The 228173-nt window shown below is 39.2% G+C and overlaps 11 protein-coding genes across 20 annotated transcripts; 6 read left to right on the forward strand and 5 right to left on the reverse strand.

Moving 5' to 3' along the window:
* Positions 1-1494: 1494 nt before the first annotated feature.
* On the reverse strand, positions 1495-43736 carry vps39 (VPS39 subunit of HOPS complex). 3 transcript variants are annotated; one of them, XM_041812338.1, is made up of 24 exons: positions 43141-43736; positions 41027-41092; positions 40854-40918; positions 38772-38814; positions 37218-37312; positions 32669-32767; positions 32474-32566; positions 31031-31214; positions 29445-29565; positions 27651-27771; positions 27267-27393; positions 26202-26344; positions 25889-26029; positions 19583-19724; positions 15593-15679; positions 14637-14710; positions 14241-14457; positions 10744-10872; positions 10302-10404; positions 9065-9110; positions 7891-8040; positions 6321-6455; positions 5569-5660; positions 1495-4936 (listed from the first exon to the last, which is right to left on the reverse strand). In XM_041812338.1, the coding sequence occupies exons 1-24, from the start codon at positions 43211-43213 to the stop codon at positions 4855-4857; spliced, it is 2628 nt and encodes an 875-aa protein (XP_041668272.1). In that variant the 5' UTR covers positions 43214-43736; the 3' UTR covers positions 1495-4854. The 3 variants fall into 3 exon arrangements, with proteins under 3 accessions (XP_041668272.1, XP_041668271.1, XP_041668273.1); XM_041812337.1 differs by having other exon boundaries at positions 27267-27396; XM_041812339.1 differs by lacking the exons at positions 1495-4936; positions 5569-5660; positions 6321-6455 and adding an exon at positions 6463-6988 and having other exon boundaries at positions 27267-27396.
* A 1301-nt stretch (positions 43737-45037) lies between these two features.
* On the reverse strand, positions 45038-65646 carry LOC121526249 (transmembrane protein 87A-like). 2 transcript variants are annotated; one of them, XM_041812745.1, is made up of 20 exons: positions 65518-65646; positions 62000-62057; positions 61314-61411; positions 60053-60169; positions 59789-59836; positions 59344-59385; positions 57815-57941; positions 57235-57296; positions 56749-56932; positions 55299-55398; positions 55072-55165; positions 54211-54282; positions 54007-54115; positions 51456-51514; positions 51208-51311; positions 51042-51118; positions 48937-49001; positions 48788-48840; positions 48341-48371; positions 45038-48232 (listed from the first exon to the last, which is right to left on the reverse strand). In XM_041812745.1, exons 1-20 carry the CDS (start codon positions 65620-65622, stop codon positions 48191-48193), a joined length of 1647 nt encoding a protein of 548 aa, XP_041668679.1. In that variant the 5' UTR covers positions 65623-65646; the 3' UTR covers positions 45038-48190. The 2 variants fall into 2 exon arrangements, with proteins under 2 accessions (XP_041668679.1, XP_041668677.1); XM_041812743.1 differs by having other exon boundaries at positions 51208-51314.
* A 1366-nt stretch (positions 65647-67012) lies between these two features.
* On the forward strand, positions 67013-86449 carry ganc (glucosidase, alpha; neutral C). 5 transcript variants are annotated; one of them, XR_005993298.1, is made up of 27 exons: positions 67394-67568; positions 67946-68008; positions 68193-68295; positions 69505-69632; positions 69946-70122; positions 70193-70214; positions 70316-70385; positions 71140-71236; positions 71423-71606; positions 71890-72034; positions 72635-72870; positions 72965-73091; positions 73210-73289; positions 73538-73681; positions 73766-73862; positions 73965-74066; positions 74834-75008; positions 75186-75254; positions 75418-75482; positions 75568-75644; positions 75735-75809; positions 76901-77014; positions 78178-78290; positions 78448-78551; positions 79590-79702; positions 83191-83260; positions 86383-86449. XR_005993298.1 is itself a non-coding variant. In XM_041812704.1 (26 exons), exons 1-25 carry the CDS (start codon positions 67537-67539, stop codon positions 79697-79699), a joined length of 2709 nt encoding a protein of 902 aa, XP_041668638.1. In that variant the 5' UTR covers positions 67394-67536; the 3' UTR covers positions 79700-79702; positions 86383-86402. The 5 variants fall into 5 exon arrangements, 4 of the variants coding, with proteins under 4 accessions (XP_041668639.1, XP_041668638.1, XP_041668637.1 ...); XM_041812704.1 differs by lacking the exon at positions 83191-83260 and having other exon boundaries at positions 86383-86402; XM_041812705.1 differs by lacking the exons at positions 67394-67568; positions 83191-83260; positions 86383-86449 and adding an exon at positions 67013-67088 and having other exon boundaries at positions 79590-80037.
* Positions 86450-88737: 2288 nt separating this feature from the next.
* On the forward strand, positions 88738-106858 carry capn3a (calpain 3a, (p94)). 2 transcript variants are annotated; one of them, XM_041812708.1, is made up of 18 exons: positions 88738-88843; positions 89384-89552; positions 90234-90317; positions 90758-90852; positions 91008-91085; positions 91535-91695; positions 93775-93944; positions 94097-94108; positions 94227-94435; positions 97160-97196; positions 97567-97644; positions 98712-98769; positions 100727-100800; positions 101198-101266; positions 101577-101655; positions 101864-101980; positions 105276-105334; positions 105749-106858. In XM_041812708.1, exons 2-18 carry the CDS (start codon positions 89433-89435, stop codon positions 105773-105775), a joined length of 1527 nt encoding a protein of 508 aa, XP_041668642.1. In that variant the 5' UTR covers positions 88738-88843; positions 89384-89432; the 3' UTR covers positions 105776-106858. The 2 variants fall into 2 exon arrangements, with proteins under 2 accessions (XP_041668642.1, XP_041668641.1); XM_041812707.1 differs by having other exon boundaries at positions 100727-100791; positions 101840-101980.
* Positions 106859-109945: 3087 nt separating this feature from the next.
* Positions 109946-131214, reverse strand: znf106a (zinc finger protein 106a). 2 transcript variants are annotated; one of them, XM_041812459.1, is made up of 22 exons: positions 131135-131214; positions 128628-128709; positions 127476-127537; positions 124046-124240; positions 120420-122279; positions 119866-120334; positions 118622-118691; positions 118392-118546; positions 118120-118180; positions 117720-118037; positions 116821-117619; positions 116242-116291; positions 116006-116151; positions 115783-115917; positions 115516-115632; positions 114753-114944; positions 114458-114520; positions 114193-114312; positions 113731-113802; positions 113491-113562; positions 112934-113080; positions 109946-111407 (listed from the first exon to the last, which is right to left on the reverse strand). In XM_041812459.1, the coding sequence occupies exons 2-22, from the start codon at positions 128679-128681 to the stop codon at positions 111351-111353; spliced, it is 5214 nt and encodes a 1737-aa protein (XP_041668393.1). In that variant the 5' UTR covers positions 128682-128709; positions 131135-131214; the 3' UTR covers positions 109946-111350. The 2 variants fall into 2 exon arrangements, with proteins under 2 accessions (XP_041668393.1, XP_041668392.1); XM_041812458.1 differs by having other exon boundaries at positions 117720-118040.
* Positions 131215-131956: 742 nt separating this feature from the next.
* pacc1 (proton activated chloride channel 1) lies at positions 131957-143192 on the reverse strand. The gene is made up of 8 exons (XM_041812066.1): positions 142915-143192; positions 140331-140433; positions 137476-137685; positions 137186-137340; positions 135953-136095; positions 135611-135752; positions 135105-135212; positions 131957-133644 (listed from the first exon to the last, which is right to left on the reverse strand). The coding sequence occupies exons 1-8, from the start codon at positions 142948-142950 to the stop codon at positions 133477-133479; spliced, it is 1065 nt and encodes a 354-aa protein (XP_041668000.1). The 5' UTR covers positions 142951-143192; the 3' UTR covers positions 131957-133476.
* Positions 143193-144022: 830 nt separating this feature from the next.
* Positions 144023-148297, forward strand: nenf (neudesin neurotrophic factor). The gene is made up of 4 exons (XM_041812177.1): positions 144023-144243; positions 144393-144453; positions 144662-144765; positions 146110-148297. Exons 1-4 carry the CDS (start codon positions 144103-144105, stop codon positions 146284-146286), a joined length of 483 nt encoding a protein of 160 aa, XP_041668111.1. The 5' UTR covers positions 144023-144102; the 3' UTR covers positions 146287-148297.
* A 184-nt stretch (positions 148298-148481) lies between these two features.
* Positions 148482-166982, forward strand: ezra (ezrin a). Its single transcript, XM_041812425.1, has 13 exons — positions 148482-148756; positions 150435-150518; positions 152182-152277; positions 152677-152951; positions 156765-156848; positions 156957-157103; positions 157410-157506; positions 159361-159524; positions 159602-159732; positions 161192-161352; positions 161748-161840; positions 164122-164406; positions 166303-166982. Exons 1-13 carry the CDS (start codon positions 148745-148747, stop codon positions 166465-166467), a joined length of 1794 nt encoding a protein of 597 aa, XP_041668359.1. The 5' UTR covers positions 148482-148744; the 3' UTR covers positions 166468-166982.
* A 4015-nt stretch (positions 166983-170997) lies between these two features.
* kcnk3b (potassium channel, subfamily K, member 3b) lies at positions 170998-182867 on the forward strand. Its single transcript, XM_041812426.1, has 2 exons — positions 170998-171280; positions 180627-182867. The coding sequence occupies exons 1-2, from the start codon at positions 170998-171000 to the stop codon at positions 181511-181513; spliced, it is 1170 nt and encodes a 389-aa protein (XP_041668360.1). The 3' UTR covers positions 181514-182867.
* A 10778-nt stretch (positions 182868-193645) lies between these two features.
* Positions 193646-200401, forward strand: marc1 (mitochondrial amidoxime reducing component 1). The gene is made up of 7 exons (XM_041812427.1): positions 193646-193950; positions 196592-196762; positions 196975-197137; positions 197518-197658; positions 198205-198266; positions 198485-198556; positions 199232-200401. The coding sequence occupies exons 1-7, from the start codon at positions 193700-193702 to the stop codon at positions 199356-199358; spliced, it is 987 nt and encodes a 328-aa protein (XP_041668361.1). The 5' UTR covers positions 193646-193699; the 3' UTR covers positions 199359-200401.
* An 8597-nt stretch (positions 200402-208998) lies between these two features.
* On the reverse strand, positions 208999-224187 carry hhipl2 (HHIP-like 2). Its single transcript, XM_041813181.1, has 9 exons — positions 223834-224187; positions 217196-217848; positions 214788-214931; positions 212204-212535; positions 211946-212072; positions 211421-211566; positions 211265-211346; positions 209759-209854; positions 208999-209125 (listed from the first exon to the last, which is right to left on the reverse strand). The coding sequence occupies exons 1-9, from the start codon at positions 224185-224187 to the stop codon at positions 208999-209001; spliced, it is 2061 nt and encodes a 686-aa protein (XP_041669115.1).
* Between the last annotated feature and the right edge of the window lie 3986 nt (positions 224188-228173).

Here is a 228173-nt window from a genome sequence, read left to right on the forward strand (position 1 = left end):
ATGTCCAAACAAATTCAGTAAAATTTCCATGAAAATTCCTGAAAATGTCACAGCAAATTCTCCCAACATTCCAAGCAAATTACTTCAATGAACATTATGGATAATCACATTTGAAAAATCTATTACTATTATTATAGTACAGAAAAGACAAAATGTTATGTCCTCATATGTAAATGCAGGGTTTTAGGAGGTTAAAATTGGACATTTCCATGCCTAATACTGGGATTAAATACCCCAAAGGAATGTAATTCAGTGTGAAACTGTGTAGAGCTAGAGAGAGACCATAGAGAAAACAGAGTATCAACTGGTGGGTATACAACTCACGGGAGTTTCCAACTGCCAGACCATTAAAGTATGATGGTGGGTCTAGAAGACCAGAATCAAGATTTAATCTTACAACCAGTGAGTCAAGGACTGTAGCCTCAGTATATGGGACCCTGCTCTACCAAGTGAGCTAAACTAGAACCTTAAGGTTTGAAATATTTTCTAACAAAAGTTAAAAGTGAGAGCAGTTTATAAGGCCTAATGACCTTTACCTTTGACCTCCAAAATTCAACCAGATAATCCCTCGATTCTTTGTAGACATTTGTGCAAAATTTGATGAAAATCTGTGAAAGAACTCGAAAGTTATGTTCACAAGAATGGCCTAGGTGGCAAGGCATAAACATTACACCCATGCCCTTGACCTTTGACCTTAAAAATCTAAACATTTGTTAAAAGTACCAAACTCAAAGGGCATGGCTCTAATGGCTTAAAGTGTGATGTCTTGCCATGTAACAGGAAGTTGCTGTTAATCAAACATATGGGGTGAAATCTGCCTCAAACTGTACGTGGGCGATAACAGACTGCGTCCTAACATTACATATGTCATCATACCACCTGTTGTCTTGTGGTCAGCCTTTGCTTATGACCTATTTAGATCTTTATGGCATGATTACAGCCCTAGTCTTTATTTACTATGGCCTTATGATTGTTACATGTTTTGAACTTCTCATCCACAGTCTTGGCCTGGCCTCCCTTGTAAAAGAGATCTCTCTTTCTCAGCAGAAACACTCCTGGTTGAATGAAAAAAATCTAATATAAATGCTGCTATAATGCCTCTATCATTTCCAAACTCTGCCAGGTTTTTTCTTCCAGGCCAAGTCCGCTCAGACTCCTTGCCCAGACGAGGTAGTCATCAGGAACCTAGAAACAGGCTGGCAGACTCCAGCGTGAGGTTGTGTGACTAAAAGCGTTGCTGAGCAGTCGTGTTGTTGTGATTCTGTTACTCCAGCTGGCTAGACTCAAGGAGAAAGTCCATTAACAAAATGAGTTAGTTTGGGTTTTAATGGGCATATCTGGGAGAAACTGTGATGAGATTCTGACTGGAAATGTAGCTGTTCTTATTCATGTCTGAAGTAGGGGAGGTTCCCACAGTGCATTGTCAAGGATTAATGATGCATTTTGGGTATTCAGATACAGAGAGACCATGTGGTTTCATCACTCAGACACAGGTAAGAGTGAAAATGTTTCTTTATTACTGATTCAAGCCACATAGACAGACACACAGACAGGTCGCCCCTCAGAATCAGACCGCTCTATGAGAAACATCATGAACACTCTCACACTTTATACAGATATACACACGGCGGTACAAACATCCCCGCTAAAGTTACATCAGAAACAGTCTGAGCAGAATGAGTGCAAACCTTTGGAGCAGGAGGAAAAGACCAAGATAATGCTACAACTTCTGAGAAAACCAACATTTTAGCAACAGTTCAGGGAAAAACCAGCGCTGCTGCCTGGAGATACTATAAAGATGGATATGATTCCATCTCCTCCTGTTGTACAAAAACAAAGCCAAAATCCCCTCACAATTAGTGCTTACATACTGTGAAGATGCTGTAATTAAGAGCCAAGACATGCACACATTGGAGCATCATGAACGCCAAAGCACACGTTTGATTTACTGGCAGTAAATCATCAAAAATCCCTAACAGCGGGGAAAGTGATGTTAAAATTGTGCACATTTCCAAAACAATACAGTGGGCAAAAACTCAAACCGTATGTTTTAGGGATGCATGATGTTGGATATTTGCAGATATCCAACATGCCGTTATTTTCAAATTAATTTTTGACATTACTGATACCTTTATATAAATGTAGTCCAGACTTAAAACTTCAGTCCATACAATGTTTAAAACTTTAGGGTGAACAAAGAAGACTTCAGGTGTAGCAGACAACTTCAGATGGGGGGCAAGAAGTGATTCCTGCATAGACAGATACCACATTTTAGTGCTGTTTACGACTGTGCCAACCATTCAAAGAGCGAAAAAACATTCTTAAGCTTCTTCTGTGTCCTGTATGATCTGTTTCCAGAAAGCGATCTGGCTTAGTTCATTACATTTTGTCATGGTTTAGCACCTTTAACCCTGACCTTGCCTGTGTTTGGAGCTGAGTCTGTCCAGTCTTTCCCATTGTGATGGGAAATTTGTCTTTCTTAAGAGAGCTGTTGCATTTAGCCAAACTCAGAAATAGAGCTGATCTTGTTCCTCCCTAAACAGCTTTTTATTTGGTTCCAGTTTGGCTTTCTAAATGAGTATTAAATAACAAAAAATGGGAGCCAGCTAAGATGGCTAACATTATAAAACCAGGCTGGTTCATGAAAGGCACATCATCGCTCGGTCACTTGTCCCACAAGGTTTATTTGGTTAACAGTCTATCAGCCTTTCCATTAAAAGCACATTTAAGACAAAATGTGGATGAAAAGCTGTTAGAGGGGCTCAGCTAGTCTCTTAGCTCACTAGAAGACTCTTTTCTCCCGTCACCTGGCTAGATGTGTAGTCAGAGGTTGGCAGGTCTAAGTAATATGTGGTATTGATCGGCTTCACGCCAGGTAAATTGGGTGGGAGTGTGAAGTGTAGGATTGTACTAAATGTATGTAGGTTTTTCCTGAAGATAACTGCAGTGTACAGGCTCATTCATAGCTTTAGGTTTCCTCTAGTTCCATTAATTTCAAACAGCCTTTTCTACTTCCTGCCCCCCGTCTGGCATTCCTATGTCTTCATGGTCACATGACTGTAAACAACCAATACAGGCAATATTTACAGCTAATACATCAGCTGCAGAAAGTTAACTTTTTCAGCTGACATCTGCAAAAGCCATGACATCACATTATGTTATTATGCATCCCTAATGCAATACATTGATTTTTTTTAAAAATGTGGACAGCTGTTTGTTAAATAATCTCCTCTCTTGAGCAGTAAATAAACAATAATGTGAAAAAAGCACAAGGATCGAGCAGACCGTCCAGTTCTTTGACAGAAACTAGGATTTTCCACCACATGAATGTGTTCAGACACCAAACAAAGATGAAATCTATCCATTATAAAGTGCTGATTTTTAATGATGAAGTGAGGATGTGTGATTCCTGACAGAAGAAATTAAATATTCTCAAACAAACAAACCAAAAATGCACACAGGTGATTTGCTGCTACTTTTAGTCTGCAATAACAAGATACACTACCATTGCACATCACCTTTTATTTACTAGGGATGCAACGATCCAGTTAACCCATGGTTCAATATGTTCATCCTTCCTTCATTCTGGGACCCAAAATAAACTTAAATTGTGTTTTTCTGCTATTTGAACAGTTGGTAGAGCCATAGAAACTTTGGCATTTTGATAGTGCTTCTTTGTGCTACCTATCTGGACTTCTTTGCTGCAAAAATTACAGTTTTATGACAAATCTATGAGCTTCCCGCTGGTGCAGACACATTCAGCAGTTGAAGAGCAGCTTCATGAATCTGCCTAAGACTTTTCTTTGGGACAAGTTAAAGAAAAATCTTCGATTTTTAAGAATGAGGCTCAAAGTCTTTAAAACACCTGCTAAACTTGGGACAAGAAGGAAGGAGCCTGTGTTGATTTTTTGGATAGTTTAGGTCTGTTGCTGCTTTATGATGGTGATAATTTTCACAGCGCTGCATTTACTCCTGGATAAATTTCCCTTGGGGTGTAGAAAGTAATGCTGAAATTATGGGAGATGCTGAGATTGCGGTGATGATTCGTTAGTCTGCTGTTTAAATGTCGCAGTTCAGCTTTAAATAACCTCTACTCCTTCATTAACTTTAAATATTTGAGGAACAAAAAACACAAAAATCAGTAAAATGATGACGTATAAAGGTGACTTCAAAAATGCTGCATGTTAGAAATCCTTTGACAGTAAATGTTAAGCTGAGGTGCAGATGGCATCTCCAATGTTTAAATTAAATACAGAAACACGCTAAGACACATGTTGTGTAGCTGAGTGAGTACCAGAACATGCAAACAGAGCATCATGACGCGAGTACAATCTTCAGAGTCACTAAAGGCATTAAACATCACTCCTGCAGAGCGGCTATGGCGTATAAAGCAGTGTTTGAGGCCTACACAGTGTTGACAGGAGGGGTGGAAGAGTGCAAAAAATAAAAAATAAAAAGTTGACCACGCTCCTCTTCCTTTACGCGCCTGTCCAAAGCTCCTGTTTTCCTTTGAGGCAGCGTGCAGGGCAGAGAATCCCTTCTACTGTTACATTGACGCGTGCTTTTCAAATGTCAAACTGCCTCCGTCTTTCTCTGTTTTTCTCCCCTCCTGTCCAGGCGACCCCGGACGTTCCTCCTGCCTCTTCATGCACAGAGAGAAAGGCTAGCCGGTGCCTTTGAAAGCAGAAGTAGATCCAGTTCTGATAAAGCTGAGCTCTGTACGATTCTACAGTCTGTGACTGACTCCAGCTCTTTCTTCTGCTTTTTCAAAGATGTCTGAGCGTTGATATCCACAGAGAAGGAGGGGTGTTATTTGTTTATTTGTTAGTAAACAGTCATTGTGGAGTAGAGCGGTTACTGCTCAGTTGGACAAACGTTGCGATCTTTGCAGCAGAAGTAATGCACCACCACGCCGTTAGGATATCTGGCAAATGCACTGAAAGAAACAGATAAACAGAGAGTGCTTTACTGTTCAGAGGACTGAGGAAAAATAGTTTATGACAATAACAGAAGTTTAGGATATGATCTATGGTGTCAAAGGCCAAAGTTAATATTAGTAGTGAAATCAACGATGTGATCAGCTGTGGCTGCATGCAGGAAGGGAAGAGTACAAGAATACTGCAGTCAAGTAAAAGTTAATTTACTTGGTTTAAGAGCAACTAAAACCCAGAGTTTCAGCGGAGGTTCATCTACCCTGGAATCTCAAAAATACATTTAAAGCATCATAGAAAGGGCTGAGAGGAGGGAGGGATAAGACTTCCACTCACTCCTTGATAATGTCTCCATCAGCCACAACATTAGCCACTATGCCAGTGTTTCGCAACCACTTTTCCTTTTGCATAAATGTCGATTTTTGGACCCTAACTGGTCAACAGTACTACTAAATATCCATACACATAGGTTTTCTGCTGGAAAGTGGTCTGAGGGTTTAGTTGCACTTTAATTTTGGGAAATTAAACGTGATCTTTCCTTCTTTCTATAACTGGAAAATTGGCTGGATGTTTTCCAGATTCTCCAGGATGTGTGGGAACCCTGTGTAGATTGCAGTTTTTAAACTGCTATTTTTACCTGTTTCCTATCTTCTTCTTGCAGACTCTGCAGGTTTTTTCTTCTGTGATGACACATTTAACCTGCTGGTGGAAGATTCGCTCCTCCTGAACCTGAAAACACAAAATATGAAGAGTGAGCCAAGACATGGAAACATGGCTGTAAATCAGAGATTCATCAGTGCAGACATTTTTAAAACTGACTAGTTTAATGAGAGCCACTTTTAACAACTTTTCACCCTAATTATGTGAAATTCATCAATGCAACCACAACTTCAGTTAACTGTTCAGTGAATACATCTTATGAAGTGCAGCTTTTATTAAAAGCCTCCTCAATTTAAAGTATCAGGTAAGCAACAGAGGTGTGTAGAGCTGAGTAGGCTGTTTCTACCTGACATCTTTTATTGTTTTGATTGAAATGATAAACGTAGGATCTTTTGGTTTTAGGACTGCTCCTGTGTCACAAATCAACCAGACGGAATTATCCTTTAAATCATATTTGACCTCTCTCAGAGTAAGAAAGGCAGATTTACAGCCAACCCTACTCTCTGAACACCAAAGAAAACCCAGGAGCCAAACTGTTTCTCTGCAGGGATCAATAAAGTTCCATAAAAACTTTATAGAGCAGACAACAGGAGCCATGATTCTTCATCAGAGCACTAACATTTACCTGTGGAGTCAAAAATGAAAATGCTTCATGGGGTTTTCTTTGACTTTACTTCAGGCCAAAGCTTATTCTGACTTAAACGTGTTAAGAATTCTTCCAGGACTCACCCTGAGGAACTCGGCCTGCAGCAGACTCTTCAGGACCTGGTTGCAGCGTTTCCTCTGAGCCTTCTCCTCCAGCACGCTCTCCAAGAAAACGCGGATCTCTCTGATCTGAGTGTTGGCTGGGAGCAGATTGATGGCCTGGAAAACACAATTACACTGGCTGTTTAACGCCGCTGACCAGACTTCATTTTGCTTTTTAAACAGCTACAACTCGTATTATACAAAAGGAAACCCTCAGGAGTTGATGGAGGAAATGTCTCTCCAGAAAAACATCCCTCCCCCTTGCAGGACTAATAAAGGAATATCTTATCTTATCTTCTACTCATCTGTGTAGGTTTTCATTCATCCAGGTCACTGTTTTCCAAAGCTTGATACAAAAGAAGCAGCTGGACTTCCTGAACTTGGTATTCAAATTTGTATCCATTTTTCTTTTTGTTTTTAACCTTTTCTGACAGAATAACTGGAGAGAGACAGACAGCATGAAGGATGTCCAAGGCTGGGAGTCGAACCTGCAGCCAACTGCAAGGACTTTTTACTCAAGGTGACAGCTCTGCGGACTGAGCTAAACCAGCACCTTGGATTGAGAATTCTTGTCTCATGGTTCTTTGCGTGACAAGAATAGAGGCCAGGAGAAAATGAGAGCAGGTCACCGGTGCTCTCTGTGAGTTAGACTGGAGGGAAAGAGAATAGGGTGGCGTTAAAGAAGAGTAGACACGAGGGATGAAGGAGAGATGTGCCAAAACATTCCCATCAAGCTGCAGAGTTCCCCTCCAGAGACTCTTAATTTGACATGTCTGCATCTTAACAAGGATCAGTGGTGCCTTTCACACACAATCACCTTTAATCACCTCCACTTTACATCACAGATCAGGCACTGTGTATTATGGTGTGTTTTACACCGAGGATCAACCTGCATGTTTTAATTAGGGTGTAAAAATATTTACAGTATCCCATCCTAAGCCTGTGCCTCTGTTCCTCTGTGATAAGACAGAGAAAGAAGGGAAAAAATATCTGCTGGTTCTGTTTTCTCCTCGATACGGGTGTGTGGACAGACTTCCTCCAGCTGGATTGTATTGAAAACCGATAAATGTTTTATAAGATTTATAAAAGCTTTCTTCACGGGACATCTTCTTTTACTTGACAGCAGTAAGTGGATTGTAACATGAAGGTTTGAGGAGAAATAGGTCAGGAGCTGGTTTTGAACAGAACTGCTTTTATTCTTCACGGCTTTGTTCCTGCATTCAGGTGGTCCAAACAGGTAAATTCAAGAAGTCAGATCAAAGATATTCATGCTGAAAAGCAGACGTCTCTGGAGGGAAACCTGCACCCTGGTGGATATCTGAATTTTTCCATCACAAAGAGAGCATCTGATTACCCCCGACATTGCAAACTCTCATCTGGCAGTGAAAAAAAGCACTTTAGATAAGAGCAGTTCTGCCCAGTCTCTGCTTTAATTTCACATCATAACATCAAAAACCTCTTCATATTTAACCAAGCATTTTAAATAAAATGTAATAGTTCAACAGTTAAACAATCAGAACATTTGGTGAGTTGAGAGAAAGCTGTGGCTTACCTTGGTGGTGTTGAGTTTGCTGTGGTGCAGCTCCAGGACGTGCAGGGCCGCCTGGAGGTTGGCCTGCGGCTCTGACAACTCCATCTTGATCGGCCCCAAGCAGTGGACATCAGGAGGTGATAGGTACATCCGCAGCAGAGACAGATACACCTGGAGGGGGAAAGGTTGATGTTAATGCTTCATATTTCATCTGAAGAAGAAGCAGAAAACGCATGTTTGGAACTTGTATCAAAATTGTCCTTCAAAGACTATAAAAATTATTAATGGAGCATTAAAAAAAGACGAACAACTTGCCTAAACTATATACATCAATAGCTGACATGAAAAAAAAAATGCTTTACTACTTAAGAACAGGGTTGCCTCCTAAGCAGAATTTTGCACAGTACCACTTCCAATTTGGTTTTAAAACAATGGATCTTTTGCATAAGGACGTTTCATGTTTAAAATGTGTCATATCAAAACAATCAGAACCAGTGCTCAGTTAATCGACTGGGCACCCATACACTGAGGCTAAAGTCCACAACACACTGGTCACGGGGTCAATTCCAAGTCTTAAAGCGTGTTCGGTGTCCAGGTGATAAAAGCATCACCTCAACTACATAATTTAAACTAAGCCACCACTGACTGGTGGGTCAGCAGACCAATCAGAGGCTCAACAAAGGGTCAACTGTATACCTCTTTGAGGTTGGCAGCAGTAGTATTCTTTTACATTTGCAGGTATAGTAAAAACTCACAGATTCCCTCCTCCAATCAGGTGCTTATTTAATGTCCTTCAACACTTAAAGACCACTTTCTACCAGTCACATGGGCTTTAAAAATAAAGGTGCAAGTCTTCATCCCCGTGTCTTGTCCTATCTTTTACAATATCAATCATGTTTATTGTGTTTCTATGGACCTATGTGTTAGAAAGAAAGACAGAGCGACGTAGTGCACCTACATCGTGTTTTGCATTGTCGCTCTACTGTAAGCCATAAATAATCTATTATATTTGTGTAGTGCTTTCTGCAAACACAAAGGCACTTAACAGAAGGCAGCAGGGCGTGCAAAATGAAAAAGTAGTCATAAAAACAAACACAACAGATCCATCAGAAAACCCAAGTTTACACTAAGAATCCAAGAGGAAACACAAAGAAACATGTTCTTCAGATAAAGTGACAAATCAAGTTCCACTCACATCTTTATTCCCTTCAACGGAGCTGCTGTAGTGACGGTGGCAGTATCTGCAGAACACAGAGAGAAAATCAGAGTAAAGATAAAATATAAATGATTGACTATTTCAACGCTGTGTTCTAACAGCATGCGAGTGTTTGGCATCCCCTCCTCATCCTGTAGCATCACACGCTCACTGTCTGTGCTGCATCAGTTAAATATTTTATTCTCTGCCCAGTAAATTTCAGCTTCCCCCTGAACAGCACCACATGCAGCACTTCAGGATTCCATCTCTGATTTTGGCAGATGATGTGGTTCTGTTGGCCTCTTCAGCCGGGGACCTCCTGCAGGCACTGGGTCAGTTGTGGCTGAGTGCGAGGCGGGCGGGATTAGAGTCAGCACCTCCAAGTCTGAGGCCATGGTCCTCTGCCAGAAAACGGTGGGTTGCACCCTCCTGGTGGAGGGGGGTGTTGCAAGATCAACAGGTGGAGTGGTGCAGCATCTGCAGTATTGCAGATGTACTGCACTGTCATGGTGAAGAGGGAGCTGATATGTGAGGCAAAGCTCTCAACTTACCACTTGATTTTTGGCCCAACCAACATCTATGGTCATGAACTCTGGGTAATGACCTAAAGAACAAGATCGCAGGGTCAAGCGATCAAACTGAGATTCCTCAGGAGGGTATCTGGGCTCAGCCTTAGAGAAGGGGTGAGGAGCTCGGACAACCAGAAGGATCTTAAAGTAGAGCCGCTGCTCCTTCATGTTAAAAGGAGCCAGATGAGGTGGTTCGGGCATCAGGTCAGGATGCCTCCTGGTTGCCTCCCTGTAGAGGTCTTCCGGACACATCCAACTGGAATAAGACCGTGGGGTAGACCCAGAACTCCCTGGAGGGATTACATATCCCCCAGGAGGAGCTGGAAAATGTTGCTGGGGAGAGGAATGTCTGGGTTGACTTGCTTAGCCTGCTGCCACCGTGACCTGACCCCAGATAAGCGGAAGAAAATGGATGGATGGACGAACTGAGTAAAATTAACAAAATTAAAGTAAGATAATATCTGTCTGTCTTACTAGAATTAAGGACAGTAATCTGTAACCTTTACTATATTCAAATATGCTTCACAAAATCCCTCATTATCACACTGAGTATATCTATGAGCCAACCTGGCTGCTGGAGTCTGCAGATGTTAGCTGATGGTTGGTGTAAATGTGCTGCTCAGTTATGCAGGATTTCTGTGGTGGTGTTGATTTAAAGGATTACTCACTCCTCAGCCATGCGGGTGTCCTTCAGGATGTGCACATAGATGAAGAGCGCCTGCTCGTGTTTACCCATCCGACCCAGGAGCAGGGCACGTTCCTCCAGCAGGCCTGAGAGACGGAAAACAAGGTCAAGAGTGCAAGACCCACCCTTCAGCTGAAGCATATATATGTAACTTTACTGCAACCTTAAAGCACTAAGAGCATGTGCATATGAGGTACTGGAAAATACTGGTACCTTGGTGTTTGTTATGCCACTTAAAAAAAAAAAGTGTTTTTTCTTTCACATTTCTTAGATGTGATCAAACGGCTGAGGCTTAAATATTTAAGACATCATTGTAATATTTTCAGGACAATATAAACACCAATGGAAACTAAATCTTTATCCCTCTTTGTGTTTGTTTAACAGTGTCTTCTCCTTTTTCCCTGAGTGACAGAGATATTTCTTACCATCAAAGGGAAAGTCACTGATGAGTCTGGCAGGTTCATAGTTGGTGGAAATATCCAGAAATGACAGCAGCTTGTTCCTGAACTCTCCTAGATCACCTTCTTCTTTGCCTGCAGCAACAGCTGGGACTCCTGCAACAACACAGGGGGTTTGTTAGAGTCTGTATTGGTTTTTCTTTCAGATTTATATCTTTATGATTAAGTGCTGACATCTTGTTCTTTTGTAGAAGCACTGACAGCCATATAGGAGTCTTTAAATTGAAGATGCTGATGCTTTATTTAGTCTAGAGCCATAAAGGTTAGTGGTTAATTCATAAGTTGACTAGCATAGCATTAATCTGTGCAATTATGAACTTTCCTATTTTTATGCATGTTTAAGGTAAAGATCCTGGATTTACCTTCAAAAGTTACTACATGCTGCTTATCTTGGCCTTTGTTTATCTTTCTGTAAACTCTGGAGGTTCAGCTGATCAACCAATGCAACCCAAAATAAGAAGATATGACTGCTATCACGAGATTTGCAAAGCAGTGAGGGACTGAAAGGCCACTCTATCGGTCTCTGGTTGGATTAAAAACTTTCTTGCTTTGAATCAGAACATGACTATAAACTTATCAGTTGGTAGGAGATTTAGAAATACTGAATCAATCACTGCAATCAGTACTGTTTCTGCAAAACTAGCATTTAATATCTGCAAACTGAGAGCTGCAATGCTGAGAAAAGTCCTATTTCATTGTTGGAAATCTGAATAAATTTTAATATCCTGAGGCGCAATATCTTCATAAGCACTGTAAAGAAATTATCTGCCCCTCTGGCCCTTTTATTTATTCTATCAGATGCTTTTATTAACTTGTTCTCAGACAGAAGCGCACATTAATGAGCTTTTCTGCAAAGTGTACACGTCGGCAGAGTGTCCTGGAAGATCATTAAAAGGGAAAACAGAAAGAGAGGGATGGATTTCATAAAAATCCCTGACACAGATTTATGTTAGTGGACCGAAGAAAAGTGAGCCCACATGTAGTGAAATAAATCCTGCATAAATTACAATTATCTCCTTTATTATGAGGGCTGATTTTTAGAGACGATGAATTTGTGCAGAAGATGCTCTTTGCTTTCTACTACTGCCGCAGGTGGAAAATGTTAAATGTCCACTTTCTGTCAGTAACTCCTGTGCATATCTGCATCTAATGAGGAAAAAAATAATCCCTTACATCATTACTTCATTGTTCTGATTGTTTCATGTTTACTGCATGGCACTTTGGTCAACATTTTGCTGTTTTTAAATGTGCCTCATAAATTAATTTGGATTGGACTGGAAAAGGGTTTTCAAGATACCAGATTTTTAATCTTCAGTATGATACCGTTAGCCATTTTGTCTAAGAGCAGTGCATTATGGTCGTTGAAGAAGTTGATGGTGATAACAGAATTAGGTTTAGACCATCTTACTAAAACTACAGCACTCTGTGTTGATGTTTCTTAATATTTAAAGGGGTAATAGCCTTCAGTTTTATCATCATTTCTTGTTATTTTAGCAAAATTAGTGGCAGATCTGTGTGCAACCAATTTAGATTTTATGACAAAATATGATAGCAGGTGCTCGACTATTCCTTCATAAGTTTGGTTTACTCAGGGTTTAATGGTATTTGTAATCACTACGAACCGTGATGACTTGGGGGTCACAGTTCAATGCACTTTGTCACACGATGAATACGTCTAAACTTTTTACAAGGGGAAAAAATTATATAAATATAACAGTATACCAATCCAGGTGGCAGTCATGTTTGTAAGTGTTTGCTCGCTGCTATTAAACAACCAACAAAGAAGAGGAAGAAGCCGGCAAAAGAAAACACATGAAGAAGAAAAGTTTGCTCCATAGATAGAGCTGCAGAGCAGCGAGACCTGCCAGGTTTTTCTACCCCTCTTGATCTACATGCTACTTTTAAAAAGCCTCCGGATGTGACTGCTGAAATGGATGGGGATATTACCGTTGCCAATACATTTTAAAGGCTACACTCGGACCTGTAGAAGCAGAAAACCCATGCTGCAAGTGTGTAATCAAGCGCTCTGCTCCAGCTCCGTTCTGAAGTGCTATCTTGTGTTCACATCAGCTAGTCAGGATTGTACATGAGTAACCACTGCACTATTTACTAACAAGGGTGTAACAGCACACTTCATAAACCATAAATCTGATACACTGCTCCAAAATGCATGGATTTCAATTTGCATTTTACAATTTTTGTTTCAGATCAGGAGGCAATAGACCAGAGCCCTACAATTACAAATTCAACTGGGCCAGACATGTTCTGCTCCCAGTAAGCAGCGGGTAATGTCAAATTTTGAACCAATATAGATCAATTTGATGAAAAATATGCACTTTTTATTCATAGTCTCCCTTCTAAATTTGGCAGCATGACAAAAGCACATGAAAAAATGCATAAAACCACAACAACAGAGCTATATTTGAACATAACCTGAGGTAGCAGAAATGTTTTTTTCACTTGAATAAAAATAAAATAAATAGAATAAAAACCAAAATGAAATTCTGTAAGTAATAGTTTTGGTCACATCTTACCCAGACATATCTACAAGTGCATAAAAACTAAATTAGCACAGTTGTAGCTGCAGTTACTTTGGGGCTACTTCTTTGAGCCTCGCTAGGCACGCTTCAGAACAACATAGTGCATTGTAGGTAGACTGTTGCTAGATTACGCGGGGTGTTGCATTCACGGTCTGAAATACTGTGGGAATTTATGAAAACTAGGGCAACCTGTTTATGAAAACAGGTTGCCCTCTGGATCTCTGGCATAACCACAGGCTAGGCCACTTGGGGAATGGTTCTGGGCCACATGTAGCCCCCGGGCCGGGCCATTTCTCTGTTGCTTCTTATTTTGCATTTTTTCCCCCTCATTTTTTGTGTCATGTCACATCATAGTCTAAACCAACCTCAGAAATAGTTCAGAATAAAACGACATGAGATAAACTATAAACTGCACTAAAGTGAGTTTAAAAAATAATAATGATAAATCAGGGAAATCTAAAGTTATAAATCTGGAGCTTTGTGTTCCTTCATTTTTTAACTGAACCCGTACCAAACTGTGACCTCTGTGAACCATTTCACCTCAGATGATTACTGAAACAATGGTGAAATCCTAACCCTACTTGGTATCACAAAGTACTGAAAATTCTTACAGCCTGGATTTTCTGAGCTAAAACTCTGGTAACTCATAAACTTTTTTTGGCACCAGTGTAGCTTAGTGGGTAGAGCAGGCGTCCACGGGCTAAAGTCCTTGATGCTCTGGTTGTGGGATTGATTTCCAGTCTCGGGGCTTATTTGGTGCATCTCTTTCCCCTGTTTCTGCCTGTGTTTCCTGTCTCTCTTCGGCTGTTCTATCCAAATAAAGGCAAAAATGCCCTAAAAACAATCTTTAAAAAACGGAGAATATGATTATCCTTTGTTGAGCCAGAATAATATTAAATCAGAAAGTCTCTCATGTTCTCGTACCTTCTGGCAGTGAGTTGAGGTACTGTTTCATGAGGCCCTGAACCCTCTCCAGGTAGAGCTGGATCAGCACGTTGTGAAACTCGGGTCCTTTTTCATCCCAAATATAAATGATGTGCTCCAAATACGGGATGGCGAGCTCCTTGAAGCCCTCCTTCAGGAAGTTCAGCACCTTGTCTCTTGGCAAGGTCTCCACCTCTGTCAAGTCCTCTGTGAAGATCTGAACAGAATGAGAGATTTTCTTCTTTAAGTACTGAATGTGCGAGAGCTAGAGGCTATGTGGATAAAAACAGCACATAAAAAGGCAGAATTCTCTCCTTTCAATGAACTTCAGCACAAATGAGAAGGATTTAAAACATTCATTGGCTGCCAGAGTGTAAAAACAATCAATCCTGTTACCTTGAGTCCATCTTCAGGACAAATCTTCAACACCCAGGGTGAAAACTCAAAGATTATTCCCAAATTCTCCACTCCTGTGTGTGAAGAGAAACAGTAGATAAATTAGATTTACTTAAAAAGAAAGCAAAGAAACAGTGAAACTTTTACTGGCTGGAGCTCTGGGTTTTTGTTATGAAATATGAATAAAGGAACTGTTAGGCTAGATATATTGCAGTGTTCACAAACGTGTCGGGCTACATGATTAGTGTATGTTTGAATATACTTGACCATGCATGACTAGCGGACACAACTAGAGGGCACAAGCTCAAGCTGTGTTAAAGTACCTGATGTGAGGGATGTAAACAACAAACATGGTAACAATCACGAAGGGTTCCAAAATTTCTGTACCATCTCTGACACCATCTGTCTGTGCAAAATATTCCCTTGAGCATGCATGCACTGGTCTCTCGGTTTTGTTTTTATTTATCGATATCCTCAAAAGGCAGAGGGGCTGTTTCACATATCCAGAGCACGGCTACATTGCATGTCCATCTGGGCAAAACCCCATGGATGTGTTTGGAAAAGGCACAGCTGACACCAAATCAACACAAGGGATGCAAGGCAGCCATCATGCATAAATGTAGTTAAAAGCAAGCATTCTTCAACCTTTAAGATGAGGCATCATTTGGAGACAACTTTCACATGAAAGCACCTTTAACTGCCCTACCGGTTTGGGAATTTTGTTCTTGGCATCACTTGTGCACAGAAACAACAGTGATAGAGAATACTGGTACACTCTGTACAAAAACCTCTCATTTAGTCTGTTCCAGACATGTAATTACATCCCACTTCCACAATCAATCAGGGTGAAAGGTTTCCAACAGGCTTTCCCACAATTACTCTGACAAATTTAACATGTCTTGTTGAGAGAACAACTTTGACACTCTAAGTTAAAACAGGCTTGAAGCGATTCTTACCAAGTCTTTGGAGGTACTGCACCGTCCGCTCGTGGCCCTTCAGAGGAGAGTTGGCCTTGGTGGACTGATCCAGCAGGACCTGCAGGGCTGGAAGAGGGCAAACAGGGTGACGAGGAGTCAGAGGCGAGCAGGGGGAATAATGGAAAGTAGCAGGCTGATGTACAGTGCATTACATAATTCTTCTGTCAACATAAGTGGATGAAACACAGGCACTGTAAACTGGTGAACTCCAACAGCTGGTTTGAGTAGAAGAGCATGAGAGGCAGACGTGAGCAGCATGAAGTCACAAATTGGAGCGGGCTAATTAAGACCAGCTGTGCTCACTGTGGACCACAATCTGCCACTTTATTTATTTATTTAATCAATTTATTTATTTTCACACACACAGTTTATATCTATTATAAAAACAGCATAAAAAAACGAGAAATTTATGTAAATATGTGCAGGAGGGGTAAGAAGGGGAGGACTTATACGACTTAGCTCAAAGAACAATAAAATTACAAGATAGTCCTTTAGCTTTTATTAGAGAAGCAAAGATTTAATTTAGATTACATACAACACAATATAACAGGGAAAGACAGAGAAACTTTCTGAACAAACCAAACCATGCTCTAGTTGACTGAGTACTAGTTCAGGGTAATGAGGGCTTTGGCGAATGTGTTTTTTAAGATAGTCAGCTTGTTGAGTCCAGTGCCACATTTACTGCATATTTACTGAGATACAAAGAGATTTTACTTGACTATTTGGCAGAAATGTATGACAGAGGCCATTGAGTATAACATCTGTCCTTCAGCATGTCAGACTCATAACTGCATGCAAACATCAGCGACAAAATCAGCTTGATTCTAGGGATCCCTACTGTGATGTTCTGACAACCTGCAGGCAAAACAGTGCTACACAGCGCTCTGTTTTGTTCCTTGTTCCTATTTCATTCTCAGTTGCTCATGCTGAGATGGACAAGGAATGGGGAAAGATAGAGAGGACACAGTACCAGGAGTGTCTGACAAATAATTATTTTTTCTTTCACTTTCCTCGCTCAACTAAGCTTAAAAGCTCACTGTGAAAATTGGAGATGGTGGTGCATTGCAGTGTTAATTTTGACAGCTATTTTTGATTTTAGTCTTAGTCTTATGATCACAGGTCTTTTAGTTTTAGTCACATTTTAGTCTTTTTAGCTGACGAAAACTCATATACATTTGAGTCTAGTTTTAGTCCATAAAAATTCCTCACATTTTAGTCTTTAGTTTTAGTCCAAGCATTTATTTTCTGGCCTAAATCTGGTACCAAGTAATGGTAGTGTGTTCTCTGCACCCTGCCAAACCTGGGGTCCCTGCTTTCTACATCTTAGAGACAAAAGGGGCATTGTTTTTTGACACAGTGGAGAAATATCACAGATTTTGAATGTACGACAAAAACTACATTACATTTTAGTCTAGTTTTAGTCACCTTGATGAAAACTAAACTTACTTTTTGTCAGTTTTAGTCATCACAGATCTTTTTTTGTTGGTCTTAGTCTAGTTTTTGTCGAGGAAAAAAAGGCTGTTGATGAACATTTTAGTCAAAGTTTTAGTCGATGAAAATAACACTGGTGCACTGACACCAATATTCTACGGCTCTCAAATTTGCTTTTGTTTTACCATGAAAAATGATCAAAGTTCACCAAACTGGTGACTTCACTGTCCAGTAAAATATCTCTTACTTGAGTCTGCAGGATGCCTGTGTTATATTGATGGGACACAATACATAAACGTTAGCTACTGAAATCTGTTCATGCCATATTATTTGTTGTATCATGGTTGATGTTTGTCAACAAGGCTGATGCTGGCTGATGCCAATGGTAAATTGATACAGTGGTGCATTTCTAGTCAGAGCAGAGGCAACTTATTCAACCAATCACCATCAAAGACGCATCAACACAAATAACACATCTGTTTCTCCACATTTGAAATTAAAGCACATGTCCTACTGTTTACCTTTCTTCCATAGATAATATGTTTTTTATAAAGCCTCTGGACACCCACACTAGTCTTTATAATTACTCTGACTGATTAAACCCAACAAACCTAACAGCAGATGGACTGGCCGATTCCACGTCTGTCATAAAGCAATCCATCCTGCAAAGCTCCAATCAGAAACGTCTATGAAACGGTCTGATCTGACCAGACTAATGAGCAGGAGGAGAGCAAGGCTTTAGCTATGGGCACGGTTTAGTCGGAGGCCGACAGCAATGGCTGCCACTGGTGTAGAAACTATCTTGGATGTAGCCATAGGATAGGGGCTGTTTTATCAGAACTGGACCACACCTCTTTACTAAATAAAGAGCAAAATATAGCACTGAAAGCTTTTCAAGACAGAAAAGATGTGTTTAATCTTCTCCCGACCTGCTTTAGCATGAGTCTGCAAAACTTCTGACAGGGTTTAACTGTACTGTAAGCTTGTATTCATAATGGCTGCTGCTAGTGTAGCAATTAGCTTGGATGTAGCGACATTATAGTGGCAGTTTTATCAGGGCTGGACCACATCTTTTAATTGAAAAAGAGCAAAGAGCCACAATGAAAGTTTCTCTTGGTAGAGATGATGTTTTTGCACTTCTTATGTCTGGCCTCAGCACAAGCTCAGTCGTTTGTGGTCTGCTACTGCACCAGTCTGCCAGGATCAGGTTACTATCAGAGCTACTCATGCTTACGATCTCATTTTGTCTTGTCCTTTTGATTTGCCCAAAATGAATGTGTCAGAGCATTTGTCCAATCACCAGAATATTTTCAAAGTCCTGTCCTTCCTTAATGCTTTGGATGGGTGTGGAAATACATCCTGTGTAACTGATCTATGAAACAGTATCTGGCATGTCAGGTTAGATTAAACCAGGAAAGGCTGAAAATTGGTGGGCTTATGCTGAGAATTTATGAAGTAATACATTTTATGTACCATGGAAATGAAAACAATTTCTGCAAAATATACAGGCTGGTGAAGCTGTCAACTCACCCACACCCACATGATCCCAACAAGAGGTCCAGTCATGGTTTCAGTTGCTAACAACTATGTGGGTGTCCAGGGCTTTTAAGATTGTTTCACTCAATGTCGCCAGAAACTGAAATCATTTACCCTGCTGTGATCAATCAGGATAAGGAGTCAAACAACCACAAGCAGGAAAAACTCCTCTAAAACAGACTGTATTCTGGCTCAGCGGACGGTGCCTGTGCCCTGATTATAGCTCTGTTACAAACACAAAACTGAGACTTAAACATGAAGGAACTATTGGCATCACTATAAACTGTGTAATTTAATTTAGAGGCAATCAGGAGGACAAGACAATAATGATATATTATTCTTATGTTAGGCCTAGAATTTAACAGTAAAAATGTAAAAGGAAACAGATGCTTTGTTGTGTTTTATTTTTTATGTTTTCAGTTGTCATGCAAAGGCCTGCAATAGATAAAACACACTAACAAATGACTCTGAACTCTTTTGTAAGTCATTGTTTGGTTTATTGATTTATCGGTTGCATGCTGCCTGGTGATTAAGTTTCCTCTTCTTCAATAAAAGCTTGTACTACATCTATAAAACATGTGGAAACTAATACTCCAGATTAAATCGCCATTTTGTATTGATTTTGACTGTTGTTAGTTGTTGTTTTTAAGCACCAGCTCAATGTTTGAAGCACTGGATTAACCCTGACAAATCTACCCATGGTAATAAAAAGTATTTAACTGACAGATAATTGTATTTTTTGTTCATCACTTTCTTTTTCTAATCTTTGCTGTGCCTGCTTCTTGCATCTGCAGCTTTAAAGGGTGACTCAAAGATCTCAGTAGATTGAAACATTTACCGTTCTACACTGGAGCCATCTGCAGGTGAAAAAGGTGTACAAATCCACTCTATTTAGAATGAGTTATATGCCAAATCACACCTGTAATTCATATTTTTTTTTGTTTCTTTTTTTGCAAAGCTTAGTCCAAATAAATGTAGCAGAAGAAGCTGAGATGATCTTACCTTTCTGGTGCAGCCCTTTCTTCTCATAGAGAATAATGAGCTCACTGTACTTGTGGGCTTTCTTCAGGACGTACTCACTCTCCTCGATGTGGCAGTGGTTGTTTTCCAGGCGGAGGAGGGGGGACACCAGGGCCACGTTGGTCTGAATAGGTTAAGACACGAACAGATTAGTAAAACTATTGACAGTTTTAAAGCTCAGGTTGTCTTTCACCTAAAACTGAAAGTAAGGTTTTCACAGCACTCTACCCCTCATTTAAATCCACTAGATTGACATTATTTTAGAGGATCCCCTGTTATTTCTGGGTTTTTCCACTAGTTTGATGTGTCTATTCCATGACAAAACAGTCTGTAGAAAAGAAAAGCACATGGTGGAATGTTCCAACATGTTCAAACGACATAAACTGTCTTGTAACCTCAGAGAGTCAGCATAAGAGGCTGTTGTGCTTCTTGCTCACAGTCCAGCAGTAATGAAGAGGAACTAGCATCGGCGGCTAGCATTTGTGATCTTTGTTGTGTCAACATTTATGAGGTTTGACACAATGATTGCCCAAGGATTGGAATGTTTGTTCTGTTGATTGTGGGGTTTTTGGCACAGGCTTCTACTCTCCTTAAATTAATGTGATGGCCAATGCTTAGAGGGTTTGGATTTTTTCTCTCCATACATTTATTTAGTGATTTTTATCAACAATTATAGACACAGAAAAATGCAGAATACTTAACTGAAAACAGAGGACAGAGGAAATAATTTAAATAGCATCAAAAAGTGACAAAAAGGAAAGAAAAAAGGGGTAATTGGAGCAACATTTGACATTAACGGTTCCATTTTGCTGCTTGCCTGAAAAAAAAAAAGTGTACAAAGGGTGTTACAGAAAGAGGTGAGAGCTGGGTTATTCTTTTATATTTTGTAACACTGAGTCCCACATCCTCTTGAATTTCTGAGGTGTAACCAAGAGTTCATACCTCAGTCCTTGGAGTGTTTGTTGATGTATTAGTGTACATCTCTCTTTCTGAGGTGTGGGAAGGTTGCCATATCCTGACAGATCCGGAGCACCTGGACCAGACTGATCCACTTAGGACACAAAAAGCCGGCTTCCTGCTGCCTCCCTCTCCCTCTGCCAGACCCATTATTTCTGCAATTAAGTTTCTCATTTCATTGTGCATTTTTAATTTACTTATTCTTGTAATAAACTACCTGTTTAATCTTTCCCAGTCCTTTCTGCTCTTGTATTTTTGATACTAAAGGCCTTTGCAAACTTGTCCAAATGTTTTGCACATTAAAAAAGAAAATCTGTCTCATGTTGTTCTAATCATATTTGCACACTGACGCCAAAACATTTATCCATCATTTTTGTTTATTGAAACAGATTCGATTTTAGCTAATTATATCTCCCTCTATCTCACCGAAACCTCACTTTTAACACTGTGATTTGCTTGTGTATTGTATGGATATCAGCCATGGAAATATAGCAGATAAGGTATAAGTTTGACCTCACAGCCGCCGAACAAAGACTGAATTAAAAAGTAGCTTTCCATCTCTCCATCTTGGCACAGCTTTGATGTACAAGCTGGTGTCATATAAAGATCTCTGTCAGGATAGATCCAGAGAGATCTTAGAGGAGTGATAGAGCCACCTCATTTTCTGTTGTCGCAGTATGAAACAATTGGATACATTCTACAAATTTTTCGCAGTGAAAATAAAACACATTGGATGTAATGTGCAAGATTCGAGTGTGCAACCTTTTTTTTTTTCTTTTTTTTTTGATACGGCCAGCCACACAGTACAGGATTTTAAGCCCGATTTGAGGCAAGATTTGCCTCCCCTGACGATCGTAGGGGCGTATCCTGAGTGGAGCCACGTTGCAAACGATTATTTGAATAATTCTCATGTGTGCGGTGTCAACATGATTGTTTTACTCCAAACCGTGTCGGATTCTATGTTGTAGTGCTTCTGACGGAGTACCCACATCAACCAATGAGAGTGAGCAGACAGGGCAGCGTCACCAGCTGAATCATACGCGTTTTCACCTCTAATAACCATAAACACAACTGTACCTTCATTCCAGTTAGAATTTCATCCCCAAGTGTGTGGCTGGCCTTAAAGATCCAAAAAAATGCATCCAAAAATAATGGACTCAATGTGCACAGACATTAAGGTTGTCAAAATGTTCAATACTTTGGTACCAAAGCTATTAAAAACAACAGATCTTCCTTGTTACATTGAAAGAGAGCAATGTCAAGTGACACAAATCACTGGTAACATTCGGATATTCAATCCCTACAAGCTTTACTCTAATAATGTGGGAAAATCCTCCATAAAATTAAGAATTCACAATCATTTTTTTACAGTGCCCCTACATGTAAAATTTTGCATGGTTGGTGAAATACTACGTCGCAGCAGATTAGCGTCTCAAGTCTGGATCATCTTCGCACCGGCTCACTTTCTCTCCCTCTTTTCACACATAAACACAACACATCCATTTGGACGGGAGTGAGCAGAGGTGATTGTGACAACGCACCGTCTCCCTCATATACCAAAGCAAGTGAACAAATACAAAAACATCCCAAACATATTGTTGGCTTTAAACAATCAACCCTAATCCCTCATAGTCTTTTTTTCATTTAAAACATCTCTGTGAATAGTGAATTTCAGGCCCTGCATACTGAACTGTTACAAATTTAGACAGAAAGCATGATTTTTTGGTGACTAAAACAACAAACGACCATTTTCTTACTGCCTTGAACATGCATTTTTGCTGCTGCAGTATGAAAACAAGTGTACTGTTTGGTTTTTCCTGGAATCTCGATAAACTACATCCGGCCCTCCTTGCTGCAGCTACACACCAAGATGAAAGCCAGAACTCAGGTCTTCAGAGTAACCCTATAAATGATCTGCCAAACACAGAGCCCATTTAGCTCTTACTTAACTGCCTTGTGTCGCTGCCACCTCTTTAAGTGTTTGGATTTGCTTTGTTGTGATCCAGCATTATATTACTCTAAGTGGGCAGTGAGGAGAGCCAAGCTGAGAAGAGCTGACATTACTTTCAACATGAAATATAAACATTTGGATCAGGTTCCCTGAACACTGCAGGTTGGATTTTATACAAAAGTATGACATCAGACTGAAGCGATTGTATAAGACAAAAAATATGTGTTTGAAATGTTTCTAATAAAAGGAGTTTCAATCCAAAATAAAAAAAAATCCACTGGCACTTACTAGCAAGAACAAAAGAGAACAAAAGAGGAATGAGAACAGTCGTGTTTTAGTTCCCTAAAAAGCAACAAGCACTGCACAGAGTGTACTGTCTCTAATATTCAAGGCACTCAATCACTGAAATGAACTAGTAATTACTGTTGGAGAGCCAGTTTGACTAAATTTTACCATTAAATCACTCAAATTTGCCTGAAATTGATTATTTTTTCCAATCTCATTTAATCTGTGGAAGGTTTTTCATTATGCCAGATTTTCAAACTCTGATATGATTGCAGTAAGAACCAGATTATATTTTTACCTGTTTCTATTCAGCAGAAACAAAGTCACTGTTGATATTTTGCATTAGTGATGATTTTTTGGTATCAGATTTCAAGTGACTGCACCGTAGCACATGCCTTCAAAATATGCATGAACAACACGTCTTCAACGGCGACCTGATATCAGAGTTCACCTCTTATGAAAACATCAGACCATACTCTCATCTCTGGCTCTCTTATGGCTCGGTATCTCTGAATGCTGTGTGCAGTGAAGCTGCTGGTGAGAAGAATAAATGGAGATGAATTAGCCAGGTGCTAAGAGGCTAGTTGTACCTCTTTAACAGCTTTTCTCCTCATACGGTTATCAACACGCTTTCAGAGGACACGGTGACGTACCAATAATTCTTTTTTTTGCTACTGTTTAGAAGTTATAAAGACACCTGTGTCTGGAAGGTCCAGTCACTGGTTGATCAGTATTCCTTGCTACCATTACACCATGAAGACAAAAGAACACTCCATGCAACTCAGCAAAAAGGTTGTATCAGGAGATGGATACAAAAAAAAAAAGTTCAAAGGCACTGAACGCCTCCCAGAGTTCTGTTAAATCCATCATTAAGAAATGGAAGGAATATGGAAAATGTCAAGATGAAAAGTTACAGGGGAATTATGATGTTTTATTTGCAAACATGAGCCAGCTCCCATATGGGGCAGTTTCCCCTTTTCCATTTTTATTGTTTTAAAGATAAAAAAGGTGAAATGGTACAAATGGGCTGTTAGGAGGCCAAAAGTCCAGCTCTTATTACAGAGCTGAGACAAATCATCTGGATCTCTAAAATAGTTGAAATTCCCATCACTCTGAGTGAGGCTGGGCAGACAGACACAAAGCCATGCTTTTTGTTTACTAGTGAAAGACTGCAGTCAACATCAGCTGGTTGTTGTGATCTTCATGCATGCCAGTATACGTTGCATCTACACATCCATTCCAGTCCAGATTAAGGCACACCAGACCACCCCTCTATGACCACAGATCTAATTGTTTTCAGTACTTTTTGACTTCCTGATGAAGGCCTGATGCTGAAACATGTGTTTTTAAGGTCAATATGTGACCAAGCTGTAGAAATTAAAGCATTCTAATGTTCAAAGAAAGTGCCTTGGAATTTTTCCTTGTTTATTTATCAGTTTGATGAATCCCATTTCCAAAGAGAACCTCAAATAAACTTTTTATTGAGTCCATAAAGCACTCCTTTCTACAGCTTTGTTTTCAGTATGTATTGAGGTGCACCTACAAAAAATCTTAAGAATGACCACCTTGGTACCAGTGTTGGGTGGTTTCTTTTTTTTAATGACCAAAAATACAAGAAAAATCCTGCACACTTTCTAAAATGCACAATTACTCTTGCGACTTTTGGCACCAAATTGTTGCTAGTGTATTTGTGCATTTCACACAGCAGTCATTACTTCCCTAACAGCAGCTTTTGGTTAAAATGTTCCTGAGGATGCGTGGACTGCTGTCTCAGGAATCCACAATTTCAGACTTAAGTTCTGGTATAAAGTTCACACTAAAGCCAACATTGGAACTAGTTCAAACAGCCATAGTTTGGTTTCCACCAAGGAAATGCAGATTTATCTTAAGAAGGGGAGTGAAACGTCCAAACAAGGGATGCACGATATTGAATTTATGTTGATATTAGGGCTGGATGATTTGTGAAAATAATCTATTTGCGTTTTTTTCCCCGATATTGCAATTACAATTTAATACGTGATTATAAGTTTCCTAATCTTGTGTATTTTTCAACAAATTCAAGCCATAAATCATTCTATGTTATAACCTACATTCAGTCAGAAACACGCTCATCATACATTTAACCATTCTACTTTACAATGGATATGCAGTTTTACTTGTCAGAGAAGGGTCTGCTTAAAAGAAGCTCCCTGGGTTAGCCAGGCAGCATGCTTTGACTTTCCAGAGCTGGCATAGCTAGAAATATAGATAGATACATTTATGACAATGTGTATTGTAAACAATTAAATTATTTCAGAAGTAATTAATCTGTGGTAGCATGAACCTGAATATGAGGGTGCAACAAGCTTTAAGCTATAAAGGAGGCAGTTGGGGTGGAGGAGGTTCAGCACGCCAGCAGCATGGTGCACCAGCATTGATGCGAGCAGGGACTACTGAGTAATACATCATATTTTAACGTACTGCTGTATTGACAATTGAATGTTTGCATAATGTACATAAAATCTCTGCTGCTGCAAAAAATGAATATATCAAACGTCATATTGTGATTTAATCTAATTTGGGATTAACTGCCCAGCCCTAGTCGATATTCAACATGCCAGTATTTACCAAATAATTTTATCTGCTACCAATACCAGTACTGATATCTAAATGTATTTCAGACCTTAATAAACACAATCTAAAGGCAACAAAAATACAACAATTGCAAGTGTATGAAATGATGATTAATAAAGAAAAAGACTCATGGTCTGATGGTCTGTTGGTCCAGCGTAAAACTTCACTAACTTATTTCTTCACAGGGCCAAGATTTAAAGCTGTAATAGGCAGATTTTCACAGCCAAAATATTGGTTGTAAATGTTGGTAAAAATAATCAAATCTGCCTATAATATCAGGCAAGCCAACCAAAACACTGATGCAGATGTGAAATCTTCATTTAACCATTAAGGGAAATGCATTTTAAAATGCTACAGTGCTGCTTCTAATGTCTAATTGTCTCTGAAGAGGCAAACAGCTGAAATTAACTTCTCTTAGTCCTCAAGCAGCTCTAAAGTTCACATCACAAACAAGGATTAAGAGAGTCAAAGATGGTTCTTACGTGTAGGTAACATTTCAGCAGTGTAGTATCGATGATCTGTAGGAGTTTTTTGCGACTTTTGATGGTCGGCGTGCCCTCCATGAGAGGAGACGTCGTGGAAGGATCCGAGTCATTCAACTGTTTCACAAGGTGGCTGCGTTTCTGTGAAACACGACAAACAAAGAATGATTATTTTAACAAAGTGCCTGATATATTATACTGAAGCTGAAGTTCAACATACGTTAGAAGCCTTGTTTTTAAGTTTTATCTAAGAAAATGCATCACTTTGCAGGGATATTTCAAGCTTCTATGCAGAAAAGAACATCATATACACCTGGGTAAGGTAATCAATGAGGGCCAGGTGAGCCTTCTCCAGCTCTGCTCCAGACAGAGTAGGCAGAGGGTTCGGATAGTGGAGCTGTTTGCGATAGTCTGAAGGAAGCAGGTCCGGGTAGAGGCCGATGACATGTGTGGGATCTGTGGAAAACAGGGAAAAAAACTATGACTAAAAATGTTTGTCGAAAGCCTTTTTTTCCATGACAAAAACTAGACTAAGACTAACAAAAATAGATCAGTGATGACTAAAACTAACAAACAGTGACACTGCTTTACTAGATAGGACAGTTGAAGAGAGACAGGAAATACAGGGGGAAATTGGGGGAAGACATGCACCAAATAGTGTCGGGACCCGGTCTGAACCTCTGACCACTGCAGTGAAAACTGTAGCTTCAGTTTATGGGTGCTTGCTGTACCAACTGAACTAAACCTGCACCCAAGAAAGAATTTCCAAGTCTTAAAAAAAAGCTTTAGCTGACCAGAAATAAAATTGAGAGCTCTTTCGAGAGGGGGAAAAGTCTGGAAACTGTGATGAAAACTCTCCATATTCATGATCTGGGAGTCAAAAATATCTTCTTCATGCAGATACTAAAGGAGTTTGAGATTAGGGATGGAAAATAAGGTTTGATGTGAGAAAAATATGACTTCATCTCTGTCCTGACTAAAGTAAAAACTGCCTTTGTGCCTTATAGTCCATAAAACACTTTTGTTCATACCGGTATCATGCTTGCTCAAACATGAAGACATTAATATGAAATCAAATATTCATGTAAACACAGATGGAAATAATTCAATCAGCAAAAACAATCAGTCATGCCAAAATATCCTACACTGAGCAGACAAGGTAATTGTAATGACAGCTTAGATATCAGCACAAATACCTACGTTATGAGTTATTATTATAATTTCAGATTCATATTCAGCTAACAGTTACCATGTGGTACAGATGGACAGCCATAATGATCACAAATATACAATTATTTGATCAGCGTCTGACTCTTTGATACAAGCTTGGCCAGACAGACAGTAATCAGACATCCATGGGAAAGAAGGAAAGCTTTACCTGTGCCGAGTTTGGCGAACACCTGCATGGAGTCATCAAATCTCTTCTGGCAAAACAGATTGAAGGCGTAGAGATTCTGGATGTGATGAATCTGCTGCTTCTTATCACCATCTGAGTCATCTTTCATCTTCTGACAGGAAAAACAACATACAAATAGAACAATGCATCATTATGAAGCAAAATGTCTCCAGTTAACTTTTTAGTTTCCATAGTTTGGCCTTTTTAATTCCAGAAAAATGCCTCTAGAAAGTCAGATTAAAACAGAGATAGAGTAACCGATTCAACATGCTGCTCCTAATAAACAAAGAGCTGTATCCTCTGAGCTGAAGCCCTAATTGACTCCTGGGGGATTTAATAAGAAGATTTAATAGTTGTTCTGCTCACCGCCAGCTGAAGAGCCAGCTCAAACTGTTTGTCTTGAAGAAGCTGCCGGATCTGGCTGGCGATAGAGACAGGAACCAGGCGCCAAACAAAATGGTTGCTGGCAACATAGACGATATTTGGCCTGTGAAGATGAGGAGGAACAAAACAAGATAAGAAAGAATGGAGAGGAATAAACGTGTTTTCTTTGTAAGGAAGAACTGTTATTATCAAGAGAAAAAGAAACATGAAGAACTAATCATCAAAACGAGACTTTCAGATCTGGAGAGCTGAAGCTCTACAGGAACAAAGGCAGCTTTTTTAAACTCTCACACTGCAGTGTTTCACCTTACTGCAACCACCAAGGCATTTAGGTTTGCTGTTCATTTAACATGGACTTAAGTACATATGAGTTGAATCTTAATGAGCTGCTTTAACTGGATGATTTTGAGAGGACACATTAGCAGGATATTAAATGATTTAGAGGCAAACACATTTAGCTTACATCACATCCTTCATTGTTTTTGTGTATCTTATAATATTTCTGAGTATAAATGCTAATGGTTTGTCAGAAACCTTGTTAATTGAGCTGCTTCCTGTCTGAACCAGGACTCTCTTGGAAAAGGTTTTTCTACTGGTTTAACAACATACATTACAATGACCTCTTTAACACAAAATTCTGGGATATCTTAATGTAATTTTAATATATTTGTTTTAATAAGTGCATGGTCACGATTAAAAAAAAATACTTGAAATAGCAGCATTTTATCTTCAGGGTAGCCCTCTTCCAAGGTCAAATTAAAGTTCTTTTAAGGGGAGTTTTCACCGTACAGCACTGATAAATCCTGTATTCATAAAAGTAAATACGAACTTAAAATATTATTTAAATTCTCTGCAGTCTAAAGATGGATGACTAAAGTAAAACACAGGTAATCTGACACAAAAAATCTACCATTTAATGTTAATTTCACTAAATTTGCTTGTAAACAGCCATGAAAAAAGGATGACTGGGGTGCAGATGGCCTGGAGCAGGGGTTCCCCATCTTTTAAGCCCGTGATCCCCAAAAAAACAACATCTGAAATTGGGGACCCCCACCGATGTTGCACAAAGCATCATGTACAAAACTTGCATTTTAGTTATTTTTTAATAACTTTTATTTAAATTTTAACATTTTATCATAAATATCATTGATAACAACTTTTTTATTTTAAATTGAACTTATTTTAACAATATTTTTAACAATAAATGATACACTTTATTATTCTAAATTATATTACATTTTTTTTGTTTTTTTGGGAAGCATCCCACAACTGCCCTTCACTGTCTTGCAACCCCCCCGGGGGTCCCAACCCCCACTTTGGGAACCACTGGCTTCGAGGCTAGGCTGCACCCCATGTGCACAGAGGCCTGAATCCAAATCTGGCCAGCAGCTGCTTTCACACATATCTCTCCTCCACTCTCTCATCCCTGTTTCTGACTCTATCCACTGTGCTCTCTCAATAAAAGTCCAAAAATAAATGTATGAATTAAAACAACAAAAAAATAAAACATTCTTTTCTTTTGTAAACATTTATTCAGCAATGGTCTGGTAACATCAGTGTATACCTAAAGATAAATTCGTGGAAAATGGTGCATATCAATGAAAACAAAGTCTGATCCTGCAGTAAATACATCCCAAAATCCATAGAATCTATACTGGGTTTTAAGAAAGGCAGTGTGAAGAAGCTTGTAGTTTACTTTGGCGTGCATTGGCCTTGCTTCCATACTTTTGGCCTATAGTGTAGATTTGAGTCTATAAATAAAACAACAAAGCTCACCCAGCTGAGGTGATGAAGCGTGGTCTCTGCAGCTCCACACTCTGCACCAGCAGCCTCGGCTCAACGGTCCGGATTTCCACATACCGAGGGAGAACAGCTATGATGTATGGAGGCTGGTGCTCTGAGGATGTTTGGGAAGAGAAATAGAGTCAAACTGGTATGAAAAACAAACCAAAATCTAAGAGGTTTAACAGCAGGAACTAGTGAATGGATGTTGTGTTTGCGTGACTCCAGGTTTTGACCTAACTTCAGCTCTCTTTGGAGCAGCTGTTGCAGCTTTTTTTAAGAGGACATTGAGACTAATGGGGGGTTAGGGAATCTGTAGTTAAGGCTTGCCACTAAAAAGTATACCCAAGCCACCAAGCTAACCACACCAAAATAAGGAAACTACAAGGCTTCATTTCCCCATATATTGTTCCTTTTTCATTTCAGTGAGGAGCCCTTGAAACTATGTGAGAGATCATATGCATGATTCCAGTCACAAAACCCCTCATTAGTAACCCAGACCTGTGGAGTCTTAGTCACATGATAAATAAAGCTGATCTGTATTTATGTTTCCCCTTCTGACACGTGGAAAACAGCAGCGAAGCTCAGACAGACGGAAAGAAAGAGTTTGCACAGAGGATGGAAAGGTTCAGGAAAAAACCAAGCAAGCAGCTTGATGACAAGAACTGACAGAGTTTAGGCAGCATGTAAGCCAATTAACTCAGCAGGTGTTTGCTTTAATAAGCAGTTAGTTCGATGTGAACAAACCTGCTTTATCACTGAGGGGAATAAACAGTACGCCATCAGGCGTGGGTGATATGCTCGGAATAACATCACTGTACAAGTCAGTGTTATCAAACAGCAACAGACCGAGCATAAATATGCTGCAGCATTTCCTTTCAGAGGTGAATATTAGTGGACATGAAGGGAAAAAGAACACCGATTGAAGATAATGAACATATGTGTGCCGTGAGAGTATATGAGAAGCTGACAAGGCTGTTTAGTTAGTATGTGAAACGAAAATCCGCATGTGACTTTAAAAGAGTAAAATTTATATGATTATAGAAACCAGCTGACAGAACTGTTGCTTCCACAGTAGCTTCTCTTCTCTACTGAATCTGGCTGAAAACCTGTTTCTCTTTATGCAACTTCCTTTTTTCAAAGTGGGGTTTTTTGCTTTTGCCAGTGCCAAAAGATGTTATCATGAGCAGTCTCTTTAATACGAGGCAGTTTCACAGCAAAGAAGAGCGCCTCAACTATGGTAAAAATCATAACCACTGCTGTTTTGACTGATATTTGAGCCCACAATTATTAGACATAAATACTCATTATTTTTTTAAATATCTACATCTGTGGATAATTTCAGTGGTGATGGATGTTGTTGTAACATGTTCTCTAAATTAGTTATTTTTCTTTGTTCCAGATCTATTCACAATTTTAAATTTGAGCTAAGTTCATAGACCAAAGAATGAACTTTGTCCTGCTTTTTTGCATCAACGCCCTCATTTTCAGAGAAAGACTATAATCAACACAAATTCAAACATCCAAAAAGGATGGAAAATCCCTCTTGAGTTGTAATTAGCAACTCAAAAGTTTCTTACCCATTGCGATGGGGATGTCTGTCCAGTTCAGGGCACACTTCTGGGTACAAACACCCTCTTCGTTTAGCACTACAGTTAAGTCGTCCTGACCAACAGCCACCTTCCCATCAGCCAGTGGGGCGACCAGAGGCTCCAACTGTTTCCCAGTGGGGAAGAGCTCCTTGATGGACCCTCGACCATCCATCTAGAATGATAGAAAAGATAGTAAACCTATGATGCAGAAACTATTCATGACATTCAAAGATTTTAATTTGAAAAAAATAAATAAATGAGACATTTTAAGACAGCAGAAATCATCATAAAACATGCTGCTTCTAAACTTTTAAAATGTTCTCTATGTATTTATTGATTTTGTAACTGTGGGATAGAGTCCAGGACAAACTTCCCCAAGGGGACATTTCAGTCGATCTTTTCAGATGTATTTTATTAAAATTTAGTTACTAAATGGTAATCCTTTATAATCTTCCTTTGAATAACTCTATAGACTAGAAAACTACCTGCAAAGTGTTGTGAAAGTTTGCCACTATGCACTGAGAAAAGGATTCAAGCAAAGTCCACAAGGCTGCACATGAATCTCCAAAGACAGATTTGTGCTATGCAAAGATGCTGAAAGCTGTTTCTGGTTTCTTTTACACAGTAAAATCTACAAAAGATGCTTTAAACTCACTGCTAGTGAGTTTCACACTTTTCTCCACTGAGCTGTAATCAGAACTGGACATGAAGTATTGTTTGTTCTGAACTAGAACTGGAAAAAGTCTCTGGGAGACTGAGAAACAGCTAATGTTAAGCTTGGTAAGAGCCCAAAACTTTGCTATTAATTCAGCTCCATCCTTTGCTGTTGTGTGCCTTCGGGCTCCTAAAATCAGGTGTTTTTAAACATCAGGAAACTTGATTTATCATTACCATCAATGTTCGAGGTCAACCATGTCTTTAGCAAACAGTATCGATCTCTGTTATGTTCAACTATCCTTTATTTAGTTTGTTTTACTCCCATTTTTGTCAGCCATTGAGCAGACAGACGTGTTTATAAAGGCTTTGCCACTTGGCCTTACTGAGTGGGTATGTCCCATGCTAAAAAAGACACCAGTGCATACCCTTTATAAAGAAAATAACCAGTGAGCTGCTGCCTTTGCTCTATGGGCTGGTAATAAACAATGATAAAAAAAGCCTTATATGGAATAATACCAACACCAAAGTGCAACAGCAACATGCACAATCCAGCTCAGATTATAATCAAAAGTTTTACAAGTTTTCCACAGAGAGGCTTCAAACTGGGACACCAATAGACGGACTGCTGATTGCATATTTAGCCTCTGGGCGCTCATTCAGATGAGACAGTGGATGTTCTAATACATTTCAAGTCTAGAATAGATAAAGTTGTCATGTTAAGAGGATTTAATAGGTGGAGTAAAGCTGTATGTTATTCTTTCCACATGAACATACCCGAATGAGGTAATAGTCTCGTTTGAAACCAACACATATGGAGTTTTCACACCAGGCCATGGACTTTGGAATATCTGGAGCACCAAAGTCCCCCTGTCAGACAAAAAGAAAACATTCAGATTTCTAAATAAGTCAAAGGACTGGAAACTCAAACCTGAATCCCACAGCTGTGAGTCAAAATATGTTTGATTTTACCTGCAGCTCGTGGAACTCTCTGTCCTTCCAGTAGTACAGTTGGAGTTTCTTTTTCACTGCGACACACATTCTCAACCTTTCCTCTCCTGAGCTGGTTTGCTGAGGGCAAGAGAGACAAAATATACAACCCTGTGACTTCAGACAGAGAGGCATTAATGAAACAACCCACTGTTATGACTGTGCTATCAGACAGTATGGAAAACATTAGTTCTTAGTGTGCTATAGCCAATTAACTGCAAAGTTTGTATGTTTTACTTTTCTTGTGAGGGGTCCAAATGTAGTTCCTTGTATTGCAGCCACTGTTTCCATCATTTTAACAGTAAAAATTGGAACTGAAACTGAATGGTAAAGATCAACTGCTTTAGAAATTGCTTCCTTCTTGCTTGCATTGCAATGATTAAGTCATGCACGCCCTTTACTAACAAGCAAAAGCTGCTGCTGTGCATAACTTCCAAGGCATTTGCTGAAACACTTGCGGCTGATGAACACCCACTGCACTGTCTCAGATGTGTTTTAACTTTATTTTACACTGAAGGAGCATTTAAAAGAGTTCTTAATAAACCCAAAGGTGTCAGTGTCTCTAAGGCATTTGATAGAAACGTTGAGATCTAAATAGATATGATGTGATTTATTAGATCATCTTGCTCAAGACCCACCTTTTCAAACAGGTTTTTAATGTGTAATTTCGTGATGTTTTGATATTGTTTTGTCATGTTTTGTTTGTTTGTTGCACACCATCTTTCCAATCACACATCAATAGTGTTACCAGGTCTGCATACTTCAATCTCTGCAACATGAATCGCCTACATCCATCCCTAACTCTGCTGCTATTTTAGTTCAAGCTCTCGTCACTTCCCAGAATGACTACTGTTCCTCTCTTCTCTTTGGTCTTCCTCAGAAATCCCTTTATAAACTTTAATCAAGAATTCTGCTGCCTGCATTATCTCCAGAGCTCCATCCAGTAATCACATCACTCCTCTTCTTCAGCAGCTCCTCTGGCTCCCGGTCAATGACCGCATTAACTTTAAGATGCTGCTCCTCACCTTCAAGGCCATACTAGTACATAACCTCGTCTCTCCTTTACATCAGCACAACCTCCCACACTCTCAGGTCCTCTTCCTCTGTCCACCAATCTAACCCACTCCCTTCACCACCATGGGGTCTACAGGCTTTAACAGCTCTGCTCCTCACCTCTGGAGCTCCCTCCCACCAGAATTCCATGCATAAGCATAGACTCTCTCTTCATTTTCAAATCCTGTCTCAACACCCGTCTTTCAAACTGGCATATTCGATCTGATTGATATCTCTATGCCGACCTACTCGCTCTTTAATTCAATGTTTTCATTCATTGCTAAATTATGTATATTTTTGTTAACTTTTAAAGTCTTGTTTTTGGCTTTGTCTTGTAAGGTGACCTTGGGTACTTTGAAGGGCACTTATACAGTCACTAGAAAAAGTATGTGAACCTTTTGAGATTTCTTGGATTTCTGCATAAATTGGTCATCAAATGTGCTCCGATCTTCATCTAATTCACAACAATAGACAAACACAGTCTGCTTAAACTAATACTGCACAAAAAATGATATGTTGTCATATTTTATTGAACAAACCATGTAAACATTCACAGTACAGGGTGGAAAAAGTATGTGAACCCCTAGGCTAATGACTGGTTGACCCTCCTTTGGCAGCAACAACCTCAACCAAACGTTTCCTGTAGTTGCAGATCAGACCAGCACAACGGTCAGGAGGAATTTTGGACCATTCCTCTTTACAAAACTGTTTCAGTTCAGCAGTATTCTTGGGATGTCTGGTGTATATCACTCTCTTGAGGTCATGCCACAGCATCTCAATCGAGTTGAGGTCAGGACTCTGACTGGGCCGCTCCAGAAGGTGTATTTTCTTCTGTTGAAGCCATTCTGTTGTTGATTTACTTCTATGCTTTGGGCCGTTGTCCTGTTGCATCACCCATCCTCTGTTGAGCTTCAGTTGGTGGACAGATGGTCTTAAGTTTTCCTCCAAAATGTCTTGATAAAATTGGGAATTCATTTTTCCATCAATGACAGCAATCCGTCCAGGCCCTAAGGCAGCAAAGCAGCCCCAAACCATGATGGCCCCTCCACCATATCTCACAGTTGGGATGAGGTTTTGATGTTGTGTGCTGTGCCTTTTTTTTCTCCACACATAGCGTTGTGTGTTCCTTCCAAACAACTCAATTTTGGTTTTATCTATGGACAGAATATTTTGCCAGTAGTGCTGTGGAACATCCAGGTGCTCTTTTGTAAACTTCAAACGTGCAGCAATGTGTTTTTTGGACAGCAGTGGCTTCCTCTGTGGTGTCCTCCCATGAACTCCACTCTTGTTTAATGTTTTACTTATTGTAGATTTGTCAACATAAATGTTAGCATGTGCCAGAGATTCCTGTAAGTCTTTAGCTGACACTCTAGGAGTCTTCTTCACCTCATTGAGCATTCTGCGCTGTGTTCTTGTGGTCATCTTTACAGGACGACCATGCCTAGGGAGAGTAGCAACAGTGCTGAACCTTCTCCATTTGTAGACAGTCTGTCTTACCGTGGACACATGAACATCAAGGCTTTTAGAGATACTTTTGTAACCCTTTCCAACTTCATGCAAGTCAACAATTCTTGATAGTAGGTCTTCTGAGAGCTCTTTTGTGCCATGCATGGTTCACATCAGGCAATGCTTCTTGAGAACAGCAAATTCAACTCTAGTGTGTGTTTTTTATAGGGCAGGGCAGCTTTAACCAACACATCCAATCTCATCACATTGATTGGACTCCAGGTTGGCTGACTCCTGGCTCCAAGTAGCTCTTGGAGAAGTCACTAGCCTAGGGGTTCACATATTTCTTCCACCCTGCACTGTGAGTGTTTACATGGTTTGAGCAATAAAAACATGAAAACATATCATTTTTTGCATGGTATTAGTTTAAGCAGACTGTGTTTGTCTATTGTTGTGACTTAGATGAAGATCGGAACACATTTGATGACCAATTTATGCAGAAATCCAAGAAATCTCAAAGGGTTCACATACTTTTTCTAGCAACTGTAAATAACATGCATCATTATGATTATAGTATCTCTAAGTAGGGAGTCCCTAAAGGGACACTGGAGGAAAAACAAAGTTTCTTACAAGCATGGAAACTTTCCCATGCTCATGAGATAAACACGAGAAACTTTGTATTGCACAATGAAATATTTTTGCATGTGGACGACCAGTTTCTACTGCACAAAAGACAGTTTTGCTCCCAAGAAACTTTCTTGTGCGCACTAGAAATGATCCCATCATGACAAAGATCTAGTTTCTGGTGTGCATGAGAAATGTGTTATTTTATTTACTTCAGCCCATGACCCTTAATGGACTCTCTACTCTGAGTACTTCAAATGAAGCACATTACAGAATGTGTCTAGGTTTTTATAAGTTTTTGTCAGCAGCAGCATGATACTTAAAAAAATCTAATTATATTTATAAATGTTATTTTCTAAAAACACAAAAACTAAGCAGGCTGATAGCCTGAACTGTAAATGCTGTATCTCAGACAATATGTAAAACGGAAGTTTTCAAGTTCCCAATAAAGACAAAGAATTAACTTTGTTTGTTTCCTTTACTATACTGAAACTGCAGCGAACCTTGACTTCAAAACTGTGAACCATGTTGAGTTTATATTTTTCTGTACACCCCATACTCCCACAGGACATTAACCAGTGCCAAATTGGATTGCAGATAGCCTAGCATTTAGGTCACTAGTCCTCCAAGCAGATTCAAAGCCCAAACTGCAAAAAAGGGTCATTTTACACTCTAAATACAACTTTAAAATATTGCTTTAATTGGTAAAAAGCAATCAAATTAAGTTCATTCTACTCAAGTTAACAAGTTGAAAGAAAGTAACTTAAGTTGCAATTTGTCAATTTAAGTTAAATAAAATAAATTCAATTGCTTGTAAGAGTTTTACCCCAATTCTCTTTTGTGCATAGTCAAATCTAAAGCATGGCTCATATCCTGCAGATTCCCCACTCTCTCTGTCCCTGATTTCCTACACAATACACTCTTCTGTCCTCTCAAAATAAAGGCAAAATTGCCCTGCAAAAATTCTTGAAATTCTATGTTATTATCAATTATCTCTTGAATCTCTATTTTCCTCATTTTGCTGGCATCAGTTGCATGCATAAAACCTGCTTCATGGATAAAACATACTGTAAAGCTGAAAGACAAATATAAGTTTTAAGCAATAGTAATGACTATTTTAGTACAGGTGAGCTTAATTAATGAGAAACTGCAGGCTATGAACCCATTAAAGCCTGTCTGATGGTCTACAAACCTGCTCACTCAAAGCTCTCTGGTCATTAAAACTCTGACTCGTCTGCCTCTCCTCTTAACTTTGCCAATAAATAACAGCTGTAAAATTGTCAATAAGAGAGAAGTTTCTCAATGGAGAGATGAAGAATGGCCAGTGCAAAGCTGCACAGTGACAGTTAATCTTGCAGGACCTGAGCCTGTAGTCTTAGGCCATCTCCCCAGGGTGACTGTAACTGACCTGCAGGTCACAGGCGAAGAGCGTGGCTCCTTTAGCTTTGGACAGGACAGTAATCTGTTGGAAGGTCAGGAGGTCATGGACGTGGATGTTGTTCTCTGCAGAGGAAAAGGGATTACTTGAGCTCTGTCTGGAGACTGAAGATGCATGAATAAACACATGCAAACTAAAGAATGGTATTTACAGGTGCATGCAAGAAAAAATAGAACATCATAGCAAAGGGGTTTTCCCTTTTGTACTATTTTTCAAGAACAGATTACATGGCACACCTAATCTTCACTGGCCAAGAAAAGGTCACACTGGACTTAAAACAACTTGGATTCAGTTCATTCTTTGCCCACACTCTGGGACATTGATTTCCAAATGAAATGCTAAATTTACTTTCATTTGAGAAGAGAACTTGGCACCACTCAATAACAGACTGTTGCTGGTGTTGGCCCGTTGAGTTTTATCAAGTCTAGAGTTAATGCAGCACTTTACTGGGGGATTTTAAAAGCACTTCATGCGTCTGTCTACTGACAATCTTCATGGAGAGACTGATTCTCTTTTCCAACACCTACCCAGAATTAAGCCAAAACTACCAGAAACTTGTCTGCTGACCTCGGTATTACTGTGCTGTGCTTGAACCTCATAGAGAATCTATGGAGGATGAGGAGGAAGATGAGAGACACCAGACTGAGCAAAACAGAAGACCTGATGGCTAACAAAGCAACCTGGGCTTTAAAACACCTCAGTGTGCCAGAATGATCACCTCAATACCATATCGCAGAGAAGAAGCCCCAGCTGAGTATTGAGAGCATGAAAGAACATACTGGTCCCTCATGTCTGTATTACAAACCCTTTTAAATTGGTCTTCTAGAATATTTAAACACTGGATTTTTTTATTTTACTTAGCTGTAAGCTGTATTTAGAATTATAAATCAAAATAAAAAAGGTTTGAAATCTTACACTTTATGTTAAAGGAATCAAGAACACATAGAAATGTATCACTTTTAGCCCCTACATACAATCGCCAGGGCTCAGTGGATTAACACCTACGCTGACATTGTCAATATGGAGTTATCAGTGGCAAAAATGAATGGTGCTGGTACAGAGTCTATTTTGACATGGCTGGAGTTGGCAGATGTGATCAAAAGGATATTATAACAACCATTTCACATCCATATTCACATGTATAACATTTATGACTGTACTTGAATTCTTGTGCCCTGTGTGCACTGTGAAGATATCCAGGTGAGGGGTTAAGGGGTGGGAGGTGGGAGGTCGCCAGGGGTTTTATTTTTATTCTTGTTTTTATTATTTTCAGCTTATTAATTTTTATTTCCTTCAGCTTTCTTTTCATTTTTGTGTACCTCTTGGTACTCTTGTTCATTCTGTAGTTCTTTTTCTGCTATGTTTTAAATTGTTATGTTTAAAGTAAACATAAAATAAAAAGTTGATCACACAAAAAAAAAGAAATGTATCACTTTTCAAATTAAATGAAAGAAAACTGCTTCCCTATGATATTTCATTTTTTTGGATGCACCTTTATGTTTATTATAAGGGGGGGAAACTTACCGAGTAGACTGACAAGAATTTTATACTGTGAGACAACGTAGAGCTGTGGGAAGGATGAAAAACAAACATTAAAGGGGATTTGAATCAATGACATTTCACACAGACACTGACAGGGCTACACAACTCAGCTGAAAACAGCAGAGCTCAGTTATTTAGCCTACTTTGCCCGGCAGCTCCAGCACCAAATAGAGGGCAAAAGAAATCTAAGTATTGATCTAATCCATTCTAAAATAAAAGAGGAGGGGGAAATGTGTGAGTTAATCAGGACAGAGAAGATGCTTGGTCCAATTAAAATGCAAAAACAATTCTTACCTTCATCTTAGCATATGCAAATAATCATGATGTGCTTAAATGACTGCAGTTAGGTTATTATGTAAGAATTGCAGTGTACTAGTGGAATGTTTACAAATGTCAAAAACCTTTTAATTTAAAATCTGAATGAATAGACCATTTGAGAGTAAATGTCATAATTACATGAAAGCAGATGAATAGTAGAGGTGGAAAAATAGTGAAAGCAAGTGGAGAGAAACCCACAGAAGGAGACCAGATCCCTGCTTTACAGGAAAAATGTCTTACTGAGCCATTAGATGTCAGAATAAGAACAGAAAAAAAACATAGCCTGTGTTTCTATGGAATATGATTGCCAATTAAGAAAAAAATGCTGACATTTATGGTTGTATACAGAGTCTCAGCAACAGTATTTATAGCATTTAGATGGTTCTACCATACATTAAACAACTAATGAAATGATTACCAGAAGTAAAACTAATCCAGACATAAAAGAGCAGTACACCATTGGTATGTTATTTTTTGTTTTGTTCATGATAGCCACATCTTTGACACCTTGTTTTATGCCCTTGTTGCTGGCTAGGCAGTATGAGCCATCAATGTGTAAAAATGATTAGTGAATCTCTGAATCAAATGTTATGGGCATGATTGCAAAATATAACCTTGTACACACCAAGAGATTAACATGCATCGAGTATTTCTTTAGAATAGACACTGGGTTTCTCTACAAGGTATACAAAGATGTCCATCCACAGTCTTTGCCCTTTCATTTGGTTTGGTTGATCCACTAAGCCAGTGGTCCTCAACTGGTGGGTCGGGACCCAAAAGTGGGTCACGGACCAGTTTTCATTGGGTTGCGACTGGGTGTCTGGAAAAGAAATGGTGGCAAAAGTCCTGAAGTCCTTATTGGACATGCATTGATACCCTGTTTTACTGTGAAACTGGGTAAATTTAAATGTTTCATCAATATTTAAACTAATTTATCACCTCTTCCTGCGATAAAAGTCTACTTCTCCCATGATAATGAAGTAATTTCACAAGTTCTCAGGAAATTGGCAAAAACTGACACATAATGATGAGGAAAGAGGGTATAAAATTTGTCTATTTTGTCCCTTTTTCTTTTTTTTATATTAGGTGTTTTGGTCCAATCATACTCCAAACTGCAACGTATTCAATTGACTAAACATGCATTGTTAAAAATTTTTGGAAACTTGAGTTGAGCTCTGTCGTAAGACAGACTGGTGGGTTGGACCAGTTAAGAACCACTGCACTACACCAACAATAAGAGCAGTTCAGAAAGACTCAGCGTATGGGCTTAGAGTTTTCTAATCATGGTTAAAAATCTTGTCTTCTGCTGCCAAACTATTAAAATATTAGGAGGAGGTGTCTAGATGGCCCAGAACTTTCTGATGTTAACTGACTACAGTTCAACTTTCTGCCACCAGTTCATCACTTTGCACAAACTACAAAAATGGTGTAAACCTAATAAGATATACTTTATTAAAGATACTTGGGAGAAATTTGGTCATTGCAGATGTTATTGTACACAATAAAACAATAACAAATAATGTGAAGTAAATAAGACTTGAAACAACTTCAGAAATACTGAACAGATAGGCCATGGATTGCATTACACAATAATATGCATCATAATGGTAACAGGACAATAAAACATATAGTTCTAAAATTTTCAACTATTCTACTTCCCCTGAATGTTTCCTCCACACAGTGATTTTGAATAATTTCAAGTTAAGCCTGTGATTATCCTAAATGTCATCCTGAAGTCTCACATACCTGCTGAATCTTCTTTGAGAAGTTCTTGTTGGATTTTTCCAGCGTCACCTCAAACCGGTTGGTGCCTGAGGGAAAAACAGGCATGTTCATCAAAAACAACTCTAAATTTTTTTGAAGGCAGGGAAACATAAGTCATGGTGGCATGCAAATGAGCACAGCAGGCTCTCTCATACCTGCATCCTTCTTTATTCTGTAGAGAAGGAGATGTCCCGGCTTTGTTCCAACAAGCAGCCAGTCCTCTGTGGGGAGAAGAACTCAAGATTTAGGGTGACTTATTTTGGACATAATAAACAATACAGAAACATTAAATTTAGCTTTGCAAGGGATGAAAATTCCCTCTTTTGTGACACCTGAGACACTCAGAGAGAACAGGTCAAAAATACGTAGCAGTGAGAAATAATATGGGTTGCTGCAGCTTTTAGATCTGTGCTGGACTGTGGTGATATTTTGAACCTGTACGTCTCTTCTCAAAGATAATATGCTCTGGACACTTTTACATTAAGCTCTGGGGTTCATTGTTAATTTCAAATGTTTCACTCTTTACTGTTGGTATGCACTTGCTGGATTGTGTTCTTCCTACACAAATAGGAAGAAAAAAATGGCATAATATTTTAACAAAGCTATTTTAGGTCTACTTCCTTAGAATCCTCTTATCTACATCTGACGGAAGAGTACAGGGACTTTTGATCATCAGTCAGGAACATTTCTTGTCGTCTGTTCCAATGCTTTGAAGAGAACTAAGGGGAAAAGGTATTTTGGAAGATGATGAATATTATCTGTGTAATACCAAAACTAGCAGTGAATAGCTTAAGCATTAATTTCTATTTTACAATAAAATTTCTACCAGTACATAGGGCTGATATAAAGGCAGAAAATACACATAGCTATACCATAATGCTTCCTTTTAAGCTGGAATATTTACATGTTTGAGTTTCAAGTGGAACAAACCTATCTTCCTCAACTAATTTTCTTTTTTCATCCTTATTTTGGCCTTATACTTTTAACTGTGTTCTAGTACTGGTATTTTTTAGAACTGAACTCGGCAGTTCACTTTAGCACCTGAGAAGAAAGCGTTTTTGTGTTATTTCAAGCACTCCATGTTTTTTTACTTAGAGACCATCCTGAAAACCTGTTATTAAGTCAGGAGAATCAATATGAATGTTAGGGATGCACCCATGCCACTTGTTTATATAACAAAGTCAAGTACCAGTACTTACATTTCGATACTCACCAATACTGAGTGCAAACATGAATATTTAATAGTACTTTTACAGTTCTTAAAATTATTTTGAGTGCTTGTTTAGTTACTTAAGATATTCCTTACCCGTCCTTTTGACAGAATGCATAGTTTGCCATGAGGCCCACTTTTGGCATCCTAAATTATGCTGAAATATCACCTAACTGTAGACACAGCTACACCTTTGCATGCCTACTTAAGTAGTGAGAGTCAAACATCATGCTATAAATTTCTTTTCAGTTTAAGTACTGAGGTTTAATATCAGCACTGATACCTGATGCTGGTGTTAGTATCCCTATTTAATTTGAAAGTAAAAGCGCAATAGAAAGAAGGGCACATTTACAGTATATGTTGTGCTCTACAGAGCTCAGAATCTGTCAGCAGGTTGTTCCAGTGCTGTTTGTATCTCTCAAAAAGGCACATGAGGCTTGGTCTTCTATTGTTAAAAACACTTCAAGTATAATGTACATGTAAAGCACAGAATTAACTTCCAGTTTTTCATTACCGAATATCGATCTTCGGTTAATAGATTGCCATAATACAGACTACATAGAACAGGAGACTTTGTGTTCTTTATTTCTTTATTAAAAAATTATGTGAGTGTATAATTATCAGCTAGTTTGGAAATAAGGAGATACTGGATGTTATTCAATCTTGCATCGCTTTTAGAGTGAAGTGCAATTGGACCTGAAACAATATGGATGCTGACAAGAGGTTATCAAAATCTTGGTGAAGGGAAAAGTGGACTGGATTGAGGTAGATATGACCTGAATGAATGGGAGAATTTTAAGAAGTTAAGTGCCATGGAGGCAGGGAGATATTTATAATTGTAGTGGAACTTTAGGTGTATATGCTCTTTTAATTTGTTGTTTCGTGTATAGAGCCACGATCCTGGCATCAGATTTGTATGTATGGCTGGCTGCTCATTGTTATAAACTTTGATAACCATACTCCTGCCTTTCCTGACCAAGACACAGTAAAAATAATCTTTACGAGCTTTCTTAACACTTAAGGAGCATCCAAAAGATTCAAAACGAGACAACAGCTTACCCCAGGCCGCAAGGCAGTCAATCTGAAGAGGAAGCTTCTCCAAAATGGGCACTGGTTCATAGGCGTCGTGCATCTTGAAGCAATGTTTCTGGTTCAATCCGCTCTGATGGATCAATCCTACCCGGTGAAGACGCCTGCCTGCCCGGGCAACAGCTCACTGACTGACCGCTGATGAGTCTGTCAGGGTGGCACGCCTTTGAGTGTCTCCATTAACCAGCTGAGTGGTTCTGTAGTTTCACTTTTAATGATTAAATACGGTCTGTTATCACACACTTCACCAGTGCTACACTCTTCAGCCTGTTAGCTAGCCGCAGCTCCGACCAAAACAACAGCTGATCGTTAGCCTGCTAGCTTAGAAGTTAGCAAGCAACGGCTACAGCTCCTAAACATTGTCCTCTCTTACTCCATGGTGACTGAACTATGAAAAAATAAGCTTTTTTACCGTTTCAAGGAACACAAATGTAGCATTTACTTGTTTAAAAATGAATAACAGACACCGTATTTGCCTTAACGGTTAGTTTAGTTAGCTTAGTTAGCTGTTAGCTAACAGTTGTGTTGACGACTGCGCTGAAGACTCGAGTTTGACAGGCACGTGACAGAAGTCAGCGGACTCACGAGAAACGCATTAAAGGCGCAGGTACTAAATTATCCTCAAACAGGCGGTTGAGATCTCGCGAGAATTCATCCGTGTCGTTTTAAAAGCCAAGTTTAAGTATATTTGATTATTTATTGCGACCATTTTCATATAAAATGGACAAAAACAACACTGCTTTAACTTCGAGAATGTCAGGGGCTCCAGTGTCCACAATTCTTCACTTTCTCAAGAACTCAAGCAAAATAAATTTCCTTGAAAATGGTGTTGATTTTGGCAGCTATTTTTAATTTTAGTCTCAGTTGTAGTCTTTAAATGAAATGCTTTTTACCTTTTGTCACATTTTAATGATTTCTATCCTTTTTAGTTTTGTCTAGTTTAAGTCAATGAAAACTCAAAACATTTCAGTTTAGTTTTAGTCCATAAAAAGTCCTCACATTTTAGTTTTTCCTTTTAGCCCAAGCATTTATTTTCTTGCCTTAATCTGGTACCAAATCATGGTTGTGTGTTTTATGCACTCTGCCAAACCTGGGCTTCCTGCTTTCTACAGCTGAGAGGCGAAAGAGATACAGCTACATTGTTTTTGACAGATTTACCCACAGTGGAGAACGTCTGACTAAAACTGCATTACATTTTAGCCTAGTTTTAGTCATCTTGACAAAACCTAAACTAAGTTTTTTGTCAGTTTTAGTCATCGAAGATCTATATTTGTTAGTCTTAGTCTAGTTTATTTCATGGAAAAAGGCTGTCAAAGATTTTTAGTCAAAGTTTTGGTCGACAAAATTAGCATTGCTTGAAAATACAACACATTGCAGCATTGTTGCGGTTTTAATTCAGCAATAAAAAGATGGCAGCATGGATTTCAAGGATGTGAAATTCTAACAGCACAGTTTACAGACCTGCTTGATGGCAGAATTTTAAACTGACCATGTTTATATAAGGCAGAAGTATGTGATAGTTATGTGTATTGTTTCTGTTTAAGGAGTCATGGTGATTTTGAATGCTTTGCTTCATTTTTATCATCTACCTTTCAGAAATTTCAAAGATCATTGAGGTTTTCCTCATCTGCAATGATTTAAAAAAAACAAAAAAGGGAAAATAATAACACTTAAACAAAAAAGAACCATTCTAATATTAAGCATGACATTTGTAGACTTTTCAAAAAGTAGTCAACTTTTACTGTTCGCATTTACAGTTTTAACAGTATTAGCTGGTGGAAATGCGTCTAAATATTTGGGACAAACTATAAGAGAATATGAGTGGGAATGTATGACTGATTTATCCATAAACATCAGACTCTGCGAGCATGTTTCAATATAAATTTTATTTGCAGGACATACGCAAAAAGCCATACAATATCTTCAGCTTCACATTACAAAGCAGACACATCCTTAAAATTGGGCATTAGATTCTCTCTGAAATAAAACATCCTTAAAAACACATGGACAAATAAAACAACATAAATTATTAATTTAGAATATCCACACATTCTGTAGTAGATTGCACAAGGACGGAGTTATAATGCTGCCAGTTAAGGCGAGTTTATCTTAAAACGTGAGTAAGAGGCTCAAAGAATCTACAGAGTGAAATCTGTTATTTCATTATTTTTTTAACTACTTTGTGCTACTGATTTTTGGTGAAATCTTAACAAAGCTGTGGCCCAGTTAGTGGACAGCGAGTGTGAAAGCATTACATACATATAGTAAATCACAGGTAGGATTAAGTTTAGGCCAAAACCACTAATGTGAGGTTTATCAGTGGAGTCTGTGATTCAGGAGCCAAAAATAGCTTCTCTTAGAGGTAACGTGAAATGGACCCAAATCACAGCTGTTATGTAAAATGTGGAAAAAATAAACATCCTAGCCCAAACTGATCTTCAGTTTCAGGTTTGTGACTACTTGTTTCAGAAAATTGTTAGGATAGGGTTTTTTTCCAAGGGCCATGAAAGAGAATCAAACATGGTTTTATTGTCTATAAAGACTTAAACCTGTCATACTGGGGTCACATTTTTAGCTGTCTGAACCGCTCTTCCTTGATTGGGTAAAAAACCTGTGTGACCTTTAGTTAGATGTGACAAAGCTATAAAATTCACAAGTGGGGCACTTCCAGATGTGTTTTATCTTATAGGAAAAAAAGCGTTCAAATCTGAGAGTCCGTTAGCTGGTATTTACCAGTTTTTGGCCGGTTTCACAGGCAGTTTTACAGCAGATAAAAATATAAACTGCCAATCGTCCAGGTGAAAAATCTGCCAATCAAAGAAAATAATCTCTTTCTGCAGTCGTTTTCAAGCTCTGGTCATGCTAGGTAATAACAGGGTAACAATGACTCAGGATTTACTGTCGACTCAGCTTCTACTGTCCCTGTCATGGGTCAGGTTCAGAGAGAAAAATGTGCCCCCAGTCCCACTGTAGTACAGACATGAGGCCCTGTCCTAGGGTTTCTGATTTGTATGTTTTACTGCCATTACATGCAGGTTATCTAAAACTTATCTAAAGCAGATGTCTGGTAGTTGTTCTAAATGTTCGTAATTCTTGAGGACTGCTGGTCATTTTGGCCAGAGACAAACAAGTCTACCGGAAACTCAGGTTAAAATCTCTAATGCCTGTGTTTATCACAAACCTTAATTCAGGTGTTTAACCTAAAACTAGTTTAAAAAATCCCATAGACTTTGAGATAGTGGAACAGAACCTGTCTGAGTTTTAGGACTTAGTACTAGGGATGCATATTATCATCAAGATATCAGTATTGGCAGATACTAGCTTATAAAGTTAATTATCAATATTGGCAGATAAGAACATTTCTACCAATGTTTACAACTGGTTTATTGGATGTAAACATTGGCTGTATGTTTGAATAAATTTGCAGGACCAACAGACCTGCGTCAGCTGAAGTTTATTCATTCTCATTTGCTCGGCGGCGTGATTTGTCGGTTTGCAGTGTCACCGTTGTATGTGACAATTGGAGGTTAGGTCTCAACATTTATACATCAGTATCAGAGACAGATCAGTTATTAAAAATTGGCATGAATCAAATATTGTGCATTCCTACTCTTTAATGCACGCTCTATATGTAACTGTTTAGCCTATTTATTTCTATATTCATTATTTATCAACTTAATGACGACCGTTTCTTGAGAGTTCACAGTAACACAGCTGTATTTTTTGTTGCAGCTGCTAGAAATCTTCACTGATGAAGAAAAAACATGTTTTCCAGTCACTTTTACCAAGTTTTGACATGTAGCATTCCGTTTCTGCCTATTCAACACAGAATAAGCAGTTCGTAACTTTTTGGATATTAAAAAGAGACCACGGAACAGTGATTGTGTTTTCAATTATTAATGTGATTCCTACAACTGCACTGTAAAATGGGATCTAGCTCTAATTCTTAATTTTTGTTTGTTTCAACATATGGTTTATGATCTGTCTCTTAAATATGTACTATTTATTATGAAGTGTGCTGCTGACCTCTTGGCCAGGTCACCCTTGTGAAAGAGATCTTGATCTCAGTGGGTCTTTATCTGGTTAAATAAAGGTTAAATAAAAAAAATGTGATAACACACACTGAATTAAATTATTTTCTCATTGTTTATGGCAGAACACCTGTCTCATTAAATGGGTAGAGATGGCTTGAGTAGATTTTCATTATTCACAGTAATGCACCTTTTTCTTCTTCTCTATTTTTATAAACTGATTTCTACGGTGGCCATAAAAGCTCAAAACCCTGTAATTTAAATGAACATGCAAATACACCAAACACAAGTTGGTTAAGAAATTATATTAATTGATATGATGGGGAATGCGAAAATGCCTCATCTTGTTTGCATTGTGTCATTTGATTATTGTGCAGAATTTCCCAGTACTGCACATTTTTTCAAGATTGTTTTTTTCTGACACTTTATTTGATGCATATTCTATCTAAAAACTGCAGAATCATAGCTCTGAGGGCCACCGTAGATTTCATGGCTGAGTCAATGAACCCAAACATGAGTCCTGCATAAACACAGGAGGGAAAGAAAGCACACGCCCTGTTAAATATTGTGATTCATCTAAAACTATGACAGAGGATCTTTATAAATATTGTTTTCCACTATCGTGCACAGTCTCTGAATGATTTTGTCCATGTCTCTGTCCCTAAAGGACATCCTTAAAACACATTAAATATTTATGAAAGTGCTCCTTTCTTCAGTTTCACTCTCATCCAAGAATCTTTGCATCAACAAAGTTCTGGGTTGCACAGTATTTCCTTTTCATTATCACACATCAACCATGCTTATTAGAGCTTAGTCCAGTGTTACACATGTGATACCTGTGAAATAAATCTTGAGATGAGATGTTTGTGGAGGAAAAGGCTGGCTTTGCCCACATTTTTTTGGTAACCAGATCACTCAGAACGCATTCATTGCTGCCTCAGTGAAATAACTTTCTTTTTAATTCTCACATTTTCTCCTTGAATTCACTCCTACTCCATTTTGGATCTCTCCATCTTGGTTTTAAGGATTTCCTGCAAGACAGAACACACATTTTATAAAGCACTGTGATTTTGGCCTTTTTTCCACAGAGAACAATGAGATCATGGGACTAGGAGAGTAAAGGTGAAAGGACTTCTTACCTCTTCTTCATCTAGCATCACAGGGAGCGCTCTGTATTCAGAGGAAACACAGAGGAAGGCTATCAGTGCAGTGAAAGTTCATACATAGGTCAAACAACACTTCAAAATGTTCTCTGTCACTTGTTTTTACTCAAAATGTTCCTAGTTGGGTATTAAAGAGATATCTTTTAAGCCCATGCTGTCCTTTCTGGGGTACTTTAAGCAGCAGTAATACACTTACATAAGCAGCAACAATATGACATTTTAAGGCGGATTAACTTATTAAGCTGAAACTTTACTCTCAAAAATTCCACACAAGACCAAAAGAGTAATGTGAACCTGAGAGTGTATTTTCAAGACATATGAATAAAGAAAGGTATTGTCAGAGTGAGAGATGTGCATGATTAGCAGGCTATATGATTAAAAGCCTGGTCCCTTCGTCACCCAATATGTTGGAATTTCCCTTACACATCAGCCACAGTTGTAGGAATGTTCTCCTCAACCCATTTCAGGTCTTCATCCTAGCAAAAAGCAAATTTTGAAGTGGTGAAAAACAATGACATTTTTTAAAAGGGTGAGGAAAATCAGTTAAAGGACAGAAGAAGAAGTCGACCCACCTCTTTACTCAGCAGTTTCTGGGAGCCGTTTGTGTCGGGCTTTGAGCCTCTCATCTTCATTCCCTCTGAAAGAAAAATCAGATAGAAGCTCTTTATCCAATAATAAGATTATAACAGAGCATGATTATCAAACTGTACGATTATATTCATGAATATGTCGGCTCTCCTCATACATATCTGCATGAACAGATAAAAGAGTTCAAACCAGGCTCTGGTATAACTTATACAACACGAATTCAGATCAACTGTGAGGTCCAGGAGGTCGTTTTATAACATCTAAAGCTTAACAAGTACAAGTCCATTCAAATTATCAGCAGCACAGCTCATTTAATAAGGAGTTTGTTTGTTTAAAAGGCAAACTAATGCATAGAAGCTTTGCAGATGAAGCACTAATATACCAGAAAACAACATTGGAGCCATCACTGTCCATCAGAACAGGAAATATGCAAATATCTAAAATGCACATGGCAATTATTTTCTGCTTCTTCCTAACACAGAGGACCACTAAACTTATGCAAAAATCTAGAAGGAATGCACATTTCGGAAAATCAGGACTCACACATGCAAATACATTACACCAATTGCAAAGTGCAGTCAGACCCAATGCCAAAGATGTATAAAATCAAACACCTAGCCATGCAGTCTCCATTTGCAAACATTTGTGATCTTAAATGTGTTGTTCTGAAGTGCTCAGCGACTTGCAATAAGACAGTTTGTGAAATTTTATCCCTGCTATATATTTCACAGTCAGCTGTAAGTGAAGTTATAAGAAAGTGGAAGGGTTTAGGAATAACAACAACTCAGCCCTGAAGCAGAAGGGGTCAATGACTGCAAAGGTGCATGGGGCATAAAAGTCGCCAACGCTCTGCCGATTCCATAGCTGAAGAGTTCAGAACATCCACTGGCATTAATGTTAGCACAAAAACTGTGTGGCAGGAGCTTAATGAATGGGTAACCATGGCCGAGGAGCTGCATGCAAACCTCACATCACCAAGTCTGATGCCAGAATCAAATGGGAGTCGACTGTGGAGCAGTGGAAACGTGTTTTGAGTTGTGAAGAACCATGCTTCTTTGTTTAGCGAGTCTGGGTTTGGCAGATGCCAGGAGAACTGCACTGCATTGTGCCAACTGTCAAGTTTGGTGGAGGCGGGATAATAGTAAGGGGCTGTTTTTCAGGGTAAGGGCTAGGCCCTTTATCTCCAGTGAAGGCCAGTCATAAAGTTTCAACATACCAAGACATTTTGTTAATGTTATGCTTCCAACTGTGTGGCAGCAGTTTGGGGAAGGGCCTCTTCTATTCCAACATGACTGTGCCCAAGTGCACAAAGGACTATAAAGACATGGTTTGATGAGTTTGGTGTGGAGGAACACAGAGCCCTGACCTCAACTCCATAAAGCACCTTTAGGGTGAACTGGAATGGAGACTGTGAGCCAGGCCTTCTCTTCCAACATCAGTGCCTAACCTCATAAATGTTCTGCAGTCTTCTTATCTTAATACGTCATTATAAGCCCCTGATGGTGTAATGGTTAGGCAGCCAACTACTTTTGTCCATATAGTGTCCGCATGTTTATGCCTATTTAGTCTTACATGGATCTTCATCTGTGTATGAAAAACACTAGAATAATATTAGAGTACTCTGCAGCATCAGCATTGAATACACTGCGGATGAGCTTGAAAAATGACGTTTAATCCAGTTAAATCTTTTAAAATCCAGTATGAAAGAATAGAGAGCAGATTACCTGTGATGTCACTGTTTTTAATTTACTTTGAAAAACGCTCCAAGGAAAAGATTCTTAATCAGATGTTAAAATTAAGCTGGGAGAGGACTCTAAAATCCAACCAAAATAAGAAAAAAAGAAATACACAAACAACCAAGCAAAACCACAGCAAGCTGACAGAACTGCCCTTGTATGCCTGGATAAGTATTAAAGCTTAGTTAATAATTTCATTAGTTGTTTAATGGATATTAAAAGAATGTAAATCACAAGAAGTACTGCTGCTGTTACTATAAATCCAATCCTAACTGCCTCTCTGTGCTTCAACTGTGTTTTTTCAGTATTGCTTTCCTGGCCATGAACTGTCAATCTTAAAAAATCTTTCCTACCAAACGCCTCATTCAGCATGGGCTCCTTTGCCTCTTCTTCTTCATCATCTTCATCAATCAGAGGAGAATGAGAAAACCTGCAAAGAAACAGGAAAAATAAAAATAAACATAACTACAAACAGCTTCAAGTGACAGACGCAGTGTCTCACTCTGCATCGACTCTCACCTCTGACTGTTCGCGGAGGGCCGCAGCAGCACCATGATGACCAGCAGGATGGTGGAGAACAGCAGACGCCAGAAGGCATCGTCCACCCACAAGTCCCTCCAGCCCTGCTGAGAACACAAAAATAGAGCAGAGGGAACACAGAGGTTGACGTTTCTAAAACTTTTCACAAGAGTAGAAAAGAAACAGAACAGTCATGAAGACACAGCATCAAAAAGCAGCAATCAATCAGTAGCTGAAAAGAAACTGACCCTCTGACAGTCCACCAGCTTGAAGACTTTGGTGGTCCAGATGATGAAGATGATGGAGGCTGTGGACACAAAGTTAACACTAGAGTCACTCTGATGTCTGTAAACTTTATGCAAATCTGACACTGCACAAGAAAACTCCAAACAGAGGATCCAAAAACAGAAAAGGTAATCCCAGCTGGCTTGAAGGTAGGCAAATATTCAAATACATCATCTGCATATTGCATAATACTGGATTTGAAACATGAAAGCAAATACAGAAAGACATAAAAGAGATGCATAAACAGTTGTCTAATTTACACATCATACATAAATGTCTTTCAGTTAAGCTTGTTAAGTCAGCTAATTAACTTCAGTGTTGCAGATTCCACCACTCTGACACTAGACTGATATTTTTAACTAATACAATACAATACAATACAATACAAGAACTTTATTCATCCCCGAAGGGAAATTCACTCATCTGGGAGTCTCATCTGTTTACTGGGATCTGTTTAATGGGTTTAATGGGACTTGCTACAAAGTTTGGGAGCACATTTCATCATTTATCTGAGCAGTTCAAGAATAAAACTATCCTGCGGCAGCTGAAGCAACTATGAGGACATACTGCTGCCAGCATAGGTGGATATAATTGCATGCTGCTTGCTGTTGGAGTCGTTTTTTTCTTCAAGCCACAGTTGAAGGTACCGCATCCTTGTTTATTTTGATGCACAGTGCTGATTCAGCTTATGTCCCCCTTTTATGAACTGATGTTTGTTTTTACCCCAGTAGTGAAGTAAAATGACATTACGGTAGAGCGCCTGTGAGACACGAACGCAGAATCGGTAAGCTTATTGAGTTTCAGGTATTTAAAAAACATACAGAGGCTGGTCTTTACAGCCCCTGGTTTTGTTGTGGATTTCAGCTTTGCAAGATGGATGTGACTGATGACAGTTTGGCAAATCCACCTGCTTTGCAAGGCTAGAGATGCATCAGAAATGATCAAATCATTAAAAATGGGGAAATCTCGAAGTTGTTTTCTTCTCCTCTTAAGAGGGGACCTTAACCTTCAGAGCCCTATACGATTTGTTTAACCATTGTGCCTCACCTGGACTTTTTGTCTTAAAAAATATCATAAAACACAGACCTTGTGGTGCACAGTCAAGCTCTAAGCATCCTTACTTTCAGGACAGCCTGGGCTTGAAAGACCCTGTAAAGTTTTTGTCTAAAACATTAGATATGTTGGAATATGGTTGCTGTAAATATGTGAAAACACTGAGATCTACATGTGACTGAATTCTGGATTTAGACCATTTAAAGTTTTTCACCTCTTTCCTGGCTGGGTTTAATGTGGGTGGGGCAAATATATGGACAAGTTTAATTCTATAAACTTAAAATTAAACTAGGGGTTTACCACACAGTGACCTGTCATACAACAAACCTAAATACAGATTCATTTTCACTTTACAGGGTCTTTACGAATATGTGTGCAGCAGTAATTTCACTTGATTTTTTTTGAAAGGTAGAGGACTATAAAGACAAAAGGAAAAACTAAACGGAAATTAAACCTGAAAGATTTGTATGTATTACAACAATGACTAAGGGTTGTTTTGCACAAACTTCTTCTCCCATCTCTTTGAGACCAACAAGTTAAAAATAATCATTCTGTGACAAAATGTCTTCAAAATATTTACATTTGACAAAAAGAGTCCTTGCACTTTTGGGAATTCGAGCCACACTTCAAAACAGTTCCCGTCTGCAGTGACAAAGAGAGACAAATCACAGCCTCTCTGTGTCTATTTCCTACTATTATGAGTCATTCAGGCTCTCTCCTGCAGTTTCTAAGTCTGTGCAAATGCGCTGTGTGGCAAAGCATGATGTAACAACAGAACAGCCTGCCATTGGCTAGTCACAGTGCATTCTGGGATACAAACAGACGACATGGCTAACCTCGCTAGCTACTGGAATGATCAAAAAATTGTTTATAAATGGATAAAAAGACGTTCAATACCGGAGTTACTGGTGTGGATTCAATCTTTAAAGACCCTGGAAAGTCAGCCGAGTTCCAGGCGTGCTAGAAGACGTTCTGTAAGAGCTACGAAGGTGTGGATAGGTGCGTTAGAATGGCACATCAGAGGGCTTTTACAGGAAAAATACAATCGAATGTCTATGATTTATGGTTGAAAAGTTATTCAACTTTGAACAACACGTGTCTTCTTTTGTCGTATACGACAATGCTGTCCTCTCGGAGTTAGAAGATCATGAAGTTTTTATTCCTCTTTATTCCTCCAATACTGTGAAAAATATCATAATTAGTTTCTTTTGGGTTTATGCTGCTTTAGTGAGTGATGAATGAGATTCATGGGTGCTCCTACAGGGAAATTAGAAATGACAGCCTTTACACTGTAGATGCTAATGCCATATGGAGAAGGAAATCTTGCGAGGAAGTCGATTTACTGCTGGCTTCAGTTTCCGTTCCCAGAAGCGTCTATCAGACTATGATGGGCAATAATCCTGAAGGGTTTTAAGACTGAACTGATCCCTTTGAGGCAGCTGTTTTTTAGTTTTTACTCACCAACTACAGAGAAGATGAGAGTGTTGGTGAAGTGCTGATACAAGGAGAGCTTCACCACGTTTCTGCGGAGCTTCAGGAGGCGAGTGGTTTGAGACAGACTGATGAAAATGTAGATGAAAATTAAGGAAAACAAACATTCATAAAAAAGGCTTGTATTCGGATTAGTCTCTTGTAAAGTTTCAAGTCTTTTTTTGTAAAGGATATCCACCACATGACACAGGAGTCGATGAGGGAGAGGCTGAGATTAGCCACCAGGGCAACCGTCCCATAGAAACCCTGAAAAAGGAGAGCCGCATGTTTGAAACATAAAAGAACAGAAACAGCTCTGAGAGAGGGTCTGTAAACTAGGACTTAGAAAATCATGAAGGAAGTGACTGTGATTATTTAAACATAAGATAAGCTTGATGAAAGTTTCAGCCTCCTCCTATAAAAATACATCTGCTCACCAAACCACACAACCCCTCTCCATTCTGGCTTTCCTGTCATGTGTTTATTTGCATAACTTTTTGTTTCCATGACTTTTCAAACTCTCTGAATCTTTGGCTGCATCTGAAAATCACTCTCAGATCAAATTCGTCATTCTCTATCATCGTCATTCGTCTGCCTCCCGGAGCCAGAATCCCTGTGTAACCTTCCCTCTCCGTCGTCTCCTCCTCTCAGATCAAATTTGTCTATTCAGGGTGCCTTGAAAGCTGTGCCAGGCTAGAGTGACTTTATATAAAAATAACCCCCCACTATCAGCTTCAATCATCCTGAGGTTACAGCAGTTACTGTATCTACTGGTGCTTGTTAAATCTGTGTGAATTTAATATTGTTTTTTTTTTTTTTTTTTAATCAAAATCCCTCTGTGTCTGCTGAAAATTGTGAGGTTATATTTTCAATTATTTTAGTTTATTAAAATACTTTTGAGCTCCTGGTAAAAGAGATAGAAATGGCTGAATCCTTAAAGGTTAATGCCATACTTTTGTTACAATGGCACCTCCAGAAAAGATCCTCCTTAATCCAAAACATCCCAAGATTAATTGCATGCTATTAAATGACAGTAAAAGTTTTGTAAATCCTTACACCAGTCACTCTCAGCACTCCTTCCACAGAGGAGAAGATCAGGTAGAGAAGACCAACCGCTACCAGTCGGTGAACTGTAGTGCCCAACCTTGGCCTTACAAGTGAAGAAATAGTGAAGAAACAGTGAAGGCAAAAGGGAGCATTTAAGGAACACAGGTGTTTTTAACTTACAGCAAATAATAGCTCTTGATTTGAGAGGAAATGGCCCTTTAAGGGTGTAAACTCACCTGACTATGCCATAACCAAGACTGACAATGAGGACTAAGATCCGGGCGAGAGATCTTTTGAGTGCAGAGAGCAGCTCGGCAAAAATTACAGCACCTTGAACTGTAAAGAAAAACACAAAAATAAGAGCATAATGGAGGAAAAGACAAGAAAGACAACATAAACATAGAATATGAACTAACCTACATATTTCCATGTGTATAGTAAATTCACTTCGCTCCTCCAATTTGTCCCAAATACTATAGACATACAGTAACTACAATAAATTGCTCTCAGACTGCAAAAAGTAATCTTTTTGGAAGGCATGAATGTGATAATAGGGCAATGACTGCCTCCTGTCCCACTTTTATGCATACTAGGAAATATACCTAACCCTTGGAAAGAATAGAGGGAAGTAATCCAATTGCTTTTAGTATGAAAAGGTTGTGAGTGGAATGCAGTTCAGACAGATAATCAGGCCATCAACCAGCTGAAACACCAGGAAATTGCTGGGCCACATATGACACTCTTTCCAGTCCCAAAAACGTGCACCTCTGGTACAGCTTCTGCCACCTCAAGCAGTTGAAGCCTGAAGCAGATTCTCTCTGGATGCAAGAAAGCAATGTCACAAGGCCAGTATAAGTGGTACCAAGACCATGTCCTGCACAAGTTTGCTGAAATCCTGGACAGCAAACATAATCAGTCCAGCAACATCTCTTCAACAGATGAGGTTTGTCAAGCAGGGAGACAAAGCCCAGGTTAGCAACACCAAGGTTTGATCTTTTATGTCGCTTGGAGGCAAGTGGAACATGACATCTAATCTAGTTCCCATGCTGAATCTCCAACAAGAGCTCACCATAACCTCCCCACAGCCTGGCATCATGCTCTGGTCTGCCTCTGAAAAGAGGGTCTTTATGGTCTAAACAGAAGGCCATTAAAGACCTAGCAGAGAAGGCAAGATAGGGGAGCTTCAAGGACAAGGTGTGGAGGAAGCAAGGATCCTTGAATTTGCTGCATGGGGTGAGAGTTGGAGAGACGTTGCGAAATTGATGGAGTGAAACATGAGTGAAGGTTGGCTCCAGGCTTAAGATCTTTCAGGTGGCATTACAGCACCATCAGAGGTGAGCCAGGTAGGAATGCCATGCAAGTTGGTTTTACTGTGCTTTATTCCAATGAAGCCTAGGTAGACTATAATGGCAAAACAGACTGAGAATGAACCCCCCTATACCCAGCGGTGGGAGTCTCTTATTAGAGAAGTAGAGCTTTTGTATCAGAGGAAACAAAATGGGACAAACCTCTGACTCCTCAAGATATCAAGAGTAGGCTGGTATAAAGACAACTAAATGGGCTTAAAGATTGTTCTATTAATGTAAAATACCACCACTAATCACACCTGTACTAATAAATGTATGATTCATGAATGAATGTTTTTGGAAAATCAGTTAAAAAAAAATTTCTACATAGATTACCAACCATAGTCTCCTTTGTAGCGGATACTCTGGTACTCGGAGTAAAACACCGCTTTCTCCAGCATGCCGAGGATGATGACCGCACCGATCCAGAACTGGATCCTCAGCAGATCTCTCCAATAACACGCACACCACAGGAGCCAGAGAGCGCCGAACAGGACGTACACGATGCACATGACCATGAAGAACTGAGACAGACAGAGCAAGGTAGAGCTGAGATTAGTGATCTGCTGGTTATCCACATTAAAATAATTTTGAACCATTCAGATAAGTGGTTAACTCTTGTAGCGGCTTCAACAAGGGGGTGGGGTCATGGAATCATGCTAGCTAGAATCATAGAGACCCTCTAATACATTATGTTTTTTAAAGGAAGAAATGTCATATATACCTTCAATTTCTGTCTCTGATGAGGAGGCAAACATAAAAACAGTCTCCAAGAATTGCTCCTTTGAATTAAAACCAACAATTAGTATTATTTCTTTGTACATACCATCATCAGAGGCCAGTCTGCTGGAGAAGAGTAATCGTGTGGTCCTTTCATTTCAACTTTCACTGGGAAAAGAAGAAGAGAAATATTATGTCTACTCATTTCTTTTGGTTTATTACCCTTTTATGTGTTTTTCCAAAAACAACCAAGTATTTTTCAGTGGATTAAACATGTTCCCATCCCTTACTGATGACTTATAATGGTTGCAATAGCGATTTTACAAACTTTTCACAACATTGTCTTGGCTTCTGTTGACCATCCTGTCTTCTTGTTTTCATGTGTTTTCAACCATCTGAATTTTAATGTATTTCTTACTTGATATTAAAGTTAACCAGAGTGAGAGTCAGACTCTGATTTCTGGTCAAACAAGTTTACAGAAACAAATTTTCTTTGTGTTTTGGTAAAAAAAGATGAAAACTGGAGCAGAAAAAAAGCAGAAAGCTTGTAAACAGAAATGCTCCTGCGTTCAAAGACAAAAAACAAATTTGGTCAGACAAAAGATTAAGGAAAAAAATACAACACTCATTACGTATTATATGAGATGTACAATCATATAGGAATGTGCATGATTTTTATTTCTCACTTGTGAAAGCAAAGTTGAGCTGCTCTGCCTCCACATCTTCATCCTCCACTCCTCTAAACAAAGGCTGCACCTTCACGATGAACAGGTATGGACTGTCCTCCCAAGCTTTGGCTACTGCACCGATATCCTGCAGAAACATGTTAGCAAACAAAGAATTACGAAGGTTACACTCCTTAAATGCACAGCATCTACATTCTATCGCCAAGAGCCTCCTGATTAGAACGGTAGCAAGATTATGAGTCGAGTCGTGCAGCTCAGCTTTGCCCACCTCTGTCGCTGCTTCTTATTTTAAACTTTGGACTCTGCTCAACAGAAACTACACTCAATGAGGTGTTTTTACTAACGGTAGATCAAGGTTTCAGCTTCATGGATCAGTTTAACATGAGTGAGAAGAGCTTAATTCCTGGCTGCGATGCAAACGATCAAAAAATGCTTTACTAGTAGCTTGCATCATTAACAAGGAGGGACACTTTTAACAGCTTTTCTCCAACTGTTTCTATAGCAGAGTAAGAGCCCTCTAGCAAACATCTGACAATGATAAAGCCTTTAGGAGAAAAGGCAAACTTTCCAAAGCTTTACCTGTCAGTAGTAGTGAGCAGTTAAGAACTTCATACCAAAACTTACTTTCATGTAACTATTTACAGTCAAACTAGATTCATGAGTTTAACCTCAATAATTCTCCCTACAAGTGACTCAATTCACTCTGTAGCTGAAGCAACAAAGGAAAATTTCAGAATAAAAGCATTCTGTTCAAACAAGGGGAGTTTCTCCACAGAAATGCAAAACTTTTGCTTTGAAAAGCACAAACCAGAAGTGCACTTGCACTGTGTTCATCTACCCTGAAACATATTCATCTACTGTGAAACAGAAAGCTGCAGAAACAATTGAAGTTAAGGGAGAAACTTCATTAGATTGGCACATTTAGACTTGTGTCCTTCATCAGGGTAATAAAGAAACAGATTGCAAACGTATTAAATCAAAGTGGACATACATATCTGCAGAAATAAGGTACATAAAAAAAATAGGCGAGCCTTCTATTCTCTAGATTCCCCATGTGTAAGATGTGGCGCTCATGCAAGTCAAAATGAAATTCAAGCTATGTCGATGCCAAGACATGAATCTGACGTGCAGTCTGAACCAGGCTTAGGAGTAAATTACGAGTAGCACTTGCATGTAGATATCTTAAAGACTTTAGTTAAAGCTACAGTAAATCTTTAATAATGACTGATGATTGCACTGCAGTAGATTGGGTTCTGACTGTTTGCTCACCTCACAGTTCGTGCAGAAAATGTAACATGAGTGGTCACCTTACATGAATGGTGCATACAGATTCTGCATTTATGTAATCAAATATTAGATCTAATGTGGCTCTTGTTGGGATGAAATGCTGATCTGAAGACAGTCATACCCATGGCTGTGACTTATGGCGGCCAGGGACGAGATGTATTTGCTATAAATAAATACTCAGGTGTTATTTTAATGCAGAGTGGATGACACTCCTCTTGCATTCCAGTAAAAACATGTCTTACCGGCTTGTCGGGCCAAACGAGGCTCTGATTGGATGGGTCACTCTAAAGACAACAAAGAAAAACCATGAGAATGTGAAGAGACGACACAAACATTTTTTTTAAAACCTGGTTAGACTTCTTTGTCAAATCTGTGTTGTACAGTAAACACAATGTGCCAGCATTCATTCTCAGAGACTGGCTGTCACCAGTGCTAACCTGGTAATTACAGGGCTTTGTGTCATTTAAGCGTGTAGATACATCATTGCATGTCAGTTACATGTGTAGGCCTCTGCAAAGGGTTCAGGGCTATGTGGATCTAAGGCATAAGCTACACAGATTTAACACAGAAGTATAAGGCTTTAAAATACATGCATAAGAGAGTGTAAAGGAAAGGAATGCATCAACACAAAGATACATTCCCTGCATATTATGGGCAAGCATTCTTTCTAGCTTTGTGTTGACTTACCTTTGGGCTACTGAGGGGCTGATAGGGGTTGAAGTACGGATAGTACACCTAAGAGACAAGATACAGAAAAACAAATGTGTTCACATTCCTTGAAAATTACTGATGCACTTAAAAAGTGAAATAAAGAAGAACCTCCATAACTAAACAAGAGGACAGAAAACATGAAACACCCCATCCTGTATTGCACATAAAACACTGAGGATAAATCAGGGTATGTGTAGGGGATAAATGCATCATTTGTGTACTAGTGTGCTGTTAACAAACCTTTGGTAAGAAGAGGGAGGAGCAGTTGTCGAAGTACATGTAGCCCTGACTGTAGAAGCCGCTCCAGCCGTCCTTCAACATGTGATCCATACCAAACATGTTCATCGCTTTGTTGTCCTGCACAGGACAGTAAGAGGAAAATAAAATACACTCAGCCGTTATTTATTTTATTTTTTTCTTTAAAGAGGAACTAAACACCAAGACTGTCTTTTCCAGCTGAAAAATATGGTGGTATTGTTGATCAGTTATGGTCTAAAGCTCAACATTTGAATACAAAGGATTTAAATTCTACATTTTGTGTTGCAAATATGCACAACCGCCCTCTACAGGTTCAAACCCAGCTACTGCAAGTGAATTTTTTTATTGGCTACTCTGGAGGCAGGTGAAGTTTGTGGTGGCAGCCTGGCAGAAGTAGAGAGGGAAATATTTCTAAGACTCTGGAGAGGAAACTAGAGAGAGATGTGTCTAAAGGCCCAAGAACAACCACCAAGACTCTAGTGAAGGACTTAGCCAAGTCAGGAATGGACCAAGAAAAAGTCCACGTCTGCAGACGAGACACCTTCAAGCCAGACTGGACTCTGCTAAGGACAACCAGGAGAAAGATGTCCTTTGGTCAGATGAGACCAAACTAGAGCTCTTTGGATAGAGACATTACTTGAATTTGGAGAAAGAAGGGAGAGGCGTATAACCAAAAGAACGCTGTCCAACAGTGAAACACAGTGGCAGGAGTATTATGCTGTGGGGATGCTTCAGTGCGTCTGGAACTAGAATCTGGTAAAGGTGGGAGGAATCATGAAGAAAGAAGGATATGTGAAGATTTTTACAGAGAACCTCCAGCATTTCAGCAGCTAAATTGGATCTGGATCATCACTGTGTCTTCCAGCACAACAACGACCATCAAATCTGAAGGAGCTTGAGAGATTGGCCGAAAGCGGAATAGGGCTGGGATTACTCAGGGGACGTGTCTGAGACCTGTTAAAACTATATCAAACATCCGCAGTCTGTTATCAGAATCAATATGTTATGTTCTCAAAGCTTTAAAATGTGCTCCTGAAAAATGCCAAAAATAATTAGCTCCATAAAGTTCTCATTTAAGTCTACGTTAGTACTATCTAGGCTGGTGCAGCTGGGCGTAAACTCTATTGTGTCTAAGAACTTACATTCAAAACAGGCTAAGTCTAAACATAGGCAAAGCTGGTGCAACCCAGTGAAGGAGTTGTGTGCCTTTGTAAATAAGTCACAGACTAAAGTAAATACTCACAGGTGTGTTAAAGACCTCGTTGTAGCAAACAGAGGAGCGCAGGTACCAGCTGATGTTGTAGGCCAGGTTTCTGTCACATAATGCTGTGTCACCCTGGACTGCAGAGACAAAAATTCATTTCCTTTTGTTTCAATTTACAAACAGCAGTTTGAGTATAAATCATGTTAATCCAAATCTTCAGATGTTACAGAAAAATGCCAAAAAAGGAGGACAACCTAAGAGTTAAAAATATCAGCATAAAGACCAAAGATCAGGCACTCAAGATGGACTGAAAAATATAAACAGCTTTTAATTAATACAGGTAGAAACACAAAAAAACCATGATCTGGGACAAAGTTACTGATTGAAGTTTCAGAGGTAGAAAAGTGCTGCTTTGTCACAAAACTTTTTATTAAGATGGTGCAATGGGTGGAGTTTGCTTCTTTATAGAAGTCAAGAGCTCAAACAAACATCAACAAAAACAACAGAGGAAAAAAAAACACCAGCTATTACATCGCTGTCACTCAAAAGTTGGAAAGCGGCACCTCCATGAATGTCCTTTCCTCACAAAGAAATCCTCAGACAATGGATCTTTTCATATTGTGTACTTAGGGTGATGCAGATAAAGGAAGTAGCATCACTGTGGGTATAAATTGTGTAACACCTCACTGTGTTTCAGAGAAGGAAGAAGAGTTCAGCATGCTTACACCTCATGAAGATGGTTGTGTTGGCGTACAGCGTCTTCCGAAACACGGCATCTTGCGTCTGGAAAAACAAACAGTGACACCAAGGTTATTATCCAGCATCTCTGAGAAACTTTAGTGCCAAAAAGCCTGATTGTTGGAGCTACTTTAAACGACACTGCATTAAATCACTCCTTAAAACCCAGTTTTCCTCTATGCTGACACAAGTGAGAATGCTCATTTTATCCTAGCCGTTAGCATTTCAATCTTTAACCTATGGAAACCCAAAGGCTTTAAGGTTATTGGAGACTTATTCAAAGATGTAGCCTTATTCCTTCTGTCAGCTACGACTTCAATATGGCCTAACTAAAACCCATTTTTTGGGCTCTTACAAGCACGTCACTTTGTTAATGAGAAAACCCTCCCAAGCCTTGATACTCAGCCCTATAGTCTTGACTGTATCAAAACTGTTTCCTCCTGTAATAAAGGGAAATTCAACACCAAATCCTCCATATAGGTTACATATAACACCCTACATTCAGAACAAGATGAATCCAATTTTATCTTCACAGTGTTTGAATTGTGTAAGAAAAACGGCAGACTGCATGCAACCTTTCTAGCACTGTACATACATATCACAGCTTTGGAGCTGTGTGACTAAAGAACTTAATGGCATTTTCAAGACTAAAATTAAAAAAAAAAAATCCTGGGCTTTTCTTGCTTGGTCTTTTCTCCAAAGATCTGTCACTACCCTCTCTTAAATCTAAACTAGACAAACTACAGCTTTTGGCAAGAACATGTATTCTGTTGAAATGTATTAAAGATAAAATCTCCTACTGTTACGATGAGGTACAGAGATCTTTTCTGTACTTCCTCATGAGAGGATAAGTGATTTGCTTACGGGTAATGAACAGCTATCTATGAATATGTGGAAACCACTCTTGGACTATCTCCCTGGTGAGACTCTGGATCTGCTGTCAAAAGGATTTCCTAATCTTAACTAGAAACAGTTGGGTTACCTACAGTCAGACTAAGTCTATTTAAAAATTAACTGAAAATGGCTGATTGATGAACTGATAACAAACTATTGGTCTGCCAACTAATGGCATGGTATATAAAGTTTGTATACCATGCAATAACACCTCGTACTTTTAAGCAAGCTTAAAGTCTTGGACACCAGACACGGATAACATCTATTAATATGTTTGTATTTTGCCTATTTGGATCAGTTTGTTCTCTTATACCCCTTTTCCATCAAAAGAACCAGGTTCCTGTTCGGTGCTAGTGCTAGTGCTTAGTCGGTTCTAATCACGTTCTTTGTAAGAACCGGTTTGTTTAGAGGCTTAATCATCCTTGATGTAACAACCATGGACGTAGCACAGGGGAGGAAAAGGTTACTGATTCCCCGGGGCCACAGTAGGGAGGGGCCCTTAAGAAGCCTGTATGGAAGCCCATTTGAGTCAAATAAAAAAGAAAAAAATGTGAAAGTATAGCAATTCTTGAGAAAAAATTAGAAATCTTAATTATGAAATAAAAGGTCATAATTATAAGATTAAAAAGTCATGATTATGAGTTAACAAGTCATAACTATGAGTTATCAAGACAAAATTATGAGATAAAAAGTCATAATTATGAGATAAAAAGTCAGACTTATGAGTAAAAAAGTCTAAATTATGATATAAAAAGTAATAATTATGATAAAAAAGTCAGATTTATGAGATAAAAAGTTGTAATTATGATATGAAAAGTCAGAATTTTGAGATACAAAGTCATAATTATGAGTTAAAAAGTCATAATTAATAGACAAAAAGTCCTAAATCTGAAATAAAAGGTCATAATTATGAGATAAAAAGTCATAATTATGAGTTCAAAAGTCAGAATTAGAGGAAAAAAGTCATAATTATGAGTTACAAAGTCAAGATTATGAATTTAAAATTCAAAATTATGACATTAAAATTAGAATTGACTAGCCTAAATGACTTTTTATCTCATAATTTTGACCTTGTATGATGACTTTTTTAATCTCATAATTTAACATTTTTTATCATATAATTATGACTTTGGATCTCTTTTTTAATTTGCTTACTTCCACATTTTTCCTTTTAAAGCGCCAGAAATGGGCATCCCTATGCCTACAATAAAAAGTGTGTTTTCATTTAGTTTTTCTTAATTGTTAGTGACATTATTGTATCAAAAGTGACTAAATGAATCAATCAACAGACTGAAATTTGCATCAAGAGTAAAATACAACTCTTAAAAATGTCCAAATAGTGTGGTCCAGCATTACAAAATAATGCAAGTAAATCAAATTCAGCCACAGTAAAAAAAAAAAGCTCATTAATTGGGAAATTGTGGTTAAAAAATACATCAAAATGCATATATATTTGTAAAAATGTTGCTTCACTAGCCAGCTAAGGGAGTCCTGTATAATATTCTTTCTAGGGCTCCTAAATCCCTCAATACGCCCCTGGTAACAACATCAGACTAATTTATCTTTTAATCTACCTCATTTCAAAACACAGGACTCCTTCAGTTCACTTCCTCAATAGCTAAACTACACTGGCTCAAAAAATGCAAATGTATGAGCCCACATATGCATGACTGCCTTTGTGTCAATAGCTCCTGAAAGCTCCTGCCGCCTGTTTTGCATACAATTTAACATTAGGAATAAAAGAGGTCAAAGAACAATTCAGGTCTTGCATTTTAAAGGCGCAAAACTAATGTTTTGAGATGCACCTCCACAGAAAAGTATTAGCATGAAAAAGCAAAATTACACAAAAGAAAGACAGGATTTAAAACTTTCAACTGAAAGTACAAAAAAAAATAAGTTAACAGCCAGAAACTGTAGTGGGTGAGTCTGATGATTTACTTTAAATTCCTTTAAAAAAATAATAGATGATGGATGAAGCAGCGGAAAACAAATGCTTAAGTAAACTGGATGCTATAGTAAAAGAATCCCTAATTTTAGCCTGATTTCAAAGCTTAAGTAGTCATACTTTCTATCATTAGTTTATTCCAATAAACTGTTCCCCTTTACAGACATTATTATCAACAGTAGCTGCTCCTGTCATCCATGAAAGTTGACTTCCTCCTGTTTCAACCACAACGCCCCACTGGCAAACAGGTCATTATTTATCCTACTTCAGATGTAATTGCATTCGTGCAGATGCAGAGTAACTAAAAAACTCTTCTACACACCGTTCAGTGTCCTGATTGATGATCTGTCTTTACGATATCACAGTGGTAGCATCTTACATCTACACGGCTACATTGTTCAAGATGTACCACAATTGTTACCAGCCAAAATTAAAGATTTTGATTAAAGTAAATTAAAGGTAACATAATAAGATCAAAAGGTCGTGCTGTCAGCCTGGGAAAAACAGGACTGTCAAGGTATTTTTGTCTTGAAGATGATACTTGAAGTGTGATGCTACAGGCTAGTTAGCTACCCGGCTAACAGCTGCTACGGAGGATTTACAGTAGCAGAGAAACAAGCCACGAATAAACCGTAAAAATGTTTGTGTCGAAGGTGTAACACTGACCGAGTTGATGTCCACCTTCCATACGGAGACCTCTGCCGTTGTTCCGAGTCGGAAAACTACAGCTAAAAGCAGTAAACATGACCTGAACGTCAGTACACCTGGCATCTTCACTGGAGCATCTACAGTAGTTCTGACCAGACTGGTATCCGCCTCCAGTTCCGGTGTTCAGGCTGCTGCTCGGTGTAGTTCACGGTTTGACCACCAGAGGGAGACAAAGCAATAGGAATTCTGTTCGCTGAGCGAAATGGCTAAAGGTGGTCAGGTAACCTCATACATATTAGGTAAGATCTAAAAGTAACCCCAAATCACCACAGATTTAACTCGAAAAATAACTCTAAACCCTCATGGGATATTTTGTTCCTACTTTAATTTGCAATTGGTTTTGGGTAAAATCATTTACTGAAAAGCATCCAAAATTGTTCTTTAAAAAATACATCATCCACTAACTTAAGTGAGACCAGGGTGGAAGATAACCAATTACTTAGTCATTTTTGTAATCTTTGAGATACTTCAACTTCTTGGAAGCTTTTTAAAATCAGTACTTTAACTTCTACTTAAGCTAGTTTTAATCTGAGTAACAGTACTTTTACTTGAGCAGAGGTGGAAAAAGTACATAACAGTTGTACTCAAGTAAAGGAAAATACTCCTTTTTTTACTTAAGTAAAAGTATAATTACTACTCTATAAATCTACTTAAGTAAAAGTATAAATTATTTCATTCATTTTTTACATTCAAGTGCTGGGTAGTACTGGATAACTGAACAGTAGAATAATATTTTTCCTTTACGGCGAGAACAACAAGAGAATAGATCTCCAACCAAGTTTTTTAGGTAAAGTGACACCTCTATAATGACCAAAAAAAATTATAGTCCTAATTCAACTCATATGGAGTCAAATTGAACACTTCAGAAGTGTCTATATTTATTATGATACCATAAAGTTGATAATGATTAAGATGGGTATCCTCTGGAAACAACAAGACAGATAATCAACCTCAGAAGGAGGCAATATGTACTAATGAAGAATACAAACTACTCTCTTAGAAGTGCTTAAAGCCACAGACGGTAACTGTTATATGGTGGACAACTTCACTCATGGTGTAGAGGCGTCTGACATCAAAAACAACAACAGTCCACCAGACAACCGAGTAAAGGAATCCCAGTAGGGATCACTGTGCAACAGGCAACGTCTAAACACATCACACAAATAAAACACATCTAAACACTGTGCCCAAGGGCATGAAGGAATGCTCTGTCCACAACTGGTCACCAACACATCCCTATTAATTTAATAAATCAAATACGACCCAATATTTTTTATTTATTGCATAAATGATTTTTTTAATCTCCGCAGTCAAGTATTTTCACAAACGGGTAAGTTTTCGTTAAAAAATACAACCACGTCAGAATTTATCGATGGTCCCTAGAGATGCCTTCAGACGTTAGGGCGCGAGAGCCCTAAGTTCAGCGAACTTAACGGTCGTCCTGCAGCGTCTAATATCTGATTAAAACCATCGTTCTGAGACAGAAACCACCAGAACTACTGCACTTTTTCGACGAGCATTCAGCGTTGGTAACAGGGCAGCAAGCCTTTTTGAAAAATATTTTATTGTGTTTTGTTCTGTTTACCATTGTTTGGTGTGTGTATTGGTGTTATCAAGATAGCTAGCTAAGCTAGCTTGTTAATCTTGGGCCAGTTTAAACAAATTACTGAATTTTCGTTTCTTCCAGGAATAGTCTGAACAAATTTTAAACTGCTGTACACAATAATCCCAACTTTTGAAAAACAAAAAGGAGTCTTGTAATGCTAGTCTTCAACTGTGACTTTAATTTGAAAAATCCAACCGGAAGTGTGCTGTAGGTGTATTGACAGTGTCGTCCTCTGTGTCACCGCTTCTATTCGGTTATCTGTACCGTCAGTGTTTACACAGATATATCGTAGTACAGTGGGATAATACAATATACCCGATACTGTGAATGATTGTTAAGTGCTGATTTTACTCTCTGTCTGTCGGCTTGAAATGGGAGAAGCGAGCCAACCCGTTGTTGACAGGTACAAAGAGCATGCTGTTTTCAGACGCTGCTGCAGTGGCAAGTTTGAATGTTGAACTTTCACTTTTAAACTGTGTGTGGAGAATCGAAACCTTAAGAAATATAACTGTCCACGCAGCAGTCGTTCCTTTCTACATCCCTGCAGGAAGAAATTTCACTATATTGTGCAGCAGATTAGCCTTTCTAAGTCATATTAAAGCAGTTGCTTGGTTAGGCAACCAGAAAACCCAGTGATGTGGGTTTTAACATTCAACAACTATTCATTATTTGCGTTCAAATCAATGTTTCTTTTAGAAGTATGTAAGACTATCAGAAGGTCTTCTCTTAGTCAGTCTGTGTTTGATGTGTTCTTTTGTTTTCTTTTTCCATGTCCCTCAGTATTGTCCCTGATGATGAAGGGCAAGACAAGTTTAAGAAGAGTGGAGATGTTGCTTTTTACAGGTAAATTTGGCAGTAAATATTTATTTGATTTCAAATATTTCATGCTGAGCATACCTCACATTCATTCATGTTCTTTTGCAGAACATATTTTCAGTATTGTCAGTAGGATTTAAGCTCATAGATCTCCTGAATGCCTGTCTTTGATGATAACAATGACATTTTTGATGTGTTTGTCATCTCTAAGGCGGCAGATGCAGGGCCCAAAGCTACAGTACAGGGCCCTTCTGGACACCATGGTGCTCACAGAGAGTGGGGTGCGTTTTGAACTGCTGGAGCCAAACACACAGGTAAGACCAGTTCTTGAATTGTCTGTTTAGAAAAGAAACAATGATTATTTATTTATTCACATTCAGCAACAAAACCACAAACTGATTGGTAGCTTCATTCTTTGTTGAGTATGTCCGTACACCTGCATTGTGGAAAATCACTGCACTTAACATTTGTTTGATTTTAACCTGAAATCTTGATATTGTCTCAGCCTCAAAATTCAGAGGAGTCTTCCTCAAATGTTTTTATTCATGGAACATATCTGCTCCTAGCATCTCAATGAAAAAATAAGTCAGAACAGTAGAGGAAATACCACAAATTATATTAAAATAAGATGGGAGAAAGAATTAAATGAATCGATTACAAGTCAACAGTGGGAAAATATGTGTGAAACTATAGTCACAACCTTCTGTTTAATGTACTGGCGTGAGTTTGGTTGGAAAAACCATGTTCGCTATTTTATTACTCCTAAATTACAGAGATATCGCAGAGCTGAGAGCTGTGTAAATGTTAGAGAAATTGTGGATGTGATGAGGCAGATCACCTACATATTTTCTGGAGATGCATAAAGGTACAGCTGTTTTGGAAAAAACATTTGGACCATTATGCTACAGATCCTTGGACAGTTGTTCCCCTTGAGTTTTACATCACTTTATTTAGGTGATTTACCTGAAGAAATAAAAGGATCTGATAGATACTTGTGGAAAATATTTACAGTAGCAGCAAAAAAGGCCATAACCTGTAAATGGTTACAGATAGATCCCGCCACAACAGATAATTGGGTTGATACTATTAAAGAAATTCAAAAGTTGGAAAGGTTGACTCTCTTATTGAGACTGAAAAAGACTTATACATTAAAAGATGGGCTAAATGGAAACTATACTTGGAAGAATAAATAACATCCTTGGTGGTCTGCCTTAGACATTCATTGTTATTCATATACCACTCCTTTACTACAAGCTCTGATTACTTTACAGTTAACTATGTTAAAATCCCCATATAACTTGTATTGAAACCTGTATTTTGGATATTTTATGTCTGGCAATGTCTTATGTTTTGGTGTTGTTATTTATGTTATGTTTTGTCTGAAAAACAATACAAATTAAGTATAAAAAAAAAAGAAAAAATAAGTCAAATGTACAGCATGAATATATTCTCAGTTCTATAATAATTAATGCTAGCTTATCTCAACACTTTCTATGACAACATTTTATACTTTTTCCCCACAGACCAGGCTGTTTCTTTATGTTTCACCCTGCAAAAACGAAACTGTAAGGATACTGATAGATGAACTCCATCCTATAAAGAAACGCTACAGAGTTCCAGATGTGATGACCTGGGAACCACAGTGTGAACAGTAAGATCTGAAAAAGCATCAGCCCTCAATTATGATGTTTGGTTACATCAGTAATATGTTTAAAAGATTAATTCACCCTCCTTTGATATACTTAAAGCTGAAAATGTCTGATTTTCTTGTTAGGTTAATTTTGAGAAGACTCTGTGTTCAGAGAGTAGAAATTTGTCCCTTTCTATAGTCAAAATTTCCTCTTAAAACAGCACTTTATTTCAAATTTAGGGGATAATTCTTAACCCCCAAAACTGAACCATGTCCCACTGAAATGCTGCAGAGATTGTAAGTGATGGGTGTCTTTTCTCCCATCAACCTATAGGCTAAGAGTGGTGAGACAGTCCCAGCACTCCGTCACGCTTTCCTGGTCCTTGGGGCATCACCAGGTTTGTGTTTGGCATTTCCCTTTTCGAGTGGAGATCCTGTGTGAAGAAGAAGTGATGCTAACATTTAACTCCAAAGGGAAACTGTGGTTTGAGATGTTGCAGGATCCACCTAGGTGAGTCAGGATGCAAATAAACCAGCACATGACGACAACAAACAGGTTGTAATTTTTTCTGTTTCCTCAGGGCTATGCCTGATAGTAGTGAGGTAAGAAAACACCAACACTTTTTAGTTTTACTTATGCTTTGAGCCTAATCCTGCATGTTTACTGTATGTTTGTTGTCTATTGTGCATTGTTCTCTTGATAGCTTCAAGAAGATGGCAATAATTTTCTATGGAAGGAGACTTTTAGGCAGTTTGTGGATGTCAAAGCTAATGGTATGTTTCTGCTTTTTAAACATTTACCAAGGCAAATTTTTCAGAGATTCTGTATTGTTATTCTTTTATCTTAAATTTACTTCAACACTATCCACTTTTAAGGTTGTTTAAATTCTAAACAATACCTTGAATTTCACAAGAATTTTTTTTAATATCCAAGTCATATAACATCACCTTATTGTTAAATACTAGGCTCACACCATTAATTGATTATTCATGATAGAAAAAATACAGTATGTCCTACCCTTATTATAAGCCATAGCCATTAGACACAGCCAAATCAACATCTTATTTCAAGCAAAAATAAAGCTTAATTTTTTATAAATTGTAAAGATAACTGACAGAGCTGCAAGCAAAAACTCAAGTTTCTTGAATTAAGAAAAGTTCTATTTTTACAAAACTAAAGTAGGTTTTGGTCCCTGTATTGGAAGCTTGTTTTACTTATTAGAAACAAATGAGGCCCTACTTTTTTCTCTGTAATTTATTGAAAAATGTGTGTATCTTTTGGATTTGTCAAATGGCTTTGGCTTATATTAAGTATAATGGACATTTATGACCAGAAACTAGACAAATACACTTAAAGGTTTTGTGTTGAAAACAGAATAAAAGAGGCCTTAAGGCAACGTTCCATGGAAAGTTATAACTCCATTTAGGCTCTGTACAAAAAACAAACAAACAAACAAACATACAAAAAACCAAAGTGAACATCAAACTGTATTAACAAGAAAATAAAAGGCTCTTAATTCCCCTCCAGGTCCCTCTAGTATTGGGTCAGACTTTTGTCTTCATGGATTCAGTCATGTGTACGGTCTACCAGAGCATGCTGACAGTTTCCAGCTCAAAGACACCAGGTATGAGGATGCACACAGAGAAGCGTTTAGTTTTGTTGAGCTAAATGCAAGACAGTGTGCGTGTACGGCAGATGTTTGCCAGTATAATAGTTTTCTATGGTGTATTGACATTGGTATAAAATTGCAGAATTGAACCTTTAAATTTGACAATCAGTGGTTGATCATGTCTGTAATTTCTTTTCACAGAGATGGTGAGCCATATCGGCTGTATAACCTGGACGTCTTTGCTTATGAGCTCTACAGTCGCCTCGGCCTGTACGGATCTGTGCCACTTTTGGTGGCCCACAAACCGGACAGGACTTTGGGAGTATTTTGGCTGAATGCTTCTGAAACGTTCATCAATGTTTATTATCGTGCGTCAGATCAACAGGTAACTTTTTTATTTCTCCTCAGCTCTTTTATTGTTCCTTTTTAAAAGCTTCCTCTTTTCCATCAAGTTTAAGAGGCAGGATTTTGAGTGGATGTCTTATGACAGGAAAATTGAAAAGCAAACTTGTGTAGTAGTAGTACCTCCTGGATTCAGAATCTAGTCCATTCATCTCGAGCTCTCTTGGGTGTAAAATTATTTTATTTAACTTAAAGACAGACACAGACACACAGTCACCTCTTAAATTTATACTCTTAGCTATATAATGGCCCCGTACCTCACACAGGATGACCCAACACTCAGACTGAAGAGAAGGCGAACAGAACCTCAGACTGATGTCCACTGGCTGTCAGAGAGCGGTGTGATTGACTTCACTGTTCTACTTGGCCCCAGTCCACCGCAGCTCTTCTCCCAGTATGCTCAACTTACAGGTATGTACTGTACGAACCAAGGCTTTTGTCTGATCATGTTAGGACAAAGTTTATTTTTACAGCACAGTGATCACTGGCTTTTTTCAACCAAAGATCTCTTTTGATGTTAATTGTGAAAACTAGATCTACTAGTCCAATTTACTGAGAAAAAACAAGTAATATTGACTTTCCAGTTGACACAGTTCCCACATTTAAGCCAGCAGGCACAAAAGCAGAAAATGAAAAGAAATATAACCCAAGAAAAAGAGTTTAAAAGTCAAAAAACAAATCTCATATTTTCTAGGTAAGGGGAGGCTGCTGTTTATGCAGCACTCTTCACAAACTGAGGTAATCTAAAGTGCTTGACAAAATGGTTACACAATTAACCAACAGTTTAAGAAGAGGAACACGACTAAACGCTTTAAAATGAATAGAAATGATTATTAGAAATAATTTAAAAAGCTAAAGTGAAGGTGCGGGGTCCATAAAAGAATTGTAAAACTGAGTCAATATGTGTTTATATTGCTTTTATTGTTGATGTATTGCCCTTTGTGTATTTACAGGGAAATTCTGTAAATATACCTGTATATAATCCACAAGTTTCCTCCCCCCTCCTGACAGGGTACCAAGCCCTCCCTCCTCTTTTTTCCCTTGGGTACCATCAGTGTCGCTGGAACTATGACAACGAAGCAGATGTGAAGGCTGTAGATGCTGGATTCGACCACCATGACATCCCATACGATGTTATCTGGCTTGACATTGAGCACACAGATGGGAAGCGGTATTTTACCTGGGACTCTGCTTTATTCCCTGATCCAGCCGGGCTGCAGCGCCACCTAGAGAAGAAGAAGAGGAAGGTTTGTTAAAGATGTCACCTGATTGTTTTGCCTTTTCTGTTTCTGTGCATCAAACTGTCATTTACTCTGAATATCTTCATTTTTTTTTTCCCAGTTGGTTGTTATAAGTGACCCTCACATTAAGGTGGATCCCGATTGGTCGCTGTACTGTGAAGCCAAAAATGGAGGGCATTTTGTTAAGAACAACAAGGGGGACATATATCAGGGCTCATGCTGGCCTGGTAATGTGTTCTTAACTTCAACAGTTTTTATTTTTCAAGCTCCTCCACATGCAAAAGTTAGATGAGAAATTATCAGATTTGTTCTTTCTGAACAGTTTTTCTTTGAACTGTTTTTCAGGTGAATCTTCTTACCTTGACTTCAGCAATCCAGACACCCGAGCCTGGTACTCCAGATGTTTTGGCTTGGAAAAGTACAAGGTAAGCAGAAGATAATCCAAACTTCAAGACTTAAACATGTAAATCCAACCTAATTTTATCTGTATTGATAATAACGGAAGGACTATTGGTATCCCCATTCTTAAATTATGTTAAAACATTTTTCACATATTTACAATTTACAATCTACTGCACAGTCTGCATAATAATGAGAACAGATAGTATGTTTATTAATTCTGTTTTCTATGAATGTTATTTTTACCGTGGCTAAATGTTCGCATCTTGTGCAGGGCTCAACACCTTCATTATTCATCTGGAATGACATGAACGAACCATCAGTGTTTGGCGGTCCAGAGCAGACAATGCCAAAAGATGCAGTGCATCATGGGGGCTGGGAGCACAGAGAACTACACAACCTGTACGGCTTCCAGCAGGTGAGCTTGTTCATTTAACAGACATTGTGTCATTTTAGCACCACTTGTTATGATTTATTGACCTTTTATTATGTTGTCCTGCAGCACATGGCCACATTTGAGGGTCTGATCACTCGTTCAGGTGGATTAGAGAGACCGTTTGTCCTCTCACGCTCCTTCTTTGCTGGATCACAAAGATTTGGTTTGTCTTAAACAACAAAAAGGGTAATGAATCAAATATAATGTGGTCATGGTTGTCTCCTAAATTGCCCTGTTTGCTGTGGTTTTATTTGCTTGGATGCAGGAGCGATATGGACTGGTGATAACGTTGCCAGCTGGGATTATTTGAAGATCTCCATCCCGATGCTTTTGTCTCTGAGTATGGCAGGCATAGCATTCTGTGGAGGTGAGCAGTGACTCATTTCCACCTGACACACCTCTAATGGGTATAGTTCTAGCTGCAGGATCTTGATCTTGGAGCTAACCTTCACTGATGTTCTGCACCATTAATCCCAGAACATCTGGAAGTGGTGGAGCAGTGGTAGGAATACCACTCTACCACTCTCTGAAGCTGGCCCTAGGATCCTTCTTCCTCCACACTTTGTCCTTCCTGCAGAGCCAAAGCTAGAAGCTCCATTTTTCTGCATCCTCTGACAGATCTTTGATGGAACTCATGAGGCTAAGGCCTTGGATGCTGAGCGAGTTTTGCAGTTTCTGTGTGGATGTTCAAGTGTAGCCCTTGCAACCAATCTCTACTGCATAGGTGAAAGCCCTCCACCCAGCTTTATACACACCTCTCCCTCTTTCTCTCAAAGACTGCCTCTATTGTGATCTCCTGGCGGATGGTCAGCTCTTAAAACTTCAGTATGTGACCGAGGTTGGCTGTCATGTTCCACTCACCTCCAGATGGCATGAGACTGGCTGTATCTGCTCTGTGCCTTGTCCCCCTGCTTCCCAATTGGATATATTTCTTAGATGTAGCTGGGCTGATCCTGTATGCCAGTCTGCATTTCTCAAGGACTTCATCAAGCTTGTGCAGGAAGTGGCCATGTTCCCACCTATAGTGACAATCATTTTTATGGTTATCTTGCAATTTATCAGTTACAGTGGAATCTCTGTATCGCGATATTATCACTCATATCATCATCACAGCTTTTCCTGTCTGTTTTTCAGCTGATGTTGGAGGGTTCATTCAGGAGCCAGAACCAGAGTTGCTTGTTCGCTGGTACCAGGCTGCTGCCTTGCAGCCGTTCTTTAGAGGTCACTCTGCAAAGTTGACAAAGCGTCGGGAACCCTGGCTGTTTGGAGAGGAGGTCACTGCTAAAATCCGCACCGTAATCAAGCAGAGGTACTTAAAGAATATTGACCACACAACTTTATTATCATTCGATGCAGGCCTGAACAAAAATAAAAACTGGATTGTGACGGTTTGGAAAGATCTGATTGATTTGAAAAGATTAGATTTTCCTTAATGACTCCTGCAGGGTCAGTGTGTTTTTCACAGCTTTGTCTCTTTGGTATTCAGGTACTGTTTGCTCCCATACTGGTACACTCTGTTCCACCAGGCTCACACCTCTGGTCTGTCTCCACTGCGGTGAGTCTGCTGCTACCTGCTGTCTAGTGGAAGTACTGCAGCATTTTAAACTTTCTGTCCTGAGCGTACCAGTACTTGATTTTAATTTTGAATGTTGAAAGGCACATTATATTTATAGACAAACCCATTCTAATTAGCTCTTATTTTATGCAAACTTCTCCAGACCTCTGTGGGTTGAATTCCCAAAAGAACAGAGTACTTTCACTGTGGACAACCAGCACATGATTGGTACTTTAATATATGCACTATTTTAACACAGTGTACCTGCTCTTTGTTGATGTCCTGTAGTCAAAGTGTTTGTAACTTTAACTAGGAGGAGCTTTGCTGGCCTGTCCTGTCACTGAAAAAGGTGTTAAAGAAGTCAAAGTGTTACTGCCTGGACCCGGTGAGGTAAATCAAGCACAAGTTAACAGTCACAGTCAGTTATGTGTTCATTATATTTTAATAGATATGTTATAAGAATGCTGTTTTTTTCCACAGGTTTGGTATGATGTCCACTCTGCAGAGGCGTACAAAGGAGGAATGACTCTGGGACTTCCTGTTACCCTGGACACAGTCAGTTTTAAAACTATCAGCTGTACAGAACTATTAAACTATCTTCTGTAGCTTTGCCTGAGAGCTCAACTACTATACAGTTAGCTTGCAGGATTACTAACATGGTAAACAAATGTAAACAGATGGTTCTTAAACAGCTAGGTCGACCCCAAAAAATAGTTTGCATTTTACATTTTTGATGCATTTTGGGTAATTAGAAACCAACTGATGACACTTTAGTACATGGGTAGATATTATGTATTAACAACACATCCTCAGTGACGACCTGATATCAGAACACACTTACCAACCTCTTTAGCGAACAGCAGCCCATACATAGTTTCTGTGGCTCTCTTATGGTGGCTTGGCATCCCTTGGTGCATCTTTAACAGCTTTTCTCCCTCATTTTATCAGAAACATGCTTCTGAGAGACATGGCGATACGCTGTTTAGAAAATAAATCTGAAAGGGCACTGGTTAGATTGAACTGACTTCTTAATTCAAGATGACAAATTGAGAGGGAGTTGTGATCTGTTGTTTTCATTCTCTTAGAGCTGACTTTTGTGAGCTGAAAGACTGTTGCTTATTGTCACAGTTCCTATCACTCTGATCAAGACTAGACACCAGACTTTTGTTTACTAGCAAAATATCGCAGATCATACCAGCTGACAGCACAGTATTAAATGCATGCCAGTACGTGTGTCTGCACAACTAATCCAGTACAGATAAGGGCATCCCAGACAACCTCCATATGCAGTCTGGGCTGTCAGATATCAACCATTTTCAGTTTGCATTAAGATATGTCCACATGAAGCATTACAGAGTTCCACTTGGTAACTGAATACCCACATCAGATATAAATCCGTACTGTCTAAATGTGGCCTCATACACTTGTGTGACTTATCTTCCAGAATTTTGGATGACTACTTTTTCAAAACAGATTCTGCTTGTTTGGTTTGCTGGAAAAAATCAGTTTGTCACTATGATGTTGTTTCAGAAATACATGCTCTCCATATACAGAAATAACAACAAGATAATTTAAATAACATTATTATAATTTGTACATTTTCTATCAAAATCTCTCTTTTATTCTCTTGTGTTTTGTCTGCACAGGTGCCTTTGTTCCAGCGTGGCGGCTCTGTGGTCTGCAGGTCCAAAGGGAGTGTCTCTTGTACGTCTGATGTTCAGTGGATGCCCCTCTCCATCACTGTGGCCCTAAACTCTCAGGTAATGTGCAGAATTTGTAGGAACATAGCTGTTGTTCAATGAGGCTCAACAAAACTGCAGTTTAGTTTACTTTAGACCATGATTTGACATTGAAAAGTTACTGATAATAAACTGGTTGAAAGAAATTACTTTAAACTGAAGTAAGTGATTGTTACCTCTAGAACTAAATGATACACAGACTTTACCATCGTTTAGTGAGAAATGATTCCTCAAATAAGGGCTGTTTCTTATTATTATCGTCATTTTTCAGTGGAGGTGTTTATTTCTTAGTTTGTCATTTAGTCCAGGTTTATGTCTCAGATTCTAAAGTGATGTTTCTGAATAGCTTTTTTTTCATTCAGCTGTCTAAAACCTCTCAGAATTGTCATCAGTGACAAACAGGGAATCAGTTAGTTAAGGGAGCTACAGTTGATATTTTTACTTGTTAAACTCCTATAAAGGTAAACGAAATGGCAGTGGCAGTAATTATTCCTAAGAATCAGCTAATTATTTCAGCACTGTAAGCACAAATGTTTGTCATAAGACTGCAAAATTGCATAATATGAAGCCTTCCAGAGGGGGTGTAGGAGCCTTAGATGTAAGTTATATCTTTATTGTTTGTTTACGGTGTTGTTATTGTTGGTGGTGGGCGTGTTCACCAGAATTTGCATGTTGATAGTGATGATTAAGGCATTCGCCTCTTAAGATGTTTGGTTTTTCGGCTCATACAGACAGAAGGGTAGCCTGGGAGCAGAAACTTTCTGTTGAGCGCTCCACTACAGCAGAAAATTTACGTATTGGATTAGTCATTAGGTAACTGGTACCAGTTGTAATCTTAGATGTTTGTGAAAGAATAAATGTCCAAAGCTTAACCTGGGTACAGAAATAGATTATTTCAGCTGCAGCATGTCACAGTATCCTTCTCCCTCATTTAACCACTCCCGGCGCTTTTAGGGAATAAGTAAATGTCTTGTTTGTTCGATGCAATTTTGCACTTTGGAAAAAAATACTGGAAATAACAAGGAGTAGCTGCTGAAAAGTGTTTGACCTCTAATATCCAAGTGAAGTAAGGCCTTATAAAACTGAGTCCCAGTTCATTATAGCCTTGCAATAACTATTAACATCTGACATTTGTATAATTTAATTAGTGATGAAATCCAGACTGCTGTCTCATCTCTCTGTAGGGTGCAGCTGATGGTGAGTTGTACCTGGATGACGGCCACTCCTTCAGTTACAGGGACAGAAAGGCCTTCTGCCTGCGCAGGTTCAACATGTTGTCAGGACGTTTGCTCTGCAGGTGAGTCATAACCCACACCTCCTGAAAGAGGGATATAGGTTTCAACCAAATGCCCAAGGATCAAATAAAACCTTTATTCTGTTTTAGGATGAACAAAAAAGTGTAGGGCTGAAAAACTTAACAGCTGATCATAATATGTCTGTTTTGTTTCTTGAAGTTCTGCCAGTGAAGAAGGAACATTTGGCTGTGATACTGTTGTAGAGACCGTCTCCATCCTGGGTCTGAAGAGCGAACCATCCAGTGTGGTTGTTCATGTGGCAGGTGAGGAGTTCTGGTAGTATCATTAGACAGCAGGAGGATTGTAGTGGTGACTTTTCAAAAGAGTAACTACAAGGGACATGCAAAGGCATGTTAGCATCCATCTGAGTAAATATTTAAGCTACTGTGAGGAATTTTAGCTGGTTATGAAACAGAAGATCAAGACTGAAGACGCTATGCAATTGGAGAAAAACAAAACAATTAACTGTAAGACTGTTAAAATCATATATGTCAGGCTATCAGATAGTTATATTTTTTAATCACAGTTAATTGAACATTGAAAGTTAATCACAGTAACATAGTTAATCATATTTAAGTCACAGAATTCTATTGTTTTTGCATTATACTGATTTGGGAATTAAATGGATGCAAAGAATGATGAATGAGTGCTGCCCTGTTACACGAATGTGGTCCAAAACCCTGACTTAGAGACAGGGGACACCTTTAAAGTGCTTATTCCTAGAGATGTGGTGTTCAACAGTGTTACACATGGAGAAATATGCAGGAGTGCATGTACAAAATGACTCACTAACATCCATGATCCTTAGTATGACAGCTTTTTTACTTTTCAGGAGTTCATGTTTAGATGCTTTCTCTGTCTAAGTAACCCAGATAACATTAACTATTCAGAGAGTTCCTCAAGAAACTGTTCTTTGTTATGCTTTTACTTTGTAATTTGTGCTATATTAAGCTAAGGGTACCTTGCTTACTTTATGGTAAAAAAAACAATGTTTTCTTTTGGAAGAATATTGTTAAAGAGAACTCCTGTTTAATAAAAAGTAATGACATTCACTTAACAACAGGGGAAAATATTTTTGCTGCAGATAGAAAAGTAAATGAATCAATAGATAGATGAAGCACTTTGTCCGCAGGGGGAAGCCAAAGTTGCCGCAAACTAGAGCTCCTCTCAAAAGCTTTAATTTTGAATTTTATGATTCAACAGAAAAGCTTGTTAAGGGAATACCATCTGAGAATTGATCTGTCTTAACTAAAAAAGTCTGAGGTAGTGCTTTGTGACTTTTTTGTTCTTTTTCCTAACAGGAGCTGGAGACACCTCTGCTGCATTTCAGTACACAAAGAGCTGCTGCACACTGACAGTAAATGACCTGAACCTCAGAGTGACCACGGACTGGGAGATACAGATAGGTTAAAGTGTAGGTCACTTATGGTCCCTCCTCGGACTTTTTATTCACCGCCAAATGACACATTTTAAGACAATAATGAGTCTAAAATAGGTTCAAAAGTACACCACAAAAAAAAATCTTCATTTATTTTACTTTTATAGAAGTCTTTTAAAGATCAGTTTGCCCTTTAAATCAAATCTGCCTCATTAAAGTTTTCTAATTCAGAGTTTGCTGACAGAATCTTCACTTTCAAGAAAATTATCTGAAGCTTTAAATATGTGAATTATGAGATTTTGTTTAAGCAATGACTGAATTTGTGATTTTGAATTCATGAATGGAGATTAAGTGAATAAATACAAACTGATGTGCAGCTTCTGATGTTAACTGTTGCAACAGGCCTTCTTTTTTTCTCAAGTAGAATTGTCATGTTTCCAGAATTTTAAACTTTATTTTTACTAATAAAATCAAATACTTGTGCTGATTACATGGTAACAAAAACATAAATGCAAGGCACCAAAATCTGGATAATTTCATGTTTTTAATGAACAAAAATAGCATGCAAACTTCTACTCTGTCTTATGCATATTCGTTTTTAGCATTTTTGTGCAGTTTATAAGTGTGCAGGAGATGCTTGCATTTTTTAGAGACATTCTTCTCATGATCACCAAGGTTTGGCACTTTTGAAACTATTGACCTTTAAAGTATCAGATTTTGTTCTTCATAAACATGTGGTTTCAAAGAATATCAAAGTATGGAAATTTTGACAGCTTAAAGCTTGGATTATATATATGCTGCTTTGAACCTGCACCAAAGTGAGCACTATACTTGTGGGTTGGCATGTCCACATCATTCAGCAAAAGTCCACACAAATGCTACTCAGCTAAACATTATTAAGCCAGAACCATCTTGCAAAGCTTTAAGCCAAAATCCTTTGTTTCCAGCTCAGAGAATGACCAGACCTATGAGCATAATTTAAGTATAAAGAGGCGGTAGCTATGGATGTAGTTTCATTGAAGCGGCTGAAGGTCTGTAAACATTGGTGGAAGGTGAAAAGGCTAGTTTGGATGAAGCTATAGTGGCAGTTTTATCAGAACTGGACAGAGAGTAAAGAACGATAATGAACCTTTTTTGTTTGAATGTTTTTGCTCCTCTCCAGACTGGCTTCTGCAAGGGTTTGATTTACCAGCTGGCACCACTGATAGTGAAGAGTTATGTTTTGACATAACAACTCTGCCTGTTGAGATCACATTATGTAGTTTAGCCTCAGCAGGGATGCAGCTCTCCTACATCGTATGTTTGATTGCTTTGATTGGCCCGTAATGAATGTGACAACATTCGTTCAGCGACCTTCAAGAATTTTCTTAAAAGATTGTGCCCTTCCCAAACACCGTTTATGGGCTGTTGCCCAGATGGATTTGAAATTTATCCCATGCCATGGATATGTGGAACAGTCTGTCTGGTCAACAGACTGTCTAAACTGAAGATAAACATTGGCAACGCCATGGTCCTTTGCACTTTGGTTGCTTGTTGTTAAAATTGAGCAATTAATAAACATTTAGATTAAATTGCCATATGTCCCACTGCGATTTTAAAATTGCATTAGGTACAATATTTATTTAACCTGAAATGTGTGTCAAAATACTAGTCTAATAGTTCCTTTTTGCAGCAGAGGTCTTTTGCTCAATTCTTTTTAAATAGAAAAAATCCTGCTTTCCTTGTTTTTGTGTGTTTTCTTATTAAAACTGTGAATGATATAAAAATGATCATTCCCTTCTGTACAACAATACGTGCCAAATTTGCAGTATGAGTCAAAATAATCTCAATTACACACATTTTTTATTGTTCAGCCCTGGTTGTTTTGATCTTATATTGTGTTTGAGGGACAACCCCTTGAGATAAATCAAAGAAAAAAAAGGCATGACCAGTGAAACATTATTCAAAAAAAGAACGCTCTCCCCCAACATTACCACTTCTTGACCCGCTAGCCTTTCTAGAAATGCAAATGTAAATAATATTACTTACAATTACAGGACAGTCCATCAGACAGACACAGAAAAGCTTATAAAAACATTTGACAAACACTAAGAAGTCATGTTTAATATTACCAGACCCACATAAATATGCTGCTTTAAATACTGTCTAAACAAATACATTCTATTTTGTCTATGTTTAATCTGCATCCCAGAAAATGCCTGATATGGATTGTTGTCCTGCAATAATCTGAGGAGAAAAGCAGTGTCATATCAGACTGAGTATTGTGATTATTTACTGTTAAGATGAGGTGACATCTAAATGAAGTGATGCTGATGATTTGGTTTGTTTAAGGACACCTAAAAGAGTGAATTGTACCGATGACTTTTCCTACAGGTGCTAAATATGGATGCTGCTCCTCTCCGTAGCATTAGCCTGCTCTGGTTATGCTGAGACTGCTCAATGCTGAGCTCCATTGAGAACAGGTTTAAAGGGCTTGAATGCCTTCTGCTGAGGCAGGGCATCTACCAACCACTCTTTACATGCCCTCTGCTGCGGCCCGCTGGCCTTTGTGTCACCCAACAATGATGGCACCGGAGCACCACAGCCAGGGAGAGATCATTGTTCCCTTCAGCCAATAGGAATGCAACAAATGGATGTGTATGTAGCGTGTGAGTTTCTGTGCATATGTGTGTGTATGGTAATGCAAAGGTGATAGCACGTGAACAGAATGCATCTTTCACACCGAGCTTTTGCATCGACTCTGTGACGGAGGAGAGGGGGACGTCACACAAGGAGGGAGCCAATCAGACATTAGCTGTTTGGATTTATGCCAGGGTTTTTTAGGCTACTAAGACTTTAGTACAAGTTCCAAAAGCTAGTTAAAAAAAAAAGGCCAGCTGAAACGAGATGCCGTATACACCGTCTGGCTTTTTCTGTGACCGCCTGATCCGGGAGAGAGAGAGGAGAGATGGGGAAGGGTCTCTAAACAAGCCGCTCCGCTTCAACGGCCAGGATTTCAACGCTCTGAAAGAGGAGTGTCTTCAGAGGAAGAGCCTGTTTGAGGATGAATCTTTTCCTGCCACTGTGGAGTCTTTGGGCTTCAAGGAGCTCGGACACAAGTCCAACAAGGTTAAGAACATCGTCTGGAAGAGGCCCAAGGTAGGAGGGGGGGCGCTGATCATAATGTTTACTAAACAGGGGATGGAGCTCACATGTGGGAGGTTGGATGATATTTTTGAACTTCAAACCTGCGTGGAAAACTAACTTCTGCTGTGGGATTTATCCTGAGGATGCAGATGGGATTAAGAACAGTCCTCCACTGATGGATTGGAGTTACAGAATGCCATTGTTAGGCCGGTGATTCCCACTTTGTGGTTTTATGGCTCTGAAATAATGGATGTTTTATTATTTAACTTTCTGGGACAACTGTATTTATCACAAGCAAATGAATCCCCCTACTCTTCAACTTAAAAGTTTGGCTGATAGAAGAAGAAATGTTGGTCCTTTTTGTGCTGAAGTTGACCCTTTTTTATCACTGTCTGCAGGAAATCTGTGAAAACCCTCAGTTCATTGTTGGAGGAGCCAGTAGGACAGACATCTGCCAGGGAGATCTGGGTAAATTATGCCTAATTTGACACTTGAGTCACAGTTCAAGCATTTTAGTTTCCTGGAGTTTATAAAAACGATTCCTAAGATCTTAATCGGGATATGATGCTGACAGAAAATAAGCAGTGATGTGTTGTTTGTGAACGAGCTGGTTCAGAGCTTTTTTAACTTAACAACAGAGTCTGGATCCAGTTTGAGAGCTGGTTTCCTTTCTTTTTCTCTTCCTCTTTTCATCCATTCCTCACACTGCACTCCACGCAGGACTCTTGCTTGATGATGAATTTTTCATGTTTTGACACCAGGGCTGTCATAAAGCAATATGCATGTTTCCTCTGGACTGCAAGATATTTTTTTGGGGGGGGGGGTATTTCAGAAAGTAATTTGAGGTGATTTTCATCAATTACAAAAAAAAGAGTAGGGTTGTTGTAATACATTCAAACACATCAATCATATGTCCAAGCATTCCTAAATTTGGCTGATCTAATGAGGCGAAAAAGGTACCAAACTTTAAGCCATTTGGGAGCAAAAGAGCTGGGCCAAATTATCCGGATCACTAAAAAGAACCAGAACTCCCATACTCAAAAACAAAGCTGTATCCTCGTATCAGACTGTAACCAAAGCAGAGTTGTTCAAAATGTATTGGAATAAGGAATCAGATTGGATCAAGTCTTGGAAACAGGGGATTCGAAAGAAAAAAATGGATTACAAATTCTGTTGGATCAAGAAATCCAATCCTGGTTGGTTCTGGATAAAACCTCCAGTTTCAGCCAAGTTTGGATGCTTTAGTCCAGTGAATCAGGATTGTATGGGTTCAGTGAGATTCAGCAGATAAAATCTTATCATTACACACTTAAAGCATAATGAAGGTCATGTCATTTATAAACAGAGCTATAAATGCTTTATTGGTGCATTAGTAAAGCATAAGTAGCACTTACCGTAATCCTAATCATACCCTTTGACTAATGCATCAATAAAGCGTTTATAGCCACGTTTATAAATGAGACATGAATTAGTTAACAGCAGCTTATATAAATGGTGAGTCAAGCATTAATTTAAGCTTTGCTGAAGCTTTAAGTGTGTAGTTTTGTTAAGTGTTTCTGAACATTTGGATTTTGGAGTATGGCCGAAATTATATACTGATATTTCCAAAATGATTTTGGCCATAACAGATATTGATCCTGGTGTTAATAACTGAAGCTCAGAACTTAAAGTTCAGTCCTTTCAACACACTTTAAAATTTAAGGAAGTTCTTACATCTTTCCTTAAAAACAAACTTAGGATGTACAAAGAAAGAGACTTAAGCTGACGTGGGTCTGTGGGTCCATCCTACAACTTCACAATATTTACGCTACATATAGGCCGATATGTACAGTCAATATATCAGTTGTAAATAAAGGCAGACATTTCCTATGCTTAAAGTAGCTTTTTGAGGTCATATCTGCTGAAAATAAACAAATATTAATATTCATACTAAGAATATTTCTGGTAATTCTTCTGTTCCTCTGCAGTGACAAAGCTTGATAGGTTAATCAGAGTTTGTGTGGTGGAAAAGTGTAGATGTTGCTCCTTAAGATGATCAAGTAACTCTAAATACGAAACTAAAAATACCTACTTGAGTAAAAAGCTGCTGTGAGAATCTTTCCGTTAGTGTGAGTTTTGGCGCCCCCTGTGGAAAAAGTATATTGTGTGTAGTCTCATTTAAAGAACCAGGATTGCAGATTTGGTCATCTTGAAAATTCTGTTGGCATCACATTGATCCAATCCTGATATTCCTTAAAGAAACCCGGTAAAAAATTAGCTTGATTTTCCAAGTCCGAGTAATTTTTACAAATCAAACCAGGCTATATACAAACATTACCATGACAGGATTCAGAGTTATTATCTCCTGTGTGCAATAGTGTTTAAAAATTCCCATCAGGTTTTTATATGCCAAAGTAGAGTGGCTTCTTTAGAAGTACTGCAGTAACATGTTCAAATTTCTCAAACAACTCAGTATTTGTATACATGATGTAAGACTTGGCAACTAAAAACCAAACACCTGTGTGCATAAAAACACACTAGTGTTCCTCTCTTACAGACATTTGTTCTGCATTTTGTGAGAAAAATTTCAGTAGGAACCATACGAGGAATTCAATAGTGATTTGAGGTATTTAAGAAGGAACATTTTAAAGATTATTGACTTTAAAATGAACTTAATGACTGGAGCGTAACATAATTAGTTAACATTTTAGAGCAACTTGTGCGTCTGAATGAAAGAAGAGCAGGTCCACGTAAACACAGCATCATGTCAATGTTTATTTAATGAGATATCTGCTTTTCATGCTAAAGAATGTGTGCTGCTCTCTGAAAAGGACTTTACTGTGAGCAGACAACACGTTTACCGTGTACCTTTAACAGATTCACAGCAAAGTTTGGATGTTCCTGCAGCCGCTGAGTTATGCAGGCTGGCTTTGTTGGAGTCTTGTTTATCATGAGTGTTATGCTTTTAAGTGATGTTTAAAGTTGCTGGCTGCAGCAGCATCACACGAGCCGACTGAGTGCAAACAAAAAATGTAGCTGTCTACTCCTTGTTTATATTCTAAGGGGATTATTTGAGGTATGTCTTTGTGTAATAGGGAGTCAAAATTGGGGTGATAGTGTAGAAAACATCCATGGATCCCCCACACACGGCCTCTTTCTGCCTGAAGCGGCCTCTACATATTGTGCTTACTCTTTTGGAAGGGAATCCAGCCAGCAGCACTTCTCATTGTTGTTCTGTTCAGTTTGCAAATAAAAGGCACCAAAGAGGACAAAGGCACTGGCAGACACTGTTAAATGTTGCCTGTAGAAAAAACTTACATTGTTTTAGACTGACACACTGTGACACATAGACACCTGAACAATCAAAAAAAACAAACGTCAGCACTCAGCTGGGGTCTTTTCCTCCAGAAACAGGACAAATGTCCAAATTGTCCTTTCATTAGGATGTAGGGAAAATCAGTTTCTGCCGTACACTTCAGGAGCCATAATTCAAATATAAAGTCATTTCCAAGCCCAGGACTGGATTAAATCAGCTCTGCTGTGGTTAATATTTATAAAAATGTCTCTGTTGTATTGAAATATATCAAATTGAACTTGTTTTTGTCTTTCAGGTGATTGCTGGTTACTGGCAGCCATCGCTTGTCTCACCTTGAATGAGAAGCTTCTGTATCGGGTGGTTCCTCAAGAGCAGAGCTTATCTGAGGGCTATGCAGGTATCTTCCACTTCCAGGTAAGAGACGGATATATCTAATACTAGCTCACGTATGCTCTCTGTGTAGAGAGAATCAGCATTATTAACTCACACACGGGACTGGAATGGGGGCCTTTGTTGATAACACATAACCCTAGAATAATTTTCAAGTCAATAGATCAAGAATATAAAATACTTCATTTATTTCTGGGGGAAAGTTTAGAAATAAACATGCTTTAAATGTCTCCCTGCATACTCTGTTAAACTTTCACCCCAAAACAGATGATACAGTCACTTAAGACATCCTTTTTTTCCTTTTTAATTGTTTGTCAAACACGGCATAGTGCAAGGGCAGCCAGTGAGAGATTACATACACATTACATAAAGAGTGGGTTTTAGGCCATCCCATAAGGATGCCTCCTTGTCGCCTCTAGCTGGGAGGAGACACACCAGGAGTTGCTGGAGAATTAGATAACCCACTTGACCAGGGAAAGCCTCCAAATCCCCCAGGAGGAACTGGAAGCGGGGTGTCTGGGTTGACTTGCTTAGCTGCTGTGCCGCCACTGTGACCCAGAAAATGGAAGTAAATTGATGAATGGATGTGAGGGTTTAACATCGAGGGGTAGTAGTGCCTGGAGTGGTGGTTATGCTTTAACTTAATGCCCCACATTTTCTAACCAGCCAATCCAGAGAAGGATAACTGCCTTGTGTTCTACACAAAGACATGTAAGATCATCTTGTGTTTTTTACACACCTAAAAGCAAGCCCTAGTATTTGCACATTGTTGCTTAGCTTCTCTGCTTTAGGGTGTAAGGATCATTAATGAAATTAGCAGCTGAGGAGGAGCAGATTTGGCCCATAAAGGGTTGAGATATCTATATGTGCATGAGTGTTTGGAGTAATGCATCATACAGTAATGCAGCAGTGTACTCAGACTACGTTTGTGCTTCTTTCGCCTTGTTAGAAGAGGGAAATCTGAAGTGAGTATACTCTATGGGGACTGAAAAATAAGTGGGTGAAGTCCATATATCTACACCACAGTCTAACAAGGTTAAAGGTGAAAGAAAAACACTTTCATGGTAGAATAAGGCAGATTTGGTATTCACAGAAGGGTTTTTGTTCTGTTTCAAATCTTGATTTATTTAATTGGCAGTGGTGGATATAAGGGATGGCCTGATCTGAAGGAATATGATGCCTTGTTATCTCAATGAAATAAACTGTAATAGATGTGTGTCACCAAAAACAAAGTGCGTGAGTGAGGGGTTTTTCAATTTACCTGCCAACTTAGTTGGTATGGGTGGGAATCACTAGTGGCCTCACGATACGATATCATCACGATACTTGGGCCATGATTCGATATTATTGTAGTTTTAAACATTTTGCAATACAGTGAATATTGTGACACTATATACTGCAATATATTGCGATCTATACCATTTTTTTTAACTGTTTAGCTGATTTAGCATCAGTCTTGCCCTCATGTTTGTCATATTTCTGCAGTATTTTATTTTCATGTTGCACTTCTTGCAAATCTCTCACGTGCCATGTCCATCTCATTCGTGCCCTGCTTGCATTCCTGATGTCCTTCATACTGCCATGCTGCCATGTTTGTTGTACTTTCCCCTGCGCTATAACCATCACCTCCTCCGACCTCACTGGACAAACAATTGTCCAGACAAGTGGTTTTATTTTTCCATTATCATAGACTTCAGTTCATTTTGACAACTAATATGAAAAAAAAAATCTCATCCTGCTTTATTTAAACAAACATTTCCTTTAGTGTGAATCTTGTTGGAAAAGGTAAATAAAGGCTGTTTTGTTAGTGTATGCCTCACTTCAGCACCATGGCAGTGGTTTCATTTCAGTCTGTTCTGTAGCCAACTAAAAACTCCTCCTTTAATATCATTAAATTTGAATAAGTGGGGTGAGAGATAATCAAGATTAAAAGCACAACTGAACTGCATGCAATACCTATACACATGTTTATTTTTCTAACCTGTGAACAAGATTACAAAGTGAAAATAACTGATAAATCAACTGTGCCATGCTAATTCATATGTGTGATTCAGGTGTTCAGTAATTCTCAGTACTTTGGCCAGTTTCACTGACAAAGACAAGGTGAATAATGCTGATTTGTTAAGGTTTAGAAAACTTTAAATACTGTCAGAGAAAATAGAAAAAACATTGATTAAAGTCATTTTTAAGAAGTCTAAAGATCTTATTTGTTATCTTCCTTCTTCCTTTCAGTTCTGGCGTTATGGTGACTGGGTCGATGTTGTCATTGACGACCGCATCCCAACCTTCAACAACCAGCTAGTGTTCACCAAGTCCGCTGAGAGGAATGAGTTCTGGAGCGCCCTGCTGGAGAAAGCCTACGCCAAGTGAGAAACAAAGTTTTTTATAAGTCGAAGAGATGGATGTGCTTTTTATGGAATATTTTCTGGGTCTTATGTTCTCTGGATGTTTTGTTTACCTAGAGAAACTGAGCTTAAAGACATTTAGATACAACTCTGATTTTGTTTCTGACTAAATTGACTCTTTTCGATGATCTGGATGGGTTATTATTGATTGTTGAACTGTGATTTATATTGACTTCTAATGAGAGAGAGCAGTGTGCTGCACCGTCTCAATGAGCTTAGGATCAAGACAGAATAGTATGTTCACAAAGACGAGATTATTGATTGTTAGTATGTTGGATCTGGTTCAAAATCAAGTGGATTCTTCCGTAGCTCATGCACCAAAAGTTGACAGAGGCATGACTGTAGTTCTTCGTTACCCTCATCATCTCCCCTCATTGGCAGAGATAACTGATGTAACTACAGCATCTTTGTATTGCACAAAAAAAATATTGACTTATATAGCTGATACTTTCATTTGTCATAAAAGATTTAAAAATGTTAATGTGACTACTCCCTGTTCAGGCTGCATGGCTCCTACGAGGCCCTGAAGGGAGGAAACACCACTGAGGCCATGGAGGATTTCACCGGAGGAGTCACTGAGTTCTACGAGATGAAGGAAGCTCCTAAAGAGCTCTACAAGATCATGAAGAAAGCTCTGGAGAGAGGCTCCCTGATGGGCTGCTCCATTGATGTAAGTCATACTTTTGTTTCCTTTACACTGAGGGGGACGTGAGTCAAGGTTTGGTTTGAAAAAAATCCCTTCTAAAATTATTCTTACAATGGAATTCAAATGATTTTAAAAAGCAGTAAAATTCCCAGCATACAAATAACACCAGTCAGTCAAGTAATTTGAATTTAAAGTGCAGTTTGGTTATAGTGGCAGGCTCAGCAAAGGTGTTTACTCTCATTTCAAGATTAATCTTGCAGCTTTTCCCTCATTCAGTAGAGGTTTATTGAGGATGATATTGAAACAGCAATGTCTCAATGTCTATTCTGTCTTTTCTCCCAGGCTTTGCAGATAAAATCTGCTACTAAAATGATTTCTTTTCAGAAAACAAGGGTTTTTTGTAATTATTTTATGAAGATTTTTGGAAGTTGTTTAACACTAATCATTGGCTTCACTTTAAAAGAAATCTGCATCAGTTCCCAGAGCCTCAGAGCAGAGCCTCTATCAGACATTAAAAAAACAACAATTGCAAATACATTTTGAGATTGTAGTCACACCTAAAGTGATCCCATATTGAGCAGAAAAACAATTTGCATTTAAAACCTTTTATGTTAAAACAAATCTGTATGTGTCTGCAATAGTTCCCTCTTCTTTTTTCTCCCATTTTCCTCCTCCATGTTTATATTCTGTTTTGTTCGTCCTCAGTCCCTGGTTCCCGCTCGCTTTGAGACCCGAACAGTGACTGGACTTGTAAAGGGACATGCCTATTCTGTGACAGCAGTGGAAGAGGTAAATCTGACCCTTATTTATAATTACACCATTATTTCTGACCCATGGTCCTTCCAAGTTACAATACATAGAAGGTAGAGTAATTACATGAAAATACATGAAAATACAGCATTTGGATTTATTAAACCAGGGTTGCCCTGATATCAAACTTGAAAACCTACCGTAAATGTGATACTAGTTGCATGCATTGTTGAGTGATTACTTGAGTTGTGCAAATTATGCAGTACTCTATCTTTTTAGTAATTTTAGTTGTAAATACAACTGTAGATCTAAAGTTTGTTACAGATTAAATTCTTCCCAATACTATTGATCATCCATGTAGCTGTGGTTATGCTGTTTTAAACACATAGTGTTGAAAATTATTTATTCTTGGAAATCAGGACAACTTTAGTTTAAGTGGGAACCTCCAAATTTTTAACTTGTGTTTTTTTTTTCTGCAGTGTAAACCGTCTCAGCACAAGGAATCTAAAGTTCGACTGGTGCGTCTCAGAAACCCGTGGGGTCAGGTCGAGTGGAACGGCCCCTGGAGTGATAAGTGAGAAGTTTTTTACCATCTTTACTTATGATTCAATTTATTTTTAGCCCTGATTTTCTGTAATGGAGTTAGTAAAGTTCAGTGAAGGAATATCTTGATATTTCCATTCAATTAATCGTAACATTTTTTACTTCTTTACACCTTCTATCTGACAGCTCCAAGGAGTGGGCCTCACTTTCTAAAACTGAAAAAGAGAAGCTGCAGCATCAGAGTGCTGAGGACGGAGAGTTCTGGTGAGTTTTATATTTCTACAGTTTTATTGCAACTGTTCAGTGTGAATTTTATCAATGATTCAATATTTATCTGCTGACTCCGTTGACTTTTTAGTCTTTTTGGGGAAGTAAAAGCAAAGTGCAGAATGTAACTGTTACACAACTTTTTCTTTGCTTTTTTATTCAATGTTTTTACGTGAACAGGGCACAAAACAGCACTGTTAAAGTACGTTCAAGTTGAAAAAAGTAAAAGATAAACAATTGCATCCCATATATCTATATAGGTCTTAGAGAGCTCTTAAACAACCACATTAATGGGAACAGCTTTGGGGGTTCAAAGTGAACCACCACAGACTATCAACACTGTTTCCATTGATTAAGGTCTATCAAATGTATTTAGACATTCAGGAACTATAATGTGATGCCCGATGTAGACGTATTATGTCTTTCTCTGTTCTGTGGCCACCCAGGATGTCATTTGAGGACTTTAAGAAGAACTACACTAAGATTGAGATCTGTAACCTCACCCCTGATGCTCTGGAGGACGATAAGATTCATAAGTGGACGGTTTCTGTGAACGAGGGTCGCTGGGTGAGAGGCTGCTCCGCTGGAGGCTGCAGGAACTACCCAGGTACCTTTAAACTAGTTTATCACTTCTCAGAAAATAAATATTTGAAAGTCTATTGCAAAAGGTGTAAAACTTTATAGCCCATTTTTTAGTTTTTATATTACCAAAAAGGGTTGTAGCCTAAAGTCCTGCTAATTTTGGTTTTTATACTTAGTTTTATTTACACATGAGATTCTAGTGGAACTCGGCTGGATCTGAAGCCCCTCTTACTGGTATTTATGTTGCTGCCCTGTCAGTGCAACCCTAACCCATTTAAACCTGATGTAATGTCAGTGGGTCTAGGAGGAGCTTTGTGTTTTTAGGACATGACCAACAAACTGCAATGCTTTTAACTAAAATGTACACTGGAAGGCAGATGGGATCAAAATTATCTTGATCTTAGCCTTTTTACAGAGAAGCTGAGGGATATCAAGGTTTTTAAAGGTGAGCAGTGACAAAGACAGTGGCTACAGTAATATTTTAGAAAAGAAAAACAAATGAAATAACCGAGGTTATGATGTGAATGTGGATCCATTAGTTAAGGCCCAGTGGACCAGGGACATATTTAAGGAGGTTGGTAATGATTGCTGGTTTTAGAAATACTAATAAACTTCGGGGAAAAGGCAGATATAAACAGTTAAACCAGTCCACATGCCTTGATTTCATGTCTTTATTTGCATTTTAGGCTGAGAAATTAAAGACCCTGTAAAGTGAAAAAACAATCTGTGTCTAGGTTTGTTGTATGACAGGTCACAGTGTTATGAATCCCTAGGTCAAATTTTAGTCAAATAAAACATCTGTAAGTTTATAAGCTTATAAGTTTTAAGCTTCAAAATCATGAAAAATGAGGCAGTAAAATCTGCTCCAGGATGGTGTGGGCGTATCTGTTGAATGAGCTGAAGCCACGCCCACTCAGGAGAAATACAATCCTCTCAAATAAAAAAAAAAAGTGCACAATCTGAGTGTTGACCTTATGATCAGAGTGCAGCTGCCAGGCTCTGTGCCAGAGAAGAGACAAAGTCCGTTTTCTGGCTCAACTGTCTGTTATGATACTGTAAATGATCCACAGACCACTGTGGCTGATAGATTTGGCAACTTTACCTCACAATGAACAGAAAAACAGCGTTTAACTGACTGTTAACTTTCAATAAAGGCAATGACATCAGCTAACAACAGACTGTACTGAGATGAACCGCTCTGTGATTTTATACTGTAGTGTTAGGGGCAGGGCCGTTCCCTACTGTGGGCTTGTGACATCATCAGCCCACATATTTGCCCTGCCCACATTAAACCAAGCCAGGAGAGAGAAAACTTTGAAATGGTCTAAATCCAGAATTCAGTCACATGTAGATCTCAGTGTTTTCACATGTTTACAGCAACCATAATTCAACATATCTTGCGTGTTAAGACAAAAACTTTGGATTTCACTTTACAGGGTCTTTAAGACTTTTGTAAACTTTGAAACCCTGTGCAGTTTTTCAAGAACTCTTATGTTTCTTATGTTCCGCCAGCTGCTCTATGATGGAGTCAGGGAGCTATCTAACAGATACCCCCATCAGTGACCTTGTATATTACAACTTATTTTCTTCTGCTTTCCCACCTAAAATTTGAATAATTCCACAATAAGGTGAAATCACAAACTAAGGCTTTTCAGTTCGGTTGTGCAATGTTACATTCAGTTTATATATTTATATATACACAGTAGCTGTTGCTATTGCTACCAGTTAAAAATTAAAGTGTCTTAAACTCTTCAAAGGTCCAACAAAGGTCTTTAAAAAGGTCTGTAATTATGTAAGGACAAAATAATTAAATCACTTTCAACTGAGTGACTATGAGAGACATTTTTAAGAGCGGCCTGTTTCAACTCACCAGTCTTGTCACAAATGTTTAGTTTCAACTCAGCCTCCCTGACTCTGTTTTTATGGAAGGAGTCTTATTTTGAACTCATGGATATGTTTTATGGAGTTTTACACTTGCAATGAACCATTCCTTTAGAAATTCTATCATGCTTGAAAAAAAAACAAGTCTGCTGGGAATCACATATTTCCAAAAACTGCTGTGATATTCCATTAGACATGTAAATGCGGTCTACATGTCGTGCAGACACGTTCTGGACAAACCCTCAGTACCGCCTGCGTCTCCTGGAGGAAGACGACGATCCCGAGGATAACGAGGTGGGCTGCACCTTCGTCGTTGCTCTGATGCAGAAAAACAGGAGGAAAGAGCGAAAGATGGGAGCCAACCTCTTCACCATAGGATTCGCCATTTATGAGGTCAATATTTCACACTATTGAAGTGTTTGCAAGGAACCTGCAACATGTAGAATATACTGCTCGTTTTTAATCTTAATCTTAAAGAAAAAAATCTTTTGTTTTTAAATGTTGAAACCTGTAATGACACAAACACTGTCTTCAAATCTCTGCAGGTGCCAAGGGAGGTAAGAAAAGTCTAAACTACAACTGTGGAGCTGCAGTTTGCAAGTTATTTACTTCCTTTTACTTTTTCCATTCTTTAACCTTTATTGTCACCAAGTGATTTCTGCATGTCTCCTTTAGATGCATGGAAACAAGCAGCACATGCAGAAGGACTTCTTCTTGTTCAACTCCTCTAAAGCCCGCTGTAAGTCCTACATCAACCTGCGTGAGGTGACCCAGCGCTTCCGTCTGACTCCAGGAGAGTACGTCATCATCCCCTCCACATACGAGCCGCACCAGGAGGGCGAGTTCATCCTGCGAGTCTTCTCTGAAAAGAGGAACACCTCAGAGTGAGTGGGTGAGGGCGGTCAGGGGGTCTGGGTGAGAAAAGGGGTGGGTTTGGGTGAGGTTTTGTACTTGTTAGAATAGTGTTATCACAGCTGAAAATGTATCTGATTACACTATTATTTAAAATCAATGATAATAGTTTCAGTTTTGTAGGGCTGGGCTTTATAATGCAAGACAAAAATGTGACAAAAAGAGATAAAGCTCAACCAGTTCAATGGTTGGTAGTGCTAGTACTCTTTCTTTAGATGTAAAGGGATGCAGAGAGGTATAAAATGGGAAAAATAATTTGGATTCACTTTGAGATCAAGAGAAAGTATTTTTCAGAAGAACAACATATGGATTTATTATTTACACCCAACAACTTGTGCAATGCTTTTAATAACTTAGCTAGCATTTTGATTGGTAATTGAAGTTCTACTGGCATCTAAGGCCCTGTTTACATTTTGCATTAGCACTGTGTTTTGGGCATTCGAATACCAAGTGACTGCAGTATATCACTTAGGTTCCTACTCTGCATTAGCAATTTGTCTTCAGTGGCAAACTGATATCAGAACTTACTAGCCCACCTCTTAACCAAACAACAGCCCTACATCATTTCTGGGTCTCTCTTACAGTGGTTTGGTATCCCCGCATGCTGAACAAAGAGGCTTGTGGTGTCTCTTTAACCGCTTTTCTCCCTCATTTTGTCAAAAATGTACTTTAAAATAGAATAGCAATATTCTATTAGGAAATAATTCTTGTGGTTGGATTGGAATGTCATTTCAGTTCAAATGCCAAGTGATAAGGGAGTTGTGATGCATCCTTCGTGGACAAACCAGCTGTAAGAGCTGGCACTAACAAAAGGAGCCAGCTCTCCTCTGTGAGACACCTTCCTTTTTATCTGTTTTGGTTGTTGTTTTAAGACATAGAAAATGCTAAATGGTATTAAATGAGGAGCGGTTTTGAAGCTGAGATGGTCTCTTATAACTGAGCTGCAACAGTAAGTCTGGAACTCCTTTAAAGGAGCTGCAATTCCCTTCAATCTGAGCAGGGCTTGATGCACATAAATGAAGCCATGCTTTGTGTTTACTTCAGTCAGGAATGCTCTTGTCATACATTTAACCATTTTATTGCAAATTGGATATACAGTTTTACTTGGAGGAGAAGGCTCTAGGAATGATTTGACTTGCAATTAATCCATAGCAGCATGAATCTAAATATGAGAGTACAACAAGCTTTATGCTATAAAGGAGGAGGCTGGGGTGGAGGAGGTTACGCTTTGCCAGCTGCAGCAGCATGGTGCATCAGCTTTAATGCAAGCAGGGATAAGTGAGGGCATCATATTTAAATGGATCGCTGTGTTTAATAATAATTGGGATCTGCTGGCCATCAGCCAATCATGGCTGGGCGTATGACTATTGTGTCCTACATGAACTAACACAGTTTTATTAATGAGTACAGCAGATCATGTCAGGTGATGGGGTGGTCTTTAATGCTTGCCTGTATGTGTAGCACCTACACAACCAATCCGATCAGGATGAGAGCTGCCAGAGCCCCTCTTCAGTATGCATATGCAGCTATCATAAATGAAACTGTTTTCAGCATGCACTGAGGTTCCTCCACACAAAGCATTAAGGATTACCACTTGGTATCTGAATGCCCAAATAAATCCAAGTTTTTACTCATGAAGTTATTGATTAGTTGACTGATTCTTAAAGTAATTTTCTTAGACAGCACATGAACAAAAAGATGTACATGAGTTTTACACACTGTTTATTTGAAGATAATTACATACTGTATGTAAAACATGTTATACACTATACATTTTTAACCTTTTCTCATTTAGAGCTTCTACCAAAAAAACATTTCTTATAACCAGCCCTACTTGTCAGTGTTTATAGCAGCATTATTTTAAATTAGCATTATTCAAGGATAATGCTGAGAGCAGTTTTTCTTTTGTCCACGGTCCATGTGCATGTTAACAGTGCAGGTTTGTGTGTTTGTTGATGTTGGATGGGTTTTTGTTGGGTGTCTTGGTGGGTGGGACTTAAATCAGCAAGAACAAACAATTTTAACGGCGATTTGATTTGTAGAACTGGAAGAAATCGGCCCCAGTTCGAAGCTGTTATGGAATCTTTTTTAGGACAAGCGACTTCAGATTTGGGCATTCTCTGGTAAACTTTCAAAGTATTCAATACTCAACATACATCCACCCCCTCCCCATCCTCCAACACCCCCACCTGCTGCCCCGGAGGACCACACAGAGCCAGGCTACCTTCTCTGATGGATGGATGAGGACCTGGATGAGAATCAAGCTGTGGGATGGATAAATAGCTTAAAGCTAATTGAAATTCCGATTAAAGCCAAGCTCAAAGTTTAGATACAAGCTTAAATTTAGTTTATTTTTGTAAAAAGTCTAAAATCAAGACGAATATGCCTCCTACAACAGAAAATACTCACTATATGAAAAATCAAGAGGAAGAGTCTTGTGTGGAAGAAGCAGCAGGTGGTTCTGAACTAACAGGTTCTCTTCACAGCTTCATCAGGATTCATTTGTTGTTTTTAGTCCTGAGTGAGTACAGGACTGTAACCTTTAGAACTGATAACATGATATGATACTGTTCTCTGTTCTTTAAAGGCCTGTAAGTGTTTATGTAAATATGTAAGGAGAATAGTCACAAAGAATAGTGGTCCAGATGAGATGTTGTTGTCACCATGGTGACTGCTGTTTATTCATCTTCATCCAGGGAGATAGAGAACAGGATCGAGGCCGATCATCCAGTGGTAAGTGACATTCAGACACAAAATATAAAGGACTTCTCTCCTCATCTCCTTTCCAAGTATTTCCATATTACATTTCAAGCAGATATACTGAATGGCATCATTTTATAGCTGTATACCCCCACTATGAATCTGATATGTGTAGTTTAGACCTTAATGTAATTCAAAGTCCCGTTCCTACTGATACATTTACGCTACAGCATCAGCACGTTCACCATGTTGCAATCCTAACACTGCATGATAGCATAACTAGAACACATGGTTTTCTTTCCTTTTCACTGTATTGGTGGATTGGTATCCACATTTTTCCTCTCATATATCCTCGCTTGTGTCTCTCTGTTTCTTTCTCTTTTGTGGCTCTGTGACGTCTCAGCCGGCACCGGCCTCAGCGGGGGAAGAAAGCGAGGAGGACCAGCAGTTCAGGACGATTTTTCAGGAAATAGCCGGTGAAGTAAGTACACCAGACATCAGGAAAACCTGCTTAAGCTTTACTTGCAGATCTTAGATAAATAAGCATTTTGTTTTCTGGTTGTTGGTCATTGCTCAATCTAGAAAGACATTTTCTCTGGGCAGGAGAAGTCACCAGTTGGACAAGCTCTCATCTGTTTTCCAGTTGCAGGGCTCCTGCAGATCCTTGAAAAGTCTTAAATTACACATTTAAACTTTAAGGCCATAAAAAGCTGGATTTTTACCAGTTTAGAAGGCACATTGACTAAGACTTGCCTTTATCCAGTCTTTGTTTTCTAGCCAACCTTATATGATTTTAACCATCTTCCTCTACCAAGTGTTGCATGAATATTCACCAGGATTTAGTGTTGGATGTTTCAAAATTTCCTGGACCCCGGACCCTGCTCTGATTTTCTCTGTCTCACTGTGATTTAACAAACTTGGTACTGTTGTGACACACTGGTCCACTGCTCTAACATCAGGGCTATCAGGTTGCTAGCTTAAAAATCCTTGTAGCCCACTCTTATTTCAGCAGGTCTTCCCTGCTTAAAGGCACTATTCTGTTTTTTAATAGTGAAACTGTTTAGAATCAGCTCAGCACACCTGAAAAATATGTTTTGATAAATATTATCATGCAACTTATTGATGAAATAAAGGCATTAATTGTGCCTGAAATCATCAAACTTGGGCGTTTATCACCAAGAAATTTATTTTGCCTTAAAACATTTCACATTTCATATTAAAAAAATTCAGCCCTGGTTTAGTGTACCAAGCAATCTCATGCCTTTCATTTTTTACAGTTTACCATGCAAAAAGTAGTTTTCATTTTCTCAGTTCAGGTCTGATTTTTAAAAGTATGTAGGAACCCTGATGTCAGAACAAATGCAAAGTGGTGATGATAAAAACACTGATATCAGCCTTTGGCAAAATAAGCATTTAAGCTGATTTTCACAATCAGTGTAGAAAAAAACAACTTTACTGTGATGGGTATACATGTAGAGAGTTGTGATGTAAGCCCATTTTTAAATTCTCCCCTCCTGTTTTTTTCTGTTTTCTTTTACCCACTCTCAGGAGATGGAAATCACAGCCAATGAACTGAAAAATGTTCTCAACAGAGTTATCACCAAACGTAAGTCTACCAAGTTCAGTTTCACTTCTCTCTTTTATTAAATCATTGCTGTTTCTCACAGTTTCAAGATGTGCTCTCTCTTTGTTTTAAAATATGAGGAACTGCAGTTTGCAAAAAGTGAATATATAATTATACAGCTGTTTGTAAACTACAGTAGAGCACAGCTGAACTGTTTTAGTAATTTTGAAATGACATTCTCAGCCAGAAGGTCAGGGGTTACCAAAGTTTCCGGCCAATGATTTAAACAATGACAATGCCAGACGCTGGGGAGTACCTCTTTCCCTGGAGATGGTTTAAGCAAAATTTGCACATGGTGCACAAAGCACCATGTGCAATTTTTTTTTACAAATTACTTTAATTTCAGCATGACTGACTTAAAGGGATATTTCAGTATTTTTTGGCAGAGTTGTACGAGGTACCTAGCAGTAGAAGTGGCGTTAGCTTTGAAAGTGATCCAGTTAACCTGTGTTTCACACATCCATCTGGTAAACCTTCCATAGATGGTGTTTGGGAAAGGGCAGCACCTTTGAAAAAAACTCAGGGTGATTGGATGAATGTTCTGTCTGTCACACTTTACGGGCCAATCAGAGCACCAAAACACATGACGTTGTGGCTCCAAACCGAGGTGCGCTGCTACCGAGTAGTAAACTCTATAGAGAACTTCATAACGTGAACCATGGCGACTGTAGACATGTCAGTCCACGACTTTTGTCGAAAACAACTGACTGCTGTTCTTTGTTCTTCTTTAATGAAGAAATGTTGTCAAGTTCTGATAAAAACTGGTGCATTAGCAGCATTCACGCGCCATAACTGCACCGGCCTCTTCTCGCTGCTTGCTTACGTCACAACTCCGCCACGCCCGAAAGTACTGCCCCTCGATGCTGATTGGTCCTGTCACTTTCTAACCGAGCCCAAACGGTTCAGATGGGAGCTTTGCAAGATGGATTTGCCAGTAAGAAACACGGAAACAGGCATATCCATCTGGTTTGCAAGGTTAGATTTCAGTGAACATTGCACCTTTAAGAAGGACTGTGAATATCGGTCAGGAAGCTAGGCTCTATAGCACAACAGAAGGGTACAGTTTCTCCATGGAGTTTAGTGAGTTTTTTGTAAAAATGGGCCACAAAACAATGTTGGCTCAAACGATGCACTATTGAAAACTTTTGAAGCATTTTAATACATACCCAGGAGGCCTCTGTGTTTTTGTCACTAATTTGCAATGCAGGCTTTGGCTACCGGTTCATGCTCTTGCATTGCATTTTTTCAATAGTCTATATGTTTGAGTCAGCAATATTTTGTGGCCCATTTTTACCAAAAACTCACCAAAAAACTAAATTCAGGGGAGAAAATGTACCCATCTGTTACACTGCATAGCCAAGCTTCCTAGCTGGTACAACCAGTAAGTCCTTCTTAAAGGAGCAATGCTCACTGAAATCACTAAAGGCTAATGCCACTACTACTGCTACGAAATTCATATGACTCCACTTCAAAAACATTGAAATATCCCCTTAATGTCTACGGTTTTATCTCAGATTGAACTAGTTATATATATATATTTTACAGTAACGGCTGAAGTATACAGTTTTAAGTAAATTAAAGTGTGTCTTTGTTTTTTGTATTTGTATTAAATTCCCCCCACCCCCCTACACAACAAAAATTTCAAGATAATGTTTCTGAAAGGGAATGAACTGTACAAGAAATTTGATATGAATTTTCAGTGAGTAAAAGTGAGTTGCATAAATATATGTGTAATTCTAATTCTTAATGATCAGGTCCTAAATTACAAAACATTAAGAGACAAAACAATCTTTCATCTCTATCCCCAAACTATTATTAAATAGAGCCTCATGTCTACCATAATTTGCAACAAACTGAATAAAAACATCAAACTAGAAGTCTAGCAGAAAAACTTAACTCTAGAGATGCTTGAATAACTCTTTCCTGTGTCTCTGTGCAGATAAGGACCTGAACACAGAGGGCTTCAGCCTGGAGAGCTGCAGGAGCATGATTGCTCTGATGGACGTATCCTTTGTATCGAGTGCATCGGGCTGGCTGTGTTTTCTATAGGAGGCACAACCTGCCGAGACCCCTGGGAGGGTCTGTGATGGACGCTCACAGGGCCGAGGCCTCATGTCACCAAATAGAAACCCTGATAGTTTTAGATCGTCACCGCTGTATGTGTATTTTCCGCTGAAAATTTAGGAAAGTTGCGGAAAAAAAGAGGAACATCCAAAGTCTGCACCCAGTCCACTATTGTGACCCATTTTATAGGGCTGCCAGTGATACTTGCTCGTCTTTATTGTCACAATGAAATTATGTTTTTCGCCTAAATTTAAGTCTAGGTTTGGAGCAGAAAGTCCGTTGTTCTCTTGAAATGGATGCTGAGTTGTGTGTCTTCAGATTTTTGGTCTTAACTGTTTGTGCTCAGATGGATGGGACAGGTAGACTCAATCTTCAGGAGTTCAGACATCTGTGGAATAAAATCAAACAGTGGCAGGTGGGTTCACTTCTCATTGACACTTCACACTGTCAACCATTTATTGACTTACAGTTTCTCTTTGCCTGCCATCATTCCCTTACAACTAGGGTAGGGTAATGAATCATAACTAATATTTCTATTTTCTGAAGCACAGTTTTCAGGTAAACATGTAGCTCAGTGGTTAAGATAAGAAAAGATAGGATGAGATAGACCTTTGGGGAGTGATTGAAAAGAAGATGCAGATCTTTGAGAGTCATACCTTCCCTTCAAATAGAAATCTGAGTCCCTCTTTCATTGTTGCATCAAACTCAGACTGTCTGTCTTTCAGGGAATCTTTAAGCACTACAATGCCGACCAGTCCGGTACCATCAACAGTTATGAGATGAGGAATGCTGTCAACGATGCAGGTGATAACTCTGACAAAAATTCACATAATCTTTAATTTTATTCATTTTTTTAATTTTCTACATTTTAAGATGTGATTTTTGGCTGATGTTTGCATGCTGTTTGAGCCTTTAGATTCTTTTTGTGTGTGCCACAGTTGAACTGACTGCTTGAACTCATCCTCTAAATGTTCTTGTCACTGTACAGTCATGTGTCTTATGTCCCGCTCAGGCTTCCGTCTCAACAACCAGCTGTACGACATCATCACCATGCGCTATGCCAACGAGAGCATGAACATCGACTTTGACAGTTTCATCAGCTGTCTGGTTCGGCTCGAAGCCATGTTCAGTAAGTCAATGCTTGACACGTGTGAACACTAATGTCACTAAAACATGTGAACGGAGGTGTGATGACCATCTAATAAGCCTGGTTTATACTTCTGCATCAAGTCTGTACCATCATTAGCACTGCATACGGCAATGCTCTGCACCAACGCTGCATGGTAGTGTAATTATTATACCAGTGCCCTGTCCTGTCGCCACATAACTCTTGTTTGTCTGGAAAACATGCCAACTGAATCAGAGTGTATTATGTTTATTAGTTGGAGCTTATAAATACTGATTTATTAGCTGATGACTCGTGGATGACGTAGATGAGGAAATGTACATTGGTTACCAGCAAGTAGATCTGACTAGTTGTATCGCTGTCTGCAGCCTTTTTTGTCACTCTAGAGTAAACTCAGTATGCCTGTAGTCATTACTGAGAGACTGGCAGTCACCTAATAGTACTCTGTTGACCAATCAGAGCTTAATCTGTGCCATTCACTACCAGTAGTTGCATGCACGTTGGCTGTGTGCAGGCCTCTGCATGGGTTCAGGTCTACCCGGACCCTCAGCAAATGCTATGGCATTGATTTGACTCAGAAGTATAGATCATGCTTTATATAAACAACCCTATAGATATTGTTGTAAATGTGACATTTGTGCACTTTAAGCATTATTATTTATGGATTATCTTTTGTTTTTGTTTCTTTAGTTGGTGTAGGAATTTGTGAAGCACTTTTTGGACCATGCATTATTTACATTACCACCTTGTACACATATGTGGACTTTATTGCCTTATCTTCTTTTTTTTTTGTTTAGAATGAAAAGTAGCATTAATGGATGCTCCTGCATCCATTTGATACAGAAGCATAAATCAGGCTATTAAACCGCATTCATTTTATACTCTTCTCACCGTTTCTTCTCTTAGTCTGTGTTTCTGTCAAAGACAACTTCAAAAATTTCGTATTTTTCTTTCCATAAAACATCTTTTTTCACTTTCACCTAAAATGTCTGTTTGATTGTCTTTTTTGAAATTGTGATGTTCTCTATTTCTTGGATTTCTCCATTCTGAAATTCAGTCTATGCATGTGACATTATTTGCACTTAAGCTTGCACAGTTAAGTAGCAAATAATTTTTCCCTCCTGTGTGCAGTGTCTTCGTGTGACAATGTACTCATCCTACCTGGAAAATAATCCTGTTTCCTCCATGGTGCTGGTTAAACAACTGCATGCATTAGTGAATGTATGGTTTATCTGATTGGACAGAAAAATAAGTCCTTACTAGTTTAATATTGGATGTATCAATAACCACATTTCCCACAAAAAAGGAAGAGAAAATGTTTTTAGCCTCTTGACTCTGGAGGGATCCTGTTTCTCAGTTTCATATGTATTAAGGGAGGGCAGTGCAGCTTTATTAGTTTAGCAGATTTAATGTAATCTTGCAAAGCTGATGGATTTGCCAGATTCCACGTCTGTCATCAGATGGATCCATCTTGCAAAGCTTCAAACTTAAACACTTGTTCCCTGTTGGACACCTGTTGGACACCTGTAAACAATGGTGGCTGGCAAAGAGATCAGAGTGGATGCAGATACTGTATTTTGGCAGTTCTATCAGGAGTATCAGATTTCCTGTATCAAAAGAAGAGCAAAGAGCTGAACTGAAAGCTTTCCTTGGGGGAAAAGATGATTTTGCTCTTCTGGTCAGCTTCAGCCAGAGTTTAATCGACTTCAGCAGACCACACTTCACGATCATCATGCTGATTGCATGGCTGAATCCTCCCTTCTGAACAAAGTCAGCAACGGCCTGATTATCGGATGGTCCTTGAGATTATTTTGTTAGATTATCCTGTAGTGTGTGGTGTTAAAAGTGACTTTGTCTCTTTGACCCGATCAGAGGTGCTCTGACCCAAGATAGTAAACATTAAATACGTACAGTATTTTTGACCAGAAATCCTGTTGTGAGCACCGAGGACAGCCTAGCAGACACAAGCAGAACTGTGAATGACATGGAGGAATTGCTAATAGGCAGGCAGTCGTACAGAAAGAGGAAGTAGAAAGAAAAAAAAAACAGCCATGAACATGATGGTAAATGTCAGTGCCATAGAGTGTGCTGCTAAATTGGAAGCATGAAGTTAGATTTGTTGGTTTCAAAAACTCTTTTTCCCAACACACACCAAAATTAAAACTGAAGTCTCATGGTGCACCATATTCATGTCCTTGCAGATAGCCTCTTTTGCAGGTGTCACAACATGTCCGAACTGCATGCAGTGTGAGTAAGCGCCAGCTCCAAATTCAGTTTGGTTACAGAATTTCCAACCGTTGTGTCCTGACAGCCTGCAGCTCTATGGTGCCAGGTTTATCCCCAGTCACCCTGTTTCTGTTTTCCTCCCTGTTGCTTGCATTGAGATGGACAAGTAACAAGGGAAGAGGTAGCACAGAGGATGACAAGGCACCAAGGGTGTCCTAGCACAAGATTTTCTTAATTTCTTCCACTTATTTCACTCCAAAAACTAGTTAGCTTGTTTTACAAAGTGGAGATTGTGATGCCTGAATATTATTCATATCCATTTATGAGATGTTATAGTCTGTCTTGTGCTAGCAAAGAGACAAAACTATGGTGTTCACAGCCATTAGCAAGATCCTCCACTTTCTAAGTAAAAGCATGAGATCTCATATTTTTAGATGTGGAAAACGGTCAGTTTACAGGGCAAAGAATTGCATATTTTACAGATAACAGTGAGCATGCAATGCTGCATGATGCAATGCTTTGTCTGATGCTTGCATGCAGTAAGGACATTGGTTACAGTATGTTTAGTTGTTGCCAGTGTTGCCGTACCATTTAGGAACCACTGCCCTTAAGTCACATTGACCTTGCAAGATAAAGAGAGAGGTGAAGATTTTAAAAATCTTCATGTGTGTGGCAGGCTTAACTGGCTCCACCGATAGTGTACTCATATGACAACGGCTGCCTGATGAACTCAAGTTACATGGTTTACTCCTCTGAAGCGGTGCACACCTACTACATAAGACTTGTCACTCTGGGTTACCTGTAATGAATGTGACAGACAGAATGTGCATCCAGTCACCCTCTGTTATTTCTCATTTCAAGGTATCAAAATATCAATGAGTAGGTCTGAGAAGCAACAGTCATGTCTTTTCTTATGAAATAACCCACAAAGGAGGCAGTCATGACTGTGTTGGCCTAAAATATTGGGTTCTATGGCAGCTGTCTTCAGTTGTATTGTACCTTCCACTTCCCCTTGAAGTAGATCTCTCTATGTTTAGTCTTGGATGCATTGTGATGAGATTTCTTTCTCCAGGGGCGTTCCAGGCCTTTGACCAAGATGGAGATGGCACGATCAGACTCAGTGTCCTGGAGGTAAGAAACACTACCACTTTGCTTTTAAAAATCCTGAATATTAGGGCTGCACACGGTGCCGATGCCAAGCCCGAGTACTTGTATTTATTCGCAAGTAAATTTCAGGAAGATCACTGTACACGATGTTAACCTATCAATATTTGAGCAGCAAGACAAAGTGAAAGGAATGTGTGCTGTTTAGTGATATTTTGACATACTTGAGGATGACAAAAGTAGAGCAGACTGCAAACTACACACAGATTCATTATTAAGATGATATCTGATGAAAGTAAAACATTCAAAATAATGTTAAGATCTGTAATTGTACTGTGAAGTATTCATATTGGTGCTCTCTGTCGATAAAAAGAACTTGGTCTGAATAAAAGCTATGATGGTGAATCCCTGTTGAATAAGACTCTTCCTCTTTGTCCGCAGTGGCTCCAGTTGACCATGTACGCCTAAAAGTCCCATCTCCTCCCAGGTGAGCTCCTCTCCACAGGAGGATCAGACCTGCCAGCCTTTACCTCAGATATTCAGTGTGCCCCATCGTCGTTCGCTCTCATCCACCTCACCCTCAGATCTCCCCAAACCCTCTGCTCTCTCTCTCCTCCAATATGTTCAACAAGCTTCTTCCATTTCATCTCTTTCTCTGCTCTCGTTCTTCTTCTATTCAGTCCTCATTTTAAGTCATTTGCCTTTTTTTATTTTAAAGATTTGTTGGGTATTTTTCTCAGGCATCAAACACACAGAACCTCTTTTTTTCTGTCACAATACCTCACAGAGCTCCTTCGACTTCCTCCACCTCCTCATGTTTTCTTCTGTTATCAAACGTGCCGAAAGGTTATCAAGAAGGCATTTTCCTGTATTCATTTAAGCCATCTTGGCTCCCTGGTGGACAGTGAATAAACATGTGAATAACTTTACTCCTGCTCTGGTTCTGATAATACTAATAATATTTTTTTATGGGGATTTCCAGGCCTCATAAGCGAGTATCCTGATCCCCAGACATGTTTTTAACCACTAGTTTTTGTCCATTAATGATCCTACTGGAAGTTTTTGTCATTCACAACTTTCCTCCATGAACTCAAGCGTCTTTTAGTCATCAAAGATCCAGCCAACAGGACTCAAACTCCCATGATCCCTCACACTATCTCTGACTACAGTCCAGTCTCCTAGCCTTTCAGCTCTTCATGTGGATGGATGGGATTCAAGAGCAGAACTGTGGAGCTGATGAGTTTTTATTTAACACAGATGTTCATGGTTCAAATGTGGATTTAAAGAATATGGCTAATGGCTTGGACTGCAGCTTTTCTGTGATTTTTTTCCTATTAAGACTTTGGTCAAATGAGTGTACTGAATTTTTAAATATTTAAACCAAATAAATAAATGTGTAGTTGTTGGTGTGACTGTTTTACCAGTAGACTTAATGTGACTTTTGTTTTAACCTGAAAGAACTCAAATGTGACATTCTGAATATTAATACAGGGAAAGTCAGATTCACCCTATGGCCTGTGTAAATATACTGTGGAGAATGGCTTCTTAAAAAGAAAGTAAAGCAACCCCTCTCTTGAGTTTGTTGTTCTCAGCTCTGTGTTCACACTGGGATGGAGCTTGCTTCAGTTTCTGTTTCACTGACGGGCTCAAACATGTTTTTTTTTCCACATAAAAACCTCCCTCTACTAGCATTAGTTCTGCTGCTAATAGGGGAATTAGTCTGTGAATTTTTTGGCAAGGGGATTTTTAAATTGCAATGAGAAATCAAAAACAAAGAAACAAGCCGTTTTCCAATAACTGATCAAAAATGGAGGAAAAAAAACAGAAAAAAACATGCTCTCAACCTAGGCAGGTCATATTAAATATGGAATCAAGTCATGTACTATTATTCTTTTTCTATTTATTGTTTATCTTTTTAATTTTTTTTCCTAATTTTTCTTTATTCTGTTTTAAAGAAAAAAAAGTTTTGTTTTCATATTAGAATTATTCAACAAAATAGGAAGTCCAAAGATTTTTAATGAAACAAATTTGCACAGCACAGCTCTCAAGTTTCATATTATCTTGCATAAAATGAAAAATCAAAAAAGCATCGGATGAGTTCACTTCACTTCTGTTTGGTTATTTTTTAACCAAATGTGATAAATACAGATGGACTTGACAGTTGTTTTGGTCTTTTCTATATAAAATTAGACGGTTAATCGACATCACCAGACTATTTCAGGTTTTCGTGGGTCTTAAAAACAAGTAAAAGTTGATAGATCAATTTAGCCAAATTAAGGCTTTTAAAAGTATTGAAAATCTTAAATGCAAGACTATATGGTCTTATAGTTGTAGCTTTTATTTTGTCTTTGTAGTCTGTTTATCTAAAGTGGTTGGAGGCTCTTTTTGTTTCTGGTTTTTTTTATATTTAGATTAAATCAAAAGTTCAATTTTTGCAAATCCGCCAGATCTGACCTGGATTCTTCCCAGACTTCAGGAGAAAATAATTAAAATGAATACAGTTATTGTGAACGATGATAAGCTGCAACAGTAAAGTGATTATTCATTGACACACCAATGCTTTCAAATTAGAAAATGAGACTATAGGTGTCTGAAATCAGCATTTAAACCTGGTAAATAAAAAGAAAGAGGCTGTTCAGATTTTGTTTTAATTAGGGCTGATTGATTTGCCACAACAGAGAGATTTGTACCAGAAAACAGTAAATTTAATACCCAATGGCTGTCTCTGCTCTGGCACAGTCAAGCAGCTGCGCTCTGATCTAAAGTTTTTTTTTTTTTTTTTTTTTAAACGTGAGTGGATCCTATTTCTCCTGAGTGGGCGTGACCTCAGCTCATTCAACTTACACGCCCACAACAACTTAGAACTTAGAGCGGATTTTACTGCCTCATTTTTCATGATTTTAAAGCTTTATTTTATCAACTTAAAGATGTTTTCATGACTGAGATTTAGCCCGGTGGTTCATAATAAAGTGGCCTGTCATACAATAAACATAAAATACTGATTTTTATTATCAGGTTCTTTTTCTTATAGTCTTAAAATGCTCAAAGAAAGCTCACTTTGCATCCTACAATAAAAATGCTTCTAGCGTTTTCTGTTTAAAGTTGTCACATCTTCTTGATATATTCTGTATTTGTAGAGCTATAAAACATAAACCATTGTCATTAAGTGCCTGTTACCTTAAATATTATTTTACTGTTTGGTTGATCTGCTGAAATTTAAGGTCTTAATTTTCCCCTCAGGTAAGAAGAAGGAGAATGGAGCGGGGTTTAGCTTATACTCATCACGGACTGAATGCTAGTGGAAGCCACTGTAATAGTCCAGCTTCATCTTGTCTATTAACGTACTGTTAGGACTCAGAACATTTCTATAGAGTTATTCCAACAGCTGAGGATAAATACTGACCACAGTAAACATCATTAAGATCTTGTTATTAAAATGACAGCAATTTTTCAGCTGAAATAACGCCCATACTTATTTCTGTCTCTCAGCGACTGGAACTGCTGACTGACGTCACATGCATGCCCTCTATATGTTTGACTCTTTGCAGGTGTTGGAAAAAGAATGTTACAGCCCCAGTGTTCCATTCTTTAACCTTCTCTTTTTTGATCAGGACAAAAGCAAAATTATTTTTATGTTTCAGTGCTAATTTTGTTGACTAAAACTATGACTAAAACTATTCGTCGACAGCTTTTTTTCCATGACAAAAACTTGACAAAGACTAACAAAAATAGATCTGTGATGACTAAAACTGACTAAAAGTAAGTTTTGTTTTCATCAAGATGACTAAAACTAAACTAAAATATAATTACGTTTTCGTTTGGCACTCTAAATCCATGATATTTCTCTACTGGTGGTAAATCTATCAAAAAACATTGTAGCAGTAGCTATTCTGCCTCTCAGCTGTAGAAAGCAGGGACCCCAGGTTTGGCAAAGTACAGAGAACACACTACCATGATCTGGTGCCAGATTTAGGCCAGAAAATAAATGCTTGGACTAAAAGTAAAGACCAAAACATACTTTTTATGGACTAAAATGTTTTGGAGTTTTCGTCTTAAACTAGACTGTAACTGAAAAGGGTAAAAATTACTAAAATGTGACTAAAACTAAAGACAGTTCGTCTAAAGACTAAGACTAAAATTAAAAATAGCTGCCAATATTAACACTGGTTTGTTTCTTTGAAAAACGAAAAAAGAGAAACAGAAATGTAAGAAACAGAAAACTTAATGGTTTGTTTTCTGAATCCCAATTTAATATGAGCCATGTTGGTCAAGAGCATTTTTATCCCATGTTTTGTTTTCCTGTTTTACAGTAAAAAGCTGATTTCTAGATTTTGGAATTCAAATTAAAAATCCTGGGATTTTTCAAGTTTTGGAAATAATTTCAAAGTAAGTTTTCCAAGACCCTGAGAACTTTGGTTCTTGTGGTTTGTTATCAGAAATCTAACATCACTTTTTATGAAAGCAAATTCCTGTGCAAAGACAAGGCTTAGGTTTTATATTCACCAGGTTTTACTTATCCCAAATAATAAGGAGAAACTAAAAATGTATTCCAAACTGAGGACGTTGCAGAGGTTGTATCCCTGCTTTTCAGACATGTCGGTACAAAAATCAAGACACACAAAGACAGGATAGTTTTATAGCGTTACAACTTTTTTTATTGTTATTGTTATTAACAATGTCATAGATAGTACTTTCTTAAAAAATATCTCTTCACAACTTTGACAACAACTGAAAAACTTGAAGAAACTCAGGAATGCCAGGTAAGAGGTGAACTGAACGCTTTCCTCCGAGCAGAGGTTTGGAAGATGGCGGCTGTGAGAGTTAAGCCTCATCACTGAGAGAGCTGGAACCACAACAAGGTCTGCACCAGAGCAAAGGCTTTGCTTTCACTGATTTAAATGTGTTTGAATGTAGCTTTAAAGAGTGTCACCTGTAGTAGAGGATGAAGTATGGCATGGGAGATGAATTCTAAATCTTCCCTTCGAGCTCCGCCATCGCACACCTTCCTTAAACCATCCTTCAGACTTCGTTAGAAAACCATCTTCACTAAAAACACAGCTCTGTTGCCTTCTGCTCGCTTCATCCGCCAAATACAAAACAAAGAAACTCAAATAAACAACATCTCCAAAGAGGAAACTGTGTCATAAAATCACTTTTGCACACACAGGAAAATAACCTCTCTGTGAAGTTAGAATAAATCCACTCACATGAACACGTTTAGGACCAAACCAACGCCACGTTTTGGTTCTGTTATCACTGCAAATGTTAAGTTTCAATCCCAACACAACACAGCACCAAAGTCCTTCAACTCTTGAGCAACAAAAAAATAAGTTTAACTGCTAATGGAGAAAAAAAAAAAACAAGTCATAAACGGGGTTCTTCCCTGGAAATAAAATAAAATAAAACCAAACTAAAATAAATAACGTGTCACTTCAATGTAACTCCTTGAAAACAACATGGATCACACCATTTAACTCAGTCTGGGAGACTAAACCTGTTAATTAGTGTTGTTAAAATAAGGCTATATAAGAGGGAGAAAAGAAAAGAAAACGTTGCTCAATAAGACACATCACAACTGCACAACAACAATAAAAAACATCTCTAACCCATGCCATAAAGGAGCCAACCAATCTGGAATCGGTTTTTGTTGCAGTTTGAACAGGAAAACGAAGCAGTTCCCTCTGACTCTAGCAACGCTGAAGTTTCTTCAACAAACACAAGTCAATAAACGTGTTTCTTTGTCTTACTTTGGTCAGTGAAAAGTGGTCAGACAGAGAGAAAGAGAGCGAGGAAGGCGTGTTTGTAGAACGTAAAAAAATAACAGCACGACCAACCCTCAGCCCATCGTTCTGTTAAGGTTGGATTCCAACGTGAAACATAAAGGATGGAGTCATCAGACGCCACTCGCCAGGCCTGACAGGGGCGCTGCCAAGTTAAGTGGGTCCCTAGAAAATCCCCCCCAATATGGGAGGTTAAAAACAGAGAGGGTGTGAGGAAGAGGAAGGCAGGAGAGGTGAGAGGACTCAGTTTCCTCCAGCAGCCCTTAAGGCTCCACTTCAGTCTCCTCCTCAGCGTGTTTCTGCATGTGGATCAGCATCGCCTAGAACAAAAACAGACATCCACAAATCAGCATCTGCGGTGTTACACTGATACCTGACACTCCACACAGACTGTTGACATGTCAGTAACATGGATTTATTTCACATTAATCTGGGAAAACTCTCATTCAGAACGTTTGGGAATGGCAGGACTTTTCAAAAGATTCTTGGAAGGGAACTGGACAAACGTTCTGTCCATCTCATTCATGACGGGCCAATCAGAGCAACAGGGCAAAGTGATGTAGTAGGCAAGTGCAGCTCCAGTATGAACCTGAACTTGACAGGCTAGGCTACTGTAGTTTATGAAAAGTGGAACCTATTAGGAGACTAACCAAACCATCTGCCAAGGGAAGCTTTCAGTGTGGCTCTTTGCTCTCGTTTTACTAAAGAAATGTGGTCGAAGTCTAATAAGACTACCGCTTTTTTTACAGCTACATCTAAGCTAATCGCTACAGCTATAGCAGGCCTTAAACACACCTGCTTGTAGTACAACTGATCACAAACTCCTGCTGCAGCAGGTCAGCAGAGGGGCAAAAACACCTTTTCTATCATGAAAAGTTTATAGTATTGCTCTTTATTTTACAAAGAAATGTGGCCCATCCTGTTAAAACTGCCACTATACGATAGCTACATCCAACTGCTACAGCGGCAGTAGCTATTGCTATCGGCCTCCAGTAGAACTAAACCCTACCCGTAGCTACCGCCCCGTTCTCCTCAAATGACGAGTCAAGCACTAACTTTCTGTTAACAAACATGGAGTCTCGCAAATCCATCTGCCTTGCGAGGTTAATGAAACTGTCTTATGCTTGGATGTAAGTGCCTGTATTCCAGACACTTAGTGCTTTGCATCTGGAGTGCAAACCACCCCGGACTTCTCCATCACCGGCCCATCAAAATTAGGAAATGTTGGGGCCACTGTCCTTCCACTGCTATACACTAAGTAGTTGTTTTAGCTAAAGGTCACATATTTTACCCCTTTAAGGCACGTTTATATTGGTCTCAGAGGTCCCCAAAACATGCCTGTGAAGTTTGTTGCAGAAAAAACACTAGTATTGAATTTTTGCATGTCTAAAAACTCTTCAGTTTCAGCCTTGCTCAGAATGAGCTGTTTCTGTGTCTGTGTCCTTAAATGTTAATGAGCTGTCTGGCTCCGCCCCTCTCAGTAAATGTATGTGGCTTAAAGGATGTCGCTCTGCCAGTTGAGAAGACGGTGGAACTTTCTTCAAAGCAGGGAGGGCCAACCAAACTTGGAGGCGGGGCTAACTCCCCATATGACATCACGAGGGGAAAATCTAAGAACAGCTTGTTTCTTGGATTCTAACTCTCATATAAAAGAGGCTGAAATTTAATCTTAACATGAACTCAAAGCAAGTTTACTTTAAAAGCACATTTCAAACATTTCACATGTAAACGAAATACCCAATGGAAGCAAAAAAAAAAAGAACACCTAAATTGAATATTAAATTACAGATAAAATACTGAGTCTACCTGATGACAGTGTTGGGGTTAGTGAAATAAACTTCTCTACCTGTCTGGAGCTGCTGCGTGAACACAAAAACTCTTCACAGTTCTTCCACCGGCATTTAAGTGTCTGGAGGTTGGCGCTGGTGTGGTCGTTGACGAGGTGCTGCTGCAGATGCTCCATCATCCCGAACACCAGCGAACACCCGTGCCACTGACAACACAACACATCTGTGATCAATAATAATAATCTAAGGCAGTCTGCAGATCTCTGCTCACAGTCAGGAGTTTAACTCAACAGAAGTCACTCATTAAAAGCAGAGAGAGCAAGAGTAAGCTGGTCAAATATTTATTTATACAGAAAAAATGTACAATAATCAACACAACAAGAGAGGCTTCCCTTTACAGGCTTAAAAATACAAAATCAAAGTTACAGATAAAGAACAATAAAAAACTGTTGGAGAAAACTCAAGAGAAGCAACCTGATCAGACTAAAGTAAAATGTGAATTAGCTCATAATAAAGTCAAGGTACTATAGCCACCTTAATGCATCCAATCTACCAGTAGTGCTATCTATTTATGGTGAATTATTAACAAAGCTTGAGTAAAACTCCTTTTTCTTACCCTGCAGCGGAAGTTCTGCATCAGGTTTAGTTTGACGGCCTGCACGCTGCCATCGTAACAGCCTGTGTAGATCTGAAACACAGTTTAAAACGGGGATAAATAACCTAATTAGGCTTTTTTATGTCAAGTTACATAATAAATAAACTTCATAGGTTATTATTAAGCTGTTTCTAACTGGATTTTAATATTTTCAGCTGTAAAAATAACAGTATTAAGAGGAGAGTGTGGAGGTTTTCTCACCATGTTCTTATGTATGGCCATACACATCACCATGTCCTTGTGTCCACCATAAACCTGCAGCTGATCGTGAGACTGAGGAGAGAAGGACACGATGGAGTACTTTTAGAGTTCTGCACATTGAACCAGTGTTGATTCAGTCCTTTTTTTACTGTATAGTTAGAGAAGCACCGACTGTAAAATCTAGGACGATAGCAATATCAAGTTTTCTTTCAGGGCCTGCATCCACAGTGGCAGCTCTCACTGACAATACAAGGCCAATGTAGTCCTGCATTTTCATTGATAAAGTTTTAAAACCTTTATTAACAGGTAGTCCCCTAGAATTAAGATATCTTTCTAAAGGGACTACCTGGCCAAGACTCCATTGAAAGAGATTAAAAAAAAAAAAGACTCAAATTTCTGAATTTAACCTGATAAAATGACTGATTTCCTTGTGTCAATTACAGGAGTTTTAAGAGTGCATACCTGCAGATCGTAGACCCGGACCAGTTTGTCCAGACAGGCGGTCACCATCACTTTCCCGAGGACGGACACCACGGTGACGGCGTGACTGTGACCCTTATAGACCCGCACCAACTCTCCTGTCTGTGGTGATAATAGAGTATTTAAGAAAACAAAGAAAAGAAGGGGAATGAATTTATCCCTCAAACATGAATGAACATTTTTACAGTTTTGTGCTGATGGTTTGAAATATAAATCATGTATGAAGACAAGGACAGGAAAGACTTACATGGATGTTGTGTGCGTAAACACACTGATCACTGGAGCCGCTAAAAACCAGATCATTCACCACCTGAGACAGAGGAACAGAGAGAGATGTGTGAGAATGTGGGCAACAGTCACTGAAAACACACTGATCTATCTTTGTACACAAAGAGAGCTTAAATGAATTTCTACCATGCTCTCTCCAGAACATTCATTAACCAGTACCAATACAGCTGCATTTGCACAGCAAGATGTGTCAAAGCTTCAAAAGAAACCTTCTAAAATCTCAGGTGAAGTAAAGACTATCAAACTCCTCCAACCTTAATGCAGAGCACGGTCTTGGTGTGTCCCTCCAACGTGCGCAGCAGCAGCCCGTTCTTGGCGTCTCTCACGCTGATGGTGTTGTCATAGGAGCCGACCAGCAGGATCCTCCGCGCTCCTTCCTGCGACGAGGCCAAGCAGCTTACAGCCCGCGGCCCATGGCACTCAAAAACACCCGTCTGCTTATTTGTCTGTCAAAACATCATTGCAGAATAAAAGTTCAAGATTCTGGTGACTATTTTGGATTAAAAAGCTGTGCAACTAAAGCACCTCATACTTCAATCCGCTTGGTTTTTAAGGTCTTAATTAGCCTAAAATGCTCTTAATATTCTGTTTATCTCTCCTGCACAGTCTTACTCTGTGCATGAAAGCAACTTTATAAATAAGCTTGCATTGGCTAAAGTTAATGAAATGCCTTTTTTAATTCCCCTTAAATTTATCTCCTGTGTATTGATTAATTTCTACCCAAAAATGCCATGACACTGAAAATTCAAAAGTACCATCATAGAAAAACAACAAGATATTTAGTTTATGCCCACAGAAGACAAAGTAAAGCATTAAAATAACATAAAGACTGATTATTTCTCTTTTAAAAGCTATCAGGATCAATAAAATCCTGTTGATTTTTTAGAAAAAGAATAGAGCTGCACTGTTCTCTGTGCAAAGACTTGTCTTTAAAAACAATTAAAATAGCAGCTTTAAAGAAAAAATTTAGATTTGTCTGTGTACCTATTGCACAGTGCAGTGTACTCCATCTCTCACCTTGAGGTTAAAGGTAACCACAGTGCCGTTAGCCAGACCAGCGTACAGAAACTTCCAGCGGCTGTGGAGGCAGAGGACTCGGTCTGACAGGGAGAACTGCTGCTCCAGCTCATGTGTCTGTGGACGCAAAACATATAAAACTCTGTTAAAGCCCAGAAATTAACTGGCAGAAAGAACATTGCATGGTCCATCAAACAGAGGAAAAATCGTACTTAAATTAACACAAATACATATGCATTAACTGATTAATAGATGACGAGTGTTTACCTTGAGGCTGTAGCAGCGGATGGTCTGATCACTGGAGCCTGAATAAAGGCGATGATGCAGACATGGAGCAGCCGACACCAACAGACAGCTCACCTTAGAGCTGTGACCCTCGAACACGCCCACACATTTATGACTCTGCAAACAAGCACAAAACTTGAGGCTGCATTCATGGAATATGCAAATCAATGCTGTCAAAAGGTAACGTTTCTAAACCACCACCCACCACCAGGTCAAAGGCTCTGACGGTTCGGTCTCCTGAGCACGTGTACAGCAGCCCGTTGTGGATCTGCATGGCGTTCACAGCCTCCTGGTGGCCTTCAAACACGCCCTCAGTGGGGAGATCGTCCTCACCGTGATCAGATGAAGCATCTTTCAAAGAAAAAAGAGTACTGTGTATAAATGTCATCTATCTAAAAAAAACTCTAATTTGACCAGTTACATGAACGATGGTAAACATACCTGATGACGTCTTCATCGTCTTAGGTAACGTGATGGGAAATGGCAAATCACTGCAGAGAGAAAAGGTGAGTTTATTAAAGGGAGCAGATCTCGTCTTTAGCACTCACAAAGACAGTTTCTGGAGAAGATTCTGTCATGAACTTTGACAGCTCAAGTTGCAGCTGCCCACAAACATAATAAACCACAAACTGCAGTTTCGAATGTCGCAATCCCACATATTCATAGATTTCCCCAAAAATGTATCATCAGTTGCCTACTGTACATGTAATAACTCCCAAAAACATAATGACTGTGACTTTTGCAGGGATTTATTTTGTTTGTGGGAAAGTAAAAAAAATGTATTTTTTTTTTCCCACGAACGTAATATGAACATGGAAACTGAACACTCATAGTCATTGTTGTTTGTTGGAGCCGTTTTACAACTGCCAGCTTCAAGTCAGTTTAAGCTCAAGCCACATCAAAAGACATGGCAATGGCAGGGCGCAGATGGCCTAGCGGTTAAAGGAGCACCCTATGTACGCGGGTGGCCTGGGTCCACTGTATTTTTTAAGACTACAAGAATGCTGCCCAAAGTCTCACCTCTCAGAGGATTTACAGATGTCCATGTCACTGGTGGAGGAGACCTCATTGCAGGCCAGACTCTGCAGCTCGGCTGTTGAGGAGACATGGGCAGTAAATGGAGTCTGGTCCATGTGAGCCTGCCGAAACTCTGCAGTGACCTCCATGCTTTCTTCTTGGTCTGAGTTTAGCCTGAGCTCAGCAGAGGGAAGCTCCGTGACGTGTTTGGGGGACTTGAAGTCTGCTCTCTCTTGTTTGGTGGTTGCACAAAGCTGCTGAGGCGCCTCCTCGCTCGCCTCCATATTCACATCTCCCTCTCTGTCCTCCACAGGCAGCGTGGACGTGCTGACCTGAGAGCTCCCACTGGGTCTCCTGCGTGGTCGCAGCCACCTCGGCCTCAGCGCCTCCCCGTCAAGCTCTGTGTCGCTGCTCTCCGGCTGCTCCGCTCCCTGAGCCTTCTTCAACACTTTCCTCTTCTTCAGCTTCCTTACACGCTTCCCATTCCGTAGCTCAGACGGTGAGGCGGGCAGATTCAGAGCTGATGGAGGCTCTAAGGATGGGGAGGCTGCACAGTCACCAGCACTCCCCACTTCAGAGCCCCTCCTGCTGGGTGACAGGAGCTTTATGGAAGATTTAGAGTCAGGGGACGGGATGAGGAAGCTCCTGGATGCCTGTACAGCCTTTTCCACAGTCTCAGACAGCCTTGATAAATCCTCTTTACAATCTTCAGGCTCAGCAAAGTTCTCCCAGTTATTCTCTGTGTTAGACTGATACAGCTCAGGGTTTCTCTCTGGAGATGACTGGAACATGGTAGGATTGTCTGCAAGAGATTTAGGAAAAACCATGTGATATAAAGTTTTTCAGAGGTCACTGTAGCGGTTTGCAACTGCAACCAATGACTGACTATTCAAAGAAGATACCTGGTGAAGCAGCAGCAGCAGTGACTGGCAGCTCCGGGGTGGTGCTGTGAGCACAATGGGAGATATTTTCAACAGGGTCAGGGTCTGAGCTAACATGAACGGGAGACTGAGGCTCCTGCTTTATAACGACAGGCTTGAAGGGAAGGCTGGAGGACGGAGGTGAGGCACGGTCAGCAGAAGGGCAAGGACTCAGAGCAGCAGCAACAACAGGGTCGGAAACAGAGGGATGTGTGAGGCAGAAGGATGCTTGTGGCTCTATTATGCCTGGATCCAGCTTTTCCTCTTTTAGTTTAACCCGAGGGGCTTCTTCTGCGCTTCCTGCTGGAAGAAGAAATCCCTGTAATGCTGTCTGTCATTTTTTACAGATTGCCTTAAAGAGTCTAAAATATAATGACCTTACCTTGCATCCCTTTTAGTAATTCGATACGCCTGTTCCTCAGTGTGTTCATCTCTCCAGTCATCTTAAGTATTTAGAAAAAACAGAAATGATTGAGGTAGGTTAGTTATTTTGGAGTCAAGATTTATGACCTTCTTCAGCATATTTAAGGTACCTCATCTTAACGTTTTCAGACTCTTTAAGCTTCAATTATCAAAAATACTAAAGTGAAAACACAGAACAAATTACGGCTGTCCTGTCCAGTCATACGTCACAAAGTCTGAGGATTTCTGTACCTGCTGTTTAACCACCATGAGACGCTGCACCTCCATGTAGGCGGCCTGCAGAGCGGCTCGGGCTTGAATCAGACTGGTGTCCACAGTCTGTAAGGATTTACTCAGCTCTTCCTCCCTCAGAGACACGGCCAGCAGCTGGTCGATCTGTAAACGCTCTGCATATAAAACAAAAAGCACTCGTGAGCCAGCAGTAGCTTTAGGAGCTAACATCAGAGGTCAAAGATTTTTACCTTTTTTGGATTTGACCTTCCTTCTTTTATTGTTATGCTCCAGACAGGAAGTCTCTGCACTTGTGGCATCCTACAAGAAAGACAGAAACAAATTTAACAATGCTTGTCTGCAATAAATAAAACATATTCAGAAGGACAACAATCCCTGCAGTCCTCCAACCTGGACTTGAGGCAGACTGGCTAGATGAAAGCCTCTCCTCAGTGCTAAACACAAGAGGAGTTGCAAAAAACTCAAAGTAAAAGCCAAGTGAGTTTACATGTGTTTTGCACTGAGAGGCTTCCGTCTAGCCACTTTACCACAAAGCCTCGATAAGTGGAGGGCTGCAGTGATGGTCGTCCTTCCGGAACTTTGTCCCATCTCCACACAGGCTCTCTGGAGCTCAGTCAGACCATCAGGTCCTTGGTCACCTCTCTTACTAAGGCCTTTCTCCCCTGATTGCTCAGTTTGTCTGGGGGACCAGCTCTTGGAAGAGTCTTGGTTGTGCCAGACTTCTTCCATTTGAGAATTCTGGAGGGCGGCCACTGCACTCTTGGGAACCTTAAGTGCAGCAGAATGTGTTCCTGTAACCTTCCCCAGATCTGTGCCTATCAACAATCCTGTTTCTGAGCTCTGCGGGCAGCTCCTTTGCCCTCATAGCTTGATATTTGCTCGCACTGTCAGCAAAGATCAGAGAAATGGGAGGAACCTGAGCTTAAATTCAACAGATTTTGCAAAGGGCCTGAATACAGGCAATTTGGCATTTCAGAATAAATTTTGGACTAATTTGCAATCATTAATTTTGTTTTTACTATGTCATGCCGGGGTACTGAGTGTAGATTAATAAGGAAAAAGGACTTTTTGACTGTAGCGTCAGGCTGCAACATAACACAACTGAAAAAAGGAAAGGGGTTCTGAAAACCTTATGAATGAACTCTATGTCACTGGTAAGGTGGGAGCAACCAGAGATGCCACTGTGTCACTACCAACAGTAAATATTCAAACATTTGCATAATTACAGGCGGGGCTAAGTGACTGACTAGAGGGCACGTTGTCTATGTCTACCTGTCTGTTACTATGTTGACCAAAAATTGTTTGAGACAGCATTATCAATATAATGGCTGCCATCAATGGACTTCAAAACAGCACTTCAAAAACTTATGGCTGAGAGAACATGGCATCTAGAGCAAAACTACTTAATATTTATGAGTACCAATGGAATATACTATTGAAAATAAAAGGTGGAGCTTCCACTTATTTTACTCACCCCAGCAGCTCGTCGCCTCTTTCCTGTCCCCTGGCCGTCGACCTGCTCTGTCCCTGAGCTGCTGTCCCCTAGCGCTGAATCCAACCTCTGTAAAGCCTTCGCAGTCACTGATGTCAGTTTTTCCGGCTGCTTCTCTGCCTTAGTCCCGAACTGACCAAGCATCTGCTCCAGCTCTTGCTGACGCTGGCTGTCTTTGTCCCCTTCGTCTGACTGAGGTCTGGGAGAAACGTAGGATTCCTGCTGCTCTGAACTGATGTCTTCTCTTTGAGCACCCTTTGACGTGAGGGATGCAAACAGGGAATGGGCGGATGCAGGTGCAATTGAGCTCTCTGATAAGGAGCGTTTTCTGGAGGAAGCGGATGAAGAGGCGTCCATCAGCGATTCCCATTGAAAACCTTCCAGCAGGGGAATGTCGTCCTCCTCCTGGCTCTGGTCTTCCTGGTCGCATGGCACCATCTCAATCCCAAACCTGAAGAAAAGCAGACAGATGGTTTAATATGATCTCAGACAAACCAAAAACTGAAGTAAGACAAAGTGAATGTATCATGACAAACCTTGGCATGCCTTTTCCTTTGTCCTGCTTCTTCCTGACCTCCTGATAAACCTGTTCCCAGTTTACGTTGCGCCTGGATCCAGAGGAACTGATGAGCTGCCGTACGGTCGGTTTAAGCCCTGAGTCTTTGTCTGTATCGCTTCTCCGTGACTCGCTCAGGTTTCGCACCCTCCTAGCGATGTTCAGATTGGGCTCATGGCTTACCGTTTTGCTCTTGGAGCTGATGTGTTTGGTCAGATCTCGTTTTAACACCGGAGGAAGATCCAGTTTGGAAAGACTTGACATGTTTGACCCTGAGACTGCCTGTTGTGCTTCACCACTTCTGGAGTTGTCGCTCTCTGAGCTCTGCCCTGCTTCTGCAGCTTGCATTGCTTCTTCTTGGCTTGCTTCTCTCTCCCTTTTCTTCCTTGAATCCTCGTCTTCCCTGCTAGACTCTGGTTTTTCTATGGTTGAGGTGCTTACTTGCAGTGATTGGAGGAATTGGCTGCTGTCTGAAGATTGCACTACAGGCTTTTCTGGCCTAACAGAGCCAGGTAAATTTGGTTTGGCTGTGTTCTGCCTGCAGCTGTTTTCTTTGTTTACTCCGATCTGACTCTGTCCATGATCCCTCTGCTGCTCCTCTGCAATGTGAAGCGCCATTTCTAGCCTGTTGTTTTTGGAACTGTCCAACGAGGCTCTCTTTTCTAACACAATCTGTTTGGCTTTATTAAAAGTTTCTGGGAGCTGCCGTTCTTTTCTCGACTGAAGAGGCCCGACAGGTGGAGCTTGGTAACTGGATTTGCTCTGACTTGTGGTTGACTTCTGTGACTGTGCCTGACTTGAGGATTTACAGAGTTTATTTCCCAAATTTAGTCCAAAAATTGTGGACACCTTTTTGTCTTTAGGAGTTTTAGTCACACTCTGTTTTGAAGGACTGGATGCAGAGTCGTGCTTGTCGTCTCTCTGAGCGCTACTGCTTCGACTACTGCTGCTGCTTCTATCCCGGGATTTGTTCTGAGGCTTCATTTTGAGCCTCTCTTCAGGACTCGAGATGGATGGGCCTGGTTTGCATTCAGGTCTGGACTGCCTGTTTAAGGCACTGGTTACTGCTGCCTTTTCTTGATTCAGAGGTTTTTGAACTTTTGGGTGCTTTTCTGATGAGTTTGAGTTTGTGTCCTTATTCGGTGCAGATTCAAACCCCTTTGAGACTGGATAAGGAGACCAGCGAGCGGTTTTGTCCAGCTTTGGATTGCTACCAAAGGTCTTGGAGCACTTGTTACTGCTGAGGTCAGGTTCTACTTTTTGTCCCTCCCGACTGGGAACCAAACTTTGACCTCCTTGAGCAGTTCCTGTGTTTTGAAACTGGTTTGAAGGCTGTGCAAATAAAAAAGGTGTAGGTGGATATAGTGGGGATTCAAAAAGGCCCAGAGGACGCCCTCTTTGATGGAACTGAGAGATATTGTTCCGACCATAGATCCCGTTACTGCTGCCTCCGCTGCTGAGCCAAGGCAGTCGGTTCTGTTGAAATGGACCCTGGTTAAACTGTCGATTGTCAAAACGATCCTGATTATTCAATCTCCCGCTGTTGAGCTCTTCAGACACCCATCTCTTAAAGTTAGGAGGCTCCTGAGCGTGCCAGGTGGCGCTCTTTCCCTGTCTACTCTGGTTCCAGGGCTGTGGGTCCCCAGCTCGGTCGTTGTATTGACTACTCCTGTACCAGGTCCTGTTGTGACTGGATCCACTGAAGCCCTGCGGTCGCTGCTGCAATGAGCACTCCACCCGATAACGCTCTTTTGCTTCCTTTAACCTCTGCTGAAGCTCCTCATTTTTCCTTCGCTCCTCTTCTTCTTGAGCAAGTTTTGCAGCAGCCTCCTTCTCTTTTCTGAAAACATAAGACAAGCATTGATACATAAACAGTTAGCATTAGCTATAAATGTTCTATGCAAGTTTCCCAAGTTTCTGTTTCCCACTCTATCTACTGTCCCTCTTTCTGAAAGGAGGTACAAAAAGGGGGGACGCAGGGATTATCAGAATGACATCCGTCTCAGCAGATAAAGATTAAAAAGTTAATTATTGTTATCTGCAAATATGAACATTTATGCCAATATTTACTATCAATATCTAGGCTATAAAAACCTGCCTCTATCAGCTGTAAAAATCAGCTTTACACAAGTCTTCAAACAAAGGGGACTGACTTCCTGCTTGGGTACAGATCTGCTTTATTTTGAAAGACAATTGGGAGCTTTAGGCAGGTTAAGGATTATGACTTGAACTTAACAGAAAAAGGAGCTTGTTATAGATTGAAAAGGAAATAAAGGAACATTATGTTTGATAACTTAAGGTGCAGATAACTTCTTATTTGTCCAATGAGATGTCTGAGAGTTTTTAAAGTAAAATGAGATGCTAAAGTAGCTGCGGTGGACTAATTTTCTATCACTGTGGCTGCAGGGAGACAAACATAAGTGCAATGCAATTTAAAAATTTAATGCACTAGTAATGGACCTGAATTAATCACTCTTAATGCATTAATGCTGTTTGTTGTTATTAGTTCTACTAAAAAACAAGACATTTTCTAAAATTGGGAGCCAGTGACTTCTTTTTTTGTGGGTACCTCTTATTTCCTACCACTGTTGATGGGCCTAGCCAGAAAAAAAAAAACCTAGCTAAGCTCCCCCAAAATGTTTTACCTCTTCAGTCGCTACAGTTTTTTTTCTCTTGGACCATTTCCAGTTTCATTGCCAGTTTCGGGTTAATTGTTAGTCAGTTAAAGTTTTTAGTCCTTTTCCGTCTTTCTTCCTAGATTTTATCTGAATATTTCATAACCGTCTCTGTTGTAAAGGACTTGTATTTAATCATCAACACTCGGAAGTGTCCTTGAATATATATTTTTTTGTGCAGGAGGATGATGTCTTTACGTACTGTTGGTTATAGGAACTGGTTCCAGTTTGCCTATATGTGCACATCCAAAGAGGAAAAGGCCATGTGTCAGACTTTTTCCTTCCTTTTCTCAGCACGTTTGTGTTTGGCAGAATTCACATTTGGTATTTGTTTGCAGCAAAGTTGACTAAAGTGAAGTCATGCTTTTTTTAGGCTGCAGCTCTCCTGACATACGACTCCAGCTGAAGCTGAGCTTGAAGTAGCAGCTAAATCAGGCCTGTGAGACCACGGAGCAGGACGTGACTATACATGGCTTATGTACACATAAACCAGAGCTGGTGGACTATCAGTTACCTCGAAATAATTGGATTATTTACCAAAACATGATATCATAAAACAGGATTCAACAGCTAAGCAAAAAACTGTTAAACTAGAAATTTTTACACACTGAAATTAGGCTTTCAGAAGCTGCTGTATCGCCATAGACCCTGATTTGTATCAATAAGATTTTCGGCATCAACAAACACTTCTGCACTCCGATTTTTACACCTGCATTTTTCATAATTGCAACACAAACCATTTAATAAACATTCTGTGTAAGAACCGAACCGACTGAATAGACTTTTAAGCGTGTATGTTCTCACAAATAAATACACTGAAGTCTACTTCTGAAGTTTTCAGGTGGATTTGGAGCAACAGTTTTCATCAGTTTATCCCCTCCTAGTTAAAAATATACCATTATAACTTTAAAATAAGAGTTCACAGCCTTACCTGATCTGTTCTTTTCTCTTCTCAACCAGCTGCACCAAAGCCTGATCGAAGTAGTCCTCTTCGCAGTCGTTCCCAGCATGCCTTTTTTCTGCAGCTTCCACGTTTTGTTTGTGCGTGGGACTGGAAATGTGGCTGGCATAGTCGGTCAGGCTCACCACCGTCACCTTGCACACTCTGCACTCATGTCCGCAGTCCCTAGGGAGGGAAGGCGAGAGTGGGCGTTCAATCGTTCCTTCAGGCATTGTTCTGATCTCGACTGGTTTGTTTTTTTAGCCTGCAGAGCCTGCTTCTATCTACTCCGGCTCTACTTACTGTAACATAAAGTCAAAATAAAATAAGGAGAGGAGAATACTCAACAATCCTTAGAAAATAACCGAATTCTCTATCTGTCACAGATCAGGAGGTAGCTAACTTGGAATTTTCTCTTCTTAAAAACAGAAAGTTAAATGTTAATCATCCTGATCTTGTATTTGGATTTCTTCAGCAGGCCATAGGAGGCAGAGCGAGGGCAGAAGGAGCAGCCAGGCTGGACATGCTAATCTGTTTCTGTCCAGCCATGCAGCACAGCACCGGGACGCACGGAGGGGAGAGAGGCACGGCGCCCTCAGCCTAGCGCGCTTTCATGATGGTGTCCGCTGCGCTCTGAGACTCTACAGAAGGCAACGTCTGTATTTGACCTCACACTTCACTCCCAGATTCCCCCCCACCAGCCGGAGCCAGCATGTGTTATAGACTGGAGCATCTTGCTGACCAATCCCAAGCAAAGCTGGTGTAACCGGAGCCTCCTGCAGCTGCTCAGAGCCTCCACTTCAAAACCTCTCCCAAGTATGCCATCCTGTGACTCTGATAGGGGCACTGACTCTGCTGGCTGCTTCTCAGCTTCTTTTTCAGATCTGTGTCATGGCTCGCTGCCATTTTCTGACCTCTCGTGCAGTTGGCAAACTCTTTATCAATGAGATAGTGTTACTTATTCGTTTTGACACCTTATTTCTCACGAGCAGCAGTGGGGTGTGCAACCTTGATCAGAAATGACAGCTTTCTGCCAGTTTGAATTTTTTTTTTTAGTTGCCTTTAGAGTAAAAAGTCAAACGATTAACTATAATCTAAAGAAACTGGGGTTGTTAAAATTTTGGATTCCCTGTTTCTTTTTTTAAGTTTAAACAACATATTCTCTTGTAATTCAAATGACTGAGAGCATGAAAAAACACCAAAAACTTTTAAAAACAGCATCTATTTCATGGGGGTTAGGGCAATTTAGACATTATGCAAGAATTTACCTGCATTTTTTAACTGGAAAAAGAAAACACTGCTCAATATTTGATGTCTATGACTTATATTTTGGTGAACGTGGTATCCAACCACTTGTCAACTTTGTTGGTGTTCACTAATACTACTACCCTTCCATCACATCCGAATGAACAACATAGATCTCACTGCTCACTGTATAAGAGAAGCAATATGGCCTGCTGCAATTTTCAAATCGCAGAAGTTGCAATATTTCTTGAAATGTGTCAAAATACCACTTTAATATTTTTTTTGCAGCAGCAGAGATTTTATGTACATTATGCAAACATTCAAGTGTCAATTTTTTAATGGTTTATAAAAATCCTCCTTTTTGTGTTTTATGTATGTTTTTCTTAATCAAGATGAGTGACATAAAAATGATAATGCCCTTAAGCAAAGCAAAGCATTTTAAATACGAGCAAAAATAGTTTGTTCATTCTATCTAAAACTGATGAAGTCTAGCTTTACTTCACAAAAGTCATACCCCAGCTGCGATCAGATGGTAGCCAGCCTCATCTCCTCCACCCCAGCCATCTCCTTTATAGCTTAAAGCTTCTTGCACCCCCATATTCAGATTCATGCAACTACGGATTAATTGCTTCGGAAATAATTTCATTGGTTTCAATAGACATGGTTTTATTTGTGGAATTATGTATTTCTTGAATTTTGTCAAAAAATTCAGAAGATTAACCCAAGAATAATCGCAATATCGTATTAAATTGCAAATGGGGGGGCAATTAGATTATTTTTGCAAATCGTTTAGCCCTACTTTAATCCATTAGTAACTGCAAAGACACTCCTGCACATTGTGTTAACTGCAAGAAATAACTTTTTGATAACTGAAAAAAAGAAAATGACCAAATATTAGGTTTGTAGACATTTTAACCCTGTTGCCATGGTATCTAAATAGGAATCAATAACATGTCTTTATCTTTCTAGTATTGTATCAAAGTTTAAAATTCTGGTATTGTCACGAGAAATAAGTCAAACATTTTGAAAAGCAATATACAAAACAGAATAATCAGGATAACAGCCATAACACTGTGCACATATTATTCTATCATATAATCTTTTATATGCATTATTTATTTTGCTGGAATGGCAGAATGTGAGACCTCTAATAAACCTGCATTAAGCTGTTTCTAAAGTTCAGCTCTACTCATGTCTTTCCTCCACAGTCTGTCCTCTAAATGCCTTTACATTTCTGTTGGTCCTGCTCTTAATTTTATCTTAATAGCAGTCATGATTTTGGCCTTCTGCAAGCAAACAAACATGATTGATGGCAAATATTTACAACTGAGAATGCATTACAAAAGCTGTTATATCAAGCTTAAATATTAGGTCCCAGGTTTTGTCCCAGTCTAGCCCTGGCTAAAGAGGAGTAGCAGGATGTACACGCTTTTAAAAAACCCATTAACTACACACAGAAAAGACTGGAAATTAATAAATAAACATGACTGATAACCCTGATTATCATTTTGGCCAAAATCATGCAACCCTAACTTTTGTCACTGTAAACTAAATCTTTCCCTCCCATTCCAAAGCGCTGCACTTCCTGCACACATTTTGTTTTAGTGTTTTCAAATAATCTCCTCAGCCACTACATTTAAAAACGGTCATATCTGCACAGCAATGTTAGTATGAAATTTGAGTAATGCAGCAACAGCTCCAGCCTTTTATCAGCATTCGCTGGGCTCCAGATTCCTCCACCTCAGCGACAGCCGCATACTTTCAGTAATCTTCATGGCAGTCATAAGATAGCCAGTTGCCTTCTATCGGTCATGCCTGTTGTTCCGGAGAGATTGTGTCTAAATATATATGTGCCACAGATGAGACAGCTGCCCGTATATCCACTTGTGATGAACACGTGCATGTGTGCACACGTGCCTTGTGACCCAAATTAATTTGGAGAAAAGTCTAGAAACAAAGTCAAAGCTTTACTATTAACCTTGATAGTAAATCCAAAAATAGTTTATGATGTATTTATAGTTAGGTATTAAATACGTTTTAACATTTGATCCCCTGCTTACCTAACAGGAAGACTTAGATTATTCTACAGAACTGATACATAGTTTAAAGTTATGATAAGTAATACATAATATCTGTGCATGTTGTGTTTGTTTTAGCAGACATTAAACCAACTCACCGGCCTTTGAGCTTCTCCAGCTCTCTGTGGTGCAGCATGCTTCTCATGTGCTCGTCCATCTCCTGCAGAAACACAGCAGAAATAAACTTTACTTCAGGTGTCCAAAGAGGTGCAAACATCCTGCAAGTACTGACTCTAAATGCCTCAAAGATGCAGGGAAAAGCTGACAGAGAGAGTTACAGTACGATCCAGGGAAAATATTTCACGGTCAGTTTGGTGCCACTTTTTAACTGCTTTTCTACCTCGTTGGTCATAATGTTGCATTTAAAGAAAACCAGGAGTATGCTGCTAAGTAGATATACTTGTGGAGTGCTGGTTTGACTGAAAACATCCCTCAGTTAAAGACAATAAGTGGCTAGTTGAGGACATAGCGACAGACATCTGAGCTGTAAGTCTGTCTCATAATAGAAACTGCAGGCTGAGAGCTCAACTACCGTATTACAGCCAGTAGACGTGCAGGCTGATGATACTAAAAGAGCGACACAACTGCTCAGGAACTGCACGTTGTGGGCTTTACTTAACAAAATGATAACTGTCAAGCTGGAGGACAGTCAAAACATTTTTTCTCTCAAAGAGACCCCAAAAAACTGACTGGGGTGACTTTAGTCTTAATTTAGGTACCTGTGCAAGGTCTGAAAAATGCATATCGCTGAATCCATCATTTAAGATGAACAGAAGATGCAACAACAGTTGTCATATCAGATTTCTGAATAACGGTAAAAAAAAAAAAATGGTAAAGAAAAATAAGTAAACACTTGTTTCCATAACATGGCAACAAAACTAGAGGTTGTAAGCAGCCAGTATCGGTTTGTTTCTTCTTCTGAGCTGCCAAAAAATCCCACCCTAACCCCTGCACACAGTATAAATTGTCAGTCATGCAAAGTTGTACCAGTGTTTCCTTGCGATTTTTGATGGATTCATTCCTTATCTTGCATGCCTTTCATATGAAAAATGTGTTAAAAAAAAAAAAAGCTTTGTTACTTTCAGTACAAGATTGTATCATTTTAAATCACAAATATTGAAAAGTATCAAAAAAAATAAAACACTTTGACAACTTTAGGTGCAGCTTACCTGTATAGAGAATGAGCTCTTGAATGCATTCTTCCAGTAGTTACATGTTTAAAGACTAAGTCATGTTAAAATGAGAGTTACCTGTTTGGAAACATGGACTGTTTCACAAAGGATGCACTGTCTGTCCCTCGCCATCTTGAATTTAGTGGGGATTAGTCCATTCCTGTCAAGAAAGAAAAAAAAACAACAGTTAGTGGACTCATCATTTTGTAGGAAAAAACACCAAAGTTGTTTTGATCAGTTCTTGGAACATAAGTGTTGCAGAGGATGGGTGTTTGAGCTTTAATTCATCCAACAATCACAGCAGAGGGAGCTCAAGGCTTTTTTTCTCTAAACAAGGACACCTAGCTATTCAACAACATTCCTCAGCACCGCAGCCCAACTGCCAGCTCAGAGTTCAACCTGGACACTGGTCTAAATCTAGTCTGCTGATAGAGCAGCTCTGTGACCTGCAGCACCAGGGCTAAGTCTGGACATGTTCAACGTCCGCAAACAGGGTGGGAAACTAACGCCAGCCACGAGCCAAAGGCCAGGGAGGTTACACATGCGGTTGATAGCTTTTTCTACACAAACATCACCCTCTCAAGATGCAGCTGACTCTGCTCTGCTCTTAAATCTCATTCAGTTACATTAGTTAGGATAAATAAAAGTTCAGAAAAGTCCTTAAAATGAATATGCAGTTTAAAACCAAACCAAAGCACAATAAAATACAAGAAGCAAAAATTCCTCTCATTTCTTAAGTTAAAATAAAGTGTATTGATGTTCCATTTATGCAGAGGATTTCTTCAAATAGATTTTTACCTTAGGATGCTTCAAGCTAAAATTTGTTTGCATATGTTAAGATTTTCCATAAAATGTCACAAAATAAAAAAGCTGTAAGTCCATCTTGGAGCCAACATCCGACAAGCTCCTGAAGTTTGCTTTTGTTGGGTATGAGGATGTCACAATGTTGAATTTTAAAGTTAGATTTGAAACCGATATTGAGTAATATTTAGGGTCTTTTAAGATTGTTTACCAAACAAGGTTCAGTGTATATTTTTAGCACCTAAAATGGCCAATTTGTCATGCAAAAAGGGAGTTTTGGCACTCATCACCCATCCAAACACAGCCAAAAGTAACTTTAAAATGTGAGAAACAGACTAAATCAAGCACTGATGAACCACTTTGTAGACACCCACTCAAAAACTTAAAATACCCTTCTAAAAATAAAGTGCATCATCTTGTGCTGGTTTTGTTTTTTTCCCCAATGTAGTTCAGCCTCATTGCAAGTATCAAAGTATCGAAACTCTTCATCATTTCGCCTCTTAAATGAAAAGAATTGGACAAGCAGACATTTGTTGTGGCACAACTGACCCACCTCCACCAAACTGAGGGACCTGACCTGACAGTCGCATATAAAAAGTTAAATATAGATTTAGTCTAAGGGGATAGAGCCTTGGCATCACTTCTTGCTCATTAAGAAGGTCTATATTCTGTTCATGACATCATGAAACCGTCCACAATCCCTCCACCACAATTTCTCTAACCCCCACAATGGTGGGTATTTATATTTCAGGATAAACCAAAGGTCATGTTCTTTCCACTGACTCTCTAGGGGGCAGTATGCAGGATGCAAGATACCAAATAAACACTGAAATTAGCTGCCAAATGACCTGTTTCAAAGACAGATATAGAAGAAAGGTTGCTAGACAGTTTGATTTTAAATAATTTAAAAAGAAGGTTATTTATCAATGCACTTTTTCAGCCACTTGTAAAACCTGAAAGGGGCTGTTGCCGTCATCGCTAAATTTCCAATATATGCCCAATATCCCTTTATTTCACTCATGGCTCTCATATATCCCGCATTATTCAGTGAATAAGGAGAAATCAAACAATCAAAACTTGGCGGATCAGAGCGGTTAAACTAGCATAACTCGTTAAGTTAGCTCATTAACAATAACCAATCTAGTGCATGAGGTTATCTTTACGAGTTGCACGACATAATAGCAATCAAAGTAGCACTGACAAGCACATAAAACGTTACAATTCAAGCTAACTGTTGCATCTGCTACAAACGTCTCACTTTAAATCATTAAAAACGAACTAAACGAGCGATAGTTAGCTAGGTCAGCTAGTAGGGGCTTGGTGGTGTAATATTTAAAACAGTGACCGTGTTGAGTGGTGGCTTTCAGTCGAATGCTTTCTTCTGTGGTTGTCGTGGAAACTGTAACCGTTGTAGCCTAAAATGTTTCAAAAATTCCTTTGTTTAATTTGTCGAAATACACACAGAGATGAGCTTAACTCTGGGAAAGTGAACAAGAATATACTTGTCTAGCCACTACGTGTTTGAAACTTCCCATTTCTGTAACCACGACAACCACAGGCGGTTTATAGCGGGGAGTCTCCAGAAAACACGGTCACTAGTTACAACATAACACTCGGTCCTTGTTTGATGTTAGCACGGTTTTAGATACCCTAAAGTCAAGTGTGGGGGAGTGGGTTAAATTTGATAATCGATAAGTCTGGCAAAGGGTGTAAAAGGGTCCCAGTAAACAGAATATACGAGATGCTTTGAACATTTTGCATACGAAAACATGTCTGTTTGCTACCTTTATAGCATCCAAATGTGTAGGACTACTGCATTTTTCTGATCCACCGCTGAAGCTAACAACAACATCCGCTTCCTCGCCCCCAAACGGAACTAGGAACCAGGGAGCGTTCAAGACCATCGGTGTTCAGTAAAGCTTCACAGGTGAAGCAAAAATAGCTGAAGAATGGAGGATTTTGCTTTGATGATACAATTCCGAGACAAAAAGTAAAAATTATGAGTTAATGAGCCGATGAGCCGAAATTATGATAAAAGGAGATTAAAAATAAATATGATCAAATAAGTTTCAAATTATGAATCAGGAAGTCATAACTATCAGATAAAATGCCTAACTTGTGAGATAAAATGTCAAAATTACAAAATAGTAAGACATTATTCTGAGATGAGAAGTTGGATTTATAAGAAAATGTCAAAATAAAAAAAAAAAGTCAGGATTATGAGATGAAACCCAAAATTATGTGAAAAATACTCACAATTGTGACAAAAGGCCATAATGACACAAAAGGTTGAAAATATTAGATTAAAAGACACAGTTAACAGCCAAATTATGAGAAAATGAGATAAAATGTCAAAGGAGATTAAAAATAAATATGATCAAATAAGTTTCAAATTATGAATCAGGAAGTTGAAGAAATTAGAAAAAATTCTAATTGAAAAAAATATTTAAATTATGAGACCAAAAGTCAAAATTATGAGAAAGTCATCATGACAGTGAAAGTAAATAATGTGAAAGAAAGTTATGCCTCCTTTTTAATAAACCCTTTTACCCCCCCTTTTTTTAGCAGCACAAATGGGCTTCCAGTTATGGACAGAAACTGTAAAATTATGGTAGAAAATCTGAACTTTTATTGTCCAAAGTGTTTGGTATAGAGCTCTGGGGATCCAATACTGGTGACAGCACAATCAAGACAATAATTCAAGTAAAACTTTAACAGCAATGAAGACACTTGTGGATATTTTGTGTGCTTAAATCAAATAAAAGTCACAGGAGTAAAACAGAGAGATTTAGACAACACAGTGTAGAAATAAACAGCAGATTAGTCTAGTGGAAGGAAAGTAACTCACAATAATCCCTTATCACTCTGTTAACATAATTGTAATGCTCTGTGAAATAATTGTAAAATATTCTTGAAAAAAATAGGACACAAAAACAAATTCCCTTTAAAATAAGATTAAAAATGAGAATAAAAAATTCCGGCAACATTTTGACCAAACTTCACATTTTGTCAGTTTAACATCTGAAACAATCATATCGCTAATGCTCTCAAACAATTACATATAAAATGAGTGTTTCAGCTTTCAGCAACTTTTTCTTTCATGTGCGTACAGAAACTTCAATTCAAGGAATGATGGAGAAAATATTCATGAAATGCAACGAGTAGGAACTCAGTTAAATTTTCTCTTGATCATTAAAAGGAAAAATAAGAGCCTGTGTCCACAGCTGCCTTGAAAAATTAGCATTTTCAGGGCCTTAGTGTAAAATGAGCATTGTTGCCAGTTGTTTCTTGTTGCTGTGCTCTCAGTTGAGAAAACTTCTGTAACAGTGCTGCACTTATCAATACATCTTCTCTCTCAGTGACCAATCAGAACCAAGAAGAGGTGTTGACATCACATGTCAAAAACAATAGCGGAGAAACTCCAACATGGCTCAAGTTCTCATGGGTGTACAGCTGCTGTGAATACCAGGACAGGGTTTCTTTATATTTTTCACATCTACAGTGATTTTTTCATGAATAAAGATGAGTATTAAGTGCACAGAGATGTTTAAAAATGACCTCACAGATACTACCAAGGGAACAGGAGGTCAACATTCACAACCAGGCAGCAATAAACACTGGTAAGAAACTGAGGTTGTGGGTGCAGTCAAGTGCATAAAAATGGCAGCCGTGGACACAGGCCCTGGACTGTACATTATTCAGTTATTAGGCAAGGCCTAAGAGGACATGCATTTGATTTCACTCCCTTTATGCATAAATTTTCTGTGACAATAAATACATTTTGGTTTATTGATTTATTTCTGTCATTACCTAAGAATATCTGCTGGTTTGTCTGTAATAAAAACTTCATTTTAGTCATCAAAAAACAAAATTCAAGAAAATTATATACTCAAGGACAAGAAATTAAATAAAAAGCACAGATGCATGTCCTCTCAGGGCTTTGGGATAAAATTACTTTAAAACTTTTTTTACTTTCCTTCTTGTGTTGGTAATAAGCTTTTCTATCTGTAGATACTCCTTACCATTAATTGTTTAAGTGTTGACCTTAAAAAGACTCAATTGTGTAAAATAAAGACTCAGCTCAATCACTTGGATCATTTAGATCTCATCAGATCGTTTTAACATTTCAGCTATCAGTAATCGGGTTCAGTTCTCGAGCTTTATTCCTCAGATGTCTCTTTCTCATTTTGATGATCCACTGAATCGTCAACTTGGCAAAGTTAGCAGCTTTGAAGAGAGCCATGAAGACGCCGCAGAGGATGGCCACAGAGCTCCAGGGATTTGCAGTAATTATCTGTTTAAAAGACAGAAACACATGTAAACGTGTGTTTATAACCGAATAGGACGGCAACATTTTGACACTTCAAAGATATTTTGATACTGCATGTTTAAAAATGATACAGAAGTACAGAACATAAAAAATGCATCTGTTTCATTACAGAAGTGTTTCAAAGAGGACCTAATCCATTCAAAAACAAAGGTAAACCCCTGCATGCTGACTACATTTCTCAGAAACAGAAGAATAAATTATCCAGCTTTCTGAGCTTAGAGCTTCCATTTTTGAACTGCCTTTTTATCAAAACAGGAATCAATTCTGTATTTCATTACAAGTATTGTATTGAAGTTTAAAATTCTGGTAAAATACAGGTAAAACCCTGTCAGTCATGCACTAGAGCAGATGGATCCTTTTTAAAGGTCACGTATTTTTCCCCTTTAAGACAAGTTTATATTGGTCTCAGAGGTCCCCAAAACATGCCTGTGAAGTTTGTTGCTGAAAAAACACTCTCTTGTGGGATTTCTGACTGTCTAAAAACCTCTCTGTTTCAGCCCTGCTCAGAATGAGCTGTTTCTGTGTCTGTGGCTTTAAATTTTACTGAGATGTCTGACTCCGCCCCCGACCACGCCCTCTCAGGGATTGGATGTGGCTCTCCTGACCCACCTCTCAGCTGGCAGCTGAGAGGAGGAGGGCGGAACTCTCTTCCAAGTGGGGAGGGCAAACCGAAACCTGGGGGCAGGGCTTAGGGTGCGAAAAGTCCATCCTGCAGCCATGGATAATTAAAATCACTTTTTAAGATGCCAGCAACTTCGCTCTTCGTATCTGCACATCTCCGTGCAGCTCAGAGGATTAAATGGGCTCGCGCTGCACAGATACAGCAGTTTTTGAGTTAACAGGAGACTTTTATTGCCTTTGCACCTCCTCTCACTGACTCTGACTTGTGTTCATCTGTAAGGTGAGTCACAACAGACCGTTTATTGACTGGATTCTGATGATTTCCACTTTTTATTGAGGAAAAAAATGTGAATAAATTGCCACGCTATTGAAAGAAGTTTATTTTTTACGATGACGTCATAAAGCTGATACGACGCTCTGTCCCGTAGCCAAGCGCGGTTGCATTCACATCTCATCCGAACCATGCCAGAGTCCACTTGAATCGCGCCCGAGACCGCCTCCCCAAGTGGGCCCGGGCCCAGGCACGGTTCGTTTACATTCACACTGCCAAAACGAACCGGACTTTGGGCTCAAGTGCACTTGGATCAGGGACCGGGCTCCTAGTGTGAAAGCACCCTTACTCCCCACATGACATCATGAGGGGAAAATCTGAGAACAGCTTGCTTCAGCACACATTTTCTTGAAGGTGGAGAAAGAGGGGGAGGGTTCTGATTCTTGGAAGGATAATATTATTAGGATATTTTTGCTAGAAAAGCCTGAAAAAGTGTATTTTGCATAATATGGACTCATCATGGGGGACTTACCAGTTTGATTTCTTGCATATAAGGATCTCTCCATTCAAAGACAACAAAGAAGAGCTGATTGGTTTGTTCCGGTTCTGGCCTTTTGTCATTGAATTTCACCACAGCAGACTAGAAAATCAAACATAAACGACTTTAAGAACGCTTTTTTCTCCATTCACCTTGCTAAAAACTTTGCCTACCACTCTAGGGAAGGTTATTGGTTCTCCAAGGGCCAAACTGTGTCAAGCATGATAGATGATAATGTTCATTTGATTGCCATTATTTCATTATAAAATAAGAGGAAGAGGTAGGAAAATAATCACTAGGTCACTCAAGTCAAAAGCTGCAGAAGGTGGTCAAATTGCAAACAGCTAGAGTGGCCCTGAAGGCATTTTTCTTTGCACTCTGTATAAAATCATGACAAACTCAGTGTTAAGGAAAATTATGACAGGGGTCTGTGCAGGCCTGACAATATTATCCCCAGTATTTGGGAATCACTGATGTATATTATAAAGGCTTAGAAATACCTCTTGCCGAAACTCGATGGCTTCGTTGCTCCTCCCAGACGTCTTCACTAACGACATCTTGACCCAGGTTCTGAACCCTCCAGAGAAAGTCCACATGGAGTAATTCCTCTCACACTCCCTCATAAACTCAGCTTCATTTGAACTAAACAGATAAAACAAGAATCAGACTTGGTCATTCATCTCTAAACAGGTTTTATGAGGCAACATTTGGACATTTCAGAAACATTCAAACACAATACAAACATATTTTAAATGGTACATGTATTCATGGAAACTTTCAAGCTTTCTACCCACAAACTGTTAGCAGTCAAACCAGGATCTGTAGGTGTTGTTTGCAGTTACCTGTCGTTTAAGTCACTAAACTTTGCAAAGAGCATGTAGGTGATGGCGCTGAAGTCCTCCTCGGTTTCATTGTGGCTGAACTGCATGAAGACCAGCTCTTTCTTCCTGACCTCAGACGGGCCGCGGACCACCAGAGCTCTTTTCTGTGACGACAAATTTGAGTCACAATTTTATTTTAGTGTAACTTGCACAAAAGGGCAGAAATTACAGGGGTTTTGGGGTGCAGGTGGCCTAGTGGTTAAAGGCACTTCCCATGTATGCGGGCGGCCCGGGTTCGAATCCAGCCTGAGGCCCTATACCGCATGTCTCTCCCGCACTCTTGACCCTGTTTCCAACTCTATCCACTGTCCTCCTCTATCTAACAAAGGCACAAAAATGCCCCAAAATAAATCTTAAAATAAAAAAAAAGAAATTACAGGTGTTTTATCCAATTTGAGGGGCACACAGCATCAACTAAAAAGCAGACAAGAGACACAAAGTAAACCATTGTCATCCTTTCTGGGTGGATCATCCAATAAGCTATTTCCAGACTCAGTAATACTTCATTAATCCTTTAGGGAAATCCAAGTATTACAACTGCTTTCGTGCAGAGTGTAAACATGGACACACCAGACATGAACAAATATGCCAGTTTTACAAAAGCAAATATTCAAAAAGAGATAAAGGAATAAATACAGTGATGTAGTGCAGGATATACACCTGATCCTTGTTACACTATTTTGGTGTATCAAGGGTACAATCACCCTGAGACGTTCTATATAGGGAACAAACATGAAGTTTGAATAGCTCCCATGTGCCCCCTGTTGGTTTATGATATGAACTGCATCTAGAACTTGAACAAGCTTCATTAACTTAAGGGGCCCTATTCTGAGCACACTGTCTAGGGCACAGGATTCACAGCAGTTTGGGGTGTGCCCACGCAGTCTTTTTCAATGTATGTTCATCTTTCAATTCTTCCCTTAAATACCCGGAAAAACTCTGCACCACAGACTTAAAATGCTAACTGTGCCAGGTGGAAAACAGGAAAGACACCTGCAAAAAACTTTGCAGCAAATGATAGGGCCAGCAATGGTGTCAGAGAAGATCATTTGTACTTTTGCTGTGAAGTTATATAAAATAAAAATTGTCATCTAAACGATAATCTCCAGGATTATTCTAGGATTGTTGAATTCTATGTTTTTGGTTATGATGTTTCTGCCTGTAAATCAGTACTGAAATGTTTTAATCTCTGACCTGTGTTTGATTAGAAAACGGTCCAAAGTAAGTCACGTCTTTAATCACACAGTCTCCCTCTTGAGGTTTGCCCGGGTCGACTAAAGGTGGGATGTAGTCATGGAAGTGGTGCTTACAGCTCAGCAGCTGAGCTTTACCTGGGTACAGTGCGATACCTGTGCAAAGATCAACAAAAAAAGAGCAAATAAGACACAAGCAACAAAAACAGTAATAATAAAACAAGCTAGTAATCGTTAATGAAAGGAGGCTGTATTAGCTAAAGATATGTACTGTAAGAAGGACATTTATACCTGGTGGAAAGAATGAGTCAACCTCCTTGTAGGTGACGGACATCACTGGGTTGTTGTGTTTGTCGAGAAACTCTTTGATGGTCTGGTAGGCAAGAAACACCGCCACCGCCGTCAGCAGCAGGTAGATGAAGATGAGAACCACCGTGAAGACGTTCTTCAGGCAGGTTTTACTAAACCGCATAGGCGGACTGCCTATCCTGATTTCTTCCTCTGTAAGAGAAAAAGAGATTTATAAAGGTCGTCTCACTCTATAGTATTGGTTATCAACTGGAGGCCCAGGGGCCACATCTTGCCCCCAGGAGCTGGTTTAAATTCAGAAAAATTGCTGAGGGAAAAATATTGCTGTATGTATGATCCATACAGATATTTTAGTAACTCCAAAAATAAGTCGGATTAAAACAATTTTTCAAAAATTGGCTTTATGTTTTCTAGAAATCCAACTGTTATTAAGCTTTATTAGCAAATAAGATACGTGACAAACTTTCTCATGAGTCCATCCTAGATTAGCAGCAGATTTCTGCATAAATTTAACCGTTCGGGGGGTTGAGAGGTTTTTTTTCCAGAGTATTTTTCACTGCCTGAGAATTAAAACCAAATATCTTTTTTCCTTCATGTGTTTTTCACTAATGAGGATGCAGCAAACTACATGGCAGCCCCAGAAATATGTGGCTTAAATATCTCAATCGCCCCCTTGTGGCTCGCTGCAGTATAGGGATTTAACTGTGTGAATAGGGGCTAAAGGCTAAAATAGGAAAAACAATTATTTAGACAGAAATGTTTCTTTTATTTAGTTCATTTAATACGCCTTTGTACAAATGAAGTTGATGACCCCTGCTCTACAGACTCAGTGTTGACGGTTAGTTTATTAGTCTGAACAAACACTTTTGTATTCCAGATTTATATTTATACTGAGGAAGCAGTTTTACCCACAATGACATAACTAGTCAGTTAGTGGAGAACTGTTTTGACCATGTTTGGATAAGAGGGGAAGCTGAATGAAACAAAGGAAATGCTGAGTCAGCAGGTAATGATAGCGCTACTTTGGTAAGCTTGGTCCACCTGTAATCCACAACAGCTGTGTTGTTCATATGATGCTTGTTTTAGATAGCAAAAACAGGCTTAAGTCAACAAGAACTGGGAAAATAAACAGACAAATCCTCCAGGATCTTTCTGAAATATCACAGGATATCAGAGGTATTTTCAGGTCACTGTGGAGTCAGAATAATAAAGCAAAAACACCTGATTTATGGTTTTATTCACTCTAAAGAACATCTTAATTTACATTCTATAACTTACCATCTGATTTTTAGGTTATTATGAGGGATTTTATGCCTTTATTGGATAGAATAGCTGAAGGGCGTCAGGAAATATAGGAGAGAAAGCATGAACAAGACAGTACCAGAGTCGGGATTTGAGCCCAGGGGCAAAGCTTGGGATTTTGGGCCCCCAGAAAGAATATTATACAGGGCCCCCCTTAACTGGCTAGCCAAGCAACAAATATAGCGTCATATTTACCTCTGCCAAGGAGGTTATGTGATCAGCAGGGTTTGTTAGTTAGTTTAGTTAGTTTGTTTGTTCGAAAACTAACCCAAAAAGTTTTGGACGGATTTTGATGACATTTTCAGGAAATGTCAGAAATGGCATAAGGAAGAACTGATTAGATTATGAGAGTGATCCAGATCACTGTCTGGATCCAGGAAATTTTTAAAGGATTCTTTACTATTGGGAGATAGGGCTGAGCTGCCTTGGCAGAGGTCTGTGCTCTCCGAGTGCTTTTCCAGTTACAAATGTGAATGCATTCAAATGTATTTCTGAACCATAATTTCCCAATGTAAGAGCAATATTTTTACTATGGTTAAATTAGATTTACCTGTATTATTTTGCAGTGCTGGACTATACCATTTGGAGGTGTTTGAGGGAGGTGCAAGGGCCCCTCAGTATTTTATTTCACTCTATAATGATTTGATTCTATAATGACACTTATTACTAAGTAAAAAATAAATTAAAAAAAAGTTTTATTGCAGGCTTCTCAAGGCTTCTCTCTATTGTGGACCTGATCAGTACCCCCCCCCCGTGCTGCACCCATGTTTGAGCCTGCTACCAGTGTTTCAAAGATAGCAGCCTTGGTATACGAGTATATAATCTACTGACTGAGCTAAATCAGCAGCCTGTAATCTATCTTCTATATAGGAAACACTTCAAGTTATTGATTAAGACAATAAATGTTGGGAATTTTTAACTCAGGTAAATAGAGGCAGGAGATGTAGGGTCATTTCTTGGTTTTGCTGGCCGTTAGAAAGACTGCAGGCTTAGTGAACCTTTGCATCAGTAGTTTGTCTGCTGTGGGGACATTTAGGATCAGATTCATTTCCTGTTTTAAGATATGTGGAATCTCTTCCACGCTGATTTCTCCTTGATGATTATGAAAACCTTGAGGTGTTCTTTAGAGACTTTTTGTAGCAGATTTTATCTGCAAAGCCAAGGAGAAAAGGCAGAATACAATGTCTAAGCCCGGGCTATAAAAGGAGAAAAGCTACTCTGTAATGACTGTAGTGAGCTGAACAGTTGGACAGTGTTTGTGCTGTTGTTTCAGCCCAGGAGAGTTGGACACTCTGTGTGTATGACATGATTATACAACATAACCAATGAATCAATAAGAACTGGATGAGGGAGAGAGTTTGGTTCTACTAGATCTCATTTCTTGCTTGCAACTAAAAACCAAAGCTGAGATGATCTGGGACGAACAAAGGATAGTGACCATATAACACTGTGCTAACTCATGATTTGTTGTGTTTTAAAAAGGGCATCATTTTGCTGTGAACCATACTTCGATTTCTCTTAACAGCCCTCATCACCTTGTGAGATGCTGCCGTTCGGCTCCTCTTGGTCCAGATCCTCAGTGGCATCGTCGAAAAATTCTGGAGACCTCTTGCCTTCATCGTCATCTTCATCGTTAAACTGTGATGTTAAAGAAAAGGGAAATTGAATTAAAGGATGGCATACAAACGAGGACTTTCTGGGTTTCCTCTATTATGTATAAACATGTAATAGTGGAGAAGGTTTGCATTAATATGCTATAAATTATTGCTGCCATCAGGCCAAAACCCCCTACCTCAGAAATCACCACTTTCCAGGGAATTAAATTTTTTTTAAATTATTTCTCTGCATCTTTTGACACTATTAGTTGGTTTAAAATGTGTTAAACCCAATGACAGTTACATTTTATTTATTTCTTTTATAACTTTTATGTTATTTATTTATCTTTTATTTATTTATCTTTTATTTATTCTTTTCATTATTTATTTTGTCTTAAGTTATTTTATTTATCTATTTTATGTACTTGATTACTTTTTAATTTGTGGTTTCTGCCATAAATCCCTCCTCTATGTTTTTATATTATTTTCTTTTTATCTTGATTCTTATTTACTATTAATCACCCTATGTAAACAGGTTGAAAATATATGTATATATATATATATATATATATATATATATATATATATATATATATATATATATATATATATATATATAAATTGTCCAGTCACTGGAATATTTAAAAGTAGAATGTTACAAGTGATGCTGACAAATGCGAGGCAATTGAAAACTGTCTCCCCTACAGTATTTCTTTACTTTTTTTCTTTTTGTGTTAAAGTGTTAAAAAAAAAAAAAAAAAAAACTGAAGCACTGATTTGTGAACAAAATTTAAAATAACGAAAATTAAAAATGAGATTTTGGCCCAGTGCCAGCAATACATAGAATTATGTATTTATTCCTATGTATTTTTATTTCTGAAACAAACAACCAGGTAAGTAAAATATACTGATTTGTCTTTAAAAGAGTGTCTTATAAAGCAACTCAGATGACAATACTTAAAATGCTTTAATAAAGTGTGCAGGTTCAAAATATTGAAAAAAATAACACCAATGCCATTTTTGATTTCATCACATTGAACTGTGAGGCCTGTTGGTGGTTTTACCATGATCTAAAGGTAGGAAGTTACCTGGAGCCTCAATCTATAAATGATACAGTTGTGCTTTAAATGTGTTTTTCAGTACATTTGATAAGATTTACTTTTAAAACAAGTCATTACAGTAACAGAGACTGAATAGTTGTAAAGTCATGGTGTTTAAAAAAAATACTGAATTGTTAATATCTCGACAACTGAATAATTACAAAAGTGGCTTTCCACTGTGCTGTGTTTTTCAGAATCAGTATTTCTATAAGATTATTTGTATAAAAATTTAATCCTGCAATGTTTTTGGTTTTTATTTTTGTCTTTCTGACTTCACAAAAGTAAACTGAATTTCCCTTTCATGGTTAAACTTTAATCAACTGATCTTTAAAAGTTGACTTTGTAGTTACAGGAAACTGGGTTTATTTACATTAACAGTCAGGTGTCTGAATGTCTTAATCTGCTTAATAAACAGTCTGAAATTAATAATGATTTATCTAAGCAGCCTACTAAAGCAAACACCATTTGAAAAATATTGATTATTTCTGTTTTAGTAAATGTTTGTCATCTCTGCCACTAGTCAGGGTCAGTTAAAACTTTCCCTACACAGACCAAGGAAATATTTAATCATAATTTCTACTGTAAACACTTGGAGGGAATGATATAGTTGATAATTTAAAGGTCAGAGGGGTGCAGATGGTCCAATAAAGTATGGACAATATACTTAAAGTTTTCAATCCTATGAGTATAATGTAATACAATATCTGACAGTGAGTACTATTCACATATTAATTGAACATAAAGGTTTGATTCTAATGTTACAGTATAGTTGGTAGAAGTTGAGCTAGTTTGAGCTGTCAATAAACGTAATTATTTCTAATTCTTATTATCTGACTATTACTGTCCTTTTAATAACTTGATAGTTTGATTTGAATTAAATGTAAGAATAACATGAAGTCACTCCTGTCTAGTAATACAGATAAAATTTAAGTAATAGACCCTAGAACACACATATAAAGGGTCTATAAGTAGAGTTTAATAAAACAGATGGATAAAAGTCTCAACATTAGAACAAAAAGTACATTAAATTATAACTTCAGTAGGCTAAATTAGTATAAATGGATATAGTTACACTAGTTAATTCACTACTTCTACCATGTTCCAGTCTCTTTATTAAAACAGAAAACAAGCTAGACCTCAACATTAGTGCTGTTTTAAAGATGCTGCTTTATGATATTTTGGAGCAGACATAGCCTAATGTTTATTTGCCAAGGAACATGGTTCAACTTTCATCAGGCAGAGAAAACATGAAGTCAGCTCATTAGAAGCTGCAGCCGTCAGCTGGAAAGTCACATGATAACAGCTGGACATCGTGGACTCTTCATATCGAGTGGAAGTTGCAGTAAATACACTTATTTAATGTAAACATACCGGCTGCAAACAACAGGGAGAGAAACATGGAGGAAGTAGAAACCTTATCTTACCTCTCTGTATGACCGGGACTTTTCCTTCCTGAGCATTCCTCTGCTCTTCTTCCAGTGACAAACACTTCCTCTGCTCTGTTTCGGCTATTTCTGCGAAGTCTGGGAACTACTTCCATTGAATAATAGATGCATTTTAAAGGGTCAATAATCCCCCTGTTGCCTCTGTTTGGCTCCTAGTTTCCGCTTCAGACAGGAGACACAGACCGCACACCCACGGTGGTTTTGGCAGCGACGATAAAGGCCCATCCCATGATAGTGAAGCCACCTACAGTCCGCGATCCAACACTAAACCCAGGGTCCTTGACGTTTCCTTGTCTCCTTCATTTCTCCCTGAAGTTAATACCTTGTGCTGCCTTCAGGTGCTGCTCTGACAAAAGAAGGTCCACAAATTCAAATGTATTTTTGAGGTCTGACCTATAAATTAATATTTTAACTACAGAAACTACAGAAAGTCTGAGGTTAATTGCAAACTAATGTCGAAAGTCTGAGATTGATCACATTTAAATCTGTCATTTTGACAGCCCCATAAAATATAAATAAAACTTGTTAATAATTCAACATGTTTTTATGTAATTTATTTGGAATGGCCCCAGAGCTCAAGCTGACTAGCTTAAAATAAGCTAAATACAAATCTAAAAGGGAGCTAACTGTCGTTCTCTTGTTATGCTGGCCAATGTAGCTTGCTAACTTATTTTTTTGGCTTGTTAGCTAACCAAAAATGGATAAAAATCAATATAACGTTCATACAAATTGCCATTTTATGTAAAGTCTCTTGAGAAATATAGTAGTGGTTCATTTTATTTGACCTATGGTTGGCCTACATTAAAATTTTGGCAGCTAAACATTTTTTCTTCTAGTTAGCTACTTTAGCTAGTTAAGCCAACTGTTACAAATAGCATAGCATAATTGATGTTAAGTCATTCATGGTTGTTTATTTCACAATAAACGAATATCGGAGTAGTGTTTAGCGTCTAAAAACACATTTGACATTGTGTTTTCGCTTTTGGTGCTTTTTATACTGTGTCAGATTAATTAAAACACTTTCAAGTCGTTCATTCTATTCGACCGACCGTTAACGCTGACATTTCCGACAGCAGTAAACGCAGCATCAACTCCAAAAACCACGACAGGGAAGTGGATCAATGGGATGAGTTTCCGCGACTAACTCGTCCAAACAGACACTCTACCATGGCAACAGCGCAAATTTGTGTCCTGCTCGTTGTCCTCTCCACAACTTTAGCCGAAGACGTTAAATTAAAATATAAATCCGTTAGCAAACCTGTCCGACTGTTCACTGAGGAGGAACTGCAGAGATACGACGGCAGGGAGGTAAACTTTAGGTGTAACCGTTAACCAGGTTGTCTGTTTGTGTCTGTGTTTATGTGAGCATCTATCAAAGTATCTTCATTTAAATTTGATAACGATTCATTATTATTATTATTTTTTTGGTATCATTGTTTTACCTTTCTTGTCTTCAGGAGGGACAACCTATTTACATGGCAGTAAAAGGAGTGGTGTTTGATGTCACCAAGGGCAAAGGTAAATCAAACTCAGCCCAGCTGAAAATGAGACTAAATCATTATATGAACATTATTAAAACGTTTCTGATCAAGCAAACTGAGCAAGAAGGTTAAAATGACACCTACTGGAAAGCTTTAGGAGCTTTAGACTCAATTGCAACCACTATTAGCTACTCTTCCTTAAATGTCTTATTGTTATGTTGACATCATTTTATCTTCCATATCAGAGTTTTATGGAAAAGATGCACCCTACAATGCCCTGGTTGGTAAGGACTCCACCCGGGCTGTGGCTAAGATGTCCCTGGACCCAGCTGACCTGACATCAGATATTGTAAGTTAAGAGTGGATATTCACAAGCTTATTTTTACTTCATTTTCCACTCTGTGAACAGTTTTCAAATGTTTTTGTCATGGTAGAGTCCTGTGGGAGAAAAGTAACGACATCTGACACTGGAGTCCATGAGCCTTGCATTTAGAAGCCACATAATCACTCTGAAACTCAATAGATCATTAAGTATACTCAGGGGCGTCAATGGGATTTTTTGGCCCTATGGAAAGATATCAGTTTGGGCCCTTCCCCCACACCCTCAGCCCGTCCCGGGATGCCCCCCCAATACTACACCCATTAGTATACTTGCTTATTATCTGTCCCCATTCTGCTGTTTCATTCTGTATCGAAACTCAGCGCAGACTTTTGAGAAGTCTGATATATATAATATGTACGGTATTATGCTTGCATGTTGTTCGAAGGTACTTTTGTGTTACTGAGTTGGCTAGTAAAATTGTTAAAATGTGCTGTAAATATGCACATTTTGGCCTGTTTTTACAGAGATATACAGTTCATGTAAAAACTGTTCACCCCTTTGGATGTTTTACTTTGAAAAACTGCTCGAGCTCTGTCAGGTTGCACAGAGATCAGGCATGAACAGCCCTTTTCAAGTCCAGCCACAAATGTTCGACTGGATTGAGGTCTGGGCTTTGACTTGGCCACTCCAGAACATTCCTCTCTTTAAACTGTTTCTGTGTAGCTTTCTCTTTATTCAGAAATGTTTTGTATCCATCCCCTGATGTATACTTTTCAATAATATTTTCTCTGAGTTGCCTAGGGTGTCCTTTTGTCTTCATGGTGTAATGGTAGCCAGCAATACTGATAAACCAGTGACTGGACCTTCTAGATAAAGATGTCTTTTTTTCTTTTTGTTAGAACTGAGGATAAAATATGCAAGGGAGTGAAAACTTTTTAAAGGCACTGCATCTCCATGAGATTTAAGTAATAAAGCAGATTTAAAGTATACAATATTAACAATATTTAAAGTACAGACTGCAGAAATTGTTCCATAAAATGATTGAAATGAATGTTGAAAGAAATGCAGTAACTCTAGATTTTTATGAGCCTAAGTATCAAAGTAATGAATACTAAGAGAGTTGCTGTCATTTTTCCAGGACAAGGTGAAGTGCAGCATCTAGAGAGTACATGTGGCTTTATTCCTTTGGTTACCAAGATCTTTAAAACTCTTGAAAATTAAAAATAAACGTGTATGTGATAGTTGACTCTTTTAAGGATAAATTGTCCCAAATCTCAAATAACATATTGACCTTTACACTGTTTGATGGCTGAGAAATTCTCTAACCTCTTGATTGTTAAAACAAGTTATTCTCTGTATTTGTATCCACAGACAGGCCTCACAGAGGAGCAGCTGGAGTCTCTGGACAGCGTGTTTGAAGGCACCTACAAAGCCAAATATCCCATTGTGGGTTACACAGCGTCCCGTATCCTGACAGCCGACGGGAGTCCAAACAAAGATTTCAAACCAGAAGACCAGCCTCATTTTCAAATCAAAGATGAGTTTTAATCTCATTTGGCTGTATTGTTCAAAATGAGCTACTTTTGGGGTATTTAGACCAGAATGAGAGGCTAAAATACTCAAACTGCTGTTTACATGATCTTTTTTAACTGTGAGAGCTCTAATCTAAACAATTACGGTGAAGACATTTCAACACTTTGTGTGTGTATTTAGTAATTCATCATGCCATGATAGGAATAACTGTTTAGTGGTGATTGACAAAGATTAAATGGATCCAGAGATGTTTAAAGACACAACTATGCTATCTGATTAACTTCAAATATTTTAGCTTTTCCTCCTAACTTTCTGCCTCATTGCAATATCCAAAGGCTGCTAATTTTTATTTAAACAGCACACAAAGATGTCTACTCTTCCATCTAAGAAAAACTAAATCTCAGTGTTTGCATCAAACTTCTGCAAGTTGCATAAAGTCAAATAAAGACATTATCTGCAAATGATTAATGCCACAGATTTTAATAGTGTTTTGGTTACTTTTTAAACAAACCTTGATCTTCTTCAAGGTCTAAACTAATGCCACATGAAGTTTTTCATGTACCCATGGCATGGAAATCTACAGTATCTAGTCTAGTGGTTCTTAACTGGTCTAGAGTCAGGACCCACTACCTCCTTATTGATGAACATTACCCAAATTTATTACAAATTATTACAAAACATCAGTCCATAAAAGGATTTATATTATAGACTTGTTGACCTTCTGGAAAATGATGCTCATTTATGCACTCAGTAATTGATTGGAGCTTGTTTTGTACATTTAACTGCATCTGCTGTTTGTGATGTGTCATGGAGCCATCAGTCTGTGGCAGTGCTGGGATGTTTCTCTGATAACAGCCTTCAGCTCGTCTGGATTGTTGAGTTTGGTGCCTCTCATCTTCCTCTTGACATTTCTCCAGAGATTCTCTGCGAGGTTTAGGTCAGACCAGTTGTCTGGCCAATCAAACACGGTAATACCACGGCCAACAAAACAGTTTCTGGTAGTTCTGGCTTCACTGTAGGCAGCTGATGGAAGCATGAAGGCCTCTAAAATCTCCTGGTAGATGGCTGACAGCATTGACTCTGGACTTGAAAAAGACCAGTGGACCAAAAGCAGCAGATGACATGGCACCCTCAAACCATCACTGACTGTGAAGACTGACACACTGGACTATAAACACCTTGGATTCTTCACCCCTCTGATCCTCCTCCAGACTCTGGGACTTTGATTTCCAAATTAAATAAAAAATTTACATCCATCTAAGAATCAGGACTTAGGACTTCTGAGCAACGGCCCAGTTCCTTTTCTCCTATGACATACGTGGTTCAGGATTGGCTTGACACTAGGAACACAACACTTGTAGTCCATTTCCTGGACTCATCTCTGTGGTGGCTCTTGATCTACTGAGTCCAGCCTCAGTCCACTCATCTGAAAGCTGAGCCCATCCTTGTTCCTTGTGTTTATTTTCTTGACACGTTTTCTCTTCCAGTCACCTTTCGATGAATCTCCTCTGACACAGCCTCTGAGAACAGCCTGCCCTTTCAGCAGTGACCTTCTGTGACTTACCCTCCTCATGGAGGGTAAGTCACAGAATGTCAGCAGTCTTCCTCATGATTGTGGTTGTGTGTACTGAACCAGAGTGAGAGACTAAAGGCTCAGAAAACCATTGCAGATTAGATTTTTCCACAACATTCTATTATTTTCAGATGAAGGACTTGTGATTTTTATGAGCTGTAAGCAAAAAACGTCAAGATTAAAACAAAAAAGTCTTGATATATTTTGCTTTGTGTGTGATGAACCTAAAATATATAGAAGATAAACTTTCTGGAAAAAATGAACTTTGCCACGGTAGATGCACCTGCATATTATGTTCGCTCACTCTGGTACTGTGACAACTCTACGTTAGTGTTTGTAAAATTCTCTGAATCTGAAGTTTTGTGAATGTTTAAGCAACCAAACTTTATACTTTTGTTTTCTACCTTGTTTTGTTTTTGTACAGTTATCAATAAAGTTATAGACATAAAACTTCTTCTGCTGTTTTTGCTGCCTTACAGATGTCTTCTTGTTGAATCTCTTTATTGCAGCTCATGACTCACTCATGTCACTTCCAAACAGGCAGCATAAATAGTACGTCCGGGCCTTTATAGCCTCGCTCGCTGCGACCAAAGGTCGGCCCAGGTGCTGAGACAGGTGATTGTCTTTGGGTGGAGCTGTGGCGTCTTACCCAGCAGCGCTCGGGCGACCACACTGGAGGTAAATCTGTCAGTTCGAGTGTGATAGTAACCAAGCTGATCCTCCCACGTCACTGTGAGCAGCCGAGTTCAAAGGACACCAGCCCTGCCCTTGAGTCTGCCAGCGAGAGCGCAGCGCCGGTCTTTATCAGGTGGAGGTTCTGCTGGGAGTCGGCCACTGGTGCCTCGGTCAGCCTGGGAAACACTTTCTTCTGCTGGAGCTCGTCCACCAACCAGAGCCAAGATGCCCAAAACAGTAAGACCATGATCAAATCTGTTCACAAGATACTGAAATGTGCCTTTGAAATGTCTCTTCCTGGTCCAGATTTGTAAGGAATCTGGCTCTTATCTTTTAGGATTGTCTGTTTCAGCATTTGCACTTCATTACATCTGGAAAAACAGAACAAATTTGAGAGTCAAACATGTATATTAAGACCTTAAATCAAATCTTTTTCTGGGTTTGAGCTACTTCTAAGAGGCACCTTTCCTTCTTGGCATTTACTCATTAACCAAATGTAGAGTTTGACCCATGCTGCAGACATTCATGGCTGAAAAAGCACTAAAACCCGACATGATGACTAAGAACGGGCCTTGTGCCTTCTGTGGAAATGCCAAGCAGATAATATCTAACTCTGGAGGGATTTGTGTGAATAGGAAGTGAGTTTAAACCACAGAAACTCTTGATTGTGTTGTATAAAAGCTTTATTGTTCTCATTTGATGCTGCAAAGCTCTCAGGAATAATCAATTTTGCATAAAGAGTAAAATATGCCCTTATATTTTATTTGCTGTCAGGTATAAATGCCCTCAGGTGAAATCTTTTAATCACTCAGCATCAGTGTGATAAGATAGGCCTGCCTGGTCTTTGTGCCTACATCTCTATGCTAGATTGATAATCTAGAAGTTAACAGGTTATGAAGATATCTGCAACTTATAATCAAGCAAATTCATGAGTCAAGACAGCAGATAGAGCTTGTATTGTTCTAGAAAATGCTGAAAATATAGTAAAATGTTCACTTAGGCATTACATCTAGACAGTTTACACCTAAGAATGATTTTTTTTTGTCTCCAAAAAAGGACATTTTAAGCTTTCAAAGGCCCAAAATACTCTACAAAGTTGAGTGTGTGAACGTAATGATTGAATATAATGGATTACAGCAACTTTATGATGATTAGCACAGTCAATGATTAGAGAAAAGGTCATGCTTTGGTACCAGTGAGGAATGTTTCATGGAGTTAAGATTTATCTTGTGATTACAGAAACCCTCAAAACCATGGAGGTTTCATGAACCGATGTTCTAGTTTTTGTTGCCCAAGTTTCAGTGGGGGTTTTTATCTTTATGACAGCCGGGGTGTGCTCCAGTGTAGCTTCATAAAACGATTGTGTAACTCCTGCAGGCCCAGCCTGGCCTGCAGGAGGCGAGGGGTCATGCAGTTGTTGTGTGTTTGTCATGCTTTTTTGGAAAAAATCACAGCTCAATCCTTTTGTCATTCTTGGACATTTTAACCAAAATACTCTGGAGTCAGATTTAAGAGGCAGTTTGAGTTGTCTTGTTTGGAAAGATGTGTGTCCCAAAAGGCAACTTGGCAGCAGCTTGTATTTTGATATTTTAATCTGTGCAGCCTTGTGGCACCTTGCAAGGATAGTCCAAAGTCTAATGAGATAGTGAGCAATTATGGTTTATGAACAATCCACTTCACAGCTCCAGAAGAGGAATCCTTCACACCAATGACTTTATAACTTTGCTTTAAACTGAGAAGAAAAAGGTGTCTCAAATTTGAATGCAGCAATTCTGCAAAATCACAGACCATTTTACTAACATATGGGTTTACATATTAAGTTAAAAGGGTTAAAATCATGAGCTAAATGGGATAAATGTGTTCCCAAATAAACAATCTACCTCATCCTGTGACTAAATAACCTTTTTTACTGCAGGTCAACGTACGTGTCACCACGATGGACGCAGAGATGGAGTTTTCCTTCCATCCAAGCACGACCGGAAAGCAGCTTTTTGACCAGGTCTGTATGAGAGCTGTTTATAGTAATGATTTAATCTTCAACTAGTCATACTTGCTTTAATTCTCCTTGCACAGTTCACTTGTTGCAGCAACAGAAATGACTAGAAAGTAAACACAAATAAAAACATAAACAGGAATAGATAAGATAAACCCTGGACAGGTTCCAGTATTTAAACTCCACCATCAGGGTTCTCACCCACACTGGGCCCACATCACCTCTACCTAATCCACCTCCACTGCCTTCCAATTAGCTTCTAAGTACAAGATTCTTCTTTTCCGCTACCTCTCTGACATCCTTTACCCTTACACTCCACTCAGAGCCTCCAGTCCTTGGGCATTGGCCTGCTCTCTATTCCCAACACCAGACTCAGTACCTACAGAGACAGTCATAGCACTCCAGACCCGTTCTGTCATCTGTCTTCTTGTAAAGAATCCTTGGGTCCTGCAAAGGTGTCATGCACAGTACTGTGCAGAACTTTGAGGCATATTTAGACCAAAAATAGAGGCTCAGCTAGCCTGAGGACACCATGGGGCAGGAAGGAGGATTGACACAACCCAGGTTGTGCTCTGGATGTCCTTGCATCTTGCTAGGGAATGGGGAAATAATCCTTTAAAATAACAAAGTCCACACCATTGGGGCGGAGTAAGGGGTGGGTGAGGCATGTGGCATGGCCTAGGTCAGTGGTTCTCAACGTGGGGGTCCCAAGTCAGTGGCCAGATGCCTTCCAAAAAACAAAGAATACTTAAAAATGATTTCAAATTGTGTATTTCACCCATTTTTCTAAACAATATACACATAAAATCTGTTGAATGTAAAATAAAAGCATTGGTGAGATTTATGCTGAAATCAAAGTAAAGTTCAAAAGAATCCTTAAAATGGAAGTCTGCACATAAATGTTCTTGAATTTTCCCTGCTGTGTTTGACTATGCTTCAACCACCTTTAGGTACAGAAGGGGTCCCGGGTCTCTGGCATCTTTATTTTGGGGGGTCGTGGGCTGAAAAGTTTAGAACCCTGTCCTAGGGTACCTTAAAGTGGGTCATATGGTCACCACAAGCCCCTGGTTGTACTGTGGATGTCCCAAGTGCCCAAGACCTGCTGAATGGCTAAGTGTGGCCTGCAGAGTAAAAAGCACTTTGAGTTGGCAGATGTCCAGAAAAGTAGTTTATAGCCGTGGTTTTCAAACTTTTTTCCTAAGATCAAGCCAGAATCTCAAGGCACACCATATCCACGTCTATGTAAAACAGAAGCTTTAACTCATATTACAGTATTTTTAGTTGGTGTATAATTGCAGTGACAATGTATAGTTGTACAAATTCCCATGTTACACTTAGATTTGTCTCAAGGCATAAAACAGTGGTTAGCTCTGTTGTCTCACAGCAAGAAGGTTCCTGGTTTGATTCCCCATTGGGGCCTCACAAGGCCTCTCTGCGTGGAGTTTGCATGTTCTCCCTCTCCAGGTACTCCAGCTTCCTCCAACAGTCCAAATACATGCTTATTAGGCTGATTGGTGACTAAACTGCTTTACAAGAGTACCTGCTTGTTTGCCTCTATAATTCAGCCCTGTGACTAGTCCAGGATGTACCCTGCCTCTCGATGAATGATAGCTGGGATCAGCTCCCGCCCCCTGTTGTTAATGGATTATTATTCATTTATGTCTCACAGGTTTCCAGGACCATTGGACTGCGTGAGATCTGGTTCTTCGGGCTTCAGTTTGTCGACTCCAGAGGTATCCTCACATGGCTGAACCCTCAGAAGAAGGTAAGGTTTCCTAATCCAGTGTTTTTCAAAGAAGGTGTCCCAGCCCCTTTAGGGGGGTTGTGGAAACCTTGAGGAAAGGGAGGAAATATAAACAAAAAACAGCCCAAAGACCTAATTAAAACAAACTATTTTCTTTAAAAGCTCCTCTCATCTAGCGGTCACCAGGAAGGTCTGCACCTCCAAAGTCTTCAATGTGACAGCGCTAAGTTCTGACACTATTCCCTAAAAAAGCCTCAAATAGCCTTGAAATTACCGTCTCAAAAGCCACAGGACATATAAACATGGCATATTTTGTGTTTATCCATTCTTACTGCTGTTATACTTGATGGAAAGATTCTTTTGACCAACCAATGAACTGCACTGAGTCTAGTTTCCACTGACTGTTGCCTCTGCTCTCAGGTGATGCTCCAGGACCCAAAGAAGGAAAGCCCGCTTCAGTTCAAGCTCAGGGTCAAGTTTTACCCCGAGGACGTGACCGAGGAGCTGATCCAGGACGTCACCCGGAGGCTTTTCTTCCTGCAGGTGAAGGAAGACATCCTGGAAAGCAATGTGTACTGCCCTCCAGAGACCGCCGTGCTGCTCGCCTCATACGCCGTCCAGTCCAAGTACGGAGAGTACAACAAGTCCCTTCATCAAAAAGGTTACCTGGCCTCAGAGCGCCTGCTGCCCAAGAGGTGAGCCATAACTCTTTGACGGATAGTAAAACTGTGTCTGGGTATTGTGCAGTGTGAGATGCTGCAGCTTTTGACATGAATGCGCCTGTCTTAGCATTTTACTCATAGCGTTCACATGATGTCAAACAGTCACGGAATCACCTGCTACCAGGCAATAAGGGCCTCTTACTGCCAGACACTACAGAGAACATGGTGGTCTACATTACCACATCCATGTTTAACCCACTTTTAACTAACATTACAATGCCAAAACAGTGACTGACAGCTGTCAGTGATCCTTATCTATTTTTAGCCTTTTTTAAACAATATTCTTTCTACTTTTTTGCCCTTCTTTGCCATGTTTAACCCATTTTTGCTACTTTTTAACCGCTTTTCACCATTTTCTCTGCCCATTTTTGCCTGTCTTAACCCATGTTAGCACTTTTATCCAATTTTTGCTACCCTTTACCTGTTTGTTCCACTCCTACAATGTTTTTTCCCAACTTTTTCTCATTTTTGCCACTTTATAACCACTTTTCACTATTTTTTTTCACCCATTCCCCCTTTTAGCCTTTCTTTACACATATTTAATATTTATATCCCATTTCTGCCCCCTTTCACCTATTTTTTCCACCTGTAAATGAGTTTTTGCCATTTTTTAACCATTATTCCCAGCTATTTTTGCCTTTCTTGACCCCTCTTTGCCCATATATCAAATTTTTGCTTGATAAGTAATGTTAACTAGCTAATGTTTGCTAATGAGCTCACACCTATGCTGTAATGATGAAAAATTCTTACTCTTTACTTCCTATTAACCAGCACTACAGCGTGTTCCAAATTATTATGCAAATTATACTTTTCTCTGATTTTTTAAAATAGTCGATGCAAATGACAGTCACTATAATTTTCAAGTCATCAACTGTTGCGTATTTCCAATGTTATTGAACAAACCTCCCAATGATAACTATATATTTTTTCAAAAATCAAAAAACTCAAAATGCACTGTTCCAAATTATTATGCACGACAGAGATTCAGAACATTTTATAGGTTGTAAAGACAGTAACTAATAAAAACAAGTGCACAGAGTGAAGATTGTGCAATATGTATAGTGTTTTTATTATAATGAATTTTTAGAATGCATTAATTTTGTATAATATTGTTATTTGTTTGCTGGTATTGTTGTGCCTGATGATGTGTTGTTGTGCCTGATGATGTGTTGTTGTGCCTGATGATGTGTTGTTGTGTCGTTGTGGCTGTGTCGTTATGGTGGGGGCATCTATGGAGCAGCTCCTGAGTCCAGGACAATTTTCCCTGAGTGGGACAACAAAGTATATTTGAATGATTGATTGACATGGACAAAAAATAAAACGAAATTAATTGACACTTTAGTCAGCAAATAAAAAACAAGACGAAAATGTTTGACAGAGACTTTATCCAATCAGAGCTAATTTTGTCATGTAGAAAGTAGGGGCAAGTTAGGCATATATCCAATCACAGCTACTTTGGCTGTGTGGAAAGGTGGGATGAGATACGGGGGAGATCCAATCACAACTGCTTTTGCTGGGTGGTGGTGCAGTAAGTTGGGGAGAGATCCAATCAGTCGGTTAAATTTACTGTAAATTTCGTCAACTAAAATGTTGGGAATTTTCGTCAACTAAAACTAGACTAAAAGTAAAACAATTTTAGATGACTAAATTATGACTAAAACTAAAAGATTTTTTTTTTTGGCAAAAGACTAAAACTAAAACTAGATTAATAAGTGCTGTCAAAATTAACACTGCATTAGAGAGGACTGGAGGGCAGTGCCAATGCTGCACCAGTGCCATGCCAGGCCATAGCAAGTATATATATGGTAGAAAATGTGTGTGTATTCATCATTTGCCAAATTAGCATCATAAACAGGAGTTCTGTCTTCACTTTCTGAGTATCTTTAAACAGGAAGTCATGCTGCTGGACATAGACTTTTATCCTGAGGAATTTATGATAGATTTTCAATCATCACAGCACCGTGTTCAGGATGGTCAATAAAACAATACCATAGCCTATTTACTGATATCTGTGACATAGTATTACCGTATTACTACTGTTATTGTCAAGACCAGTGTTAATTTTGGCAGCTGTTTTTAATTTTAGTCTTAGTCTCTAGATAAAATGCCTTTTAGTTTATGTCAAATATTAGTCATATCTACCCTTGTTGGTTCTAGTCTAGTTTTAGTCATGAAACATCCTCACATTTTAATCTTTCCTTTTAGTCCAAGCGTTTATTTTCTTGCCTAAATCTGGCACCAAATTATGTTAGTGTGTTCTCTGCCCTGTGCTAAGCCTGGGGTTCCTGCTTTCTACAGCTGAGAGGCAGCAGAGCTACAGCTGCATTGTTTTTTTTTTTTTTTCTTTTTTTAGATTTATTTTTTGGACATTTTTGTGCCTTTATTAGGTAGAGGAGGACAGTGGATAGAGCTGGAAACAGGGTCAAGAGTCGGGGAGAGACATGCAGTAAAGGGCCTCAGGCCGGATTTGAACCCGGGCCGCCCGCGTACATGAGGCGCGCCTTTAACCACTAGGCCACCTGCTCCCTAGCTGCATTGTTTTTTGACAGATTTACCCTGAGTAGAGAAATATCATGGATTTTGAATGTCCGACGAAAACTACATTACATTTTAGTCTAGTTTTAGTCATCTTGATGAAAACTAAACTTACTTTTTGTCAGTTTTAGTCATCAAAGATCTATATTTGTTCATTTTAGTCAAGTTTTTGTCATGGAAAAAAAGGCTGGCGACGAACATTTTTAGTCATAGTTTTAGTTGACGAAATTAACACTGGTAAAGACCAAACTATACGAGACCAGAGTGCACAGATGCAAAGACAAGAGCAGATTTTTGGAGGTGGAGACCGAGACAAAAAACAAACAAACAAAAAAAACATCACAGCGTTGAACAGTAAAGAGCACTCTCTTTTTAATTTTAGTTTGCTTCCAGATAAATTTGACAGCAACAAACAAGGTGTCTGTAACTCTATTTTCAAAAAACCATGATGCAAAAATCTCAAATCATAGCAAATTTGTTAAATTAACCTCCTTTTAAAAATAAATCCTTGTATCTATTTAAAAACCACCGACAAGTCTGGGATTGTTTTAAATATCTGAAAATTTTATGTTTATCTAGATTGTGTCTGACACATAAGGCCCTAACAATATGCAGTAACAAAATACTCAAAAATAGGGGTTCACCACCAAACTAAAGACTTTGACTGATCCTGATTGAAACTCTCAACTCTGGCCATTCTGAGACCAAGACAAGGGCGAGTAAAAATGCTCTTGATTCTATGACAAGACAGAGACATTCAAAACTTGGTCTTAAGACCGTTCTTGAGTACTACAATACTCCGTTTTACCACTCATTCCTATTTTGAATTGTGTCCCTGTGCTATATAAGGGTCAAACATGGCAAAAATTTTAATAACTCCATGGTTTTGAAGAAATGGTTTTGAAGTATTTTTCATTTCACAGTATTTAGCGGGTTCTCATGCTCCATAATCACCCTGAATTCCCACCCTTACTTTAACTTATATCTTTGAGCAATAAGCATCTTTTTCATGCAGCGAACATAATTATTTTTTTACTTCCAATATTTAAAACTGGTTATATTTAGTAGAGACAGAAGCAGTAAATAAGTAAAATTCTGTGGAATCCTTGCACCCTCATCAAAAAAGTCTGGACACCAGACTATCGTGTTTCATCATGGGCATTATAGGCTCACTATGATCAAAAGAAGAGGTATGATGCATGACTTAGCAGGTATCTTCATTGTTTAACTGATTTGTCCTCTTTCCCCCAGAGTGCTGGATCAACACAAGCTATCCAAGGAACAGTGGGAAGACAGGATCCAGATTTGGCATGATGAGCACAAACACATGCTGAAGTAAGTGATCGATAATTTGAGAAACGCTGTAGTTTTGATTCACCCTCAGGATGATTGTGTTTGTGTGTTTTCTTCTATGTTTACATCTGTTTTTATAATCCTGACCAGGGAGGAGGCCATGATCGAGTACTTAAAGATCGCTCAGGACCTGGAAATGTTTGGCGTCAACTACTTTGAGATCAAGAACAAGAAAGGCACAGACCTGTGGCTGGGAGTTGACTCTTTGGGACTTAACATCTACGAGAAGCAGGACAAGTAAAGCAACACATCTGTGACATAATTCATTGATTCTGCACTGCTGAGCTTCTGTTAACATCATAAATGCGGGATTATTGACGAGTTGTAGCCGAGAGAGAAACACACGAGCAGTCATCGACCTCCTCTACCTCTCCTTCCAGTGGGTCAGGATTTAAATAACATTTGACCGCATGGCTGTTGTTTTTAGAGGCCGTTGACCTAATTCTCTCAATTTAACTACAACATGAGCACACAATGTCTCACAGTGATCAAACTAAATGATTGAACTCTGTTTAATTTGTCTGATTGTCCTTTTTCTTCCAGGCTGACCCCAAAGATCGGATTCCCCTGGAGTGAGATCAGAAACATTGCTTTCAATGATAAGAAATTCATCATCAAGCCCATAGACAGGAGATCTACTGTGAGTATTTTACAACCACAGCTGCAGCTCCACTCATTAATAATTTAAAATAGTAATAACTTTATTTATGAAGCACCAATAAAAACAAGGGTTTACAAAGTGCTTTGACATGGTTAGCAACAAGGGCAAAGCAACTAACAAAAGACAGAGACAATGAACGGTGATGCCCAAAAACATCAACAGAACCCAGCAGTTCAAGAACCTGAACAGAAAACATGATGAAGATAATAAAATAACAGCATCAGAACCTAGATGTCACATGATACACAACCATGATATAAAACACATCATTAGTGTTCAGGTGTTGTAAGAGACCATACAAACTAAGACACCAATGGTCAGCAGAGCACAGGCATCATAGGAACCATAAAAACAATAAAAACATATAGAGACCCAGGCAACACAGGTTTAGACCAAAAGGACCAAAATGTAAGAGTGCACAGTTAAAAGAGACAAAAAGAGGTAAAAAATAAGAGAAATCAAAACATTTAAAGGAGGGTAAAAGCAATCAGACGTGATAAGAGAAGCAGAACAAGAGCCAGTAAAAACGGTAAATTTGTAATGAAGGGGGAAAAATCTGTTTAAGATAAAGCTCTATACAAATGAGGCATTAAAACTGATAATTTAAGAGCAAACAATAAAATGGACAGAAGTATTAAAAGGGTTAGGTAAAAAATGAAATGAGATAAAAGAAGAGTAAAAATAGGAATGAATCTGTTAAAAGATAAGAACCAAATTAAACCATTTAAACCAGTTAAGAAGACGACATCACATAAAAGCAGAAGTGAAAAGAAGTGATTTAAAAGAACTAACTGATTCTGCATGCCTTATCTCCTCAGGTAGGTCGTTCCAAAGTCCAGGAGCCCTGATGGAAAATGCTCGATCACCTTAAGTTTTAAGTCTTGACTTTTGAACGACCAGGAGATTTCCACCTGAGGATCTAAGGCTGTGGGCTGGGACATAGGGGATTAAAAATTTTATTATATTTTGGAGCCAGACCTTTAAGTGCCTTAAATGTAACAAGTAAAATCTTAAAGTCAGTTCTAAAACTAACAGAAGCCAGTGTCAAGATGCTAAAATCGCAGTGATGTGATGTGATGTCGTCTGTTAAAACCAGTAAGAAGCCTAGCTGCTGCATTTTGTGCCAGAGGAATTTTTGGCTGATACCTGACAGGAGAGAGTTGCACTAGTCCAGATGGGAAAAAATGAGAGTGCGGATTACCGTTTCCATATCTGACTGGTGGAGAGTTGGTTTTTTTTTTTTTTTTTGGGCAATTGTGTGTAAACGAAAAAAAAAAGCATGACTATAACTTTATTGATGTGTGTAATGAAGGTGAGAATGGAATCAAATTCTACTCCTAAATTTCGGGCTGTTGATTTAATATTAGATGACCATGGACCAAAGCTGCTTGTGATTGTGTTGGAAGAGTTTTGAATATTGCAAAGAATGATTTTGGATTTGCAGTTATTGAGTTGTAGGAAGCTTTGTGCCATCCAGCAGTTGATATCATTTAAACAGTCTGTAACAGCAGCTAGACTTCTAGGGTCCTCAGTTCTCAGGGGCAGGTATATCTGTGTTGTAAAGATTGATAGATTCATTGACAGCCTTTATTTATCTATTTAAACCATAGTGATTACTGCACATTTTAGCACAGATGGGAAGATTCCATCCCATGATTTTCTGCTATCTTCAAATGTAATATTCAATTTTATGCAGATGATACTATCTTATAAACATCCAAACCTCATTTATCACAAATACAAGCTTCTCTCCAGCCTTAAGTTCATTTTGTAGGTCCAAAGTCCTGGCCAAAAGTGTAACTGATGTTTTTATTTTCAATGTTTTCCCTTCAGGATTTCATATTCTTCGCCCCACGTTTGCGAGTGAACAAACAGATCCTGGCTCTCAGCATGGGAAACCATGAACTGTACATGCGCCGGCGTAAAGCTGACACCATTGAGGTGCAGCAGATGAAGGCCGAGGCCAAAGATGAGAGGTTGAGGAAGAGGATGGAAAGGTAAGAGAGGAGGTCATCAATGTATCGAATAAGAAAAAGAAGAAGTGTGATCTGAAAATGTCACTTGTTTTCTGCAGAGATCAGCTGGAGAGCGAGAAGAAGAGGAGGGAGAACATTGAAAGAGAGAAGGAGAGCATGGAGAAGGAGAAGCAGGAACTGCTGATGAGGCTGTACGAGTACGAAGAGACGACCAAGAGAGCAGAAAGAGGTGAGACAGGCAGTATTTATCCTGACAGGAATCAGCATAGAGATCAATGTGGAGAGGTTAGGGGAGAGTTCTTACTTCAGCTGATACCATGGCTCTGCTGACCTCTTCTGTTTCTTTGCTTTAATTACAACAAACAAGTTTTTAGAGAGTGGGTGAGCAAGAAAAGTTTAGGTTTGGGCTTTTAAACAAAGTGATTCTTTGTTTCAACTGATTAGGAAATGTTTATATTTCATATGCAGTCATCCAAGTTGTTTCAAAAACTCTACAACCCCAATTCCAAAAAAGTTGGAGCATTTTGTAAAATTTAAACAAAATGCAATGATCTCAAAACCCCATTTTTTCTTCAGGAACCCTTCCAGAAATCATTGCCCGTCAACACGGTTCACCGTGTCATCCACAAATGTAAGTTAAAGCTGTGTCATGCATAGAAGAAGCCATATGTGAACAGGATCCAGAAACGCTGCTTTCTTCTCTGGGCCAAAGCTCTTTTAAAATGGACTGAGGCAAAATCAGATGAATCAAAATGTGAAATTCTTTTTGGAAACCAAGAGTCTGAATCCTGCAGACTAAAAAAGAGAGGGTCCATCCAGCTTGTTGTCAGAACACAGTTTAAAAGCCTGCATCGCCAATGGTATGGGGTTGCATTAGTAACTATACAGCTTACACATCTGGAAAGGAACTATCAATGCGGAAAAGTATAGAGGTGTTAGAGCAACATATGCTCCCATACAGACAACGTCTCTTTCACGGAAGGCCTTGCTAAACCACATACTACATCTGTCACAACAGCACAGCTTCACAGGAAAAGACCTTTCACCAACAGAACACATTTGGAGCATCTTGGAACAAAAAAATCTGACAAAGAAGGACTTTTGAGCAGCATCAGACAAGGATGAGACAACATTCCTCCCCCAAAACTCCAGAAACTGGTCTCCTCACTCTCCGCTGATAGGCTGTTATTAAAAAAAGAGGGGATGCTCCCCAGTGTCCCTACTTTTTTGAGATGTGTTGCTGCCATCAAATTTAAAATAAGCTCATATTTTTTACCAAATGGTAAAATGTCATAGTTTCAACATCTGACATGTTGTTTATGTTCTATTGTGAATAAAATATGGGTTTATGAGATTTGTAAATTATTAAATTCTGTTTTTAATTTACATTTTACACAGCGCCCCAGCTTTTTTGGAATTGGGTTGTAAATATGTAACAAGACACTAAGATTTTTTTGGCTATTTTGCATTTTGATAAATATTGCATATTCCTTCTCATGAAAAAATGCATATACATTAACTCTTTAGTGCTTTAAAACAATGAATAAATACATTTGATTTAATTGTAAAAACAATTAAAACTCTGCACTTTTCACTACTTTAATCATCAAAGCTTCAGTCAGAGTTACTTATTTTTAGCCATGTGTCGTACATTTTATGTATTTGTTTCTGCCAACTTTGTCCCTTAGAGCTCCAGGAGCAGCTGGACAGAGCCATGAGGCTGGAGGAGGAGAGGAGGAGGGTGGAGCAGGAGGCGGCCCGGCTGGAGGCTGAGAGGATGGAGGCCATCATCGCCAAGGAGGAGCTGGCCAGGCAGGCCGAGGACCAACTAAAGAGCCAGGAGCAGCTGGTGGGTACACGGTGCAAGAAATCCTTCACGTGAGAAAGTCAGGCGAGAAAAACAGTCATTACAAAATAAAAAGCTCATACATGCCGGGTAAACACTCATTAGCTGTTTGATATAATCCATGCTGTGTTTGGAGGATTTTCCTGCTTTGACTGGGATTATATTCTCTTAAAGCTTGAGAAAATCCACCAGGACTACTTTTCCTACTTTAAAATTCTTCAGAAAAAGTCACTTTATCAGTGTATTATAGAGCTAAAACAGTGATGATAATTTATTGGTTATTTTGTCCATCCATTTATTAATGTCCAGATAATTGAGGTTAGCTGAGGTGAACAGGTGTCTCTTCTTGGGGTGTTTCTGACATCACGGTTTGTACTTCTTCCTCCTCCTCCCCGCAGGCTGCAGAGTTGGCCGAGTACAACAGCAAGATCCTGGAGCTGGAGGAGGCCAAGAGAGTCAAAGAGGAAGAGGCTGAGATATGGCACAGCAAGGTGAGTCTCCAACACACCTTCAAAGGACGTCCAAGCTCCTTAAAGTCACAGGGAGTACCTGGAAAATGTCGGAGCGCATCTCTTACATGTCACTCCTTCTGATCACAAACTTTTTAGTTTTCTGACTGCACTCATTTTTCTTTTATCTCATCCCTTTTTAAAAAAAGTTTAAAAACGTAAGATGGATCAGAATGCATAGATCAGAGAAAATGTGTTAAGACTATATTTTCTCTTTTTCTATCATGCTGCTGTTTTCTGCCATCACTTGCACCAAAATATAAGGACTCACAGTGCTGTGCAAAGGCCTTCTCCTTATGTATGAGTCACTACATTTATAACTGTAAGGTTGATGGACTCGAGCTTGTCTAGAGCTTTTCAGGAACACTCAAAGCTTGTTTTACTCTCACCCTTTTGCACCAAATTCCCACACTCATGTTAGTGGCTGTATGTGAAACGCCCATTAGTATTGACAAGGGGTGCAGCAATGCATCAATTTAACAGCGGTATCATCGGATATCAGCCCTGTTGACAGTGCTGACATTGCAGCATGAACAGATATCAGTTGCCAGTGTTTATCTGTTTTGTCCAATCGAATTAGTGCTTGCCTCAAGCACACCTATCTGAATCAAAGAGATTTTGAAGAAGAAACTACCTGTTGGACAAAGTCTGATCTATTTTCATGATCAGACACAAGAGAAAATGTCATAGTGGGAGTTTGACACTAGAAGAAATCATGGAATAAACATCAGTGACGGCAACTAAATTGTAAAGTTGTCGCTGTTATCCTTTATTTCCATGATCGGCACATCTCTACATTAACTAATCCCACTTATACACTAGGGGTGGGAGAAAAAATCGATACAACATAGTATTGCGATATTTTCTCTGGTGATATATCGTATCGTATTGTCCACCAAGTATCGATTTTTTTTTTTCAAATTAATTGCTAATATGCACTGAAGTCTATGATAAAAAAAAATAGCAACCGTTGTTTGGACAATTGTTTATCGGCAGGTCAGCAGAGGTGACGATCATAGAGCAGGAGAAAAGTTGGTACAACAAACATGGCAGCACCAGGGGAAGGCCATTAGGAAACTAGAAAAGCACTCTGAGAGCGCAGACCTCCGCCATTAGCCCTATCCCCCAATAGTACAGAATCCTTTAAAAAATTCCGCCCAAAAAAATTTCTTTTGGCATGCCATTTGGTGAACTCTAGTCCAGATTTAATCTGAGTTTTCTCCAACAGTGGCTTTCTCTTTGCCACTCTCCCATAAAGCTCTGACTGGTGAAGGACCCGGCCAACAGTTGTTGTCTGCAGAGTCTCTCCCATCTCAACTCCTTCAGAGTAGTCATATGTGTCTTGGTGGCCTCTCTCACTAGTCTCCTTCTTGCACGCTACCTCAGTTTGTGAGGACGGCCTGACCAAAGCAGATTTACACATGTGCCATATTCCTTTATTTCTTGATGGTTGATTTAATGCTGCTCAGTGCCTTGGGCATTTTTTGCAACTGTCCAACTATCCCCTGACTTATACTTTTAAATAACATTTTTGTCTGAGTTGCTTGGAGTGTTCTGTTGTCTTCATGGAGTAATGGTAGCGAGGAATACTGATAAACCAGTGACTGGACCTTCCAGACAAAGATGTCTTTATATTACATTCACTGCACTCAGGTGATCATTTCACTAATTGTGAGACTATGAGCTCTAATTGGCTGGAACTCTATTCAATTAGGTCAGTCACTTTAAAGGGGGTGAATATTTATGGAGTCAGTTATTTTACATATTTTCAATTAATTTACATTAAAGAGGTTTTTTTTTATTTTTTTGTTAAAAAAGCTTAATTATATTAACCATGATAGATTTATGAAATGCACAAGAGGGTAAAACATCCAAGGGAGTGAATGCTTTTAGAGGCCTTTATGTATTAAGTTTAAGGTAAACATGCTGTTTTTTTCTGTGATGATGAATTAATTCTAAAAGAATTCAAAAACAAGAAAAGGTGTTGTACCTGAGATAATTGTAAAGATACAGTATTATGAGAAGACAATCTAAATGCATTTAATGTTATAGGAAAATGTGATAAGAATCAGACATAATGATGCATGTTTGTACCTGGAAGCTGTTTTTTTAATCTCATATTTTCCTTTATAAATTGTTCCATGCTAATTCCTACAATATGATTGCTTCTCGTACAGATCTTAGTCCAGCTTGTTCACTTGGAATGTCCCAGTTATCCAGACTAGACTAAAGTGTACTTCCTATGGTCTTTGTCTCCAATCAGGCGACTGAAGTCGAGGAGGATCTGTTAAAGGTGAAGGAGGAGCTGATCAGCGTCAGGACCTCAACCATCCCAGCTCCTGTGGCTGCCCCCCCTCCTGAGTCCTCCTCCTCCTCTTCCTCAGATGACGAAAGCGACCACGAGGTGCACAGCGATCACGAGGAGCACAGCGAGGTGAACAGCACCCACAGCGCCGAGCTGCAGACAGAGGGCATCCATGACCACCGCCTGGAGGAGGAGCGGGTCACGGAGGCCGAGAAGAACGAACGCCTGAGGAGACAGCTGCAGGTGAGTTCAGGGCCATAGGACACTACGCACATATGAACTAAAATGCTGTCCACTTGTTGCTATAGCTGCATCCATGATTATCTTATATTTTCACCGCTCGCCATCATGCTCACAGGACTGGCCCGGACAGATGGATGGACATCCTGATGGCTCTTGGCTATGGCCGGTGCTGATGTATAAAAGAAACACAAAAATAACATTTAAAGATTATTCAAACTAAACCATTAAAGATACACAAAAAGACAATACAGACATGTAAAGATTGCTTTGATTAGAAAATAAATAAAGAGTAACAATAAAACATGTATGATCACACCTTTATATCAGGATATGTGACGTAAAGGAAAGTAAAACTTTCCAGGGAACTATAATGTGGGACTACCTGCAGAAGCAGTTTCTGTTTAGTATTGTAAATATAGTAAATAGAATAAATAATGCCAGAAATATAAACAAAGTTATTGTGAACACACACCGCTGATGTCAAACTCTGTACATCAAACATCAGTAAGACCAGACTTTCAGATATATTTATCTAAAGGGGGGCTCAGAAATCTGGAGACACTGTTTTAAAACTTTTCCTCACAGTTTCATTTTTAGGTCAGTTTTTCTTATGTCACTGTGTATTTTAAATAATTCTGCAGATAAACGATATGGCCGAAGATCTAAAAAAGGAAAAACAGTTCAGAAGCTTAAAATGTGTTCACTTATCTAAGGCATGATGGGAAACTTCTCCATCTGGCCTGCAGCATTTTGATCCATCACACAAAAAGAAATTTATCATAGACTGACTGGTGATGGACCAGAATGCATTGCAGCAACCAGACAGATTGTGTTTTGATGGAGAGAGCTTCACTTCTTCTGGAGAGCGAAAAAAGAGAAAGCAGCCCACGGTGAGATCGTGTTCATCAACTTAATTGAGAGCTCCAGTTTCAGACATTTAGGATAGAAAGATAGACCAAAGGACTGACATGACACCCGGATTTTAAACCTCATTTATTTAAAACAAACAAATATTACTGGGATACTTTGTTGTTAACTAACAACTAGAACTACAGCCTGGTGGTTTTACCCATGTGCAAAGTTTCCAGTTGTAAAGAAGAGGACCTGGGCTGTTTTCTGTGGTACAGATGTTATAGGCAAAGGCGGACCATGAGGCCTAATGACCTTCACCTTTGACCTCCAAAATCTAATTATTTCATCCTTGAGTGAGAGTGAACAGTTTTCAGAAAATCCCTCAAAGCCCTCTAAAGATATCATGTTCATAAGAATGACCTGAAGAGCAAGGGATGAACATGAGACCCATCAGCCTTGACCTTTGACCTCTTTAATCAAACAAGTACATCCATGATTCAGGGCAAGGCCACCCATAAGGGGTGGTTAAAGTAGAGAGCTTTCTGGGGTCCAGCTAAATGGGGGCCCATGGAAGTCAGGAAAATGATGGTCCATTGTAAAGTTAATCTGTGATAACCATATTTTATATTTGACCTGAATAACAACCACACTTACCAAAGAACCAAATAAAAAAAAAAGTTATTTTTCTATGCTGTTGTACAATAGAGCCGTTTTTAAGATGTTAACCACATTTGCTAATGTTCACATGTGGATGGGCAAATTGACTAAACCATTTGGAAAGTAACGTCAGACTTAAACTGAAATAAATTTAAAGGAAAAATAATCAAAGGCAAAAATTGGCAAAAGATGGGTTAAAAGAGTAAAAAATGGGTCAAGAAATGCATAGAGGGCAAAATATGTAAGAGAAAATGGTGAAAAGCAGTTAAAAAGTGGCAAAAACAAGGTAAAAGAGGTCATGACTACAGGATATCTAAATCAGACTTGGTTTTTGTGTACGGAGTTTGTGTTTTGTAGTTGAATAACAAGTATCTGGTCCATCTCCAGGCCCTGAGCGAAGAGCTCGCAGACGCCCAACACGAGACCAAGAAGACCCAGATAGATCTCCTCCACGCCGAGAATGTCCGAGCCGGCCGCGACAAGTACAAGACACTGCGTCAGATCCGCCAGGGCAACACCAAGCAGAGGATCGATGAGTTCGAGGCCTTGTAGGAAACCTTAGACACCCAACGATTTCCCCGTTCAGCCATGTTTGTAGTTTTAAGAGTCAACCAATCGATTTTAAAGACGGAGAGAAACATGCAGCTGTAAAAGTACATCCATGAGTTTTATTTTATTGGTTTAACGTTATTTTGTTTTGCATTGTAGCACTCAAACATCTCCAATGTGCTATTTGGACCCATTAAAACAAATAAGAAAGCTGGTGTGTTTCTGGCATAATATATGAACAAAGCTTCTTTGTAACCAAAGTGTTTTAAAAAAGGGAAATTTAGTATCATGACAAAGCTACATCAAACTGAAGTAGATCAGATTAGATTTATTCTAGCTTGTAGAAATGCAGTTTGCTATCATTTGAATTAATAACTTAAATAATAATTATCTTTTGAGTTCATGTTTTGCATTCATAATTTCATCAGAGTTAAAATAAACATCTTAATATTTTTACTTTCTGTCGAACTAAATGTCCAGAATCCCATCACAAAAAGGTTTTATTCTGATTACAACAATAATAGTTTAGAGACAAACTAAGAGTAGGTTGTTCAATTTTGCTTAATAATAAAATAAATCTATTAGTGAATTAATAAAATTGTTGTTTTTATTCATCAATAATTAGATCTTAATTTTTCAGCTAATCTAAAGGCTTTGTTTTCTTCAAACATGAACTAAACACAAACTGATGTTGTTCTCAGATTTTCCCTTCATGATGTCATGTGGGGAGTTAGCCCCACCCCCAGATTCAGTTGGCCCTCCCTGCTTGGAAGCAAGTTCCGCCCTCCTCTCCTGATCCTCCTCTTAACTGCCAGCTGAGAGAAGGTTTAAGAGAGCCACATCCATTAAGCCACATCCATATCCTGAGAGGGGTGGAGTCAGACAGTTCATTAACATTTAAAGCCACAGACACAGAAACAGCTCGTTCTGAGCAGGCCTGAAACAGAGGGGTTTTAGAGCTGCAAAAATCCAAAAGTGGAGTGGGTTTTTTAGCAACAAACTTCACAGGCATGTTTTGTGGACCTCTGAGACCCATATAAACTTGCTTTAAAAGGGTAAAATATGTGACCTTTAAAGGTCTACACTAAACCTCATCCTGGCACCTCAGGTCCTTACTGAGCACTTGCAGGGAATTTAGTAGAGACTTGCTTGCAGCCTGTATTGACTCCCAGGGGGCATTTGACTTGAGGAGTAGAGATGCCTTCTGGATGATTCTGGAGCTCTGCAGAATCCCATATCTGCTCATCCAGCTGATGTCTGCCCTGTATTCAGGTACAGAAAGTGCTGTGAAGTGTGGTGGCCACACCTCTGACATCTTCCCAGTGGGGGTGAGGCAGGGGTGCGTCTTAGCCCTTGATCTCTTCTGTTACCTGTATGGGCTTGATGATGGGTAACAGGGGAAGCAGATTACACTGTGGAGTGTCATTCCACAGTGTGTTAAAGTTCCCTCTGGATTTCCTATTAGTTGACAAACTGTGATAAAGTACCTCCTGGGTCCCCTTGCAGTAGATAAAACATGGAAAAGTGCCCTCTGGGTGCCCCTTACAGTGAAGAAAATGTTATAAAGTGCCCTCAAGGGTGCCCCAATATTGAGAGGGATCTGGCTACAGATTTAAGATGACCCCGCATGCTGCATCTGTCAGTATGAAAATGACATAATATGCCGGTACAACGTATCTCCCGTTTTATATATTTCTTAAATTCTTAATTCAACTGTATTCATAAATAAGGTCTGGCAGTGTCATTCATGAAATAACCACACCACAAACATCAGACCAAGCAACATTTAATATAGATGTATAACATGTTCAGACCTGTCTTAGAACTAGTTATAGGAACCCTGGCATGCTTAAGCTTCGTTAGCTTTGCTGGCTACATACTTAGCGTTACTACATAAGCCAATTTAGCTAATTTAGCTTAAGCAATGCATGCTTTAGCAAACGTAGCTAATGCTAACGTCCCCAAGTCAGCTATGTATGAAACATTGCTAGGTAGGTAACTGTGGTAGAATTGAAATTAACAAACATAGCATGCTAACGTAGCCAGGGTACCTTCATTAGCTTTGGCGCTAGCTTCGTTAGCTATGGAGCTATTTTTTGTTAATTAAATATGGATTTTAAGATTTGCAAAAATGCAAACATGTATGTTACCTACTTAGCTTACATAGCTAACTTAGCTAAATTAGCTTTAGCTACGTTAGCTGCATTTATGTGTTTTCATGGAGGACAAGGGCTGTTTTCGAATTGGCCTACTGCATACTCTGCGTACTGCGTTCGACAGTAGTATGCAGTAAGACTGCTAGTTGGATGTTATTGTGTAGTATGCTTGGCCTGGTTTAGCTGGTTTCCGGTATACAGAAGTATGTCGTACCCTGGTCAATATAAAAATGACGCTACAGTGCTTCCCATCCATTTACATACAGAAAAAATCTGGGAAGTGTTTTTTATTTTATTTTTGGGGGGTTTTATATCCGTTGTTTTTAATTTAGTATGTATAGTGCACCTTTCCAGCCGTTACGAGTCGTAACGGCAAAACAAAAACAACAGTGACCCTATTACACCTTATTTTGCTATAGTACATGTTAAAAAGGTAAAGATAAAAGGTAATGGCACTTTTGTAACTGTCAGCCGCTCCGGTGAAAGTTCCAATAATACCCAACTGTAGCTGCGGCCACCGTACAAACCACGCCCCCTACGAAACACGCTCCCTACAAAACACGCCCACTTGTGCTATTAGCTTAGCTTTAGGTTAGGTTTAGCATTTTAATTTCAACTGGTTAGCTTTAGGGGTAGCTCATTGGGGTAAGTGTATAATTTTAATTAATTAGCTTCCTGGGGTTAGGTTTAGCATTTAAATTCCACTGGTTAGGGTCAGAATTAATTCATTGTATGGATCGGTGGGGCATGTTTTGTACGGAGTGTGGTATGTAGCGGCTGTGGCTGCAGCTAGACCCCTCTCGAAAGTTCTGCCGCTCTCTGCCATTACGAACTCTGACCCGGCGCTTTGCATTGTGGGAAACAGTAGGCGAAGCAGCCTGGTCTGATGCATACTGTGAAATTTTCCCGAATCAGTACGTCATCCGGGTATTTTTGGCATACTGCATACTGCATACTACATTTTGGGCAAATCAGTACACACTGCTAGTATAGCAGGTGAATTCGAAAACAGCCAAGGTTTTTCCTCTAAGCAGACTGTTTTGTTGGCTTTAAACATTTTGTAGGTTTTGCAGGTCAGGTTTTTAACTTTTAACTTTCGGTATTCTCTTACCAGTTTGTACCCAAACCAGAAGTTTAATCTGCTCTTATTTAAGTTGCATCATACTTTTTTTTAAAAAACTTATTATTTTGGGGGGCTTTTTTGCCTTTTTTTTTTTAAATAGAGGCAGGAACCATGGCGGTAGACCAGTGCATCGAGGACTGTAGTCTTTGTATATGGGCGCCTGCTCTACCCACTGAGTTAAACTGGTGCCCAAACATTGTTAGCATGTCTTTCTGTCCTGGCAGATGAGGGGTATCACAGTAGTGGTCCCACAAAATGTGAAGAGGTGCCCCTTCCCTGCCCTGACCAAGCTCCTCAAAATATTTTTTATTCCAAATGGCGACTGTTTCAGTGGAACAGTCATTTTCCAAACTGAAGCTGACATCCTCGCTGTTGTGAAATAAACAGCTTAAAGGTTCATAGGTCTTTGTCTATGCTGTTACAGAGATGAAGCGGGAATAATCAGATAATAAAAACGTTTAATCTTAACCAGCGATTCTAACTATTCGACAATAAATATTTGACAACTTTGAATGGTGCCCACACCATACAGCAGGGGCCCTTTTATTGCCTCTGCCCCTGCCCCTCAAACATTCTGCCTCCACCCCTGGTCCAATCATAAGAGTCCATTTATTCGCTAAAATCAGAGCCTTTTATTTTGATTAGTGAGTGAAAGTTGAGACAGGAGCTGTGCTAACTCTTAGCCTCCTGCACTCAGACACAGTAAAAGGATGTGCCTCTTAAATATTGACTCTCTGGTTAGTTATCGTTAGGTTGCCAGACAACTTGTGAAGCCGGCGGAGCCTCGGTGTTTAAATAGCCTGTGGGTAAACATTTCATCAGCGGATGAACACATGATTCATACGGAGAGAGTGATATTTGACGACGTTACGGACTACTTGTTGGAGGCTGCTCTTCTTCTGCTGCACAGGACACAAACTGTTTGTTTTGGCTCCAGGGGCTGAGAGATATTTGTGCGTAAAACCTGCGCTTCATTTGAGCTTCTACTCCAAGAAGAAGAAGAAGAAGAGCTGTGACAGGCGGTGGGATTGCCCTGAGTTTCTTTTTCAGCCCAATCTAATTATAAGCCGGTGACAAATACTCCAAATACAGTAGCAACCCAACTGTGATGTGGGGGTGGTGCTGAGAGAACAGCTCCAAAGTCTCCCCCCTCCTCCACCATCCCATCGTCACCCCTCTGTTGGATCGGGAGAGAGCCAGGAGAAGGACGCACAGCCTGCACTTTATGCTCCATTTCTTTCTTTCTGAACTACCATGAAGAGACAAAACGCCCGGACACTCGCCCTCATCATCAGCATCCTCACCTACCTGGTGGTGGGAGCGGCCGTGTTCGAGACCCTGGAGTCCAAGCAGGAGAAGAGCCACAAGAGGAAGCTGGACGCCAGAAAGTACGAGCTCATGCGTAAATACAACTTGACCAAAGCGAACTTCGAGGAGCTGGAGCACGTCGTCCTGCAGCTCAAACCGCACAAAGCAGGGGTCCAGTGGAAATTTGCAGGCTCCTTTTACTTCGCCATCACTGTGATAACGACCATAGGTGAGCAGCAGTTTGTTCATTAACACGTTTAGAGCTGTTTCATTAAGAAGGGATCAACAGCAGGGCCGTAAACAGGAGTGTAGACACCCGAGGGTCAGGAGCCCCCGGAGAACAGAAATAGAAAAAAATAATCAGATAAGGTGGATTTTCTGTTTTTATTTGCTTTTTAAAATGACCATACACAGTAGGAATAAAGTCAAAGTGTTAGGAATAAATTAGAAATGAGCATCAGTAATGAAATTAACAAGAACAAATCAAGTAACAAGGCATGAAATATATACTATTTTTTAAAGGAACACGCTGTTTTATTATTATTTTTTAATTTTCCTTGTTTGGTAGATTTACCTGTCTGCAGATTAGCACCTTTACCTGTTGATCATATCACCATTAACCTGACATGCCAGACTTTTTTTTTTAAATATATTTTTTACATGGATACAGGCTGTATGATGAAAGTGGTGTCTGTGCATTCAAAGGCAGGTGTACTGTCGTTTTGTGTCTTTTTACAACCTACGATGAATGAGTGGTTAAATTAAAAAATGCTGGAACACATCATTTTCTCAATAAGGAACAGAGGTAAGCTAACAAGTTAGTTTTAAAAGTAGGCCTCTCAGATGGCCTAGTGGTCTAAGGCGTGCCCCATATGAACTGTCGAACCGGGCTCGATTCCGACCTGTGGTCCTTTTCCGCATATCTCTCATCCCTGTTTCCGATTTTCTCTGCTGTCCTCCTCTATCAAGGCATTAAAAGCCCAAAAATAAAGCTTTGAAAATAAACAAAAAGTAGCGCTACCCAACACTGAAAATTAGGTAATAGATATGCGCAGCTCCATTAGTAACCTGAGCTCACAAGTCAGGCAGGCACAGCTGTAGTTTATTAACGTTGGAGCTTGTTGGTGGATAAAACTCATGCTGAGGCCAGTAGCAAGAAGAGCAAAATCATTCTCTGCCAAGAAAAGCTTTTAATGTGGTTCTTTGCTCATTATTAAATAAAGAAATACAGTCCCGTTCTGATAAAACTGCTGCTAGACTATGGCTACGTACCAGCTTATCACTACACTGACACCAGTTATTGCTATAAGCTTCCAGTACAGCAAAACCCCATCTATAGCTGCCGCCTTATTTTTGGCTGACAGCTGAGGTCATGAGGTCAGATTTTTCTGAAAAGTTCTGCCTTCCAAAACGCTTTCTTTGGTTGTATTCCCAGAATGTCAAATATTTTCATGCAATGAATATATGAGTTGATCTGGCATGTCAGGTTTGCTGCCGACAGGGATTTATGTTTGAAACTTTATGGGCCTTCAGTTGTCAACCCACAGACATTAGGGACAGCACAATTATACGTACACCCAAAACACTAATCACTCTGCCAGAAGACACACTTCAGTCTGGCATTTCAACAGGCATATACTAGGTTTTAAACTAGTCTTATTTCAAATGACGCTGAGTGGTCTGGTCCGTTTTAGAACCTGGCACAGTTCTTTCAAATTGGAGCTTTTTCAATTGTAGCAATAAACTCAGATGCAGCTATAATATAGTACCAAGTTTATCAGACCTATGCCACATTTCTTTATTAAAACAAGAGTAAAGAACCACACTGAAATATGTTGCATGTCTCCAGACCAACCTCAGCATCAGTTTTATCCACCAACATGCCCCTTCATTCCTAGACTACGGCAGCACCTGTCTGTCAAACTCACTTTAAGAATGGCGCTGCTCATTCCTACTATGCATTTTGTCTTGTGGCCGTGATTGGCCAATACTAAAAGTGATGGAACGTTCGTCCAATCACCTTCTGATAATTTTTTTAAAAAGTCCTGCCCTTCCCAAATGCTTTGTGTAGAAGATTTCCCAGATGAATGTGAGCTATATCCATGCAGTAGATACTGTATATGAATCTGGTGTGTCAGGTTAGAAAAAAAACCTCATTCAGAAAACAATAAGTCAGCTTCATCTCTACCACCACATACTAAAGACCTAAATGCATTATTGTAACAATAATAAAGTAATAAAACATGTTATTCTGTCATGATTCACTCAGTGTAACAGAAAGTTTTACTCATGTTTGGACATGTTTTAATGCTAATATTGTTGAGCTATTATATCATTAGTTTTTAAAAGTAGGGCAGACTGTCACCTTCAACACTGCAGTTCTACACTGGGTGTGTGACTAGATTGCTTAACATTTAGACTTACTGTAACAGAAAGACAATTTTAGTCTCTTTTAGGGAAGAGAAACTGCACGAAGGTCCTTTTTAAAAAAAAACAAAAAAAAAAAGACAACCCTCCCCCTCCTCAAGGCTGACTATGGGCCTGTACTCCTCTGTCTGACCTGATTTAAGGCTTAAAAAGCCCCAAAAAGACATTCTTAAAAAGGCATCAAACTTAGCACAAATGTGCACTAAGTCTCAAGGATGAACTTATCAAATGTTAGAGGTCAAAGGTCAAGGACATGTTTATCCCTTGCTCATGAACACAATATCTCAAGACACCTGGGGGTTTTCTTTAAACTTTCCACATGTATACATGCTGAATCAATCATGACCTGAGAGGATTTTTTTTACATCAAATGTCAAAGGTCAGTGGGCCTCATGGTCAGCCCTTGCTGATATGATTGCTAGGGGTGAGCAATTTCAATTTAAATCATAATTTTGGCCTCCCATGATTCTAAAAACAAGATAATCTTGATTAAACTTTCCCTGTGCTGCATGTTGTGTTACGCTTGTTTGTCCATTGCTTTTGTCATGTGTTGAATGTTTCAGTGTTTCTTATATTTTGACCATAAAGGTTTTTTTCTTTATTATTATTATTTAGCAGTATTTTTGTATACAGAACTGTGCAGAACTTTAGGCATGTTTGGACAAAAAACTGAAGCTGAATTAAGGCGTGTTATGGTGAGAAAGCCCATGTGAGGCCACCACTGGGCAGGAAGGAGGATTGACACAACCCAGCTCATGCTGTGGATGCCCTTGCATATTACCAAGGGCATGGGGAAATCATTTGTATAAAGAAGAGTGGAGTAAGGGGTGGGTAAGCACGGCCTAGGGTACAGTCAGGCCGGGTAGTGAGGTTGCCACAAACCCCTGTTCATGAGGATTTCCCAAGGACCTGAAAACCGCCGATGGTCCGGTGTTCTGCTAGGGGTGGAAAGGCCCGAACAGATGATGAACAGAGATGTTGTTAAGTTTGACCTTGGCTGCACATGTGTCGAAATGTGTCTAGCTTGACTCTGGTCATGCATATTTGTACTTTGCATTATCACATGCACTTTTCATGTACAGTATATGTCTCTCTCTTTTTTTTTTAAATTACATTGCACAGGTTTTAAATGTGTGTTGGGTGTGAGTGTGTTTGCCTGTATGCAAGTGTCTGTGTAGATGAAGGTATGCCTGTCTGTACTGATGTGGTTATGCATGTGTTATTTCTTTTATTTATTTATTTATTTGATGTTTATTTGTATAGGGACAAGTATATAGCAAGTAAACCGTTGCCACACACTACAGCATTTGTAGCTTGAGCTAATTTGCAATGCCTGTCCCTAGCTGTGCTTTTAAAATACATAAAATTCCTAAATACACACAAACAGTCACAACATTAAAATGGCAACAAATTCACACAAAACAAGAACAATGTTACAGAGACAAAACACAAGGACATAAAATACATAATCAAACAATAGCACAAAGTTAGAAAGGAAGTGCATAATCATCCATGACTGTAAGACTGAGTCCTCTTTAAAAACTGCTTCAGTCCAAGTTTAAATTTAAACTTATTCATTTGAACAGTTAGTTTGTGTATTTAGCTGTTTCTCAGTGGGAGCTCAGCTTAGTTGTGCTCCTTCTCATATAATCACATGTGGTTTAGAATGACAATAAAAAATCCTTCAACCCTCTCGATGTGGCACATCAGGCCCCGTGGTGACTCCTCAGCGCCCTACATGCCTAAAAACTGCTGCAAAGAACTGTCCACTTATTTTTTGTTTTCATTTATTTGACCCACTGCTGCACTTTCCCATTCAGCAAATAGAAACATTGTGGAGGTGTTTAACCAGCAGGAAGTTTTAGTTTCTTTTATCAGGGTTTATGCAGGGCCTTAAAAAATATTAATCATTGAGAAATGAATTGAGCAAAAATAAAAGCTTTTAAAAAGTATTAAAAGTCTTGAATGCAAGTCTTACATTTTTCAGTTGTTTAATTTTTTACATTCATTAAAGAGGTCATGGCCTTTTGTTTTAATTTTAATCACAATGAGACTGGAGACTGAATGAACTCCTCCAGATCTGGCGTCACCATAGTGTGGTGAATGTGCAGGTCACAACTTGTCCACGCGAGCGTTTTGGAGTTGTTGGATTGTGTATTTGATGAGTTTGATGAGGGAAAGCAAAAAATACCGCCTGCTTCCATGGCGTTAGCTGTGCAGCTGGTATATCGGCCCCTCCAGATCTAGAAACAGCTCGCACCGACAACTAAAGGAAACGAACCTATTACTAAGACTATAGGAATTATGGCAATGGGCGAATTTGCCAAAATGTTGAAGTATCCCTTTAATGATAGCACTGCTTGCATCTAAGAGAACACTTTATTTCCACACTGCAACAACAAATACTAACTTATCACATTTATTTCTGACACTCTGCTCAAATCATGCATGTAACTTTAACCAATGTAACCGGGTTTTAACCCTTAGAGGTCCACTGGCTATTTTGCCATTTTGTTTTGACAAAATGTACACCATGCTCACGCTTGGTATAATCTTTTCTGCACTACCTTAACTTTATAAAATGAAAACTATATATTTTTTTAAGTTTAATTTATTGTATTAGATATTGGACCTCCTGAAAACACAACACCCTGCAAAAATGGGGTTTTAAAAATTGCTATTTAAAAGAGTATATTGTCATTTTTACAAAGAAATTACAAAATGCTGAAATTATGAAAAAATACTAGTGCCAGTCTTGTACAACATGGTCCACTGTCCCCTCTGTGTAACATTAATTTTTATATCAAATTAAAATGATCATATTTCCTGTTTTACTTGGCCTATTGACGTCAAACAAAAACTCAAAGAAAGCTTAAAGATCATGCTTTCCACGAAAAGTGGTTGCAATTCAAAATGTGGCTTTGTTTTCATGCTGCAATGTGGCAAAAGCAGTGCATGATGAAATAATACTAGCATGATTATGGACCCCTAAGGGCTACAATATATTTAGGGTCTTGAGAGTCCAAATGGCAGGACTCAGACAAGCTTATTAAATAAAATTTATTATCAAAGAGCTATTTAGTTGTTACATAGCACTGTTTAATAAACCTTTTTTCCAGGAATAATTTGAATTTTACTGTTTTTCTCAGTTTTACTGCCTTAAGTAATGTCAAACAGGTATACAACAGTTCAGCTTGTCCAGTAAGATAGTCCAAACTGATGCTATATGTTTATGATTTTCATGCATAAATCATGTCAGAGTTAAGAAGTCATTCCAGGCTTCCTAGCAGACAAGAACAAAGCAGAAATCCTTTTCCTTTTGTGCAAACAGAATATTTTTCATGTCTGCTGTTTAGAGAGGACTTAAAGGATTAGTGGAGTCGTCAGAAGAGCCGTAAGAAAACACCTCTGGGTTTTTAAAGACTGACGGTATTTATCTACGGGACAATCAAAAGCTTAGCTCTGTGACAGGAATCAGAACCAGGAACAATCAAGGCCACTGTGAGGTAAACCCAAAAGATCCTCGATAAGAAAATGAGAAGCTTTGTACGAAGATTTTCATCCCCATGTGGACGGATCTTTGGATCAGTTCAATCATTTTCTGTAACTTTCTCTCCTGTGAGGACGTCTACATCCTGTCTCTCTTTGTGTTATTGTTTCAGACCAGTACTTTTCTGGCTCCTTTAGATATTCTTAAGGTTTTCAGGCCTTTTCAAAAAAAGCAGTGACAACCTTCAATGCAGCTGGAAGGTACAGACATAATCAAGCAGATCCAACAGACCAAACCGGCGGGAGCTACAGGTGTGGTTTAGTTGGTACAACTGCAAGCCTGTAAAAAATGGCAGCCAATGAAGAGATTTGCGTCAATGCTGATATAGTGGCAGTTTGATCTGTTTGATCTGATCGGAACGTCTTTTTTTTTTTTTTCTTTAAGAAGAACAAAGAAAGCAGGGTGCAAGTCGAAGCTAGAGCTTTAACTTTCCTCCATTTCCACTGATTCCTTACTGCTGCTTTAACTTCCTGACCCCCATCCGACATCCGTGCATCCTTGTATGAATCATTGAATAAAAAAACCTCTGGAGAAATGTGGTATAGTTTCTTCCCAAGAGCAATGTTTCACTCTTTAGTGCCAGAGAAATTCACTGAGACTTCAGGATTTAAATGTTTTTGCTATTTGTCAGCTATAGTTTCTCTGCAGATGACGTCCGCTACAGCAGAGAACTGTCCTTGGGGGGCAAGTCATGATTTCTGCATAGGAAAAATAAAACAAAGTGTTTGGAGTGGTTTATGAATATGCCAAGCTTTCAAATTGCAGAGGTAAAACAGAACAACCAGCTCATGATAAAACGGCAGCAGTCAGAAATAAAAAAGCCTCTGTCTACAGCCTGGATGAGCGGCTCCTGAACGGCTCTTCATCTGGTACCGGCTCTTCACTGTTGCCACTTTGCACCAAATTAGCCAGATTTTAACCCGTTTTCATCACTTTTCCCACCAATTTTTCCAATAACACATTTTTTGCCACCTAAAACCCTTTTTTATCTTTTTAAAACCCTTTCTACCACTTTTTTCTGCCTGTTTTTGCCACTTCTAAACCAAATCTTGACACTCTCCACCTATTGTTGGCTCTGTTGACCCATTATTGCCAATATTAATCCCTCTTTACCACTTTTACTCCACATTTCACAATTTTATATACCCATTTTTGCCAGTTTAACCCATTTCTGCCTATTTCTGCCTCAGCTAACCATTTTTTGCCAGTTTATATCAATTTTTCATCCCATTTCACCAAATTTCCACCTATTTTTGCCGCTTGAATGCCATTGCAGCCACTTTTTAATCTCCTTTTACCACTTAATATGCCTTTAATGCCACTTTAACCGATTCTTGCCATTTTATGGTTATTTTTTTGCCACTTTTATCTATTTTTAGCACTTCTAACCATTTCTGCTACTTTTAAAATCCAATTTCACCATGTTTCCCACCATTTTTTTGCAATTATTAACCCATTTTAACTATTTTAAATGTATTTTAATTCTGTTTTAACAAACAACAATTTACATTTTTTTGAGGACTACTTACTACACAAATGAATTAAAATGATATTTGTTTTTTTGATAAGAGTGGTTATTAATCAGGTTAAATATAAAATACCACAGCTTAACTTTACAGTGGACCATGATTTTGCTGGCCCCCAGTTTGGCTGGGACCCAGAAAGCTCTCCCATTTCTCCCCCTAATGGACAGCCTTGTCTGCACATGACTATGCTAGAATGTGTATGGCTGTGTTCAGCCACCTTCAGGTGCAGTGGGGGTCCCTGGTCTCTGGAACCTTTATTTTGGGGGTCACGGGCTGAAAAGGTTTAAAACCACTGCTCCAGACTCTTGTCTCTCTTTATCCGGTTGGACGACACTATTGATCGCCACCATGCTGGTTAAACTGTGTTAAAAATCGCTTTTTGTAAAGTGTGGGGATGGTATTCAATTGATATAGAAATTTTCAGATGATAATTGCAACACACAGGTCCGTTTAGATCAGTGTTAATTTTGTCAACTAAAACTATGACTAAAACTATTCTTCAACAGCCTTTTTACAATGAAAAACTAAACTAAGACTAACAAAATAGATCTGTGATGACTAAAATTGACAAAAAATAAGTTTAGTTTTCGTAAAGATGACTAAAACTAGACTACAATGTAATGTAGTTTTCATTGGACATTCAAAATCCATGATATCCATGAATCCATGAAAAAAATGTGAGGACTTTTTATGGACTAAAACTAGACTAAAACTTAAAAGGGTAGAAATGACTAAAATGTGACTAAAATACATTTCATTTAAAGACTAAAACTAAGACTAAAATTAAAAATAGCTGCCAAAATTAACACTGATTTAGAGAAGTGGTTCTCAACTGGTCTAGCGTCAGGACTCACCACCAAATCCTTAACAGCAAATCAGGACCCCAAAATTCTCACATTTTGCAATCATATCTGTTTTTAATGAAAAATGGTGCAGTTTGGATCAGAGATGGAACAAAAGATGTAGAGAAACAAAGAGACTGGACAAACCCTTCAAAATTAAAGCACATCACAGCCTCGTATACACATTCATGACCCACTGAAAATGGATATGTGACCCGTCAGTTGAGAACCACTGATTTAGAGCTGTAAAGTGCTAACTTTCCTCTGTTCCCATTCATTCCTAATGGCCGTACCCCACTTCCTGATCCACAACGCATTTGGGGTCATCTGGATCACATGACTGGAAAGAACCTATGGGCTCGCAGCTTTTCCAAGTGTTTTGTTGCCTTTTCAGCGTTAACACTAACATGTGTCTCAACCATGGCTCCTTGGAGCCCCCCTACATGTACCTAAGAAAAGCTGAGCTCCCCCAAAGGCCCACACGAACAGGAAAAGTGACTTACTGTTGTCAAAAATCAACATCAGTTTTAACGGTTTCATTTATAAAAACCCGAAAAAATACGTATGCATGTTTTTCTTACCAAAAGATCTTTGTACAGACTATGCAGTAACTGTTTATCACGGTTTTAGTCAAAATGTGCACAACGGAATTTGTGCAACTTTAGAGCAAATAAAGCCTGGGATCTTTGGCGCCCCCCCTAGGGGGTCCTGGACCCCAGGCTGGAACTAATGATTGCCTCTCAATGCTGATAGTTTCTGAAAGATGTCCCATCAAAATTATTATAAAAATGATGTATGCTTCTGCATCAAAGATATCAGAACTGTTGCTTGAAAATGTCTAAATTGTGTGTAATTGTTAATAAAACACCTTTTAGGTATTTGATACCATGTCTACAGTATTTGCTCAGAGTGTGTCAGCAGTATGAGGCCATTTCCAGGTTATTAAAGTGAAAAAAGGCTGTGAGATGACTTCACTTTACAACATCTCAGCTCAGAGCTGTGTGGGAGGTAAAAATAAATCTCTAATTCACAACAATGAAGCTAAGACAGATGGTGTGATTGGATTCTCCATTAATAGGAGGATTCAGAAGCAGACAGAAGAAATTAAAGTTTCCTGAATGAAGTTTGATGTTGAACTGGTTTCTTACAGCCCAGAATGATCCCCCAGCTTTAAAAACATCAGATTGAGTGTTAAAAGTGTCTGAGGTGTTAATCTGTCTCCTCCCCCAGGTTACGGCCACGCGGCGCCCAGCACCGACTCAGGGAAAGTGTTCTGCATGTTCTACGCCCTCCTGGGGATCCCGCTCACCCTGGTCATGTTCCAGAGTCTGGGCGAGCGCATCAACACGCTCGTCAGATACCTGCTGCACCAAGCCAAGAAGTGCCTGGGAATGCGTCAGACCGAGGTCTCCATGGCGAACATGGTGACGGTGGGCTTCTTCTCCTGCATGAGCACGCTCTGTGTGGGGGCCGTGGCGTTCTCGCAGTGCGAGGGATGGAGCTTCCTCCACGCCTTTTACTACTGCTTCATCACGCTCACCACCATCGGGTTTGGGGACTACGTGGCTCTGCAGAGGGACGACGCGCTGCAGAACGACCCTCGCTACGTGGCGTTCTGCTTCGTCTACATCCTCATGGGGTTGACGGTGATTGGAGCTTTTCTGAACTTGGTTGTTCTTCGCTTCCTGACCATGAACACCGAGGATGAGCGAAGGGATGCCAAGCAGAGAGCTTTAATGTCCGTTATGAAGCCCCGAGGAGAGGTGGCTCGCTTATTACCCGTGTCCACGTCGACCACGTCCACGCCTGTAGCAGAAGACACGACCAAGGCCAGAGATTTAAAAGGTGCTTACACCGAGGTGCTGCATTTCCAGACTATCTGCTCCTGCTTGTGGTACAGGAGCAAAGAGAAGCTGCAGGGCTCTACCATGATCCCTCAGGAGCTGACGTTCTCAGATGCGTACCTGCAGCAGAACAGTAACTGTCCTCACTACATCGAGCCCGGATCTACAGGCTGCGTTTGCAGTCCACGCCAGTGCTCTAGCATCAGCTCCATAACCACGGGCCTACACGCCCTCTCTCCCTTCAGGTTCTTTAAGAGACGCAGCTCCGTTTAGCCTTTTGATACAGCAGATTTCACTTCAGCACAATGTGTCTATACTGCCAAGTGGACAGCAGATACTTGGCAGGCCTCGCAGCAAAGACGTGGCTGCAGAGCGGTTGTTTGTGGTGCTATAATCCCAGCAAACCAACAGTAGGACACACAAAGGGAAAAGCACATACAGTACTGTAAACAACACCGTCTTACACAAATACTTCAGAGAGCAAAGCAAGCAATCTTTTGACTTGAGGTTGATTATTCAGGGCAGGCCTGTGTGCTTAGACAAATCATGTAAGACGCAGCAGAGACGGTGCTGCTTGGGCCGGTTCAGGTCGAGACAACATGCAAAAAAAAAAAAGGAATAAAAAACAAAAACCTCCTGGACAGAAGTTCTGCAGTAAGTTCTGCTGATCTGAGATGTACTTCTTCAGGTTTTAGTTTATTACTTGGGCATTTGCGTGATTCTTAAAGACATTTCCCATTAGGATTTGGAAGTTATGCAGACAAGTTGCCTTAAAAACTCTGATTGAAACAAATCGTGATTGTCTACTAAAGCTGACACACTAATAACTCCATGTGACTCACTCCCTGGGTGGCTGCCTCCGTTATTGTGATTTCTCTCTGCCCAAATTTGCTCCAGCATCAGTCACAAACATGGCAAAGTTATGTAACGTCACAAGTGGACAAGTTCAAAACATCACGATGGCAAACCCCAACATGGTAAAAACGGCATTAGGTAAGCGGCACAAATATCTCAAGTAGACTCTCAGCGGGAACGAATGAAAAACACTCGACAGGAACAACACTACAAAGCTTTAAATAAATATAACCAGTAGGATTAATTAACAGCGTCAGAGCTTTACTAATCTGCTGTTTATAGGAAGTTTAAGTAGAGACCCTTCAGCACACTTTGGTCTAAGAGTCAGTCCAGAACCAGAGCTGGTCTTCTTCTTGGGTTAATCAATGTGAAGCTTTCATGAGTCCTTCAGGAGTCAAAGAAGATGAAATCAGGGTCCCGTTTCACAGCTATGGTGCCTATAAAAAAGAATTCATCACCCCTGGAACAGTCATGGTCAGTATTATTAGGCGTTTTTGACTGAAACAAATCCAGAATTAAAAAAAAATAAATAAGTGACTGCATTAATAATCACCCCCTTAGTCACCTTTGGCTTTGCTAAACTACTTAAGCTCTGTCTGGTGCGAAAAACCTCTTCAAAGTCTGTCCACAAATTCCCTTTCAAATTGAGGTCTGAGCTTTGACTCTGCCACTCCAGAACATTCTCCTCGTGATCTTTCGACCGTTTCTGTGTAGCTTTAGCTGTCTTAAATCTTCCCCCAGCTGTAGTTCAGTTCTCTTGCAGACTGAATAAGATTGTCCTCAAGGATTTTTCATTTTACCCTCTACATTAACAAGCCTTCCAGGTTTCTCAGAAGCACCCCCACAGCATGATGCTGCCACCACCATGCTTCACAGTGGGGATGGTGTGGGGAGCTTCCCCCACTTGACCATGAAGTCTCCCTCATGCGTTTTTGTGAACTCTTGTCTAAATTGAATCTGAGGTCCCATCTACATGGAGACGAATTCAGGAGTATACGCAAAAGTTTTTTGTCGTATCGGCATTTCATCCCCATGGAAACGACCTTTTAGGTGACTGTAAACGATACTTTCTGAAAACGGGTCTCAGAGTGCATAAATCCGTAAACGACTACGGTTTCGTCTCCGTGCGGACGGCTATCCACATCTTTCTTGAAATGATTACGTCACACACAGCGTAACTCTCTTAAGACGCCTGTGCAGGTCCAACCAAAACAACAATGGCTGATTACAGGGTTGTGTTCGTGCTACAGAAGCTACTGAGCTTGTTGTGGCTTTTACAGCAAAATCTGATGCTCCTCTACCACCACCACGAAACGCATACACAATATGTTCTTAAATCCAATGCGGAGAACAACCAGAAAGGCAACTAGAAGAAAGTTTGTCTCAATTTTCTGTGATGTTCTTCTTCTCTTCTGGTGCATTTCCGTGGCAGCAACACAGCGCCACGTACAGGCTTGGCATATGCACTACAGCGTTTTCAGTCGTTTTAGTGGTTCCGTGTTTATGCGGATATTTCCTGAAACTATCCCGTCTTTACAGAAAACCTTTTCAAAACGTAACGGCAATATATCTTTTTTGTCTCCGTGTGGACAGGGCCTGAGTTTTCTTCAACACTGGCTTTCTCTTTGCTGCTCTCCCATAAAGCTCTGACTGGTGAAGAACCCGGCCAACAGTTGTTGTCTGCAGAGTCTCTCCCATCTCAGCTGCTGAAGCTTGGAACTCCTTCAGAGTAGTCTTGGGTGTCTTGGTGGACTCTCTCACTAGTCTCCTTCTTACACGGTCACACAGTTTGTGAGGTTAGCCTGATCTAGGTAGATATACAGTGCTTAACAAATTTATTAGACCACCTGTCATATTTGTCTCAGAGACCATCCAGCATCATGAAGTGTTTTAATGCGAACTCTATCATTGTCAGTCAGCTCTCCACATTTTACCATTTTGAACAGGAATGAGGAATTTCAAACTGAATTCACCCAAATTTGAGCCGGCTCACTGGGCTTCTCTGAGAAGTCAGAAATTAATCAAGCATAACATTCAACCACTAAAACTCACTTTTCTGTTCAGGAATGCAAGTAAACAACTATAATTTGACATATTAATCAAGAAATAATAATGTGCTTTACTATTTTTTCAGTTTTTTTGTAAATCAGTAAATTTGAAAATTCATGGATAACAATTATTATTATATTTTAGCCTTAAAAGTATTATTTGGGTTAAAGAGCTCCTACATATCAGTGTATTAACCATTGCAGAAACATAAAAAATGATTTTGGTAATTACCAGTGCTGTTAATTTAGGGCAGCTGTGGCATAAACCTTACTTTGGGTGGTGGTCTAATAAATTTGTTAAGTACTTTACATGTCTTGATGATGGATTTAACTGAGCTCTGAGGGATGTTCAGTGTCTTGGATTTTTTATTTGCATCCACCACTAGTTTAACATTTTCTCTGAGTTGCTTGGGGTGTTCTTTTGTCTTTATGGTGTAATGGTAGCCAAGAATATTGATCAACCAGTGACTGGACCTTCCAGACACAGGTGTCTTAATACTGCAGTCACCTTAGACACATTTACTGCACTCAGGTGATCAGTCACTTGTTCTACATCACAGATTTTTATTTAAATGAAATTGCTTTATAGAAATCTGTTTTCAGTTTGATATTTAAGAGGGTTTTTTTTTGTCAAAAAGGCCAAATAATATTGACCATGATTGATTTATTTAACTCATAAAACGGTTAAAACATTAAAGGAGGTGAATGTATATTATAGGCTCTGTATGAGTCTGTTATGTCTTAAATTATGGTGTTAAATCCACAGTTAACCCTACGCTGAAACTAGTAAAGATGTCTTAAGTTGTGTCATTGTTTGGTTACACAACATAGGAGCAATATTTCATGTCAAATTTATTATAAAAGTGGAGCTAGATAAGCCTTTATATGTCCAACTTTTTATTTATCCATATAGATACAACAAAAATATTCCCAGTAAGATAAAATAGACACAATTATTTAGCTTTAGCAAAGCTAGCATGCCTGTTTTGTCTTAGGATAAAGCTAGCACCTGTCCTTGTTTTTGAACTGAGCTAAGCTAACACAGTGCAGATTCATATTTAGGATGCAGACAGGAGAGTTGCTCCACAAGCTTTTATGCAACAATTAGCAAACTAACTAAACAAATAATGGAAGCAAATATGCAAATTCATCCTTATTCAGAGTGCTTTAGTTAGCACGCTTAGCTGAGCTAGCATAGCCTCCAGGCACAAAGTCTTTACATAAAAGACATGGCAGTGGAGTCAGTCCTCAGACTCTTAGCTAGAAAACAAATACGTTTCTCCTGTATTAGCTGACCATGACCATTATTATCAAAGTTTCAGGGATTAACCCTTTTCTCTCATTTAACCTGAAGGACCGTGAGTCTTCACAGAACTAAACACCCAGATAAGAAGTTTTCAGCTCTGTTCAAATAACATCTGGATCAAACGGCGCAGACGAACTATTCTTAGGATCAGTTTGGAGTGGCAGATGGGAGTGAGTTTTCGGTGTTTGGACAAAGGATCCAAGGCTTCTTGTCAGTCACACACAATATGGAACGGTAGACGTAGTCTCAGTGATTGACAGAGGAAGGGGAATAATGCACCATCAGATACTATTCCTCAGTTATAGACCTATTTTGGTATTAGGCAGCGTATTTTCTCTGGAGACAATTCAACGTGACATCATGTTTATTTTAGACTGCAGTGAGTTAGTTTCTTATAAGGAGATCTTTCTTCCACATGAGGGATTTGCTTTATTCACATAACAACCTTTCTGATAAAGGAAGAGTTACGGTCCAGGAAATAGTGAAGGTGGCAGTAAAGCAATGTGAAAAGAGTAGTTAGTAGTCATAAAAGGGCACAAAACTCCCTTAATGTAGTTTTTACTGCTACTGCTGATCTTGACTACTTAATATACACACTAATGGGGATGCTCATGGGGTCAAGCACATTTCTGAGGCCAGAAGACTGTATACAAAGATGGACGTTATGACAGCTGCCTGTAAGTGAACCCAAAACATTTAGAGCTCCCCCTACTGACTGGTCGCAGTATAGGTCATTATTCCTGTTTATAAAAATTGCATTTTTGGGGTGATATATCCAGTTTTGGGCATTTGGATACCAGGTGGTAATCTCAATGCTTTTTGCTAGCTCAGACTGCATGCAGAGGTGGTCTGGGATGCCCTCTTTTTGACTGGAGTCTCTGTGTAGATGCAAAGCATGCTGGCACGCATTAAAGACCACCCTTTTAGCTTACATGATCCGGGATATTCTGCTTGTAAACAAAAAAGCATGGCTTCATCAATGCCAAAGTGATGGGAATTGCGAATGACAAAAATGAGGGAGAAAAGTGGTTAAAGGTGCGCCACTAGCCTCTAAATTTTGGATATTTTATCCACATTCATTCCCATCATCAGCATCTTCACTGCACAAAGCATGTTGGGATACAACCACAGTAAGAGAGCCACAGTACTGATGTCAGGGATGTTGTTTGCATAAGTAGCAGGTAAATGGGCTAAGTAACAGGTGCATAATGGGGACTAAGGCGCAGCCATTTGGTATCTGAATGCCTTAAATCACGGGTGTCCAAACTATGCATCTCGATCGGGGCATTTGTAGGAAGGATGTACTAGTGCATGACATTCTAGTGGACAGATGGTGACAATATGCAAGTTAAAAATAATTTAAAAAGGGAAAAGGGGTCTGCAAATATACTTAGGTGGCTTTGAATAAACCTGCGTGGCCCACCCTAGGTTTGTCAGCACGTAGGAAACACTAGACCGCCTGAGGGTTCTCTGATTATCTGTGAGGTACAGGCAGGTGTGTTTAGGTTAGAATAAAGGCAGGACAAAACAACAGCTCAGCTGATGCTAATATGGGATGCTGGTCTGATACTGTCTCAAATAACTGGATAAAAGGGAGCTACCTCACTAACATGGTCAGTCTTGTCTTTTACAATAGCATAATGTCAGACTGAACAGTCACCTCTTCAGGCTGGTGGTAATTCATATCAGAAGAATTGAATCCCTGATGCAGTCAGACAGTGATCAGCAGGTTTAAAAGACTGCTGTTGGAGCCACAGATTTAATAATATTATGGTTCTAACTTGCAACTTAAAATCATGATATAATTCAACAGGGATGCACAATGTTATCTGCATGGTATCTGTATCAGCAGATATGGAAATTGACTGCAAATATTGGCTGTATGTACGAATGAATTTGTGCATTTTTATGCAGGACCTACAGACCTACATCAGCTAAAGTGTTTCTTTGGTCAGCCTCATTCCTTAAACTTTAGGTTTTGTTTTCAGGATTGAAGTTTTGGGTCTGAACTACATTTTATATGATAGGAATGCACTGTATTGGATTTTTGCTGATATTCTATATGCAGGTATTTTATCTGATACCAATACTGATATTATTAACCTGACACGCCGGATGGATTTTTTTCACACATCCATCTGGAAAACCTTTAATACTAAGCGTTTGGGAAAGGGCAAAGGATTTGACAAAAACTCAGAGTGTGATTGGAGGAACGTTTTTGCCGTCATATCTACGGGCCAATCAGAGCAACAAAACACGTGACATAGCCGTGACCAAGGTGCCTGTGCGCAGCTACAGAGGAAAAACGCGAACCATGGCGACTGTAGACACGTCAGTACATGACTTTTGTCGTTTTTGAGAAGAAAACAACTCACTGTTGTTCTTCTTCCACGAAGAAATGTCATCAAGTTCTGATAAAACTGGTGCTTTAGCAGCATTCACACTAATCTCTTCCACCATAGTGGCACCGGTCTCTTGTTGCTGCTTGCTTACGCCACGACTCCACTGCACCCGAAAGTACTGCCCCTCATTGCTGATTGGTCCTGTCACTGTCTAACTGGGCCCAAACGGTTCTGACGGGAGCTTTACAATTCGCCAGTGAGAAACAAGGAAACGGGCGTATCCATCTGCTTTGCAAAGTTAGATATATATGGTGCTGTGCAGAATATTTTGGCCATTTGAGTAAGATGTCCTTGCATTATGAGGGGGAATGGAAAATAGAGTAGAGAAAAAATTAAGTCCACACCTTTAGGGTGGAGTAAGGGGTGATGTGGCGAGTAAGTACCGTCTCAGCAGGTTGTAGGGTTGCCTCAAGCCCCTGGCCATGCTGTGGATGCATGCTGGTATTACCGGGGGTGAAAAAGGCCCAGTGGTGGATTTTGACATACTGTGCGTTTAAGCAATCATCAGAGCTACAGCTTGGGGGAACAGGTGTCTTGTTTTGGTGGGAAATCCCCTGAAACACCTGCCAATATTTAAGGCTAGTATGTGATTTACACTTAGATATTTACTGCCGATATATCGGCTATAAGTATGGACAGAAATTTTCGGATCTTCTGATATGGAAATGCACTTTCTAAGCCAACATCATGCTGATAATATTGTGCCTCAATATTGGAGCTGATATAAGGATAGGCTAAAATTAATTGGTAAATATTGGATTTCAGCTAAAATCCTGTATCGTGCATACCCGTAATTTAATTGAATATCTAATGAAAACAAGGAAGCAGTATTTATGTATGAAACTAAAGAAGAATTTCTTTCAAAACAGCCGTCGTTGGTGAAACATTTTCCTACATCCCCTGTATCGTCTGAAGTTCCACCTATTATCACATCTAAAGTAGAGTTCTCAGAAATGAGGCAGAAATAAGAAATAAGGGCCAAGAGAGATTAGCATTTTGCCTTATTTGGTAAAAATCAGCCATGAATCTCAAAACAGAGCTGAAGATTGGTGCTGAAAATATCCTAAAAATACAGTTTGATCCAAAAAATCATCTCTGTTTAGACTGTACTGTATCTTAGCATCATTTATAGGACTTTTTGCACATTGCAACAAAAGACAAAGGATGATATGGACGCTTTCTGCTTTAATCAGTAAGTAACTAATACCTGATTCATGCAAGTACTGTATTAAAAAGGAGCTGTGTCATGTCGCTCTGACGTGAGCCGGCTTCTCTGTTTCTTGCTTGGAAGAAATTTTGTAATTTTTTTTTGTTTGGAGAAGAAGAGAAACAGTACTTGAACAAATGATGAGTACTTGAAACAATACAGACATTTTTTATCCAAACTTGCCAAGGAATGTGTGCACAGTTGAGACTATAACAAGAAAAATCACATTAAACAACAATGTGCTTTGTTGCCCAGAAATATAAAAGAGAAAACATTAAAACATGGATATCTGATCCAAAAACTGATCGTTTCTGGATGTCTTTTTTACATTGAACTATCTTAAACATATTTGTCTACATTGTAAGAGTTATATAAGGTGCAGTGATGAAGTGCTGCCGTGCTGTTCGCCATCGTGTGCCGTGTGAGAAAAAGACGCTGAATGTATAGAAACGGCGCTTCGGTCCAGATGGTTTCCCCCTGTGAGTTCTGACTGAGGTCCAGTTCCGGACAACCTACAGCAGGTTAGTCACGAGCTGAAGTATGGTGGTGGATCACTATGTCGACACTTGTAGCAGTCTGTACAAACCCTGATTCCAAAAAAGTTGGGACATTGTAAAATGTGAATAAAATATGAAGACAACTTACATTCAGCAGAATACGACACAAAAAAGGCATTAAATGTTCAAGCTGATCAACTGACTGGTTTTTCACACAATCTGAATTTAATGTATGCAAAATGTTCCAAAAAAGCTGGGACAGGAGCATGTTTTTCTTCTTTTCTTCTAACATCCCTCGGTAAGCATCTGTAGTCTGAAGACACAGACCCTTACAGTGTTGAAAGTGGAATTCTTTCCCATTTGTTTTTTCTTTTATGTATCTGAAGTCATGGGTGGGCAACTGGTGGCCTGTTTCTCACTACCTATGGCTTGCAATGTGACAAAAATCTGCCGGGACAACATAAAAAAGGAAGTAATTTCATGCTTTGCAAGAAAATCCAAATATAATAGGCTTTAATTGTTTCTGTAAAACTCTCTTATGAAGCATGACCAAATGCATTTAAAAAAAGAAATAGAAATATAAGTGAAATATGCATAAACACCTTATGAATATTCTGCACCTAATTGCACTGAGAAGTTAGCTTAAATTAGCTTTAGTTCTCTTTTGAACTCATTCAAATAAGCATTGCTATTACAGTTGAGATTGAAAACATGACTGTTGGTAGATTTAATTGTAATTTAGCCCCTTTAATTGTTCCTTTTGTTAAATTCTAAGTTATTATAATTGCCTAAAGAAGGCTGTCCAACGGTTTTAAGAATGGTGTTCTCTGGCAGTGACAATAAAAATTAATGTGGCCCTCTTGATAACCATAGTTGCCCATTCCTGTCTTTAGTTGCTCAGCAGTGTGAGGTTTCTGTTGGTTTACTTTGTCCTTCATAGGATGCATACATTTTCAATGGGAGTCAGGTCTAGACTGCAGTCTTCCTTCCTTCTTTCACTGTGAAGCCATGCTGTTGTAACTCTTGCAGACTGTGGCTTGGTCATTGTCCCTCTAAAATAAGCAAAAAAGAAAAAGAAAAAGAAATCATGTGATCTGGATGAAAGCAGATGTTGCTCCAAAGTCTGTATGGGCCTCTCAGTATTGATGGAGTCTTCACAGATGTGTAAGTGACCTTGGGTCCAGAGACCTCTGCAGTTGTTCCTGAGGCTTATATCAGGCTTTCATTTTGCCTGGTAGAGTCTTAACTTAGATTTGTAGATGCAGTGACGTACTGACAATGGTTTTCTGAATGGTTCTGAGCCCACGTTGTAATATCTATCACAAAACGATGCCGGTTTTTAATATAGTACTGCCTACAAGGGTCGAAGGTCACCGATATTCAATGCTGGTTTTCAGCCATGCCCTTTACATGCAGAGATTTCTCCACATTCTCTGAATCTTGTGATAATGTTACAGACTGCAGATTCTTTAATCTCTAAATCCCTTGCATTTGCATGATGAGGATTTGTTCACAGAGTGTTAGACTATTTTCCTGTATACCTATTTTCTTATATACCTAATCATATGACTTTCACCTGTTACCAGTAAATCTATTTACTTTGAAATGTTCCAGGTGTATATCTGTCTTGTTTTGTCCCTGTCCCAGCTTTATTGGAATGTGCTGTAGGCATCAAACTCAGAATGTATGTATATTTTTAAAAACATGAAATATCTTGTCTTTGTGCTTGATTCAGTTGAATATGTGTCAGAAAGTATTTACAAATTACTGCATTCTGTTTGCACAATGTCCCAACATTTTTGGAATCAGGGTGCATGTTTGCTTTACTAAAGCTGTTCTCATGTGATACTTGCAGCCATGGGTTGTAGATAATGAAAGAAACACTTCTTATCTCTGCAGCAAACAATAAATGAGGAAGCAGTGCACTGTATACATTTATAATGCATTTCCTGTATCTTGCAGTGAGAACCAATCAGATGTAAGATCAGCTGAAGTGGTGAAAATGTAAAATAATCTTTGTCCTAGGAACCTGGTTTGGCTGCAGGCCACTGAATTACAGGATGATGGTAAAGTTTTTATATTTGTGCAACAGTTATACAGTCTCATTGTTAACATCTCTGAGCCACTGCAACGTCGAACCGTCTTATAAGGCCTGGCCCCGTGCCTGTGACTCTGCCTTCAGCCAATAGACATGCCCAGAAAGGCAACAGAAGGAGTATCCATTCGACAAATCCCTGTATTGACCCCCTGTGGCAACAGCATCTGCTGTTTTCTACTTTGGCCATAGACCTGAGTATCTATGTCAAAGACAAAAATAGTTTCACTGAGAAGGTCAAATATGGCAGCACGTCACTGTCTTCTCGTCTTTCGGCTCTGCTGTTACAAAAATACAGGCAGGTTTAAACAATAATGCAATAATGCATTAATCATGATTAATAGTCATAAGTAATCTGTACCTTGTGTTATCAAACATTTACCTTTTACTGTTCCCTTATTACCTTTTCAATCCATAAGAAGAAACAAACAAAAATGCACGTATATGCCTTTAGGATGGGGAAACAGTTAAACCCTTTCAGTATCAATAAGGTCAGGTTAGGTATGGGAGCATATGTCGTTTGGCATTTTGCTGCATCAGCCTTAGTTCTGAACTGCTCTGGCCTCCTGATAGTCCATCATCCAGGCCTGTGCCAGACCCATGCACCATCTCTGCAGGTATCCTCCCAGCTGACAAGGCATTCCCAAATGCCTGGATCTTTGTTTTGGCCCAGGATACGTGCATCCCCAACATTTCAGCCTCCTCGCTCAACAAGTTAAGAGCTCCAACGAGGGCTTATACAGTCTCTGCAGGATCACAGCATCCTCAGCAAAGTCCAGATCAGTGATCTTGACTTCGCCAAATGACACTCCAGAGTGTCATATGCTGCCCCTGTTGCCCACTCCATTATTCACCCCATACAGATACTGAAGAGCATAGGGCCTAAGACGCACCCCTGCCCCTCAACTGGGACGAAGACAGAACCACCACACTTCACAGCACTCACAGCGAAAGATGGTGGAAAAATGGTGAAAAGCAGTTAAAGGTGGGGTCAATGTAGCCTAAATTGGCAAAAAGTGGTAGGAAATGGGGTTCAAGGGCAAAAAAAAATTACGGATATGTGGTGATATGGGTTTAAAGTGGCAAAAAAAGTCGCAAAAACGGCCAAAAAGGTGCTAAAATTGATGTTAACAATAGGTTAAATGTGGCAAAGAGGGCAAAAAAGTGGCAGAAATGGGTTAAGGAGGCAAAAAGGGGTAAATTCTAGGGAAATAATAGATAAAAGTGGCAAATATGGGTAGATAAAATGGTGAAAAGCGGGGAAATGGGTTATATGTGGGATAAATGGTTTCCATGGCAATTACTGACAAAAAAAGTTGTGAAACTGGGTTGAACAAGGCAAAAATGGAGGAAAAAAGGCAAAAATAGGTTACAAAAATGCCAAAAGCGTCATAAAGAGTTGGGGGAAAAGGTGATTAAAAATGGAAAAATGGGATTAAGGGGCAAATAGTTGCCAGAAATTCATGCAAAGCAATCTGATAAGTGGTTAACAGTGGAAAAATGGGTTCAGTGTGGCCAAAATGAGTGAAAAGTGGCAAAACTAGGTTTAAGAGGCAAAATGGGCAAATATTTGGAAAATATGGACAACTAGTGGAAAGAAAGTGGCAAAAATGGACAAAAACAGTGATGAAAAGGGGTTAAAAAGTGGCGCGTCATAACCCTATAATAACTTGACATACCTTTCATCTCAAAAATGAAGTTACTGTTTGCCAGGACTCTGATCCAATACAAAAGCATTGATATCAATAAATGACAGCTGGGGAGGGCCCATTCTCTTGGTGTTCAGAGGCCCAGCCAATTCTGTGCACAATCCTGATCAAGAAGAATACTTCAACATTTATAACTCAGACGTGATCTCGTTTTCTATAAATTAATTCATGTCAATAAATGTAGGGATTTTTTTACATTTCACTATTAAGAAGAAAGGGGCAAGAATCAGCATAAACGAGGCCTAGAGTCGTGTTCCTGTTGACCGAGTGTCAGTGAACGCAGCACGGGGCGGTCTCCAGTCTGGTGAAAGTCCAGTTTTCATGAAAGTTAAGTTCAGAAATGGACCTGAAACATTTGGTTGTTGACGCGTTGTCCCAGAATAAGAAAGCCGCTCTCCTGGTCGCTGGAGCCGGCGTTGCTGTTCTGGGACTCGGTCTCGGTTATAAATACCTGCGAAAGCCTGAAAAAGTTGTTCGCGTGGGCGTCGTGTCGCAGCTCCTCATTCACCCTCTGAAGTCTGGTAAAGCGGTGTCTGTGGCTCTGGCAGAATGTCAGCAAATAGGACTGAAGTTTGGAGAGCTGCAGGATCGGTGAGTTTGAGTTTAAGAATATAACTTTGACATGTTTAGGGTGCAAAAACGGCATGGCGGGAGTTCACTAACCTTTTCAGGCCAAATTAATCAAATCAGAGACGTAATTGAGTGCAGAGCAAAGCTGCAAGTACACAATGTACAGTATTGATGCACCATACTGCCTCTGTTATCATATATCTGATAGAAAAAATCATTAATCTTCTACCTGTTGACAGCTGTAAATTATTTATTTTTATTAGTAACATATAAACACTCAGAAATCATGGTAGATTCAGATGACGCAGGTGTTTGTGTTTGTTCTGGTTGGCCAAGGCAGAAATGAGGTCAAATCAGGACAAAAAATAGATATACCAGAGGCTGGGCAGCCTTTGACTACAGTGACCCTGAATGCTTAGGGCATTAGAGGTTAAAGGTTTCACATTAAATGCAAAAATATTTCAGGAAAAAATTAATCTACTGCAACCTATCTTTTACCCTCTGCAAAACAACACTGAGCCACTGATAAATAACGCTAAAACATTTTGCAGAATTTAACCTTTTTTTTAAAAGGGATTTTGCAGATGGTGGGATGTTTTTTCCAACAATAAGATTTATTTTTAGAGGTCAAAGAAGATGAAGTCTTTTAGAGGATGGTATAACATTTTGCAGGGGGTGAATTATTTTGAAAAAATATAATAATCTTAACGGAGAGTTAAATAATTGTCGCAGATAGTAAAATATTTTCAATGATGATAAAATGTTTTGCAAAATTAGAAAAAATATATTCCAAAAAATAAAATATACTTTGCAGAAAGTGAAATATTTTGAGGAGGAACAAATGCAGAAGATATTTTTTTGCAGAAAGTGTACTATTTTTGCAAAAAGAAAATATTCTATAGATTGTTAAATTTTTTGCAGTCACTAAAACATTTAGCAAAAGTTAAATATTTTGCAGACAATCCAATACTTTGCCGAGCATGAGCTATTTACAGAAAATCAAATTTTGCAGATGAAAATTATTCTGCAGAAGGCAAAAATATTTAACTGGAAATAGAATATTTGCAGTGCTTTAGATATTTGAAATAAAGAAAATAATTTTGCAGAAAGACAGAAATGCAGAATAAAAAATTACAGACTATTAAATGTTTTGCAGAAGGTAATTTTTTGGCATTTTTTTTATTGCAGAATACAGGAGGAATGGAGAATGCAGAATGGAGAATGTTTGCTTGAAATGATAATGAGCAAAACATCAATTTTTAAATTTTATTTTATGTATAAGATAAAATATTTTAAGGACAATAAAAAATTTTGCAGAGCATATATATATTTATAGATGTAAAATACTCACAGCGTGTTAAATGTTGAAGAAAGTCATTTTTGCATGAAATAAATCATTTCTTTTTTGCATAATATAAAATGTTTGCTGAATATGAATTTTTTGCAGAAGGAAAAATGCAGATTATTGTTTTTGAATTTATTTATGTTGAAGATATCATTTATTTTTGGACAATTAAGTATTTTCAGAGCGTTAGATATATTGATAGATTATAAAATATGAATATAGATCTAAAATCTCGGACAGAGCATGAAAAACTTAAGAGCTCAAAATATTTTGCTAAATCTTTTTTGGATGTTGAAATATTTTGTAGTATATTTTTTAGGTCTTCATTGAATATTTTTGTATTTCGTTCAATGTTTCTAGTGTCTGATGAAATGTTTTTTACATTTTTAGTTTTTTTTGTTTTTTTTTTCAGTAATGAAATTTTTGTACATTTGACCTTCAGGACCACCATATATACCCAAACAAGCTTAGAAAAAATTCTGAACTGTTATCTTTATGCACCAACAGAGTTGTAAAGAAATGAGATCTAAAGTCAGAAATCCTTTTAAGTGTGAGTTTTAATTGGTTACCCTGAATAAGGTCTTTGGTAAATAAAGGCTTTAAATAAAGGATTTTAATGTTTCTTTTCTACAACATAAAACACAGACGTGAACTTTCTAAATCTTACCTATTATGATTCACATCAGACCAAAAAAATAACTCAGATAAATGCCCATTACAGTGACCTTATTATATTGCCTAATTTGGATTTTAACAGTAATTTTCTCTGCTGTGTCCGAATATTAATTATGTCTTTGTACTTTTCTGTATAATGTTTTTGAATCTGCTCCACACTCAGAGGGAAGAGCCCATATCCTCCCTAGTTGTTGAAACAGTGATGACACAGACATGTGAGGATAATTCAGAGGGGGATATGTCAGGATTTCTAACAAGTGGTTAAAAATAAACATGAAGGAAATCTGGGATTTAAGGATGAGAGGGTGAGTCAGCTGTATCCATGGCAACGAGTTATGTCATCAGCCCTGCCTTGTTTTTGGGTATATAGTGTTCATTTAAGCACATGTGTGATTGTTTTATATTCTGATTTGTGTAGTATAATAATGAATAATGCTATGTTAGTGTTTTTACCTAATATTTGAATTTATTTTTCTTGAGCAAAGTTTTGAGAGAAGAGATGCACATATTGGATCTTATAATTGAAATTACTGAGAGCTCAGTTTGCAGGTTTGATGTTGTGTTTATTGTTGGAATCAAACCAGAGATGCCAAATGGTTTCAGATGAGGGAAATCCTCTGTCTGTGTTTGTTGTGACTGCAGACACTGGCTGGTGGTCACAGAGGACGGTCACATGGTGACGGGCAGACAGCAGCCTCGTCTGGTGCTCGTGTCTCTGACCTGCGAGGGAGTTCATGTTTGTCTCAACGGGCCCAACATGGAGGAGCTGCGATTCCCCGTCAGACAGCCCGACAACGCTGTCATCAACTGCAGGTTTGGATTTAAAACCTGAAAAAAAAAAAGCGAATGAACGTCATTGTGCTGAACTTGTGAATCATCTACTAGTCAGCCTTTCACCCAGTACGACTTTTGCTACCCTGACTCAAACTAAATTGCACTTTTAATATCTGTATATTAATATCAGCAAAGTGCATCCCTGTAGACTTTAACTAAAGCTTCTTCTTTTTCTTGTCTTTGTCCGGTAGAGTGTTTGGAGCTGACATTCAGGGACGAGACTGTGGCGATGAAGCATCTCGCTGGCTGACTCGGTACCTGGGGGAAGAGGGATCCTTTCGCTTGGTTCACTTTGAACACCAGATGAGAGCCAGGAGGCCGACAGAGAGTGAGCCTCAGTTCGCACAATTTGAGGTAGACTGAAGTGTGCTGGAGTCAGTTCCCCTTTAGTTCTCAAGGTGAAGGTTTTAACAATGCCTTAAGTGTACAGTGCCTTAAAACTTGTAGTATAAAGACTCCTGTGTCTGGAAGATCTAGTCACTGGTTAATCAGCATTCATGGCTACCATTACACCATGAAGCCAAAAGAACACTTCAAGCAACTCAGAGAAAAGCTTATTGCAAAGTACAAGTCAGGAGATGGAGATGGAGACAAAAACATATCCAAGGCTCTGAACATTGCCCAGAGTTCAGTTAAATCTGTGATTAAGAAATGTAAATCTGCTAGATCAGGCCATCCACAGAAACTGAGTAAGTTTTAAACAATCAATAGTTTACATTTGTTTTTCTGTACAGGTAGCGTATCCAGATGTTGCACCTGTGATGCTGCTGTCTGAATCCTCAGTGAAGGATCTCAGCAGTAAGTTAGAGACGGGCGTCACAGTGGAACGTTTCCGCCCGAACATCGTCATCAGCGACTGCGAGGCGTTCAGTGAGGTTGGTTCTTTTGGTTTATCTCATAATTTTCCGAATAATTTCTCCACTGATTCCTCTGTTTGGTTAACCAATCAGCAGCGGGTGAGAAGGAGAGCACCACACCTACAGCTTACAGAGTAAACAGCAATAGAACAACACTCTGATTGACCAGTATCGAATGTGGAAGAGAGAACATTTGTCCCATCACTCTCTGAGTTGTTTTTAAAGGTTCTGCTCTTTCCTAACACAGTCTATGGGTGTTTTCCTGATGAATGAGAAACATATCACATGTCATGGATGTGTGAGAGAGTCTTTCTAGCCTCTTGGGTTGCTGTATCATATCAAAATTAGGAGTACCAGTCACATAATCAAATAAAAATATCAGACACATTTAGTAGAGATTGGATTGAAATGTTTTCAGGAGCCTGTCTTGTTTTATTTTTCCCTCCTGTTTGCAGAAACGATCATTTGGTCGTTCACTTCTGACTAATTCCTCGCCCTTTTCAGTGCGAGCAGCGTGGACTAATTTTATCTCCAACTCAAAAACCAACTGTTTTGCTTTTTCAGGATTCATGGGAGGAGGTCCAGATTGGCAGCGTGCGACTGCAGCGTGTAATGTCGTGTGGACGGTAACACAGCTGAAGCCTCACACAGATTTTACTCAGAGACAGAATCAATTTATTTTTCAGAGACAATCAATCCTGAAATGCTGAAATGTTTCCAGTTTGTGGTTTGATGATTAAACAAGGACTCTGACTTCAGAGCCCATTCAACATCAGAATGCATGAATTTTTTCAGCTGTAGACACAATAAGCTTGACACATGCAACTTCTCTTGCTGTTTTCAGGTGCATTTTTACAACGGTTGACCCTGAAACAGGTGTTATCACCAGGAAAGAGCCACTGGAAACACTGAAAAGGTGGAGTATTAACTTGATATGTTAAGGCAAGGTTTATATTTTACAGCAGCAGAGAAGAACTGAACAGAATCTAAACCAGAAGCCCTATTCATAGTTTTCAGTTCTGTGCTGATGCAGAGGACAGAAAAGCTTAGGACAGTAGCAACTACCATTGACCACTATGTGGAGCTGCAGCACAGGGCATTCTTATTCTCCAATCTTCTCAAAATAATCCATGATAACACCACCTGACAGCTGCAGAAAAACTGAGATGATCTGAGCTGGTCAGGACATGTCATATTGTGTTATTGTTTTGGTTGAGAGCCCCCTGGTGGCGGCATTTTTCCTTGCTTTGCGTTGAAAGTTTATGTCACCTTGGACCCTTATACAGCCCCATGAAAACTATGTAAATCAGAGAGAAAATCTGTAAGAGAATGGACATTTTATGTATTTGTGATTCATCTGGGTGAATACTGCTGCTATCTGGGAAATGAAAGGCAAGAAATTCCTCATAATAAAAGCATAGGTGAGATATGTTGAAGCCACCTAAAGGCAAAATTTTTCATTTTACTGTCTCTCTTGCTTTTTCTGCCGCTTCCATGTTTGTCTTGCATCATGTTCTTCCGAGACTCAGTCAGGAAATGCTTTCTCATTTCACACTTTAAAACCGTTAAACTCTTTCCAATTCTTGTGCAGCTATCGTCTGTGCGACCTGTCTGAGAAGCACATCTACAAATCGTCTCCGTTGTTTGGACAGCTGCACAAGGTGAAGAAGACGGGCATCCTGCAGGTCGGAGACATTGTGTACAAGATCAGCCGCTGAATGAAAAAGTCGGAAAGCTCTACAACAATTTAGTCACAGGCACCTTTAATGGGGAGGGAAAAAACCTTTCAGCACTATCACTCAGAGCTTATTAATGCACAAAATAATCAAGCTATAGAAAGTATTAATTGTATAAATATCACTGTTTTTGTGGATGTTGTATTCATTCTTATGCCTATGTCTTGTAGGTTGTTGTATAACACTATTTGTGCCTGATTTAAAACTGTTAAACTGTGAAAGTACACAATAACTTTTAAGGTAAAAAACTGCCTCATATCTGTTGTGTAATTCTTTACACACTGACAGCGATAATGCTAATAAAACGGAAAATTTGGGATGTTATCCATTCAGCAGAACCTAAACATTCATCCTGTCTCATGCTGATAAGTTGTTCAAGTATTCAAAGAGATGTTTTTTTTTAAGACATTCCTGTTTTCAGAGGAACTGTTGCTTTGAGATTACTTTAGAATCTTAATAGGAAAGTAGCTGCTGACCATTTAAGCACAAATATATTTTTCAGCCTTAAAATATAAAGGTATGTAAAGGTATATTCACTTTTAGGTAAATATTCCATAACCCATGTATTTGACTTTATATTTCAGAAAAAAAAATGTCTGAAATGTACCAGCAGAGTCTCTAGAAGGAACAAAAATCAGTCCTTTGAGAGTTAAGTTAATACGTTATCTTTCCTTGAAGCACAGTTGAAAGCATGATTAAGTAATATATATTTTTGTCCCCTTAAATTTTACGTTTCCATTGCTGTGACTGTGAAAAGGTTGGAGTCCCAGCTTGACTGGGGTTTAGTTACATGCAGTAGCCAGTAGAGAGCAATACACCTTTACTTTAGTGTCACTAGAGTGTGAAGACAGGAGGAATGTTTTTTATGAAAACAAACCATTTTACTACCTTTTAAATGACTTTTGAATTTTATCTAGCATTTTTTTTCAGTTGTGGTTTTGGTGTTTAAAGTTGCTAAAATGATGAAATGAAAGTCTGTGTGAGTGACATGAAAAACTAGTATACAATTAAAAAGAAAAGATGTCTGTGTCCTTTCATTTACTGGTGCATCTATAAAAATTTGAATATCAAATAAACATATCAGCATACATATAAAAAAGGAAATAATTCAAGCCTTTTTGTGTTAATCTTGATGTTTACAGCTGTAAAAAAAATCCTTTATCTCAGAATGTTAGAATATCATACAACATCAATCCAAAAAAAAAAGAAATATAGGAATGTTGACCTCTTGAAAAATATGCTCATTCAGTCCATAAATCCCTCTTAGAGAAGTTACTGCATCCATGTAACATGGCATGGAGTCAGTCAATCCAGTGGTTCTCTACTGGTGGGTCAGGACCCAAAAGTAGGTCACGGATGAGGCCTGGGAAAAAAGTTGTGCCAAATTGTCTATGAGACTATGAAACGTGCATGTTTTGTCCTATTTCATTGTTTATTGTTACACTTTTTGTACTGTCAGCTCTGCTATTTTTATTACATACATCTGATTGACCAAAAAACTCCCCAAGATTTGGGTCGCAGCTCTCCTTGAGGAGTTGATGGTGGGTCCAGTGGCTCCACCAGTTGAGAAACACTGAGTCAGTCCGTGTCACTGCTCGGGTGTCACACAGCCCAGTTACCAGACACCTGCAACCTTCACTGACTGGAAACCAAAAACACTGGATTTTAAGCACCTTGGATTCTGTGCCTCTCAAAGCCTCCTCTAGACTCTGGGACCTTGATTTACAAATGAAAAACGAAACTGACTGTCACCTGAAAATAAGACTTTGGACCGCTGAGCAACAGTCCAGTTGTTTTCTCCTTAACCCAGGTTAGCCACTCATAATGTCTGTGGTTCAGGATTGGCTGGGCACTAGAAACTAGACACTTGTAGCCCAGTTCCTGGACCTGTCTGTGTGGTGGCTCTTAATCCATTGACTCTAGCCTGAGTCCACTCCTTGTTTTCCCTTAAATTCGTCAATCTTTGTCAGTCCTCTGAAGACTGAGGTCACCCATGTTAGTTTTGCACGTTTACTTACCATGCTTTTTCTTCCTGGTCCACTTTCCATGAATATGCCTTTCTACAGCCTCTGAGAACAGCCTGCCCTTTCAGCAGTGACCTTCTGTGGCTTACCCTCCTTTTGGAGGGTAAGCCACACTGTACAATAGTCAAGTCAGCAGTCTTGTACAATAGTCAAGTCAGCAGTCTTCCCCATGATTGTAGTTGAGTACAGAGCCAACGTGAGAGCATGAAGGCACAGGAAACCTTTGCAAATTGGACTTTTCCACAATATTCTTATATATATCGAGATAGTGAAAATTTCATTTTCATGAGCTGCAAGCAGTGATCACCAAGATGAACACAACTGTCCTGAAATGTTTCACTATTTGTGATGACACTAGAATGTATGGAAATTAAACCTTTTGAAATAAATCACAGGAAAATGTAACTTCTACATAATATGCTATTTTTTAGATGTACCTGTACATATAACCAGTCTGAAGTATGAATAGTTAGAAATCAAGCCTGTTGTGTCTACAGCCAAGCTAGCAGTGTGTGAGGCTGCTCAACAGCAAAGATTTTTGAGCTACATGCTAACGTTAGCATGCTAATATGCTCACAATGACAGTTACGAACACGCTAGTACGGGTTAGCAGGTCTAATTCGATGTATCTGGACTCATAAAGCATCCATTCACGTCTACAAAATGTTCCTGTCATTATATTCTGTAAATTTTGAGATATTTCCACTCAAGGACAAATGCTAGTCTCTAAGCGATAGCGGGCTAATAAATGCTAGCTAGTTAGCTGCTACAAAATACAGGAAGGGACAGCAAGACTCAGAGCAAGATGTTTGAAGATATCTGATGAAATTTGTAAGTTTATAGGTATTTAAATGAAAAGCTGTGGCCATTGTTATTAAGATGTGTCATCAGAAGACAATTATCAAGACTGTTGATGTATTTAGTTAGTATGAGATACTTAGCTAAACTCAAACACAATACTCTTAAGCTAATTGGCATTAAACGTATGAAGGTATCCTTTAAATCTGCGACATTACTTGTAAAAAGCTGATATTATGAATGTTTACTTTGTTTAACTGGAGTTCTGAAAATGTGGAATTTAGCTGCTAACATTTAACATTATGTGTCACAGGTCAGAAGATGACGGGCAATGAAAATCTGGAGGATTTACAGCAAGGTCAAACAAAATATAACCTGCTTATTTTAGATATAACATTAGCATCAAACACTTTTGAGCTAAGAGTAGATTGAGAAGTATTTTACTGGCCAGTTGGGCGAGTTTGAATGTCAAAATTTGATTGCTTTTCCATTTTCACCTCTTCAAAAAGAAAGAGATGGAAGTATAGTTGGCATGAGGAAAAAACAATAAATCTTAAGTCAAAACTGAGATAAAAAGATGAAATTATGACATAGTAAAAATTATGAGATAGTAAGCTATAATTATTATATGAAAATTAAAATTGGGAGAGAAGTTAATTATGACATAAGAAAAATATTTAGGCAGGTTTCAAAATTTTATGTTAATATTTACAAGTTTTAGGCTGGACCAACAGATCTATATTAACTGAAAACTTCATTTTTTATTCATCAGCATTCATTACTCTTTAAAGTGTATAATAAACTGGAATTTGTAAATTTGTTAATTCTCAAACTTTTAATTGAGTGTTTTAACAACTGAAGTTTTAGGTCTTAACTACATTTAAATATTGGTATCGACATCTGGCTCAGAAGCCAAAGAGATTTTGTTACCTGAATAAAATTCTGGGAGGAAAAAAACAATGTATTATTGTCATAAGCATTTTCATCTTTTTTCTTTATCAGTTGTCAATTAAGATAATTAGTTAAGCCTTTAGTTTTAATCCCTATCGTCAGCTCTGTCAGATGTTGGTTTTGTTCATTTTACAACAACAAAAATGCATTATTCTCAGCTCATTTTATTCTGCTAATTTGATAATGTGGCATCTAATATAAATGAAGTAAGAACTCATCTATTTTTAAAAAATGTGTTTTTAATATGGTAAATATTTAAAATTATGTTGGAAAATCAGGAAATTTAGAGATGAGATACTTTAGATTATTAAAGATCATTACTGAATACCAGTATTAGTTAACATTCATCTTGAATTTGTTAAAATAAAAAAATAATAAATTTCAGTGTATTTGACAGAGTTGACAAAAATCTGATATGATGGGCAGAGAAGTTATATTTAAAAACAATCTGTTCCTTCACACAACTGTTAGATTAGACCTCAACCTACAAAAATGTCCACTTTAAATTACTGTAGTAAAACCAAAGTACAAAGTCAAATATGGAACAAAATCCATAGCATAAAGCGATGTTATTCCTGCATGCCTGGCTGAAAAAAAAATTTAAAAATTTACTACAAGACGGATCAACATCAACAAAACCACTTTCTTCTGGTGTTACGATGGCCTACTTCTGCTTCCATGATGATACTGTAAACAGGGCATTCTGCATTCCATGTGATGAACAGTAATAGTATTGTAGAGTGTAGTAATTTCATAAATTGGGCAAGTCTCCAACCTACCTGGCTCCATGTCTGAAGACTTCAGGAGAAAAACAAAGCACTCAAATAAAAATCTAGACAACGTACAAAAAAACCCCAAAAAACATTTAGACACCTGGATGCCCTGGTTGGACGCTCTCAAGCCCATGATTGATGTTAACTTTAACTTTAAAAAATGAGACAAAATTTAAAGCTGATCATGAGTCTTTAATTTTGCGTTAAGTATCAAATATTCAAACCAACTAATTTTTCCCCCTTTGCTGGCTTGTTGTGTGTCTCTAAAGTGTCAGGAATTCAACAAAAACCTACAAACATCCTTTTTTTAAAGGGGGAATACCATCCTGTTCTGTGTCATTTCACAGGAGAGCCTTCTTTCAAAGTGCCATGCTGCCTTCGACTTCAAAGAGCGGCCCCTCGAGTAAAACAGCCGCAGGTAATGACAAACACAGCTAATGGAAGCTGTTCACAACAGGAAAAGAGCCTCTTCACCATCACAAAACAGGTACTTTTGAGGAAAACATAAGGCTTTTCAGGTCTCCACTAAAAGGTCCCAGAATATGCAGTGTTTGCTGTGTGGGTTGGAAGTTGTGGCACAGATGCATAGTTGTGTGCTGTAGGTCTGTAATTTGTAGGGGTCCAGGGTTCAAAGAACTTCAACATACACCACATCGGAGAGAGGACGCATGGTAGACTTTCATTAAATCTGAGTGCAAAAAACCTGCAAACTTAGAGCACTATCATTTAAATTACCCGTATAGTTCTTTAATCAGTATAATTTATGCTTGGCGCAGCATTTGCAGAGTTGATTTAGGACATTTAGGTAGGGAGGCACTAGATTTGAGGGCTTATGAGTGCCAAGGGTCTTGTAATATTGCAGACTTCTTAAAGTTTTCTAAATAGAATTATTAAAAGAAGTACGCATAAAATAAATAATCTTTAGTGCTTCTGTCAGGAAGCTGGGCTTTACTAAACGTTATCTGTTAAACACTTGTGTTTGTATGGGGCTGCAGCTCCTGAGCTTTGAGGGATTCTCTTTAACTTTGAACAAATGTCCACTCTGACTTCATGGATAAACTAATTAGATTTTGGAGATCCCAGACATAAGATCAAGTTCACTGGGCTTATTTGCACCCCACCATTCATGTAAATGCTTAGACATATTTTGAGACTGGGTGTCTCACAGTTTTCTTAGTCTCAACCTGGATAAAACTGACATTCTTGCGATGAGCTCAGATCACTCTAATTAGGAGGTCGGCCAGTGCATGGACCTCTCACCATCAATATCAGTTCCTCTGCTTAGAATCTTGGTGTTCTTTTTGACATGTGTTCAAATTTTGACACTCATATCACTAAGTTAGTTGAATCCTGCTTCTCCAGCATAAAAATATTGCAAAAGTCAGACCCATACCTTCATTTTTCCTGGTTAGATTACTGTAACTCTCTCTTCTCTGGCATCACTCAGTTCTTTATTTCCCATTGGATGATAACACATTCTTGTCATCATTCTCATATCACTCCAGCTCTTGCATCTCTTCACTGGCTTCCAGTTACTTTAGGATCCATTTCAAAATTGTAAAAAAACCCCAGATATATCACATTAACATAAGTATTCAGATCCTTTGCAGAAACACTGTGAATGTAACTCAGTTTCCTTCTTTTTCTTGGATCTTTGCTGAGATGTTTCCACACCTTGATCGGAGTCCACCTGTGGACAAGATCTGGAAAGGTAAACACCTCTCCATAGAAGGCCTTGCAGCTGACAATGCATATCAGAGCGAAACCCCAGCCATGAGGTCAAAGGAACTGTCTGGAGAGCTCAGAGACAGGATTCTTGCAAGGCACAGATTTGGAGAAGGCTATAAAAATTTGTTTGGCACAACCAGGACTCTTCCAAGAGTTCAGGGGAGAAGGGCCTGAGTAAGAGAGGGAAACAGGACCCTGATGGTGACCCTAATCGAGTTCCAGAGATCCTCTGTGAGGATGGCACAAAGTCCCAGACGGACAACCATCACTGCAGCCGTCCAATGATTTGGCCTTCAGGCAGAGTGGCAACGCAGAAACAGATTCTCAGAGCTCAGTCAGAGTGACCATCAGGGTCTTGGTCACCACTCTTTCTAGGGCCCTGCAACCCTGATTGCTCAGTTTGGCTAGGCCACCAGCTCTTCTGGTTGAATCCTGGTTGTGCCAGACTATTTCCATTTAAGAATTATAGAGGCCACTATGCTCCTGGGAACCTTCAGTACCAAAAATTGTTTCTGTGAGCTTCCCCAGATCTGTGCCTTGTTCCTTTGACCTCATGGCCAGCTTGGGGTCCTTCTATAAGGAGGCGTGCGCCTTTCCAGTCAGTTGGATTTACCATAGGTGGACTCCAATCAAGGTGTTAAAACATCTAGATCCAGAGGAATGGGAGGAACCTAAGACAAATTTACAGTGTTGTTGCACTGAGTCTGAATACTTATGTTAATGTTATAATTTTTCATAAATCTACTTAAATTGTGAAGGGGACCTTTATACTTGTGGGATGCTCTGTACATCATATCATCTCAACAATGAGAATGCAAGACTGATAAGTTAACAAAGCATGCACTGTGTGATATCAAGGTTTTGATAAATGGGCCACGTCTATTTAACGTGAAGCTGTTTACATGACCCGGTATTTTTGTTGTGTCATGTTATGTTACAAAAGCAGCAAAGGTAGTATTTGACTTAAGAGCCTATACCCTCAGGCAACCTTTCTTTCCGCACAGCCAGTGCCAGAACAACAGAGTTACAAAATGTCATTTCAGTCTACATAAAGACATAATGTAGGTCTGAGGACAGGCAGCAGAGAGGATGCCAAATTATGAGATTCATGTAACCTCAGTGTGCAAAACTGCACGCTGCACTCAGTACGACTTTACATCTACAGCAGTTTTAATGCAAGCCATGGTCACGGTGGTTTCAGTTGTGTGGAGTTTAATTACAGAGAAGTTCAGAGAAACACACACATACACAGAGAAAGACACACTTTCTTATGTTTATTTTTAACACTGTCATGTGCTGTAAAGTTAGAGCAATTTAACAACACTGGGCTTTGGTATAGTTGGAAGAGATTTTTTCTGTTTGCTTCTATTTTCTTACTTCAAACCTGTTTGATATGTTTAAAATAAAAAGAGGGTAGTGTTTAAGTTAAACCAAATGATTTAATGACAGACAAAAATAAAATGTATAGGAAACAGTGTCATTACATGGGTAACTGCATGCAACAGTTGTGTGTTTTGAAGTTTGAATGAATAGGACAACATTTTAGGAAATTAGTTTGTTGGCTTTTGCAGTATTTATATCAAACCTCCTGTTAGCTTAGCTTAGCACAAAATTAGATACGAGGGTAAACAACTCGCCTGACTCTCAAACACATTACTTGTCAAATAAAGCAAATTACTTGCAAAGGTGCTTAGCTAAGCAAACTAGACCCTGGAGTTTGTTATAATGGTAACATGATAAAGCTCCTATGTTCCATAATTTTTTTTCAGATGAGGCAGGGAAGGCAGCCCTGAGCGGGCTCTTCACTATGGAATCAAGCACCTGGTTCTGCAGTGGCTGGTGAGAATATGACTGTTGAAGTACTGCTGGTGGTGTGTTCTAGAAACGGCAGTTCAGTGGCGTCATATGTCGTGATGCAACGGCGCAGTGCTGGTTTGTTCTGGGATTTACAGCTTCAGGATACTAAGACATTTTGATAAGTGCTATGCTTCCAACTTTGTGGCAGCAGTTTAGTAAAGGTCCTTTTCTATTCCAACATAACTGTGCCCCAGTGCGCAAAGCAAGGACTAGAAAGACATGGTGTGATGAGTTTGGTGTGGAAAAACTTAACTGGCCCACACAAAACACTGACTTCAACCCCACTGAGCACCTTTGGGATGAACTGGAATAGAGATTGTGAGCCAGACCCTCTGGTCCAACATCAGCGCCTGACCACATAAATGCTTTTCAGAATGGCCATGGTTCGCATTATGCAGTTCTCTATGGAGTTTAGTACTCGGTAGCAACTATGTCACGTGTTTTGTTGCTCTGGCTCGTAAAGATGTGACAGACGGAACATTCATCCAATCACCCTCCGAGGTTTTTTTTCAAAGGCTCTGCCCTTTCCCAAAAGTGTCTATGAGAGGTTTACCAGATGCATGTGTGAAACAAATCCGTCTGGCGTGTCAGGTTAGTACCAGAATGGATGATGAATTAACCCCAGGCGGCATCGCAGTGCTTCCAGTGGGCAAGGTCACTCGCCTCGGTTGGAGCAAACCTGCGGCGCTTCGGTGCGCTGTGCAGTCATCGTATGTGGAAATTGCTGGTTATAGTTGCAAAAGGGGCGTGGCAACTCAATCTTAAAGTATATGTATTCAAATGCAATGTCATTAGAGCCCCTGCAAGTGTAATAGTCAGGAGGCTAAATACTTTAATGTGGTTCAATGTTCTCTACCAGGTTGTCTTATGGCTGGATTAGTGCCGTGGAAACAGAAAAAAAACAGAAGAAGTTGAGACTGGATCAGCATAAAGGACCTCGCAAACATCCTTCCATCTTGTAACTCTTAATAGAAAGCAAAAGAAATTTCCTAAAATTTTGACGCATTGTTTGAACAGATTGCTCACAAACAAAAACATTGAAAAGACTCATTCAAGTAAAACGTTTTAAAGTGCTCTGACATCTTTGGTTTCTAGGGTTTTGGCTGAAGTTTGGTCTGCATTGTTCTGTTTGTTTTCATTTTAAAGTTAGTCTTATTCAGAAATGTGTTGTATGCTCTAGGAGATTCTCTCAACATTATGCTGTTTTTATCTTGTTTGTTTGGCTTCTGTGCAGCTTTCCTCAGGGGAACTTTGAGCCTTTTGCCTTTATCTTTCAGGTTGTTGGGGGATTGTAGAGTGTTGCTTTTGAAGTCAGCCGTAGCAGTTTGATTGAATTTTGGTTTTACTTTGTCTCTTGCAGGCTTTGCCAAAGGAGTCTTCTTTGATTGGTCCTTCCTCAAAGAGTTCTTCTTCATTGGTGGGTTAGCTGCCTGCTTGTTCATCTCTTTCTTTTTCTTCCATGGTTTTAACTTATTTTTCTGCCTTGTATTCTTATCGAGTGATTTCCATTTCGGTTTCACAGTGCTTGTCGTCGTAGGCGTTGTGGTAGTGGCGCTGGCTGCCGTCGTCGTCGTAGTGCTGGCTGTCGTCGTCGTAGTTGTAATCTGGCTGCTTGTCACTGGTGGTTTGGTGGGTAGTTTGAATTTTCTTGGTGGTGGTCTTGTAGGTTTTTCATTCTTGTCCAGCAGAGTCACTGAAATGGCACAGATGTCAGTAAGTACCCATTTTCACAGTTTTACTTGTTTGACTCTGCAGCCACATATGTTGCATTTTATAAGGCTGCATTACATTTTTGGACCTGAAAGCAAGCCTGAATGTTTGAAATGTTTTCCTCTCTGGTCCCCTTCTTTTCTAAGTATGTTTGATGTAAAATAGACCTGCTTTTTATACTTTTATATATGACCTCTGTGTGATTATACAACTTGGCAGCCCATAGAGAACGAAATGGAAGCTGTGAATGTAGACAATTTATTGGCTTGCCAGAACAGATTTCTTAGTCTTACCTCTAACATCAGTTTAATTAACTTGATGATATGTTGTGTGTATGTTGTTTATTCAGAGAACAAAACCATTTTCATTCTGAGAAGTTAGAAAACATCAGACTTATATGAGTTAGAGGAACAATTTCAGAGGCACCATCTTGTCAGTGAAAAAAATCTGCCTTTTATACCCTTTCTTCAACGAGTCTGGTATGTGCACACCATAAAAATCTGACAGATGAAGTTATAACTATAAAAATGCAAAGGCAAACTGAGGTGACTTACATTCCCTCGGCACGAAAGGAACCTTTTTCCCTCTCACTTTGACAGGCAGCGGCTTCTGCTTACATTTCCCCGGAGGAGCTCTTCTGCAGTTCAAAAGAAGAAGGGTTTTTAAAATCCTATCTAGTTAATGGTATGTTAATCAGATAAGTTTATGTTTAAATGGGAATATATCATAACCGCAGCAGTTGAATGTTTCGCTTAATGTGTTGTTAAGCTGAGTTCTGGTGAGTCTCATCATGCAGAGCTTTATCGTGTGTCTTGAGATGTTTTTAAGTGTCACCATGAGAACTCTATTGTTTGGCTGGTATTGGCTTCAGTAAGATCCAGATTCCTTACTGTGATGCATAGGTGGACTCAAAGGGTCAGGAGGATCATAGCAAAAGTCCCTACTCTGATGCCTTCAAAGGAGAATAAACAAGAAAAAGAGCCCTCTTTGGTGCCCTAAGAGGAACAAAAATGATAAAATGCCCTCTTAACGTCCCCTTAGTGGAATGAATTTGACAAAATGCCTCCTTAATGTCTTAAAGTGGACAAAATTTGACAAAATGCTGTCATAATGTCCCCTTAGTGGACAAAATTGAACAAAATGCTGTCTTAACATCTCCTTTGTTGACAAAATTTGGCAAAATGTCTTCTTAATGCCCCCTTATTGAACGAAATTTGACAAAATGCCGTCATTATGTCCTCTTTGTGGACAAAATTTGACAAAATGCCATCTACATGTCCTTGTAATGAACAAAATTTCCCTTAGTGGACACAGTTTGACAAAATGCCATCATAATGTCCCCAAGGGAGCAAAATTTGACAAAATGTCTTCTTAATGCCCCCTTATAGGACAAAATTTGACAAAATGCTGCATAATGTCCCCTTAGTGGACAAAATTTGACAAAACGCCGTCATAATGTCCCCTTAGTCAACAAAATTTGACAAATGCCTTCTTAATGTCCTCCTCGTGGACAAAATTTGACAAAATGCCATCTAAATGTCCCCTTAGTCTACAAAATTTTACAATATACCCTCTTATTTTCTTTTAATAGCATAGAATTTGACAATTTGCCCTCCAGAAGGACACAATTTGACAAAGTGCCCTCTTAGTGTCCTCAAAGGGGACAAAATTAGACAAACATGAATAAAATCCAGACTATTGTTGTTTAAAACCCATTTTTGACTGATGTTTTCTGCTATTTTAATATTTTGAATTTTTTAAACTTTTGTGATCTGTTATCTGTAATCCTCAAAATTAAAATAAAAAAGAAGTCTTGAAATATTTCACTTTATGTGTTTGATGAATCTAGAATAAATTTAAGTGTTACTTTTTAAATTGAAACATGGAGAAAAAATTAAACTTTTTCATGATAACTGAATTTTTTAGCTCCATCTTTACAACAGGGCTCTGTTTACCATCCAGCTATGTTTTAATAGTAGAAATGTATTAACACTTACATGTATCCCCATGATGATCATGAAAAGCTGGGTTCAGTGTGACACTGTACCTGGAAGGGTCCACGAATTTGAACACAGTCCCAAAAGGAGACATGGAGCTTGGGTACGCAGTGGCCATAAAGTAAAGTTCCCCTGGAAAGACAGACATCTCATGAGATACGGTTGGATTTATGAATCAACACTGTGAGGGATTGATAAAATCTTACCTGCTTCATCTTCAGCAAAAGAGATGATGAACTTGTGGTGATGATTGATGAGTCCAGGGAATGAACACGTCTTCTTTTCACCCATACAGACGCTCCTCTCCCTCCAGCTGCCTGTCGTCTTATCCTCCTCTAACGCCATGATTCGACTGCAAGATTAACAGCATTCGCTAAGCATTATGAGGAACTACAAACACAATAAAAACTAAGGTAAACAACACAATACTTTGACCAAGGTCACTTGAATTATTTGACTCAGCCTTCTGCTGTTTTCTTTTTCCATAAAATGCTGGGTTAGATCTCCCCAGTTTAGAGACAAACCTTTTATGTCAGAAATTCCAGACAACCAGGGCTTAAAATACATTATCACACTTGGATTACCCAGAAAAACTCATTTTAAAAATACACCACAGTTTAACAGACTGCTAATAAATTCATGTGTTTTCTCTCCTCTCATGAAAAAGCTAAAAAGGAAATCAAGCCTGACAGTTGGAGTAAAATACTTGGCTCAGATCAATACAATCTTACCCGCTCATAAAGTCTCCAAAAATGTACAGGCCGTTCAGATTGGGTGATTCACAGCCTCGGTACACATATCCCCCTGTCACAGACTTCCCAACATGATGGCTGTATGCAAATATAGGAAGGATGTCATCTGTGATGGCAGAGAAAAGATGAACAGGGTTTAAGGAAAATATGTAGCATCAGAATTAGACTGAAAACAGTCCAATGAGGCAAAAATAACCAGCCAGAGACAGAATGTAATTTTTATCAGAGTATACTCACTCAAGGAAGAGTTGTGGCACAGTTTCAGATCATAGCACTCAAAGCCCTCCTTGGCTCTCCATCCATAGTTTCCTCCTTTCTCAATGATGTCAATCTCCTCATAGCGATTTTGACCGACGTCTCCACAGAAGATCCTGCCTCTGCCGTATCTGCTGACTTGATCTCCACGGTCCACAGAGCATCGCCACATGTTTCTCACGCCATATGCATACACCTCTGGGCGGGCGTCAGCGTCTCCTATGAACGGGTTATCAGGAGGGATTCTGTAAGGCCCCCCACTGGGGTTAGAGCCATCTATATCAATACGGAGGACTTTTCCAAGCAGAGCGGTTCTGGTGGAAAAAAACAGATAAGATGGAAGATTAATAGAGTCTGCTGCAACAACAAACACTAAATTCATGTGTGAACTGAAAGTAAATCAGAAGTACTACTTTTCAAAATGTTTCCATAGTACTGAGTGTTTTGCCACACCTTTTAATTCGTGAATTCAGGTGTTTTAGTCAGACCTGTTGTCACAGGTGTATGAAATCAAGCACCTAGCCATGCAGTGTATAATATAAAATGTGTCGTTCTGAAGAGCTCAGACTTCAAGAGTGGCGCTGTGATGGATGCCACGTTTGCAATGGGGCGGTTCGTGACATTTTATCCACAGTCTACTGTCAGTAATATTAGAAGGTGGAAGAGTCTAGGACAGTGGTTCTCAAATGGTGTGGCAAGGCTCACTAGTGTGACTTGTGGCAAGTCATTAGTGCCTTGGGAATTTATACACCATACGCTATTAGTAAAACTTTATGGCAAGTACTATAACCAGGCCTGCGCACAGATTTGGCTGGGCCCCTGAACAAAAAACCCACAGAGAATGGGGCCCTCCCCAGGTGTGATTAATTGATATCAGTGCATGTGTGTCGGATGAGCAGCATTTATGCCAATTTTTTCATCACTTTTAGCCTCTGTTTACCAACTGTTTGCAAATTTTGCTCTATTTTTCTTCACTTTTAACCTATTTTTACTCACTTTTTGGCACTTGTCACCCATTATTGCAACCTTTTTGACATTTTCACTAGTTTTTGCCACTTTTAACCCATTGTCTGGCCACTTTTTGCCAAATTTTTCACCTCTTTTAATCCCATATAACCACCTTTTTGCAACTTTGAACCCATTATTGCAACACTGTGCCACTTTCACCTATTTTCGCTTTTGTTCAGACACTTTTTTTTCCCATTTTTGCCACATTTTTTCATCACTTTTAAGCCATTTTTACTACCTTTACCAAGTCTTTTTACCTTATTGATACTTTCAACACATTTTTGCCACTGACAACCCATTTTTGGACACTTTTTTGCCAATTTCTACCCATTTTTTTCTTTGTTTCACCACTTTTTGCCTAATTTTGCTATGGTTTTGCATCACTTTTAACAATACAAATATGGTGCGGCTTGAGATTTTGTGGGGTCAACGACTGCTGAAGCGCATGGTGTGCAAAAGTCGCCAATGCGCTGCTGTTTCCAAAGCTGATAAGTTCTGAACTTCCACTGGCATTAATGTAAGTACTAAACTGTGCAGTGGGAGCCCAGTGGAATGGGTTTTCATGGCTGTTTATTATGACAAATTACGCTTCTCTGTTTTGGCCCTCGGATGGTTGAGACTGCATTGTTCCAACTGTGAAGTTTGGTTGAGAAGGGATAATAGTATGGGGCTGATTTTCAGGGTTTGGGCTAGGCCCCTTATCTCCAGTGAAGGCCAGTCTAAATGCTTCAGCATACCAAGACATTCTGGACAATGCTATGCTTCCAACTTTGTAGCAACAGACCCTTTTCTGTTCCAGTATGACTGTGCCCCAGAGCACAAAGAGAGGACTATAAAGACATGGTTTGATGAGTTTGGTGTAGAAGAACCTGATTAGAGCCCTGATCTCAACCCTATAGAGCACCTTTGGGATGAACTGGAACAGAGATTGAGAGCCAGGCATTCTTTTCCAAATTCAGTGCCTGACTTCATAAATGCTCTCCAGAATGCATGGGCACAAATTCCCATTGATGCTCTCCAAAATCTTATGGAAGTGCTCCAAGAAGAATGGAGGCTGTAATAGCTGTTAAAGGAGGGTCAACTTCATATTACAGTCCATGCATTTGGAACAAAAATGTGGTGAAGCACAGTACTTGCCCCATAATATACTAAAAGCAAAATTAATGATTTTAAAATGTACTCTAAAAAAGTATAAGCCCACCAAGAATCTACTCGATTGCAGTAATTTGGGTAAATGTAATTAGTTACTTTCTACCTCTGGTAAACAGGTTATTCATGAAAAGCAGGGAATTATTATGGGCTAACAGCCTACAGTTAGATTTCAACAGTAAATATTTGAAATAGCCACTTAAAGCGGTAGTAACATGAACACAAACTTGACTGAGCTGACCTTGACATTTAAAATGAAGATATAAGGAAATAAATTACATACTATAAAAATCCATTTCAAACTGCTTATTCAGACAGCAACAGGTGGTAGGGTATTCTCTATTCTTAGGAGGAGGGCAGGATTACGTCAGGCAACCTGTTGAAATCTGCTTTTTCTTAGGTTCCTTACTTGTTTTGTGAGTTCCCGTACTTCCCAAATGGATCCCCAGCTTTCCCACCATCTCCAGTGAAGATGTACAAATATCCATCGAGGCCGAACAGCAGCTGGCCTCCGTTATGGTTAGCAGCTGGCTCCTCAATCTCCAGAATGACCCTGAATGTATAAGAAAGATATCGTTAATTTCAAACACATCTACTACAGTTGATCATGACATAAGTTTCTATGGTTGCCATGAATCTTAAGCGTGCCCTGAGGTAATACTCCATACAGCGTTTATCCCATCAACACTGATGCTTGGGTTTATATCACTCATTCCAAGTGCAGTAATTATTCGTCGAACAGGAAGAAGTGATAACAGAGAAGGCCCAAGGCATCAAAAAGTCCCTCTAAAACACAGAAAAATTATCATTCTCACGTACCTCTATACTCATGTTCTAAGATTTTTGTTACCTCACTAAAACAATTGACAAAAATAATTGTGGGGAAACTATAACTGTTGACTCCAGTAATGTCAGCTTAAAGCAATCTGGAAAGGTTTTTTCATAGCACATCATAACCATAAAGACAGCTGAGACATATGCAACACAGATTCATCAGGTGGTCTTTATTTTACTGGCGCCTTGGAGGTGTAAAACCTGGCTTTGCTTAGTATAGTGAGCCAAAAGGGAAAAATAAGTCTTGCTCTCTCTAGATCTGTCTCCATCTAAAAAAATATCTAAGGCATATACAACCCCAATTCCAAAAAAGTTGGGGCGCTTTTAGAATGTAAATAAAACCAGAATGAAATGATTTGCAAATCTCAGAAACACATATTTTATTTATGAAAGAGCATGTTGAAACTGAGACATTTTATCACTTTGTGAAAAGTATTAGCTCATGTTTAATGTAATGGCAGCAACACATACCAAAAAAGTAGGGATAGGGCAACAGAAGTAAAGGGTACGAATAAAAAACAGCTAGAGGAGCATTTTGCATTTAGTTGATTTATTTGGCAACAGGTCAGTAATATGAATCTCCGCGCCAAGGGGGTGGGGGGGTGGGGGGGCCTCACAGCAGCGAGTAAAGTTGCCCCTCAATCCAGCATACCGGAACAGGAAGTCACCAAAATAAAACCAAAGACGCGACGATCACCATATGATTGGATAAAAAAATGAGCATTTAGAAGAGGCAGAGTCTCTCAGAAGTAAAGATGGGCACAAGTTCAAATCTGCAAAAGACGGCCTCTAAGGCCCTGTTAACATGACAACGTTTTCAGGTGAAAACGCAAAACTTTTGTAACGTTTTGGCCGTGAGTTTACACGAGAACGGCATTGTGGTTCCTGAAAACAGAACAATTTGGGGCTCCAGAGTGAAAGTTTTTCAAAATGCCCCGTCTCAGTCTCCATGTAAACAGGGAAAACCTTTCTGAAAATGTACATACAAAGAATTGTGGAACAATCTCAAAAAATGTTCCTCAATGTAACATTGCAAAGACTTTGAGTATCCCACCACCTACAGCCCATAACATCATCAAATGATTCAGAGAATTTGGAGAAATCTGTGTGCCCAAGGGACAAATCTGAAGGTCAGTACAGGATGCTGCTAATCCTGTGGCCCCCAGGAAGCACTGTATTAAAACAGGCATGATTCTGAACTTAAAATCACTGCATGGACTCAGGAACACTTCCAGAAGTCTGTCAACAAAGTTGGCTGTGCCATCCACAAATGACACTTAAAACTGGATCATGCAAAAAAGAAACACCACTGTCTTCTCTGGGCCAAAGCTCATTTAAAATGGACTGAGGCGGAATGGAAAACTGTTCTGTGGTCACATATCAAATTTGAAATTCTTATGTGAACCACAGATGCTGTGTCCTGCAGACTAAACAGGAGAAGGACCATCCCACTTGTTATCCTGGCACAGTTCAAAAGTATGGGGTTGCATTAGTGCCTATGGCTCAGGCAGCTTACACATCTGGAAAGGAACAATCAATACTGATAGAGGTTTTAGAGCAACATATGCTCCAATCCAGACAACATCTCTGTCAACGAAGGCTTTGCATATTCCAGCGAGACAACTCTAAACCACATACCAAATTCACAACAGCATGGCTTCACAATAGAAGAGTCTGGATGCTGAACTGGCCTGCCTGAGACAACATTCCTCTCCCAAAACGCCACCAACTGGTGTCTTCTCTTCTCAGACATTTACAGACTGTGTTTGAAAGAGGAGAGGATGCTACACAATGGTAAACATGGCCCTGCCCCCACTTATTTAAAAATGTGTGGCTGCCAATTCAAAATGAGCTAATAACTTCATGAAATGGTAAATCTGATATGTTGTTTATGTTCTGTTGTCAAAGAAATGTTTTCCCCTACAGAACTACAAAAACTGAACCAAACTGTGATTCTCTTAAAGAGCTCAGCTGTTCTCGTACCTCTCTGAGTAAGGATCAGCCACGTTCATATCGTAGGCAGACACCTTCATCTCACTGATTCGGATTTTCTCCACCTTACTGTTGACCTGGATCGAGTAGTAGATGAAGAAGCGTCCGTTGTCTCTGTACTTGGGGTGGAAGGCCATGCCCAGGAAGCCCCTCTCATCCCCTAGCCAGGGCGTGGTCATCACCTCCCCGCTCATGTCCAAGAAGGGCTGCTCCAGTCGACTCCCATCAGGCAGGTAAACCCAAACAAAGCCCACCTGCTCTGCAATGAACATGCGATGGGTTTCATCTCCACTGTGCAGCATCAAAACGGGGTTCCTGAGATTATTGGCCACCTCGGCCAGGCACAGCTGGAGACATCCTCTGGGGTCCTCCACCACCTGACCCAGGTTGCTGTTGAGGTCTGAGCTCTTCAGAACATTGGGGTAGCAGTAGTCCTGGTCTGACAGGTCGACTAAGCTGCAGAAAGTGGACGCATCTCGCTCCGAGGTGTCCCTCAGCAGCTGGTTCTCTGTTAGATATTTAACCACGTGGCGACATTTGCTGTGAAACTCTGAGCAGTAGCCAAAGCAAAGCCCAGGTAGCTCTCTGACAGGTGTGTAGGGATCCTCAGCATCATAAAGGTGGGCAGCATAGGGAGAACACTCCTGGGAGGGACAGACAAGACACACTTGATTTTTAATTGAACAATTTTTAAATGCTCATCTCCATTGGTAGAAATAAACATGTTTCCTGATTCAGGAAACTATTTGCAAGCATGACACAGCATGTCCTGTTGGAGCAAATGCATATGTATAACTGTTAATGCATGTAGACAGATTTAGTTGCATTATTTGATTAATATGTACAGTGGTTGGGGAACAAGAAGTTGGCTGGTACAGGTGGTAGAAACCTACGGTTCTTACCATACATGTGACAACAGTCTGGATTTATATATAACATCGATGAGATTACATTTTACTTTTGTGGCCTTTCTCCTCAAACTGCATTCCCTGTTTTTGCCAGTGAAGTATAAAAACCCAATTCCAAAAGTCAGGACATTGTGTAAAATGTGATTAAAAGCAATGCAGGGATATGTAAATCCTTTGCAACTTGTATTCAGTGAAATAATGCACTAAGACCAGATATTCAGTGTTCAAATTGATAAATGTTGGAACTATACACATATTCTGAGTCGATGCCTACAACAAGTTTCATGAAGTAGTAGCAGGGGCAAAAAAGGACTGGGAAAGTTGTGGATTGCTCACAAAACGCCTAGAATGAATGGGCATATTCAACATTCAACAGCTAGATTAATTGATAATAGGTTATAGTGGTATAATTGGATTTAAAGGAAGTACTTCTGAAAGGCTTAGTCATTCACAAACAAGGTTCTTCACTTTGTGAAAGACTGCATGGCCAAATAGTCAGTTTTCCACAGCGTGGTTCTACAGGCAATGTAGAGATTTCACAATCTACAGTTCATAATATCCAAAGATTCAGAGAATCAGGAGAAAGTTCTGCATGTAACGGGCAAGGCCGAAAAACCAACACTGAATGCCTGTGACCTCCAACCCCTCGGCTGGCTTTAAAAACTGTCATTGCTCTGTGATATCGGTTGATTATGATGACTAGTCCACATTTCAGATTGTTTTTGAAAATAATGGCCGTTGAGTCCTCCGGGCTAAAGAGGAAAAGACCATCCAGATTGTTATCAGCACAAAGTTAACATTCAGAGATACGCACAGGTTTTTGAAGCAACATGTGCTCCCATCCAGGCGGTGTTTTTTTTTTGAGAAGTCCCTGCTTATATCAGAGACAACACAAAACCACATTCTGCACGAGTTACAACTGCATGGCTTCACAATTAAAGAGGGCGGGGCCTAGACTGGCCTGCACGCAGTCTAGGCCTGTCTCCAATGGAAAATGTGAAGAAGGTGTTCAAATGTGTGCTATTTTGGCTCCACAGCAAGGTGCGTCTTCCCCTCTGGCTTTATCTTCCCTCTCAGTAGTCTTACCTAGGGAGTGAACTACATCTTCCTTTAGTCTGCTGCTATGTCTGTGCAGTTTCTCGTATTGACAGCAGGGATAAATTGTTAAGCTTTCTCAATTTCTTAACATGCAATTTAACTTTTCTCATATGATGTACATTTTGTTTCTTATAACAAATGCATATGGATTCTAAATATCAGTTATCGATCTCATGCACTATTAATAATTGGTATTGATATCTGCCCCTTTACAACAGACTCGCTGCACTGCTGAGCATCTTAAGATGAGCTTCAAGCAAGAATGGGAAAAATTCCACTTTCAGCACCTTAGCAGTTAGCGTCTTCAGTGATCCGGTGCTTGCAGAGTGTTGTGAGTAGAAAAGGGGATGTAACTCAGTGGTAAAAATGCTACTGTCTCAACTTTTTTAGAATATATTGAATGCATCAAACTCAGAATGAGTGTATAGTTCCATAAAGTAATGCATTTGATACGTTTTGACATGAAAATATCTTGTATTAGTGCTGTACTTGAAGAGGATGCAGGTTCTATATTCTGTCTTTATTCACATTTGACACAGTGTCCCTTTTTTTTGCATGTGCAGTTTGGAATTTAGGTAACTTTATTTTGAACACATAATCAGAGACTGCACATTCATTTTCTTAATGCTGTAATATTTCTTAACAGTGGTATGTATTAATTTTCAGATAAACCAAATCAAATGGGGCTTTGGCAGGCAGACAGTGAAAATTAAAGAGGATCTCTCTCTGTAGGGGAAGCATGGCAGACAGCTTGGATTTAGACCAAATTAAAGTTTTGGTTAAAGGAAAGAAAAGACAGATTTTATATTCTTAATTTAGAGCAGTGATACTCAACCCTGATGAACCAAAGAGCCAAATGTTGAAAAACACCTTTGCAAGAGCCACAATCTAAGGGGTGAAAAGTGGCAAAAATGACTTGAAGTAGAAATAACAGTAAGTTAAAGATGGCAAAAATGGTCAAAGAGTCAGAAAGGGTCAGAAAGTAGCAAAAATTGATGAGAATTGACAAAAAAAATGAGTTGCGGGTGGCAAAGAATGGTCCATAACTGGCAAAACTAAATACAAAAAAACAAAAAACAGAGAAAAATTGACTAAAACGGGCAAAAAGCAGTCAAATAGTGGCAAAAATGGCAAAAAATAGGGAAAAAGTGGTGTATAATGGCAAAAGGTAGTTTAAATGGGCAAAAAAAAAAGTTAAAAAAAGGGCAAAAATTGGATAAAAGTGGCTAAAAGAAGTTGCAAAAATGGGCCAAAAAAGACAAAACAAGTGGTATTTAATGGCAAAACATAGCTTAAATGGGCAAAAAGTGGCAAAAAATGGTGAGGGGTGCACCAATCGATTGGCGCCGATTTCCTTAATTTTGCGGGATCAATGATTGGCCGATACATATGAAACTGATCTTATCTACCTCTACCTACTAAATGTGAAAAATGAAAGACTAAAAGCACTGATATAATTTAGTAGTTTGGACAGCAATGCTCTAAACTTTTCATTTATATTTGAGAGAACTACCTCATGTGCAGTTAAAACAACAAGTTTGCATTGTTTCACAGGTATTGTTCAATGTTTTTCAATAAAATAAGATTGGAACATTGAAGGTGTATGCTGTCAGTTAAAAAGAAAATAATCAGTATCAGCCAAAAGCAGAATTGGCAGTTCAGGTTTTTTAAAGATCCATGATTGGTGATAGTGAAAAGTGGCAAAAATGTGCAAAGAAGAAGGAAAGTAGAGGTGTTTAATTGCAAAAGTAGCTTTATTGGGTGAAAAGTGGCAAAAAATGGTGAAGAAGGCAAAAAAGGGATAAATTGGACAACTAAGTTTGACACTTAAAGCCTTCCGTGTACGTCTCGAAAACAAACTGATTAATGTGATTTATTTCTGAAGGTCAGTGTTTCCCTTTTTAAGGTTTTCTGGGGGAATAATATTTCAAATTAAGACATATAAGAGTCACAAATAGTCACAAAAGAGCCACATGTTGAGTATCACTGATTTAGAGCATTTCAGCAACCAGATCTCCTCTTTGGCAGTACAATAGTTCCAGTAATCTCCATTTAGCAGAGATGCACAATACTGTTTTTTTTGCTGGTGTTCAAAGTGCAAATATTTCCAATCATATTCTAGCCAATACTGATATTGATATTGATACTGATGTATACATAGCTCTTTTGTATTAGAACTGCCCTGCTGTTAAATGAATCCTCCAAATCAAACAGCAAGTTTCCATGGCAATTCCCCGAGACAATTGTGACAAAGTGCTGGAAATAAAACACATTTTTCTGAAGTCTAAGAATTAAATTAGCTGTAAAGTTCAGTCATAAGGACATATTTTAACTTTAAGAAATGAAGAGAATAGAGGAAAACTTCAGCTGAGGTAGGTCCACTAATCCAGGGGTTCTCAACCTTTTCAGCCCATGACCCTTAAAATAAAGGTGCCAAAGACCGGGGACCCCCACTGTACCTGAAGGTGGCTGAACACAGCCATGAACATTCAAGAATAGTCATGTGGACAAGACCGTCCATAAGGGGGAAAAATGGGAGAGCTTTCTGGGGCCCAAACTGGGGGCCAGCAAAATCATGGTCCATTGTAAAGTTAAGCTGTGGTATTTTATATTTAACCTGATTAACAACCACTCTTATCAAAGAAACACATTTTAATTCATTTGTGTAGTAAGTAGCCCTCTTAAAAATGTGAAATCCTTCTCTTAAAAATAGAATTAAAATACGTTAAAAATAGCTAAAATGGGTTAATGATGGCAAAAAATGGTGGGAAAGGTGGTGAAATTGGATTTTAAAAGTAGCAGAAATGGGGGAGAAATGCCAAAAATTAATAAAAAAGTGGCAAAAATGTGCTAAAGTGGAAAAAAATGCGGATATTAAGTGGTAAAAGGGATTCAAAAGTGGCAGAAATGGCATTAACTTAGCAAAAATAGGTGGAAAATTGGTAAATTTGGTATGCAAGTGGAGAGTGTTTGTGCCCGAATCCACCAGCACATGCATTTTCTCCGTGGACTCAGAGTGTTTGGTGTGTGTAGGAATATTATGTTGATTTTCTACAGAGCAACTATTGAGCCCGTGTTACGGTACGGTATTACCAGCTGGTTCGGCAACTTAACTGTTAAATGAAAAACTCAAATACTAAAGCTGACAAAAACAGCAGGCAAAATCATTGTTATGGCAGCACCTGTAACTCCTCAAGACCTGTTTGAACAAACAACCCTAAGACTTGCAGACAGTATCTTATCTGATACGTCTCATGTACTGCAATCTGAATATGTTTTAGTTAACTCAGGAAGGAGGTACAGAGTTCCTATGTAGACATAACAGATCCAAACACTCGTTCATCCCACTGTCAGTGAAGCTCATAAATGAGCAGATTGCTCAGGATGGACAGACAAGAGAGTCTGAGGTCATGTGATGCTGAATTTGCACTGTGATGCTAGTATGCACTTTTTACCTGATCCTGTTGACTATGTATTTTTATGTATTTTTATTTATTGACCAATCCTGGATGCATGAGTTAAATGTGCCAAATGATCTGAATATGTTGCAAATGAGCTGAATGTGTTGTCTGTACAGCAGACTCCTCTGCCCAAGACAAATTTCTCCCAAGGGATACCACTAAAGATACTTTGACTTTGACTTAAATGGAATGAAAATTGATATAAACTGGCAAAAAGGGGTAAGCTGAGGCAGAAATAGTCAGAAACTGGCAAAAATAGCCGAATGAAATTGTGAAGTGCGGCTGAAAAAGTGGTAAACGTGGTTAATAGTGGCAGTGATGTGTCAGCAGAGCCAACAATAGGCAGAGAGTTGCATGATTTGGTTTAGGAGTGGCAAAAACAGGCAGAAAAAAGTGGTGGAAAGGGTTTAAAATTGACAAAAAATTGGTTTTAAGTTGCAAAAATATGTTAAAATTGGTGGGGAAAAGTGATAAAAATGGGTTAAAATTAGGCAAAATTGGTGTAAAGTGGCAACAGTTTAATTCAAAACTGTTGTTAGTTTTTTAAAGCATCTGGAGACCCCATCTCAGTGTCTCATGACCCCCAATGGGGTCCTGACCCCAACATTGAGAACCCCTGCACTAATCTATTACCTGCCAACACTAGTGTCTTGTTGATAATGTCCTGCATCCCTGTTATTCAGTGATACAGCTCTGCAGCTCAAGCACTCCAGGTCTTAGCATTAGTTGCTGGCTCCAGTGTTGGTTTGGGGGGACTGAAGTTTCTTTAAAAACAATGATAGCCCTCACTGGAGTGATCTAATTTAGTGGCATAGTTTTAGATAATAACAGCTCTGTTTTACTCCACATTGTCTCCAGCTCTTACAGTTTGGTTTAAGGGGATCAGAGAAACAGTCATGTGTTTGGATTCAATGCAACAAATTACATTTTTATAACTCTTACACTTGCAAGTCTACAAAAGTAGGTCTAGTCTTTCTTGTGAGAAAATGTTTTAGTGCTTAATAACTCAGTGAGGTAAAAGTTGGACTGTTCTTAATTTATACATCAAAACTTAAAAATATTTCTGCAGAACAAGGCTTGCAACATCCTCTGGAGCGAACAAGCGTGTGCCAGAAAGTGTAAAGCCCTTCATGAGAGCAGCTTTAGAGGAACATAAATTTACCTGACACATTATTTCCTTCAGCATGTCTGCGCAGAGCTCATAGCCCGTCTCTTCCAGCTGGTCAACGATGTCCCAGTATCTCTCAGCGATCGTGTTGTCTGTCTTCTGGTCACAGCAGCCAAACTCCTCATACTGCGTGCAGAACTCCAGGTGCCACGGAGGTTTGAAGGGGGGCTCGAAGTTCAGACACTGAGGATGAGCTGATGCTGGCAGGACCTGGAAGAGCAGTATCACAAACAGGATCGAGATAAACTGAAAAAGGCTGTTTTTAGATGAGCTCGGACCTGCTGCCGTGCGTAAAAACGCACAGTAGGCTCCGCTTGGATGGAGCGCAGCATCCCGCGTACTTGTCATTTTTGCCGTCTGGCCCCGTGAGACTTCAGCTGTGTGCTCTCCTTTATGTGTGGGACAGGGGGTGAGGGTGGGCGCGAGCATGTGGATGCATGTGTTACGCGTGCGCAAACGTATGTGGATATGCGTCTGCCAGCCTCTCCTCTTATACAGTCCAGGTAAAACCCTGTGTCTGAGCGCTGTCTGCCGCCAGAATAATTAGTAGCAAATAAAACAAGACGAATTCGTAATGGCGGTCGAGTTAATTGGATTTTTATTTTATTCTCTGCCATGCACAGAGGTTTGCCGCACCGCAGCACTCTTGGCAAAAGATTACGCACAATAAACCGGGCAGGACGCGCGCTCTCCTGCACGTACACTCACACTGAACACGGCATGCAAATATCAGCAGGCTACCACAACACAGACTGTAATTTTGTCTCACATTCATGTAAAAGCGCCTCGAGGCAGCGTGCTGTTTGTGCAACATGTTCGCAGCTGCTGCGCTTCATCCTACCGATCCACTGTCCCAGCATGTAACTCAAATCTGAATGTAAAGGTGTCTGTCAGCGTTTCCTGCGCGTGCCAAATTGAATAAAAGACAAAATCTTAATGTAACATCTGTGTTGATACAGTACACTACTTTTGTAATCAAGAGCAGCTACAGTTTTAAATCTGTTTCACCAGTTTGATAGGATAATGAGTATTGGCTGCATGTTCGTTTAAGTAAACCTTGTAATCTGGGAAATGTTGGGGTTGCTTTCACTGAAATATGAACTAAAGTAGAGCTTAAATATGGCAGTTTTATCAAAAATAACCACATTTGTTGTATTCAAAAACTTTATGTAGATAACCACAACATAAAATGACTCATGAATCCAACTTCAACTGAATCTGACACTTTTAATCTCATCAGTTTATCAGCTCACTCACTACATAATAGTCCTGATAATAGTAACTTTAAGGTATTTCCAAAGTGACATAGCAACTTTGCTATTTTCCCTGCAGGCATTAGTGAGAGACTGGAAGAGGCCCCTTAAATCCAGGGGCCACACAAGTGTGTGTCGGATGAAGTGTCAGCTCATTTGATGGTCTGCTGAGACAAGTTAAGTCTTTGAAATTAGAGCTGCGGTGTCGTCTGATCTCGAAGAGGGATCCTGTGTTCAAATCCAGTTTCTACACTGAAGTTACAGTCATGGGCTAAAGTATTGGCACCCCTAGAAAATACACAATTTTTCACAGAAATTGTTGCAATTACAATTTTTTTGGTATACATGTGTTTATTGCCTTTATGTGCATTGGAGCAACACTAAAAATCTGAAGAAAAAAGACAAAATTGACATAATTTTACACAAAACTCAAAAACTGGGATGGACAAAATTATTGGCACCCTCAACTTAATATTTGGTTGCACACTCTTGGAAAAAAAATTACTGAAACCAATCACTTCCTATAACCATCAACAAGCTTCTTACAACTCTCAACTGGGATTTTGGACCACTCTTCTTTTGCAAACTGCTCCAGGTCTCTCAGATTTGAAGGGTGCTTCTTGCAACAGCATTTTTAAGATCTCTTCATAGGTGTTCAATGGGATTTAGATCCGGACTCACTGCTGGCCACTTCAGAACTCTCCAGCGCTTTGTCTCCAACCATTTCTTGGTGCTTTTTGAGGTATGTTTGGGTCATTGTCCTGCTGGAACACCCATGACCCAGACCCAGCTTTCTGACACTAGGCCCTACGTTGCGGCCCAAAATCTTTTGATAGTCTCCAGATTTCATGATTCTTTGCACACAGTCAAGGCACCCAGTGCCAGAGGCAGCAAAATAACCCCAAAACATTGTTTTGGGGTGCTGTGTGAAATGTAAATAAAAGCAGAAGGCATGATTGCCAAATCTCATAAACTCATTTTATTTACAATAGAACATAAACAAAATATCAGGTGTTAAAACTGAGACATTTCATGAAAAAAATATCAGCTTATTTCAAATTTAATGGCAGCAACACATCTAAAAAAGTAGGGACAGGGCCATGTTTACCATTGTGTAGCATCCCCTCTACTTTTAACAACAGTCTATAAACATCTGGGATGTGAGGAGACTAGTTGGTGGAGGTTTTTTTTTTCTTCTTCTTCTTTTTGCAACTTTTGCCCAGTTTTGCTTTTTCCCCCATTTTTGTCATTTGTACCCAATTTTGGCCCATTTATGCCACTTTTTACCCATTTTTGCCACTTCTAATTGCCACCTTAACCCATTTTTTCTACTTTTTGCCCATTTCTCCAACCTTTGAACACTTTTTGCCCATCTTTGCCTCAGAGAAAAGAACAGTAAGCTAGCTACAAATAGCAATTTGTGGGCTCAAACTCTTTAAATCACTAAAAGCAACAAACAGAATTCATAAAGCTGAAAAATGTCTCTTTCAGTAGATTTGATTCTGTTTGAAGAATCTTCTTCATCTCAAAGTCTGCAGCATTTCAGCAGCACACCCAAAGCTCTGTCACTCCACATTCCTTCATCAGATTTGAATGAAATGTGGCGTGCATGTTTAAAAGACAGATTTAAATATCTACAGTGAGTTTCATCAGGATTGATCAAAGGCATCTTGGGTTGTTATGAGCAAATATGTGATGGCACTGCAGAATTTGATTAATACCAGCCCCCTATGCATGCACAACAATTTTGTCTTGTCCAAGTCAGAGTCTGAAGTTCTACACCAAGATTTATGATTATTGGAAATATTGTGATTGAGTTATGGCCATTTTCCTTCTAAGCCCTGCCCATCACTCAGAGTTTGTGGATCAATAATGTTGAAATGAAGTAAGATGACAACAAACCTTATGCAACTTTTAATAAGCTTTGTTTAAAGAGTATCCACAGAACATTTGGTACCAATCATGGTGGGCATTAATGGTCTAAGACAGACCATTGATGTCTTCTCAACTGGTCTCGCCTAAAGACTCACCAGCACCTCCTCAATTAGAAACCAAGACCCAAATGTCTGAGAATGAGCAGCATTACAGTTTGGACCTTAGATGAACCGAAACATGTGACTAAAACAAGAGACGGGACAAAAACAAACAAACTGATGAAGTCAATCATTACAGAAACCCTGAGAAGACATGCCGACATTTTACTTTACTGAGTTTACCCTGATAACATGAACATTCTGGTTATTTTATAGAGATCTTTAGAAATAAACACTTTATCATATTGTTTTTTACTTACTTATTTTTACTTGTTTTATTATTTACTCATTTATTTACTTATTTTTCTCATATAAGTTAAGTACCCAAGAAAAAAACCAAAATTTACTTCCCAACAAGGAGAAAAAGACTAAATAACATATTTGGATTAATGTCTGCTCCGGCCTTCGAATAACTTTTGCCATGTTTTTTTTTTTTTTTTTTTTTTTTTTTTTTTTGTAGACACGCAGCCCACTGAAAACAGCTCCATGACCCACTTTTGGGTCCTGGCCCACCAGTTGAGAACCATCAGTCTAGAGGCTTTTTTTTTTTTTTTTTTTTTTTTTTTTAAAGTAGATTTGAGTTTCAAATTTCAAGTCAATCCAGCTCAGGATGTGTGGGGTGTGGCCTTTCAAAATTGGCAGGTAATGCAAAGGACCTCCTGTGATACTGGCAAGTTTTGTGTTGGTGGCACACTCCATCTTATGGCAAATTGAGGATCTGCCATATATATAAACTTGGCACAAATGTAAGGAAATGTGTGTTTGGTGGATTATTTCTTTGCTGTAACTTTTCGTATATAGTTAGAAAGCCGGTTTATTTCCCTTTTGAAAAACTACCCTGCTTGAATCAACATTGAAACATTACACTTTACTAAAAAGGATAGGGGTAATTGTTTTACACGGTAGCACACTTGTGGGGTTTATTTCGTGTAAATCTTGTTTTGGTTGGGTAATTGAGAAAAGAACTTGCAGCATTTATCCAGCAGAAGGCAGCAACCAAATAACAGATTGTCCTTAAAGTCTACAAGGAAACGGAACTTCGTCATCT

This window comes from Cheilinus undulatus, linkage group 18, assembly GCF_018320785.1.
Source record: "Cheilinus undulatus linkage group 18, ASM1832078v1, whole genome shotgun sequence".
NCBI classification, from domain to species: Eukaryota; Metazoa; Chordata; class Actinopteri; order Labriformes; family Labridae; genus Cheilinus; species Cheilinus undulatus.

Bases quoted from the DNA above. Each gene is read 5' to 3' on its own strand.
- vps39 (XM_041812337.1), bottom strand. From the start codon at position 43,213: ATGCACGACGCCTATGAACCAGTGCCCATTTTGGAGAAGCTTCCTCTT. The intron at 38,815-40,853 runs GTATGTGAGACT...TCCTTCCCACAG, and splicing joins TCTCAAAGAAGATTCAGCAG to CTCTACGTTGTCTCACAGTA. The intron at 32,567-32,668 runs GTAAAATCAAAC...TTTGTCTGACAG, and splicing joins GAGAGTTCCACGAGCTGCAG to GGGGACTTTGGTGCTCCAGA.
- ganc (XM_041812704.1), top strand. From the start codon at position 67,537: ATGGGAGAAGCGAGCCAACCCGTTGTTGACAG. The intron at 68,009-68,192 runs GTAAATTTGGCA...GTCATCTCTAAG, and splicing joins GGAGATGTTGCTTTTTACAG to GCGGCAGATGCAGGGCCCAA. The intron at 71,607-71,889 runs GTAACTTTTTTA...TACCTCACACAG, and splicing joins ATCGTGCGTCAGATCAACAG to GATGACCCAACACTCAGACT.
- hhipl2 (XM_041813181.1), bottom strand. From the start codon at position 224,187: ATGACAAGTACGCGGGATGCTGCGCTCCATCCAAGCGGAGCCTACTGT. The intron at 217,849-223,833 runs GTAAATTTATGT...TGTCCCTCCCAG, and splicing joins TGAAGGAAATAATGTGTCAG to GAGTGTTCTCCCTATGCTGC. The intron at 211,567-211,945 runs GTAAGATTGTAT...TTAATCTTGCAG, and splicing joins TTTGGAGACTTTATGAGCGG to TCGAATCATGGCGTTAGAGG.
- pacc1 (XM_041812066.1), bottom strand. From the start codon at position 142,950: ATGCTCAGGAAGGAAAAGTCCCGGTCATACAGAGAG. The intron at 137,341-137,475 runs GTATAAATGTCC...ATCTTTGCACAG, and splicing joins TGACTCATTCTTTCCACCAG to GTATCGCACTGTACCCAGGT. The intron at 133,645-135,104 runs GTAAGTCCCCCA...TCTTTTAAACAG, and splicing joins ATATGCAAGAAATCAAACTG to ATAATTACTGCAAATCCCTG.
- capn3a (XM_041812707.1), top strand. From the start codon at position 89,433: ATGGAGGATTTCACCGGAGGAGTCACTGAGTTCTACGAGATGAAGGAA. The intron at 90,318-90,757 runs GTAAATCTGACC...TTTTTTCTGCAG, and splicing joins CTGTGACAGCAGTGGAAGAG to TGTAAACCGTCTCAGCACAA. The intron at 101,656-101,839 runs GTGATAACTCTG...GTCACTGTACAG, and splicing joins GAATGCTGTCAACGATGCAG to TCATGTGTCTTATGTCCCGC.
- znf106a (XM_041812458.1), bottom strand. From the start codon at position 128,681: ATGGCGAGGGACAGACAGTGCATCCTTTGTGAAACAGTCCATGTTTCC. The intron at 120,335-120,419 runs GTTTGTCATGAT...GCTTTTCTTCAG, and splicing joins AAAGGAAAAGGCATGCCAAG to GTTTGGGATTGAGATGGTGC. The intron at 117,620-117,719 runs GTATCTTCTTTG...AATCTCTTGCAG, and splicing joins TGCTGCTGCTGCTTCACCAG to ACAATCCTACCATGTTCCAG.
- nenf (XM_041812177.1), top strand. From the start codon at position 144,103: ATGGCAACAGCGCAAATTTGTGTCCTGCTCGTTGTCCTCTCCACAACT. The intron at 144,244-144,392 runs GTAAACTTTAGG...TCTTGTCTTCAG, and splicing joins AGAGATACGACGGCAGGGAG to GAGGGACAACCTATTTACAT. The intron at 144,766-146,109 runs GTAAGTTAAGAG...TTGTATCCACAG, and splicing joins CTGACCTGACATCAGATATT to ACAGGCCTCACAGAGGAGCA.
- kcnk3b (XM_041812426.1), top strand. From the start codon at position 170,998: ATGAAGAGACAAAACGCCCGGACACTCGCCCTCATCATCAGCATCCTC. The intron at 171,281-180,626 runs GTGAGCAGCAGT...CTCCTCCCCCAG, and splicing joins CACTGTGATAACGACCATAG to GTTACGGCCACGCGGCGCCC.
- marc1 (XM_041812427.1), top strand. From the start codon at position 193,700: ATGGACCTGAAACATTTGGTTGTTGACGCGTTGTCCCAGAATAAGAAA. The intron at 198,267-198,484 runs GTAACACAGCTG...TGCTGTTTTCAG, and splicing joins CGTGTAATGTCGTGTGGACG to GTGCATTTTTACAACGGTTG. The intron at 198,557-199,231 runs GTGGAGTATTAA...ATTCTTGTGCAG, and splicing joins CCACTGGAAACACTGAAAAG to CTATCGTCTGTGCGACCTGT.
- LOC121526249 (XM_041812743.1), bottom strand. From the start codon at position 65,622: ATGCCAGGTGTACTGACGTTCAGGTCATGTTTACTGCTTTTAGCTGTA. The intron at 57,942-59,343 runs GTAAGACATGTT...ATGTTTCTGCAG, and splicing joins TCGTTTGGCCCGACAAGCCG to GATATCGGTGCAGTAGCCAA. The intron at 54,283-55,071 runs GTAAGGATTTAC...CTCCTTTTTCAG, and splicing joins GAGTGCTGAGAGTGACTGGT to GGTTTCTATGGGACGGTTGC.
- ezra (XM_041812425.1), top strand. The intron at 157,507-159,360 runs GTGAGTATTTTA...TTTTCCCTTCAG, and splicing joins CCATAGACAGGAGATCTACT to GATTTCATATTCTTCGCCCC. The intron at 161,841-164,121 runs GTGAGTCTCCAA...GTCTCCAATCAG, and splicing joins CTGAGATATGGCACAGCAAG to GCGACTGAAGTCGAGGAGGA.